This window comes from Amblyomma mixtum, chromosome 9 (assembly GCF_055824585.1).
Source record: "Amblyomma mixtum isolate Tamu chromosome 9, ASM5582458v1, whole genome shotgun sequence".
Lineage (NCBI taxonomy): Eukaryota > Metazoa > Arthropoda > Arachnida > Ixodida > Ixodidae > Amblyomma > Amblyomma mixtum.
Genome location: NC_143020.1, coordinates 85602701 through 85891058, shown reverse-complemented (window position 1 = coordinate 85891058; position 288358 = coordinate 85602701). Strand labels below are relative to the sequence as shown.

The following is a 288358-nucleotide window of genomic DNA, read 5'->3' as shown; positions in this document are numbered from 1 at the left end:
TGATTTTCTCTGCAAAGCAAAACGTAACCGTCAAAATTTACGGTTTCGGTCGGTGCGTCCCAACTTGTGGCGAGGTGCGTCACATTCTCGACGGTGTGCCTCAAGTTGCGAACTGGCGCCGGGTCTGTGAGGAAAAAATAAAATGGGAAAGATTGTCAAAACAGAGGCCCTTTTTTCTGCATACTTTGGGAGTGTATTAACAGCTGCTATAAAGTAATGTTCTCTTTATTTTTATTTCTTCTTTTTGCGCATGACGAGAATCGATAAGGTACTTAAGTGATCTAGTACTTCAGTCGCAAGTAAAAAGACACGACGAAAGAGCTAATGATCTCCCGGCACTTGGAAATTATTATGGGGCTATGAAAGTACAGAACGAATATAGACAATAGACTACTATTTTGAGTTCTCATCGAATAGCTCGGACAAAATTCTGGCCTTCAAGAAGGTTTTAGTAAAGGGAACAGCACGTACTGTAGTGGCAATTAGTGACGAAACATGTAAACCAAGGCAGTAGTCGAACACCAGTAAAAGGATGAAAGCGTTCGAGTTGGCCACATAGCACCTACTTATGGCTTAACACCACCGTTCTGAGCTTCTACAGCAGCTGAGCTAAAACAATAACTAATTTAAACGTGATCCAAGAACTACGGATATTTTAGGTGTTGTCTTAAGAAGCAGTCAAGATCAGTTTAATATGAGTCACACGATGAGCAGTGGGAGCATGTACTCTTCAGATACTAGCTAGAGGATTGCAAAAAAGGAACGAGGAATGTGTAGGCACTGTAGGTTTAATTTTGTCTACTTCAACAAAAAATACTTAGAGATTTTCGGAGCTTTAAAAGCTTATCATTGAAGCTTTATAAGATTATCAGTGCTGTACCTGTGGAAGTAAAACGAGAGTCCTACTGACCTTTTGATAAGTAAATCATGATAACAATACATGATATACGGTAAAGAGACGGCACACCTCGCGGTTCGCCCAAGAGGATTGTACAAATTTCGGCATAAAGGTATATTAAAAAAGACATTCAAACTTACGAAGTGAATAAGTGGAGACATCTTGGTCAAGTTCTGGGCCAACACAGGTTGTGTTACCGTAGGTGACCTGCCCGCTAATTCGGACGTGATAAATGGTTGCAGGAAGAAGGCCTGTAAAGTCTGCTTCGTGAGCGATGCCGGCCACGTAATGATCTTGACATTCGGGCTGCGAACTGTTCGAGTGGCAGATGACGAAGTGAATCTCATGAGTCCAGTTTCTCTTCCATGTAGCATGCAGTTCTTCAGGGCTGACACCCTTGACTGTTACATCTGCCAGCAAGGGAACTGAAAAAAAAGAGGTGGAATGGAAGTAATGGCTTGTTGAGCAATACAAAGTTGATACCTTACACACAAAGGCATTCCTCATTTCATAATCTTTCTTTTTTTTTCAAAATGTGACGGCAGTCGTAATGACAAATAACCTTCCTCTGCTCTGCATACAGCTCAACCGCTGCTACGAAAACTGATATCGCTCGGCATGTTATCGAAAGAAACTCAGCATTTAAGCAACATTTAAACAGCAGGTACAGTCTCTGTCAAAAGTATACAGTCCAAGGGGTCTGCTTCTGAGCCCTGCAGCGCGGCTCCTCTCGCATACTCAGGGACCCTAACCTCACTAAGGTGGGAGGAACTTAAGTCCTCAACCCTCCCTAGCTTAGGTCAGTCAAATGTGCTTAAGAGCGTCGCTACACGGCTTGGGAGCAAACCCCCTTGGGCTTTATATTTTTGACTAAGACTGTACGTGCTTCATACATTGTACTATACTTTTCTCGCATTATGTCTCCGTCTTTCTTTAACTTAAACACCAAGCCACTACTGTGGCCGAGCAATATTTCTAGCCTTCAGTGTTTTTTCTTGCAGCTTTACATGTAAACTTTAAAACTAGCGACCAGAAGCTTATAGATTCTTTTACAGTTTTTTGGGCGAAGCAATGGTAGCAGTGGCGTTAGCTACGGAGCTCCTATGGTTGCATGATTTCACGATGGTTCGCAACTTCTGGACGAAGAAGTGAAAAATTTGACTATCGCTTTAGTCGTTGCACAGTCGTTTCGTGGCTTAAATCCTCTTTACGCAACAATCGTTTCTCACGCACTTGCTTGGAACGCCCTCTATACAACTACAACTTTTCGGAGATTCGGTCTCGTGTATTGGTGAAACAATGCAACAGCACAAGAACAAAGAAATGAAGAAAGGTCGCAACACTACTCCGTGGCTCTGTGTCGGGTGTTTGTATTTATTTGCTTGTCCGTGCGCTGCTATAACGGTTCATTACCTCTTCATTGATCGTCTTAAATTACGTTCCGAGGCTCGAAATAAAATGTAAGACAGCGCTGGTGCGTCTCATGCCTTTAATTACGTCGTCGTCCTGTGGAGTGCTGTAAGCCTTTGTGTACGTGATTTTTTGAAAAAGCCACACCAGATATTGTCGTAAGCTGATCTTGCTGCAACACCATACGATAATAATTAGCTTTCAAAGATTCACAATGTGGGTTGACGGCTGCATTTTCTTGTCTGCACTGTTTGCAGAATTTCAGTAGCTTCCAATTGAAACTACATTGGAAAGCAGTAATAAGCCACCGCGAGCAATAAGATTTGCCTGAAGATACACACACTGCTCAATGCCCTCAGGCAATAAAGCCTGAATCAAGAAAGGATCATTTATATTTCACAGTGGGCTGTGTTCACAACAACCTTTCAATGAGGGTCGGGTTTGTTGGGTTTACTGCCGCATAAGCATCTGAAGCATTCAAGCGCCAAGCTCAAGGTAGAGAAAAGTAGTTTTCTCCAAAATGTTATAGAAATGTGAACAATGGTGCAAAGGGCCTAGAAAGTTAGTTTTGCTACCTAGCGATGATAAAGAAAAGAAAATTTAGAAACGGCTAACAGTACAAGCTTTAAAGAAGGTCGGGTAATAAATTTTGCTATAGGAGCCGCTATCAGAGAGAAGGAAATCTTACCTGGCGGAAAAGCAGTGGCATTGACGGTTGCCGGTTTGCTCTCGACATATATGCCAGAAATCTTCCCGGTGGCGCTAATGTTTAGCTGGTACTGCACGTCAAGGACATCCACGACAAACGTGTGCTGTCGCACCTTCTTGGTTAAGAGCGTTATAATGCACTCTGCGGTGGCAGACTGGCACAGTGTGAGATTGAATCCCGCGTGGTCCTGGTACGGGTACGACCAAAGTGCAACCAGTTTGCCGTCGCACGTTGCGTTGAGGATCACATTTTCTGGAGGATCTGAGAGAGAAATGAAACGGGACAATAAGTAAACTCAAAAACAAAAAGCTAGTGCCGGCTAATAAAAATAATTTATCGGTTTTGAATTTTTGTCTTGAATGCTGCGTATCGAGACCACGGAGTCAAGAAGGGCGCTCTTCAACGAGTTGTTCTCTCCACATATTTTACAAATCTGCACCAACTATCCGAGCTGCACGCTTGCCGTGTACGAAGTATTGCGATGGTTGACTGGTTTATAATGGCACTGACTATCGTTCTTCTTTAGCATGAATTGAGTAACAGAACATGCACGTAGATCGCTAATCGGCTAATCGAAGATAGTACGATATAAAGTACCTAGCGTAAAAAAAAACTTGTGAGTAATTCTTTCACGCTAACGAAAAGGGACCAATAGAATTTATTACACGAGTTCCCCTAGCATCATATGCGCAACAATAAACAAAAAGTGAACGTTGAAATGCTATTCGTTCTAAATTCAGTTCGAACCTAAAATTTAGTACTAACCACAACCTAGTGACTAGTGCTAGCTAGTTCGTGACACGGTTAACAAAATGACGCCATGCATGCATACAACTGCCATTGAATTGACGCAGGTAGCCGCCGTCGCATATAAATGATTAGGGAAATTCGTAACTGAGGTCCCTTCAGTTAAGTTTCAGTTGCCTATATTGGCCACATCCGGTGGCTGCAGTGGAGGGCAGAGGGCGATGGGGATGGCGGCTGGACTGCGTAAGCCCCCAGCTTTATACATATGGATACACATGGATATATTTTGCTACCTCCTAGCTGCGCAGCTCTGCATGCGGACAAAAGAACGACAACAACGTGAAAACGAAGTAACTACAGGATAATGTAGCTGACGCTTTAAAATGCAGTTAATTGCTAATTTGAGCAGTACTCCAGAGCATAAGACATTTGTAAGGAGAAATTGATTTTTAGGGCAGATTTATGAGATTTTGTGAGTGAAGTCAGCGAAAACCATTTAATTGAATTTAATTTATTGATCCCTCCGGACCTAAGGCATTAAAGAGGGGAGTGGTTCTTACAATGTTGTTACAATGCTACAAGCGGGGTTCTTAGCCTTAATTGCTTTTCAAAGCAAGTACAGTCGGGGACAACAGCCTGTTGACCACGGGTTCCTCAAACGAAGCCGGTACCAGTATTATTATTTGTATTACCGGGGGCAGGAGACCACACTAGGGGAGATGAAAGAAAAACTTGTGAGTTTCACCTCAACAATTGTGGTCTCCGGCCGCCGGATAATAGCAATGCTGCCGGATTTGTTTGAGAAACACGTGGTCCGCATACTCTTGTCCCCGACTGTACATTGCACATGCCATGCCGTTCTTTACAACACTTACAAAACATTTTTGAAGACTTCCTGAAAGTTTCAGTCATATAATATCCAACGCTTTCATTTGGAAAACTTCCTGATACCTAAAGTAACTGCTCGTGAATTGCGAAAACAAACATTTAAATGTTATGGTGAAGAATACTCACGTAGTCCAGACGTCGTAACGTTAAAATCCGCTGGAGTTCCGTTCACAGCACTAGAAAAAGCCCACACTTGACACTCAAAGAATACCAACTGATCTTGCAGCTCCAAGCTTGTCTGCACTGATTCGTCCTTTGTGACAACATCTTTTGTGCGGGAGTCACCCTTCTTCGGATCTGTGCATCGTAAGGTGTATCCTGCTATGTCGCTTGTTGTAAGAGGCCGTTCCCAAGAAGCTCGAAGAGTTATGAGGTTGAATATTTTGAAGGTCAAGTTCTGAACCGGGCCAATTTCTAAAAAAAGGAAACAAGCATCAGCGCAGTAGAGTAAGAAAATTATTTGCATAGTGCCATTATAGTACTGTCTGCCCTTTGTGGGAAAAATGGTGAGTGGGGGTTCTTGCGCAGCACACTCTTTTGCGTACCTGTTAAAATAGCTCGGTCACCTTGCACGTTGTATTCAGACATTCGGGCTACGTAACAGTGTTTTCGGTGCTCTATGGAGATGCCTGCTCAAGCGTGCTAATTCAGAAGTCCACACCGTTTCTTTAGAGAAAACTTATTTCATGTCCACATAGATAAAAAAAATTATATTGCATCTTTGGTCAACAGTATTTGTCGGCTTGAGCGCATGTAACAACCTACGCGGCACCGCTGAGCTATTCTTTTTGGTGGGCTAGCTCATGCAAAACTAACATTCGAAGATACTTAAATTTCAGACTTCGCATTCATGAAGTAGGAATGCAATAGTAGACTTCTATGGAACAATGCGAAGCAACCAGAGTATTGTTTTACATTTTTTCCTGCTTTACCGGGGCAAACGATTCATCTTTCACAGTTGCAAAAGCATCATATTAGGGTTTTTAAATAAAACTTATACCATTGTTCTCATACTAAAATATAAACATTAAAAATCAATTTTAAACACTAAGAAACAAAGAATACCGCTCACCGTTGGCAATGGCGATCCCCGTGATTGCATGGGAGCCAGCCACTTCATTGTTGGCATGAACCTAACGGAAAATGCACGTATCAAACGGACAAATTACAGTTGACATTCCAAACTGAAGGCACACACGTAGGTGCTTAGCTTAGCACTAATCTTCGCTCACCGTTGCAGCGAAGCCGCTGAGATACAGACAAGTTGCGAGAAACCACACACTCATGCGCAACCTGAGAGCCATAGGCGCAACATTTTTTTCCATGTCAAGGCATCTACCCGACTGACTGCCGGAAGCTTAGGTCGCCCTATCATCCGCAGACCCTCACATCGGCTCAACAACAGCGATAAGTCCCATTGTTGTCAAGGCACCCTGAGAAGATACGAGCTGACAAGCACCCAACGGGTCCAGGTCGGCACTGATCACAGAGTGCCAAAGAGGGGAGGAACGCTTCCGCGCTTTCCAGAATTGTAACACAGCAGTCACGCCTCTTAGAAGCAAGCCGGTTTCTAGATGCAGTTTATTCGGCGTGCAGTCAGGCAATAGCGTAATAGTTTTACTCTAAGAATTAGGATTTCTTGTGCTTAAAGACAGCAGAAATTTCATGTTACGTTTGCAAGAAAGGAACACAACCGAGGTTTTGATGCTGTTGTTATATTAAGCGACGTTAAGCTAAATCAACCAGTTAAGCAATGCGCCACTGCCCCGACAGGTTTCAAACACAGCCTCCGGTGTGGCTTCTGAGAGAGAAAAGCTTTATTATGGCAAAAGTCTTAGACCCCCCTTGGGTCCCTGGACCACCGCACGCTCCCACTCTACGTCGGAACGTTCATGTGGTGTTTGTTCATGACGTCGGCACCCCGAAGCACCGCAGCAAGCTGCGATGGCGGGTCCAGAGACGAGAGCACGACCTCCCAGTCCTCTCAACTTGATAACGCGGGCTGACCCTGCGGGGGAGGATGGGCAGGGCAGCCGAAAAGGATGTGGGAGAGTGTGGCGTGAGGGTCGCCGCACTGGCTTCTGAGACATAGATTGGACCGGCTGAGCTGCCACGAGGCTAATTTTTGTCTGCAAAGTTCTGCGGGAGGCTGCCTATCTCACGATCAGTGAACTGGCGCACAGTGCCATGGTAGGTTGATATGAAATCTATTTATTTGAATTACTTTCATTGCCACCTGCCATGGTAGGCAGGTTGCCCATAACCCGGTGGAGTGGTCGCCAACTGGCCCACCCTGGTACGTGGGTCACCAACATTTTAGTGACACGAACACACGGACACCGGCTTCCTCGCGAAAGGGACCCCTAATACTATGGCATTAAAAGTCAACGAGGTGCAAAGTGCCGCTGGGAGCGCTGTTTTTCTTTTGCGTTTGCGCAGCCCAAGGACCCAAGATAACGCCTTAAACAATGTATCTGGCTTATGCACAAGAAAAGTGAATTAGAACACATCAAGGAAGCGGGAAAGACTGAAAAAACAAATGACGACAAATTCCTCCTTTTTACGGGTTGGGGCGTGAATAAGATGTAGGATGGAAATATGTGAAGTGTGTGCGTGTGCTTGCGATCGTGTGCTTGAAAATTTGCATTTAGCTTGCCGGACGGTCACTAGTTATCGGAAAGCTGATATGCAGATGGTGTTGAAGTGGGCAGCTGCTGCCGTCAGTGCTATGAAGTACCAGTGGCAGCGTAAAGCTAGTGGCTTTAGGTAGACGAGGAAAGTACTCGGGGAGATTGGAGGAGTTACATGTGAATATGAAATTTCTCGGTATTATCCTTGTTTCTTCAGGTGCATGTCTTTTCGCTGCTGATAAGACATATCAGTATCAACCCCTAGTACAGAGCCCTACTAGAGAGCTGAAGTGACTTGGGCACCGCCACGCACGCAATACCTGTAACTTCCACTACAACTACTTGCAGTCAGGTGCGAGAAGACGTACTCCACTGATGGGGAGATAAGCTTTTTTTTGCGTGCGATTGCATCTGAACCTTTGCGAGGATGTAAGTCTAAGCGCAGATTAGAATAAAAGCGCATGAAAAGTGCTTTTCGGGACTTAGCGGGAAGTAGCAAGTGCTTTTATTTCACTAAGATAGCGAATGCGTGGACCTGATTGGCGGGTATAGGAAGGGCATATTCCGCGAATATGATAGAAATGTGGGCAGTACCTTCGCAATGAGCTCTATTATAATCTTTCACTATCATAATCTCATCAAGCATTTCTGAGATTATGATAGTACTAAGTAGCTAGACCGTTGTATTCTCAAGAAGGAGGAAAATCAAAATTTTGAACGGGAGATTTTAGAGCCGGCAGATGTAGGTGGGGATTAGGGTCGTTGTGCCAATTTCTATCGCACTGACCCCATTAAGGATGCAACTTGCTGCAAAAGATGACACAGTGATGCTGTTTTTGTGAAGAACTTAAACACGAAGACTTGAGTTTGAGTTTTCTTTATTATACCACAGTCACAAAAAATTTTATATCCTACAAACATGCACGAGAAATACTCTGTACAACAAACTGTGATAAGAAAGGCGAGAAAAAAAGCCCCGGTTTTGTAGCTTGACAGGCACCACCTCAGATAAAACAAAGCATTTACCTTGACAGTGGCAGCTGGGCAAAGACGAATTTCACCAACAGCACATCATCACCAAAAAGAAAATCATGTAGTGGCAGAAAGTAAAAATAAAACAAAAAGAAACAGAAACCTTGCGTATGATTTGAAAATTGATATACTCAAAGAAACACCATTCGCAATTTCCTGATGCGCTGATGCGAGCACATTGACCAACTCGTTTTTTTTCTGCATTAAGCTCTTGTTTATTTAGTGCTTGTGGGACACTGAAATAGTGGCGAAAGACAGAAAGAATGGGCAGGACCGCACCCCGCTGCCTGATTTCAAAAAGTATATTCCGAGCAAAGATTGTGTTTATGTTCAAGAGAACTCTGAGAATATCACGCCTTCGAAGTTTTCATGGTCAGAATTCTTTGAAAAAATTTTTGAATATTGGTATATTGTAAGTTACTGTTATAAGAACATTGAAGGTAATGGTCCATTCTTTCGATGGGTACCAAAGTATTTTTTTTTAAGTTTTTTTCCATTGTTTGCATCCAGCATTTAAGACTGCTATATAAAAACAGTGCGGAAAATTTTTTACGATAGCAGAAACATTAATAGCAAAAAAATGCAAGCCTGCCAAGGGGAGATCTTCGGATATGTAAAATTTTACTGTGAAATTTTATAATATATGAAAAGTTGCGTTCATAAACTATTTCCGCTTCAAAAATGCTTATGTCCTGGTTGGGCATGATTTGGTCATCAAAGCTATTCTGATTAAGACATCCGACTCTAAACCGGTTTAAAGATTCGACGATTATCTAACACATATTTATATTTACATACGTAAAATTATTTGCTGCAGGCAAGTATTAAATCATCGTTTTACTTTAGTCTGCTTCGTTGGTGATTTAGGTCATTCATTCGTGTCGCCTATGGCATCGTCCATACATTTCTTCCGCGGTAAGGCACGCAGCTCTAGGCCATCGCAGTGGCAAGTGCCAGTCTCTAAGCCGTTTGGAAGGATCACATTTTTCAACTAAAGATCCGCCTTCAAGATGCGTTGCCTTCTGACGGGATTGTCCCATTTCGCGAAAGCAGTTCGTAAATGTACTATCAGCGTCAATTGAAACGCGAACAAGGCAATTGAAACGCGAACAGCGAAACTCGCAGATATTATACTAGGGAGGCAAAATAGATGAGCAGTTGATTTCCCCATCGAAGCCGAAAAGACTGCTCTTCTGAAATGTTAATAGGCCACGCCTGCATTTCACCTCCAACCGCTAATATGCTTGATTTTTTGTGCTCGCGTTTCAGCTATTTTGTTCGCATTTCATTTGACGCTGATAGTACATGGTGCCACCCGATCCTGGGCTGAAACTTGCAGACGCAGTATATTGCCGCGAACTATGCAGTCTTTCTTTTACCGAATCTGGCCAGCGAGAAACTGTTCACTTATCTTCAGTTCGCGTGACGACTGCGCTCTTACTACCAAGCTTTGTCAGCGCCACATGCCTGCTCGCCGATGACTCGCGTAAGAGCGATAAGGCAGGCACAAAATGTGCTTGGCCTACGACCGATGCGCCACACCGTTCGTCTACCGTCGACGGAGCTCGCCTGCTCTGCCGCCGCCGAGGAGTTGCTTTAGTTTGAGCACAAGTTCGCACGGTAAAGAGTTTTCTTAGCGAGGTGCCTGTGCCTCACTTCCACGCGTGCAAATATAGTGCTCCTTCTTCGAGACCACTGATCCAGTATCCGGAATCTCCACCGTCGGTGATGTGGTAAGTGCACCGGCTTCTCGAGCGGCGAGTTCGCCACTGGTTAATCGTGCCATGGTGCTGTTCAGCCTGCTTGTTGGAAGCGTCTGCACGCTTCCTGCTAGTCACTGCGCATGATAGCAGGCTGATTAGCTCTATTACTCGATGTGGAATGTGTGAAGCGATCTATAAACTACAGCGCTTGATATATGGCGAAGTCCTGGGGTTCCGGGGCCGTGCTGGCGTTGACTTCAGTAGGGACTACTTCTCTAGAGCCCTCAGTCTTAACCTCAGCCAGTCTCGCAGTGATTTCTCCTGTGTGTATTGGTAGGGGTACGTGTCGCGTTTCTGCATAGCACACGCACGAGGTGAGCACACTTGCCTGGAGCACTCAAGCAGTGGTCTGGAGAGGAACGGAAGAAAAGTTTTGTAGCAAGTATTGATTGTCAGAAATAATACTTGTGCCCGAGCGTTCTGTTCGCGGGGCTGTCAAGTGAGCCGTAGCGCTTCTGAATCCAGTGGGCATGACGTTCCTTTTAGATTTGATGTCTGTCTGGGTGCATATTGCACGCATCCTGGCGCGCTATGTATTGCGTGGTTAAGGGTAGCCTAATACTTCGCGTAGCCGAGGCGCACGAAGACACCGTAGCTTGAAGCGCTAACCACAATCAACTAAAGCAACCGTTCTCGAGGAGTACATCACCGCACCATAAGGGAGTTTGGTAAGACGTGTCATTATTTTCTCGTCGCTTCAACTATATTAGTTCGTAATAAATCCTCTCTACCATTGTGAAGCCGTCATCCCGCTCTCTGATTGTGGTTTACTGCGTATGAATACTTAAAAACAGACCCATCTGCTGGTCGAAGAGTCTCAGTGAATGTTTACGGTGTTTATTGGAAATCGGTTGTTGGTTCTTGAAACTGAGTTGTCGGTCTCTTTAGCCGCCTGAGCCCTGTTTGGCCCGTCCTAGAATAGACTGAGATCGAGATCAGGGAGGTCATATTGGTGCCCAACACAAAGCTGCCTTACTTTTGGGTGGAGTGCCGAGTGTGGAGAGGTGCACCTTTCTAGAGAAGTCAAAGTGCAGCGTTGTAAGAGATTTCCAATGAGAGAAGTAGTAACTGAGGGGTGTGAGGGCTGAAAAAAATACGAAATTGCACTTTCAGAGAAGCGTTCTTGACGTTGACGTGAACAGGATGATTGAGGACGTGGAAGGTTTAGAGATGGAAAGGAAAGAAATTGATCGGCGCTTGTAAATTTTAAGTATATCTTTCAGGATGACACCTCTTTTCTTATAGACATATCTTTCAGTTAGACATCCTTATCCTTCTTCTAGACGGTAGTTTTATTTCGTCACTCACAAGCGGGAGCTATGTTTAGTGACTTTTGCGCACAGCCATATCTTGACCTCAGTATACTTTATTTTCTGGCTATATACTGAGCAGTTAAGGGGAGATGGGAATGAGGGTTCTTTACGAGTTGCATAGGTGTATTCGACGGTGTATGTGAAATTATGTTTACTTGTGCGGAACGTCAGGTTCCTGAAACAGCCTTTAAGGGCATGTGCATGTTTTTGACAAATGGGCTTTCGTTTGTGATCCACACATTTTATTGTATATTCTCACCGCTTCATTGAAATTTATTTTTCTTATTACGCTTCACACTTCTCCACTGCTTTGTTCTCTCTTCTCTTATGCACTTTTTCTTACGCTGTGGAAAGACCTGACCCGCATTAAGGGGCTTCTGTTTCGTGTGTAGATTTATTCAGCCTCCTCTTCCGTTCGTCGTTAACCTTTGGACGCTATGCTGGTTCATACACTGTGTCGGTTTGTTCATGAGAGTGGAATTATGTTGAAAAGGAAAACACAAATAAATATATTTTCTTGGTATATAATGTGATAATGAAAGTGGAGCCCATGCGCTAAAGGACAATGTTTTTCTGCCAACTGCTGAGACTTCAGTACTTCAGTAATTCTATTCGTGCTTTAAGCTCAGAACGGCGTATGAAATCACCCTTTGGGGCATGGGAAGGACAGCAGCTTTCTCACAACGCTGCAGAAGGTTTGAACCGGAGTTCAGATCTCTGGCATCAAAGTTAACTGTGGACAATTTTACTTGACTTTGCAGAAAATAGCGACAGTGGCGATAAATAAATAATGAGTGGCGTCTGTGATACGGAAAATTTTTTTTTATTCCATCAGTTAGTATCAACTCTGTTGATGTAAGTTCAAACCTTGCTTACTTATGATATGCTTCTCTCCACTTTAAATATGTCATTTGTTCAACAGGGCGAAATTTACGGGCTGATTTATGGTTTGTAATATCTTTAAAGTAGACAAAAGTGTTAAGAGCCAAAGAAACCAGATAAGTAAGACTTTGCGCTTCCTGACGTGAGACTGACACTTTTTATGAAAGCTGCACACCTTACATTAACATATGTCATGCAATTTGAAAGCGGTCCTGATTCAGAAAAAAATATACTTCATAGCTGTATAGAGAAATGCAAATCATCAATAAAAATTTTTCAGGGAGCAGGCTCAATCAGGCATCGAAAACAGCGTAATTTTTATCAAAGCAATGCTATTGTTTCCTTTTATGCATTTACTTGTTACATTTTCTGTTAATGCGCATTCTGTTGCGCTGCTGTAGTGCACACAAATTCGCACAGCTGAAGACGCCGCGCAAGGTACGAAAGCTTGCAGGTAATCTGTAATTTCTTTATTTTGCACTTAATTTACAATATTTCTTTCATGCTTCTCAGAAGTAAATAATACTTTTACGCGGATCATTGCAGTCTAGCTCAGAGTGTAATACAATCTACTCACAAATTTCAAGCACACGCATACAATTTCTCATACTTTCGCGCCTTCTATATACACATCTTGGTTTAAAAGTAACCACTACAAACACCATATTAAAGGAATACCGCCATCACTTTTTTACGCACTTTGCATATTTAAGAGCAAAAACGGCCAAAACAAAATTCTATTCCATGCTCGACCACCTAAAGAACTTACACTTTCCGTTGAAATTTCACGAGAGGTTTAAAAGCCGTATTTAAGGCTAAATAGTCACAAAAATAGAACGCTGAGTGCACTGGCTAAAAGGTCAAGATTAGTGCTTCATTTCAGCCTCACTAAATGTGTAATTTAAAATCGGACATTCCTTCCTGCAGGATACTGCACGCTTAAAAACGAGGATGGTAGAACGCTTGTGCGGAAGCTGTGTTGAAAAAAAGGTTTTTCCAGTCCTTTGCTAGTTTACCAGCATAGCTGGCGGTCACAAGCTCCGGATAACGTGTGCAACTGCCATTTTCGTTCCCTTGAGCCTCAGAGCGGTAAAAGCATAGCCGGCGTCTGAGAGTGCTTTCCCAAAAAATTTTTCACAATTCGTGAAGCAGACTCCATATATTGGGAAGAGGCTCTACGGACGCGATTACACTTGCCGAGACAGCACTAGCGATTCGCTGTGGAACAAACAGAGCAAAATATTATTGCTAATGGTTTGCGGGGTGTAAAGCGCTTGTGCGCGATCATCCAGTTTTAGTACGAACGCGGTGCAGTGTGGCCGCGTACTGGCCGCGCTTTGTATAGTGCGAGGCACGGTGAAAGATACACAGGGTGTGCCAGCTAAATGTAACCAACATTTTAAAGAAGATGAATAGTCCTAGTCCAGTGAAACCACCTGAGGGTTGTTCATAGTCACGTAGCCTAGTCTTGAGTATTTTTTTCGTTCATCAAAGTTGATTAATTAGTTCAGCTTAAGTAGCTAACTTTTCAATTATTGACTTCAGGAAGAAAGTGTCAACTAAAAAGTTTTAGATCACCTTGAAAAACTACTAGCAGTGCTGTTTTCATCTCAGTACGATTTACGTACCTTTGTTTAGTGGCCTAAAAAGAAAGTTATCACGTGACCAGCTGCTCTCTCACATCTCTGCCCTAATGTGCACCCAGTCTCATCGAGGACAGGACTTCAGAAAAAATACGATTTTATTCTCTAAGGCGCGTCTTGGGACGTTGAAGTGATACCATTGTCGCGTGGAAGCTTTTTCTTATTGTGCAAGTTATGGTTAAAGGCCGTTAAAAATTACTTTACCTAAATTGTACCTTGCGGGAAATGTTCCAGTCAGCTGTTTTTCAAAGTGATCTACAACTTTGCCGTTGACACTTAATAGCTGAAGTCAGAAATTAAAAAGTTAGCTAATTAAATGAACTAATTAGTTAACCTTGAAGAACGAAAAAATACTGAAGACTAGGTCACGCCACTTTAAACAACTTTCGGTTGGTTGGAGACTGCTAGGACGTCCCGTGTTTTCTAAAAGCTTGGTTACATTTAGCTGGGACACCTGGTGTAAGTGAGTACGCAGCGGCCCGCGCCGCTCTTAGATAGAGTCCCCTAGTTTTCAGAAGTGCCACGAGATGGCTGTTCGCTCTGCGGCCCGGGTCGTAGTGAGCGGCAATGCTTTTCTAAGGGGAATGCGCTTTTTGTGAACGCCATTTTCACGAAACCTGTTACCGATGAAAAGAAGAAAACACTTTTGCCGCTTTGTTTCTGTACCGCTTCGTTGCCAACTGCAGTTTTATGAAGCAGCATCTTCGCGCTCGTTTAGTATAAAGCGAAGAAGACGATGAGTTCTGGCGGGTTTTTTGAACCTACTGCACGAATAAGTTCCGGCGCCCTGATAACCGAGCATGTAACCATCGCTCCCCTTTTTTGTTCACTCAGCCTTTGGCTTTTTGGTTCGTGCATTAGTTGGCGTGTTCATTCGTTTGCCAGCTGCGCGCGCTGCTCGTTCCCTCGCTAGTTAGCTCGTTAGTTCGTTCCTTAAATCATTTTAGCATTTCGTATAGCTTTCGTGCGCGCCATTCGTTCGTTCTTCCATGCACTTGCGTGCTATACCGTTCGTTTACGAAGTCGTTTGCTAGCTCTTGATTTGTCCGCTCATTTGGATGCGTTTTGTTCGACTTTCTCCCTATAACGCACTCAAGCACGCACATGTTTTACGGTATATCTTTAGCAATCTCCTTGATTTAATTTATGCTAACCAAAAGTGCAACAACTATGTTTCCAGAGCTTCTACTGTAAAAAAACCATGACTCAATTATCGGGTGATATGCTCCTCACTCCACCACATTGAAACATCAAGCGCAACATTAAACTTCTCCTCGCTGCACTGTAAGGCGTAAAGAATGATTAACCTTAGCAGTATTAACGCGCCAATAACACATTATTCTGGTGTTCGCTTCTGCCACTGATGCAAGGGTGCTCTCAAACTTTGTCTGTGCCATAGTTTGCACTGAAACAAGATGAATGTAATGAATTTTATTTACTTTTTGTTACACATTTCATTCGTAGCACGCGTCATTTTCCGTTACTGAATTTTGCTGGTCTTACCTTCCCAAGCCATGCCACTAACTCGTCGCATTGCATTTAAGTATTTTTTCTGATACTTACAAAGGCAATAAAATCGCTCACATCTTACTGGGGGATACTTGGGAACGGCAATCCCGTAAGACTTTTTTTCGTAATCAGGAGCTATTTCTAACAATGTATCCGATCAGAACAGTTACATTGCACAGTTTACCAAAATGTTTGCTCATTGTCGCTTGGTAGGTAGCGGTTTCAGTGAGTTTAAACAAAACATTCAAAATAAAGCACCGTGATTGCACTGAGTGCGAGGGCATCCTAGAGTGCCTCGATGCGTGCGCCCCCTCGCAAAGTGGAGTCGTTTGTTGCAGGGGTCAACGCCCCCTTTTCGTGCGGCGGCGGCCATTATGGTGCCCGCGCCTCCCCGCGATGGGTTTGGGAAAACCCGCGCGAGGCGTTTTTTGGGCTAAATGCCTGTGTGCTGTGTGTACCAGTGCACGAACCACTTGGTAAATGTAGTGATTGTGGAGAGAAACCAAAAGACGACTCCTATGGATGGTAAAGATCAAGAAATTAAAGCTGCCTTTAAATGAGCAACAAAACGTTGTTAAGTATGTTTCTTTTTTTTATGATGTATAAAATATTTTGTATTTATAGCTGTGTCTGTGTAAAAAATTTTGTCCCTAGCATTTGACCGACCTTCCAATGATTGTTGCTGTATGCCATGTAAAGGGGGGTCCGGGGGTCCCTCAAGTGATCTGCGATCACTTTTTTACCCGGACCTACCCACATCTATGATGTAAATAAAACAAACATCAAACTTCAAGTGGTACAAGTGGCAGCCAACAGACTGGTCCTGTGTGTGCAGTGTAAAATTTCTATATTCGCCAAGTTGGCAGTTAATTTGCGCGCTTTTGTCCGCGTCATTTATTTTTCATGCATTCTTGATCTCTTGCGTATATGTGTGCGCGTAGAACTGGTAGAACTTCTGGGTTAAATAAATACTGCCTTCTTACGCGTAGTTGTATACGAGGGAGAGAGAGAGAGAGAAAGGAATTTTGATGTGGAAAAGGTGGAGAGGTCGGCAGGTGGTAGCATGGCCCTGGCCGGCTACTCCACATAGTTGTATACGGGCTGCGGCGTGAGTAAGGATGTACCAACTGTGCCATTCGTGTGACCAACGCTCTGTACGCATTTGTTTTCCTTACGGTGAAAAGAGCATGCGCACGATGCAGTCGTCTCTAGAGAGAGTAGTAAAGCTTGATTTTTCTTCCTCCAGATGCAGCGGGATTCCAGGCAACTTCAGTTGGTTTTTCCTAAGTGACAACATGACGAATGATGAATGACGATGAAACGAAGGTTACTTGGTCGTTTAACAGCAGCAGTTTCTTGGGGGCAATGACCTGGGTAGGCGTAGAATAGGAACTTCTTGTTTTCTATTGATGCCGTGTTCGTGCGGAGAGTGGACGATTCTGTACATGCGCTGTCCGCATATCCATATGGCAGAGCTAGAGTTCTAGTTTTGTCAGTGAAAGCTGTACCTGCTTTAGAATTTCACTCTATTTCTTCTGGGCAGGACAACTAGGGCGCCGTAGGCAAGTGTTGGCCGGTAACACGTTTTTGCTGAGAGAAACTAAAAAGCACAGGCGCACCAAAACACTGAAGATTGTCACTGAAGATTTGATCTTTTCGATCCCGCGTTGAAGAGTAGAAATAAATAAATATCCTTCCAGAAGATATTAGTCTCTTGTAAACCGGAGATGATTTATTTGATCGTTATAAATAAGAAAACTACGCCCTGTTAGATTCACTGCTTCCTCCAGGTAAGGCGCAGACGTTGCATTGGTCGGAGCTTGTTTCTGGGATGGTGTTCTTCATCTTATAAGATGGAAGAGCAACGACATGACCAAAAGAAATCCCATTAGGCCAGATAATGATGCTGAGTTGCGCCCTGGGGCTGTAACAAAAAGAAAGCGTTTGCAAGCAGTTAAAGCATTACTCTGAGGGCCTGCAATGAGCAGGCACCATAGACTTTCACTCGTTTTGGTGCTCTGTTGTACACCTCTGTCCAAAACACTTATTTCGGCATTACTGGTACATCAGTAGAAAAGATTGCCAAAGCATTTCCCAAGTAAATATTGAAGAAAAAAAAACTGCTTCTTTTTGCAAAAAGTGATTAAAGCAATGCAGGCAGCTTTAGCATAATTTCGAGAGCTCTGCTTAGAGTGGCGGAGCTGTTTTTGAGTGTAGAAAACCCCTGAAGTATTACGCCACATTCTGGCTGCCTAAAAATATTGTAATTTAAAAATTCAAACTACAGCACTTTTAATGTTGGGTAATGATATGATAGTGAATTTGAGTTTCCATGCTTCAAAACTATACGCACTAGCTCTAAGGAACTGGTCACACTGTTGATGTAATTTTCGTTAATGCACCTTTAAGACTTAATTGTTGTTTATTGTCATCAATATGCTCATAGGACGTAATTAAAAACCTTTCTTTCGAAATGCTTACGACATTATTATTATATTTATTTATGCGCGTCGCAGCCTAAATTGTTTTTTTTTTTGAGGAAAGGAAATGGCGCAGTATCTGTCTCGCATGTCTCGGAGGACACCTGAACCGCGCCGTAAGAGAAGACTGTAAGGTTGGAGCGAAACAAGAAAGAAAGAAAGAGGTGCCGCAGTGGAGGTCTCCGGAATAATTATGACCACCTGGGGATCTTTAACGCGCACTGACATCGCACAGCACACGGGTGCCTTTTACGTTCCGCCTCCATCGAAACGCGGCCGCCGCGGTCGGGTTCGAACCCGAGTACTCCGGCTCGGCAGACGAGCGCCTTAACCACTGACCCACAGCCGCAGGTTGCGTCGCAGCCTTAATTCATCAAAATGATGAAAGAACAGGCCAGCTGTTATGTTCTCGCAATGCTGCGTGAGCGATCGACACTTCCCGAAAACTTGTTCGAGCCGCATTACCTTCTGCCGGGATCGTGACATTTTGCGAGGCCTCCTTGAAGAGGCACACTGGACCTTCCGCTGTGTGCTTGAAGCTCGCTGATACGGTATATTGGGCCCCTTCTTCGAGACCACGGATCCAATATTTGGAGTCGGCACCATTGGCTATGTGTTTAGTGCACTGGCTTTTAGGGGTAGTGGCGAGGCACACTTCGATGCCAATTTTTCCTTCTTGAATAGCCTTCCACGACACCTCAAGACTCTTGTTGGTGACGGGACGCACACTGAAGTCTTCGATCTTGGGTACTGTAAAGTGCAAAAAAACACACACTTAAAACATGTCAGAAAGGGCTGATGCCTGTCAATGGGTCGAGAGGAAGAATTATGAGAAAATCCATGTTTTTCTAGGTGATACATGCAAGGAAAATTCATCAGTGTGTTGGTGCTTTCGGCGTGCACTAAACCTAGCGCTTAATGCAAGGGATGCTGCGACCGCGTGACAACGGTTCCTTCTATGTCCGGTGAGCAAACGATTTACGACTCAGTGCCGTACTACTCAACAGTGGCAAATTGGTCTTGCGACATGTATCTGGAGCAGTCACGTTCCGACAGATATTATGCAGAGCGACTTCCAAACATCTATGTCACACTAAACATTTATTCACTAAAATATAGAACAGTTCACGCTGCATCTACCCGCGATTATTCGTACCTAAACCGACACTCATACTGTAAAAACTTCCGCAGAACATGCCTTGTCAGCAGCTCGGTCGGAAACCAAACTTTCGAACGATACGCGACAATGCCGCGAGCCTGACAAGCATCGCTCAACACAGCTGCCGTGAATCGCAATCCGGTATTGCGGTCAGGTACTTCATTGATTCTTTCGGCCTCTTCAGAGAAACGGGGGTATCAAAAGCGGTAAATGCATGCATTGGGTCCAAGACAAGAGAAATGCTTGACTAATGCCACATGGCTTCTGCCTCCGGAAAGTCATTGGCAAGGGGAAACTGATATTGATAGAAGCACAGCCATGCAGCTAGAGTTAATCCTGGTAAAGCAAGAACATACCTTGTACCGGATGCTAGTTAAGCATTTAGTTGTCCAGTTAAGCGATCGAGACGAAAAAGTAATAAACGTTTTCAGTTAGAAAGAGAGAAATGAAGTAAATTTAGGTGCCGAAGGTTCAAAAAGGTAAGGTCTGCCACCTTGTACTGGGGCGTAAAGGTCGGGAGATATAAAAACAAAAGCCTTAGTTTAAACGAAGACAATATGGGTGACTGTGGCCTTTCGCGCAGGATATGGACTAGGGTTTGGAATATGAGTATTAAATAAATGTAATGTACATGTTCAGGCAAACTTATGTTAAACGTTGTTATACTGTGTTAGTGTGACGAGAACGCTTTGCCATAATATTGAAAAAAGGTTATAATATTCTAAAGTATAATTAACAATAAGCCAGCACAGTCGATAATTTTCAATCTTTTGGAGGAGTATGGAAGCAGCAGCGAAGGAAAAAGGGAGAGGGTTCAAGGGAACGCCACGCAGGCTACGGAGCATCGAACAGATTAGTTAGGTCACAATATTTTGCCGTTACTCTGCGGGCATTGTTTAAACTAGCCCGCTGTGCCGTGGAAGAGTTTTCAGCAAAGCCGCCCTAGTTCATTAGATTAGACTATGATGAATATGATGGAGGCTGTCATACCCACAAAAACAAAACTGATTACGCTTTTTATGCAGCTGTCATGATGGAAAACTTTCATATAGCGACAAAACGTATCTGACAGTCTGAGTGAGGCTAGCATTAAGCCTTGGAATATATTCACAGCGTCGGTAACAAGTTTTCAAAATGTAAGATGTAATGCTTCTTTAGCCCGAAGAGAAAGTGACAAACATACTAATATTAGTTGTGCATGTTTAAGATCATCACTTCAGTCAGACATTCCACGTGCATAACACAGATATGCCTCTTTTCTCAATGGCAGCGCTCTGTCAGAAAAATTATTTAATGAACTTGCAGTAAGCCGAAGACATCTGTACAGAGTCGCTATTGTTAATTTTGCATAGCTATGAAGTTAAGCTTCTTTGTGCGAATTGCTACAGTTGCTTCCAGATTTTGTGCTGCAGCTACGAAGTACATACAGATATAGATGTCATATTGTGGCACTTGCCTCGGTTGAGAGACCTGATATTCTCCACAACCGCTTCACTCAGGTGCCCGCCGTGCACAGACGTCTGGACGATGAAAGTGAACGTGGTTTCCCGTGGGGCAACCTTGAAGTCGAAGTTCCGCTGTTCCGGTGAAGCCGTTCTCTGGACACAGCTTAGCTGGTCTTCATCGCACAACTTCAATTCAAACCCTGTGGGAAGATCTCCGGCATAGTCCCACGAGGCGAGAATGAAGTGGTCGCACGTGGCCTGCAGTAGTACGTTTGTGGGCGCTCCTGAAATAAGTGAAAACTTTTTTTGAGTGATCTTTACAATTTAAGATACGTGAGAAGTTTGTTTCAAAACAAGCTACCTGTAAACCGCCTGGAGTTTTAGAACTTTCGGTTCAGATTATAAATGGTAGTAATGCAGGCTTCATTATTAGATTCCTTTGATGGCAGCACAAAATAGTCGATTGTATAACTGTACTTAGGTATATGCTGTAGGCTATGGGGTGCCATCGCTACGGGCGCTGTTCTCTCGAATTTGACGTTTTTCAAGATTAAATTCTTACCACAGAAGGGCATAAAATCCTCTTTGCTTTGGCGCGTTATGACAAAGATTGTGTTCTGCCTTTTTAGGGAAGGCATTAGCTTAGAGAAATTTCAGCCTGTGGATAATACTAGTCGAGAATTCAGTCAATGTTTTGAATCATTATGAAGCGAAGTCTACGTCATTGATAATCAATAATGGCGTGGAACTAGAGGTCCCATTCACGATAAAAGTCAGCGTACGTCCGTGTGGTGGCCCGTCTGCAACTTTGTGCAAGTAACAACCTGCCAACTGTGTTGTGTGCAACCTGCCTACAATGACAGATGGTAATGAAATTAATTCGAACTCAATGCAATTGCTACCTGCCCACCGTAGCACTGGGAATGCTCACTCCCAAGGAACATACTTTTTAAAAATGAGCCTTACGTGTCTTGGGACAAGCAAGCTGGGTCTCACAATCCTCATCAGTGTTTACAACTGCCACCTGCCTGGGCTGTGGTGCATCGCTTAACGCCTGCACCAGTGTGCCAGTAATCGTATGAATACTACTCACTATGAAAGAGAAGGAATAGTTGCGCCGTAGGGATCGCTAATCGTATCGCATTGTGCTCTTGAGGGTAGGTTAAGGGTCGTCGAAGTTATTTTTGCTCTAGTAAAGCATGGAGATGCGCACCGAAGAATCAGCGGCTGCAAAACGGAAACAAGAAATTGGCTTCCTTACTGAGTGCAGTAGTTGTAGCCGACACTATGACGGGTACACCGCTGGATAGTTTGCCGCCCTCATTCTTGAGCACCTTCACCTCTATGGTGTACGTTTCTTGGGGGCTCAGGTTGGTTAAGATGGTGGAGGTGTCGTTTGTGCCGATTTCAACGGAACCGCCGTCCTGTGAATATCCATGAACTGTGTATCCATGAACTTTTTCCTGAGGCGCTGTCCATTCGACCTGAATGGACCTTGAACCACGTGCCGTCGCTTTCAGATCATGGACGATGGGAACTGAAAGTTGGAGAGAAGCCAGAAGGTTGCGATGTAGAGAAACGGAATCTTGAAAAACATGTAATAAATTGAAAACCGACTGGTGGGTGGCAGCTTTGAAACCTCAAAAAAACTCGGATCTTTATCGCGGACGGAATCAATGGATGGTAGGCTTTTGTGTATGAATTTCGCTTGCATTCTTATTGACTGAGGCTTTTTATTATAGAGGCCGTTGTGGCATGTGTTTGTATTCGAGAATTAGTATTACTTTAAATAACACGAGTCTTCACTTTTAAAGGAAGTGTTTGGCTTTAGAGCAATTGAAGGATTTTAATTATAAAAACATGTTTTATTTTTAGAAATTTTAGAATTGGTATGTTGCCTGTTAAGTACAAACACTTTTCAATGGAAAGAACTCATTGTTTAAAAAAGGAGTTTTGAGATCTAGACTTGTTTCATGAATGTGTGAATATTTATAGCAATTCAGCTTGTACAACAATACGACAATGAGGACCTCGTTAAGGGGTGAGCAGAGGTTTACAGAGTAACTTATGGCCCTTTAGATCATTTTAATACATACTCGTTTGAAAAAAAAAACAGTTATGTCACGTGCATCCTGGGTGTAGATAACTGGCCAAATTTCTTATCGACACAAGATATGTCTTGTTTTCTGAAAGAACCGACATGACTGCCCCTTAGAAGAGAACAGCACACTGTCTTTTTCTTTGTTTACACATCTACACCACTAAAGAGATAAATACAACCTAGATAGAAGGCGCACTGAGTTGATTTTGGCAACGAAATGCGTCCAGTATGCAGCCAGAACACCCAGAATAAAATGTAAATGGGCTTACATGGAAGGGTAGTAAATTCCACCACCACTTGTTCTCCGTAGTATCTCTCCGGCTTGGTGTCATCGAAGGGCCTGACCCTCACTTGGTACGTGGTGTTGGGCTTGAGGTTTTGCAGCTTTTGACCCGCTTTGGTAATGTCACTATTATGACATTCTCGGGGCATCCACTTTGTGCATACGCGCAGCTCGTAGCCAACGACAGGTCCCGTAGACTTGACCCATTGGACCTCGGCTCGGGTGCCATACACAGATACGACGGTGAGGCCTGTGACTCGAAACCCTGGTGAAAAAATGGATCAGTGAACCAATTATTCATCAAATTAACTGGTAATGCAAAAAATGCTCACTTCGCGTGCGTGTTAATAGCTGCTGAGAAATTATGCTCTATCGAAGAGGAGAAAGGACATTCAAGAAAAGCAATAAAGAGATGATTTCTATTCTAAACTTGGTAATTAAGGATTCATATATTCATGCGAAGAAACAGTAACATTTAGAAATGATTCAAGCCATAATTATATAGGTCGACGAACGTGCTGGTTCTCATAATTTGGAAAAGTACTAGGAGGTCTAATATTACACGCTTTTAATGCTTTATGTTTAAGTTATTCACAAATAACACTGTGCTGCAGAAACAGAAAGCGCAGCAATCGCAACACCGTCTTTTATAAACCTCGTGTTTGCCATTGAAATCCTTAACCGCCATATTGTTACTGCGGCCGTGTTGTTATCGCGTGAAATATTTTTTATTACCTCCACATCATGTTGCAGACAGCGTGCTGAGTTAAGCTGCGGCTGCGCAAGATATTTTTGTCTTGGAGGAAATTAATGGGCAGAGTGATATTTATTAGGCCGAATGCAACCAGAACTGTAATCCGAAGACCATGTAAGCACTGCGGTGCAATTTTTTTCGGTGACTAGTCGAACTTGAAGAATGCGCAAAACGAAAGTCTTTGTCTGCTTGCAAGCATGACGACTAGAGGCTGTCTAAAAAGGAAGTCCAATCGAAAAACTAACTGAGCACTGTTATCCTTAGGCAGAAACAAGAGTAAGACTTTGTCCTTAATTATTTACCTAACAAAATTGAAGCCGTCGACCTTTGTTGACAAAAATATCTCGGCTTTCATTATCCCAGTAATTTTTCTTGGTCTTCTCAAGTACAAAAATTAAAAGCAACACCACAACACTTATGACGGCGCCTAAAACGTAATGTCCATGAAACTGCCACCAGTGCTCGAAAGCGAGCCTACTAATCATTTGTCCTTTCATAACTTGAGTATGCATCACCCCTTTGGCCACCTCCGTTGTCTTACAAACTCAACTCCTTTAATTTATTAAAAATTTCACCACCCTTTTCAGAACAAGAAAGTACGGTGGTCATTTTAGTGTAACAAATATTGAATCGTGGCAGCCACTTCCTGCTTTGCAATCACGGATTTTAATCATACTAATCTGTCGATTTGAAAAGATAGTCTACAGTGGCAACTATTAAACTCTGCTTAACGTTACCTCAAGTCACACCGCTTCAACAATGTTCTGAGCTGCAGATGTCGTTGTGGTCGGGCATGTGCTTTTAATGAATACATTTTGGTGCAGGCAATCACACACACACACGATTCCGGAACACATCGCTAACATCTTTCATCCACTATCGTATAGAGGAGAAATAACAGCCATTTCTATTCTTATTACTAAGCGTAAAAAACGGCTGTGTAACGATTTCATTGTTATTTTAGGGATCAGTGCGACAATCATTAAGCATTCCAACGCGAGTTAAGTAGTGCTCCTGAAAGGGTTATTGGCCGTATTACGTAATCCTCCTCACATATTGCTCCAAAACTTGGAGCCTATGGGACACAATAAGTAAATAAATAAACAAATAAATAAATAAATAAATAAATAAATAAATAAATAAATAAATAAATAAATAAATAAATAAATAAACAAACACCTATAGCTTACATGTTTCAGGCGGCCCGTCATCTTGCACGGCGTTACTGCGTAGTGCGCCACCCTGAAGGAAATCGAGCAAAAAGAGCTGTTAGCTTCCTGAAGGCCTGCGAAAATGCCAACCAGTCAATTTTAATCAAAAAGTGAATGATGCACTGTTGATGTTTGAAAAGAAAGGATTTTGTTGCACCATCGGCAGAAAGAGTTTACTGGAGTCATAGGCTCAGAAAGAATTTATTTGACGCATCATATCGCAGTCTGGTGGCCAGGTGTTGTTACCAGTAGATGGGATAGGCACACCCCATCACATGTGCAGGCATTTCGGGTAATTTGGTTGGTGTGTTGGGGGCTGTACACCCGCACCTCAAAAAAAAAAAAATTCTGTGGTCACTTTGCTCTCACTAAAGTGCGACGAGGCGAAAGCAACTTCCGCCTCTGTTGCTGCCCCTGTTACTGTGACGATGACGTCATAGGTGATATCACGTGCAAGCGCACATTTCCTGTTGCGACATACTAGGCCATAATTGATGACTGAATCTGCTTTCCTGTTATGTTTATATATAATTTTAATCAATTAATTTCGTGTTACGACGTACTACGCAATGTCGATGGCGTCTTCAGTTTTTATTAGTTATTTTTTCTTTTACTGACTTTGATTAAAATTAATTATGCTTAATTGATTTATTTTGTGTTACGAATACTGCGCCTTGTTGATGACGTCATCAGCTTGACTGACAGCTAGGGTGAGACAACCTCTGCGGACGCACACGCCGGTGAGTCATGACCCTGTAAAGGCTTTCGCCTTAAAATTTGCGACCAACTGTGCAGGCGTGCGCAAAACTGGAGACACCACGGCTCAGGCGGCAAGAGCGGTTCCGGGACCGCATCGCGGCACTGCAGTATGGCGACGCGCGTTCGCTGCGACAGCCAGTGCCACGAGAGACGACAAACTTCGCCCTCGTTCTAGCTCGGGTGCTTATCATGGGAGATAATTCCTAGTGCGCCATTCGGCTACTCTGCTGCTGACGGTCGCGAGGAAGGAGAGAAAATGAAGGAGTACAAAATACGTCTCGCGGTAGCCAATCAGAACCATCGAAATCGCCATTTGAAACGCCCTTCACGGTTTGGGCAGTAAGACAGCTTGCTCCAGATCACCGGTTAGAGCACGCTATTACACACGTAGACAGCGAAAACGCCATGAATATAAGTTCTTAACTAATGGTAAAGACAAACCACTGTTTGTTCAGGGCGGAGAAATTACTAAAGATCCGTGCAACTCAAAATCAAATCGGCCCTTACAAGTCTGGAGCAGCCGTGGCGGCTGACTGGTTATGGTGCACGGCTACTGACTAGAAAGAAGCGGATTTGATCCCGGCCGCTGCAACATTATTATTTTGATGGAGGCTAAATGCTAGAAACGCGTTTGGTGTGCGATGTCAGAGCACGCTAAACAACCGCACGTGGTCTAAATTATCCGGAGCCGTCCACTACGGCGTTCGCAATAGCCCGAGTCGCTTTGAGATGTTAAACCCCGTCGAAGCGCAGTGGTTTGACGTCGCATTGCCGTACGCATGCATCGCTGCTGCACGACACCGCTATGTCGTGGACACTTTTCGATGTCGGCTACCCTTCGTCGCGACTGCCAGCAGAAGAGGAGCCGAATGCCGCATTTGAAATTTTTTAATTATTATAAGCATCCTCGTGAGACTGAGGGCGAAGTTTGACGTAACTCGAGGCGCTCTCGCAGAGAGCTCGCGGCGCGAGATTTCAGAGCCTCGCTGAGTCCCCGTAGCTGCTCTTGGAGCCGGAGCCGTGGTCTCTCCACTCTTGCTCTTACCTGTACATGCCATTCGGTATCTCTGTTTACACTACCTTAGAACAACACCTATGTCATATAGTCTCTTAGTATATCACCTTTGAAATTTTTTTAGTACATAACTTTTTAACATTTAGTAATTTAGAATATCTCACTTCTAGTGCATAAGGATATCGCTTTTCGTATATAGCCTCTTAGTTATTGCCATTAAGAGATTTTTAGTGCATCTACTCTCAGCATCTTTACAGCAGTAATTTAGTATATCTCCTTATTTATTATGTGTTCAAGGCACGCCCTTTACTTTGGCAAATTTGGTTTTCTTTCTTTGCTTTCAAAACGTAATCGCCGCAGTAGAAAGACAGCAACTAGGAGCAACACTCTCCCAGCAAAAAATTAACAAAGCCAGGGATATAATGACGCTCAACTGTCAATAACAATGAATTTAAATCAAGTAGTTTTGTGTATAAGGTTAAAATCACCTCCTTTGTAAACTTTCCGCGTTTCATTTCGTTTTGTATAGCCTAGGTAGAACCAAACACTGGGAAAGACATCAACCTACAAAAGCACGGTAGGAATCTTAAAAAAATTGTACTAATAAACAAAAAGTAGCTTAAATAAAGTAAATGTGAAAGCCTTTTTCTTCTTGCTGAAGAGGGCATCCGGTAAGAAGGTTCATGCCTCTCTATTACAGGAATCCCAAAATATGACGATATCGGCTAGAGCACACATTGAAAGCTCTTGTATAAAAAAAACAACGACAATATTGGAGGATGAGCACAGACATTTTAAACCGGAAGTGCTCTACTGCCTGATTTTTTGATATACAGACATTACATAACACTCTTCAGTGTTAAACGGTGTCATTTATATTCAAGAAAATGTCTGCAATTTTACAGCACCTTGCAAGACTTTTAGACATCTATTTTTTCACAACTACTACGTACAGAGTTGAATTGTGTACCACATAACGCTTTGTTTTGAATGGCTTTTATTGAAAAGCCTCCTAGAGTTTTGCTTCAGAGCCAGTTTAGAAAAAATTGAACGGGATTTTTGTAGAGAAACTCACGGTCTCAGTCTTGAGAGCAACAGAAGCGATGGCCAAGTGTTCTTAAAAGGAGAAAAAATTAGTCGCGATAATGAAGGACTTGGAATCGAAAATGTGAGAACAATCATAAAGTAGCTACGACAGTCAAGGCATGAATAAATTAATTGTAAAACGAAAATTGGTATTTTTATACCATACCCTAACTGACAGTCGAAACTTCAAACTTACTTGAATTGGTGGGCTACTGTTTGCAGCAACAAGACACCCGAAAAGGAGCGCACGTCCGAGAATGTAAAAATTTGGCATCATCTCTACTGCCTCCACTAAGCTGTGAGAACAGCCAGGTCTTGCTGCGCACCACCTCGCAAGCTGCTTATATTGCCTGTTATCTCTTTCACACGTAAGTGCGAACTCGTGTCAGCGCTTCAGCTCAATACATCAGAGCTCCGAGAATGTGACGATATGGAACAAACGTCACTCTGTTCTGCAACTAGTAGGACGAGATAAGAGCGAAATCAAGTATTGCGCTTGCTAGACGCACTGATAAGGTGCGTACGTTGTAGGGTTGCCGAGGCCCGGCGCAAAAGTGCATTTAGGTCTGATGTTTAGGAGAATCCGCCAAGGTGGAGTAGATTCATAATAAGGGAGTAATTGCTCATGGACATCCACCCGAGCGCAGCCGTACGGCTACAGAGGAAAGCTATACAGCTTTCTCTGGAACTTTGTAGTTAAAGAAAAATTCATCCTGATCTGGGGTTCGAACCCGGGATCACCGCTTCACCGGCGCGGTCGTTCTACCGACTGCGCTGACCGGGACGGCAAGCTTATACGCGAGAGCGCGAAAGCGAATTGATCAATAACTCGAAGTGGGAAGAGTGTTGGTCAAATGTTTAGGGGAATCCCCCAAGGTGGAGTAGATTTGCAATAATGTAGTAATTGCTCATTGACATCTGAAGGAAACTGACATTGACAAAGGAAAGCTAAGGAAAGGAAAGGAAACCTTTCGTTTGTAGCCGTATGGCTGCGCTCGGGTGGATGTCAGTGAGCAATTACTCCCTTATTACAAATCTACTCTACTTTGGGGAATTCCTCTAAACATTTGACGAACACTGTTCCCACTTCGAGTTATTGATCAATTCACTCTCGCCCTACCATAAGCTTGCCGTCCCGGTTAGTTCAGTTGGTAGAGCGACTGCTCCGGTGAAGCGGTGGTCCCGGGTTCGAACCCCGGACCAGGACAAATTTTTCTTTGACTACGAAGTTTCTGAGAAAGCTGTTAGCTTTCCTTTGCATCCGTATCGCTGCATTCGGGTGGATGTGAATGAGCAATTGCTCCCCATTACGAAAGTGCATGTAGCAATTACCTGTTTCAGATTGTACATTAGTATTGGGTACTTACGTGTGAAAATACTTTGAATTGTTGCTGTTTAGAGTGTAAAATATATTACAGAGCAAATGAATAGAGACCACCCTAAAGATTTCGAAAGTTTCCTGGTTGAACGGACATGATGCAATAAAATATCAGTGCGATTAATGTTCAGCGACCGTCTACATTTTAAAAACCACCAATCATACTTAGTTCTGTGCAGAGTTGTGGTTTATTTTTTACGGGGCTTAACGTCCCAAAGGGACTCAGGATATGGAGGACGCCGTAGGGGAGGGTTCCGCATAATTTCGAGCACCTGGAGTTCTTTAACATGTACTGACATAGCACAATACACGGGCATTTCGCCTCCGTAGAAATGCGGTCGCCATGGCCGGGATCCAACCCGCGCCTTTTGTGTCAGCAGCCGAGCTCCATAAGCACGCAGCCATCGTGGTGGCTTCATGCTTAATTGTGGTTGGGTGAGCGTACGAATGGTTTTAGAAGCTGCTTTCTCCCAGAAAACTGCATGCGTCCAGACCAGAGTCACTTCCTTATTACTATGTGAGAAGATGTCAGGAAAATCTCATGGTTTTATTTTGTCACGAAAACGCAGGCTTTACGAATCACGACTTCATAGTCATTTATTAGTCAAACGCTAATTATCAAAATTTTAGGAATTAAAATTATTAGTCGTTCAGGTCTAAATAAGTTTTTTGCAGGCTTTTGGTGTGCATGTAGAAGGACTGCTATAGTGTTGGAATGTGGGATAGCGAAAACTACGATGTATTCAATTTTTTTTTTGGTTCAAGGCTTCAGGCATGTCCTGAAAATTTGTAAGCTGCGCCAGCACAGCTGCCTGACGTGTGGGAATGCAGCGTCAATGGGGAGGGTCTGGGCACGAGGAGCAAATGACGGTAGTGAGGAATGCAGAATTCACGCCAAAAAAAAAAAAACGTTAAATTACAACACACATTATCTGTGGGAACTCTGTGGCAGTAAGGGCAGCAAGGAACCACAATGGCCAAGCTAATACTTCTGCTTGGCCAAAGGGGCCCGGGTTGGGGGGGTCAGTTTAGATTTTTCGAATCTAAGCACCCCCTCTCACTTTGGGCATCGCGATCGTCAAAAAAAGGGGGCGCTTAGAATCGAGTGAATACGGTAGTTGTAGCCGCGGTCAATAGATGGCGACCGCTACGAGAAGCAGACGGCTCGCGGCAGTAATTTTGGGGGTGCGATGATTATGCGGGGAAAAAATTTTTCCCAATTTCTGATAGCCAATGTGGGGGGTGCGAGCATTACGCGAGTGCGAGCATTATGCGAGTAAATACGGTGTAAATATAGCAGCGCAAACAACGGCGCACAAGAAGAGACGCTGCGCGAGTTTAGGTTTGTACATATATATTTGTGGCCGTTATATACATACATATATAGTACTTATACAGTTGTACCGATAGTATATCAGTGGAGTTTATGTCTTTCACTACAAGGATATAAAATGCTTTAATGAACTTCCCTCTCCCCCTACTGCAGTAACATTAATCCTTGTTTCAATAAAACGCTGAAAAACTTGAAGCAGGTGTTCACAAGCATGCGTCCGTCTTCTGATGTTATGCGACTGGCAGAGGGCAGAAGGAATGTGTTTGCTTTGCGAGACATGGCACTAAATAGCGGATAGGTCTCAGTTTTATTGATTACGTTTGCGGCGTGAGTAGGCAAGCAAAGTGTGAAGAGAGTGGAGGGTCAGGTTACGAGGAAAGATTGAACCCCGCCTTGGATAATAAAGTTGTCCTCTCTCTCTACCAACCGACCTCAATGTGTGCCTGCAGAAATGAGCTATAATCCGGTCATTGGTGCGCCAAATTGATCCAGTTTTCTTAACTCTGGCGGATTTTTAGCAGTACCTCATCTGTCGTGATTGTAGGTGACACGTCGGTTATTTTTTTTGAACTCAAAGAACATAACCTAAACAATCGCTCCCCCTTGGTGCACACCAACAGCTCATTTTTAATATATGCATTGCTCTTCCTTTTGTTTCACGTGTCGTTTCTGATATTACTCGCAAAATGTTAGTGGCACAATCGATCGATCGATCGATCGATCCAATCAATCAATCAATCAATCAATCAATCAATCAATCAATCAATCAATCAATCAATCAATCAATCAATCAATCAATCAATCAATCAATCAATCAATCAATCAATCAATCAATCAACCAACCAACCAACCAACCAATCAATCAATCAATCAATCAATCAATCAATCAATCAATCAATCAATCAATCAATCAATCAATCAATCAATCAATCAATCAATCAATCAATCAATCAATCAATCAATCAGTTTATTCTGCACTGCAAAGACATTTTACAGATTCAGGCCTGCCGAAGCCTCATTGGGCTTGTATGGCAGCGCCTGGCAGGTAGCGGCAAGTCGCGTGCGGCGCTTTACAAACTAAGATTAGCAGAAAGCAACAGAAAAATAGGAACAGCAAAAAAAGGTTGAAACACATCACACTTCGCAGTTAAGTGGAAAAAACGCTGACTACACTAAACTACATCAACAACAAATGTATATCAGGCAATGTAGGAGATGGAGGTCCAGGAATATGACCACGAAAGGAACGACGAGACAAAACAGGCGATAAATTAAACCAAAAAACGAAGTTAAAGGTCAGATGAAAACAGATGAACGCAATAGTTGTTTTAGTTTATAATTTGTACTCACAGAAAATCCGCTTGACGGCAACACATTTAGTGACGAAGAAACATAGAATGCACGAGTTTTTACCATAGCGAGTGGAGCAGCGGGGAATACTATATCTCTCTTTTGGTCAGAGATCTACTCGGAACATACTCAACTTTATACGAACGTTCCAAAAAATGTTTGAGTAAAACCGTTTCAAATAAGAAAGCATTAAAGTTTGGGAGCCTTAAAAAACTAAAAACATCACATTCCTTTGTAAGATGTAAATCGTGGTAGGAACATGAATTAAGAGAGCAGTGTTATTAGTCACTGTGTTTTTAATGAATTCTCCTTCGCGCTTACGCTTAGCTGTTTATTGATAATGTAATATTCTCTCCTAACCTTTTCGCGGCTTTTTACGAACGTGTTGCACTGATTCAGAGAACAGTGGCACTGACAGACCCTGCAGTATCTTCTTATCGGTGCATTCATGCAGCAACTTGTCGCCTTGAGCGACGTTCTCTGCGTCACAGCTTGAGAGCTTGGCGTCACAGTCGGGTGTGTTGGGCGATTGCAGCACAACCGCGAAAGGTTGGCGTTTATCGCGTACTTCGCTGAAACGCAATGGTTTGACCTCATGAGAGCGTGCCTACATCCGATACGCTCCTTATGACGGCCGAGGTTTCGAGGGCGTGTCGACAGGTGAATAAAATGTAGTCATTGGTGGGGCATGTATACGCCTACTATCTCTGTCACACTGACGGTTATTAAATATGTGTAGCAATATGTGCGGAAGGGAAAATAAATGTCGCATTTCATGAGTCTCTTTCAACACCGCCCAGATACCGATGCACTCGTGATAACTACTGTGTGGAAATCGCGGAGGCACGTCGGTGAACCATGACATTTCTTTAGGCTCCTATTCGTTTTCCTACATCCCAGACGGTCGTCATAATTAATCTCCAGGGGAAATCGTAACGACCGGTGAATATAATGTGCAGCCTTTCATCAGGCTTGTAAGTGCATGGCTCTATCGGAAACAGTGTTTACAATGAATGACCAATGTGAAAATCAGAGTGGCACGTCAATAAATTCTGCATTTTCTGAGGCTTCTTCGCATTCATCTATGTACAATACACTGTTGTCAATCTCTACTAAATGGTGCGTCTATCTATTGAAAATCAGTAGGTAATTTACGGTGGATAATTTCCTTAATAAATCGTCGACTCATCGGAAGGCGTCATAGGCGCAAGTTAATAAAACGCAATGCCATTTGAGGCTGTCCCGTCCTTACCTGGATTTGATGAATTGTTTGTGGAAACCGTAGCCGGAGGAGAGTCATTACTAACAAGGCGAGGTTCCTGACTGACTTCTAGCTTAAATACAATGCTCAGGCTAAAGCATGTGCTGAAGTTAATGCAACAGGTGCATAAACCGGGGCATATCATGGTTATTGTTCGTTGTTGGCGACATCCTATACTCCAGTCGTGATGAATCATCCCTACAAAATGAAGGGTAGGCTAAAGAATTTATATTTTGTTGGGATCCTCAACGCTGCTTTTCCGTCATGAAGATCATTTGGGGAGGGGGGAATCATAAATATAGATAAGTAAAATGTGACCATAGGTGAGGTTCTATTGAACGAATACCGTTCGTCCGGCAGATATTACAGAATGAAATATTTCGGAAGTCTTAGCGCCAAGTCTATGAAATGTTTTAGGATGCCTTCAGCTTGCCATGATGTAATACACGTTCCTCTTTTCCGACTGTTCTCATAACACAGGAGAGATCTGTGAGAGCAGAAAAAAAAATAAACTTAGGTCCTTTGCCACCAGTGATTTAAATTTAAAGGTATCTAAATAATTTTATTATCGTTCTGCTGTTCTGTTTAGCAACCAATATTTCCTTCATTACGTTGAACTCTAATAGTCTCATGGTGTCCAATGGCTGCACCTTAAAGACCGAACCACAATCGAAACGAATGTTTTTTAAGTGCTCTTAAGTTTGTGCATAGTGCTGGTAATAAACAGAAGAGTGCCTGAAAAGCACCTATGCTGAAGAAATTGCATTTCGAAGAGAGCTACGTGGAAAGAGACATTGTTTAACCTGGAATAAAAAAAATGAAAACATTATCCGGCTTCAATTGTCAACCGAACACAGTGCTATGTCATCAGGGTTGCTGGTAAATGATAGCGGACGTGAATACGGTGTCTTCGTTCACTCCCATCTTCCCCCCTTCCCTGACGGGAAAATGAAAAAAAAGCATTACAAATTAAAAAAATAAAGGTATAAAATATTAGACAAAATAAAAATAATTAAAAAACAACAAAAATACAAAAATAAACAAATAAAGCAAACCAGTGCGCAAGGAAAGTTTCACCTTCCAGCACTTTAGAGAGCCAAAGTGCCCCCTGAATTTTTTTGTTCTCGCGATGTGAAATGCGCTTTCATTTAAAGCACACGCATGTTCGTATGAGCGAACTAGCCTCTGTCAATAAAAGTCTGGAGGCTCAATCGCCGTTCGCGGATTTAATACATTCGCACAAAACACTTTTCAAGTAGAAATGGCCCACAGTGCGTGTGAGCATGATGATGAGGTTGTAACCTTTTATTGAAATGCCTGGAAGAAGACAACTACAGGAGACGACTGAAGAAGGATTCGAAAGCCTTTGGTCAATCAAAACATTTCATTTCCCTACTAACAATAAAGATGGAGGTTTTCTTGAAAAAGGCTGCCGATGGGCAGCTTAACCAGTTTATAGACCGTATGTCCTGCATCGAAGCAGCATGTATAACGCATAAAATTTTAATAACATATAGTACAAGTTTTGAAAAAAGTTTACAGTCTTAAAATTCGTCCTGTCCATGGCCCTTGCGTGCGCCGTAAAAACAAGCAATAATAGCACTGAAGTCATTTTTCGGGGAAAGCGGGATTCTTGTGATTTAATATATCATACTTCGGCACACAGAGGTAAGGAAATGAGGTGCTTGTATTACATACATGCCATCCTCAGTTGTAGATCTTATTTGATCCACTGGTTGTCAGATTCACTACCTGAGTGTCTTGACTCCTGTGTCTTGGCCGTTTTCACTGCCTTTGCAGTGTTGGCTTTGCTTTGCTTTCATTATGATTATGATGATGCTTATGTGCCCTAAGCGTTGCACTTCGTTCGATTCCAACATATCTGGATCAGGCCAAATAAGAAAGGTTCACCATACTATGTGGACGCTTTGTTCTTGTCTGCTCAGTCTTGAATGGCGTTCAAGCTGCCAGCCGGTCCCACCAGCAGATTTCGAGGTGCGGTGTTGTTGTCTCCAACCGTCTTGTTGACATTGCAGCATCGTGACACATGCGCTCCGGCCCAATCCGACTACCGTCGTTAGCCCATCGTCATCATCCATCGTGCCATCCATGGTCGGAAGCGGTGGCAATAGATGCACTAAGGTGCATCTATTGCCCTGCCCGACGTGAGCACGACGGCGAAATATGTGCATCTGAGTGCGCCCACTCAACCGTGCTTCCTTGACGTTTCAGAGGTCGCTCCGTAGTGGCTTTGCCAGGGTAAAGACCTGCCAAAATTCCCAACTTTCGTGGGCTGTAAACCAGGCCCAGCTTGATTTCTTCTTCTGAACAGATGTTCAGATCTAAGCCTCTGCTCCCCCTGCATTGGTTCCGAGCTATCGTCATTCATTCTATGACCACCAGGTCCTCCCTTGGCAATTTTGGGAGGAGTCGCAGCTATTCTGTCGATAATCGGAGATTCTTCGATACTGTACAGAGACTGTCGTGAGAAAATGGAGCCGTCTGCCTGATAATTGTCTAGGAAGGCTAGCAGGAAGCGTAAGCTCTTTTTCGCTTCTCTGCCAGCCCTGCGTGTCCATAAAAGGGCTGTTACCAAAGTGATGGCCAAATCGAAAGCCCATATGAAGTTCCGTATGGATGTCTTCTCGCGTAGTCCAGCTGTGGAGTCATGCGCATGTAATGCATGCGAATAGCATGTACAGGACCAACGTCATTGAGATACAGTAGTAGCCGGCCATTGTCTGGGGGTCACCACCTCGTCCACTCACATGCGCACTCCTTGAAGCATCCTGCAGGCATTGTAGTCTCTAGACTAACGTGCCTTTCGCCTTTACTGTTTTGAGTACCCGTTGAAGATGTTCTTTCGACCTGGGCCCGCTTTTTTTAGCGCTTTTGTGAAGATTAGCGTTGCAGCTCTGTATAAGAGTCTTTTGTTCGGCTGTCTGAAACGCGTGAACTGTAGTAGGTTTGAACGGTAAGTGATCGACTGCGAAAAGACACAACCTTGGAGCGCTCTCAGAATAGGAAAAGGAAATGCAAAATATCCAATTTGGTTAGTGCGTGACGGGAGTAGACGCCAGAAAGACGAAGAGCTGGTGTGAAGCGCAGCCAGAGCGGCGCGTTTTCCCGGCTGCGTGTGCATCTAATTTTCGTTGTTCCTGTTGTGTTTGTTTTTACTGCGAATGTGGGTAAACATCTTCGTTGAATGCACGTGGCACTCTCAAGTAAACAACAACGTGGCGCCGGCGTGCCACTAGTTGGTTTAATTTCGAAGAAATAGCTGTGGGGCCGCATTCTCTAGGCTGTCCATTTTCCGTTGTCCATTTTGCGCCCGTTCGGTCCTCTGTCTTTGATCACTCAGAAATACCCACGGCTTCCTAGCGCCTGTGGCAAGCGACCAGGTCATTGGGTGCTTAGGGACCGGACCTCACCATTGACTGCATATCGCAGCCAATGAAAGCCAGTGGTTAGGTTCGCCCGCCTGGTGCCGACAGAGTGTCGCGATGTACCTTACCAAGGGCTGCATATTGCATCCAATTTCAGCACATATTCAGGTCTGGTAGTCAGCCGCCAGTGGTTAGGTCACTTGCCATAGACGCTTGAAAGCAGCCGGTATAACCGAGCGACCACTGAAAGCAGACCGAATTGATGCTAAATGGACAACGGAAAATGAACAATTTAAAATATACGGCCCCTCGTGGGCTTTAAGAAGCTTGTGTCCTGAAGGTGTATAAGTGGTGCTCATGATATTACGATTACTTTTAACGCTGTTTTTTTTAGCGTCGAGGGAGACAGCGAAATGTTGCAGCCGATTTAGTGTGGTTGTGTTAAATGCGAGTTATACCCCTTGCATTTCGATTTCAGTTTCTGCTGCGATAGGGCTGTTTTCTGCATGAAGTTTGTGAATACCTCTAAAATTGCATAATTACTACGGGCAGATTCTCTTGCGAATGGTATCCAAAATTTCCACATTTAAAAAGATCTTTCAGCAATTTTTCATGTATTCAATTCTCTAATCTTGTCTGCCTTTAAATTTTTGTTCTTTTTCTTGTCTGTTTTTTAAATTTCCTCTTTAATTATTCCGAAATCTTACCCAAAGCTAAATCATTAGGTTGGCCCCACATTACCCTCTTTTTTTTTTGGCTCTCCTCACTGAAACCTGGCCTATCTCCTGTCGTGGGTGTGTTCCATATCACTAAGGCAACAACAACAACAAGCAGAATGATGTTCCAATTGGCTACCTGGCAATGCGAAAGAGGTATGAGGAGGTTGAAAAACAGGACTACAGACTGGCACTTAAACATGCGGTATGTTCGGCTGCGGCGATGACTTAGTGGTGTATTGCAGAGTCCGGCGACGCTGATCTGTTCGATACGCCGCGGGTTCAAAACCCACTCGGGTCCATGGTGTGTTTTGCCACAAAGCGTTTTCCATAGTTCGTTCACCTTAAAGCCTACTGGCAGGTTGCCACGACCCGTTGGGCCACCTACCACAGGCTTCCGACAAACATTGGCGCGGGGATTTCGCTTAGTTGAGTGTGGCGGGTGGGCCAGTGTTTTGTGATATCCATAGGGTTGGAAGTGCCACCTTAACATAGTTTTCTGTTTTGATCGGTATATTATATTCAAATGTGCATAGCCTCCGAAGGCGAAGATTCGTCCATTCCTGCAGCTTGTCGCCAGATCATCAAGCTACCAGGTTACTCCACTACAACATAAAGATATATTATCAATGAACTTCGTCGTTGAAAATAACGGCAGCCATTGTCGACGGCGGCATGCATCGAGCTTTCGTGATGAGAGCTGTGTCGTCCCCATGTACCGCGCCCACTACCCATTACCCTATCTATGTCCCAAGAGTGAACCCATCGTTTGTCGGTGAGAACTGTGAGTGCCCTTAGATCCGGCGCACCGATGTGCTTTTTTTTTGCTTTGCTTGTGCGGTTTCTGTGGCTGGCCTTCTGTCGCTGCTACAGGGCCCTGGATTTTACTGAGACCAGGGGATTGGAACTGTTTGTAATGCAGCCTCCTTAATATGACCACTCAAAACCTCTAGTTGAAGATGGAATGCCGGTAGTATCAGCGGTGATACAAAGTGTCAAAGAGTGAATAATTTTCTTTTCTTCTCTCATAACACAAGATAACGAATTCGCATTTCCCAACACGACAAATCAGGTCGGTGTCAACTGGCGGAGATGCAGGATACCTGGTGAAAGATAAATGATTGCAAAAACTACGCGTAACGAGAAAACAGCTTCAGCTGTTTATGATCGTAATGCTGGACATTCACGGGACGCAGCTTTGAATCGTGCTCTTGACTTATAAGTACGCTAATATATAGCATATTCTTTTTGATCTTTAGATACTTACAATTCAGCAGAATTATCAAAACTTATTAAGGCGTAAATTTTTGTTTTCTAAGCAGGTCGCCAAGGTTCTCACCTTTCTCCATTGAAGAATCCACTAGTGATGAAATGCTGAGCATGATTTCTGTGCAGTATAGGATTGTCTTCGCTTTCCTTCTTTCGGAGTGTTAGCGGAAGCACGCTTCGAACGTTGACTGTGCCTTCAGCTTTCTCTAGCCCAAACCCGTGTTATGTGGGCGAAGCCCATCTATACCGGCTCATGCTTTCCGAAGATTGTGGAGTGATCTCAGCACGTTGTCGGATGCGCATCTTTCCTGCTTGCGGTCACCACGGTGCCCACAAAGTGCTGATAGCATGGACCGAACTGAGGTACTGAATCTTGTTGTAACGAATGGAAGCGAGTATTTGTGATTACGCATAATGGGTAAATGTGTGAAGTGTGCGCAAAACGTGCGCCAAAATAGAGGAGACGCTCACATTGCTAAAATTGTAAATAATGAATGAAAGCAGGAGAGCAATACGCATGTAGCTTTGAGGGAGTTTCATCTATATTGCGTTTACTCAGGGCCCCATACATTATATAACAGCCTTAAAAGTCGGCTAAATATACAACTTGAAGACACTGCTGCGCATATTTGGGAGCACGCAGTTTCTTGAGTACTGGAAAGTACTGCTCAGTGCTAACAACATTGTTGAATTCTTTCTGGAAGATATAGGTGGCCGATAAAAATATATGACCAGGTGCCCCTTGTTGTGGTTATACGAATTTCAAGAACCGTTCCTGCGTGTCGAGTGAAATGCCAACGTCAGTCAGACTCTTTATTTACTTTGGACAGGGATGCCTTCTGCTGAGATTGTTGTAGAAGCGGGGAGTAGTAACCAGGTCATGGGTGCGAAATTGAGTTTGGCGAGCGGGTGTACGGGATGCGGCGTAGGGGTATGAGGTAGGCGCGTCTTACCCGTGAGCAAGGTCGCATATCCATCCATTCATACAAGTATTATGTCTAGAGTGACAGACATACCTAGGGAAAGGAGTTGAAAGCGGGAGGGGGAAACTACTGACATCCCTGTTGTCGTCACTATGTGGACCCATCGCTGACTAGCACTATGACCAGTCGTTGTGTCGTAACGTCCTCCGGGACGCTGGTGTGCTACAGCGTCAACGATGCCACATAAACTGCAACCGCAGCCTTACTAGGATTATGAATGCAAACCCATACAACTTTCTTGCGAGTAAAAGTTGATTTTGTGGCTATTTCTGGGTAATTTGATGTTCATTCCTTTCCAGCATTTGCTGCTGACGAGAAAGCATTCGAATGTGTTCAGGCCAGTGAATTCATACTCGTGACGTGTGCTACGAAAGCTATTCCTTAATCGCCTATTAAATGAATTACGATGTAGCCAAGTCAGCGGGATCCACATCCACAGACTGAGAGCAGTATACCAGCAATACTTACCGGGTTATAGGAGGACCTGTATATAACTTTAGGCTTTTTCTAGCTGATGAAAAGTTTTCTTTTTTGGTGAAGGCAGTGCCTTTGTCATTATAACGCGTTAATCTATCGACAGAGGCCAGCTTCAATTTATAATGTACCCCTTCACCAGCCATTTTTGGAAAAGCAAGACAAACGATTGAAAGCTCAGTGTGAATATTGGCTTTATTCACGATAGTACTGTGTGGTTTGGAACAAACTTTTCCATACCTACAATGTGGATAAAAGACCTTAACTAGCCTTGTTGACTGCATGCATTGAGTATCTTTGTTAACAAGTGGAAACTTCTGTAGAATAAATAGCGCTCATTTCTGCATGCAAACGTCGTTGTCATGTAAACAAAGTATGGTAAGATAACTGAACTGAACTAAGATACATGCGGGCCAACCAGTCCAAGCCAACCACTTCGCATGCAGCGGATGGTGTTAAATTCTCTGTAAGTAGTCTAATTTGTTATACTCACTACAGTATGCTGGGCTTCATGCCGAAAAAGAACAACGTAAACATCTGTTAGAGACTCAAGTACAGGTGGCTTGATAAAGAAGATAAACTAAGGCCGGAGATTAGGCAGCTAGGACTGTTGGCCCAGCATGTAGGTGATATCAGCTATTTGGGCTTGTCAGACCTTTACGCAGAGCGTAGAGAGTGGAGCACTGTAGTTTTCAGAAGAACTGGCGATGCAGTAGAGGAGGAGTTTGCGGAGTATACTTTAAACAGCAAGGAATTAAAAGGGAGTAAGCTGTAATTTAGCGCACTCGTTTTTTGCTGCCATAGAGGCATATTTGTGTTTAGCAGTGTAGAAAACAGTGATTGGGCGTCGCGTGGATAGAACGAAAACGAAAGTATACCTTCAGAGAGCGAGAAAAAGTGAAAGAGGAAGTCAAGGAGGTTAACCAGAAAGAAGATTGGGTTAGGGAGAGAAAAAGAGACGAGGGGCATAAAAGACAAAGAAGAAAAGAGCGAAGGGAGTGAGGAACCAGGGCAGCACGCATAGACTTGAGCCGCTTTAAGTCGGTATCCGACGCACAAGCATGGCGTCTGCTAGAATCGGAAGCGTGCTTTGCATACCTCGGTTGTTGCAAATCTCCGCGGCTGCCGCAATCCGACGATCCTATACTGTGTCGGGGTAGCGCACTTGACTTTGGCGGTAGCATGGGCGATTGATGTTACAGTATGGTATCAAGGTAGAACAGTTGACAGCCTAGAGAAAATTAGAGAAAACTTAGTGGATCTCGAGATTGTTTTCAAGGCGGCCACAAGGCCGGAGTGATTTGGCGTGGTCTTGAGATCCGTTGAAACAATAAATAAATTGTTATAAATAAATTAGCAAGACGATGCATTTAGGCTTCGTAGCTTCCTGCTTTCCAGGCGTAGAAGGGGCATTGGTTGTAAATGTCATGCTTTGCAAATCATTACGGTCATCTCAGAATAAGGTAGAGCAGTGCCGTGGCCATGAGAATTCCATTTAGGACAGGTAGGGAAGCAGGGTTGTTCCCCGGTTCTGCAACACAGACAAAAAAAAGACACACACGCTCGGTTGACACTTTTACTTGAGTAACTGTTACAACCATGTAAAAAAGCTCTGACTTTGCACTTCTCAACCCTATTCGGTGCCATTCACAACTCTAACTGGGGCTTCTGGATGACGATATCGTTATAACAAAGGAATATCACTTTGCAGCTAGACGTTGAAAGAAATTGGGAAGAGAACATCCTCCTTATCCCGGAAGCAAAAATTGAGGAAGAGAGTTTTGCCTCATATTCGAAACTTTATCTATAACCAAGATGCTCTTTTGTAATCAAATCGGCACCTGAAGAACTGCCCCACTGTTTTTTTCTCAACTACATCAATTAAAAATGAAAAATCCAATTGTCCTGAGCGATTTATAAGTTCGTGGAATATTTAGCACATACTTTTAGTGTACTATCGGGGACACAAGTGTTATACTCCACGCGGCAGGAGCCAGAGCAAACGAAAAACTGTTGCAACGCCATCTACAGGCGGCATCTGGGATCGAGACAGCCAGTGAGTGACCTTTATTATCAGCAGGCTTGTCGCTTGGCTCACTTCAATGTTCGTTCTTTGGCTCGCCAAAATGCCGCAGCTTTCCGTTGCTTCGGCTCCCGCCGTGTGGAGTATACCACTTTTGTCCTCGATAGTACATGCACAAAACTATTCGCACTTATTTGAAGCTATCGACAATGTTTTTTAGTATTCTGGCTGTTAAGTATTCTTAATTATAACTGCAGTATTATAGTATAGTATTTCTAATTATAACTAATTATACTAATTGTACTAACTTACTATAGTATTCTTAATTATAACTGCAGGAGTGAATATAAACGAATTCTAGCGTTGCCAGAGATATTAATATATTAATGCTGTGCAAGATCGCTCGCCACATCGCAACGACGCATCGTCTCTCACGAAGCAAAAGTGCACGCGAATATCCAGTATCCATTTCACTCACTGCTCCTTGAGAAGTGTGTCTTTCACCAAGGGTTTAGCGCTGGAGCCGCATTACCTTGTAAAGGGATTGTGACATTCTGCGAGGTCTCTTTGTAGAGGCACACTGGGCCGTTCTCTGTCGGGCTGAAGCTTGCAGAAACGGTATATCCCGTTCCTTCATCGAGGCCACTGATCCAGTAAGGAGGGTTGTCACCGTCGATGATGTGATAAGTGCACTGGCTTTTGGGCCCAGTAGAGGGACACAATTGTACGTGGATTTTGCCTTCGTGAATGGGCTTCCATGTCACCTCAAGGGTCTTGTTATTTACGGGGCGCACATCGAGGTCTTTGATCTCGGGTGCTGGAAAGTGCAGAAACGGATACAGCCCTTAACAATGATGTAAATAGATGTGGAAACTTGGTTCTGATCCGTGTTTAAGATGCGAGCGAATTTTTCTGGACACGCAAGAGTAAAATTCCAGGTGCGTATGGGAGGTCCAAGTGCATAATTTACCTAACTATTCCTCTACGTTCACTTTGAAGGATTGGTAACGATGTCTTCAGAGACAAGAAGATAAAATTACCGACTCACTTGCATTCAACATTTGCAAATTGTTCATGCAGGTGTGGCGTTTTCAGAAGGTTTTAGACACATATACTATGGACAGACCTTTCAACGTTATGCTGGGCCTAAAATTTTATGCGAAGCATATTACTAGAGGTACACTACAGCCCTTCGCCGTGGTTACGCGCCGTGCACACCACGTGGTACAGTGACGTCACACCACGTGACATACCACGTGACAGATGACGTCACGACAGAGGAAGTCGGAGGTACACTACAGCCCTTCGCCGTGGTTACACGCCGTGCACACCACGTGGTACAGTGACGTCACACCACGTGACATACCACGTGATACATGACGTCACGACAGAGGAAGACGGAGGTACACTACAGCCCTTCGCCGTGGTTACACGCCGTGCACACCACTTGGTACAGTGACGTCACACCACGTGACATACCACGTGACACATGACGTCACGACAGAAGAAGATGAGGGTCCACCTCGCGCCGTCGCTGTGGTTGCACGCCGTGCAGACCACGTGGTACAGTGACGACACACCATGTGACACACGACGTGTCACACGACGTGTCACGCGCCAATAACCAAGGAAAGCCATGCATTACCAAGCCTAGCCATCAATATGCTTCGCATCTGACCAGGGTTAACCAAGTTAAGCCTCAGCCATTTTATTTGTGGGAAACAAAATAAGCTGCGCCATATCTGCCCTCGGTACCCAAACATGAACATACTAATGCGGCAAACGACGCTGCCGGACTGCTGAGGAAATATATGTGTTCATTCGGGAAGCAGTATTGCTGAAGCTATTTAACAAAGGCGTCAACCTGATAAGCATCGCAACACAAAGTCATTAATCGTAATGCCTCAACATCGTCTCGTTCTCTATTTGCTATTCATGCCCCTTTAGGGGTATTAGAAGAGAGAGAGGAAATGTAGTATGATTCATTGCACACTGTAGTAGTAAGGCAAGCCATATGCAAGGCGAGCATCCGAGGACTTATGCCTAAAAAAAAAAGACTGCTGGCACATGCCAATCTAAAAATGGTTGCTGCCAGTCATGCTGCCGGAATGAATCCGTATAACACATCCTTGCTACTAGTAGTGAATGCCGTCCAAGTGAGGGAGTTCAAAGTTTCTATTGGCTGTAAATAATGTGGAATGGAATGTGTATGCTAAGGCAACAAAGATAATTAAAGATAAAAAGAAACAAAGAGAAAGCCAAAAGAGGATAATTACGCTGGTTGTGTTGAAACAGACTCGTTATTCAGTGGCAGCTAACTGGAGATTTAACGTCAATTAGACAAAAAAAAGGAGTTATAGCTGGCAGATGTACTAAAGGACTTCGGCCGCATGCGTTTTTGAGCACGGCGATAACCTGTTATCTTTTAGACTAGCACTATCAAAACATCCCGAAAGCTTTTTCCATTGTTTGTACTGAAAGCAATTAATATAGGAGGATGACAGAACTGCAGCAACCCTACTGCGGTATTTACCTTTTTTTAGAGATCTGGTATTCCTCGTAATCGCTTCACTGAAGTGTCCACCAATGTCAAGCACGTAGGACTGTATGGCGAAGTTGAATAAAGATTCTCGGGGGGCAATTTTGAAGGCGAAATTCCGCGCTGTGGGGGAAGCCGTTCTCTCCACACAATTTGGCTGCCCATCTTCGCAAAGCTTCAATTCAAACCTTGTGACAGGATCCCCGGTATAGTCCCACGAGGCCAGTATGAAGTGATCGCACGTGGCCAGCAGTTGTATGTTTGAGGGGGCACCTAGAAAACAGTTAAGAGCCATTGCGTAAGCAGAACTCAGATAAAAGTCTGATATACACAGGAACACTCGGAATATGTACAGTTTGTACCAGAGTGTTCACCCTAAAGCACTTTGAATTTCGAAAGTTTTGGTTTTAAGCCTAATTATGACGAGGCTGCCGACTTAACTGCTGACATCCTTTGATTCACCGCATTACAGACTCGATTATAAAATGGTTAATCTGCTATACTCTGTCGACTATGTGGCATTGTCGCTGTCAGATCTACTGTACTGCTTTGTCGAGGATTAGGGAATTACTGCACCAGCGTTACAACCTCACTATTTCTCTCTAAATTTAAGACGTTAAGATATAGATTCATCGTGTTTGCTTACAAATGTTTACTGGGTATAGAAAGTTTTGGTTACCGAATGCACTTTTGAAAGTCCCGTGGAGATTTTAAACTATTATTACGAAAAATTCATTCGGTTAGCGCTCTTTTAAGAAAACCACTCATTTAAATTTCAGTAGTTCATTCAGAGGCTGTCAGTGCTCGAGATGCCTTCAGAGCAAAGCAAGAAATCAGATTCCTTACTCAAAGCCGTAGTAGTCGCCGACACAATGGCGGGTGGACCGCTGGAAACTTCGCCGTTCTCTTTCTTGACTGTCCTCACTTCTATGGTGTAGGTTTTATTGGGAGTCAGCTCGGTAAGAATGACGGAGGTGTCGTTTGTGTCGATATCGACGAAGCCCCCTTCTTGTGCCGAAGCAAGCACTCTATACCCAATTAATTCTTCTGGCGGTGCAGACCACTGGACATGTATGGACCTTGAGCCACATGATATCACCTTCAGGTCACGGACCATTGGAACTGAAGTTTGGCAAAAAGTGGAAAGTTTTGGATGAGAAAGAGGACAAACTCATCCAGAAACCACTGAAAATATCTATCAAATAATAGGCCCATGAACTATAGTAGCTTTTATCCTTTATAGAACATGTTACTCTTAGCATGCTCGGTCCGTGGTTACAACAGTCGACTACCATCAAGACTTACTAGCCACTGTTTTGTTTTTTACGAGAGACTGCCTTGATTGACAGATTGTGACTGTGTCTCTCGTTCCTTCTCTCTTCCCTTTTTAATCCCCTCATTGCCTTCCCCAGTGCAGGGTAGCCAACTCGAACCCTTTCTGGTTAACATCCCTGCCTTTCCTCCTCTCTGTATCTCTCTTTTTACTCTTAGCATAGATAAATTCCATCGATTCTTGGCATTTGTGCAGGAATTTTGTTGCCATCTTTTTTACTGGTGCTCACCGAAACGTGAATATTGCCCAATGAGATGAACAAGTTGCGCAACTCAACTGAATGATCAAAACGAGATTTTTGTGTTCACGACTGTGCAGTTTGAGCATAAAAATTTGCGTTTCGAGGTGGTGTAATCTTTCTTGGCAAACTTACTTAATTGTAATGAGACGTTCAAGTTAGGCTACAACCGCGAGTTTATTTAATGACCTGGTAGCAGTGAGGTTGGAAATGGGAGCTCGCTAGACGCAGTGAAATTGGTGCTTAACGCTAGCTCACCTCAACTTCCGCGCGAAATCCAACCCTGAAGCTTTTCACACTTTTAACGGCTGTGCAGGTTTAAATGATAATGTGTTAGCCAGGTTGATACGTACACCCTTAAACGGGCAGAGAAAGTCGCGGCAGTAAACACACTCATTAGTCGGAGGTAAAGGGAGACATCAGATTTGAGCAATCACCGAAGACGAGAGAAACTTACATGGAAGGGTAGTAAATTCGACCACCACTTGTTCCCCGTAGTATCTCAGGGGCTTGGAGTCATCGAAGGGCCTGACCCTCACTTGGTACGTGGTGTTGGGCTTGAGGTTGCGCAATTTTTGGCCTGCTTCAGTTATGTCAGCATTGCGGCATTCACGAGGCATCCATTTGGTGCATACGCGCAGCTCGTAGCCAACGACAGGGCCCGTACACTTGACCCATTTCACCTCCGCTCGGGTAGCTTGCACAGATCCGACGGTTAGACCCGTGACTTGAAACCCTGGCGAAACAAAATTAGTCAAGTTGGCATCTACTTATCGCATTGACTCATAACGTGAAAATGGTTGGTGGACGTATCAAATGATAACTGAAAAAAAAAGTGTGCACTGGTCAATACACGAGAGAACATGCTGGAGTCTTATATATTTTTGGGGTAGTTAAATGGTTGGGCGGCGCCAATAGTGGCCCAAAGTTAGCTGTAGTTATTTCTTAGATAGTTTGTAACGTTGTATGAAGGATCCAGATTCCTCCTAACCTGATCATACGGCAGTGATGACGCACAGGAGGCCATGATGCAGAAGATGAGCAGATGTGCTTACAAATTATGAAAAGCGTGATTTCAAGTTGCCAAAACGAAAGCACGCAATTTCGAAAACCTCTAGGGTACTTATTTCACACTGAGAAGTAACTATGCAGAACCTCTGTTATTACTCAAGTGATAGTTAAAGCTGGTTGAAGTGCGTGCTTGTCAATTAGTAATTACCCAGACTGTTATGTATGACACTTTTGGTTGTGTTTAATGGTTTTGTAAATAAAGAAGTTGAGATGGGTATTCTCCTGGACTTGCCGTCGACTTAAATCAACCAATGAAATTTTAATGCGAGATGGCCAGAGCCTGTGAAGGCCAGGCACATCCTTGCAGCCAGGGCCCTGGTAACAGAACAGAAACAAATCAAGGGAGTATTTCAGACTCCTCTCAGCGTGAGAGTTCTGAAGCCGTCTGTACGTGATGATCTCTCCCATTCCACTTCTTTGCAGCTGACATTTCTTTGCCGCTGACATTTCATTTCTGCGAGACGGTGGCAGTTGTCGGGACAATTCGAAAGCAAAAACTTTGTTATTCATAGCGGTACGCTGGCTAATCAGTAGTCAGGAGTCAGTACCCAGAAGTACTGAGTAAGTATCTAATGCTTAAGTAGGCATTAGATATCTAGTGCAGCCGTGCGGTCTCTTCGCTCTATATAGTTGTGTTTTCCTCACTAAAATTTTTAATTGCGAGTAGCGCGGGTCCTTTCCATTTTTTGTCTTTGTTCCAGTTTGCTTCACTCTCGTCTCATATGCACGAATTCCGACTTGCCCGACTGGTCATAGTTTTTTTTTTTTAAACTGAACTGCCGACAGTATCAGCCCTTGGTCAGAAGTGGGGAAAATATACGAGAAAATTGTCATACAAAGTAGCAGATAAGCCACGTGTTTTCTTTAGATGGAAACTGAAATAATATTGTAGGATAAAATATTTTCTCCTTTTATATTTGTTTGCAACAACAAGGGAAATGCAATTCTCATGCAAGTCTTCAGAGAATGAGTAGTTTGTTCGAGCTTTTTGTGGTTATTGAGAGTAAAATGATTATGCACAACAAAAGTATAGTCTACTAAATGGTGTCATGCACGGAATTCTAACCAAAGGAATGATTTCAAGACCGCGAGAACGTTTGCGCCAGGAATTGGTTAGCAGAGTACACATATGAACACGAAACGACTAGAAAGCGTATTTAAAAAACTAACGTTGAGGTGAGAGGGCCCACCTCTGTTTCGATAAAATCAATGGAAATTCGGCATAAAGCAGAAAAGTGTACTCTCATAACTTACATGTGTCAGGCGAAGCATCATTGTCTACGGCGTTGCTACTAAGGTCACCTCTCTGGAAGAAACCAAGCAAGAAGTGAAACTTTTTGGTTAGCTAAATATCCCCTAGAATGCCAACTAAGCACAACTTGATCACAAAGCAACGCTAGAGTGATACAGGAAGAGAAAATTGACATCCAGTATCGCCGTCGACAATTGTTAGCACGCAATGCATGGCGGGAAAGGTGTAGCAAATTCTTGGATGGCTCACAGATAATAGTAGCCGCATTTTGATCATGAACAGCCTGTCTTACCAGCGGCTTTTATTGGTGCTTGACCGTGTGCCGAAGAGGAATTAGCGCCAGCATCCGCTCCGCAGAACGCCGGGAGTACCAGGGCAAAATAGGAAATTTCGCCGCATACGGACGCCGCATCATCATCATCATCATCATTAGCCTGACTACTCCCACTGCAGAGCGAAGGCCTATCCCATGTCTTTCCAATTAACCTTGTCATTTACCAGTAGCGGCCACCGTACCCCCGCAAACATCTCAATCTCTTCCGCCCGTCTTTCTGCCGCCCCTGCTACTTTGGCCATCCCTTGGAATCCACTCCGTTACCCTTAAAGGGCAACTGCACTACTTTTTCAGGATATCTCGGTATTCAAGGATTGAAATCTATGTGTGCTGTTGATAAAGCGTACAAAGTTCTTTTGCACTAGTATCTAAAATAGTGACGTAATCGACGATTGAATTTTGCGCTTCTTCTCAAAGCACAGGAGAAATGTGGGGAAATTTAGAGTGACGTCACGGAAGGTATGGTTTCAAATTACCGCTGCCGTCAGCCACGCCCTGCCATGCCTGGTCAGATGTGGCCATACAACGTTCGGCGGGCTGTGCCTACGATGGCATTGGTTTTTTTCCTTCAAAGCAGACTCTTGTGCGTTGGAAATGTACCGATACCTTCGATGACGTCATCATGCGCCCCCCAATTGGCGTTGTGCGCTGCTGAGAAGCTTGAAGGGCGTCCGTATTTTAATCGGCGATTACTTCACTATTTCAAGTGCTAGCCCAAAAAGACTTCGCATGCTTTACGTGCACGTTTCACACATTCGCCCGTTTTAAGGTCGTCGATTTCTGAAACATATGCAGTTGCCCTTTAAGGTTTCTAATACCACATAAAAAAACTTCAACAATCGTGCCGTCGACAGCGGCTTGCTACCTGTGTCGCGTAACGGCGCCACCTCCTTTTCTCAGGCACATGACCGGTGATCGTCATGCGTGTCGCTGCAGGCGTTTTTAGGGACGCCTATTTCAGCTCCTTTCGTTTGCGTGTTGGGCAGCGCCTTAACCGACACTTGAAGGGTCGTAGCGCTAGCTCGTTCGCTCTTAAGCGGCATCAGATGCAATGGCAGCGGTCTGGGTGTTCGGCTCATGAGCGCCAGAAGACGGGGTCAAGATTCGGCGGTGGCGTCCGCGTTTCGACGAAGCCGAAATGCAATACACCGGTATGCTTCGTGATAGCAGCGAACGTGAAGAACCCGACGCCGTCCAAGTCAGACAAAAACCCCCCATTAAAGCGCCTCTGTCTCTCTCCGCTCCTTTGCTCGCTCCTTCATTCATTCTGCCCGCCGCAGTGGCCCAGTGTTGAGGGCGCTCGGCAACTGGTGAGGAGTGCGCGAATTCGAAGCCGACCGCGGCTGCCACGTTTCGATGCAAGCGGAACGCAAAAGGCACCCGTGGGCTGTGAGATATCAGTGTAGGTTAAAGACCCCGCGGTGGTCGAAATCATTCTGAAGCCCTCTAATACGGCCCCTCGTTAACTCTTTTTTCTTTGAGTTCCACTTTTATCTCTTCTCTGACGACGCGGTTGAGGAGTACACAGAGAATGACGACCGCTACTGCGCCATTTATTTTCCGCTGAGGAGGCAGGTATTTGGTGCGCCTGTACATATATCAATCAATTTTTATCCTCTGCTGCGTTAGGAAACAATGGAGGCGCCGAAAGAACGGATGGAAGATGGTGGGCCTGTCAAACGCACAGCCTGTGAGGCTACAAGCAGCGCGAGAGGCTGCAGCTATAGCTCAGTGGTCTAAGGCAAATGCGAACGAAGGTACTATGTCTGCGCTGTTCGCTGGGAGTGAGTTTATTTTTTGTTTAATAACCTCCGGAAGGACAATTTCGAAATATATCGGAATGGTTATCTCTGATATCCGTATTCAGGCTCTCCGATTTTTTTCAAGATTAGGATCTAAAATATCTTTTATGCAGCAAAACGCAGGAGAGAACATGCTTGCGGACGTAGTTCTTGCAGCTCTGCCTCGCAGCCTGGTCGGCAGGTATTTCTGTCAGCATAAGACGCATGCAAGTCTACGCTAACATGCAGTCATTTTAGTTGGCTTATTTCACTGCACAGAAATAGTACTCTTTCTTCAACCAACGCCCCTTGAATATTTGCTGCCGGCGGCGTATGTAGTGAATCTTGCTTGAGCATCAGTTTAGTATAGGTCAGTATATTTACTTAGTCACGAAGGCTCGAACTGTTCTGTAGATTTAATTCACCCTTTAAACTGACCAGTTAGCAATGTAGCGAGATGTCCAAGAGAATGTACCAAAACATAGTACAAATTATGTCTGAGGGAAAAAAATAACGTTCTTGATTTTAACAAATTGTCTAATAACCAGGCTTAACAACGCATGGTATTTTTTATCCTTAAATAAACGTTTGAGGTGCCGCTTTATGTTGTGCTTGACAGAGAAGCTGAGACACAGCGAGAAATTTTTCATACGGGGCACTGGTTTTAACGGGATGCCTTTTATGAACTCAATATTTTCGCGTATCATAAGAGTGCGCCATTACACTCAATAAATCCGCTGATGTTTCCTCGGGACGCTCCTAGTTTTCTGCTATTTATTTTAGAAAACGCATCCAATTGATTTTTCATGAAAGTCTTCACTACTCGATACGAGCGCAGGATAAACTTTAAATGTAAGATTTTGCTACGCGTTGAATGGTAAGACCTTATATGTTAACAACAGTACTTTACAATAATCCACAGTTGCCTAAAAACTAAAATGGATATCGAAGAAAGCTGGACTTAGAAAACTGAAGCTTATCTAAATACAGGTTTATGGGGGTTTATCGTCCCAGAGCGATTCAGCCTATGCGGGACGCCGTAGTTAAGGGCTCCGGAAATTTCGACCACCTGGGGTTCTTTAACGTGCGCTGACATCGCACACTACGCGGGTCTCTAGAATTTCCCTTCCATCGAAATTATAACGGCGCGGCCGGAAGCGAATTTTGATGGAGGCGAAATTTTAAAAGTTCGTGTACTGTGCAAAGTCAGTGCATGTTAAAGAACCCTAGGTGGTCGAAATGTCCGGAGCCTTTCACTACGGCGTGAAGGGCTTCGGTGGTATACTAGAATCACAAACATTATATTCTTTACGGTGATTCGTAAAGCGATGGCGAATAACTTCTAGATATTATGCAAAAGTCGCCAAATTTAGGAAATAGGAAATAAAAAAATCCCGCAATTCACGAAAAAATTAATCGGTTAGAAAAGTCAAAAACGCGTGCCGATGTCCCACACCATGAAGAGTGATTTGTGAGGTTCGAGCTTACCGTATTTGGCAGGCCGCTCTGTGCAGTCACAATAAGGCTCCCGACGATGAGAGCAGAACCGATGATGGAAAAATTGGACGTCATATTTACTGCTTCCACCGCGATGTGTGAACTGACAACTCTCCCCGCGCAGCATCTTGCGCTTTGTTTTTACTAATGCGTCAGTTATCTTCACACGTAAGAGCAAATTCGTGACCAAACCCTTGCTAGACCACTCTTATCTTCGGGAACGTGACGTTATGGGCTTATCTCTAGGCAACGTCATGCCGCTACGCCAACAGTGAGATAAGATGACGGGTCATTCAGGCAGTTTTCCAGGCTTGCAACTCTTGTCGCTCCGATAACGTGCTTGCGTGCTGAAGTTACCGAGGTTCGACCGGAAATTGCAGTCAGCTATAGCCTGTTCCGAATAAAACCGTTGCCTGACGGGCGCGTTGGTGAATGATGAAATGAATGGCGGCGCAAAAAGGACACTAACAAGAAAAGATGTGTAACAAGATAGGAGCGCATGTGGTGGCCCTTCTAAGGCGAAAGCCTTTCATGCCTCATCGTTGTCGACAGAAGGTTGTCAGCAGAGGTGTCACGCTTTTTTTTAGTCAGACCGGAAAAAAAAATTTGTGCACGATGGGATTCGAACCTCCATATTTCGTTTCCGCAGCCGAGCGTGCTAATGGCTACGCTACTTCCTGCTTTTTTTTTCTTCAACATGGTGTTTATTACAGTGATGTAATGTTCTATGTACATGAACTATATACAAGCCATTATGAAATAGTGGTAAACAATACATATTGAAAAGACCATGCACTAGAAAAGGGGCAATGCAGAGCAGATCACTAATAGTGAGTGCCACTCCGGTTCGTACTCAGTCTGGGCATACACGTCTCTTAGATGAACAACCATTCGACTGAAGTGATCCCTTGTAGACACAACAGGTTCACAGTGTCTGTCCATCATGCCGGTTTTCCAGAGGCTGTGCAGTCCAACCAGAAAGGACATGTCCAGGGGTTCATCAACAAATGGCAGCGCAGTGCGATAGCGAACAGAATGTGCAGTCAGATGAATTCTTTTTTTAAATGTGCGTTTCAGGATATCCCAGAAGAGTACTGCATCTTTGCAACTGATGAAACAATGCTCAATTGTTTCTGGTTCATTACAAAGGCGGCAATTAACGGTAGACACAAAAATACCCTTTTTATCTAACCATGTTCTAACGGGCAACGTACCGGTGTGTAACTTAAAGAAAAAGGTCTTTGTCCACGGCGAGACTGGCATCTCACGTACTCTTTTGAGTACGTCATGCCTCGGTAAACCAAAATACAGAGAGCGGTACATGGGCGGACGAAAGAGCATACTAATCAAATCCTTATACAACTTTTTCCTCGACACTAAAAAAAGGAACTCAGGAGAAAAACGAACAAGTAGGAAACGGACAGCCAAATACACCTCTTGCATTATGCCCCACAAACACGGATGGTCACAAACATTGGAAGACACAATGAGGTTGGGTAAAACATGAACTAAATTTGTTTGCAGGAATGAACGTACTATTGGGTGTGTAGTGTCACGGAAAAAGATGAAACGTGACACTATCTGTCGGACATACAGGTGAACTAGACCAAGGCCGCCAGCGCTTACAGGCCGAAAAAGGTTATCACGCCTCATGGATTCAAAAGACGAATCCCACACAAAAGCAGCGAAAACCCCGTGAAAACGCTGGATAGGAAGTCTTGCGCAATGAATAATTTGCAGTACATAATATATTTTAGTGGCGAGAAACAGATTACAGGCGGTCGCCCTGCCAAAAATTGAGAGGCCATGGGGGACAAACGTTCGAGCATAGCGCTGAAGAGTTGACACGCGGTCTTTCCAATAATGTGCGCTATGCTTATAGGCACTCAAAGGGACGCCAAGGTACTTTGGTGGCCTGCATGTCCATGTTATACCAGCATATTCAGCAGGTGTCGAACCCCAGCTACCAAACCAAAGACCGCAACTCTTAGAACGATTAATCCGACTTCCTGACACCGAACCAAAGTCCTCCGTTAAACGAATAACCTCATCGATGCATGGCTTATCAGTACAAAAAAACGCAAGGTCATCTGCATAAGCCAGTACCTTCAGTTCGTGGCCCATTATTCGGAAACCATTGACAGCTCTACTGTTTATAACACTTATGCGAAGTGGCTCCAAGTATAATGCGAACAGGAGCGGAGACAGTGGACACCCTTGTTTCACCGAAGACTGAATTAGGACGCTGGAGAGTGTTTGCAGAAAGGCGTCGCATCAGACGGATGCCTCCCAAATCCCCTCCAGTGTCTCCAGCATTTCAGATTCACAAACATTTGTGTACTTAATTAAAAGCTTAACCACACAGCAGTGACACAAACAGCAAGAGCGCGCTAAAGGCGTTCGCCTCACCGCACTTTAGGTGAACAAAGTGCCCTCCTGAATTTTCTTGTTAGTGTCATTGTTGCGCCGCCGTTCATTTCATAGCCTCTTCCGGATCTTAGTAAGAATCATTCATTGCTTGCTGTTTTTAGACGGGAAAAATATTTTAGGCACAAATGAAATCAAGAAAACCTTGCTACTATAGCCTCCTCCGATAGCACGATTTACAGTCGCCTACAGAGTAAAAGGTACCAGGTTTTGGCTTTTAAACTCTTCTCCCATGTTGCGTAACGGGAACAGAAAAGTTTCCGGCCTTTGGGTGCAAGCGCAAAAGTAAATTTTACTTGCGCATGCTCATCCTTTAATTTCCTCTCGGTAACGCGTAATATGACTCTTACCTCTGAAGCGCGGCGTATATACACCTGTCTGCGACTGTACAATGTCTGTAGATACCTGCTCTGTCATTGCTTTTCAAGCTGTGCGGTAGTCTGCAGCGTAAAACCTGTGAGAGAAATTAGCTCTGCGCTTTCTCGCAGCTGATTAGAGCTCCTACTTGTTTTAGAAGCTCTTGCCCGCAGAACGGTCCTTGCACTGAGGTGAATGGGATTCCGAACCTCGTAAATTATTCGCCGAATGAAATCGGTTTGTTTTCCACCCTAACACAAGCTTGCTTTTTTTTTTCTCTGCATGGTAGTTTATTATCAAAGTGTTTAGTGCCAACGTATGCCGTATAAAGTCAGTAGTCACTGAAGCTAAAATAAATTATGCGCTCACTTTCGAAACGCTGCCCAGGAGCCATTTACTACAACCTTCAGCGTTGGTGCACGGGGGGGGGGGGGGGGGGGGGGGGACTAATTACCTAAAGTTTTTCAACAAAGCTGCAGAAATGTCGCTGTTGATTTATGTTGCGCACATACAGTTTCCTCTCGCGTCCTATTACATTCTCAAACCAAAGAGCGCGTAGTTGTAGGATTTGTTCTCCATCGCGAGATCGCGGAATTCACCGAAATAGGACACAGAATTAAAATCGCATGACGCACGGGGAGTCGGACTTCGACATTGCATAAAGGCCGATTTGTTACTTCAGAGAACAATGAAACTAGCGCGAGGACTGCAGCACACGAAAAGCAGGGCGTCCACTTGCTCTTTTAAGGTTAAATCTCAAAGGAGGCATTGTACGAATTAACCATCATCGTCATTAGCATCATCAACTTGACTACGCCAACTGAAGGACAAAGCCTTATCCCATTGCCTTATCCCTGCTTTATTCCTGCAAACATCCTAATCTCATGCACCCCTTTTAGTCTGTGCCGCCATGTCCTCCGTCTTTCTTTCCTTGCATCAATGCATCACTCTAACAAACCCTCGGATATTTCAACTTCACGTTACATGCCCTGCCTATAGCCATTGTTTCTTTTTGATGTCTTTTCGTTTCTTTTTTTCCTGATGTACTACGCTCGATTTTTGTCTTTTAGCGTTTTAACGCTGCCCTAAAATTAATTTTTGGCGCTTAGACAGGATGCTAGAAAGCATGCAGACTGGACAAGGGTGTCCAAAACGTCTTTTCAACATGTGTTATAAACTGGCGCAAATCTCTGCACCGCTAAATTAGTATCTACCCTCGAAGTTTGGGCCATATAACTGGGTAAAGGAAAACTAAACTTCGAATACGCTTTGTAAGACAAAGCAGCACTCTCTTGGTGTAATATGCTCTGCGGCTATGCATATCAGGACATATCTAAGATATGTTAATTAGCAGACGTTTTGATGAATATCTAATAGTTAATTTTTAACTTCTACAGTCCAGTGGTTGATTTATTTAAAAATTTGTATGTCACCGTTAGCATTATGTATATCAGGTTGTAGATTCTCGAAAACGAGATTCTTGTCGCCGCTGCTGAGCAAAAAAATTTGTTCCCGCACACCGGCGGCGCGAAACCGAAACCACACGTTCGGAGAAGGTTCGCAGTTACGCTTACGAGCGCTCGTTACGAAGGAGCGTCACGGAGCTGTCTCCAGTCGCTGCTCCCATACGTGTGCTGTGAAAAGAGCAGGTGACACTTGCGCCTCTTGTGTGGTACGTTGGCGTGGATATATACGAGCCTTCTTCTGCCGTGCGGGTTCGGTTCACCCCGCATGGGTGTCCTAAATTCCTTGCGCTGCAGCGGCGATGAAATCGAGTTTTCATGAACCTAAACACTAAGATGGGCTTTGCTAATAATGAGCTAAAGCCTCTAAATGAATAAGGAGCACAATTGCAGCAGTTAAAAAGTAAACTGATAGATGTTAATAAACTATCCTGCTATGAAGCACGCCTTAACTTTATTCTCACGCATACAGCCGCTGGCAAAACCGCATGCAAGAAAGCACTGCTTTAATTCAAAACGTACTATGGGGCTTGACGTCCCGAAGCGACTCATGGGCTATGAGGGACTAAGTAGTGGATGGCTCCGGGCTTCATATCACAACTGGCGTTCTTTAAGGCACACTGCAATCGCACAGCACTCGGGCAATTTTGTATTTCTGCTACATAGAAATACGGCTGCCGCGAAAGCTTCACCCTTGTGCACCTTAGATGTGAAGCGAATTCTTTAACTTACATTTTTTAGAACACTTACTGCTCCGAAATCTCGTCGCTGTTGCTGCGTTCTTGTCCTCATTGTATCTGACAGCTATAAATGCCACATGGACCCATTTCCTGTGGTGCAATTACGGCTGCGACGTTTGCTGCGCTGTGTTTTTGTTTTGTTTTTACGTTGCCAGCGCTCAAGATTGTCAAGAAATTGCCCAAGATAGTCAAGCTTCTAACGTTACATAGGCCACTGTTTTTATGAAGCCAGACGCCTTGCATGTGCCAGAAGGATGTTATACAAACCATATAAACGCGAGTCTATCTCATGTTTCGTTCACACTAAAGGCCTTGAAAGCAACGCAGCAGTAGCTTATAGCCGATGCACTACTAACAATCGCACATTTGTGAAAGCCCCAGGCGCCGGATTCACGGCGGATTCTAGGGCGGCGTTCTCCATAGTGAATGCATGTCTTGAGTGTGCTCTGCCAAGTATGCTCTTTTTCATGAGTGACGGACACATGAATGCTCTGATCAATCGCGTAACCGCATGTGCAGCCCTACACATGACAGGAGACAAACCAGGCCGGTTTACGTTAAATGTTGGGGGGTTATACGGCCCCTTTTTATCCATTTAAAGTGCGTGCTCTGTCTGCGAGTCATCCAGGTGCGTACGGGTGCAGTATAACTGCACATGAGCGAACTGCTGCTCGAAGATGTAGCATCTGATCTCTGCACAATTATTTGACAAGGGCGGCGCAAGCAGGTTACGGGGGGCGGGGTTACCGACGCCAGCGCTGCTGGGAAGCAGTGACGCTATCGGCGGCCAGCTCGAGCCGTCGTCATGCATACCGATGACGGGGTGTCAACTTACCAGGAAGACAGAGGATGGAAGTGGCGTCTTCCATCTAGACCACATGCTCTTCTCCGCCGCTACGTTCCCTGTTGTGTTCGTTTGAAAGCGTTAGTTTGGTCCGGAAGTAACGTTGTCTTTAATGCTTAGTGTGAGTGTATCACTCGTTGGCGAGACCATGGCTCGTGGACCCCGCTCCCCAGAATGCAAGGCCCTCAAGATACAGAAAGCGACCACGTCTTTAAAGTGATTATAATTCACAACTGGATAAAATGACCAAATTTCTTGTATCACGTGAGATAAAACAGCGTGGCACGTGAATTTTGTTTGCATTTTTGTGAATCCTCTGGTTGTACTGGTGAGGGACATTTGTACTTGTTATTATCACCTGTGAAAGTTTAGTGCACCGCTTTCTGAGTTCTATAATAGCGTGATATCACTTGCAACATTTCGAGTAGGAACAAGACCTTGAACGCTGCAAATTACTGTGTTGTGCGCATAATGCAGAGTGAGGAAGAAAGGAAAATTTAACAGGGAACCAACGAGAAGAACAGATGATTACTCACTAAAAGATTTTTTTATTTACATCAATATAACAGATTTTTCACTTCATTTTCACTTTGCGCTAGGGAGGCAGGGCGATTTTTTGCTGCTTGATTTCTATGCTTTAATTTGTTAAATCTTTATCTCGTCAAGAGGAAAATAAACAATGCATTTCGCAGTGCGAAACATATGTCTGCGTTGTGCTCAGTCTGAAATTTCAGACACATAGATCGCAGCGGTCACAGAAGCGAATTATGTCATACCGGTTGATCTTTAAATTAGTATTCATATCTTTCTTTCGCAAGGCGCTAAGAAGCTAGGAGTGTCTCGATTTTTCATTTGCTCATTGAAAGCAACCGGTATTGTCAGAGTGCCCGTATTTCGGGATCATTGCGCTTATAATATTATCATTGCGTAGATCAGTGACGACATCATCAAAAGTCCGCTAAACACCGGCAGCGATCCTGCGTTCTCCCAATCACCTGAAAGAAAAAGTGATAAAAATAAGCAGACTGTAGCTGCTATGAAAAACATGTTTGCAGGGAATTACTTCGTTCACTACCACACCATATAAAACAATGAATTTTGTGTTTTAAGGTGAATTTCATAGTCATTTTCATTTGCTGTCTTCATTGCGGTTTTCATTTGCAGCAAAAGCTAGCAACTAAAGAAGAAGAAAGAATTAACATGTAGGAACCGGGAAAAATATTACTCCTTTTTGAAAAACGGGACATCTTTTGCGGTGTGGTCTCGCAGGAATAGTGTCAGGACAGGAAGCTAGATTTTGATTCTTCGCCATCTGGAAGCTCTTTATCATTGATTTATTTTTAACGCTGTTTTGACAAACTCCTTACAATTCCGATTACGTCAAGCGAACAGTCCGCTTTGCGACGACTGCGGCTTAATGGAAACTGTTGAGAAAATTTTTTGTTTGAATGCCGAGCGTATGCCCATGAGCGTGCACATTCAGAGCATCTCATGAAATCACTCACTCAAATGCGTCTTTCCACTTGACTGTGTATTACGACCCCTAGACAGCCATAGGCAGCTGAGACGTGTTATGAACTTTTTATTTGATTATTTTGATGACAACAGTCTTCTATACAAACTGTAATCCCTTCGCTCAGCAACCTCACTGCGCATTCTCTACGCAGTGAACTTCTTGTCACCCCATTTCCTACACATCTTTCATTCCACCTTTGTCTCCACGAATCCCTAACCCACGCAAAGTGGCAAGTCAGCGGATTTAAATGCCGGCTAACTTCTCTGTTTGTCAATTAAACAGCTTCTTCCTCTCTCTCTGATTCTTTGTTACTTTCGCAAAATACAGTCCGCATAATACTTGAAATTTTCTATTGCTTTGATTTCCCCGTTCGCCCTCAACATTGAAGTTAGTTTTCAAGATATTGGACCTAAAAGCTTACAACTTCCTTCATTTTTTGTAAATTTTTCAACCGTAATATCCTCTAGCGCATCTAGGGCGTGGAGGATTTCACATGCGGAAATAGGGGAACCTGCTTTTTTGGCATCCGTAATGAGGTCTGTTCATTGGCATTTTGATTTTGTCGCCTTTGAAAATTTTTTACGCAAATTAGTGGACCAGCACATGCCGTGTGATAAGATTTCTTGCGTATAATTTCTCTTTGAGTATATAAACGAAAGGAAACTTGAGCTCGAAATTCTAATTCGGCATTTGTTTATTTTTCTGGTTTTTGTTATTGATAAAGGTGGGACGATGTGTACTGTGTGGTTCTGATATGTTTCAGGTCGGAAGGATGTCACTGGAACGCGAACGACAGCTGCAAACATTTCGGTTGTCTTTACTACCAGACAGGGGTGCCAAAAAGTGTTAAACCAAGCACGCCTAATAAGCAGTTCGTCGCAAACGAGTGTTCCTAACGGCCCATGGGTTTAAACTAGTTTATCCGGTGGCTGAATTTTCAATTTTATTGCACCATTTCAGAGCTAGCCCATATTTTCTTCGCACCCTCGGGCAACATGCAACGCCTTTCTTTTCTCGACGGAAGAAGTTTTCGTTAACCTGGCCTTCTTGATATCTGGATAATTAGAGAAAACTGAGCTGGCTAATCAGCCTGAGAATATTATACTAACTCATTTACCCTAAATGTGCGGCTCCAAATTGGAGTTAGTGTGCGTTGCAAGAACTAAAGGGGTAGTTTGTACAGATTATGATCCAATGCATGATCTCGAATGTAGCCGGTGGTGTAAAACGCCAATAATCATACGTACAGTGTTTGTCATAAGTATACAGCCCATTGAGTCTCCTTCTGAGCCTAGCAGTGCGGCTTCTATTGCATATCCAGGGACCGTGATCTCAAGAAGGCGGGAGGGTCTGAAGCCCTCAATCGTCCCAAGTTTGGGGCTTTCAGATATGCTAAAAAGCCCCGGTACACGGCTCGGAAAAAAATCCTCTTGGGCTGTATATTTTTGACAAAGGCTGTACATTACGTGCAGCATGTGGAAGTGGCCTCTATATGGGTGCCATTATAAACTGTAATATAGAGATTTAAAACGGGACACTGGCTGTCTTACCCAGAGCCGGAGTCGTGACGTTCCGTGACACGTGCATGCCGGGGTTATGGCCACCCGCAGCCGCAGTGAAGGTAGCCGTAACGGTATACAGTGTTGCAGGCTCCAGATCGTCGATTCTTAATTCCGACCTGTGACTGCCAACGTGGTGGATGGAGCATTTCTTGCCATTGGAAGGAACTCGGCAGATTTCAATGAGCACTGCAGCGCCAGACACTGCCTTCCACTTCACCTCCAGAGACGTCGAGTTGAGAGGCCGGACTTCGATGCCCTCAAGCCTAGGCACTGCAAGATATATTAGTGTGCAAAGCAGGCAGACACCACCTAAAAAGGGTTCAGTTCCAATCTAACCAGAAAAGTTAAAAATTTTTTTTTGCATGAAGCCGTTTGCAGACGGGTGCACTATTTTAATCTCCAAGGGAACGTTAAGGAGACATGATAACTCGTAAAAGACATTTCATTTAATTTAGTGAAGCAATGTAAACGTCCCAAAGGGCTGCTCAGTTTTTGTGTGCCTATGTGAGGATGGCGGCAAGAACTGTGGAGGAGATGAAGTTTCCATAAACTTTATTTATTCCTTGAAAGCGAACAAAATATCTGGGCATGCACAAGTCGCTGTAACAGCTAGGCGTGCCAAGTAATGCTTGGAAAAAAAAAATGCTCTTCTTGACCAGAATACACAAAAAACTAAACAGGGACTCCATGCTGTAATTTTTTTTCAATATGTTTTTTACAGGACCAATCTGATCGTTCGACGTTAATTGCGTTTCGAGAACCGTGTGAAAGTTTTCAGAATTAAAGAAAACACTAGCATTTCTTTACTGTTCCCTTACGTTTGTAGTGAATATATTGCGACCGGTTCCTGAGAATTTGCCAATGGGGAAGGAATACTGAGATTTGCCAGAGCGCGGCATGCAACTAGCTCAGTTTTCAGAAGAGCCAAATAAAACAAAACATATAGCTCAGAATAATTATGCAGTCTCTTGAAAACGACTTTCGTTAGGTACGAAACCTAGATGGAAGCAACCAGTAGCATTGCTGCATATTATCTATATAGGTTAGGGAGTGACAAATGGGAAGCAGAACAATCAGTACAAATTTTATTACACACAATGCATATATTTATGCCGTAAACTAGACACACAATATCAGTAGAGCGCATTGAAGAAGTTCGACACCATGCACGTTTCAGATGTAAAAACGGGTAGAGCTCGGAGTGAAACATGACTCATTAGCCCTTAGTGAAATTCTCCATGCAGTTTCATGTTCTGCCTTGATCCATCATTGCAAAGACACCAGATGAAGGATCCGCTTCATACATTATAGAAGGCCGCACTGAACGTTCCTTTGCACATGTCCACTGAGCGCCTGTACTCGGTGGGATTCTTGGTACCACTGAGGGACCTTTCACAACAGTATTGAGACCGGAAGACTGTCGTATTGCCAACCACACAAGGTTACTGTATTCTTTTACATAGTGATCTTGATCCAATTGATCTCCTCATTATTACGGCCCCATCTTCGCTACCACGTTCGCTCCGCATCGCCCCCATTATAAAATACGTTGCGGCCGATTCCAACCTGGGTTGACGCGCTGCTTGTATTACCCACCACATTCATCCCCTTGACTCGAAGATCGTGTGTAGAGATGCTTCCTCGAGCTCAGGTCGGCGCTTCTTTTATTGCCCGCGACATCTAGACCGTGCCACACACCCTAGGCCTTTACACTGCCGATGATACCCTTCTGAGATACCCTCCCGATAACCCGCATGTCAGTGTTACCCTAAAACGTATACAAGCATTCATTATTTTCTTGGATGTTTCTATTCAATCCCCTCGTTACCTATATCTCTCTCTCCGTCAACGTGGCGCACTTGCCTACCTTCATACCAGGTGAGGAACAAGCTGAATTATGCGAGCTTGACGCGGGCTATTCTCGAAGCCTAATGTTGTGCCTAATGAAGTTGTTTCTCTCTCTCTCTCTCTCTCTGGGGCGCACTGCACCGGTATCCTGCACTGGTTAGGTCTTTCTGAACGTAAACAGTATGGAATGCCACCTAGCGCTGTTTTCCGCTCTACCAATTTTGCATAGGCCATTGTATTTTTTGCCCACTTAATACTGCAGCATGGTAATAGCGTCGATCTAAAGCGAAAATAAAATGGCGGTTACAAACGTGGTAACGAGGATGATCAGTGTTAGATGGTCCTCATGGTGCTTTTGGGATTGTTGCGTTTGCTCTGAATGCTGCTGTCTCGCATAGTAAGCCCGTTGTGCTCTAAGCGATGCGGGCCGGGCTCTATTATTTTACTTTCCTTTTAGACAGCCCACCCTAACATATGTCTCGCATAGTAAGCCCGTTATACCTAGTGGCACGGGCAGGGGCATATTATTTTTAAGTCCTTTTCACAAGCCCCAACATATTTTTGTCTCGCATAGTACCCGCGGTAGATTAGTGGTGCGGGAGAGTCCCAACCTAGGTGCTTAATCTACTCTGTCTGTCTGTCTCGCATTAGTGTGCGAAGGTTTTGCTTCTGTTTTGAAAGGGTTGGAGTGAGTGCTTTGTTACGGTCGAGAAATGTGTTGGTATGGACTTCATCTTGGGAAGCATGTCTGGGGGCTGCTTCTCTGGTGCGTTCGTCCTCTGTTCGATCCATCTCAGGTTTTGAGCTCTTGCTATCTTTCAGAGGACAACACTCCATATCGTCATCTCTGGCGCTCACGCCGGGCAACTGACTTGCGACGGCGTCGCTAAAAGTTAGGACGACGTGCGAGGCACAGGGAATCCGCACGGGGTGGCCCCGTGATTGTAGACGCTCAGAACTCCCCGCCGCCAGCTAGCCCGGTAAAAACAACTTTATATTGCTAGATTCTTCTGGATATGTTGGAAGTGAATATTTCAGTTTAAACCAAAAAGATGCGTTTTACATGGTAAAGCTACTTAATTTTTTTAATGCGATGCTGTGAAGATTATTAAATAAGCCTTGCTAGTTTAGACCTTTACGCTAGCAGCTTCTTGAAACGTGCGAATAAGAAAAATTTGAGTTTGAACTGTAATGTAAGAATGTTACTGTAATGGAAGACATGTTACCGCGCAAAGAGATATAACAAATTTACGCTAGTGGGCTATGCGAAGCCTGAAATAAAGATCGGAGAAGTATAAAAGACGGCTTACGAGGGAGAGTGGTAAATGAGATGGTCACTTCGTCTCCGTAGGAGCTCTGCCACTTGCTGTGATGGAAAGGCTTGACCCGTACTTCGTACGTGGTGTTGGGCTTAAGTTGATGTAGGTTCAAGTAGTCTTCGTCTAGTCTCTCTTCTTGGCATTGTAAGGGCTTCAGTCTGGCACATATGACCACATCATAACCACTGACGGGTCCGGAGGGCTTGAGCCACTTCACTTCAGCTCGCGTAGTGTCCAGGTCTGTGACTTTGAGGTCCGTTACTTTGAACCCTGGCAAAACAAAACCAATAAACTCATCAGTCAGTTCGTCAGGCCAGATTCGTAAAACAAACAACCTGTGGACACAGTTTCTTATAAGCAACAGTAACTGCCGATAATCGAAATGTTGAAAAAACTGTTTGCAAGTTAATAAAACTGGGGGTTTTATTAGTGACTGAAACACCGGTTGTGAAAGAAAACGCACCCCTAGCAACTTAAAACACAAAAAAAAAGCACTCGATCGTAGCGCTGGAACATTTCATTCTCTTGCACATTACTCACTGAAGATGATCGCAGTAACGAGGGGACTGAAAACGTGCGAAGTGTGAAGAAAAATATCTCAACGATCCTCGGACCATGGTAGGGATTGGTCCTCAAGTAGGATATTATCATTATAACCCGGTGGATCGCATTAATGGTTACGTTTTGTTCTTTTCATGCTGAACATAAGTTTCCGAATTATTTCTGGTCATATACTGTTGCGTTAAAATGTAGCACATTGAGAAATACACATTGAGCGAACGTTGTGGCTTATACTTATTATTGGCCGTGAAATGTACGGCATACAAAATCTGAACATGGTCAAGTTATGAATCAGTGCTGCACTTGCAGTTGCTTAATCGCAATATATTAGGTGGACAACAATAAAGTACTGGGGAACAAAAGTTGTTCCGCACCGACCATTTGTCTTACATCGCTTGAGAAGAAAGGGCTGTTATTAGCGGACGTACGGATAGTCCCCCACGCCACATACTCTACCGGAAACCCGCTCCCCTCCTCCCCCCCCCCCACCCTCTCATTCTTTCTATGGGGACTCTTAGCATTCTTCCTCTGCAGGAAGTAGAGCTGGGTGCTACGACAAGGGGAAGGATGATTGTGAATTACAAGAAAAGACAGGAATGGTATGCGATAATGAAGATGCACGAAGTTAGATTGGATCACTAAAAAACTATTCGAGGAAGTAGTGGTCCAAATGTACGATATTAATAAAGTTTTTTTTTTCTGTAAAAAAAGCACGACTCCAGGCTTGCATAGATTCACCTTTCGAATTGGAACACCTTTTTCCCCCAAATGTTTCAAAGCATTAGGATAGAGAGAGCTCATATTTGTAGGCTCCATTACTCATTTAGGGCGTGCAGAGAAACGGTTTTCTCAATGCCTCGCTTCTACCAAAGATGTTTCTAGCGCTTCGTCAACGAAACTGGCAACGAGATAATCTAGCAATTAGAACAGAACTGTGTGGCTCAAAGGAACAGCGCTACACTTCATGATACGCCCCCCCCCCCCCCCCCCCGAAAAAAGAAAGACTTGGCTGACGCTCCTTCAGAGCTGAAATGAATGACTATTAGAAAGCAATATACGTTGCAAATTAGGTGTATGCGGTAATAATATTTTTGTTGGGGAACTGGATACGAATGAAAAAGATAAGTTGAGATTGAATATTTTGTAATAATTCAGTCAAGTGATATGCACCCTGCAGGAAAGCGTGGCCATGCCCGGTTTGAAAATTTGCTGAGAAAGGAGGTGTAGGGAGGCGATTACATTTAGCGCTGGCGATTTATATAAATCCTGCAAATGAACACATCGGCCGTTCCCGAGAAGCTGGATATTCCCAGGCTGCGCCTCCTCAATATGTCGCCTCCTTTCAGACACCCACGTTCGCTTTACTGCTTCTAAGTAAAAACACGAAGCCCGCCAAGCTATGTAGTCGGATTCCCTCGCGTGGAACTAAAGAAAAACAGTTTTGTGCCGCTCAGTTACAGACCATTCTATAGTGACGCAGAGTAATTCGTGAGAAACATATTACTTTGAGAACCTCAGCAAAAATGAGGGGGAAATTTTCTAGCCAAGTATTATATGATAATAAAAAAAACAAAGAGGTTCTTCAAAGGCTTACCAGGTCGGGGCAAAACGGCGTTCGGGTCAACGTCACCACTTTCGGCACCCTGAAACAAACACCTCAAAATATAGTGTCGTTGCATCCCAGTGCAGAAATGCAACAGCCTACTACACACCGACTGATGGCAAAAAAAGTCGATTAGCTATGTATATTAAAAAGAATAACTTGGACAGAAATTTTAATTATGGGATGCTCTTTAACGGGAATATAGGCAACTTTATAAACTTTGCAGAGTTTCTAAGCAGTGCCTTTCTCTAACACGTCGAAAGGTATAAGAATTGGAAGGTAAAAAGGAGGTGAGAAGTTAAACCTTTGAACAATTTTGGGAAATAATAATAATGCAGAAGCAAAAGGCAAACAAAAGCAGTAACTTCGTGCACTCAAGGTATCTTGAACATGAATCACATAAAGAAGCGTGTAGTTCCAAAACAGCGAGTTCAAAAGAAAACCGACTCTGGCAACTTGCTCGGATACTTTTGTGCCACGGGATCAAGCGCAGCGGCAAATTCATATGCCAACAAAAGTAGTAGATGATAAGTCGATGAACCTATAAAAATTTGCCATGCACTGAGTGTGTTGCCTTGATTAGGAAAAGGCACAAAAATAATTTCTTTACATTATTCCTTAGTTTGTAAAGCGGACATACCATGAAAAATGCGTGATGTCACTGAGTCAAGAGTCCTAGATCCTACCTCTTCGATGTACAGCGACAGAAAAAACACAAATAAAGTGACCCCGGCACAAATTTGTGGATGTCCAGAGCGTTCAATGCGGGATTTTCATCACACGCATAGAAAATCACGGAGATGATCTTACAAAAAAATTAAAAAGTTCCATTCTTCTAAAGAACGAAGTTATGTGCCGGTCGGTGCATGTTGATTACGGCAAGTTCCTGTTAGAGACGTTTCCTGGAAGTTGCTGACGACGCCCACTCTCCGCCCCCTGCAGAATGACTCCCATATTTGGACATGGCGATGACCGAAGTTACCGTACTTGGTAGCCGTCGACGTCTACGTCCGGAAGGGAAGGGGGTGAAGAGAGGAAGCGGCCGGCGGAACACAGATAGCACAGAGGAACACAGATAGCGGCCGGCGACAAGGACGAACTTAGGGTGGCGGAATAAAGGTTTGAAAAGATGGAGTCGTCAGCGGCAACCAAACATGGTAACGTGGGTCGTCTACATGTCGAAAGATGAATATCATTCCGCTGGGAGGCTATGTTAGGAAGGCGGCGTCAGCAGCTTCCAGCAAACGTCGCTGACAGGGGTCTTGCCGTGGTAGAGGTGCACGAACAGTCATAGGAACCTACTTCTTCTTCACTTACGAAATCGTGTACCTGCGTATTTTTCGCAGCGCCTACTGAAAAGAGATGCAGTAAGTACATTTAAATGTTTCCAAAGAAAGTCTCGTACACTTAAGCTCAGTAAGCCGCGCAAGTCGGGGTGAGCGGGAAAAGATAAAGCTGGTTTAAAGAATTACTCGGATTCCTCGGGCACCAGCTATGCCAATAGGATGTGTTACGATGACTCCATTAAGGCTTTCAAGGACGCTGAAAACTATTTCTCATTTTGTCTGAAAACATTTTATTTTTGAAGGACGACATTGGCTGCAAGACTGCCATACGATTAAAGCACGATGTCACGGGGCGATATCATACTGACAAAATATTCCAGAACTTCAGGCTTACCTGGTTTTTGTGGATGCCGTGTGCTACAGAGATTATGCTCCCTATGAGCAACGCAAGTTTGGGTAAAGAAAATCTCCCTGGCATTGCGACGGCAGATGTTTCGAAGAGTGAACAGGTGCGGTCTGCAGCGTAGCATACGGCGGATAGTTTATCAAGCTTCCCTTATCTCTTACGCTCACATCAACGACAGCCGAATCTCGCGGAGTAACGAGAATCTGACGTTACGGACGTATCTCTCGTAAGCCTTGTGTTGCTGAGTAACTACACGTCTGAGATAGAGGAGCTTTCATGCACCAGCCCTGGGCCGCGCCCTTAACACTCTGATAAGGCATACAAGGTCTCTAGTTCAGGCGACGCGGTCAAAGAAATGGCACTGAGCAAAAATTACGTAACAGGAAATTGGATAATTCGTTTAACGAACGCATTGCTAGATGTCTCAATTTTAGTCTCTGGAATTGACAAGTTGTAGCTCTAATTCAGCTTGAGTAGCAAGGGACCACGCATATACAGGCCAGTGCACTAGAGTGTCATGACTGATGGTGAAACACTGAGATGAGTGTATATACGAGTGTAATGTTTCTTTTTATGTGGAGTGGGCGAGAAGCAGCTGTTGCTCAGTGTGCAGCTCCGATTTAGTGATTTACAAGTTGACGGAATGATTTATATTCCTTGAGTTAATTCTCTACATGAATGCTTTTTTCAGCGTTAATAGGTTTTAAACAGACCTTAACACTAATGGCCAATTTGGACACAAACGCCGAGCAAAAATGTAGCTGCGCTTATCGGAAAAGAATAATCTGATTTCCAAGCTGCGACTATCAAAATAGAAGCTGTTAGAGCAAGCGCAGGTCGGTAGTGTTTGAAAAATGATTTTTGATTTAGGCTACGACATTGCAACCTGTGAGAGAAATGAAGGTATCAATGTCAGTTAAGAGATGGACTCAGTTAACAGAAAGCAGATGATGACAATAGTGGACTTTAGCCGGCCATAATGCTCTACAAAGGGCTTTCGTAAAAGCCTGTTAGCCACATCCTGTGAAAGAGATGACGGTGTCAATGTCAGTTAAGAAGCTGACGCAATTGACGGAGAGCAGATCGTGATAACAGTGGACTTCAGCCGGCCCTAATACTCAACTGAGGCGCTCTCGTAAAGGATGGCTAGCTCCCGCTGACAGCTGAGCGGTCGGGCTGCAGTTTTCGAAAATGAAAGGCGGCGACATTGATGCGAGTTTAACCGGTTCCTTGTGCGAAGGCGTTTTAAGTTGCATAAAAAAGTCTTTCCGACTCTCTGATAAGCTTCGGACGAATATTCGCAAGCATCCGCTTGTTGAGCTAGTTGTTGCTGAATTGTTGATGGCGGCTTACTAATGAAGTTAGAAATCAGTTAAGAGGAGGCCTGCAGGTATCGGACGTATGCCAGGGCAAGTTGTAAGTGGGTCCGAGAACTGAAATAGCTATTCGCATGAAAGCTGTAGAGATCAGATGTTTCACTTGACTTATCTTGCAATTATAATGATTCTTGCTCTATTCTTTCACATAAGGATCCTATAAAAACCTTTCTATGTACGGTCTCTAAACCTTACTTTATGTTCGAGTTGTACATTGAGCTTTCAGCATAGTATTGGCAGTGTTGGCGGGCACAAGAAAACTGATGAATTGCTTGAAGTAGTAAGCTGGTTAACTAATTCTTAACAATTACGTTTTTATTTATTTTAGTTAGCTGCCTAGTTGCTGCTAAAGATTTGTAGTTGGACGTTAATAATAGTCCTATCAGTGTTTAGGATTTCGTAAACGCGATTACCCGTAGCGCTATGGCTCACCAAAATTTAGGTTTTTTGACGTTACGTGTGCAGCAAAGGTTGCTTTTCCTGCATGCTTTTCGAAAGCGCATGTATTTTGGCACAATGTCGACCAATTTGGTCGAGCCACAGCACCGAGGGTACACATTTTCGAAATTCTAAAAACTGATATGGCTATTACTAACGACCGGCTACCAATAACTAATTGCAACCATTTGCCTAGCTGTGATAGTTGAAAAGCTAATTATCAGAAATTTGTTAACCAGCTTACTACTTAAGACAATTCACCGGCCTTTCGGGATCTTTCGATCGTAAGGAAATTTATTTGAATCTAGGGCCTGTATACAGGGTGTCCCAGCTAAATGTAACCAGGCTTGCAAAAAAGAGGATGTTCCCCAGCCCAATGAGACCAACCGAGGGTTGTTGCCAGTCGCGTGTCCTAGTCTGCGGTATTTCTTTATTATGCAAACCTAATTAATTAGCAGACACTAATTAACAAACTTTTTAATTATTGCCTTCAGGAAGAAAATGTCAATGGAGGAGTTGTAGATCGTATAGAAAAATAACCGTTTGACGTGTTCGCAACCAAGTACCACTGATACAGCTTATTTTGCTTGCCTTAAAAGAAAGCCCGCGAAATACAAATAGAACCACGTGATGGGCAAGCAGTTTCAGCGCTCCCAAACGACCGGTCAAGCAACGACATCTGCTTATGTTTGCAACGCTGTCCCGAACAGGGTTCGACGCTTTGAGGTGGTGGCGAGATATGCCCCAGGAACTGCTTATGCGTCATGGGAAGTAAGCGTGCGCTGCTTTTTATGGAAGTGAAGCGCGGCTCGCATGGAGCGCTTTTTCACGCGAAACCTCGCCTCGAGTGATAGGCATGTGGCCGTGCCGCCGAACTTGCACCGTCACGCGCTGAAGAAGCGCTCGCCCTAGCTCCTATGCGAGAGTTGCTGACGTATATCTCGCAACCATCGCAAAACGCCGAACCCCGTTCGGGACAGCGTTGCAACGATAAGCGAATGTCGTTGCTTGATCGGTCGTCTGGGAGCGCTGAAACTTCTTCCTTATCACGTGGTTCTTTTTGTATTTCGCGGGCTCTCTTTTAAGGCAAATAAAAGAAGCTGTATCAGTGGTACTTGGTTGCAAACACGGCAACCGGTTATTTTTCTATGGGATCTACAATTCCTGCATTGACACTTTCTTCCTAAAGACAATAATTAAAAAGTTAGCTAATCAGTTTCTGCTAATTAATTACTTTTGCATAATAAAAAAATACCTCAGACTAGGACAGGCGACTGGCGACAACCCTCAGTTGGTCTCACGGGGCTAGGACGCTTCGTCTTTTATAAAAGCTTGGTTACATTTAGCTGGGACACCCTGTATATTGGACCGAAGTTTTGAAGTGATGTGGTGGGTGACAGCTGTTGACATGAAGATACTGTTGTCTCGCTGTGGGTTTTTTATAGACGCTAGTGAATACTGTGCTCAATTCAACTGAGTATTAGTACATTAGGAAGCAGAAAGTTAATTTTATTGGTCGAGTAAATATGTGTTAAACAGATATTTGGATGTGTGTTGTTGAGCGAGGTAGCAAACTCGATGAGCTCGTCCTCGGTTTCTGTCCAAATTATGCATATGTCATCCAGAAAGCGTTTGCAAAAAGCAGGTCTGTTTGGATATGTAGAGAGAAAATCTGATGCAGTCTTGTTTATAAATATGCTGGCGTAATTTGGAGCCATGTTTTGCCCATAGCTCTGCTGCTAGTTTGAAGATAATAAGTGTTTTTGAATTCAAAAGTGTTAAGTTTAAGCGCCAATTGGCAAGTGTCTCGTTGGCACTTGGACCAGGGGAGCCTAGAACTTTGTATTCTTTATATGCTCCGACCATGGCCTGAATTCTGTCATGTGGGATGCTAGTGTAAAGTGGTACCACGCCCACAGTAACTAGGAAAGCACCTTGAGGGAAGGTGACTTTTGGATAATTTAGGAATTCTTTCAGGAATGAAAGAATTCCTGGAGGAGTTCGTACTGTGGCATTATATAGGTATACCTAAGTATGTACAGACTCACATGAAGAAAGAAGTCACTGATAGCACGGAAAGCATAGAGGAATGTTTCTATTTTTTGCTTGTGGTGTTGATCAGTGAAAGACGGTATGTGTTACGTTTTACCTGAAAGATAAATGTTTAGATTGAAGTATGGCACATAGTTCCATGAACTTCCGTGCCAATATACCTGAAGAAATCTGCTCAGTGCTCTAAGAAAGTGGGGTTTAGCTCGGCGACTGTTCTCATGAACAGGAAATGCATATCCAAGAGTAGTCTTCACGTTCGTCCGTGGTTAAATGAATTTTGTACAGTGTGCCTTAACATTGAGCTTCACAGGTTTGTAAGTGTGATGATAGCAGTTCTTTCGACGAGTGTAGAGGCAAGTGCGGAAAAGCTTAGTTGTTCTTGGCGAGCTAAATAACGACTGTAGCGGAGACAGACAAACAGCCAGGCCTGGAAAAAGATGATGAGAACGTTGCATTCAAGAAGCGCCAATGGCAGTCCTGCAATTCAGTCATGCTGCGCATGGTCGCCATGGCTATACAGTTTATAGGTTACGTTGAAATTACGATTGAGGTATGCGTGCATAAGAGTTTCGTCTCTATAGAATTAGACGCTTAGACGCGGAAGGTCTCGCTTACACAGTTCTACGATTGCTCCTAAGACGATGTCATATAACCATGGCGAGTTCACCCTGAGCAATTGCCCACTGAGAAATTTACCCTTTCGCCACTATTAAAATCTCTGGCAAAACAGACTGTGTCATGCTCCCATCCATTGCTAATAACCACTTATCTGGTGTCTGCGCCGGCTTGTTAATAAATCCAAATACCGGCATCTTTGGAGGTCTTCGGAATAATTTCGACCACCTGGGGATCTTTAACGTGCGATGTCAGGACATGTTAAAGATCCCCAGGTGGTCGAAATTATTCCAGAGACCTCCACTACGGCATCCCTTTCTCTCTTTCCTCTTTCACTCCCAACTTCATTCTTTTCCTTACGACGCGGTTCAGGTGTCCACCGAGATGTGTGAGACAGATACTGCGCCATTTCCTTTCCTCAATAACAAATTATTATTATTACTATTATTATTAATATTATTATGATTATTAACATCAGCAAAACTTGAAAAGGAGCTAGTATGTACTGCGTAGTAACTTCCATGCACTTAGTTGCGACAGAAGCAGATTGACGCGAGAAAAGACGGGACAGTAAGTTATAGCTGAACTATTAAATGTAATATCATCAGTTACAACCATATAGGCAATGACCGCAAGGCGCTCCCACAGGATAAACCCATGCATGCGACGTTTTTGAGATTCCGGTGTTATCGTCAGCGCACTTATAATCGTAATCTTATCGCTAGGCAATGCAATGAGACGGCCTAGCTCGTCATCCACGGCTCCTGGCGGCGATATCTGACCCCCTGTATTGATGTGAGCATTTATATACATCGTTTCGTGTGCAAACTTTGCTGTAGTCATATTGTGCGAAGCCCATTTCCGGTCCTGTAGGTTTAACGCCAGCGAATCATATACAAATAAAGCACATGGTTCCACCCTAAAGGTGCTCTTCTTTTTCTTCATTTTATAGCGTCTACTCAGCAGACATCGCCATGTGCGTGGATTTCTATGAAAAGCCCGGTTCGTTGGAAAAGCAAAAAAAAAAAAAAAGCGCTAAGTAATCAACATTCTATGAATTGTCTTTTACACAGCTCTTGCTTTCTGTTTTTGTGTTCACTTAGATAAAACAACTAAGTGTCGTAGCCTGTAGTTACAGTAGCCCACCACTTTCAATGATGACCGCGGTAAAAACTGTGCAATTAGGTGTGATACAATTTGTCTGGAAGGTACCTTGAATTTTTATTTTAAACCGCTCTGTCAACGAAGGCCGAATGGAATTTAAATGAAGCTACCTACATGAATTTATCATATAACCATTCAAGACAACAACAACAAAAAAACTTATCGCTTATTTTGGCTAAGATTTGCAAGAGCTGCTAACAGCCTTTAGAGTGTGCGAGAATTTTTGAAGTGATGATTTGCTGAATCATTTACAGTAATGTACTTCATAATAAAATAGGTAATATTATATTCGCTGTATTTACTCATCAGGTCTTATCGGCAGCAGACTAAGCTGTCTGCTAAATATAGCCGTGGGTTGAAAACTTTGAACGGTTTTTAAGAATAAAGACATAAAGATAAAATTTGGCATTAGCAAAATAGTTGCGTCAGTTTGTTGGCCTACAGCGATGGGGGTAACCGCGTTTTCGAAATTACGAAGACCGTTATTAATATTACTTACGGGGGCTTCACGCCTTTCAATAATTAAGCAGCCTAACAACAATAGCCAACAAGTTATCTATTCCATATTAGTTAACCATCATGCTAGTTAGCACATCTTGGCTGTACTCTGAGGTACTGCACGGCTTACAATGCGATGACGAAAAAAGTGCGCTTCCAGATCAGAAAGCCTAGTTTTAAAAATTGCGGAAAGTTTTCGGTGAAACACCTTGTATAGCAACTTGCATAACCTCTCATAAATATTCCAGATTAACAATTCTTTGTTATTTCCTGGGGTTCGGAGCGTTTCCTCCTCGCAGAGCCTGGGCGCCGACATCAAGATTGTACGCAAACCTTATCGACATCATTTTCGGTTCCGGTACATTTGCAAAGCATAAACACTTACTTTGAAGGAAGTAAAGAAACGCCACCGAAAGCAGAGCCTGCCGAGTGTTGTTTGGCAACATCTAATGACGCACTGCGTGGTGTTGTCTATGACAGCGGGAATTTTAAATCTTACTATTCATGACATGACGCCGAACTTCTCTTCACTGACAGAACCTGTGAGGAGAAGCCACAAAATAAATAGTCGTTTACGTCCTCATCTAAATGCACGCTTTACTTAGAGCCAATAGAGAGCTTAACCCTTGAATAGCGCGGTATTCAAGAAGAACTGCTGCAGTTACCCTTTTTATACTCAGTGCGTGCGCCGGAGTAGCTTTAAAAGCAATATTTGGCTTCGCATCGTCAGTTTAGACCATTCCCATCAAAACGTGCATAAGACGACCTTTCAATATTCCTCAGTTTCCTCATAAATAAAGATGACATCCAAGAACGGTGAACTGATCAGGATTGGCTACACAACGGTTATCATTCAATACAAACTTTGAGCGGCCCTTAAACTTCATAGAGGCATTTTTAAACAATAAACTACCTTTGTGGTCAGCAGAAAAGCTGGATTTGCTATTTTAAGGAATTCCTTCTTGAGAGGCACCGGAGTTTCGTCGGCAGAAAACTCATGAGTGCTTTCACGCCACTCATCTCGCGACAAATTTCAGCAACGATGTGAGCATCAAAACTCCACCGAAGACAAGACAGCCGACGATGTGGCGCTCACTTAAACTGGGGGTGATAATGGTTCACATGATTACTATTTATTTTATTTTTCCGGGCACCTCAAGAGCTCTTTGGGGGATGGCTTCAGATAAGAGACGTGCCTATAACTTGGTGGTCATAAAAGAGTTAGTCGATCAAAGTTTATAAATTAACCTGCCTTGTATGGAGGATTCTCTTGCAACGTGCGTATAACGTGGTGTTAATACAGGAGTGAGTCAACCAAAGTTTACAACTTAACCTGCTGACTTGTATAAAATTTATCAGCGTGTAACTCGGCATTAAGGGGCAGCTGCTTGCGCTGGTCAGTAAAATATTATTGGACCTTTATTACTTGCCTTCTGCAATTATAGAGAACTAATGACGTATCTATACTCGAACTCCGGACATTACTGTGTTCGGACAACTCAGCGTTCATGACGCATTATTATGACGTCATGAACGGAGTTATTGCATGTTGACCGACAAGTGTTGCGGGGTGTTACGCCAGCGCTAACGATAACCTCAACGCTGTACGCCGAAGCCGCATAATCGACATACGTGTTCTCAAAGGGTCGCTGACGGTATCTTTGATATATTTTTGGCATTAGGAAAAAAACAATTTTGCGGGTCTCTCTAGAAACGCCGACACTTGTCCGGCCGCATAAGGAGTCATCTACAGGTGACAAAATGAGAGCTATCAATTTTTCTTCTGACGTCTGCATCGAAAATCATTTCATGGTTAATGTGATTGCGATGTCGGCTAGCATCTTATATCCACGGCTAAAATTTGATCGATGAATCGAGATTACTTGCAACATCGGCCGGGTACAGCAACGCTTCTAATTCATCTTTTCGTTTTCTTCTTCTCGTTTGGAACTACAGAGCTTTCAGTGAAAGTAGACCATTTTCTTTGGATCGCAGGAATCTGTCGATTTCCGATTGTGTAGAAGTTTTTTTGCAGATGAGAAATAGTCTTAATGTCAGAAGCAGACGTTTGGTCCAGTGACTGAAACCCCAATCGAGTTTAATTAGGACTAAGACTTTACACTGTTTTTAAAAATAGGGCTTTTGAGTTAGAACACTTTTTTCGGCATATCATTGTCAGCGGTGTAGCAGATCAAAGTACAGCTAAGGAGTGCTAACTAGCAGGCTAGTTAACTAATATATAATGGTTAACTTTCTAACCATTTCTGTTAGGCTCCTTAATTATTGAGAGGCGCATCACCGACCGTAAGTAGGTATCAATTTTCATCAATATCAGTTTTTTGATTTTCCGAAAATTCTAAATTCTTGACGCTGTGACCCTACACATTTTGGCTGTTTCGACAAATTACGTTCACTGGAGAATTTGCTTTTCCGGTAGGCTTCCCAAAAGTGCATGTATTTTGGCGCGATGCAGCCAAAATTTGTTGGGCCACAGCAGCGAGGGCAACCGAGCTTTCGAAATTCTAAAAACCGCTGTGGATAATAATTATGGTGGGCTACACGCCTCTTAATAATTAAGGAGCCTAACAGTTATAGTTAGAAAGTTAATCATTCAATATTAGTTAACCTGCCTGCTAGTTAGCATATCTTCGCTTTATTCTAATGTACTACGCCACTGACAATTCTATTCCAATAAAAGCGCATTTCTAAGCAAGAAAGCCTGCTTTCAAGAGAGAGAGAGAGAGAGAGAGAGAAAAGGACGGAAATGCAGGGAGGTTAAGCAGGCGATGCCCAGTTGGCTACCCTACACTTGGGGAGGGGAACAAAGGGGGAAAAAGGAAAAAGAGCGGCAAGGAAATGAGTTGTCTAAGTGTCAAGCGACACTGCTTTCAAAATTTGTGTAAATTCTTAAGTGAAACACCTTGTATGTATTCAGAAGACACAAAAAGATGATATATTTATTTCTTTGGGTTTACATGCCAAGCAGCCAGCAAGTTTTCAGGTCGCAGTTCATACAGTACACACCATCCCAGGTATATATAGGTGATAAAGGAGGCGATGAAGGTTCAAAATTAAAGACCGCGTGGTAAGCGTGGTTGATCAACAACCACGTAAATATATGTGAATTTTGGTGCAGAAAGGAATCATGCTGTTAGCACGTCATCTATCTTCGAAAGACTGCATGAAACTTTTCTGAGTAAGAGCGCCACAATTGTGCTTGCATCACATGGCATTCTGCGAGCCAGAAAGCTGTTTATAGCGATTACCTTTTTGAAGCCTTATCCAGAGATCGCAACTTCACAGTGTGAGACTATAGTTGATTTTGGTGTAAGCCTTACATCATTATTTCGTACCAAGCCGAAATGTTGTACAGCCGACCTGATTATCTCTAATTCAATGGGAATCGCTGAATAGATGGAATATCAATAATTATTTATATAAATACGACAATAGATAAGCTTATCTATAATCAAGCAGCAAGAATACATTGCACTTATGCTAGTGACACACTTCTTGCAAGGATGTCGTGATAGGGCAGCGCTCGGTAGGCGTTGTTAGGCCTATCCTAGTTTGCGTTGAAGACGCAGATGCGGTGCTTTTGAAGTAGTCACTACCTGTCATATGCTGCCTAAGTGTCTAATCCATTTACGAGCCCATTATAGTTACAAAGATCTAGTTGAAATAAGGCATTGTAGCTGCTAAAAAAAGGCATGAATTCTCACTCTGTGTTATTGAACGGTATCTCTTGAGATATCGTCGAAGGAGTCAGCTTGAGTGCACTGCGGAATGTTCCTCAGTAGCGTTGTTCGATTGATAAGGAAATGTTGCCCTAGACGACCTACTTATGACATGATTGTTGTTTACGAAAGGAAAAGTAGTTTTTTACGGCAGTAGTGCACCTTTGCCGATGCGCTTTGCACAGCATATTAGATACGAGGGGGTACCCAAAAGAAACCAGACTAAATTTTTTGGTCGGCAAAGCTTCTAGGGTACCGCGTTTTGCCACTAGGAGCGCATAGAACGAACATTCCAGAGTCAGTAAGCCGAGTGCCGTCGTTGAAGGAGGTCAGACTAGTTTAGGCAGAATTTTAGAGTGACGACTGTTTTGTGTGAATGTCGTTTTTGCGATGGCTGATTTTCGTGAACAGCGTGCGCCGGTGAAATTCTGTTTTTTGCTCGGAAAAAGTTGAAAGGAAACTCTTGAAATATTAAGAAAGACGTTCAAGGACGATGCTATGGGGACAACTCAATGTTCCTGAATCGAATCCTGAATCAAAGCAGCAATCATGCCAATGGAAAACTTCAAATTCACCTCGCCTCAAGAAAGCTCGTCAGGTGAAACCAAACCTCAAAACAATGCTAATTTGTTTCGTCGACGTGAGAGGAGTCGTCCATTAAGAATTTGTTCCGCAGGGTCAGACAGTTAGCCAGGCTTTCTACTTGGATGTTTTGAAATGATTGGGCAACAGTGTGCGGTGGAAGCGGCCAGATTTGTGGCGGTCGGGTGACTGGTTTTTCCATCATGGCAATCCCCTGCTCACACAGTCCTGTCTCTACGACAATTTTGGACCAAACATGGCATGACCCCTACTCCTCAACCCTCATACTCTCCCGACCTTGCCCCATGCTACTTTCTTTGTTTCCTAGAACGAAAAAAATAGGTGAATGAAAAGCGTTTCGCTGATGTTGCTGAGGTGAAGAAAAAAAACGACGGTGGCACTGTCAAGCATCACAAAAGATGAATTTAAACAATGTTTTGAAAAATAGAATGAAAGATTCGACAAGCGTATCATTGCAAGTGGGGAATACTTTGAAGGAGATTGAAAGTCTGTGCTTAAAATGTGAACAAATAAGTTCAAACAAAAATAAGTCCGGTTTCTTTTGGGTACCCCCTCGTATGGCATGGCGCACTTTTCCTGCTTGGTGAATTTCATGCTTCACTTGAGGTCATCTGAGTTACGTGCAGCTCAAAATAAATAAAACTTCTTAGTGTGTAATGTACACACCGGTGTCATCGTACTAATGTGAGATTTCAGATTAACATTACGGGAAAGTTCACTTAGCGAATCATACCGCACGCAAATGAGCTTTCTTGAATTCTTAGTCATGTTTTTCCTTTACAGTCTTTGCAGTGAATAAACATAGGGTCAAGGCGAAACGTTCCAGAGTTTTCCCTTTGCACTTGGCGAGCCTAAACAACTTCATAATCAGGATTCTTGTGTGTGGGATTCATGACACTTATTTATCGCAAAGTAGAATAGTGACGACAACGTCCAAAGTCCGCTAAACCTCGGGAAAAATGGTGCGTTTTTCCTGTCACTTCAAAAGGGAAGCGCATTCATTAGTACAATCAGCACAACGAAACTGATTGTAGCAATGACCAATATGCTTCGCACTGAAACACTTTCTTTCATGCCACAGCGCCTAGAAACACTCGCACCTGCGCATATTTCGTAACTGTCTTCAAAATTATAATTTTGAAGACAGTTACGAAATATGCGCAGGTGTTATGCGAAATATGCGCAGCGTTATAACGCTGTTGAATTTAGATTTCTTGTCATATTTTGTGGCTGTCGCGAGCAGGAAAGCTTGGACACAAAGAAAAATCTTGCAGCTCTTCAGACATCCGCTCGCCTCCAATGATGCGACCTGACAAAACACACAGCTAGGAAACAAAGCAAGATATTGACATTGTGTACCCGCGCAATCATAGAGCACGTGTAACATTTGCGATGTTCTCTTGCTTGGACTCCTGCCTGCATCCTTCATTGAAACTATAGGCTTGAAACATTGTGCTGGAGAGGAGGTTTTGTTCCTGGCTTCAGTTTTCCTTTATACAACCCCACGCGTAACATACTGCATGCGTCAAAGCAAGGGACCCTTAACTCCATAAAACATAAAAGCCTCAGATTTTCTTGGATACGCTTAAATAAATGTCTCTGATCGCACTATTCTTCCCTTACTGTTGGAGATTTATGGCTTTGATATTCGTTTAGATTTTAATGGCACAAAGATGGCTTGGCCCAAACGCATGGCTAAAATGCTTTAGCTTGAAAGTTCAAAGGCTCATTTTCGAGTCTTTTCGCGACAGCGAAGCGAATAAGAGATCTACTACAGAAATTCCGCCAATTGCTCACATAACAGCGCGAATTGAGAAGACGACCTGAAGAACAAGGTCGACAGACAGGAGCACTTGTCTTCCTGAAGCTTCGCACTGCGACGGAAGTAACGTCAGACAAATTATGCCAAGAACATATGTTAAGTGGATTACTGGCCGTCATCATATGTCGTTTTGAAGGAAGTCAACAGCCATCGAAGCCAAGAGAAACATTGGAGAATTTCTTCTTTTATTTGGTTTTACTTGCAGAGTTCATCCACAGATATTTAGTAGTTTGATTACGTTGTTCAGAGGCTGTGGGTTCCGAAACCATCGGCGGCATTTCTGTTTTTACGTTCACTTTCTAATTAACTACTTTTTATCCATACAATAATTAAACATAATTTCCCATCGACCAACTGCAAACACTCATACAAACAAGCAAATCGAAACATTCCCTATGCTTTCCTTGGTTTTGATGGCCCTTGGCTTCCTTCACTTGTATGTCATAACGTGTCCCTCCCTCATTACTGTACAGTTGCGGGCTCAATAAGTCATTTTGGGCCCAAAAGCTTCCTTGAAAAGAAAAAGTGGTATTGAGGTTATGATTACGCTGTCTTTAAGGCTCGAGGTTGTATCCTGTGAAGCAGTGACACATTTATCGAGAAAATCGAGCTTACCTTGTCTTGCGGGATGTCATGTGCTCCTGCGATGCTCCCGATCAGTAATGAATACCCGAGAAAGAAAAAAATTGATGCCATTGCGGCCACTTCCATCCCGGTGGACGAATAGCTTCTCTTTTATGCCCAGAACAGGTTGGATTGTTTCCCAAGCGCCCCTTATCTTTCTCGCCAGCAGCGGCCGTATGGGAACCACGGAGACTACGGGAATTTGACGTTATGGACTCTCCGCAGGTACGCATCTTGTTGCTACGCAACCACCCGTACGAGATAGGGGAGCTATGAAGTATTGCCCCAGGGCTGCTCTCTCGACGCTGCGATAAGGGGCACAAGTGCTCCCGTTGAGGCGATATTGTACGAAAATTCCGTCTGAACCGCAACTACGACTGTGATGTCTCTTTAAGCAGCAGACCCCGCTTAATCTACTGACACCAACTGAAGACGTACTCACTGCACGTCATGGCATGAAATTAACGGCCCCATATACTTTGCGTCCAGGTAGAAGCAGTTCACCATCTTGTCTTTCACGGTTTTTAAAGGCGCACTGAAGAGGAATCTGAACTCGTCTTTTTGCCGCGGGAACTCGATCTGCTCGTTCCGAGCATTCTTAGAAACTGCGATTTATTGACCTGTGTGGCTGATTTTCCTAATTAAATCTAATTAACGTCCGGCTCCCGCCTTTTTTTTTAATTCTCCCTCGTACGGTGGGCGGAGTCGACCAACGCGTGGAGTGCCTTTCAGCCAGTCCCGCGGCGGCATGCCGCTCTGCCATCGCCGGGGTAATACGTAGTAGTCCGTAGAAGCAAATAGTCCGCGCGTATTTTTATTTCTGCGGGCTTATTTTCCGGCTATATTATCTGCGAATGAAACTATTTATTCACGGAAACCTAAAAAAACAAAATAAAGCGAAAGCAAAGCCTCCACGGAGCTGGCTGCAAGGCACTCCACGCCTTGGTCGACTCCGCCCACCATACGAGGGAGAATTAAAAAAAAAAAGGCTGGAGCCGGACGTTAACTCGATTTAATTAGGAAAATCAGCCACACAGGGCAATAAATCGAAGTTTCTAAGAATGCTCAGAACGTGTAGATCGAGTTCCCGCGGCAAAAAGTCGAGTTCAGATTCCTCTTCAGTGCACCTTTAAGGCTCTAATTGGTCCCCAGGGTTATATGTGCGACCTTGAAAACGGTCTGGTCTTTCTGTTCATAGCGTCGAATTCTTGTGGACCCTGTGTAAAGCATGTGATGGTAAATGCACGCATAGTCTTGTGTTTGTGTGCTGTTTCTCGTAGAGGTGCGTTTCCTTGAATTTTCTGCTGACTCGCTTGAAGTCCACGTGCCGCCTCCGTTTACGTCTGTAATGGTGCACTAGGTGTGCAAGCGGGTTCTGTAGGTTGAGTAGGTGGTGATTTTTTTGATGGAGACTCATCCTCAATTAGGATTTCCAAGTCGCAGTTTTGTCCGTTGGTTGTGAGCAAGTTTAGAGTTGGGAGGTGTTCATGGTGTACTCTGGGAGGTCGTTCTCTGTCCTCTTCCTCTCGTCGACTGGCGTGACTGTCCTCGAAGTGCGGACGGTTTTCGTTCACTTGAGGCAAATACAGATATGAAAATGACCGGTACCGCAGGTTTGCTTCCAATATTGAAGAAAAATAGGAGTACCTGCTCGACCAAGTCAAGTCCGGGTTAGTATCGACTCGACTTCTGCGTACCTCTAATCTCTGACGTTGGCTCGTGCTATTGAGATGTTGTATCGAGATGGTAGCGAGGTGCTCGAAGTAGTAAGATAATATGTCTACTTAGGGCAGGTAGTGACGGCAGATCCGGATCATGAGAGGGAAATAACTAGAAGAATAAGAATGGGGTGGAGCGCATATGGCAGGTTCTCTCAGATCACGAATGGCAGTTTGCCAATATCCCTCAAGAGAAAAGTATACAAGAGTTGTATCCTACCGGTACTCACCTATGGGGCAGAAGCGTGGAGGCTAACAAATAGGGTTCAGCTGAAGTTAAGGACAACGCAGTGAGCTATGGAAAGAAAAATGATAGGTGTAACGTTAAGAGATCGGAAGAGGGCGGACTGAGTGAGGGAACAAACGCGTGTTAATGATATCCTAGTTGAAATCAAGAGGAAGAAATGGGCTTGGGCAGGGCATGTAATGCGAAGGCAAGATAACCGCTGGTCCTTAAGGGTAATGGAGTGGATTCCAAGAGAAGGCAAACCTAGCAGGGGACGGCAGAAAGTAGGTGGGCGGATGAGATTAAGAAGTTTGCGAGGATACATTGGCCGCAACTGGCAAAGGACAGGGTTAATTGGAGAGACATGGGAGAGGCTTTTGCCGTGCAGTGGGTGTAGTCAGGCTGATGATGATGATTGAGATGTTCGAGACCGACGTCTTCTCGTGTACTCAGTAGTTCTAAGCTTCCCGAGGTGTTACTGTTGTAGACCCACTGTGTACGCCGAGCGTGAAATTGTCTTCCGAGGATGAGAGGGTCGGCTCAGTAATCACTTCAGACGAGTCTTATCTACTGAAATGCTTTAATCTTGCTTCTTCGAGTGCCGGCGCGTGTGCAGACGGAGCAGATGACAACCTTGTCTTGCAATCAGTTGTTGGCGATTCTGACTGCCAACCCTTCACAGGCATTGTCGTCGGCGGTGTCGGTCCGGATCAGCACGCATATTACGCCTTTCCTGATGCAGACCACTGCATGACCTTTAAGGACCGCATTGTTGCTTTGGCGAGTTTCTGTTTTCGCCATGTGGAATTCTCTAAAGGAACATTGCTGATAACTTCATTCTGTTTTTGTTCCTAGTGCAATACAATTCTGCTGCTCACTCTGGTACTGTTACTGTTTGTCTAGCATCAATAGACGCCTTTTGTCTCAGAAAATAAAATGAAAAATGTTTATAGAACTCGATTCAAGCCCATGAAATGCATGTCTCAGCAACCGAGCATAAGGAGTATGGGAGAAAAAAAATACTGCCTTGAAATAGAGCAGTTTCCTTGTGAGAACAGATGGCGACGGGGACATCCGTGTATCATTTTCTGACCTTTCATAGCTTATAAGAGATCCGTTTTCATTCAACGTAGGGTTCTTGCCGTTGAAACGTGATAATGCGTCGACAAAGACAACGTATTGGTCCGCAGTAATTCTTTATATTTAAACCTACCGCCATAGTCATATCCGGCCCCGTTTCCTCGAGCTCAGGAGAAGAGCGCGATGGCCGATCATTAACCCCGAGAGCGATAGCATTGTAGACTGCTTCACTGATGGCGTAATAATCTTCAAAACTCCATGCTGTTGAACCAGAATTTACGGCAGAAGTAACCTTCACAAATGTGGTGTTCTAGAAGTGAACACTGATGACAACCGTAAACATTAGTGATATTACTGTTGCGCCATTGCTAGAATATGCTTTTGCGTGCAACGTGTCTGCGGAAGTAAAATACATCTCTTCTGAAGCTGTTTGGAAGGCTTGTATGAGTCGGTTTTTCCGTGGCTAGCGGTCTAACAACTAGGTTCAGTGAATTGTTTTCTGTTTCATTAGTGATGTGACAGCGCTGAAGGCGTTTTAAAGAACTGTACGTTCAGAATTCCTAGCAGTTCTGATCAGTCTACCCAGCAGTATCGACTGCTAAAAGAGGAGGAAAATGGCTTACGAAAGAGCACTAATTTTCACAGTGACAGAAAAAGGAAATATTTATTTGCAGTTGAATTCGGTAAATTTTACACTTTGTGGCCCAGATGTTTCACATGGTCTCATCGCTATACCATTAAGTGTAAATTATGCACTCGGTTGGGAAAAGCATGGAGAGTCCGTATAATTACCGAAGGCTATGTCTCTGCGGACGGCAAAGTAGCGTTGGCCACAACAAATAAAAAAATAATTACACACAAAATTGCGCTCGCTTTCAACGCTACCAGGAGCCGTTCGAGTGTTGCGAGTAGGAAGATCGTTTTCAAAATTTTTCTAATTCTTTCTTGAGAGGCGTCGCAGTTCGGTTGTTAGAGCATTCATGTGTGCGTTCACGGCGCTCATCTCACGATGAAGTAGAGCAGTGACGTGAGTACCAGGAGTCCACTGACGACTGGTGACGATGCGGCGCTTACCCAACCTATTGAGGGATAAAAAGAAGACTCTCGGTAAGAAATTGGATATAGATTACTGAGACTGATTACAGTGTTCCAGTTTGGCAGAACATTTTTAGAATCGTCAACGGGCAGTAGTTCATTTTTTCTCCTGGCTTTGCTTGAACAACGGCACTTTATACCTTGCGGTACAGTTCAAAATGTACAAACCTTTTCACTAATACAAAGGCACACGAAAACATACAGGAGCGACCGAAATTGGTGGTCATTAAACAAAGTCGACATGAGAGCTCAGAGGAGAATTTAGATTCACGACGATTAATTTTTTTTAAATGAAAGAAAATGTAGCGTTTGACCGAAGCAGAACCATAAATAACTGACTTGAACTAATTCCCTCGGGAAGCAAACAGCTGCTGATCTGCTTTAGAACCACCAATTGTCCGTGTAAGTAGATTTCAAAGAATGATCTTACATTGAAGGAAATAAATTCTAATTGGACATTGAGCAAAACATTGCTCGTTGCTTATATAATCGTGATAATGTTCTACTGAGATAACACAAAAGTTAACGACGCGAAATTTCGTGCTCTAGGCAGCGGTTTAAAGTATAGCGCCAGGCGGTAAAGGTTGTTCATCACACGCCACACGAAACATTCAAGCGTCGCTTTTTGTTAACCCCGAAATGAATTATGTTATAAGCGCGTCAAGTATATGCTTGTAGGATGTAGCTGTGTGCAGTTGGAGGCAACTGAGCTTAGTTAGCATTTAACGAGGTAGGCAGCTGTTCCATTAGATATATTCTTGGAACCTTACCTGGAGGTGGCATCGTGAGAGTCTGATACGCGTCCCACTCGTAGGACGTGCCTTCGACTACTTCGCGATAGTGAGCGCTAACGTTGTACTGCGCTTCGGGTTTCATATCGTAGATTATGTATTGCTGGCTTTTAACGGCTTCGTAGGAGTGGTGAGGGCAAGTTTTCTCGTAAGAACCGAGGAGGCAGACATCAAAGGAGATCAAGCCCTTTTCGAACTTTGACTTCCACGTTGCCAGCAGTGTCGTTGAGTTGAGGGGCCGCAGGCTGAAGTCAGTAATCACTGGCGCTGTAACATTTAGAAAAGAGTTAAACTATATACTCGCAATACAAACTCGTTTCGGTTCCAACAAAAACAAGGCATCTCAAGCAGCACAGGTAATCGGCCCAGTATTGGAAATGGATGGTCTCACTCTGGCCCTTTGTAGAACAGGCCTTTGCCAATACGTTCTCAATATTGGGCCCGATTAGCTGTGCTGAATGCTGATTTTTCTCCTCGCAAGGTAATCTGTCATGCGGCTGCTGTAGGCACGGGAAACTTTGTATTATGATTTTCATACTTAGCATTACAGCTTTTGGTCTGCGGAGCGTGAAGCGACGATTCTGTCAACTTGGTTGCTATAACTTGCTGAACCGCTATTCCCACGCTTCTGAAGGCCGTCGCCTCATCCCGTAACGTCCATTTAATTCGAACTTCGAGCCGTGAGGACGAGCATAGAAAGCAATTCATGGTTTTACAATGCGCTGCCATAGTGCTTGGGTAATATTTAATACAAAGCAGGCCTTTGTTTGGATTCAAGTGGATTCCGTGATTACTTAACGATGACCACTGCTCCCATGTCTGTGACCGATAAAGGAGGTGTTATTGTCTGTTTAGGTTTCGTCTGTCGTATTGTCTGTGACACAAACACAAGTACGGTGGGTGAAAGACAAAGGAAATGTTCTTGATTTCAGAGAATGGCGCCAATCGTGTGATACATCTCCTTGAGCGACATTTAAGTGTATAAAGTACATTGCTATTACACTGGAAAAATCTCAGCGAAGCTTCAGGCTGATAATATTATAGGCTGCTATAAGGAAGCATATTACGTCTGCCAAAATAATAATAAATTCCAAGACCAATTTTATGCATGCCGAGGCACCCAAATTTGAAAAAAAGCTATACTATCTGAAAACTTACTTATTTCAGGAAGACGTCCATTCCCCAAGTCTTTGCTGCCGAATACAGCCTCCTAAAAGAGAGAGAAAAACATGTCATACTGCAAGAAACATGACCCGAGAAACCACGCATTTAGCGCCAGGTCCGGTATGCAGGTCTTGTACAGATTTATTGCCTGCACAAACCAGCGAAGCGCTCCAGTTACCGTCACCATCAGCGCGTGTAAGACCACTTCAGGACAATGGGCTCTTCGATATTTCTACCTCAAACCACTCCTGTGCCAGCTGCGAACACCTTATCATTGTTTTATAAATGGTCTCCCGAACAAATGTTATTTCTCTGGCATTGGTGTACTTTCTGTAATAAGAGTTAGAGGGTCAACTATGTATGACATCTGAAATACATTTATTAATTCATTTTTTTAGTCATAGGATCTGAAGAAAGCTCTAAAGTGGAGAGGTGCTACGACATGCGAAGTAGACAAAGCATGTGCTGAGAGAGAAGAAGCGAAATAAAAACAATGATATCTGCATGTGAGGCTGTTCAGGTCACAACATATTTCCAGGTGTCGCCCTGAGAAAAATCTGAATTTTCTCTGCTCCGTTCCGCTGGAACGCTTTCTGAACCTGTCTCGTGCGTTTCAGGCAAAGGACAGCCTTGTTATTGTCACCCCTACCGCTATGTATATGGTCGAGCGAATTCCGAATCGGGGATTTTAATCAATATCAGCTCACAGACCTGCTATTGCATCCTCTTTTTCACATCGTTCATAAGAACATGCCCAAAGGGCAATGAATGACAACGTCCTCTCCAAGATACGGTAAGGTTCGAACCGCAGCTTTTCTTCGTTGTCGGACCTTTTCGCCGCGCACATGCACATTTTTATGCTTTTATTTCGTCCTTACGCCCCTCAAAATTAAGACAAACGTTAGTAACTAAGTAAAGAGTGGTAGTTTATAAAAGAAAAGCTCTTTTGGCAGTGAAAATTTTAGGGGCAACACCTGCGAGGACCACTGTGCTCAGTACGCACAGAGCCCTAAGCATCTGACCTAGTTGGATGAACATACTGATCTAGGACAGGAAGGGAAGAGTCTCCAATTTCAAAGAGAACTTGTGTTAATCTTAGCGTTTGTTTAGTCTCTTTTCTCTTTTAGAGCCACTTTCTTTTTTGTCGTTTTATTTTATTGAAGTTTTTTGCCCACTTTCCAGGTAGATAAGACAACTGACATGGCCTCTTACTTATTCGTATAAGCAGTTGTAGCTTCTTCACCCGGTCAAGAACTGCTTCAAGTCTAATTTCGCCGTTTTACTATTCTCCCCTCACTATATTTCACTCTTACTTTCACCCAGTGCCTCCTCGTTTAATTGAAGAACTTGTGTGAACTCCGCCAATGACGACCTGACTCGCAGAAACAAGGCGTGCTCTTGTCGAAGCTCTTTCCTCTCCTTGCTGATTTTGCGCAGTTAGGACCTCGATTAAGCGCATATTCTAGTCCGTTGTCTAGCACCCATTGTGACGAAGTTAGTGATGTATTACTTATTTGCATCTCGGTCGGTGACTGATGAACGGGAGGTGTAATTTCAGTAGCGTTTAATTTCTCATGACAACAACTTAAATTACACGTGACCACAGATTTTTCAGCGATAAGAAACATCTGTCAGCAAACGATGGTGCATTCTTGAGTAACCCGCAGGCAAATGTATTTTTCCGCCAAATGCGGTCGTCGGGCAGGGACCCTTCATGGGTCACTCATGTATCTGCTCGTTTCCTTTTTCATGTAACCCGGCCTTTGCAAAAAATCGTTATGAAGTCAGGTCTGGGTCAGGCAGGAAATCACAAATCGGAAGGACCATGTTGAGCTTAATTCTCTCGCAATGCGAAGTGACAAAGTCGTTTATTAGAAAGTAAAACAAGTCTTTAACGAATTACTACTGACGTGAAATAAGAGAAACATCCCTAAAAACCTACTCAAGCAGAAAGAGACCAGAAGCGAGCAGCGCTGTTAACAAAGTGAAACATTCACCACTGGACGAAAACATGGCGATGCGCCGAAAAGAATCTGATCGTAAAACATTGCATTGTCAGTTGACGTCTTCTCTCACAGATTTCTTTTCATCACCAGGAATTCTTACAGAAAAGTACACGACACTCACTTTATCACCCCACCTTGTTTACAGCCTGATTTCCACGCAGCCACCACACAGCTTCTTTCCCAGAATGGAAGTCCCGCCGATAAACCTCTCCATGTACGAGGTCTGTTAGAAAAGTATCCGACCTTTTGCCAAAGAAAAAAAAAAACTGGCATAACTGGAGCGTTGGAAACCTAATCACCTTCAAAGTAGTCTCCTTGGGACTCCACATACTTCTCCCAGTGGTGCTGCCATTGTTGGAAGTATTCCGAAAAGGCCCCTTTCGGAATGGAGTTTAGCTCAGCTGTCGTTGCAGCCATAATGTCCTCGCTTGTCTGAAATCGCGCTCCTTTCAATGGCCTCTTGATTTTGAGAAACAGCCAGAAGTCACTGGAGGCTATATCAGGAGAGTAAGGAGTCTGTTGGACTACAGCAGTCTGGTTTTTTGCGAAAAAAGTGGGAATTTAGTGCGAGGAATGTGCAGGAGCATTGTCATGATGGATGCGCCAATTTCCTGTTGACCTCAGCTTCGGCCTCTTGCGCCGCATAGCACCACGCAGGCGACGGAGGACATCCCTGTAGTATTCTTTTAGTCAATGTTTACTTTGTGGGGTGTGTACGCGTGCTGTGCCACACAGAGGGAGTCAAAGAAAGCAGTCAGCATCACTCTGACATTGCTGCGCACTTGGCGGGCCTTCTTTGGTCATGGTGCCGTGGAATGCTGCCATTGTGACGACTGGGATTTGGTTTCCGGGTCGTACCTGTACACCCAAGACTCGTAACCAGCGATTATGGTGTTGATGAAATCGGGGTCACTGTTTGTGGAATCCAGCATATCCTGTGAGACTTCAACACGAAGCTGCTTTTACTACACCGTGAGAAGCTTCGGGGCGAATTTCGCCGCATCTTTCTCCATGGCCAAATTTTCGGTGATAATGAAATGTTCTGAAAAATTGGTGATGTCCACCTCTACCAGAATTTCTCGGAAAGTCACACGATGGTCCCGCGTCACCACAGCGTTCACTTCGGCAATGACCTGGTCATTTCGGCATGTTGATGGCCGACCGGAGCGTGGCTCTCTCTGCACCGATGTGCGGCTGTCTTTAAACAAATTGTACCACTGCTTAATCTGTGTGCTGCTCATAGCATTGTCACCGAAAGTCGTCTGAATATTCCGAATGGTTTCCACTTGGCTGTCGCCTGGTTTCTGCCAAAATGTGATGCAGTAGCGCTGCTCCTGTCGCACCGCAATTTTCCTTGCAATAGAAAAACGACGAGAGCACTGCGCACTGCCTCACTCAAACGCTGCGTACCAGTGACTGACGCTATCAGCAGGCGAGAAAAAATTTGTGCATGCGCACGAAGGTTCAAGGTGGGCTGGTGCAAGCGCGCTTGTTTCAAATCTATCAGGTGTTCGTAAAAAAAAATGAAGTCGGATACTTTTCTAACAGACCTTGTATGTCATAAGGGTCGTCGCGTTCACTTGCTACCCTTGATATCTTTATCATCATCATCAACATCAGCCTAAATACGCCCACTGCAGGGCAAATGCCTCTCCTATCTCCCTCCAATTAACACTGTCCTTTGCCAGTTGCGGCCACCGTATCCCCGCAAACTTCTTAATCTCATCCGCCCACCAAACTTTCTGCCGCCCCCTGCTACGTTTGGCTTCTCTTGGAATCCACTCTGTTAGCCTTAAGGACCATCGGTTATCTTGCCATCGCATTACATGCCCTGCCCAAGCCCACTTCTTCCTCTTGATTTCGACTAGGATGTCATTAACCGGCGTTTGTTCCCTCACCCACCTCGCCCGCTTCCAATCTCTTAACGTTACACCTATCATTTTTCTTTCTATAGCTCGCTGCGCTGTCCTTAACTTAAGCTGAAACCTCTTTGTTAGCCTCTACGTTTGTGCCCTTGACTCCACCTCAAAAATCAATCGTTGCTAATTCAGTTGCCTCTTGTTATTCGGTTTGGTTTGGTTTATGGGGTTTAACGTCCCAAAGAGACTAAGGCTATGAGAGACGCCGTAGTGGAGGGCTCCGGAAATTTCGACCACCTGGGGTTCTTTAACGTGCACTGACATCGCACAGTACACGGGCCTCGAATTTCTCCTCCAAAGAAATCCAGCCGCCGCGGCCGGGATCGAACCCGCGTCTTTCGGGCCAGCAGCCGAGCACCATAGCCACTAAGCCACCGCGGTAAAAGCGCATTTTAGCTATCACAACCTCGCCAACTTTACTAACAGCCCTGTCCACTTGATGAAATTACGGGTTGCTTCTTCTGCCACGGCTGATGTCTGCGGATGACGCAGCCAGTAAGAAAGCATCAGATAAATGACGAATTGAAGGAACTGTACAAAATATGTCGTTTTTTTATATACAAGCCAAATATGTCTTATCTTTGTTACTAGCAAAGAAAATAAATAACAATGCCTGAAAAAGCGATTGAAGAGCAGAAGGATGAAAATAATTCAGGCTGCACTAAATGCTTATCTGCGGGTTGTTGAATTCACTCTCGGGAATAAAAATACAAAGCCGTTTATGGATGGCGTGATGAATAAAGATGTAATGAGAATTGCAAGAATTCGGATAACAATTCTTTGCATCTGAGGCAAACAGTAGTCAGTGCACCTAATAAAAATGTAACTGGCAAGTAGGATCTGCAAATTATTAAAGGTTTTTGAAAAGTGAAGCGTCCAAATCTTTCGTCGCTAATTTTGGTCGAGTAGTAACGTTTGTTTGAACGTCCTACTGTTGTCAGTACCTTGATGCACAAAAGCGGCCACTATGATATGCGAAGTTGGCCTTTATTTCAGATAAATATTAGTCCTCTTTAAAGAAGGAAACTCACACTTTGATATCATCCTGTATGTGCCCAAGTAGCGCCGATAATCGGCCCGATACTGGAAACGTATTGGCAAATGCCGCTCCTACAAAGAACCAGAGTGAACCCATCCATTTGCAATGCTCGGCAGAATACAGGGGCTGCTTAGGATATAATGATCAACGCTGCGGAAAAACGCAATACCAATGCTGCTACCTTCATGTGAGGGTTGAAACTTACCCTCTTTTGTGGGCTGCAGTACGTCTCTACGAAGAGGCTTCCGACAAGCAACACATGTGCGAGGAACCACAAATTCACCGCCATTGCTTCTCCTGTGACCGCGACGAGCGAAAGACGACGCCTGTCTGCGCAGCGCCCGCTCGCTACCTTTTCATTCACCCCCTTATCTTTCCCACAGGCATGCGCTGACAGATGGCGCTCCTGTAGACGACGTACGAAATGCCCTACGCACCCGGCGCAACAGACGTAGGTCTGACAATCGTTGTTGCAACTCTGTTAGTCAGCTGTGATAGGAAGGTATTCAAGTATGACTCACGTCTGCCGCCATTAAAGCTCCGATTAGGTGCTGACGCACTCCTCAGACCCATTTATGGAAGGATCAAAGGAATGTGTTCGAAGCTCTTGCAAAGCGCACAATTTCAGGGGAAATTGCTGATTGGCATTAGTTGAAATTAAAGTAAGAATAAACGTGTTAGATGGGGAAAGGAAACTGCGAGTAATTATCTTTCATTAGAATAAGCCTCATACATAATGCGGCTTTGTCGAGTTGGAACAGCGTGCCAAACGGCAGTGCCCGGTACTCCGCCCATGTCAGCGCTGGGCGGAGTAATGGCGCAATGGAGAAACGGAGTAATGGAGTAATGAACTGAATGGCGTACGTGGCGCAAAAATGTAACATCGCAGTAATTGGCACGCACGCACGCACGCACGCACGCACGCACGCACGCACGCACGCACGCACGCACGCACGCACACACACACACACACGCACGCACGCACGCGCACGCACACGCACACGCGCGCGCACACGCACCCTGGACCAAAGCTCTCTGCCAATGGTCTATACCAACGTGACAGAAACTGATTTCTTAAAACGGGTATATCGGAGGGAAGTATCTTCACCACGGCTATTTATACGTCCATGTGCACGATCGTCTAGCAGCGGCCGGATATGATTGGAATGAATACCTGCTGCCATAAAAGGGAGCTTTGAGAGATGACGTCCAGCAATCGCAGTGATAATGTACGAAAACAAGTTGAAAGATAAGTTTATAAATGCCTGGAGAAAAAGCAATGGCACACTTTATGTAGCACTCCTTCCACTTTCTTGATTTATTTGCTCATTTTTTGTAATTTTCTGAAATGATGTAACTTCTACCGTATGCTATTTACGGAGTCTAGAGTTTCGTGTTTTACTTTATTTGACGGATATTTATTACTGACTTGCGCTAAGAAATGAGCACGTTTGCTCGGTGCGATCAGTTAGGATGTGATTACTATTTGAAACACGTGCGCTGTCCATCCTGACTGCCCACCTACATTACCGCTCGCGCTTGTGGAAAAGAAATTCTCAGCAAATACTCCCCTTTCGATTAAGTACGCACTGAAAGCCGTAAATTGACTCGAAAAACGGCGTTTGTTCTGACTGTAATCGGTATTGCCGACAGAAGAGTGCCAGGCTAAGTAGTGTTTTTCTGAGCCAGTGCGAATCGTGAGAGCCGTTCGGGGCGACACAATGCTGTCTGGACGCCATGGCAGCGACCGACGGCTGCCTAGCAAGTCTGACAAATGCTATAGTTTATCGCGTATATCGCTTCCACTCACGAGCTTGACCTCTCCTGATTATTCGACCGTTGCAGGTATACCTCTCAGAACAAAGGTGTGCGTAACCTGTGGCATTTCGTCGAAAACATGTCACCCACTGGAAACAAAAGGGCGATTTCGGGGATCTGTAGTGGTATTGCATGTTCTTGCAGCAAGTGTTCTTTGCAGCAAAAGCAACAGTTCTCGTTGCATTCGCTGCAAAGAACATTGGTCAGTTGACGAGATGTGATTCGGCTAGTGCCATGTTGCTTATGGACTTTCTCTCATTAAGCTGGCTTTTTAAAGAGAAATATATTTTGTGCTTTATTAGCAGCGAAGAAATTAAGCGCTGACAAACAGATTATAGACATTGTGGCAGACATTTCGTGTGAATTTACGTGTATTATTCTGTCTACGTTTGCAAAAACGCAGTCATGAGGTGCATCCTGGTATGTTACTGAATGTAATTCACAAGAGGAATAAAGAATAGCGGCTTCGAGGAATATTACGTCGGTATGATCCGCCATTCTAGACTACGCGGCTTCATATCACGCTGAGAAAGAAGCGGCGATATTATGAAGAAGTATATCCCCAACTTTTGAAGGTATTTTTATTGCATGCCTTAGGGTCGCTCTCAATCTAGTTCGAAATCAGTAAAAACAAACAAAATAAAAAAAAACAAGCGCAAAACGAAAGAATTTGGTTTATACACAGTGAAGTCGATCAAAAGAGAATCTTCAAAATACTCACAAAGAAACAATAATGCCACGTCTCATTGTAGCGTCCGTTCGTTCGCGCAAGGGGTGTTATCATTTTTGTTCGTGACGCGAGAAGCGACCGGACTAATCTCGATTGTTCACAGCCATGAACAGCTGCATCTACGTGTTTCTAGATTACTCTAGATGATCTCGACCTGTTATCTCGAAGTTTCCTTGCCGGCTTTAAATTGAACGATGCCGCGAGCAGCGGGCATTCGTAGTTCGACGACCGACGAGCACGCTTGTTGCTTACGCCTCCGCCGAGTGATTCAGTTCTTTTGCGGGCGCAAGTCAGCCCAAATAAAGAGCTTCGTTTCCAAGACTGGTTGGTGTCTTCCTGACTGCTGGACTGCCGTCACTACAACGTGACATCTGACAAAAATGATAACACCCCTTGCGCGAACGAACGGACGCTACAATGAGACGTGGCAGATGTCACGTTGTAGTGATGGCAGTCCAGCAGTCAGGAAGACACCAACCAGTCTTGGAAACGAGTCTTCGACGCTACAATGAGACGTGGCAATATTTTAACCTGTGGTTGTTTTTTCACAGCGCGCGTTGCGTCTATTCCGCTGATCCAGTGACACCCTTGTGCGGACCAATTTAGAGCAACCTACCCGCGTATTTAGTGGAAATCTATAAGACGCGGTTTCCTGTTGAATACTTTTCGATTTCACGTGAGCTGGTATCATCTTTTCCATGATTTGAGCCACCACATGGGTATTCTACGAAACTTCGTCGTCACGGTATTTGCCCCTCACTTATTTTTGCAGCTTGAAACGCGACATTCTGTGGAAAAACAACGTCCTGCGCTGAACAACTTTCAGAGATGAGAGTGGAAGAATTCTTCGAGAATGGTGAACGCTGCGCTCAGCCTTAGTAGAACCGTCCTTGCGGCGATAAGTCTGGAGACTAGTCGAGCGGTGTGGTCCAGCCGACACGATAATAAGTGCGTTGACACTAGGGAGATTATCAGCCTTTGCTTTTAATCTGCGGATGCCAATGCATAGTATATAAAGATGAACAGGTAAGCCGTAGGTATTGTCTATAAGGTTCTCGTGTATGCATAAATCCACACGGAAAGAACCGGTTGTCAACAGCTTTTGGTAAAACACGTAATTTCATTCCGTTGACCCCTGTTGCAAGATGTTATATAATCTACACACTTACAACACAATTTTGCTATACGCTCAACAGTGACCCAATCATTGCGCGCCCACAGATTGAACATGGCTTACTATAGAAGATGAAAGAACACCCCTTAGTAAATGCATCTTTAGCACGGGAATGATCATTTACTAAGTGTATTTAAATAAAAACATAATTAAACCTCTCCTACGACCGACGCGAACAACATCACCGCATGCCTCTGTGTGCTGGCAAGAAATTAAGCGCATGTGCTCTGTTTGGGCTGCAAGAGACTCTCTAGCTCTGAAGCTAGCTTCCTTTTTTGTGGTGTTCTTTCATGGTATGCTGCCAGCGGAAGTTCATGTATGGGTCCTGGAACGGAAGCTCAGAAATGGGGCGAGTAAGAGGTTGCAACTTGATTTAACTTCCATGTTCGCTTAATTTTATCTGAACTGCTAGGAACTTTAGTGCAGATCAGTACAGCGGCAAAAGCAATGTAATGAAGTAATCACCGGTACGTTAATCTCTTTTAGGCCGTAATATAGCGGTGATCTAAAATACTAATCCCTTTCCGGACTGAAGTCTTCGTTTATGGTATTTATTGGGTCTATTTCAGCTTTTAAAAATGTCGGCAGAGTGATAATTATGTAGGAAGTAGTCTCAAGAGGTACTTCTATCTTCTCATCCAAGAGCACACAAAAACAATAGCAGGTTCTCTTCGTTTCATTCATGTTAGACCAGTACCAGTGCTGAGTGTAGAATATTTGTAGAGGGTGTCTTAATTATTTCAATGACAAGTGTTTGAATAGCTACTGTGAAAGTGCTCCATGTCCAGAAGTTGGAAATTGGGAAAGTAACGAAATGGCTTCAAGCAAGGTTGAGCATAGCTTAATGAGCTACGGTAAGAAAAATGATAGGCGCAACTTTAAGGCAGACTAAGAGAGCTGGGAGGGTGAGGGAACTAATGCGAGGTGTTGACCTCTCATCGAAAATCTAGAAGATGTGCGCTTGGGGAGGGCACGAAATGCTATGGGAAGATAACAGGAGGTCCTTTAGAGGCGATAGGTTGAGGCAAACTTAGTAGGGGACGCGCGGGAGCCATGTGGACGAGGTGATATAAGGAATATAGCGGGTATAAGGTGGCCACATATTCGCATGGTTATCTTGCGAAGGCAATATCAGCACTGGTCCTTGAGGGCAACGGAGTGGATTCCAAGAAAGGGCAAGCGTAGCAGGGGGCGGCAGAAAGATAGGTTGGCGGATGAGATTAAGAAGTTTGCGGGGATACGGAGGCCGCAACTGGCGAAGGAGAGGGTTAATTGGAAATACATAGGAGAGCCTTTGCCGTGCAGTAGGAGTAGTAACGCTGATGATGATGATGAAAATATTTGCATGGCAGGTTAGCTGGAGGTCACCTGGAGAGCACTTTGTCCTGCAATAGACGTAGCGAGAATGATGTTTATGAGAAGGATGAACTGCATTCAGTAGTGCCAGTAAAGAATGGAGCATGAATACGAAGCGAAACCAGGTGCTTCTTAATGGTTCACTCTTAGTGATGGCTCACGAAATATACCGTGTTCAACGTCGCTAGAAAACAACAACAGGAATTACAGTTCCAAGCAAGATTTTTTTCGGCCGATACCACTCGCTTCTATTTTTCTCGATGTTCATTGCGATGATTTTTTCTCTTTTGCCTGGTTCACTCCTATCGTCCGCGGAACAAGGAGGGAATTATGCTTTGTTGTTGAGAATGTGCAAGGAGAAAACTAATATACGGCTTATAACCACGAAATAAAATTCCGCACGTTCTGGTGAGGAGTATTTGGGGTGCCAGAAAGAGATTTACTTGCACGGCTGGCTCTTTCTTCAACTTTACCACTTTTCTTCCTGTTTTTAAATGAAAAAAAGAATGCAATTCTTAGTACGCAGTTTCCGGCATATTTAAGCAAAGCAATTTTCTAACAAGGAGAGTGGAATAAAAATATACGAACAACAGCAATCAGTTCCGCAGGTGTCACATTCCATGGCTTCATATATATCATGTTGGGCTATGATACGACGTTTACAGGTGAACTTTTCATTATCACACCTTGCACCTTTAAAATGCGGAGCGCAGAATCCCCTTAAAAAATTTTTGTACTAGCATCTTAGGAATTTCTCGGAAAGGAAAACGTCACTTAATCTCCCCAAGTAGACGGCAGGGCGGCCTTGTATGCCTACATGGGAGCATGAAAACAAAGCGAAGTGATGATGGAGAAGGCTTTATAGAGGAGTAGCATTTGCTGTCTATTGTCCGGGTCAGTTCCGATCGTTGTGAGCAAAATGAGCGGCCGCGATCTCGGGGTAACAACTCACAGGTGCATGTATAACGCCAACGAAGTGGTAAACGCCGGAAAGCGGTTTGCAAAGGGAATAAAGGAAATTGACTACACATTTTCTTCGATAAACTAAATGCTAGGTAGGTGCACTGGCCCAATCACTTCGCTGAACTCATCGCCGTTTATCTTTGCGATTTAGTTGCGAGTGTTAGATAGGGGGTTAAATTTAGGGCGATCAATTTGATTTATGTAGAAAAAATGCGAAAGCATGCGTTCTTTCAGCTCCGCGCGTGCACGAAAGTACACGACACGACTCGTACATGACAGCAGAGAACTTCGATCGCCTTATGAAGCAGTCGCCTGCCAGAGCTCGAATGACCTGAGAGGCAAACGGGAATAAGTTACAACTAAGGAGGTGCAGGTAGGAACACCCGGTAAAAAAATGCAAATAAAAATACAAGAAAAAAAAAACTAAAAGAGGAATATCAGCACAAGGTAAGAATAGAATAGACGACAATAAAGAGAAGGAAACAAAAAGAAAAGGGAACTATAAAAAGAAAACAAACAATTCACGGACTACCTCGCCGTGAAAAGTAGATGGAAGTTTGAAGTGCAGCGAAGGAAAGCATAGTTTATGTCAGGACGGCTAATAGTTATTGATAGCCGCATCCGAGGACTTTATTGGGAACAGTCGGAGATAAGATTTAACAGTAATAACTTAGTAACTTGTTTCGCTGACACTTGCTAAGTCACTCAGGAGTAGAGTGACTTAACAAGGCAATGAGTTAGACAAGAAGAGCAGAACGGTGGGTCTCAAAATTAATATGCAGAAAGCGAAAGCAATGTTCAGCAGTCTCATAAGGGAACAGGAGTTTACAATTGGCATCCAAGTGCAGGAAGTGGTAAAGGAATACGTCTATTTAGCCCTGGTAGTGACCGAAGATTCGAATCTCGAGAACGAAACAACTAGAATAATAAGAAAGCGGTGGAGCGCATATGGCAGGTTCTCTCAGATCATGAATGGCAGTTTGCCAATATCCCTCAAGAGAAAAGTATACAACGGCTGTATCTTACCGGTACTCACCCATGGGGCAGAAACGTGGAGGCTAACAAAGAGGGTTCAGCTTAAGGACAACGCAGCGAGCTATGGAAAAAAAAATGATAGGTGTAACGATAAGAAATCGGAAGAGGGCGGAGTGGGGGAGGGAACAACGGGGGTTAATGACATCCCAGTTTGAATCAAGAGGAAGAAATGGGCTTCGGCAGGGCATATAATGAGTAGGCAAGATAACTGCTGGTCCTTAAGGGTAACGGAGTGGATTCCATGAGAAGGCGAACGTAGCAAGCAGGGGACGGCAGAAAGTAGGTGGGCGGATGAGATTAAGAAGTTTGCGAGGATACATTGGCCGCAACTGGCAAAGGACAGGGTTAATTGGAGAGACATGGGAGAGGCTTTTTTCGTGCAGTGGGTGTAGTCAGGCTGATGATGATTGAGATGTTCGAGACCGACGTCTTCTCGTGTACTCAGTAGTTCTAAGCTTCCCGAGGTGTTACTGTTGTAGACCCACAGTGTACGCCGAGCGTGAAATTGTCTTCCGAGGATGAGAGGGTCGGCTCAGTAATCACTTCAGACGCGCCTTATCTACTGAAATGCTTTCTTCTTGCTCCTTCGAGTGCCGGCGCGTGTGCAGACGGAGCAGATGACAACCTTGTCTTGCAATCAGTTGTTGGCGATTCTGACTGCCAACCCTTCACAGGCATTGTCGTCGGCGGTGTCGGTCCGGATCAGCACGCATGTTACGCCTTTCCTGATGCAGACCACTGCATGACCTTTAAGGACCGCATTGTTGCTTTGGCGAGTTTCTGTTTTCGCCATGTGGAATTCTCTAAAGGAACATTGCTGATAACTTCATTCTGTTTTTGTTCCTAGTGCAATACAATTCTGCTGCTCACTCTGGTACTGTTACTGTTTGTCTAGCATCAATAGACGGCTTTTGTCTAAGAAAATATAATGAAAAATGTTTCCAGAACTCGATTCAAGCCCATGCAGTCAGTGATGAAAGGGACTGTGAAATCAACTTATAGAAATTCATGTCTCAGCAACCTAGCGTAAGGAGTCTTGGGGAAAAAAATACTGCCTTGGAATAGAGCAGTTTGCTTGTGAGAACAGATGGCGACGGGGACAACCATGTATCATTTTCTGACCTTTCATAGCTTAGAACAGATTCGTTTTCATTGAACTAGGGTTCTTGCCGTTGAAACGTGGTAATACGTCGACAAAGACACCGTACTAGTCCGCAGTAATCGTTTATATTTAAACCTACCGCCATAGTCATGTCCGGCCCCGCTTCCACGAGATCACAAGGAGGGTGCGATGGCCGATCACTAATCCCGAAAGCGATAGCATTGTTGACTGCTTCACTGATGGCGTAATAATCTTCAAAGCTCCATGCTGTTGAACCAGGGTTTACGGCAGAAGTAACCTTCACAGATGTGGTGTTCTAGAAGTGAACACTGATGACAACCGTAAATATTAGTGCTATTACTGTTGCGCCATTGCTAGAATATGCCGTTGCGTGCAAAGTGTCTGCAGAAGTAAAATATATCTCTTCTGAAGCTGTTTGGAAAGCTTTTCAGAGTCGGTTTTTCCATGACTAGTTGCCGAAGAACTAGGTCCAGAGAATTGTTTTCTGATTCTTTAGTTGTGTGACAGTTCTGAAGGCGTTTTAAAAAACTTTGCGTTCAGAATTCCTAGCAGTTCGGATCAGTCTACCCAGCACTGTCGACTGCTAAAAGAGGAGGGAATTGGCTTACGAAGGAGCACTACAGGGTCTGTTCTGAAAGTAGTAGGACTGGTTTTTTCCTGGGCGAACGGTCAGACGAGAGGCGGTCTGCGCGTGCAGGATCGTTGAAGGGGGATATTGGGAATTCTGGGGAAAATCGGCAGTCGGCTCTCGGCCGTTGAAGAGACCAGATCGCTTGCACTGTGAACCCCTGTCGCAACGTCTCGGCACGCAGAATCATAGAGCGTTTACTGGATCAGCGCTAGGCGATCAAATTTTGTGTAAATCTTGGTAAAACGAGCAAAGAGACTCACGACATGATTAAGGAGGCCTACGGTGACGCTGCCATGGGTGGATCAGGTGTTTTTTGAGTGGCACAAGTGGTTCCGAGAAGGTCAGGAAAGAGTGGAAGACGTCGACCGCTCCGGACGCCCTCCGACCAGCAAGACCAACGAAAATGTGTAGCGAGTGAAACATTTACTGAACAATGATCGTAGGATGAGGATAAGAATGATTGCTGGTGACTTGAGCATTTCTCAAACCCAAGTTTTTGAGATCGTAACACAAAACTTAGCCATGAGGAAAGTATGCGCGAAGTTGGTGCCGCGAGTGTTGTCAGAGGAACAAAAGGCCAACCGGAAAGCGGCCTGCCAGGATCTTCTTCATCATGTGAATGAGGACCCCGATTTTTTGCCTAGCAGAAGGCGGCGACGCTGCCTCAGGCCCGCTACAGCCTCGACTTAGCCCCGCCAGACTTTTTTCTATTCCTGAGAATGAAATCGACGCTCAAGGGAAACATCACGGATCGGTAGAGGCGGTTCAACAGGCCATGACGAGGGAGCTAAACAGCATTCCGGTCCAGGCGTTCATGGAGGCGTACGAAAACTGGAAAACTCATTGGCAGCAGCGTGTAGATGCGATTTTAATCGTTTGTACTATTTTCCTAAATGAACTTTATTTAAAAAAATCAGTCCTACTACTTTCAGAACAGACCCTGTAATTTTAACAGAGACAGGAAAAGGAAATTTTTATTTGCAATTACTACATGTTTGACAATTGAATTCGGTAAGGTGTGACACTTTGACCCAAAGAGCCATCCCTTCCTTTGTGGCTCATATGTTTCACATGGTCTGATGGCTATACCTTTAAGTGTAAATTATGCACCCGGTTGGGAAAAACATGGAGAGTCCGTATAATTACCGAAGGCTATGTCTTTGCGGAAGGGAAAGTAGCATTGGCCACAGCAAATAAAAAAATATTTACATACAAAATTGCGTTCGCTTTAAACGCTACCAGGAGCCGTTCCAGTGTTGCGAGCAGGAAGATCGTTTTCAGAATTTTTCGACTTCTTTCTTGAGAGGCGTCGCATTTGGGTCGTTAGAACACTCATATGTTCGTACACGGCGCTCATCTCACGATGAAGTAGAGCAGTGACGTGAGCACCAGGAGTCCACTGACGACTGGTGACGATGCGGCGCTTACCCAGCCTATTGAGGGATAAAAAAAGACCCTCGGTAAGAAATTGGAGATAGATTACTGTGAGACTGATTACAGTGTTCCAGCTTGACAGAACATTTTTAGAATTGTCAACACGCAGTAATTCATTTTTTCACCTGGCTTTGCTTGAACAACGGCACATTATACCTTGCGGTGCAGTTCAAAATGTACAAACCTTTTCACTAATACAAAGGCACACGAAAACATACATGAGCGACCGAAATTGGTCGTCATTAAACAAAGTCGAGGGGAGACTTCAGAGGATAGTTTAGATTCACGACGATTATTTTTTTTTAAATTAAAGAATATGTAGCGTTTGACCGAAGGAGAACCATAAATCAGTCACGTGAACTAATTCCCTCGGGGAGCAAAGAGCTGCTGATCTTCTTTAGAGCCACCAATTGTCCGTGTTAGTAGATTTCAAATAATGATCTCACACTCAAGGAAATAAATAAATTATTATTGGACATTGAGCAAAACATAGATCGTTGCTTATATAATCGTAATAACGTTATACTGAGACAGCACAAAAACTTAACGACGCGAAATTTCGTGCTCTAGGCAACGGTTTAAAGTATAGCGCCTGGCGGTAAATGTTATTCATCACACGCCTCACGAAACATTCAAGGGTCGCTTTTTGTTAACCCCGAAATGAATTATGTTATAAACGCGTCAAGTATATCCTTGTAGGATGTAGCTGTGTACAGGTGGAGGCAACTGAGCTTAGCATTTAACGAGGTAGGCAGCTGTTCCAGTACATATATTCTTGGAACCTTACCTGGAGGTGGCATCGTGAGAATGCGATACGCGTCCCACTTGTAAAATGTCCCGTCCAATGCTTTGCTGTAGAGAGCGCTAACGTTGTACTTCGCTTCGGGTTTCAGATTTTTGATTATGTATTGCTGGCTTTTAACGGCGACGTAGGGGTGGTTATGGCAAGTTTTCTCGTAAGATCCGAGGAGGCAGACATAAAAGGAGATCAAGCCCTGCTCGAACTTTGACTTCCACGTTGCCAGCAGTGACGTTGAGTTGAGGGGCCGCAGGCTGAAGTCAGTGATCACGGGCGCTGCAACATTTAGAAAAAGAGTTAAACTATATACTCTGAAGGCCGGCGCCCCATCCCTTAGCGTCCACTTAATTCGAACTTCTAGCCGTGAGGACCAGTGTAGTTAGAAATTCATGCATGTGATAGTACGCTGCCGTAGCGTTTGGGTAATGCTAATCACAAAGCAGGCCTTTGTTTGGATTCAAGTGGATTGCTTGATTACTTAACGATGACCACTGCGCCACTGTCTGTGACCGACAAAGGAGGAGTTATTGCCTCCTTTGGTATTGCCTGTGGCTTTGTCTGCGACACAAAAAGAGGCACTGTGTGTGACAGACAAAGGAAATGTTATTGATTTCAGAGAATGGCACGAATCATGTGCAACACTTCCATGAGCGTCATTTAAGTGTGTAAAGTATATTGCTATCCCACTGCAAAAATCTCAGCGAAGCTTCGGGCTGATAATATTATAGGCTGATATAAGGAAACATATTAACTCTGCCGAAATAATAACAAATTTAACGACCAATTTTATGGATGCTGGAGGCAACCAAGGTTTAAAAAAAACATCTGAAAACTTGCTTATTTCAGGAAGGCGTCCTTTCCCCAAGACTTTGCTGCTGAATACAGCCTCCTGAAACAGAGAGAAAAACATAAGTCACAATGCACTCAACATGACCCGAGAAACTGCGAATTTAGAGCCAGGTCTGGTACATATTTATTGTGCTCACAAACGAGTGAAGCGGTGCAGTTATCGCCATCATCAGTGCTACTAAGCCCACTTCAGGACAAAGGCCTCTCTGATATTTCTACGTTAAACCACACCTGTGTCATCTGTGGCCACCTTATTGTTTTATAAATGGTCGCATGAACAGTTGTTATGATTTCTCTTGCTTTGACATACTTTCTCTATTTAGTACCCCCCTTTATCGTCCCCGATGCCGATGTAGTAGCAGTTAACGGCTTGATCTGAAAGGTCGACAACTGCCATACGACGTTGCAAAAGGAAAGAGTTTTGGCTTAAAAACGTCCTATTTTTCGCATAAGGGTTAGAGGGCCAACTGTTTATAACACCTGAAATATATTTATTAATTCATTCTTTTTAGTCATAAGATGTGAAGAAAGTTCTAACGTGGAGAGGTGCTACGACATGCGAAGTAGACAAAGCATGTCCAGAGAGAGAAGAAGCGAGATAAAAACTATGATATCAGCACCTGAAACTTTTCAGATTACAACATATTTCCAGGTGTTGCCTGGAGAAGTCTGAATTTTCTCTGCCCCGTTCCGCGGGAACGCTTTCTGAAGCTGTCCCTAGCGTTCCAGGTAAACGACAGCCTTGTTATTGTCACCACTGCCGTTATGTATATGGCCGGGCAAATGCAATTTCGGAATAAGAAATTTTAATAAAAATCAGCTCACAGACCTGCTACTGCATCCTCTTTTTCACATCATTCATATGAACATGCCTAAAGGGCAGTGAATGATAGCGTCCTCTCCAAGCTACCGTTGGGTTGGAGCTGCAGCTTTTCTTCGTTGTCGGACTTTTTTGCCATGCACATTTTTATGCTTTTATTTCATTCTTACGCCCATCAAAATTAAGATAAGCGTTAGTAACTAAGGAGAGAGTGTCTGTTTATAAAAGAAAAACTCTTTTTGCGAGGACCACTTTGCTCAATACACACAGAGCTTTAAACATCTGGCTTAGTTGGATGAACATACTGATCAAGGAAAGAGAGGGAAGCCTCAATCTGCAGATCAACGTTTTCAAACAGAACTTGTGCTCATCTTTGCGTTTGTTTAGTCTGTGTTCTCTCTTAGGGCCATTTTCATTTTGCCGTTTTCTCGGGTCCCGTGAATATTCGATTTTATTGCAGTTATTTTGCATTCTTTCCAGGTTGATATGGCAACAGACACGGCCTCTTGCTTATCCGTATGAACAGTTACAGGCGCTTCGCCTGGAGAAGTACTGCTTCAAGTCCAGTTCCGCTGTTTTTCTGTCCTCCAATTACTATATTTTGCTCTTGCCATCCCCCCGGTGGCCCCTCGTTTAATTGAAGGACCTATATAAATTCCGTCAGTATATATATATATATATATATATATATATATATATATATATATATATATATATATATATATATATATATATATATATATAAACTACGTGCTCTTGTCGACAACCTGGTCCAAGTTTCAAGGCATTTCTTCCTTTCCTTGTTGATTTTGTGCAGTCAGGACCTCCATGAACTCCATATTCTAGTCCATTATCTAGCACCCGTTCTGACTAAGTTCGGGCACATCGCTTATTTACATCCGTCTCAGAGAGTGCTGAACGGGAGGAGTTATTTCAGTAGCATTTCTTTTTTCAGAACGCTAACTTAAGTAGAATGTCGCAAGAAACTTGTCGGTAATAAGAAACATCTTTCAACTTCTTGAGTAACTCGCAAGCAAATATATTTTCCTGCCCAAATGCTTTCGGCAAGGGACCTTACATGAGTCACTCGTGTATCAGCTCGTTTCCTTTTCCATGCTACACGGCTTTTACAAAAAATGGTCATGAAGTCAGCGGTGGGTCAGGCCGGGAATCACAAATCGGAAGGACCATGCAGAGCTTTATTCTTTCGCAAAGCGAAGTGACAAAGTCATTCATTGGAAAGTAAAACAAGTCTTCAGTATAACGTGAAATAAAGGAAACTTCCCTAAAAACTTACTCAAGCACAAAGAGACCGGTAGCGAACAGCGCTGTTATCAAAGTGAAACATTCACCGCTGGAAGAAAACATGGCGACACTCAATCCCTCACATCACCTTATTTAGAGCCTGTTTTCCACTCAGTCATCACACAGCTTCTTTCCTAAAATGAAGGTCCCGCTTATAAAACTACGCACGCATGCCAAATGGGTCGTCGTGTTCTTTCGCTACCTTAGACTGCACCGCAAACATCCATCTTTGCTAATTCAGTTGCCTCTTGTTATCGTAAAAGCACCTTTTAGCTATCACAACCTCGCCAACTAAACTAACGGCCCTGCTCTCTTGATGAAATTACGGGTTGCTTCATCTGCCACGGCTCACGTCTGCGTATGTCGCGGCCAATAAGGAAGCATTAGATAAATGAAGAATAGAAGAAATTGTGCAAAATATACGCCTTTTTTATAAATACAAGCGAAATATGCCTTATCTTGGCTGCTAGCAAAGGAAATAAATAACAAAGCCTCAAGAAGCGACTCCAGAATACAAGGACGGACATAATATATAGTGCACAAAACGGTTATCTGCGTGTTGTTGAATTCACTCTCAGGAATAAAAAAATACAAAGCCGCTTATGGATGGCGCGATAAATAAAGATATAATGACAATTCCAAAAATTCGGAAACCAATTCTTTGCATCTGAGGCAAACATGTGTCAGTGCACCTATTAAAAATGTAACTGAGAGGTATGAACGGCAAATTATTAAAGGTTTTTGAAAAGAGAAGCTTCCGAATCTTTGATCACTAACTTTGGTACAGAATTATAGCGCTTGTCTGAATATCCTACCGTTGTTAGTACCTTGATGCACTAAAGCGACCAGTAGGATATGCGAACGTGCCCTTTATTTGAAAGAAGGAAACTCACTCTTTGATATCGCTCTGCATATACCCAAGCAGCGCAGATTATTGGTCCAGTTTTGGAAACGTATTTGCAAAGCCCGGCCTTACCAAGGACCAGAGTGAACCCATCCATTTGCAATGTTGACCAGAATACAGGGGCTGCTTAGGATATAAGGATCAACGCTGCGAAAAAACGCAATACCAAAGCTGCGTCCTTCATGTGAGCTTTGAAACTTACCCTCTTTTGTGGGCTGCCGTACGTCTCTACGAGGAGGCTTCCGACGAGCAACACATGTGCGAGGAACCACACTGTCACCGCCATTGCTTCTCCTGTGACCGCGAGGAGCGAAAGGCGACGCCTGTCGGCGCAGCGCCCGCTCGCTAACTTTTCATTCACCCCCTTATCTTTCCCACAGGCAGGCGCTGACAGATGGCACTCCTGTGGATGACGTACGAAATTCCCTACGAACCCGGCGCAATAGACGTAGGTCTGACAATCGTTGTTGCAACTCTGTCAGACAGCTATGATAGGAAGGTATTCAAGTATGAGTCACGTCGGCCGCCATTAATGCTCCGATTAGGTGCAGACGCACTCCTCAGACTCATTTATGGCAGGACCGAAGGAATGTGTTCGAAGCTCTTGCAAAGCGCACAATTTGAGGAGAAATTGCTGATTGGTATTAGTTTAAATTAAAGTAAGAATAAAAATGATACAGGAGCAAAGGAAACTGCGAGTGATTATCTTTCATTGGAATAAGCTTCATACATAATGCGGCTTTGTCGAGTTGAAACAGCGTGCCGTTAGGCTGTGCCCGGCACTCCGCCCATGTCAGCACTACGTCTGTATAGTATGCGAAAGACACTAACAGTTACCGAAAGGAAGGAAAGGGAAGGAGAATGCGTTTGTACTGTTTTTAATCTGTTGTGTTGATCAATGGGAAAATAATACTGTAATAGTTCAATGGCTGAAAGATGGCATACATGAATTGAAGGGTGTACATGGCGCAAAAATGTAACATCGCAGTAATTGGCACACACACACACACACACACACACACGCACGCACACACACACACGCGCGCGCGCGCGCACACACACACACACACACACACACACACACACACACACACACACACACACACACACACACACACGCGCGCGCGCGCGCGCGCGCGCACGCACGCACGCACGCACGCACACGCACGCACGCACATGCACGCACACACGCACATGCACACGCACACACGCACACGCACACACACACACACGTTTAGGTACGATAGGTTACATTAGCTTCCCCAGGAGACCACAGCTCTCCGCCAAAGATTTATATCAGCGTGACGGAAACTGACTTCATAACAAGGGTGTATCGCAGGGAACACACTTCACCAAGGCACAAATATATGTCCGTGGGCACCAGCGTCTAGCTGTGCCGCCCGGATGCCACTGTAATAAATACCTGCTGCCGTAAAAGAAAGCTTTGAGTGATGGCGTCCAGCAATCGCAGTGATAATGTATGAAAACAAGTTGAAAGATAAGTTTATAAATGCCCGGAGAAAAAGCAATCACACATTTGATGTAGCATTCCTTCCACTTTCCTTCTTGATTTATTTCCTAATTTTTTGTAATTTTCTGAAATGACGGAACTTCAACCTTTGGTTACTTACTAAGTCTAGACTTTCGTGTTTTTCTTTATAGGAATGATATTTTATAACTGACTTGAGCTAACAAATGAGCACGTTTGCTCGGTGCCATCAGTGAGGATGTGATTACTATATAAAACACGTACGCTGTCCTTCCTGGCTCTGCCACCGACATTACCGATCGCGCTTGTGGAAACACCTTCTTAGCAGATACTCCCGTCTCGATTAACTGCCGACTGAAAGCCGTACATTGACTCGAAAAAGGGCGTTTGTTCGGACCCTAATCGGTATTGCCGACAGAAGTGTGTAGTGGCTAAGCAGAGTTTTTCTGAGCCAGTGCGAATCGTGAGAGCCATTCGGGGCGACACAATGCTCTCTGGACGCCACGGCAGCGACCGAAGGCTGTCAAGCAGGTGTGACAAATGCTATAGCTTATCGCGCATATCGCTTACACTCACGAGCTTGACCTCTCCCGATTGTTTGACCGTTGCAGATATACCTCTCAGAACAAAGGTGTACATAACCTGTGGAATTTCGTCGAAAACATGTCCCCCACTGGCAACAAAAGGGGCTTTTTCGGTAATCTATAGCGGTATTGCATGTTCTTGCAGCAAATGTTCTTTGCAGCAAATGCAACATTTCTCGTTGCATTCTGCAAAGAACATTTATCAAGTGACGAGCTGTGATTCGGCTAGCGCTATGTTCCTTATGAACTTTCTTTCATTAAGTTTGCTTCTCAAAGAGAAAAATACTTTGTATTTTATTTGCAGCGAGGCAATCATGCGGTGAAAGATAATAGGTATTGCGGCCGAAATTTCGTGTAATATTAGGAGTATTATTCTGTCTACGCAGAACCTGTGGCATTTCGTCGAAAACATGTGCCCCTCTGGCAACAAAAGGGTCTTTTTCGGTAATCTATAGCGTATTGCATGTTCTTGCAGCAAATGTTCTTTGCAGCAAATGCAACAGGTCTCGTTGCATTTGCTGCAAAGAACATTTATCAAGTGACGAGCTGTGATTCGGCTAGCGTCATGTCCCTTATGAACTTTCTTTCATTAAGTTTGCTTCTTAAAGAGAAAAATACTTTGTATTTTATTTGCAGCGAGAAAATTATGCGGTGACAAGCAGATTATAGATATGGCGGCCGAAATGTGTGAAATTACGAGTATTATTCTGTTTACGTTTGCAAAAACGCAGTCATGAGGTGAATCCTGGTATGCTACTGAATGAAATTCACAAGAAGAATAAAGAATAGCGGCTTCGAAGCATATTTCGGCGGTGTGATTTGGAGCGTTAATAGTTTCGTTGACGTCCGCTATTCTAGACCCTACGCGGCTTCATATCACGCTGAGATAGAAGTGGCGATATTATGAAGAGGTACATCCTCGACTTTTTAAGGTATCTTTGTTGCATGCCTTAGGGTCGCTCTTAAAGTAGTTCGGATTCAGTAAAAACAAACAAACTAAAAAACAAGCGCAAAATGAAATAATATGGTATATACACAGTGGAGCCGATCAAAAGAGAATCTTCAAAATACTTAGAAAGAAACAATATTTTATCCTCTGGTTGTTTTTCTCAGGGCCCGCTGTGTCTATTCCGCTGATCCAATGACACCCTTGTGCGGACGAATTTAGAGCAAACTATCCGCGTACTTAGTGGAAGTCTATAAGACGCGGTTTCCTGTTGACTGCTTTTCGTTTTCACGTGAGCAGATATTATTATTAATATTATTGTAGTGTAGCAGCCGCGCTCTCTCACTATGGTGAACTGTGGTAGTGAAAGACGACGACGATCCTTAGGTGTGAAGCTCGCTCGCAGCCCGAACGTTTGGCTGAACCTTTGGTGAACGTTGCAGAGCGACCTAGGTTCTGATGAGTCACAACCCTCTCCTACATTTGGTGGAGGTGCGGGGTAAATAATATTTATTATTTCCAAATACTGTTAGCCCTTGCGGGCTGTTACAGGGGGGGGGGAATGGTATAGTCAGTCAGTACAAAGCAGTTCCAGCTCTTTTGCAAAAGTTTAAGGTGAACAAGTTTTGTTGAATACGTGTCGGTCAAGGTTATTCCATTCTATTATTGTTTAGGCAGAAACGAAAACTGATAGACATCAACTCTCGGCATGTATGACATAACTGCGAAGGGATGGTTAGTACGCAATGAGAGTCTTCCAGGTGGTCGCAAGTACAAGCTGGAATCCAGATTGAACATGTTGTGATAAAGGTGATAAAAAAAAAATTTAGCCTAGCAATTTTTCTGCGAATAGCTAATGTTGGTAACTGTGCTCGTAAAAGAAGTTCTGATACAGACTGCGTTCTTTGGTACGCCGAAAATATAAACCTTATTGCCAATCTTTGAACACGTTCAACCTTTTCTACAAGATAGTGCTGATTCGGATCGCAAATTATGCTTGCGTATTTCAGAGTTCGTCTTACTGTTGATTTATATGTATAGCGAACTAGAATACTCATCTAGTGGCGCGAACGGAGGCGCGCGGCAGCGTAGCGGCTGAAGCAAAACGCCGCTCCTCGCCGCAAGGGGCGCCACTGCGCCTTTTACTAGCCCTGCGCCAGCCTGCGCTGCCGCTGCCGTGCTGCTTCTCACGTTCAGAACAACGGCTCTCCGGCCGCTGAACCGAAGTGTTTTGTGTGCGTTCTACGTTTCGGCGTGACTCCCCGAGGTGTGAGGGATCCGGAGAAAATCGTATTGCGTGTGTGAAGTTGGTGCTATATACTACCGAGAGGCACGATGCCGAAAAGGAAGACGGACTCTCCTTGCTTTGCTCCGGGCTGTCGGAGCGGTTATTCGGGAGCTCCTAAGGCGTCTTTGTACGCCGCACAGTATTTTTACCAGGAAGAGAACATCTGTGTAATATATTTTCTACATTTCAGGTGTCACTGAAAAGCGTCCGCAGAGCCATTTGCTCTAGATGGCAAAAATGTTGCATTACAAGCCCTGTACGGTATCACATCTAGCCACACCAACCCAAACAGTTTTGAGGTTCAGAGGGTGTCACCTGCACTGTGGCATCAAGTGACAGCCCGCTAATATTTTATATAGCTGGTTATGTCGCCAGAAAATGTGCCCTGAAGACGGGCTGTGAAAACTGCCTGAATTTGCTTTTGCTGACAAAAGAGGCGGCCGGGAACTAAAACCTAGCCCCGTTCACTCGCGTAAAAGACAACGGTGGTCGTCTGTATCCCGCTGCTTCCGTCCACAAATTTGTAGCTGTCCTAAAAAATGCCTTCACGACATGTTTTAGCCTCCGAGAACTACATGCAGACAGTATCGTTGATATTGTACAGGTGGTTAGGGCAAAAACAGAGCTTCGGCTTGACTGTCCTGACCAACGTGAGAATGTGGCAGCAGAGCTCGCTGCTTTTTATATAACAACCCACCTTCAATTTCCGGAGCCCTTCACTGCGGCGTCTCGCATAGCCTGAGTCGCTTTGGGACGTTAAACCCCATAAACCAACCAAACCAATCAACTTTTTTATGAAAAGCATCAATAGCAGCAACAACCGGAAGCGCCAAGCTTCTAAGTACCTGAAAATGAGTCGTTGCACTTTGATCTCTGAAGCACCTTTTTAGGAAAGCTACAAGCCCAGCCTTGATTCCGCGGATGGCATTGCTATGTAACCTAATTTCGGCTGATTACGAAAATAATGTGCCTCCCATCAAACCAATATTCGCTTCAATTTTTCTTTCACATGTCTGCACTTGCCAATAAAGGTATAATGCTCGCCTCCCGTGTCTTCTCAACTGGCATATGTCATGCATACATTGCAAGACTTGCCGAAAATTGGGGTGGAAATGTTTTCAATCGTGAGTAACATTCAGTGAACAAAATATGTTTATGAGGCCGCCTAACCGCCTAAGAAAAAAACTGACTTCTGTAAACTAGATGACACGTAGGCGCGCGGACAGATGAATGAGGAATGTAGTTTTCTATAACTGTAAGCCGCCGCGGTGGCTCAGTGGTTATGGCGCTCCACTGCTGACCCTAAAGACGCCAGTTCGATCCCGGCCGCGCCGATCGAATTTCGTCGGAGGCGATATGCTAGAGGCCCGTGTGCTGTGCGATGTCAGTGTGCACTTTAAAGAACCCCAGGTGGTCGAAATTATCCGGAGCCCTCGACTACGGCGTCCCAATAGCCTGAGTTTCTTTGAGACATTAAACCCCATAGTACCAAACTATAATTGCAGGTAAACAAAATGAGCCTGGTAAGAGATGCATCTAGACAACTAACACCCACCGGCAAAACCGTGAGCCTCTCTCATTGCCCGTTCTCGGTAGCAGACGGCATGCAACGACGTGGTTTTTCATCATCGCCGAACTGCTCAAAGGGGCACGGCGCGGAAAAAAAAGTGCCCATCAGGTTACTTTGAAGCTAGTTGAAGCAAATGGCATGCATGTTTATTAACTACAGGCGTATTAGAGCACCACACCGACACAACGACGTGGAGAAACATACACAAGCTCCAAACGGAGCCGCGACGCCGCCGCTGGAAAAAGTTGCAGTGGCGCCACCTGGTGGCTTCTACGCCAAAGAGCACGCCCGCGTCCTTCCGTTCGGGCCACTAGGATAGTATTTTAGTTCACTATATTTATATGCTTGCAGTTTGACATCCGATGGTGTGTAAGATAGGCCTTCGGCTCCGGAACCCTCGGCGGCTGGCTTAAGGAAGAAGACGACGAAGAGAACGGCGCCGATGCTCGTGCGTGTGCGCTGATCGCTGCCGCTGGGACTGATCGCTGCCTCTGGACTGAACCGAGCCGGTACCGCTAGCCGTTCCCGACGCAGCGACTTCGAAGACGTCCTACACTACAGGTGCATCTTTAGGCTTCCGCTTAAGGAATGCAAGTTTTCGTTGAGCTGCTACACAAATGTTTTACACATGATCACTCCATTTTAAGTCATGATTATATCATCATTTCCGTGATTTCAACCACAACATGGGTATTCTACGAAACTTCGCCGTCACAGTTACAGCACCTCACTTATTCCCTTATTTTTCCAGCTTGCAACGTGACATTCTTCGAAGATGGTTTATGGTTTATGGTTTATGGGGTTTAACGTCCCAAGGCGACTAAGGCTATGAGAGACGCCGTAGTGAAGGGCTCCGGAAATTTCGACCACCTGGGGTTCTTTAACGTGCAATGACATCGCACAGTACACGGGCCTCTAGAATTTCTCCTCCCAAGAAATTCTAGCCGCCGCGGCCGGGATCGAACCCGCGTCTTTTGGGTCAGTAGCCGAGCACCATAGGCGCTGAGCCACCGCGGCGGCCCATTCTTCGAAGAAGCAACGTCCTGCACTTGGCAGCTTTCAGAGATGAGAGTGGAAGAATTCTTCGAGAATGGTGAACGCTGCGCTCAGCTTGAGTAGAACCGTTCTTGCGGCGATAAGTCTGGAAACTAGTCGAGCGGTGTGGCCCAGCCGACAGGATAGTGCGTTGACACTAGGGAGATTATCAGCCTTTGCTTTTAGTCTGCGGATGCCAATGTATAGTATATAAAGATGAACAGGTAAGTCGTAGGTATTGTCTATAAGGTCCTCGTGTATGCATAAATCTACACGGTAAGAACCGGTCGTCAACAGCTTTTGGTAAAGCACGTAATATTATTTCGTTGACCCCTGTTTTAAGATATTATATAATCTACCACACTTACAGCACAATTTTACAATACGCTCAAAAGTCACACAATCATTGCGTGGCCAGAGATTGAACATGGCTTGCTATATAAGATGAGACACCTCTCAGAAAAGGCACCTTTAGCACGGGAATGATCGTTTGCTAAGTGTGTTAAATAAAAAAAAACATATTTAAACCTCTACTACGACCGACGCGAATAGCATCACCACATGCCTCTCTGTGCTGGCAAGAAATTAAACGCATGGGCTCTGTTTGGGCTCCAAGAGACTCTCTAGCTCTGAAGCTAGCTTCCTTTGTTGTATGCTGCTAGCGGAAGTTTATGCATGGGTCCTAGAACGGAAGCTCAGAACTGGGGCAAGTAAGAGGTTGCAACATGATTTAACTTCTGTGTTCGCTTATATTTATCTCAACTGCTAGGAACTTTAGTGCAGATCAGTATAGCGGCAAAAGCAATGTAATGAAGTAATCACCGGTACGTTAGTCTCTTTTAGGCCGTGATACAAGCGGTGATCTAAAATACTTAATTCATTTCCAGACTGAAGTCTTCATTTGTGTTATTTGTTGCATCTATTTCAGCTGTTCAAAATGATGGCAGAGTGATAATTGTGTAGGAAGCAGTCTCAAGGTGTACTTCTATCTCCTCATCCAGGAGTAAACAAGAACAACAGTAGTTTGTCTTCCTTTCATACATGTTAGACCAGCATCAGTGCGGAGTGTAGAATATTTGTGGAGGGTATCTTAATTGTTTCAATGATAAGTGTTTGAATAGCTACTGTGAAAGTGCTCCATGCCCAGAGGTTGGAAATTGGGAGAGTAACGAAATGGCTTCAAGCAAGGTTGAGCATAGATTAATGAGCAACGGTAAGAAAAATGATAGGTGCAACTTTAAGGCAGACTAAGAGAGCTGGGAGGTTGAGGGAACTAATGCGAGATATTGCCATCCCATCTAAGATCTAGAAGATATGCGCTTGGGGAGGTCCTTTAGAGGCGATAGGATGAGGCAAACTTAGCAGGGGACGCAAGGGAGCCGTGAGGTGATATAATGAAAATAACGGGGATAAGGCGGCCACGTATTCGCACGGTTATCTTGCGAAGGTAAGATAAGCGCTGGCCCTTGAGGGTAACGGAGAGGATTCCAAAGGAAGGCAAGCGTAGCAGGCGGCTCAAGAAAGATAGGTGGGCGGATGACATTGAGAAGTTTGCGGGGATACGGCGGCCGCAACTGGCAGAGGACAGGGTTAATGGAGAGACATGGGAGAAGCCTTTGCCCTGCAGGGGGCGTAGTCAGGCTGATGATGATGATGATATTCGCACGGGAGGGTTAGCTGGAGGTCACCTGGAGAGCGCTTTGCCCTGCGGTAGACGTAGCGAGAATGATGTTTATGAGAATGATGAACTGCATCCAGTAGTGCCAGTAAAGAATGCTAAAGAATGCGGAACGTAAAGAATACAACTAACTTCCTTATACAAATATAAAATAAAAACATAAACATCAATTTTTATTGACATTTTATTTGTACAACAATTTTTGTGCGTTTTTTGTTGAAAAATAAATGGCGAACGATATAGACGGTTACGTGAGCGATATTCATTTCGATGCCAGGGGAAAACAGGTCGGCGGATGAGATATTTCGCCACGGTGGTTCCAGGAAGGTTAAAGCACCAGTCCGGACATTTCACGAGCGTGGTTGGCGGCCTTCATTACTCAGTTCGGAAAAGGGGCTTTGTTCCGCCCTCGGTCCCCTCCGACTAGGTGGCTGGGCGGCTCACCTTGTGGTGGTGGTGGAAAACGTTTATTTGCTCATACTGGTGTGGCACCACAAGGACAGGGACAGAGACAGAGTGACAACAACACAAGTGCTCACTAACAACTGACAAAGTTTATTAAAAGCACAAAAAATATATAGACGAAACCTATGGTTACATGCACAGTCATAACATGGTTACAAGGTTTGTGCTTTTCATAAACTTTGTCAGTTGTTAGTGAGCACTTGTGTTGTTGTCACTCTGTCTCTGTCCCTGTCCCTGTGGTGCCACACCAGTATGAATTCGTACCAACTCGCCCAATTTTCAACCCTTTTGAAGTTTATTTGCTCTATTTTACAGTATATTTTTGCGACTTCAGATGGAGTCTTCCATCTTCTCTTCAGGGTCGGTTCCCTTAGTCCAGGGCTCCACTGAAGGTAGCTGCCCTGCGTGCTCGCCTTACTAGTCCTTGCTGGACTTTCAGGATGTCGCTGGATAGCATCCTCCTCCACTGTTCCGCACTCGGGTTTTCTATTATGGCTAGCTCGTCTATTTTGTGGCAAGCCCATGTGGTATGGTATAGGGTTGGTTTGTCTCCACACCACGGGCACTCGCTCTTGTACTGCGTGGTGTAGATTTTACTTAGCATGTTTAAGCACGGGAATGTTCCCGTTTGTAACTGTCGCCATGCTACGGCGTCTTCTCTATTCAGTTGTTTGTGTGGGGGCGGGTAATTTCGTCTTTTCCCTCTGTAATAGTTAAGAATCTCTCTATAGCTTTGGGCTACAGGCTCGGGTTCCTCATTGGGGTCGGGATTGTTGGATGCTCGGTTTGTTGCGTACCCTCGAGCTACCCTATCCGCTTCCTGATTTCCCGTAATGTCGGTATGTCCCGGCACCCAAACGATCGTGTGTTTGGCCTGGTTGTTTTCGGCCTCGCCCCCCCCCCCCCCCCTTAGGACCGCCACTTCTGCCAGAGCTGGTATGACGTCAGAGCCAAACGGGAGTAAGTTACAGGTAAGGAGTAGGTAGGAACACTAGGTAAAAAATACGAGTAGAAATAAAAAGCAAGAAAACAAAAATGAAAAAGTGAAAAACTAAGAATAGAACTGATCGAAATAAGGAGAGCAAAACAAACAGAAAAAGACAGGTATAAAAATAGAACAAAATTCGCAGACTACCTCGCCGTGAAAAGTACAGTATTGTGCGTTTTTATCGTGAATATTAAAAAAAAAAATTCCTCCCTCAACCGCTGGCTCGTTTGAGGTGGAACTGCACACAAAGCTTACGTATTATGTTAACTCCTCTATCGTAGCAGGTTTGAGAGGGGTACTTAGTTGAGCAGTGCATGGTGCAAAAGCGTGATCGTCTGCGTCGAGATCGGTGAACCGAAACCCAAAACACCGTTTATTTGTTGAAGGTTGGCAGTAGCGCCATCTGTCTTCTGCAGTGGAAATCGTCACAAGGCGTCAAGGCCAGCATTGCGAAGAACGCGGGCCCTTTGAATACTCCGTTCCGGCCTTTTCGTCTGCTTCAACTGAAGCGCTTCGAACATTTTCGGCCAACTGAGTGGAAAAAATGTCAGAAGCAACTATTTTAACGAGGCTGTTCCAATAAAAGAACGTTGTTTGACGTCTCCTTTTTTTCGTCGAGTGACTTTATCCAATTCAGCTTATGACGTCTGCTTTTGTGGCTCTCCTAAAGCGTCGGAGGACGACGTCGCGAAGTCCTCAGCTTGTTTTTTTTTGTTTAATTTCGTTGTGTGGTGCAAACTTTTTATCCTTTGCTGCTGTTCTGACTTCTTTGTGTCACTGTGCTGTGGTGTGTTGAGGTGCGGTATGCCAACTTACAGTGCAAAAGAGAATGCGACGCAGTGGTGTGGCTAATTGAAACAAACTCAATTCGCTATGTCCGCAAACAATTCACGATGAGGTTTCAGTGGCGGCCACCGTTTCACGCAGCCGTTTTGAAATGGCACCAGATGTTTGAAGACACCGTCTCCGTGACAAGGCAAGTGTGAAAAGATAAATGAAAGACACACCGCGGAATCGGTGACGAGCTTGAGGGCGTCTTTGAAACCAACCCTCGCATGACCTGCACCCGTGCTGGGCTTATGTTCGGCGTAGCCCCATCGACGGTGAGCCGACCACTCAAAAGCAAAGGGTGGCGTCCGTACAGGGTGCGGGTACACTAGAATTTTAGTCCCGCAGACAAAGCCCAGCGGGTTTCATTCTGTCGCTCAGAGTAGCAAAGGGTGGCAGCGGATCCTGGACACCTCGATTTTCTGCTCTTCAGTGACGAGGCTGCTTTTCCCCTAGACGGCCAAGTGAACCGACAGTGCACGCGTTTCTGGTAGTGATGGAAAACTATTGATAGTACTATCGATAGCGGATCGGGCTAGTTGGTGCAGTTTTGACATTTTTCGAAGCGCTAAAACAACATGGACGCAGATAGAGGCTAGCGCTCGTTCCTGTCAGTTCTCTCTGCGTCCATGTTGTTTTAGCGCTTCGAAAAATACTATCGATACTATCGATAGTTGAGTCACTATCGAACTATCGATGGTAAAAAAGACTATCGATACTATCGACTCTATCGATGGTACCATCGGTAGTAGTATCGATAGTACTGTCGATAGTTCTATTGATAGTACTAGTGATAGCCGTATCGATTCTGCTTGTTATATATAGTACTATCGATACTATCAAGCCAACCACGCGTAGCCACTGCATCATAAACTCGGTTTCCCGGGTGTGTGGTATGGAGGTGATGGCATGTGTAACTGACAGGACTCGCCCGGTTTCGCGGCTTACGCGTCACCGAGCTCTGCAGACGTTCCCGACGTAAAGTTGCTCGATAAAATGTTAGTGTGCGAATGTCCTAGTTGCGAAGCATGTGTGCGAATAGCATTTCTGCAGCGGTGACGTCAGCAAGTCAGCACAATTTGGGCTGCTTGTTCTTTTATCGGATGCAGTTCCAGGTATTTTTCCAAACTGTCCCTGTGCTGGCTCTTTCATCGGATACAGTTCCAGGTATTTTTCCGAATTATCCCGGAGCAGGCTAAAGAACCACAGCAGGTCGAAATTAACCCGGAGACCTTTGCCACGGCATCCTTCATAGCTTGAGTCTCGTTCGGACATTAAGGCACACGACACCGTCAAACCAATCAGGTATCGCCAATATTTTGGTTACATTGCTGGCCAACAAATGCATAATATCAATATTGTTAATATCAATAGTCTTACCACCGACAGTTTCACTATCGATAGTCTTGCCATCGATAGCAACACTATCGAAAGTAATACTATCGTTTCTACTATCGGTAGTAGAATCGATATTATTACTATCGGTAGTAGACTATGGATAATTCTGTCGATAGCAGTACTATCGGTAGTTTTTTTACACTATCGATAGTTTCAAAAAAAAAAAACTATCGATACTATCGATAGTCAATTTTCCGATAGTTTTGCATCACTAGTTTCTGGGGGAAAAGCAACCCGCATTTCATTCACACCAGGGCAGTGAACTCGCCACGCACAGTTTTCTGGTGCGCAATACGGCAAGAGGGAGTGGTCGGCCCGTTCTTCTTTGAGGACACCGTGACAGCCGACTCCTATCTGCGCCTATTGAAGGAAAAATATCTGCCGGAGCTGGTGCAGTACCATATGCAGCAGCAGGTAGGCATCTTCCAGCAAGATGGTGCCCCTGCACACTATGCAGCCAAAGTCAGGAAATGGATCAATGAGCAATTTCCGGGCCGGTGGATGGGGCGTGGGTCGGCCAATATGCCTTGACCACCGCGATCGCCAGATTTGACACCATGCGATTTTTTCGTATGGGGATATATCAAATCGCGCGTCTACAGGACTGGAAGCCTTCGCACTCTTGAGGATCTTCAGCAGCGGATCCAAGAAGAGTTAAACACGATAAGCGACGACATGAGAGCTGCAGTGTTCAACGAATATACACACAGGCTGCAGCGATGCATAGACGCTGCAGGCGGTTACTTTGAGGATTGATTGTTGTTGTTGCCCTCAAAATGCCTGTAGTGCCTGAAATAGGCGATGGAGGTAATGAATAAACAAATCAATAAATAAAATGTTCAGGATAGGCTTGCAAGGGAGTCTTTTGCTTTGTTATCAGCCAATGTAGAAGCACGAACGAGTTGGTGGCAGATAATTCTTAAAACAGCATCAAACAGACACAGACACAAGGAAGGGACGTAAACAAGAGCGGACGTCGTGTAGTGCCAATAAATTACTACTGTTTCTTTCAACAGCTTGCACCTTGTTCTTCCGAAAACGGGACGTCCAGCGAGGGGAACAGCTGTTCTTCGGGTGTAATGTGTGTATGTCGCTTTCATTGTGTAAATGATTACACATAAGCTTGTAATTGGTTTTACTGTACTACACTTGAAAAGTACTAAAGACAAAGCAAATGCCGGAACGGCGCATACAAAGGGCCCGCGCTCCTCGCAACGCTCGCATTGACGCCTTGTGACGCTTTCCACTGCAGAAGACAGATGGCGCTACTGTCGCCCTTCAGCAAAAACTCGGTGTTTTGGGTGTCGGTTCACCAATCTCCACGCAGACGATCACGCTTATGCATCATGCACGGCTCAACTAAGTAAGTGCCGTTCTCAAACTTGCTACGATGCAGAAGTTAGTATAATACGCAAGCTCTGTGTGCAGTTTCGCCGCATACGAGCCAGCGGTTGAGGCGGGAAAAGTTTTGAAAATATTCACGATAAAAACGCACAATACTGTAGATGTATGAAGCGCAACAAAGGAAAGGCAGACAGTATGCGAGGACGGCTCATAATTATTGATAGCCGCACCCGAGGACTGGATTGGGAACAGTTAGGGATAAGAGTTAATAGGAATACCTTCGTAATTTGCGGTTTGGTGATCCCATTGCCTTGCCAAGTAACTCAGGAGTGGAATGACTTAGCAAGACAATGGAGTTAGACAAGCAGAGAAGGACGGTGGGTCTCAAAAATAATATGCAGAAAGGTAAAGTAATGTTCAGCAGTCTCAGAAAGGAACAAGAGCTTGCAATTACTAGGAAAGTGCTCTAATGGGTAAAGGAATACGTCTATTTAGTCCAAATATTGACCGAGGGTCCGAATCTCGAGAACGAAATAACTAGAAGAAAAAGAATGGGGTGCAGCGCATTTCCAAGTTCTCTCAGATCATGAACGGCAGTTTTCCGATATCCCTGAAGAGAAAAGTCTACAACAGCTGTATCTTACCGGTACTCACCTATGGGGCAGAAACGTGGAGGCTAACAAAGAGGGTTCAGCTTAAGGGCAACGAAACGAGCTATGGAAAGAAGAATGATAGGTGTAACGTTAAGAGATCGGAAGAGGGCATAGTGGGTCAGGCAGGGATCAAACACGTGTGAATGACATTCGAGTCGAAGGCTTTGAACATTTAAATACTCCCCAGGAGTAAACAGTGCTTAAAAAGGATATAGCTTTCTCAGAAGGTCTGTTCCTCTAGTATACAAGGAGGAGAGCCGTGAATATCGCTGCTCTGAGCACTACAAATTTGCTAAAGCGTGCTATTAAATGCGAACTACTTGCGAAAGTGGCTGATATTTCTTCGGGAGTTGTTTTGGAAACTTGCTTTGTAACCCTAATTTTCCCACGCCTCGGGAATAATAACTAGTTCAATGTATCGGCTTCACCGTTTTACTGCGAAAGCACTACTTCACATGCAATCCTGAAAAAAGAGACATATTGTCCGAAGTCTCACTGATATCTGCAAAAATAAAATGAATATTGAGGGGAATGGGTTTCGAACCCACGCAAGCGCGAGCAGATCAGCTTCGCTGGCTACTGAACTACCGCATTATGCTATTGCGGACACTTTTTGTCTTTACTCCATGGAAATAACATGCTTCAACGATAGCGTCTCGTGTTGAATTCTCACATTTTCACGCTGTGCTCTGCACGTTGTCGTCTTAATTATAGGTGCACTGAAGAGGAGTCTGAACTCGTCTTTTTGCCGCGGGAACTCAATCTGCACGTTCCGAGCATTCTTAGAAACTTCCATTTATTGCCCTGTGTGGCTGATTTCCCTAATTAAATCGAATTAACGCCCAGCTCCCGCCTTTTTTTTTTAATTCTCCCTCGTACGATAGGCGGAGTCGACCAACGCGGGGAGTGCCTTTCAGCCAGCTCCGTAGAGGCTTTGCTTTCGCTTCATTTTGTTTTTTAGGCTTCCGCGAATAAATAGTTTCATTTGCAGATAATATAACCGCAAAATTAGCCCGTAGAAATAAAAATACGCGCGGACTATTTGCTTCTACGGACTACTACGTATTACTCCGCCGATGGCAGAGCGGCAAGCCCCCACAGGACTGGGTGAAAGGCACTCCCCGCGTTGGTCGACTCCGCCCACCGTACGAGGGAGAATTAAAGAAAAAAAGCGGGAGCCGGGCGTTAATTCGATTTAATTAGGGAAATCGGCCACACAGGACAATAAATCGAGGTTTCTAAGAATGCTCGGAATGTGTAGATTGAGTTCCCGCGGCAAAAAGACAAGTTCAGATTCCTCTTCAGTGCACCTTTAACTTCAGTCTGTTCGTAAAAAGCATAATTAGTTTCCTGCCCCAAAAATATGCAGGTTGACGTTAAGCCTCTGTGACAGTCACTAAAGGAAAGGGAAGGAAAGCGCATAACTGGCTCTCTGGGTCAGTGGTTGCCACATTCACGCTTTGAACTACGTGGTGGTATAGTGATAGAGAGGTGCGCTTCTTACTTTGGCAGAAGCGCGGCACTGGAGCAAAATGCGTTTGCGTTTGCAACATTGTTGCAGAAACGCGACATGAAAGCAATAGCCCGCCGGAGTCCTTTGGGTAAACTGGCAATGATGATGAAACAGTTAAAGACTCAGTTGATCTAGAGGAGACGAGTAACGTGGTTGATATTTTAAAATGAGCGTGACAAGCCCAGGGCGACATATTCTGGTCCCAGATGGATAGCGCTCATCGGCCTTGGCACCAACAAAATATGGCGGTTGAGTCCACCTGCAAAAACCTGCTTTCGCACAATGTTTCGTGCTTTTTAATTGTTTCACAGTTTGTGCACTTCTTAGTGGACGCCGTTATTAGAACTTTTTGGCCATGCTGTATGGTGCAGCCAAAAGTGCTGACCGCTAAATAAGGATGAGAAATGACTAACAAACAAACGCGAGAAACTTTCTGTGAGATAGCAGAAGAAATGTTTGTTTGAATTTGTAATACGTTTTACAGGCGAATTCCATAATGTGCATTACCTATACTAAAAAGGAACGCCCATGCTATGGTGGCTACCATGTTTACCATGGTCTCATCTCTGTAGCAAAGTCTGGGATAATTTATGCATACTGCAGCAAAAAGCAAGAAATGTCCATTTTAACCCAAACGACTGCCACAGTGGAGCAATATGATGGTTGTCTACACCAAGAAATCATTCTTTAGAAACATGCGTCCATTGGCACAATGAAAGAGCCCTATCTGCTGTAGTAAACACAACGGAAACATTTCCTGGCTTCGGTAGTTCATTCTTGATTAGTGCCGAAGCTTGGTGCTCAGTACTCATATGCACGTTCACGCCACCCATCTTGCGACGAAGCACAGTAAGGACGTCAGAATCAAGATTGTGCTAAAGCCCAGGGATGATGCGGCGCTTTCCCAACCTAGTGATGAAGAGAAAAGAGATCGTATTGCATTACCTCAGAGTTAGGGTTAACTCAAGAGTTCCGCTTTGTAATAATGTATTTAGATCACTCAGTGCACATTGGCACATTTTTAATGCGACAGTATTAGAAATCCCATTCAGCCGCTAACTCGGTGTGGATACAAAAAGTGGCTATACAAAACCTCATGACGTCACTGTGTCAGCCACTCGATAGTCAAAGACAGTTGATGCTTGTATACAGATGACAGATAGTTCACGTCCAACATTCCCGGAAAAAACTTTGAATATTGGAAAATTGCAGTTACTGTTTTGGAAATATTGAAGCTAATTTTCCATTATTCCGGTGTGTAGCAAAATCATTATTTTAAAGTGTTTCCTTCGCTGGTACTGAGCAGATACGTCTGCCATGGAAAGCCAAAGGTGAACGCATTTGATGACAGCATAAACATTAATACAAAAAAATGCAAGCTTGCATCGAGAGATCTGCGCATGCATTGATTGTTGTAGCGAAATGTCAGAGCATATGAAAAATTTGCGTTAATAAACTCTTTCCCGTTGAAAAATGCTTTTCCCTGAATTATTGGGTAGGTAATAGATGATGGTTGACAAGGTCTAAGTGATTTTATTTATTTATTCATTTACAAAATACTGCAGCCCGAGGGCCAAGCAGAGTGGGCAATATAACAACAGCCAAAGATCACTACAGCAAACTTATTACACACTAGGTGCTAATTAGTAAATATCTAATTGATATTAATGGTCAATAACTAACAGAAAATCAACCTTCAGAGAAATTTAGTACAAGCTATTTAATAGTTCACGAAATGTAATATTAGTTAAGTGGCAGTGAATAATATTTAGTGCAATTAATTAGTGCTTAAAAACGCTGGAAATGTTTTTGAATTAACCGCACGCGAGAACCCCAAATTCAGCCGGTTATATTTTCATTACCTTTGCTAAAAATCGTCCTTGCGTTTAGTCAGTTATTTTTGAGGCAATATAGACCTTCCCACAAATACGGAGGCGCACAAAAACTTACTGGGACGAGCGAAATTGGCGCTCAGTGAACAATATCGAAGAGAGAGCTTAAAGCTGAATTTCGGATAAAGCAAAGTGCATTTCCTAAATTGAAAAAAAAAGTAATATCTAGCGAAACAAAATAGTTGTTGCGCATGAAGCATTAATATTATTATTTTAAATGACAATAATGTTCCACTGAGATATCCGAGCACGTTTACCTAGTGCAATTTCATGATCCAGAAAAGAGTTGGAAATGTAACGTCTTGCCGTAAAGGCGCTTAACCCAGCTCCACACGAGACATATGAGGAATTGCTCTATGCGGTGCAGAAATAAATTATGCTACCTACCAGCACGGCGCCTATATGCTCTTAGGATGTAATATCGCTGGCGGTGCACAGTAAACAAATGGCAACTCCACCTGACCGTTAGCGAGTAAGGCAGCTTCCAATAGATACGATACTGGAGCCTCACCTGGCTGGGGCATCTTGACGGTGCGAGACATTTGCCACTTGTGGTATGTGCCTTGAACCACTGTGTCGTAGCTAGCACTAACGCTGTATTGCCCATTAGGCTTCAGGTTGTCGATCCTGTATTGTTGGCTTTTAACGTCGGTGGTGTAGTGAGTACACGTCTTGTCAAAGGGTACGAGTAGACAGACTTCAAAGTGCATCGCGCCATCTTCGTACTTTGCCTTCCACGTTGCTTGCAGGGAGGTTGAGCTGATGGGTTGTAGGTTGAAGTCAGCAATTACAGAAGCTGTAACATTTAGAAAGGAATTAAACTCTACAATCACCCCAGCCTTGCTTCGTTTGTGTCGAGTGAGCTAACTTATGCTAGTTCCCCCAAAACAAACAAGGTAACACCACACATTTCTTGTAGCTCTGAAACAGCGACCCCTGCAATCAAGCAGGAATGCAATGTCGCCAAAGTAAGTACCTGTCTGTATCCCTCAAACCCGCCGGCCACACTGAGACAGTCAAGAAGGCGCACGTTATGTGTGGCTTACACGGAACGTCGGTGGTTTTGACCTTACCGATTAAAATGGCGAGTGTCTCGCCAGAAGCCCTCGCGTCGTGCGAACACTGCTGTCTCCGCATAGCCGCTCGGTCTCCCCGTGAAGGAATGTGTTGTCGCGCTTCTATACGCCAGCTAAAATTCATTTTATGTCTTTTCTACTCTGCCTTGCAACCTGTTCACAGCTGAATGCGAGCTCAGAGCCCAGGGCGACAATTTCAACAACTATGCGCCTATGACACGCCAGCGAGCCGATCGCAAACTGTGGCTGCAGGCTGCAACTGTGGCTCACATGTAATGTAAACTTGAAGCCATGAGACCGAGACCGGATACGTGAGACTGATGCGATACCATCGTATCTGGATAAAATGCCTCAGGAAGTCATTTTTTTTGGCATTGAAGAGCATTTAGTAATGAAACCATGTGAACCAAATAAGACTGACCTGTAGGTTTTGTCTCTGAACAATGAAAAAAGGTATTATCGAGGTGAGAGTGAGGAAAGGGTAGAAGTTTTTCAGGGTGTGTAAAAGACTCAGGGTGCGTAAAGTATTTGCCACCCGACTGCGGACCTATTACTGACTGCAGAGGTTGGTTCATGCAGGGCGAAATAAGATTATAACTTCCAATGCATTATAACTAATCAACCTCAACGTGAATAAAAATCATATGGCCTGAGAACTTACAGAGTTTGGCCGGTGCTCCATTCCACACCTCACGCTTCGAAACAGCCTCCTGAAACAGGGTGAGAAAAAAATTCAGGCTGCCGTAGTCAGGACACTAAAAACTCTCTGGTTAAAAACTCGTCGAAGATAGCAAGCGCTTATGGCTTCCAAAGTTGTCTGAAAAGTCAGTAGAGTGGTACGGTTCATATTTATTTCATAAGTATCCAAATGGGCAGCTTTTATCGTTTTGGCAGGCCTAATTTACTGTGTTAAATTTCTTAAGCGTTTGGAAGCTACATAAATAACAGGTCGTCTATAGAATTTTTTTATGCATTCATTTTCGCTGTAGTTTTAGAAGGAAGCATTAAACACGGATGGATCTGTGATATGGAAACTCATCAACGCCCATAATAAGAAAGAAATAAAAGAATAAGATCATCCTTGTAATACCATAGAAATCATCATAAGTTGCCAGGTGGAGCTTGGAAAAAAAAACGCTGAAGTTTTTTCCGCCCTCGAAGGTGCGTCAAGCATTCCACATAAAAAATGGTCTGTTCATTGCATTCTAGACTAAAGAGCTTAAACAAAATCGGGTCGCACAGCTGCCGTAGTGGAATCTGCTGTGCATTGTGCGGATAAACGTGGGCGAACAGGAATGAACTGTAGCTTCCTGTCCTTGCTGCCGTGCTGTTTAAGCTGCACCTTTTTCTCGCTGTGTAGTTTTTATCCTTCGCGTTCATATTTTAGGAATCTTTTGATCCCATGCGCTGCAAATCTGAGGACAGACGCTGGTTTCTTATCAGTGAGTTGTAGTTAATAAAAACGGACTATCTTTGCTATGTCAATCACTTTGACAACACTTGTAAAGACGTGGCGTTTATTATACACAGGCCACTAATTGTCTCAACAGTTTAGGAGCAAACAATGCTGAAGGTGGGGAATAGATAACTCATTTTGTTCTTGATCGGTTTTCTCCTTTCTCTTCTTTGTAATCCTTTGCTATTTTTAATATGGAAGCATTTCATGCCTTTAGAGTGTCTTACCTTTGGCCCATGTGTCACCATGGGCTGTAGACAGGAAGTATGTACAGAGCGTGTGCACATGAATTGTCGATCATACAGGAAGAGTGTAATTACAATTTGCAAGGATTAATAAGGATTTAATAGAAAGTTTATGTGACGAGTTACTAAATACAACAGTTAATTAAAGAATAGACAGCTATTTTACTAATTATTTCGAGTAAGTCCCGAAATTTTTGAATTACTGCAGAATTGAACGAGCGATGAATAATAATGAAATTATGGGAATAAATATTAAAATTATTTAATTATTGGCTCAAATATCTTTTTTAAGTTGTAATTAAGTGATGGCGTAGAATAATTTATTGATAATATATTGACTATATTTATTTGGATTATTTTTAATGAAATGAATAATTACCAACGATGAATAATTACATTACTAAGTAAGAGGTAAGGCAACGGAACTCGAAATGCTTTCACATTTCAGCGGAGAAGGGGATTTAAGTGAACCTTGAACTTTTTCTCAGTTTTTTGCACCTGTCCATAATCAGTTATACTGCTGCGCTCTTTTTCACGCTCTTTCAATATCGAACTGATCATTAATCTGGCTTTTTGCTTGTCCGTACCAGTAATCCTCGTCCACCGGCCCTGACCACGGCTGCTTCAAGTCTAATGTAACCAACTTGCCCCCCCCCCCCCCCCCCCCCCCCATCACACACCACACTGCGCCCTTATTCTTTCCCCAACCCTGGTACCACCTGGTAGAAGTGAAAGGCCTATGTAACCTTCTCCATTGACAACCACACTTTCTCCCCCCCCCCTTCTACTCCCCCCCAAAAAGGCACCCTGTTGTAAACACGGTGGTCAGCGCGCTAAGTTTCCCTTATCGCTCCTACTTGATTGTGTTCCGGCAAAATCTCCGTCTTCGGGCCTTGTATTAAACGGGGATTCTGACCGAGTTAGGCATGTATCGCTAATGTGCGTTAGTATCAGTGTTTGCTTAACAGAAAAAGATATTTAACTTTGTTTTTATCATTGATAGTAAGTCAAGGGAAACATCAGAAATTGGTACCTAATCAGAAACATGTGTCTAGAAAAATCCGTACCATCCGTAACAACAGTTTCTGAAAACGAGTGGCATCCGTTCCCTTCATAGTGAATTCTGACAGCGAAAAAAATCGGGGAATTTTATAGTGCTTCGGGTGCTAGCAAAAAAGTACATGATAGTGACCATTAAGTAATACAATGCTGTCTTTTACTTGTGCAATTTACTTTAAAGAAAATCAGTGCTTAACGCCTTCATGCATATTTCAACACTCAGAAGTTAATACAAATACCCAGAACTTACCCTTTTCTGTTGGCTGCCGTATGCCGTAGCAGTAAGCGTTCCTACAAGCAACACATGTGCGAACGAAAACAAATGCACAGCCATTGGAACCTCTGGTACCTGTACGAGCGAATGGCGACCCCTAACTGCGTAGCACACGTTGGCTGTTTTTTCATTCCACCCCTAACGGCAGGTGCAGAGATACGTTGCTGCAGCCGGGGAGCTGCAGCAACATCCGCTACGACAGACATACCTCTAGCAATCGTTGCTGTTGCCACGCAGTGTCATTCAGGTAGAACAGAGAAGCATTCGAGTATGGCTCAGGGCTGTCGCCCTTAACGCTCCAATGAGGCGTGAAAGCGCTCTTGTGAAACTCAGTATACAGGCAGTTGCAGTACAGCAAAGGTTGTCGCTACACCCGTAAAGCACACTGTGTCAGACTGAACAGTTCACTAGTTTTAAACAACAGCTCCAATAAATCTGATCGAGGAAAAAAAAAATCGCGTATGATTTTAAACATACAGGCAAGTACTTTTCATTGCAACAAGCCAACTCTAAAATGCAGGCTTATCGGTGCGAAACAAGGGTTTGAAAGGCAGTCACCGTCAGGCAGGCACATCCGAGAGAGGATATTAACAGATATTAACAGAGGGTAATTCTACTTCTTACGTAATGATTTACGGTATGTTTATTTGTTTATTGAAATACGCTACAAGCTGCAATGAGTTGATGCATTGCATTAATACGTGTCTGTAGGATGTTGAGGGGGTTAAAAATAGAACAGGTAATTTTATTTATGTGAGCAAAACGAGGCTGTCAGTAAAACATATTTTAGTGGTTGTTATGAAACAATGAGTAAAAATTTCGCATTGAAAACCGTCTTCATACAGCGGTTGATACAAAGTGCAAAAAATGCAACACGGTAAGTCATTACAAGGGCAATGTATGAATTGTTGCTTTCCTAACTTTGGTTAACGCATGAACCTCCGTAATGATCTTGAAGGTCATTCGAAAGCTTAAAAAATGCACAACAGCATACAGAGAAAAATAGGTCACAGTGAAAGTGCGCAGCGTTGATGAAACTACTAAGAGAAAAAGTGGGGATACGTCATTCACCTCCATTTCACCGTAAAGGAGCATTTTTTTTGGCAGAGTTTATCGAAACTCCTTGTAAAAGAAATCTTTCAGTGAAGAAAGTGACATTACAACCTATGAAAAGGACACAAGACGGACGTTTAGTCGTTTAGTAAGAATTTTCATTAATTACAATGAAAAACACCTCTATGCAAAACTTCCACTTTAAGAATCGGCCGGGAACAGTATGCCGAAGTATATGTCACCGGTACTTAGATGGTTCATATCTTTCTCCCAATATGCAATGTTGTCACTGCAAGGAAGCACGTCATTCGCATCGCAATCATTTACGCAATGTGGATTAGTTTGCTGTGAAGCTCTCCTAAACACTCCTCACACTTCATAATAAGGTAGTAATTACTCATTGACACTTTACACATTACACATTAACACTTTCGCTACGTATATCTTGGCATAGCCGAGCTAAGCCGCTGCCAATTTTTTTTATGCATCGCAAGTAAGCTTGGATGGGATGGGCCCGGCCGCCCAGCCACCCTGCATTTCAGCAGGTTGCAGTTGTCGTGTTAGTTTAGTGAGCGGTATTGTTGCGCTTTTCCTGTACTAACTTGTTTTTTACCCCGTAGACAACAGATGACGTACCTTGTTTATAATTAGGCTTGTGGCCACCTTACTATACCAAGTGGCAGCATGCTGCTCATTCGTCATGTGCGCACGAAGACAAAATCTCATATTAGATTTGTTTTCACTGAATGCGACTGCTATGTGAACAATTGTAAGCAGTGTTTTCATAGGAGGACAAACCATAATATAATTATTACTACATGATTCCCCTTTTTTTACTTTCAGCCGCCGCGGTGGCTCAGTGGTTATGGTGCTCGGCTGCTGACCCGAAAGACGCGGGTTCGATCCCGGCCGCGGCGGTCGAATTTCTTTGGAGGAGAAATTCTAGAGGCCCGTGTACTGTGCGATGTCAGTACACGTTAAAGAGCCCCAGGTGGTCGAAATTTCCGGAGCCCTCCACTACGGCGTCTCTCATAGCCTTAGTCGCTTTGGGACGTTAAACCCCATAAACCAACCAACAAACCTTTCTTTACTTAAAGGGACACAGCAGACAGGTTCACCTAGTTGTTGCTCTCGGTAAAAAAAAAATGGCTGTCTTGGTCTTTTTCAGCAAAAGAGGCTATTGTCGGCGACAGAATCAGATTTAAATATCCTCCCGCCAGTCGATACAAATTCGTGACGTGCTGATTGAAACTGACGAGTTGCAGCCATTTTGTAGTGAATCAAGGTGTATCGTTGCCTCCTGGATACGCGAAAAAATGGGCGTTTATACTAAGCTGTGACATGTATAAAAACAAAACACTCTTAATTTGAAATCCCTTGTTTCGAGGCCGGCTCGGATTCTTCTTCTGGGGTGACTGGGGGCTGAGGCTAGCGCGTTTATGTATATATGGAAGTGCAGGAGGTGCAAATGTAGACTTCATTTCTGATGAACTCATAGAGGTGCTGTGATTTGTGTGTGCGCCGCAATTCCCGAGAGAAAAGAGGTATACGGCAGGGCGCTATAAACAGCTTATTTTATTTTAGAAAGTATTCACAAAGACTTTCGAAACACTTTAGGCAGTCACATATACCGGGTGCTTCAGCGAACACTTTCAAAACACTTTGTTTCGCGGAAAAAACTACATCATAAACTCAGTTTTGTTATAAATAAACAGATATTAACATGGATACTATCGTACCTATCTGATGGCCACCAGTTTGCCGAAATACATCAAACCCGCTCCAATCACGTTCCTGTCGATTCTTGCGTTCCCCAGGAATCGGTCCTTGGCTCCCTATTGTTTTTAATATTTATTAAGGATATTTTTAATGACCTGTCAGTAAGTATTAATTTGTATGCGGACGACTGCGTGCTGTATGAGAAAATAAGTTCGACTGACGATCAAATTAGGCTGAATAATGATTTTGCAAAAAAAGTTTCTTGGTGTGAGAAGTGGCAAATGTGAATTAATTTTGAAAAAAAGAAACCGTGTTTATGAGAATAACACTTAAAAAGAACCCTCTTCTATATCACTACACTGCTAATAATAATTTTCTTCGTGAAGTTACAGAATATAATTATCTAGGCGTATGGATTTTTGATTAACTGTCTTGGACCAAACATGTCGACTATGTCTCAGCAAAAACTCTCCGAAAGCTCTTTTTTTTACGACGCTCGCTTAAGTTAGCGACCCCTGCTACACGCCTTCTTGCCTACAACACTATTATTAGACTAATCTTATAATATGCAGTTAATATCTGGGACCCGTTCACAGAGGTAGACATAAATAAACTTGAGAGAATCCAGAAGAAAGCAGTAAGGTTTATATATAACACTTACGGGCGAGCATCACTCAGTGATCTCAAAAAAAGCGGCTTACCCTCTCTTCCTAATACAAATCGCATGTGTCGTTTAAAATTTTCTTTCAATTAATTAATAATAATTTCAAAGTTGACACCTGTAATATCCTTGCTTATTCCTCGGGGTACCAAACTAGAAATCGCCATTCTCTTTCCATAACGCCATTAAATTCTCGAGTTAATTGTTTTAAATATTCTTTTTTTCCAAGGACCATCACTGATCGGAATAACCTCACGGATGATGCTGTCAGGCAGAGATCATTGCATTTGTTTGAAGAGCACTTGAAATAATTGTTGTTTATGACCTTGCCGCGGTATTTTCTTCCTGATGTTCTATGTGCAATTCTGTTTTGTTCGTTCGTATGTGTCTGTATTTTTGTATCTTAATACATTGTTTCCCACCTGCTATGATATTGTGTACAAGGTCGCAGTATTCATAAATAAAATAAATAAAGAAAGCTTTCAAAAATAGGCTTTTTAGGATAAAATTATGCCTTTTGTGACATGGTATTGCCAGGCGTAGCGGACACCGGAAAGCCGGTGAATCATCTTGACTAGTAAGATAGTTAACTAATTTCCAATAATTAACTTTTTTACTATTGCAGTTAGCTGCCTAGTGGCAATGAGAGATCTATAGCCGATGGTTAGTAATATTCATATCATTTTTTAGAATTCAGAAACGCGATTACCCTTGGCGCTGTGGCTCGACAAAATTTGGCTTTTTCGACTAGTTACATCCACTGGAGAGGCTGCTTTTCCTGCACGCTATCGAAAGCACATGTATTTTCGCATGATGAAGCCAAACTTTGTCGAGCCTCAGTGGCGACTGCAATAGAGTTTTCGAAATTCTAAAAAATGATATGGCTATTACTAACGACCGGCTACAAATATCTAATCACAACTAGGCACCTTACTCTACTAGTTAGAAAGTTAATTATTAAAAGTTAGTTAACCAGCTTACTACCTAAGACGATTCACCGGTGTTGTGGTGTCCGCCAACACTGCTAATGCTATGCCGCAAAAGCCATATTTTTACTTTAAAAAGCCTGTTTGTGACAGTGTTCGCTGAAACATCCGGTTTAATGCCCTTCTCGAGGTATATCCGAGAAAGAAATTGATTTTTCGAACCGTTTATGGCATTTTTCGAGCCTGAAACTTTCATGAAACTTCTTGCTGGAAGGATTAGAATACGAATGTGTGCAGAACCTGTTTCGTCGTTTCCAAAGCGTGGATCCGTTTCCGAATCTCTTCTCTAGGTGTAGCCCGTGATGAGTTGCAACAAATATGCTGTCTCTCACTGAACACCGAGGAGCAGCAGGCGGAGGAGCAAAGGTCCGCCACAGAAGGCTTGGCCCGCTACCAGAAACATGACTGCACTTCTGCGAGTACTACGGACGATTCGCTACACAAGGAAAGAAGCCGAGCTCGCCACAGCCGTTATTCTTAATGGCATTCATAGTAAATTAATCAGCACTCGCTCATTCCTACGCTCAGCCGCAAAGGCCAGCTTTAAAAATTTTCATACTAGTCATCCTGTGAAATAACTTTCCCTGTCGCGTATTTGCTCAGGCTTCGCAATTAAAACGTGCCGTAGAACCCAGTATCGAATTTAGGATAAAATTTAAAGCCCCGGGACTGTTCTTTCATCTATAACTATTAGTGCAAGTGCATTAATGGTTTTACGTATATTTCAGCATTGTTCTCATGATGTGTTACCCTTACGACCACGTGATCCCTTGATTTCTGGATGAGTGCCTAATTTTCAGTCATTTGCGCAACGCGTTTGTCGAGAATTTTCTTCAAAATGAGCTCTTTTTTTCAGTATTAAACTGGAAATGATGGTTAGGTGTACTAATGCGACGAAACAATTCGCGAATATTAGTCTTTATAGATCATGTCCACGCTTTATTTCTCTAATGACCAACACCTGTCAAATAGTAAACCTGCTGACGTTCTTTGTAGTGAGGCAAATACAGCGAGTGGCATAAAGCGTACGCAAGGTTTCATCCGGACGGTCTTCTTGGGGTAAGGTGCTGCGGCTGTTAGGTATTCCGTTACATGTTTCCGCAATTTAAGATCTCAATCAACACAAATGCACATGGGCAGGTGTCCCTACCGCCATTGTACTCTGGCTCGCTGATTGAAACATTTGGTCGATGAAGTGATAGGTATTTTCACGAAGACCGCTCTTCTCAAAGTGTGGCAGTAGGTCAGTAAATATGGCGTAGGAACCCAGAGGTTTTCGCTACAACAGCCTGCAAATAATGTTTTGAAACACCGAGGGCACCATAGTCGGCGGATTTCAGTCGAAGATGTTATGAAAGCCTTCGGAGTCCCTCTTGGCTGTGCGTTAACAGGCACTTGTAGAAAGATAAATTTGAAATTGCAATTGAAAGTTTAAATTATGGCCGAATACAGTTCTTGTACTACTACTACTACTTACAAAAGTAGAGCAATTCAAGTATCTTGGTGTGATTATTAGCTCCGATCTACGTTGGAACAAGCACGTGACACACATTGCCACAAATGCACATTCCGCGCTTTATACCGTAAGACGTTCCCTTCGACTTGCTTCACCTGAAACAAAACTGTTAGCCTACATTTCACTTGTCCGCTCAGTTATAGAATACAGTATTGTTGCCTGGTTGCCCTACACTAAACAATATATTGATAGATTAGAAAGTGTTCAGCGAAAAGCTGTCCGCTTCATTTATAACAAATACAGTCGCCATGACTCTCCCTCACTGCTTTTACAAAAAGCCGGCCTATCTACAATTCACACACGAGCTAGACTGTCGCGGCTTAAGTTCTTGTTCCTCCTCTTGAATAACGACACAAAACTTGATAAAACTAGATACCTGCTTACGCCTAATACACGTGTCACAAGAACAAAACATGAAAAACATCTATCTGAATATAGATACCACAGTGATGCATTCAAATTTTCATACTTCCCGCATGTAATCCGTGAATGGAATATGTTGCCTTCTGAAATTGTAAGCCAGCTCACTCCTGGAGCATTCGTGTCGAAGGTAGCAAACCACTTTCAAAACGGTTAACATTGTCACCATGTGTCATTTACCATGTTTCTTTCTATGAGAGTGAAAAGTTCCTTCTCTGCAGTCTTTTATTGTGTACTTTTTCATGCATATGTGCACCCAATCCTGTTACGGCCTCAAAGAGAGGCCAACAGTATGTAATAAATAAATAAATAATAAATCTCTCCCCACACATTACAGTGTGAAAACGGGACACAGGGCAAAAAGCTGCATAATGCAGCTTGAAGTCGCACCCAGTGCCCCATGAATACCACGACAGCAGTGTGTTTCGCGAACATCAAGCTTATGGTGAGCTTAATATCCCCATCAAAACAAAAAGAAAGGAAAAGGACAACAACAGTGTAACTCCGATCGTGTGCACAACAAAAGAGATGCACACAAATAATCGGTACAATATACAATACAGTACACCAAACCTGTTTACAATAATGCCACAATAGACTCGAAAATGCACATGACAGATAATAACTGATTCTTTGAGATTTCTTGTATGAAAACATTATTTGCTGCCAATATGATAAGGTAATTTACTAGGTTATAGGATGAGGACTGTTTAGTACATAAAGTACGGCAGAATGGTAGAAGCCAGGGTAAAAGACATCGGGTATTGTACACTGGTGTGTATTGATTTAGATTAAATGCTGCAAGGAGCAGTTTATTTTTTGTTTTAGCTGCATTTTTGTATGCACTTAATAATATGAACGGGTGCGGTATACCAACAGGAAAATACCATATTGCTTAAAGTAAGGAAACGCATACGAATGCCAAGGTACGTCATCGCGTTACTGCACTTTAGAGTGAGTGACCTACACATATCGGGAAGGCAAAGATTGCTCAAGAAAAGCTATAAATTTGCACCTACGATTAACTTTACCCTATTAGCTCCGAACCCTCAAAGCACATTCAGATTTCACGAATCATAAGGTAAATTGACAGTAAAGCTTGGTGGCCCGATGGATAAGGGGCTCTTCAATCAATTTTAAACATGCATAAATATATCTAGACAACTGATATGTCTTAATCTTTGCCCCCACCTTCCTCTTGGTCTCTTCTAATTCCCATTCCGCTGTTCTTCCAGCCATTCTATTCTTCTAAAAAAAAAAAATCAGTTATCTGTTATCTACAAGCTACGTCCAGGCAACTTTTGTTTCCCTGTTCTGATTTCAGACTGGCAAGCCATTCTTGTCTGTTTGTTTTGTTTTATGATACTAATTTTTTTCCTTTCAAACCTGCTCTTCAGCCTGCGGCTTTAAGTTTTATTGGCCAATATTGGCAGCACACAAGTATAGCAGAATTTTATTTGGAAGGTTATGAATTACCCTAGTATTCATATCAATGAAGGCATGCTAAATGCTTTCCAGTCTACTCATTAATCCCCTTTTTTTATCTTGCTTCCGATCTTTCATCACGACAGTTTTCCTGGACAGCATCACATTGTTGACAAGCGAAGTATCTCAGAAACTGTTGTAAACGGCGGAGCTCTTCTTGGAGTGCTGCAGAATATTGTACTTTACTTTTATGATGAAGTAATCCCATTGTTGCACTTTGCTTTTGTTGCTTTTCTATAATTGGAGGCACTTGATCCTCTGGGTTATTAAGATGGTCCATGTCAGCATAAAGCCCTAAGTTCCAGGCTGTTGCCGAATAAGCTTGATACGTACTGCTTTCAAATACAAATATCTGAGTGCGTTTCCGGCAGTCACCACTATGACTATACAGATGTCTGCAGCAGCTTTTACGTCCAGAGAATACAGTGCGGCTTTGATTGGTTTTCATTCATCTTCCAAGGAGGATGACGAACATTTTTATTAGTTGCAGTGTCTCCTCTTGTTCGGTTCTACTCAGTAACACATGTTTAAAAAGCATTCTCCTCACAATCTGTAGGCATGAGCTCTTGTCTTTGCCTGTAAAAAGAAAATTTACACGGGGCATTACGTTCAGCACGAAAATAAAAACAGCTAGTATGCAGCCTAAACCTAATGCGTGCTCTGCATTTGGTATTCGCTGCTACATAATCATGTGTGGGTTCTACAGGACTGAATGCCGGCACGTTGAAATTCTTACTCTCCGGACATTGTTTCTCCGAGATCGTAGAAGGAGAGGAATTATGTAAGCGTTACCGTGAAAAACATTCAGTTCTGCAAGAAACTATGACCACCCATTAGCTAAAGACCTTCTTAGCTGTCCTTGAATACAGACCAGGGTTCATGCTGTTGCCCAACGAGTGGGGATTCTGATTGCGATGACAGTGCCGTTAGTTTGGAAAAACACTGATGGTGCAGTGAACTTGCATCTGGAAACGAAGGAATTGCAGATGGACGCACGATACACTGTGTAGAACGGCTCCAGCAATATTAAGGCGAAAGCCTTTAATGCATCATACTGTCGTTAGCAGACGCGTCGGCAGGAGTGTCGACAGACGCGTCGGCAGCCGTGTCGACAGACACGTCGGCAGGAGTGTCGACAGACGCGTCGGCAGATTTGTCCGCCTTTCGGCGTCACTGCTTAAATAGAAACTGCGCCGAGGGTGGGAACCGAACCAGGGCCTTTGGCATTTGAAGCGGAGACGCTACCACTCCGCCATGAAGGCTCAAGGTTCCAGCATGAATAAAGGCGCATCTAGTGAATGCATGGGTTTCATAAATAAAATAAAAGAAGGAAGTAAGGAATAAAAGGAATAAGGTCAAGAAAAGGAAAATAAAAAATAAAAAGGAAATAATCAGAAAGTAAAAACAAAATAAAACGAAGATGTGAAAATAAAAATAACAAACAATAAAAAGAATAAAAGAGCAAAAAAACAAAACAAAGCAAAAGATGAAAAATAAAAAGTAAATAAAAATAAACAGTGCGCCAGGAAGCGCTTTCGCCTTGCAGCACTTTAGAGTGCTGAATTTTTTTGTAAGGAATTGCGAATGCAAGCATTTATTTAACGTATATTTTTTTATTCTTGTAATGGTACACCCGCGGAAAGGCGAGACGAAGAGAAGTATAATCTCTTTCGCGCAATAAATTATTACTACTGCGTAGAGTGATATCACTGAAAGTTTCTTCGGAAGAGTTAAATACAGTTGAAAATCAAAGGAGGGAGTTCCGTTCACACATTCACATAAGTTGCGTGGCATATAGCAGGAGAAGCCGCCGCTCAGTGGTCATGGTGCTCGGCTGCTGACCCGAAAGATGCGCGTTCGATCCATGCCGCAACGGTCACATTTAGATAGAGACGAAATGTAGAGATTTGTGTACTGTGCGATGTCAGTGCACGTTAAAGAACCTCAGGTGGTCGAAACTTCCGGAGCCCTTCACTACGGCGTCCCTCATATCCTTAGTCACTATTGGACGTCAAACCCACATAAACCATAAATAAAGCCATAAGAGATGATGATATTGCTTTGGGAGGTCATCTGTATTCCTGGAGTGTTAGTTTTGTCTTTAGTTGCTCATCTTGGCACTTGCTCTTGTTTTGTTAGCTTCATGCTCTTGAGACTCCTTAAAAACAGTCTGTCAGGTCTTTCACCAAACAAGGGAGTGGCAGTGACGAGAGTGCTTTTACGTACCCGTCGTTTCTTTTAAACTTGCGGAGGAAAAAGGCAGACGCTACAACACCCAGAATGAGGGCGATGAACATGGTAGAAAATATTGTTACTCCCCTTGATTCTTGCAAAGAAGGCTCTAGAAAAAACAGCATTTATTCAATACGGTCATGAGATACTTTTAGAGTAATGTCAATGTGGGAATTAAGAAAATAAAACCAGAAAGAACAATGTTAATATTTGAACGCCATATAATTCTGCTTTGTGTTTATGAGCTGATGACTGATGAATTCGCGTTTTCTGTAATATCCGTGCCTTTCAAGGCACACTATTGCCGATCTAAAGAAAGGACATAGGCTAGCGTTTCACTTACGTTCAGAATCCGTTGACACTTCAAGGGTAGCAGCGGGGCCGTGCCTCGATACCGTTGCCACTACATTGAAAGCGTACACCGACACCTTGTACGTAGTTCCGGGATCCAAATCTGTGCAGTTGTATGATAGTTTCGTCGTGTTCGCCATGATGAGATCAGTTCCATTCTTCAGAAACACGCTGTAACCGGTAAGGGGACCGTTTCGCTCCTTCGGCTCTTGCCACCGAAGCAAAATCCACTCAAGGCCGGCCATGCCCACATTCAAGTTCTCCGGCTCAGAAGGGGCTGAAAATAGAGTCACTGGTCACATAGGGCTATTTTGGTGCAATGAGAAGCAATCAGAGTGCCAGAGAATCTTAATTTTATGCCGAAATAAAAGCGGACAGTACACCGCAAGTTATACTTTTCAGTGTATAAGACTAGCTTATGAGTGTGTGCATTTACTTGGAGCTCGTAGTCTTACTACCCTCAAAATTAAGTTGTCTGTCATATAACGCTATGAGAAGAACTGCACAAGTAAGCTAAACTGGGCTAGTCGGAGCAATTGCATCTTAGAAAAACGTAGCGCGAAAAACGAGACACAGAAAAGGTGAAGACAGGACACGTGCGCTTTCTCACGACTGAATTTTTATTGGATAAGTTATCAGAATATATACTGTAGATATGGAAGAGGGGAAGGAAGAAGGAAATACCACAACAACAACACAAAAAAGAACAAGACGAGGAGATAAAAGGCTGGCGAAGAAAGCAAGTACATAGCAACATAAAACGCGTGCAGTGTTACTTAACAACCGATTCAAGGTACACAATCTAACTTTTTGTCAAGGCGATGGATGCGTCACTAACACTCTTTTCCCCTCCTTTCGCGATATGGAACACTCGTGTCCTGTCTTCACCTTTTCTGTGTCTCGTTTATCGCGCTACGTTTTTCTAAGATGCAAACGCTACGAGAAACTGTCGTGCATACTTTTTTGGAGGCAAAATAATTGCACACTGACCTCCAATGTCTGTCTGAACGTCCATGTTTCGTTGTTGGCCGCACTTCGTGTCACTGGTGCAGGAGGCGATCCCGATCTGGTAGCGCTTCCATGGTTCGAGGCGATCAACAGTTACGGCATGGTTTGTCGTGTTCATCCACTTGTCAGAGCCGACCCAGATAATGTAGGCCACGATGTCATATCTAGGGTCGTTTGGCTTTTTCCAGTGGAAACTGATGCTGCTGTTTGTGACACCGTCCACATAAAAGCGAGGTGGCATTGGCCCTGAAAGACAGTTGGGTTTTTAGGATGTTTGGCGCTCTCTTTACCCTTGATTTGGTTTATTGGGGTTTAACGTCCTAAAGCGACTCAGGCTATGGGGATGTCGCAATGGAGGTGTCTAGATAATTTCGACCACACGGAGTTCCTTAATGGGATGATACAAAGCGCAAGAGTGGATAGGACGAACGTACAACGAACACGGGTAAGGCGCTTGACGCCTAGCCACTGAGCCACTACGGCGGCTACAATTACTCCTGGACTGGACAATGCGCTGAAGGCTACGTAATAGATTGTTGTGCTTTTAGCTCCCGTTGTCGGCAGTGTGGTGGCGTCACGCCGAGACCGAGAGCCAACATCTGGGCACTGAATTCCCCTCATCCGGGCACTGAAACGAGATCATCCGGGCACTGAAACGATAGCACCCGGGCACCGTACGAGATTTAACGAGACTCTACGAGAGAGGGCCGTGGGGGGCCGCTTCCGCGCCGTCCCCAAGGATGGCGCTGCGGTCCCACACTCACGCATGTAAAAGACTGACCGCTGGGGCTTCAGCTTATGAAGTTTAACCCTTTGGCAGGCAGGTGTATACACAATCGCGGAGTATTAGAACGCGCTGCTTGTACATTCCTGTCAAGCCTGCGTCTCGTCGTGTCCGCGTACACTTCTGCATCGTCCTGCATTTCAATGCCGCCACCGTCACAGCTGTTTAAGCCGAGCAATGGAGCCTGATGAAGGGGAGGGAGGAAGCGTCTTGCGGAAAACGATCGCTTTGCGAGTGATACGCCATAGCCGAAGACTTGTCGCCGCTGCCGACAACGCCATGATTATGCGGCCGCTCCCGAAAGCGACCAGGCCGCCACGGTTCGCGGCTGCCTACGTAAGCCCGCACTACTGCAGGCGATCGTTTCAACGCAACAAGAAGAGTGTGGTGTGGTGAGGTGAACACTAGACCCATTTCAAGATTTTCACTAGTACCATCTACAACCAATGCGTTATGACCGTAAACATTTCATGCTTACTCTACTGTCGGTTACGGGGGAGGCAGATTTTTTTTTCTTTTTCCTGCTGATATTTACAAAGAACGAATGACTTAATGAGAAAAATCCGTCTGAGCTGAGGAATGAAGTCAAACTTCTCGAGCACAAGCACTAAATCAGCAATAAACGAAATAAGAAATGTTATTAGCTGGAGGTTGTTTAGACGCTTTCTGCTTTGTTCCGCACGTACAGCAAATGGTAAGATATCTTTGGCGTTAACGCTCCTCTATTCCCTGGACGTGGAAACCATTCTTCAGCGGTGACCAATAGGAAGGCGCTGGAATGGCAACATTTTGTTGTTCTCTGAAAGCGCGCCTTATAATCGTGTACATGTGAAACATGCATCGCAGGTCTGCGGTGAAACGTAAATCACTGCCGCTTGAAATAGAGCTTTTGTGCAGATTCCTTAGCGTCTATTGAGCTCTAGCGGCCTTAATTAGATGTAATGCCGCTAAGCAGCACTTCACACAACCGTATGCAGTGCAAAAAAAAGTTCCCCAAGGTTTATCCGGCACAAACAAACTCCTATGATTTGAGCAGAAACTTTCGCGCACTAATATTAGCCCACTATGCCGCTGTGCGGGAGTAGATTCCCAGCTCTCTGTAACATAACGAACTTAAGCTTAGAAACAGATGGGCGGATTCGACACCGAACATTTTAAGTATGATTTAGCGCCGAAACAGACACCACACAGTAAGGGAGACGGGGCAGACCAGTTGTGCTTCTCCGGTCTCTCTTACTGTGTGCTGTCTCTTCTGGAGCTTAATCTTTTCAAAAAAGTGCACCACCTAGCCTCCCAGCAAGTATTATTGAAGTACGAGAGACAGAGTGAAAGCCTTTTATTAAAAAGAGACAATTCTGCCAGCGTTTAAATATTGCTGCTATGCTTCTCTTCACGGGGAAGGAATTTGGGGAATGAAATACAAAAGAAGAGAGGTGCAGAAAAAGATGAAGCGTGAAGACATTACAAAAGGCTGCTATTCAATTCGAGCTGGGATACAGCTGTGAGTTATACCAGAACATACGAAATTGTGGAGTGCAATGTTCTAGAAATTAATTTTCAAAGTTGCGGAATGAACGTTGCATAGCAATAAGATACGGGATGGGTTTAAAGCGTACAAGAGTGAGCCTCTTTGTTCCAAGAATTTAGTTCGCTGAGGACCTTGGTTCACATTCGCAGGAACTGTTATTTGCTTGAAGGTGGTGCATATTCTGGCTTAAATTCAGGGTACACCTATGGGCCCTCACCTGAACATTAACACGCAAAGGTTGTGGAATGGGCTAGTCGGTCGTTCATGCTTGGATAAAAGCAGCGCACCCTTAAGACACAGACTGAGCAAGATAGGACCACACAGCGCTGTGTCGTCGTAGCTTTCTCTGTGCGTGTCTTAAGCGTGGGCTATTTTTTCCAAATATGAACGACCGACTAGCCCGTTCCACAACCCTTGTAAATAACATTTCTAGTTCCTCGAGCCCTTTTATATGTTTCTCTAACAACGCTGTGTCGTCCCGTCTTGCTCAGTCCGTGTCTTAAGGCTGCATTGTTTTTTCCACAGATTAATTCAGTGGCCGTTTGGAGCGATACTCACGATTGCACAGAGTGAGAGCGGTTTCCCTTACTACCCGCGATACTAGCTTGTTGAATGGAGTTTCATCTTAAATTTCTAGAACAACATTGATCAACTTACTTTTCTCTCTGGACTCGAGAAACACTTTGAATGCCGACTTGGGGATCATGTTTGAGTGCAACAAGAATATAAGCACATATATACAGACAAGGCGGCGGGATCAGTGACCGATGCGCAACAAGTTCAGTGCCTTTAAATGGTACAGACACAAAGTTTATTGGTGCCCTTTTTTTCCCCCTTGAAATAGAACTACGGGCCTAGTGGGCATAAAAATGTGCTCAGAAAGCCAGTGCGCAGAGTGAATAACTGTTTAAAAACGATTTTATGCAGGAAAATTCTGTCTAGGTCGGCGCCTGCGCAGAAGTTCACCTTAACCTCGACAGGCGAGCCTAGACTACCACATTTGTGGTAACGTTGGCGTCGCCTGCAAGCACTGGTTGTTCCTGAGAAGAATCAATGCGTTGCGAGACGTCCCAGTATTTGGGTCAAGTGCACATGGATGCCACTTGATTCCGGTGGAATTGCCGGGCGGCTACAAGGGCTACGTTCAAAATTTCATTAAATTAAGTTCCACTCCCCGCTTGAGATTGAAACTTGCTAGAAGGCCCATGAAACTTATATAACGTGTTTGGTTTTGAAATTTGGTGTCGTACACCATTGAAGCGCTGTGAATATTAATAGTTCATGAATGACTCACCTTCGCCGAGAGTTTCGATGGTGATTTCGGTGTCCATTCCGGGGATGGCCTTGTTCAGAGTGTAAGCTCGCACGGAAACGGTGAATAAATTAAATGGATAAATGAGATTAACAGTGACCTCTCTCTCGTCTTCCGGCAATTCCAAGAGGAAAGGTTCGCTGCGGTCCTCATTCCATATGAGAAAGGAGTAGGCGTCGATTCCACCGCTGGTATTCGCTGGCTCCTCCCACGTGAAATGAACGCGGATTTCGTCTTCTACACTGTAGCTAATATTTCGAACTTGGGACGGTACTGAAAAAAAAGAGACAAATTTCAGCATGACATCGCAGCTTAACGTGCGCCCAGTAATTAACTATTCTTGAAGTTTGTGCTTGGCGTTTTATGCATTCTATAAATAGACCAATAAGCATCTCAGCTCATGGTTAACAAGGAATGCGTTTATAAGTTCGCAAATGCAAAGCACAAGAGGCACTGTGCAAGTTATGATGCAGAAAAACAACCAAAAGAATATTATAATAAAGGGTAACTGTACATCTGCTCAGTAGTCCTTTGTGGATGCCAGGATCATTTTTAACAAGGATTCGGCATTACTGCTGCCTAAATGTTCCCCTCTCGATTGTTCGAGAGGAATAGTGGGGCTTCAAGAGCTTAGTGAGCTTAAAACGAAAGATGCAGCTACAACTTTTTGGCACCTTCACTGCGTCACATAGCAGTTTTGGGGCTTTGTGCAGGGAAAAGTTAGTGCAAAAAATGCAATGATGTAACTGGAAGAAGGAAGGATAGCAGGGCGAGTTGGTATCAGCTCGTCTGTGGTGTCTCTTTCTTCTATTATTTTGTCTGTTTCTCGCTGTACCACCCACAATTCAATGATATAAACATTGCTTAAGCTGCGCACAAGAAACCTATTTATATGAACATATCAGAGTCATGCACCGAAACAGTACCTGCAAATGCACTAAGGCTTTAATAAACCCAGAGCTTGGCCAAAGCTAAACAAAACGCTTTCCCGCAGAAGGCCGCATTTTTCTATTTCACTCGGTTTAAATGACGTTTAGGCATTCATTTAAATGGGGACCAGTTTTTCAACGCTTCACTATCGGATGACACGTATTCTGACTGAGAGTTCTCTTCCCCACCCCAAACAAATCTCTAAGTTTGTTTTAGCAATACACCCGAGGTTAAATGACTGTCACTTAATATACTGAAGATCTACGTAATCTGTAATCTACAGCTACATAATCTGTAATCAAAAATACGCATACTGAAATCCCTGATCGAATGAGTTTTGGAGGAAAGAATTTGCAGAAACTTCATCGTTTATTTGCCTAATTTTTTTCTGTTTCAGGCATAACCACACTTATTACACTTTTCTCGGCCTAGACGTTGTGATCTTTGTATGGTGACATAAAAGAAATTTCTCGCCTTTACCATCAAGGCAGCTGGGAGGTGCGAGCTGCTCTCTCAAATGTAACGGATGCGTTCAGAAGATGAAATGGTCCATATGACCGTTGTAATGTTTCCTTCACTGGATCGAATTGGTGATGGATCGAAGTGGACTGGCAGTTTTGTTTTGCTATTTTTACGACATTGTAATATTTTTGTTGAGTTTTTCAGGATGTCACTTTTTCTTAAATTTGAAGAGCTTATATCTAGAGCAAGTGGTAGGTTGAGGAAAAGCACACACAAAAGGAAAAAAAAATAACAACGCAAACTATGAAAATCAGTGAGGAATCGTGCGTACTTGATTCGCTTTTGTCGGGGTAAGGTTGCAATTGAGGCACTCCTTTTACTCCATTCCCTGTGCTGACGGCTGAAAATGTGCTTTTTTTTCGTATTTATTCATTTATTATTGCAGCCTGAGAGTCCTTGGCACTAGAGATGGGAGTAGTTAATGCTAAAAAAAATTATCTGTAAAAAATTCAGTATTTTATAACTTGAAAAACAGTTAGGCTATAAGAAGCAAATTTTTAGCTACAAAAGTCATACAGTGATGTTACCGATACCCTGCAATCTTGGCGGGAAGCTGATTTCATTCTTCAGTGGTTGGGGTTAAAATAATGCATTAAAGCAACTGTTGCGCATAAGGGAATCCCGAATTTCAGCTTGTGTTCAATACAGGATGAAATATATTGAGAAGGTAAAATGAGTCTCTCATGCAGTGAATCATGTTCTTTCCAGTGAATCATACATTGAATCAGTTCTTTGTCAGCTTTAAATTAAGCGCTGCTGAGAGCGGCCCCTATGTATTGTGTTCAACGACCGCGAGCCCAGTTGCTGCTATCGCCGTTGCCGAGTTATTCACTTCTGTGCAGGCGTGGGTTTGCTCAATAACCGTTCGCCTTTGGAAGCCCTCTTTACTGTCTTCCTGACTACCGGACTGCCGTCACCACTACGTCGCAATACATTCTTTGCAAACGTTCCAAGTAATATTTGTAGTGATATTAAACTAAATGTATTTATGTGAGGCACTGGGGCTAAGAGATCATTATTAAGGCAGCAGACAGGTAAATTGTACGGTGACGTTTATGAACACATACTATACTATGCGCACTATTGATACTGGACTCCAGTAAACAAAATTTCTCTGCGAATAACTGAATGCCAGAGGTAACACACGAAGTTAAGGCATTAGTGTTTAGAAGAAAATGAAGTTGCCCTAAAATTATTCCTTGCAGTACGCGAGAGTGAAAGTTAGCTGCTGATGAATTAAAGTTGTTAGCCTGAACATTCCCTAATGAGTAAAATGAAAAGATCTCGAGCTACATAAATAGTTCAGGGCCGGTGTTAAGAAGGGGTTCTGGCTCACCATATCAAACCCTATTGGAGGAGTGCAAAAATATAAGGAAAGAAGCCGCGGTCCAGAATTATATGAATTTTATGCTGGAGTAAGAAAAGTTGTTTGAGGTGGGCATATTTAGCGGAATTTATGTATGATGGACTTATGAGACAAACTTTTCTCAGAGAAATTATGAGAAATTAGAAAAGTGAATGTGCTTAGAAATTTGACGCAAAATTAAAGTAAGTAAAAGTGGTCGGTACTACTGCGGGAAATGCTAGGTGCCTGATTTGCGGAGTCGAATCTCCTTCCCCACCTTCCAGCCAAAGGGAACAGATTCGTGGTCATTTGTGTGTTGGAGAGTTTCCTCCACAGTGCGGGAAGAAAAAGAGGTGGTACCTTCTAGGAATATGAGAATAATTGAATCGCAGCGCGGCGTGGAAGTGGTTATCCTTGATTTATGACATTTTCAACTCCCTCGGTCAGATTTTCAAGAAAAACATTCTTAAGTATTCATAAAAAAAATGCGGTAGGCAGGGGCAGCTACTAGGTGAGTCCTTCAGGTGAGGACTCCCCGCTCCACATAAGTACCCCGCGTGGCAGGTAGGGACACTTTCTAATTAACAAATATTCGTGTTTGCAGTAAAAATTTCATTCGCAAAAGACGCAATGTTGTTAGAGGCAATTGAGCCCTCGCCAGTATCAACTACTGTTATTGCCTCTGCATCCTTTGGATTTATAAAGCAGTAAAATTTTTTAATATACATTGCTAGCTATCATGTCGAATTATTATTCAGGCAATTAAATTGGTTTGCTTCGCGGGTGTTACATGCTTTTCTTAAACAAGTTGATAGGTGACCCATCGTTCAGGAAATCTCAGCTGATTCATACAGAAGTATTTTTTTTCCGACAAAAGAGTGAAACATGCATGTGGAAATAGCGTACTTTCTTTTTGCGAAGGGCGTAAAGCAGCTCGAATCTCAGTAGCGGCGTTTCCAGGGGAGACCTGCATTTTAAAGGAGAACAAAGGGAATTTGCTGTGACAGAACGAGCAAAAGAATTTGGCGCCTAAACAAAATACGATTCATTTAGGCCGGCGTGCTTTTAGCGCCAGATTTGCTTACAATGATTTTGTACGCGTGGAAACTACACTCAGTATATTTTTGCACCTGTTTCGCATCTTTCACAAGGCAAGAGGACAACAGTTGACGACAGGCGCAAACTAACGAAGCCACGCAAGGAATCGTAGAACGGTGCACATGCTCATCGTCTGATTTCATTACTGTTTGGCACATTTTTTTCTTTTGGGAGAGGAGCTGGGAGCATAGAGTTTCTTACTATTACCTAGTGGGAAAGCTGACAACCCGTCTATGGGAGTTTCCATGGAGTCCCCTCGTGACCACGTCAGACACCATGGGCGCTCAAAGCATCATGGGGCGGTGAGCTACCGACTGCAGAACTTCAACTTTTGGTCAAAAAATAATGGAAAAATAAAGCTGTTTGATAACTACGAATCCCCTAACATTCAATATCCTGTCTGTAAATTGCAACAACGAGCAGAAAAGCATGTAAATGCAAAGTTTGCCCAAAATAAGAGATGGCTAGCTTTCCTACTGGCTAAGTAATGAACACTACGAAAACTAATATTTCGTAATTAACAGGCGCATTTTTAAAAGTAAATATGTTTTAAAAAAGTGCTGTTGCTTAGATACTTTAAGACGTTTTTTGAGGCATTTCGGAAAAGTGAAACCTTTTATTGGCGTCGTGTGCTGTTGCTTTGTCACTACTATGGCTTTTGCAGCCTGCGTTCACGCCAAAGTCGTCTGCGCACACACGAGAAGCGTTTTCGGAATGAAACATCTCAGTAGTAACACTCCAAGTTCCCGAAAAAATACGACTGTTCCGCACCAAGTAGCTCACCGTCCCATGATGCTTTGAGCGTCCATGGTGGCTGAAGAGCAGTGCTGCCAGCTTTCCCTCTAGGTAAAGTAAGAAACTCTATGGCTGGGAGAAAGTTAAAACACTTAAGCTTGTATGTGTATTTATGCAACAGCACATGAGCTTCGAAGTAGGGGCGCGGACTCCTCAGTGCCTACGATTTCAATTTATGGAAACAGAATATGCCTTAACAATACTTGGCCCACGAAAACCTTACCGTAAGTTTGTCTCGCCATTTGATGCCGTATCCAACTGCTGGAGCATACCTAGAAATATTGCCATTTTTCTAAAAAAAATTGCAAGAACATCAGGGAAAAGTCGATCTGAAACTCAAGTATCTAAGTCATACTGAACTGGTTCCACTTTCTCAGGCTGATGCAAAAGTGTAGGAAAAGTAACGACGTCTCTCAAATGTCGATACGGAGCAAGGTGCCTTGCTCTGCGATTCCCGGAGAATATGTTTCAATAAGTCATCCAGTTTCTGATCCTGAGTTCTGAGTGGGCCGCGATCCTAGATTCCCTAGATATCTCCTCCTCCCTTGATACAAGAAGGAGGTACTAATCGCCGTTTGGAATCCGCCATTAGAGCCTGTCGCGTCGAGCTGCTAAGGCGCATTGCTACGAGAATCGCAATACTTTCATAGGCCTTTAAATTTACAACTGCAGTAGAGAGAACTTGGTTCCGACAATTAGCTGCTTTGATGATGACGGCAGTTGTACTGAAAGATAATGCGCTGTATGGCTACCTACGCTTAAAAAAAAAAAGATTCGCCAGGCCTACTCTCTGTCCTGCCTTCTATGCACTTCATTGTGTAGAAGGCGGGACGGAGGTGGGGTGCTTGTACACGTCTTTTGCTCTCCCTTGTCCATACTTTTGTTATTTCAAGATGCGACACGAACTCGCCACTTTGCTATGTTGCTTCTATATGCGGTACTGAGTTTTAGTTTACTATTATCAAGTAGAAAAAGCGTCCCTTGGAAGAGAATGAGCTTCTTCGCAGCTCTTATTCCCAATAATAATATCGCTTTAAAACACAAAACTTTCCACTAGCTGCACTATATTCCCTTCCCGACATTAGCAGTTTCATAGTTTGCAAAGCCATTATGGCTGAGCTCACACATTGGTTTCTGTGACAAAACCACCGCTTAATTCACTCACCGTTTGAAGACCATAGATAGCTGCCACAGCAAAGCTTCTCATGAAGATTTGTAGCAACAACACCCAATTGCCAGCCATTCGTAGCTCACACCCCGAGGAAATACAAGCAGTGGCCCAGAAGCGACGCGACATTTCTTCTTCGTGGTCTTATCTTGTCATGAAAGGTCAAGCAAGAGCATACGCTATCTGATGCCATCAGGAACGCGAGTGAGTGGCGTTTCGGCCACAAAAACCAAAACCGCAACAAGGAAGCCATCAGCAATACACTCCAGAGCCTCTCCGCAAAGAAAGAAGGTCGTAGGCGCGCTGCGAAAGGTGTTTTATTTCCGAATCGGATCACAGTAAGAAGGTGCACCATGAAGTACGAACTCTTATTTATCTGTGAAAATCACAAAAATTAACCCTTGTTTTACATTAACATTGGTGCTGCTCAATGTAAGTGGCTGCGGTGAAAAAAAAAAGTGAGGCATTGTAGGTTTCGCTAAAGCGAGGATAGAAAATTTCATTGGGCGGCTGCATAAATTATTTTGTAATTTCAGAGTATTCGAAGAGCAAAGGTTGAAAGGAAAGCGATAGGCATTGCCGTTTACACCGAGCACTAAAATTTTCGCAAATTGGTCTTAAATAGACCCATGGAAATAATCCAGGCATAATTGAATTATACGAACTCAATATAAGGGGGACATCTTGAACCAGGTCTTGCTCTAGTAATAACACTCCTACGCTCGAACAACTAGCTTACGTATTACGTGTGCTACCTGACGATGAAAAAGTTCCACGTGAAGCTTCAGCTTGCCGCGGTTGGATTTTAAGGCGTGTTTAAAGCTTGGCTAGTTTGTAATAATAAAATACATCAAGGTCGATTTTTCGTAAACCGAAAATCTACTCACATTTTTCTAGTAGGGAATTTTTCGCGCTTTATGATCTTCAGTGCAACGCAGTTAAACTTACCCTTTTTTTTGAGCGGCTAGAATATTGCGTTCGTTGAAGTAGTTTTTCTTCGTAATTTGGCTGTATGTTTTTTTAATAAGCATGTATTGCTCTTTATTTCATACTCTACGCAACCTCTTCTGCGTAGACGGTACTTCGGCCTGAATTATTTGTTAAAAGCCATACTATGAATATGTTGACTAATTCATTAAAGCGCGCGGTCACACACCGCGTAGTCGTACAAAATAACTCTAAGCGCAAGCTGACAATATCCCAGCGTAGTGAAAGGCTCGTCTATCTCGGACCATGTTCACGCTGGCTGCACCTTCCTTCCGGTTTAAGTATAGGCGGATATCTTCACAACATCGGCGTCTTCGGTCACCTCTGCAGAGAGGCCTCTCAGGAGGGGTTTGCTTTTTGTTGCAAAAGCAACACTCCGACAGCCATAGCGAGACCTCAGGTGGCCGCCGTAGCTACGCTGACCTTGTTTCATTTGGTCGAAATGGTCGAGACGTCACAATGCATGAATTTCAAACTGGGTTAATTGTACATTGGCTAGTAACCATGCAACCAATTAAAGGGATCGTATAGTGAGGCTCCAGGTAAGTGAGACTGAGTTTAGTTAATTGCTTAATTAACCAATTAGCCTAATTAGCCTTTCTAGTCAGACCCCATAAATAAACAAAACTGGATAGGCAATTGGTCGAGCTCGGGATTCGAGCCCCGGTCTTCGGCGTGCGAGACGAGCATGCTATCTACTCCGCCATGCCAGCTGGATGCTTTGGAAAGAACAAAGGCGCGTTTAGTGAATACGGTGTGTTCGTTCACTCCCATCTTCCTCCCTTCCCGTTACGGCGAGGTTCACCGAGACAGATACATTTTCTTTCCTAAAAAAAAAACCAATTTACCGACGAGTAAGGCGTACAGCCGTACGGGCGATGGCGTTCTGTGGACTCCCTGGCAGCGTTGCAAGACGCTGTCGCGTTCCACTCTTAGAGTCGAACCTTAACATCTTAACCACACATAAGTTACACAAGCAGCAGCACCACGCCTAAGGCTTTCGCCTCACCGCACTTTAGGTCAACAAAGTGCCCTCCTGAATTTTTGTTTGTCTGCCAACGCATGCTGTTCTGGCGCGCGCTACCGTCAAGATTTCCACTCAGAGCTCTCCCAAGGTGGCCCTTCGGTTAGTCTTGAGGGCTTTAAATGTCTTTGACATTCATATGCGTCGTGTCATCGGTGAGAAGAGCACTCCCCAGCCATCTGGTCTGGCGATTAGAAAATGTCAATGGCAAGCAATTGCACCGTTTCGAGGAGTGGGGACTAAGTGCCTCGCCTGATGATAACGGCCGCTATGCGTTCCTGCAGCTGACAAGAGCCTTTCCTGCACGAAAATGACGTTAGAACAGGAAAACGCAGGTTTAGCGCCACCACCATATGCTTGACGTCTATTTCCGGTAGGTTTTCCTTCTTGGGTGAGAATATCAGGATGCTGACGCTTTTCGCACTCTGTCTCTGTTGCGCTTGCGAGACATTCAGCTTCTGAGGTATTCTGATCCATATTTGTAGAGTTCCGAGAGTTCGGACTGCGTCACTTTATTGAAATCCGAACTTCCGTACTAGATGACACTGAAAAAAGGCGTAGTGCATCTTTCCGTGAATTAGTTATTGACCTATAAGGTGACGTGATTTTTGTCACAGGGTTTAAAACACGCTCACAAAAAAGCTATTTCTTTCTTTGTAGACGCAGAAACAGATGTAGCCTTTCTCGAGCTGCGTGTAAGCAGACATTATTCTTCATGTTTTCTTTCTCCTATGCCGCAAGCCCCTGCAGCGTGCCCAATAAGGCGCGAACTTTTTTTCTTTATGATCATATTTTACGACTTTTCAGCGCTTGCTGAGCTATAACTTCATGAGATATAACACTGCACCACATCATTTTGGTAGTGCTTCGCTGTTTCGTACGATAAATGATTATCTACAGATGTTCGGGTACATACCCAAGCATTCTGCACACAACCATTTTTCAACAGGAAAGAGTGTATGAACGCATTTTTTTATAATAATGTAATAGTTTACTATAGCAATCAATATATCTGTAGACCTTCTGTCCGTAGGCTTGCATTTTTCTTGATATTAACAATTTTGCTATCGTCGAAAACGTTCCCCATTGGTTTTGAATGGCAGCGATGGAAAAACTAAAAAAAGATATTCTGCTACGCATGAGAAGGATCAACCAATAAATTCAAAGTTAAAGAGTGTCTTGAAATATTCTAATATTACAAATTTTTGTCCAAGAATGCTGGACGTGCATAGCAGACATGCGTAAAAATATTGGGTTAGTTTGCATCAGTATTTTATGCATAGTCGATACGATGTGTAGCAAGGATATTCGTGTATGATTCGGTAGGAGAACTGCACTGTTCTTAGTCGAATCGCTGTTGAAGTGCTATTCGCACACTCCTAGGTTCTAAGCAACGCCTGAACGCACATGGACTGCCTTGCCTTTCCCAAACGTGCCCTATCTATCAGATTTCACGCTCCCAACCGGCATTCGATTTATGGGAAACGCATGCAATAAGTCTAGCAGCGTTTAATTATAATTACCACAGTCGGTGGAAATTGCAATTAAATTCCCTGCTTCATGAGAGAACTACAATAAAGCATTTTTCCATTGTCAATAAGGACGAGTGATAAGCCTTGCTTCCTTGCATTTAAGGGAGCGCTTTTGCATAGCTTCTGGGTTCTGCACTTTCGCTTGAAAAGCCGATGCGTTCTAGTAGTAGCAAGCAATGTGGTCGAAAAACATGTTTAGAAATAAATAAACTGGCAACACATAACACAGATTGAGGTAGGTAAGGATCATTAATATATGAAACCTCATGCAGCAGAAGGGGAAAGATCGTTTCTGAAAAGAAATGTAGGTCTGTAATATGATGGCTGAAATCTGAAGAAATGAAGGAAACTAGTCTGGAAACGCAATCACCAGAATGATAATGAAACGGTGGTCGATTAAACCGGCGAAAAGCTTTCCACTGAAAATTAAAAATGGAGTCAAGGCAGTTGCATGTCACGTGCATTAATGTGCCTATGTTGTTGGACGTCAAGTGTACAGATTAATAGATGCACCCTTTTATTCGTTTGGTGAGCTGTTATCTAATTCACAGTTTATTATTTCAATGCGATAGCATATATGTTGTCTCCGAAAAAAATTTAAGGTTTCTGTGTCACGAAATTCTCTTATTGATCGAGAGGTCACGAGACCCTGTGACGTCAACGCAACCGACCTACCATGGCAGATAGCAACGTGGCCGCTGGTTTTTGAGAAACTTGCTCATCGTAGTGAGTGAGAAATAAGATACCGGTTGGTTGAGAGATCCGGAAAATTAGAGACTGATTTGGATAGAGTCATTTTCATGGAAATGGCTGAGCTCCTTGCGTAATGTGAACAATACAGCATTTGAACTGAACTCCAAGAATGTGTATGTGGTCTGCGCTCCATCCCACGACATCTCAGACTTGCCAAAGCAGTTGTAACGTTAAGAGACCGGAAGCGGACAGTGTGGGGGAGCGAATAAAGGCGGGTTAATGACCTCATAGTCGAAATCAGGATAAAGAAATGGGCTTGGGCAGGGCATGCAATGCGAAGGCACGATAATCGCTGCTCCTTAATGACGGAGTGGATTCCAAGATAAAGCAAGCGTGGCAGGGGGTGGCAGAAAGTTAGGTGGGTGGATGAGATTAAGAAGTTTGGAGGCATACGGTGGGCGCAACTGGCGAAGGACAGGGTTAATTGGAGAGACATGGGAGAGGCCTTTGCCCTGCAGTGGGCGTAGTCAGGCTGACGATGAGGATGGTCGAGGAGTGGCCATGGGTGGTAGCTCGGTTGTACTGCAAACGCGCAATAAACCTAAATTGAGGAAATTACACTAAATTTCATCCCGACAAGAACGTTAGGCACTCACTGTTGACAACACAGCTGGCGACCTAAATGCAATTGCATTTTTTTCTTTAAGAATGTTGTTTATGAGGCCCGGATGTTTTTATTATGCTCATTTATCAAGTGCATATAGCGGACTGCAGAAAATCAAAGGCATGGCGTAGCTGACAGGGGAGACGCAAGTCCTTTAGCTGATGTCAACTTTGCAAGGCGTAGTCTGCGCACGTGCGGCCTCTTGTACCTGGCTGGAGCCGACTATTGCTATAAATTTGTTTTTGATGTGCTGCTCATTTATTTATTTTGTAAAAAGTTTTAGGAATGTAATTGGAAGAATGTAAGAGATTTATTTATTGTGCCTTCAGGGCCAGAGGCAAAGAGAGGGGAGTAGGTTACACAGGACAAAACAAAAGAATGAATAAAATGCAGTCAATATTGGAACACAATTTCAACTTTCTCCTGAATATACAAAGTTAGCTAATGCATAGCGAAAGCACAGGTTAACTTGAATGGCTGCAATAACGGGGTGGAGGTTGTTCCATTCAATGGAAGTCCGGTGTAGGTGAGACTGAAAACAGGCGTTGGTATGGCACCTTGAAATCCCGGCCTTATGACGATGATCAACGCGATCAATTTTAAGAATGTTCGGCTCTCGTCAATTCTAGTGCTTCTCTGAAAGAAAAGAAGGAAATGTTGTTTTTCTTGAGAAATAAAAAAAATGAGCTGGAATAATGGTTTCGTCGCATTTTTATTTTTCAGGTTCTAAATTTGCTTGTGCGTTTGTGCTCGGCAAAACTCGTTCCGCTTTAGTTTAGCCACAACATTAATTTAATTTAGCTTTTATATAGGTACCTATTGCGCTTCGACGCCCACGTGCTGTGCGATGTCAGTGCACGTTAAAGATTCCCAGGTGGTCGAAGTTATTCTGGAGACCACTACGTTACCTCTTTCTCTCTTTCTTCTTTCACTCCCACTTCCTCTTACGGAGTGGTTCAGGTGTCCGCCGAGATATGCGAGACAGATACTGCGCCATTTCCATCCCTCAAAAACAAATTTACCAAATCAATGCACATATGTATGTTTTCAAGAGATATTTATGTCGTCACTTCGAAATATGCTTATCCAACTTCACAGATATATTTTCAAACACCACGCGCCCCAGGCCAGCTTAAAGCAGAGCCCGTTCTGTGCACAAATGGAAGCACTGTGCCCTTTTGATAAGCTAGTCTCAAAGTACTGTTCTCGCACTTGGCGAGGCCTAACGGTGCTGGGATCGTCGAGAACGACAGCTGTTTTTAATGCACACGGTTTCTAATCACGCCTCGGAAGAGAACAAAGAGGATACGAGAACTGCGTCTTGCTCCCGTCTGGCTAAGAATGTTGCTGTTCGCCTTGTTTCTTCTCATCGGCAATATGTCGCTCCGCGCACTGTTGCCGATCGCACCTCGTAAGACAACCTTAAGCGCTGAAAACAACTGGCACCATTCGAGTTTGGCTATAAGCATGCCTGCGTGTTGGTCGCTCACATACCGTAGGGTGCAAAAGTACGGACTGGTGATATGTAGAGAAAAAATATTTCCACGTATTCTTAAGGCAATTGCCTGAAGCTGCCTGAAAAGTTTGGTGGTATGAGAAGACGTGGGTGCTCCACCGAGTAGTTACTATAATAGACGACTGAATCAAGATGCGTACCCAAAATATTGTTACGTGCTTAGCACGCACGGGGGGTTATTCACAGAGGGGATCGGTCGGAGCAGGATGGAAGCAGGAAGCAGGAAGCCTACCAGCGTCCTTCAGCTCTTTCTCTTCCTTTCTCTCTGCTGGTCCTTCATCTTCTGCTTCTTCCGTCGAGGTTCTATGGAAGCACGTTACATTTCCCTCCTCGCAGACGAAGCCCGTCGGGCGAGTTAAATAGACCGTCTGGGATGGAATCGCTTGAGGCGGGCTACATGCACCACCTGAGACTGGCGTGATCGTCGACCACTAGCAGTTAGTCGTGATATAACGTAATTAACGTCACTAATGCACTCCAACACAACAAACGGTCCAGTGTAGTGGGATAGCAGTTTCTGACACAGACCACGCTTGCGTAGAGGGGTCCACAACCACACAATGTCACCAGGAACATAAGAAACTTCTTGGTGTTGGACGTCGTAGCGGTTCTTGGAACGCTCTTGCGAAGATAAAATTCGAACGCGGGCAAGCTGGCGAGCTTCTTCAGCTCTGCAGAGTGTAGTCGCAAGAGAAGGTTCGTCGTGGATGAAAAATGGTAGAATGGTGTCAAGGCCACAGCGAGGCGAGCGAGCATAGAGCAGGTAAAAGGGGCTGTAGCCAGTTGTCTCATGTTGCGCTGTGTTGTATGCATGAGTAACGAACGGGAGGACGCCATCCCAGTCTTTATGATCTGCAGCGACGTACATAGCAAGCATGGTGGTGAGCGTCCGATTAGTGCGTTCTACCACACCGTTCGTTTGGGGATGATATGGCGTGGAGTGGCGAAAACTGCAGCTGCTGAGGCGGAGAAGTTCTTCAACAGCGTCCACTGTAAATTGGCGTCCACGGTCGCTAATGAGAACTGCAGGAGGGCCGTGCCGAAGAATTACGAAACGAAGTAAGAAGTTAGATACTTCAGACGCAGTAGCAGCTGGTATCGCGGCTGTCTCACAATAACGGGTTAAGTGGTCTACGCACACAAGAATCCATCGATTTCCTTTCGAGGACCGTGGGAAAGGTCCAAGGAGGTCAATGCCAACTTGCTCAAACGGGGCTGTTGGAGGTGTGATTGGCCGCAGTTTGCCAGGTGGACTTGAAGTCGGCAGCTTAAAGCGCTGGCATTGCACACAGCTGGCTACATAGTGCTGGATGGTTGAACGCATGTTAGGCCAGTAAAATCGTTGTTGTGTGCGGTGGAGTGTGCGTGTCACTCCCAAGTGCCCAGACGTGGCGTCGTCGTGCATCATTTCAAGAACTGTGATGCGTAGGTTTTCGGGTACGACAAGAAGCATGCGTGCTCCTCCAGAAGCGAAATTCTTCTTATAAAGCAAACCGTCGCGAATGCAAAAAGTATTCTTTACAGAATCTTGAGCGGCATCAAACAAAGAGGTTAATGTTTGGTCTTTGCGTTGCTCAGTTCGGAAAACTTGAAGATCGGGGAAGGCTTGTGAAAGTGACGCCAAGTATTCATCAAAGTTGTCTGCGTCGTCATCAGTCGTTTGAAGCGGCAAACGGGAAAGACAATCGGCATCTGAGTGTTTACGGCCGCTTTTATGCACCACAGTGAAATTAAATTCTTGTAGGCGCAAAGCCCATCGAGCAAGCCGGCCACAGGGGTCACGAAGACTCACTAGCCAGCAAAGCGAGTGGTGGTCGGTCACGACGGTGAAAGCATTCCCGTACAGATAGGAGCGGAAGCGCTGTACAGCGAAAACAACGGCGAGACATTCTTGCTCAGTAACCGTGTAATTTCTTTCGCTCTTACTCAATGACCGGCTGGCATATGCTACCACGTGCTGATCGTGACCATGGCGTTGTATAAGTACAGCGCCGATACCGATACCACTTGCATCAGTGTGCACTTCAATTGGTGCAGATGGGCAGAAGTGGCGTAGGATGGGGCCCGAGGTCAAAAGAAATTTCAGATGTCGGAAAGCTGCGTCACATTCGCTGGTCCAATTGAACGGTGCATCTTTATGCAGCAAACACGTCAGTGGGTAAGCGATGTCCGCAAACCTAGCTATAAAGCGTCGAAAGTACGAGCAGAGCCCTAAAAAACTCTGCAGCTCTTTCACTGATTGAGGCACCGTAAAACTTTTGACAGCTTCAATTTTCTTTGGATCTGGTCGAACACCTTCTTTATCAACTAAATGACCAAGAACAATTGTTTCACGGTTCCCAAAATGACATTTCTTGGAATTGAGGATAAGGCCAGCTCGTTCCATGCAATCAAGCACAATATCCAGGCGGCTGTTGTGCTCCCTAAACGTTTTGGCAAAAATTACAACGTCGTCCAAATAACATAAACAGATTTGCCACTTAAGGCCACGCAGGATTGTATCCATGAACCGCTCGAATGTTGCAGGTGCGTTACATAATCCGAAAGGCATAACGTTAAACTCGTAAAGTCCGTCTGGTGTTATGAATGCCGTTTTTTCCCTATCTGCAGCGTGCATGGGGATTTGCCAGTAGCCGGATCTCAAATCAATAGAAGAAAAGTATGAAGCGGAGTGCAGACAATCAATTGCGTCATCTATACGTGGAAGCGGGTAGACGTCCTTCTTCGTGGCCGTATTTAAGCGACGGTAGTCAACACAGAACCTCCATGTGCCATCTTTTTTCTTAACAAGGATAACTGGAGCTGCCCAAGGACTTGAAGACTCTCGAATTATGCCTCGCTTTAGCATCTCTTGAACTTGGTCATCTATTAACTTACGTTCAGTGGCTGAGACTCGATAGGGCTTCTGGCGTATAGGAGGTGCGGAGCCGGTGTTGATCGTGTGATGAATACGACTGGTAGGCGGTGGTGTAGAATCGTCTTTGGCAAAGTCGAACACGAACACGTGCTTCAGAAGGAGTTCCACTAGAGTGCGACGCTCGGTTGTGGGAAGAGCCTGATTAATCATAGCCTTAACTTGGGTCTCCATATCTCTTTTCACGTGCTGCTCACTGACAGAGTTGGTTAACGTCGCGACGGAACCTGACACACCTTCCTCGAAACGGGCGAGTTTGAGGCCCCGGGGCAACACAGCTGGCTCTTCAGAGTGGTTCACTGTCCACAGCTCAGTACGGCCTCTCACCACGGGAACGACGCAACGAGGCACGACGATACTCTTCTTAGAGCAGGCGAGTGTCGTAGGCTCTACCACAGCTTCAAAAGATTCGCACTGATTGTGAATAGAGGAAACCCGCATGAATGCTGCGGAGAAAGCTGGTACAATAGTGTCTTCTTCCACCACAAATGCTCCAAAATCCGGTGTCGAGTTATCCACAAGAGCTGAAAGTAGTGAAGAATTCAAAGCAATTTCTCCCGTACGACAGTCTAAAGTTGCACCACACTCTTGCAGAAAATCAATTCCAAGAATCACATCATGCGTTGACCGTGGTAGCACTGCGAATTCTGTTCTAAACGTTAGACCACCAATAACAACATCCGAAGCACACACACCAAGTGGAACCAAAGGTTCACCACCGACACCACGAAATAACGCTGCACGGTCACCACTAAACATAACTTTCCTACCTAAACGGTTCTTAAACCTCAAACTCATAACGGATACGGTAGCACCAGTGTCCACAAGAGCCATTGTTTTCACACCATCAATAAACACTTCCAGTTTGTTCTTCAACATAAACACGGGCAGAGGTATATTGGACGTCATCGACTCGCCGGCGGCCTCACCTCCATTGGCCGCGCCTCCTAGTTTCCCGGAGGCGGAGGGGATGCACGACGTCGAGGAGAAGGTGACCGCCGTTGGCGCTGAGGTGGCGGCGTCACACTGCGGTCAGATGCAGGTGATGAACTCCGCAAAGTGCTCGGACGGTATGGGTCCCAAGCGGACGTTGAGGGTCGCTGCTGCGCGGTGTGCACTTGTCCGTAAGTAGGCGCTGGGGGTTGGCAGTCTTGAGAAGTCGGGAAACGACGGCGGCAATATCTAGCGATATGCCCTGCAATGCCACACCGGTAGCACAAAGGTTGAGAGCGCCAGCGACCGCCATAAAAGTCCTGGCGAACAAAGTCGCGACGTTGGCTGGAGCCAGGATCTCGCTGCTGACGAACAACGTCTTCTGGGTAGGTGGGCCTCCTTTCCGCCGGCTGGTGGCCATAACGTTGGGCAATGTTCCGATCGTCCATGGATCGCCCACGGAGTCGACAGGGCGGCAACATCTTCCTCCGGTGCAGAACTGTGCCGCAGATATTCTGTGCGGCAGAAGGTGTCCCGGGATCTGGACAATTCCTCGCGCACAATCTCTCGAATCATATCAGCCATAGAATTTGGAGGACAGGCTTCAACACTGGCTATAGAGGTGACATTGGCCAATCTTCCGAATTTAGGGGTAATTCGACGCAGCTTAAGAGCTTCAAATGTTCTGCAATGTTTTATAACGTCAGCGGTGGTGCTCAGGCTCTCTTTGCTAATCAGGAAATTGTAAACATCTTCCGCAATTCCTTTTAGAAGGTGGCCGACTTTGTCTTCTTCAAGCATACTGGAGTTAACTAGCTTGCATAACTTTAAGATGGCTTCGATGTATGCCGTGCAAGTTTCTCCGGGTACTTGCGCGCGGTGAAGCAATGTCTGTTCCGCACGCTTTTTTGTTGCCGATTCATCCCCAAAATTTTTCTTGATTTCGGTCGTAAATGTTGCCCATGAACTCAGTGTATCCTCATGATTGTCGAACCAGTCAAGGGCAGTGGCGGCAAGGAAAAACACCACGTTTGCCAGTTTGGTAGCAGCGTTCCAGCGATTGTATTTGCTCACCCGCTCGTAGTGTTTCAGCCACTCGTCAACGTCCTCTTCAGGTTTTCCAAAAAATGTGCGGGGCTCTCGGTAATGTGGCCAGTTGTTCGCTGTGGATGTCCCGGGTTGCTCGGCATTGTCGTCTCCAGGCATGTCCGATGGCAGTGGTGGGAAGCCTGCGAGTCTACGGCTCCTTCGGTAGATGGAATGCTCCGTGGTCGATACCCCGCACCTCCACCAAACTGTTACGTGCTTAGCACGCACGGGGGGTTATTCACAGAGGGGATCGGTCGGAGCAGGATGGAAGCAGGAAGCCTACCAGCGTCCTTCAGCTCTTTCTCTTCCTTTCTCTCTGCTGGTCCTTCATCTTCTGCTTCTTCCGTCGAGGTTCTATGGAAGCACGTTACATTATGTTTTTTTCCCTGAAGCACACATCCTGTAAACTTTTTATGCCGAGAGCTCTATATGCACTGCTGTAAGCCCGAAATATCTGAGAGCTTTCCCCTATTCTAGTGTGGTTTGAAATAGAATGGTTAAATCTTTCAAAAGGAAACAGCGCAACTAAAATAGAGGACCGGAGAAAGGAAAGACACGTATAAGCTTGGTACACTCACAAGAGGTAAAATAGGTAAAGTTCGACCAAAAATTTTCTAATTCGTTCGGTACCAAGGGTTTATATTTTAATCCGATGTGCGCACTATAGTAATAGAAAATGTGGCTGTCTTGCTCAGTTCGCCCATTCAAGGGCTAATGCAGTTTTCATGCGCGATAAAAAGGCAGTCTAGATTCACACACAAATTTGTAATCACTAGAGGAGCAGAACATCTCAATTCAGTTATTAATCACTGGCGTTGCTCATTTTTTTTTCTAATTACGCACCTCGAGTTATCTAACTTCTTGCAGAAAAATGACGTCGATGCCACAACAACCACCATCAGAGAGATGAGTATGGTGAAGAAGATTGTAGTTCCAGAGAAACCTCGTAAACCGGAGTCTGAAATATTTGGTGGGAAGATGGTTGCGGTATCATTCACCGTACTCTGCGCATAGTCAGTGCCACAGAAACTTCTACAGTAAAAAAATTAACCGTGCCGAGCATTAACATAAAGATATTTTGAGGTTTCTTGCTTCATTTTTAAAAAGGGTAGAAACTTGGGCGAATCGGTAACTGTCATTCATGGTATGGGAGGTGGCGCAAAACGGGACAAGGGACAGAGAGAGACGCACACAACACAGGCGCTTTCGTCTTTCTTTGTCCCTTGTCCCGTTTTGCGCTACCTCACATGCTTTATTTTTAAGATTACCTGCATTTTACCTTTACTTTTCTTAGTTGATTGTGTTCCTTTGCAGCGACTCAACAGCGATAAATACACATTCGTCGTACTTACCACTATAACGCGTTGAAACCTGAGCTGACACAGTCGGACCGCGCTCCGTCATCGAGTTCTCCTCATTGAAAGCGTATACGGACACCTTGTACGCTGTTCCGGACGCCAGTTCCGTACAGTTATACGAGGTCTCCGTAGTGGTCGCTAGGAACAGACCAGTACCATTGGTAATAGAAATGTTGTAACCAGTGAGAGGCCCATTACGCTCTGTCGGTTCTTGCCACTGCACGAAAATCCAGGAGCTACCCGCTGAGTCGACCCTCATATTCAACGGCTTAGAGGGCGCTGAAAACAAAGTGATGAATAAAAAACCATAAGCTGAAGACGTTGTGTGGCTGTTGAAACACCTTTTAAATGTAATACAGAGCCGCATTTTGAATCTTATTGTTTTTCCGGTGCAGCTTTTTGCCCCTTCAGTGGTAGCAGCTTGTAATATTAGTGCTAGCATGTTGGAAGTAATGCAACCATTTTTCGCCGTAATCAGAAACGGGCCAACCAGTGACAGAGAGAATGCAATGATCGGGAAAGTAGCTACAAATATCGGCCACTGCCCCCAAAATGCTCTGAAACGAGTTCGTGGGAGAGATTTGTCAACAATACGGAATAAGTAAATAATTCGGTACACACAATTTCTGCTTCCAATTAAAGTTAAAGAGAATACAAGTACTGGTAGTGCTGCGCTGTGGAATGTCAAGTTTGGTACCTATAGGTTCGCCTAGACGCGACGCCAACTGGTAATTGCAGTTTCTCAGATTGTTAATCCTAAGACATAGAACGGAATAAGCAAAGTTATTGGAATTTTCTTGCAATTCATACTAATCTACATAAAACTCACAAAATAACATAATAGCAAATTCGCGTACAGAAGTTATGTTTGGTTTGGTTTGGTTTATGGGGTTTTAACGTCCCAAACCGACTAAGGCTATGAGAGACACCGTAGTGGAGGGCTCCGAGAATTTCGACCACCTGGGGTTCTTTAACGTGCACGGACATCGCACAGTACACGGACCTCTAGAATTTCTCCTCCAAAGAAATTCAACTGCCGCGGCCGGGATCGAACCGGCGTCTTTAGGGACAGCAGCCGAGCGCCATAACCACTGAGCCACCGCGGCGGCTAGAAGTTGTGTTCTTAGGGTACGAGAAATTGATATTCTTGTGCGCTATAGCACGTCAATCGAAATAATTTTAATCACAGACATCAGGCTTTGTCGTCATTGTATGCTAAAATCATGTTCTCTAAATGCCTTCAAATCGGCATCTGAAAGAAATCAACAGCCACTGAAACCAAGCTAGCACCCTGTGTCGCTGTCGGCTTCTTTCACGTGCATAACCCGCCTCTCTATTTGCCTTCCCTTGCCCGCGGAATTGACATCGTTATATTTATACCTCGATTATTTGTACGAGCACGCTAGAAAAGAATGGTTCGGTGGAGGCAATATCCTTGTATCTAACTTGTAGGTGAATTTAACATGTAAAAGAAAAGTACTTCAAATTTCGCGCTTAGGACACCTGAAAATCCAACTTGGTGGATCATCCTACAGAAAACGAAATAGTCACGGGATTTAGCTTTCTCGGTAGGTATAAGCCGGTAAGACTCATTAGAACCGTGATTATGGAAAGATCAGATGCACATTCTACTTAAATAAGGTTTTAGAAGCGCACCTGCAAGTTTTGTCAGAAACTGCACACGCCTCTCTCGGCCGCAATGTGTGCTGTTGATGCAGGAGGCCACGCCGATTTCATAACACTTCCAGGCCTTCAGGTGCTCAAGTGTCAAGCTTGTGTTGGTGATCCTGAAGCTCTGTGCAGGTGTGATGGAGACATTATAAGCCGTGATGTCATATCTAGGATCCTGAGGCTTTTCCCATAGCAAACGCACACTGTTGCTGGTGACATTTGTCACTTGAGGGCGTGGAGGTAGTGGTCCTGAAAGGAAAATGCATGAAGCTCATTGTTCTTACGTGGTGAGGAAAGTACGATAAGGCTTCAGTGTTATGGCTCTAAACCACTCTTTACACTCCCATTGAGGATGTATAACGTTTTGTGAAGAACTCGTCGTAATAATTAATGACAGCATTAAATTAAATCGGAAAGCATATTTGTAAAAGAACCCCGCGTAGCGTCGCGCATTGTAAGTGACATAAATCAGATGCTAAAGAAAGTCTTCGCTATATGAGATAGTTAAGGCTAGCGCGGAAGGCAACTGAATATGTCAGAATTTCTCAGACATCACATTTAATTATTAGGTAACTGTGGAACATTGCAAGATACTGTTGTGAATATAACAATGGGGGCCGCCTAAACTTCCGATGTGCAGAAAAATCCTGTTTTTGAAGTTTATCCGGCGCATACACCGAGTAAAGTCTGCCACGAAAAAACCAGTTCGCTGCGTTTTTGGCTATAAATACAACAAGGTCCTGAGGGAGGTTAAGTGGATGTAATGGTTGTTATGGTCTAGTCTTATGATTTGTGCAGAAAAAATTCAGTTTGTGGGCAACCTTTATTTGAAAAATGGTCTAGCTGAAATCTTCTGGATAAGATGAAAAAGGTCTGTGACTGTCTGTTTTCAAGCAGGAAACAACATTGTGTAATCCTTGCCTAAATAATGTCTGAGTATTGCCGTAATTGTACCTACAAGACTGACTGCTATTTCATGAAGAATATGGTGGACCGAACTCTGCCACTACGCTCTTTCCTTGCTTACTTTCATTTGCTCGCGCGCAGAAACACAAATTGGTAGCTTATCGCTCAAGTCTGTTTGGATTTGTAAAGTGTTGGCACTATCTGTCGGGCATTAGGTTCAATTGTTGCCCATTTTGCGGCGCGCATTATGTTTCATGCAGCTATGGTGCATTATCCTTTCTGTAACTCTAAGAAACGCACAATTTCAAACTCCATCCCCGTGCATCATCGTTCTCAGGTTCGTTTTAACCAGTGCTTTCCCAGCTGCAAATGCTTGCACGCCCACCTTTCATGCGCACTGACCCTCTCGTTCTCCGCAAACGAACTTAGAATTGCTTTACTGAATCTGAAACGAAAAGAAGGAACTTCTCTGCCGTAACGATTACTTGGACAAATTCTGACCTAAATCCTATCATTCTGTTCTAAGTTTTGCGTCTGAAATTTATTCTGTATTACGCAGTCACACTGAAGAGCCTAGGTTGGGATAATGGTATCTACACAAAAAACAGAAAAAAAAGTTGATTAAAAGCTCGTCGAACGGAATAAAAGGCAATCAATCTACTGGCCATTTGCGAATTTTATAATACAATGCCGTTTCATGTTACTTACTCAAAATTCTTATAAATTAGAAACAATTTAATCACGGTCTCGAGTCGAGAAGGCTTACGGTACTTAGTGTTTTGGAGCATGGTGCCATTTGGTAACACAACCGCCTTGCAAAGAAGTTGTCAATAAAAGTGCTTAAAGCAGAAGTAAGGAATATTGAGCCTTTTTTTACATACATACTAACCCCGAGGCCCCCATGGTGATTCACGACACTGCCTTCCGGTCATGTGCCACCGGTGAATAAAGTTTCTAGAATCGCCATCATGGTGCCACGAACCTGAATAACTCATTCTGTTTCCTGTTTGAGCGGGAGCAGTTTCACTTGAAAATAAAACTGAAGAACAGCCAGCGCTGGCAGTGCCCAAGTCGATGTCGATAGGCTTAAAGAATTTCCGCAGTGTAGCTCACAAGCGCAAATAAAGGTGCGAAAACATGATGATCGAAAGTCTTGTTTCTTACCTGGGCCTAACGTCTCGAAGATAACTACAACTTCCGGACCGAGAAATATCTTTTCGCTATACGCCTCCCGGTTATACGCCGCTAGAGAGACATTGAACTTGCTGAACGGGTACGTCAAGTTGAAAGCACGATCTCTAGCGTCGCCTGGGACGTCAATAATTGCTGTCTCATTCATGTCCTGGTTGAAAAAATCAAAGCAGTAGGCATCGATTCGGCCGTTAGGATTTGCCGGTTTCTCCCATGTAAAACGAACAACGACGTCTCCCACGATGCTGTAGCGGAAGTTTTGCACTTGTGATGGTGCTGAAAAAAAAAAATACAATCTTAGGTTACTCATTTATATTTGCACTAAGTGAGTAAAAGGAGAGGAAACAGACTGCTAAAAAGAAAAGAGAACGCAGTGTCGTTGTTTGAAGATGAATAAACTACTTATTTGCGTGCACAGCCTTAGGACTCAAATGTGACGTATATTTAAACAGAGAAACTAGGTGAAACATATCAAGAAAACAGCTTCAAACTTGCTTATGAAGTACAGCGCTCAGCGGGATAATGCTTGGTTGTTCTTTTACACACTTCTTTTTTACACTTTAATCCATTTGTGAAGAGAAACCACCCACGAAGTAGACTTTTAAATTTATTTTTATTTATGTCTCACAGTAGGTACGACACCCAATTTCATTAGAGGAGATGAGTTTGTCCTCCCTATGCGCTCATTCAATGCTTCCACTCCTGGCTAAATGCCACTATTAAAAGGCATTCGCAAAAAGACGAATTTACCTCTGAAGCAAAGTGTAACCAAATGCTCAAACGAATGCTCTTGATTCCGTTTTAGTTAGGCACTAGACGATTCGGTTATTAGGAACCAGTTTTATTTCTTGAAATACTTCATTTCCCGAATACGTTTCGAGCACATTTGAAGTGATTTTGGAAGAGGTTAGTCAGCAAAAATGAAAAAGGTGTTGTGACAACTCCAGTTTGTAAACGCTTTTATTCTCAGACCTAAAGGTGCGATATCCGCTGAGGAAGGCCTATTTAATGAGGAGTTTATTTCACAGCCATTGATTGTAATGTTGTTCCAACTAGTTCTCGCAAATAAGCGTTTTCAAAATAACGTGCCTCAGGAAGAAGAGAAAAGAGTGAAAGAACTGGATATGACCGATCGCATGGTTTTATTTATGCGCAGGGTATTTGGAGTTTATGTAATCGACGTACCTTAAGCTGCATGAAAGCAATCCTGTTATATATCGCAAAACGCAATGGCCTTAGAAAATGCAGCGTTTCAAGGTTGCACATTAGATTAAAACACCATTCTGACCTTGCCATTACGATAGTAGACGACTAAGCCGTGATGCAGAATTGTGCGTGGGACCACCAGGGACAACATTTAGGCTCAGTGCTTTAATTTTAGAAACATTGCCTTCTGTCTTCGTCAGGCACTAGCATGTGTTGAATTTGCTGGTGTCTCCGATTTGCAGTGCGTTTCGAAAGCATATAACAGCATATAAAAGCCGCATTTGATTGAACGCCGCATCGCCAAGGGTACTTCCTCACACATGTCCCTCGGCTCCATTTTTTCTGTACAATCGCGCGAAGAATTCTGATGAGTGCATTAGCGCGAATCGGCTGTCTGATACAAGCGGTGCTGCTGATGGTTCTGCATCTCGGTTACCACCCACTGCAACGGTGTCTAGTCTGGAGTCGTACTTGCAATCTCTTCGGTTCCTGTCACTGAATCGAGGAGGCGCAATACAATTGAAATTGGTCTGCAGAAAATAAATAATTTAGTTTATGCTGATAGCACAGGTCATTTCAGCAGTTGTGAGGAGAAACTTCCAGGTAACGTGACAGCTGTGCGGTTACTCTGGGGCATTAGAGATGTACTTGAATGACAGATAAATGCACAGTGAGGTGGCATGCTGTGAAGGTCACCCCTCTAAACATTGACGAAAGCATGAAACAAAGCTTGTCGCTTTCTTTCTGTTACACTTATGTTACCCTCTTCGCATAAAAGGAAGAAATTATTCAGCATTTTTTACACAATACTATCCTTGCTAGCTTGGCATACAAGAAAGCAACTGGGCCAAACGTATACGGTTGTTCCCCAAGAAATTGTTTAAAGATAATTTAGAACTACTGTTTCTTTCTCAGTCATGCTTCAAGAATGATAGGGTCTTTCCTCAGCCTTGTTGGATGACATCACCTATGAGCATTTTGTTCTATTTTTTATTTTTGGTATGAGGTTTAGGAACATATTGTTGCATGTAAAGATGAACTTGCTTAATTCACAAAACGTCATAATATAAGAAAGATTTCCAAAATTACCTTGTAAAAAAGATGATCTGCATCATCTTTGTTTTTAAAATACGTGAATGCACGCGCTTTAAACTTATGAAAATGATAGGTGTAACGTTAGGAGACAGGAAGACGTTATTGTTGGTCAGAAAACAAACGGGGCAGAAGGATATCCTCGATGAAATAAAAGAAAAAATGGCTTGGACAGGGCCTTTATGCGAAGGAAAGCTAAGCGATGGTCCTTAAGGGTAACGGACTGGATTTCCAGGAGAAGGCAAGCGTCGCAGGCAGCGGAGGAATGTGAGTGGGGTGGTTGAGATTAAGAAGTTTGCGGGGATAGGGTGGCCGCAGCTGGCACAGGACAGAGTTAATTGGAGACACATGGCAGAGGCCTTTGCCCTGCAGTGGGCGTAGTCAGGCTGATGATGATGATGAAATGTCGTAACTATTGCTGTGAAACAATAAAGTGGTAGTTTACTTCCTTGGGTTAGAGGCCGTAATGGGCCAGTTTGGCTAGTAATTTTAAAGTGTGGCTTGCGTCAATGATAGTTAAAATGTGGTAAAATAATGCTTGACCGCACATCAGTGTAAAGTTTGCAGGCCTATGAATCGTCGAGAATCTTCAATTGCCACTAAAATAATCATAAGTTTTTGAAAGATTTAGCCACTACATATAACAGGGTCCTACAGAAGCAACCAAAATCTTCGCTTTACTCACCTCTAAGGTGCAGATTCGTCTGAAATTGATAAAAATAAGGAAATATGAGACATTGTACACCACTTCGAATTAAAAATTAACTGTTTGCGACATTTTGAATTTAGAACAAGTGATTTAAAGGCTGAATCATTGTTAAAGACAGCCAAAAACACATTACACATGGTTGTGTTCTTAATCTCGGCAAATACTGAAAGTGAAAAAGTGCCCAAATGGGCATGCGTGGAAATGAGCATGGGCAGGGAATGTAATGCGATGGCAGGATAACCGATTGGCCCTTAAGCCGACAGAATGGATTACGCGAGAAGGCATGAGTAGCACGATGTGGCAAAAAAATAGGTGGGTGGTTGAGATTAAGAAGTTTACGGGGATAGAGTAGCCGCAGCTAGCACAGGAGAGGGTTAGGTAGAGGGATATGGGAACGACATCTGTCCTACAGCGCGCAAGTTTGATGCCAATGAACATGCGCAGAAATTTTCAAATTATTCCTGAATCTCGTGCTTAAATAACTTCATGAGTACACGCGCATGACCCAAAAGGTGTTTTGAAGTGACTAAGGAACACTAGTATTTATCACGGTTATCTAATGTAGAGCACCACGATTGCTACTCATGTTCAGTTAAATGTTGAATAATACAGGGAGAAATACAACAGCAGTGAATAAACGAAAGGAATCAGCATTATTATGAATAATGAAGCTCCTCGGTGTGTTGGAGGCAGCGACATGTGCTCAAAGGGGCACAAAGGACTAATCCGTCCACTTTTTATTCCTAGTAAAAAGCCATTGTTTGGCGCTTCCTGGCCGCTTTCATGACCGCTCGCCAGCGAGATCCATATTTTTTGTTTAGAAAATATTACTAAAAAAAGGACCATTAGGTTTCTCGCCACTCGAATTAGTCTTCTTACGTCAAGGCGAAAAAAACACTCCGTGATCACTATTTCCAAGTTAAGATCGATGTAGTCTAGCCTGAGAGATCCACATAAAGGGTCTCATTTTCTCCTTAGTTTTCTACAATAAAAGCCGCTGATGACAAAAGGATATTTAATTTTTTTGCCGCTGGCACCTTCAAATAGATTTTTTAAGAGTGACAGTATTGGTTCTGTCGTTACAACAGGGTAATCAGTCGATACATGTTGATGCTCAATTGTCCGACTTGTCCCCCTGAGGAGGCCATGGTGTTTGCGCGCATTCATTCTTATCATATCGTTGTATGGCGTTACTACGTTTTTAACTTAAACAGTTCTTCGAGTGGTTTCCAGTGCATAGAGATATCCACAAAAAATCTACTTTTAAAGTTATTTCGAATACAGACAGGCTTTTTGACTGCTGTGTTGACCGAAAGCTGTTTTCCTCTTTTCCTGCGGTTTTGTTTTAAACACGGAGCCACTACGTTGTACAAGTAGTGTTTCCATTTCGCCCAACATCGTTCGAGCCTTAGCTAACCGGATAACTACAAGAGATGCCTTCATTCTGCTCCTACGAAAATAAATTGTCGTTTTTGTGTTGGCCGCATTAATTTTATTTCCGCGTTCACGCAACAAACTTTCCGCATATAGTTGATCGGTCTACATAGGACGTACAACAGTCGCCACACTTCTCAAGACAGCTTGAACGGTGCGATCGGTTGTGGATTTGTGGCGATCACCGTTGCCTGGAGGTCCCGATATAGATTTTAGAGGTAAAAGAAAAACGTTATGAATAAGAATATGAACGCACGATAAAATATGTTTCCGAACCCTAGGGTGGTGGTAAAGATGCCAGTGTACTTACTCCCAGGTGCGCTCACTCAATGGTCTAAACGAATATTTGAAACCTCTCTACACCGTAAATTTCGCATTTAGCGTTGAACGGGGAATTCGCACAGCTGCCTGGCTAAACAACCGACACCGCGGCGACAAGAAAAATGATGGTACAGAAAGCGGTGCTCCGAGATTCGTGTCTGCATCGCTACAACGACAACCGAGATGCAATGTACTAACGGGTCCGTTAACAGTGCTGCACCTGCACAATAATTGGCGAAGGCAAAAAACAAGCTTACCGCTAGCTCGCTGATCTCAAAATTAAGAAAGACTATACAAGACCAAACGCATGCTGCCGACCGCCATAAGTCAGCCATGTCAAATGCCGCTTTCCCTTGGCCAGCGCTCGTCTAATATCCAGCACCAGTGGATAGATATTTCTTCTAGCCCTTCCTTACCTTTCGGTGAAGGAAAAAATACATCGTATTCTATTATTGGCTACAATGGTGCACTATGTTAAAGGCGCCCTTTATCAAGGGTTTTCTCCTAGGGCAGAATTTCCGGAGCAGGCAGTCGCTGATAAGGCACTTATATTCTTCATCTTTCATAGCGATAACATTCGTACTTTTGACCTTTTGCTATTCCAAGCGCTGCATGAAGTCCCATCTCGTCTCCGTGGAATCCCTCAGAGAAACGCGCTTGCGGGTGAAGCTCTTTGTGCGAAGTATTGTGCACGTATTGTTTTGTTGAATATTAATCTGTGGTGAGCCACGATAAGTTCTTACTGTTGATGCGACAAAGAGACAACTAAATCAAGTACAATTCACTAAACAAAGTGGTACGCAAGTGTACAAGTTATAAAATTGATATCAACACTCGTTTGACAGGAAAAGAGGATGTGTGCACTCTGCATCACCCTTGTGCAGAGCGCCCCAGCAGTCTGCAAAGCGCAATCAAAATTGAATTTCGGTGGCACCCAATGGTTTCCGGGTGGTGAGCTCATGCACAAGTTGCTTGCAAGTCTATTTGACTCTACTACGACGCATTCCCTCTAAAATCTGAAATGTACGACTACGTGTCCATCTGCGTAGGGAGACGCGGCGCTCAAGCGCTCTACTTAACGGCGACTCAAACTGCACGCAGAAATAAACAGCCAGCAGAAAAAATGCACACTTGCCACATAGCGCTAAACAGACACGGACACAGGGAAACAAACAGGACGGGCGCCTGGGTACTGTGGCATGTGAACCATCACCAACTCGCCCAAGCTTCCATTCTGGAGAAAAAATGCTACGTTTAAAAAAACGAAAGGTCGGTGGTTATCGACTCCCTCTGCCTACTAATTGAGATCATATGTTCCTTGCGCTGTTTTCTCGGGCTGTAATTTTAGAGGTTGCTTAAAACTCATTGCTAAAATGTGTGGCCCAGATACAACAAAATATTTTATGTCGGCGGCCATTTCGCGATTCTTGAGGGCGTCGCAATGTTACTGGACCTGTTAGCCGTCGTATAGCCTTAGGGAAGAGCACTCCACTGCTCGACGCCTTGCGATTAGGAAATATCAAAGGTAAGCTATTGCACCGTAAATATAGCTAGCTTAAGTACGTTGCCCAAAGATAAAGGCCATGGCTGTCGTATTACGAGTTTTCTTGTAAGGATGTCCTCGAAGGAAAATTTCACGCAAGTATTTTGTATGTTGAGGAAGAAGTAGTAGAAGTGGAATTACTGTATTAATCCATATCAAAATGCTTCGTTCTCTCTTACAATCACGCAATACAACCAGTCTTTCGGGTCTAAAGGTCTGGCACAAACTGAACATGGGGAACCATGGGGGTTTTCAATGAGCTTCCTTAAACGCCTGCGTAAATCGATTAAAATTTGCTTCTCTTAATCTGACATCTACTGCCTTTCAATCTGGGAACACAAAACTTTTCACTGTATTTTGCCTCTGTTTTCTTTCCTTGAACGTCAAGCTCTCTTCAGCGCTATCATATGCGTGAAGCCTAGCGGGTGCGTACTTAAAGATACGACCAGTTTTGCCCGAAATGTCCCTCCCTTTAAGCCAACGTCGAGGATTACCTCTCTCTGGCTCATCCCGGTAAGATTCCACAGCTTTCTCCAACTGCGGTGGCCCAGTTGTTACAGCGCTCGGCTCGTGAGCCTCAGGAAGCGGGTTCCAGCTCAGCCGTGACGGCCATGTTTTGGTGGAAGCGAAATGCAAGACGCCAGTGTACTGTATGATATCAGTGCACGTTTAGAACCACAAGTGATTAAAGTTATAGTGATACTGAAGAGAAATAGCAAACTAAGCATTGTAAATATACAGATGTTTTGGAAACACTGCCATAGCTTTTTCTCACGGAACAGAGGCTGCGCTGCTGAGAAAATAAGATAACATTCCTGAGAACGTTCCACACTAAAATCAGCCGGGAAACATGGAGACACGTAAGGTTTAAGACACATGCTCATCGACGCTCTCCGCCTAAGAAGGGCGAGAATACCAAACCTAATTCCTCGAATTTATAGATAAGTTGCACACCTAAGTGACATGAATAGACTGTTTTTTTATTTCTATATTGTTATATTTATCTTCCCTTGAAGTACTCCAATGCCCCCGAAAATAGTCGACAGCATCGTAAAAACAACAGGCAAAGTAAACTACTTTCTGTAAAGTAACGGAAGCGTTCTTTTCAGTCTGAAGCGCAAAAAAAAATATGGGTTTCCAACTTTCATTCCTTTCTGCACGGTACTTCAATACTGTGCAATATTATTCTTTCTAAAACGCAATGACGTGGGAAAAGCAATTTTGTGTGATACAAACAATGCTTGAACTGAACAGAGAAATAGAATTTGCAGCTATAAAACTTTAAACCCACAGTTGATACGCCAACTAGAAAAAAGCAACAACATGCGCTGACTAAGCATTCTTAGCTCGTTTATATGTAATCGTGTTCACTCTGGTGAATTTAAGGTCTGTTTTGTTGCAATGAAAGAGTCACTCTTTGCTAGAACCGCATATACCACTGGTGTAACTAATTTTCTTCGGGGCAAAACCAGGTTTCATTTTAGACAACAGCCCAATAGCACTTTTCAAACAAACGCAGGTGAGTTCATTTTATGGGGTAATGACGCGGCGCACCAAGCGTTCTGATTGAGGAGGAGGCCTGGGGCGCGCTGATAAAATGTTAAAAATAAAAAACCTGCTGCAAAAGGCCAAACGACGAAAAGAGGTTGGTGTAAATCACATCGTGAGAGCACATTTTTATTTATTCTTCTGTTTTTCAAATGTTGCTTCAATGATCATGTGAAATAGGGCGTGATTGGAGGGCTGAGATTAAGTGCGGGCAACACGTTTTTTGCGATGGCACAGGTATCACCTGCACACTGATGCTACCTCTCGGGTGGAGTTCCGTCGTGGCAGCGGAGGAGTGCGGACGTGCGCCGCATGCGCTCTGCAGTTTTCGACCGATCCATGCCACCAAGACCCACCGAGCCACCAAAAGCTCTTTGGACCCGATACATCTCGCAAGCTGGACTACGTGGACACCGGTCTCAAAACGGTAGGCCTAATTTCTCTGCAATTTACCGGACTTTGAAGCCAACACGAGGTCGCGTAGCTAACCCAACGAACGCGTCGTTTGAGGGAGACCAGGCTGCGTCGACGGCATCGACGCGGCTTGAAATGGACCCCCGCCGCCCGAACCCATTGAATTGCAAGCCCCCCATGAGCGGACCCACCCAGGATCCACCCGAATTCCAAGAAATGGACGACGATTGCTTCAGCCACTACTCCGACACCGAGACCACCGGAGACGGAGAGTTCGAGGGCGCCGCCATGCAGCACGTCAAATTCGTACGATATCTCCGAGCAATGGCAGATTTACACTTCAAAACGCCCGAGAAAGAAGCAAAGGAGCGGAATGCGGAACGCCGCCATTTTGAACTCGAACGAGACCCAGAGCGGGGAGAACAATAGCAAGATGTTGCCGGCCGCCTCGGCAGCAGGTGGCGTGAGCGGAGCAGCAGCTGGCACGCCAGCTGCGCGCAAAGGACAAAAAGACAGCCGGGACGCAGGCTACCGCCGCTTCCAAAGGGCGACGCGAAAATCATCATCAGACCAAAGAATGGCCTGCCGATCAAGGCGCTGAAGGCGATAGAAATCGCGCGAGCCATCACCGAGGCATGCAACAACAACTTCAGGGATGAAGACTTTATAGTCAGACTAAGAACAGGATCGAACATCATCATAGCAAGTACTTCGAACGAAGAAGTAGCGAAGATGATGCTGGGAGTAACCAACCTACGAGTCAGAGGTCAAGCCTACGAAGTAAACAGATACGTGGCGATGCCGGAAGACGTCCAGCGAGCAGTCATACACGGAATCCCCACGGGAACGCCGACAGAAACGCTCAAGACAACGCTCAAGGCACCCAGGGAGTTGTGGTGCTTACCGCAAGAATGCTAGGAAAATCGGAAACGGCGGTCTTCACCTTTGACGGCCCCATAATACCCAAGTACATAATCTTTGCAAGGGTGGAAGAGCGGGCTAGTTGGTAGTTCATCTTGAGGAAAAACACAGCGCACTCCTAAGACACGGACACGGCAAGACATCGTCTTGCCTTCTTTGTCCGTGTCTTAGGAGTGCGCTGTGTTTTTCCTCTACATAATCTTTGCCGGCGAAGAATTCAGATGCTACTCACATCGACCGACGAGGCAGGCGTGCTACATTTGCTGCCAGCAAGGTCACCGGTCTGACGTCTGCCCGACGCCAAACACCAAGGCGTGCAGGCAATGTGGCATGCATAATACCAGATAGTTCGATTTCGGGGCAATTGAAGTTCATTTGCGGCAGACATACAGGAAATACAGAAAGGAAAAAATGTAACAAACCAGAAGCTCAACGTTATTGAGAAGAAGACTGGAAGAGATGGGAAGCCTTCAGGAAAAAGTCATGGAATGTGTAGAAAAGTAACTGAATTGGAGCAGCAGCTGTCAGTAATGACAAAAAAAGTTGATGATTTAGAAAATAGAAGCCGACGATCAAACCTGATTGTTTTTGGCATAAAGGAGCAAGAAGAAGAGTCTGACGAACAACTTCAGACAATAGTAACAAAAGATATTCTTGAAGATAAGCTAAACGTGACGGTATCAGGTATTGAAAGAATACATCGACTCGGTAGACGAAAGTCAGACAATGAAGGCAAAAATAGACCGGTGATCTTTAGGTTACTAGACTATCGTGATAAAGTGAACATTTTAAAGCAGTGTTCTAAACTTAAAGGATCTACCTATTCGATTAGTGAAGATTTTTCACAAAGTGTCCGAGAGGTGAGGAAAAAGCTGTGGAATCCAACCAAAGAAAATCGTGACAGGAAAGAAAAAGTGAGGTTGACGTATGATAAAGTTCTAATTAATGGTTGTCTTTTCGCCTGGGACAACGATAGCAACGACATCGTTGAACTAGAACCAAAAAACGAAGAAAGCGAGGTAGAGCACAGCATGGAACCACGGGCCACTCGGTCAAGGGGCCGCAAACGTTGATCAATCTAGACGTGCGCAGTCTTATCAACGAATACGACGGTCCAGAATCTCGCAATCAAGTCATGATGAATGAAGTAAAATGTAACGAAATATTAACAAACACGGCTTTTCGTTGTCTCCATGTGAATGCGCGGTCTGACGTGAATAAAACTGCTGAACTTGAGTATCGGGAAAGAAAATGCACAACGGGAAAGAAAATGGAAAAACGAGAAAGAAAATGCACAAGAATCTAAACGGCGCCCAACGCAAAAGACAGCCAGTCTAACCGCATCAGCGAGCTTGTGCAGCATTCTCATCTTGGTGGCCAACATCAGGCTCGGGTGCCAAGATTCGCTCCAAAGCAAATAATGTGCAGAGCGCTTGGTACCTGCGGCTGATAATACCTGACGTGGTCCAGCTAGTACGCAACTCACTCATTGCAAAAACTTTTTGTACGAATTTATTTCAGCAACGATGTTGAGTGTAGCTTCAAACATACGCTTTGATTTCTCCTGCAGCGTTTAACGTCCCAAAGCGACAACGGCTATGAGGGACGCCGTAGTGGACGGCTTGGGATAATTTCGACCACCAGGGGCTCCCTAACGTGCAATGACAAGGTGCTGTACACAGAACACAAGCATTTCGTCTCTATCCAAACGCAACTTCTGCGTCCGGCATCGAACCTACATGTTTCGTGTCAGCGGCTGAGCGCCATGGCCACTGACCAACCACAGTGGCCGAAGAACCGCTTTACGAGAATTTCCCACTTGCGTTTTAATCTCCTATCGATACAATCAGCACCAAAGAAACTTGTTAAAAGCATATCCAGTCTTGCATTGCAGCGAAGACCAGCCGCGATAATGCTAGTAATAGCCGCCGTGGTGAGCGAGTGAACATGGTGGTCGTCGGTGACCCGAAAGGCGCTGGTTCGATCCCGGCCGCGGCATCCCCATTTTGGTAGAGAAGAAATAGTAGTGGCCTGTGTACTGTTCGATGCAAGTGCACGTTAAAGAACCCACGCGGGTCGAATTTTCCGGAGGCCTTCTCTATAGTATCGCATAGCCTCAGTCGCTGGGGTCGTGAAACCCCATGAAATTAAACATTCATTTACAGTTTGTTAGGGTTTAAACGTCCCAAAGCAACTAAGGCTTTGAGCGAAGCCGTAGTAAAGGGCCCTGAAAATTTCGACCCAACCAAACAGAACCAAACCAAACTTATTTACTGCCACACTCAGCTGCTTGCAAGTTTTAGGAAGTGTGGAAAAGAACAGATTAACATGTACGAGTTGCGTTCCATCGACCAAGATAAAGCAGATAGAACCTCGTGAATTCAAGTGCTTGCAAAGCAACCACATTAATGAACTGAATTTTGTGAAGCCGCAATTGTTCTCACCAAAAGGGGAGAACAGTCGAGACAGTGGATTCGAGCTTACGAGAACCAGTGTCAATCCAACGGTGTTTTTAAAAGATGAGTTCCGAACGCTTTTATCACTAGAACAAACTCGCAGGGCTGTATGTTTACAGAATGACAAAGTGTTCGACCTGTGCAATCAATTTTTTGTCAACTATGCTGCAGTGGAAATTTTAAAAAATTAGTCTATCATAATCGTATGTGCAGTGTACGAGGGCCTGAATGCATTCGCACAGAAATTTTACTGTCCTTTTATTTATTAGATATGGCGTATATTTCATTGATAGAAATATCAGAGCCATCTGCTCGAGGCCTGTAAAGTTTTCCAGGCTGTTTTTCCTGCGATGCTGACGCACGAAGAGGTTGAACAGACAAAGAAAAAAAAAATCAATTTTCGAATCGATATGCCGCAAAAATTCCAATGGCCCTAACGCAGAATACTCTATACAGCGATCCATTTAAACAATCACTCGCATGTTCTGCGCTCGTTGTGCATTTCGAAAGGTTAAATGCGAAACCTCTTTGTACTGATCACATAATACTTGCTATGGTGAGAGTGTTTGGAGCTCTACAAAGAGTGCATGAAAAAAAATATGTATCGAGTGACAAGCAATCTATTTCAAACGCGAACAATTTACAACGCGAACCAGTGAAAGCAGACGCGAACAGTGACACAAGAACCCAAAACATCACAGCAAACGCGCCCCATAGCGACAGCTTAAGTTCACTTGAAAAGAAGAACTGCAGTCAATTTATTCACTTGCAGCCTATCCCGATATTTAAAACGTCAATAAACCTCCAGCAAACTAAAAAATCGAACGCTTGTTCACAATGATTCACTAGTGCAGGATTTCTCAATTTAAGTAGGTTCAACACAAAGTCGAGTCAGGAAATATTGCATGTGAAATGTTCTGAAGAAAAAGGGTCCGACTAATAGAATACGGGCGACACTCCATTACTTCCATCTCAATACATTAAAAAGGTATTCTCTGAAAATTCTTTGCGAAAATCTCCGTTCTCTTTGAGAGCACTGGAGACCTGAGGCAACAAAGCACGTCAGCGGTAGTTTTCTTTTAATCAAGCAATGGCGAGAACAGCGTGTCGATACCTGCATTTCTTAAGACAAATGACGAGGACCTGAAATTAGTTCAGAAATTTTAAGTAGAGTTAGCCTTCACTCTTCTACATATCATGTTCAAACTTCCTGGACAAATGATTTCAATATTGCAATATTGTAAGGTACTGTAGTGAAAATAATGAAGGTAAATTAGCCCTTCTTCCCATGCTCAACAAAATCTTTCCTCAAAGCTTTTCCCGCCCTCGCATCGAGCAGTGAAGAGAATCGAGAAAACGAATCGGGAACGTTTTTGAGGATAGCAAAAGCGTTAATAGCAAAAAAGGAAAGCCTACCGAGGAGATATTTTGGGATATATATATTGTTATAGCGAAATCATATTATTTATGAAAGAAATTAGTTATTATACATTGTCCCGTTGAAGACTACCTCTGTACAGAATTTTTATTTACGAGAGGCAACGTTTCCGGTGTTTATGGTGCGGCCGCCTGAGACAAAGTAAAGGTTTACTTATATGGGCTCAAATCGGCTGCGGCCGCAAACGTGCCGCCAAGGATGACACTGACGTGCCTATCTGCCACCTCAGCAGACATTGAGCGGCAAAGGCCGGTTGCAGCAAAATCCAGACCCATGAATGTAGGAACAGTTTCATTCAGGATGCGACGCTTAATCTTGATCTCAGTGCGTTAGCTCTATTGAAGAAAGATGATTGTCTGTCATAGCTGCTGCACATTGAGAGTGATGACTGCCTGAGTCTTGCCTTTTGGTTTACGGCACGGTGGAACGCTGGCCAGCACAAACAATAAACATGTTGCTGTGCACGCACCGAACACATGTGCGTCGTGTATCAGGAATCTCTAAGACTGCGTTCAGCAAAGAAAATACCACGGCTTTTGGGCTCCCGTTCTCTGTTGTGAGTTTTGGCAGCAAAATTTGCTCAACGTCCTGTTTCAAACTCTTTTGCCCTCTTTCTCGCCTACTTTTGTCGAGTGTTTTGAAGTCAATTTCAGGTTTTCTCGTATATCTTCCGTCTGCCACTTTCAAGCCCCGATCTGCTACCAAGCCGAGTCAACGTCGCATTGAAACAAGAAATAAACCTGAAATCGAATGCATCGGCATCGACAGGATGTGGCGAACATTAAGACTCATGAAGTGTAACCTAGCCGAAGCGCCGTCACACTGCAGCGATCTGTTTATTTTGCTTTCAGGTTCAATCCTTATAGAATGGACTGGGTGGCAGTAACAATACCAAAAAATTCAAAGCAAGGGTACTGAACCGAACTTCATCAAAACAAAGAAAACAGTAATTCGCGCACAATTTTGCTTACTGAGCTATTTGTTTCTAAAGTGAAAGTAAAGAGGGCAGAACACTTGCCTAGAACATGTTCAGAGCGTGTTTCAGGCTGAACACGCGATATCTAGCGATAAAATTTGGATAGAAATGATATGGGTCCTAACAGGTGCCGTTAAACTCATAGGATTTAATCGCAAATTTTTGCCTTCCTGGTCGCAGCGGCTTTGGGAGCTGTGGGCCAGACAGTTCGGTCGTTATAGGCATGTGTTTTGCCCTCTGTACATTACACTCGTAGAATTTTCAGAGACTTGTCCTGAGGCCCCGAAATTACTTGTGCTGGCGCACATAGAGTTTTGACACCGAGTTTTCTAGTGCTGACGCGCTGAGAGGTGGTGTACAGAAAACAAGTTTTTCATGAAAGTATTCTTTTTGATATTTAAAAAATCTAAGACTAAATAAACCACTGCACGGTTTACGTAAAAAAACAAGCGGACCTCCTGCGTTCGTTATGCGCCTCGAAATGTTAAAGGTTAAAGATCATTCTTCAGACTAAGTACACAGGGCAAAACACATGCCTAGAACAACCAAATTGTGTGGTCCGCCGCTCCCAAAGCCGCTGCAACCAAGAAGGCAAAAATTGGCGATTAAATTCTGTGGGTTTAAACACACATGTTTACATCCAGACCATTTTTAACCAAATCCTATCGGTAGTTATCGCGTGATCAGCCCAAAACACGCTCAGAATGTGTTCTAGACATGCGTTTTGCCCTCTGTACATGCTGGCTAGAGAATGCTTGCGGCCTCCCTGAAACAACAGTAAAAATTGTCGTCACCAATGAAAGGCAATGAATTTCATATGCGGACGTAGAACAGCAACAGCACGTTAAAAAAGACGCAAACACATCGTATGAAATCCAGAACATCGCATCCGTCATCTCTAGTCTCCGCACTTTGATAGGGCATCCACAATAAAAATTTCACTTGCTTCACAACGTCAAACGAACGCTGGCCAGTGCAACGAACGAAGACAGGTAGGCAATAATTGTCCGCGCTTAGATTTCGCATTTGAATTCAGTTCAGCGGAGTTCATCCACGGAATCAATCATAGCCAAACGACTACAGAGAAGTATTCGACCGAAAACAGCTAAACCCCAAGTAATGGACTTAATGAACTGAACTGACAATGCAACCAGGCTGGGTCTTCCAAACAGGGTTCATTGCCACATTCCAGTTCCTTGAAGCGCTTCTTCTGTTCCTTTAGTACCTAATCACATGGGTGCTAGAATACCTCTCTTTGCCCCATCCCATTTCTCTTTAGATAAATCATATTCTATTTGTTTACCACCCACACTGTAATTCGTTGATAGCAGCCGCGCCCCGTTAACCTATATTCGCAGCTCTAACTCTTAGCCCATGCTGTTTTTTTTAATAAACGAAACTATACAGGGTGTTTCACCTAAGACTTTCTGCAATTTTTAAAAATTAGCTATTTGAATTAGATGCGCGCTTTTTCTGGCATAGCATTGTCAGTGGTGTAGTACATCATAATGCAGCTAAGATGTGCTAACTATCAGGCTTGTTAACCAATATTTAATAGTTAACTTTTAAACTATTACCTTTGGGCTCCTTAATTATTGAGAGGCATGCAGCCCACCGTAAGTGATGTCCAAATCCGTTTTTAGAATTTCGAGAACGCGATTATCCTCGGCGCTGTGGCCAAACAAATTTTGGCTATTTCGACGAGTTACGTGCACTGGAGAGGTTGCTTTGCCTGCAAGCTTCTCAAACCGCATGTATTTTGGCGCGATGTAGGCGAAATTTGTTGGGCCACAGCGCCGAGGATAATCGCGTTCTCGAAATTCTAAAAACGCATATGGACATTACTTACGGTGGGCTGTATGCCTCTCAATAATTAAGGAGCCCAACGGTAATAGTTTAAAAGTTAACTATTAAATATTGGTTAACAAGCCTGCTAGTTAGCACGTCTTAGCTGCGTTATGATGTACTACAGCAATGACAATGCTATGCCAGAAAAAGCGCGCATCTAATTCAAATAGCTTATTTTTAAAAATTGCAGAAAGTCTTAGGTGAAACACCCTGTAGTTGTCTTTTTTCACGCTCTTTCAATACATAGACACTGGACTGTATTATTTAGAGTGCTTTTTGCTGCGCAGTGTAAAGTGGGTTTGTTTTAGGGTAAGGGGCTGGGGGCTTTTTAAGCGGGAGGAGACGTACGCCGATCTAAACTGGGTTCACTACCATGTTCGGAAGTGTGTGGTTATTTCCTTGGGGTAAAGAAGATTTAGAACCACTGGAATAGAGGAGATTTGGTTTGGCGGTGGTCAAGTACAGGCCTATTTTCAAAATGGAAATACACCAGGCCGCTCTAGAAATATTACATAAATGAGCAAAGTAAGTCCACCAAAGCTGCATGCCACCGAGTGATTTACCTAAAATCATCTGCAAGTTTTTAAAATAGGCTTTTTCAGTTCAAAACGCTCTTTCTTTGAGAGAACACTGTGAGCGTACTGTGCATTTGAATACCGCTAAGACGTCCTGACTATTAGGTTGGTTATTAGTACTAAGTCTCTAAGTCTCTAAAAAGCGATGTCTCTAAATAAAATATTCTTGTGTTTCACCTGAACATTATAGGACTTTAGAATGCGAAATTCATATATTTTTTCGATTTCCATGATGTGTTATGTTGAAAAATGGGAGCTAACGTGTGACATAAAAGATACATTCACTATGGCTCTCATCGCAGCCCTCTGCCATTTCAAAAGTTTTTTTTTTTTAAGTAGAAGTGGTGGCTCCCCACACCAAAATACAGTACATAATATAAGACTCCAATAAAGCATGATAAATTGCGATCTTTCTTTCAGTTGGTAATGTGCGCTGAAATTTTCTGAATACCCCTACAACACTAGCTAGCTCTGTGGTTATCACAAAATGAACAAGGGAGGGGAAAACCTCAGGTTGCTTTAGCCAGGTTATCAGGTTATGGTTATCAGGTTATCAGGTTATGGCTATCAGGTCAACATGATTGTTTCACGACATGAATTCGTTAAAATAAACGCCTACTGTTTTTACAGCACTCGCTCTTGCAATTGTGTTACTACCAAGTGTTTAGGAGAGGTCAGTCGCAAGATACACATTTCTAGCTCTGAATATGACGGCTTTAGATTTGTATGTGTTAATGAGCAACGCATTTCTTCTGGACCATGCATGCAGTTTCGCCACTACATCGTTTACTCAACGTATTAAATATTCTGCATTCATTCCTGAAATAAATATACTTGTGTCATCGTCAAAAGTGATGTGATCGACCTCATTATCTATTTGTACCAAATTATTTATGTAGATGTTGAACAGCATTGGCCCCAACATGCTCCCCTGAGGGACACTGGACTGTAGAAGCACAACTTTTTGTAGCCTTTCGTTTAAAGGATCTCCTAAACTGCGAGCGATATTTATCCAAGTGAACAGACTGAGTGCGGTAAGTCAAGTAGCTGGAAAATAGATTAAGTGGCACGCCACGGACGCCATATATAGATAGTTTCTGTATCACAGTTAAATGGTGCATCCTGTTGAAGGCTTTTGAGTAGTCTACCAATACACCGCGGGTCAGTAGTTTATGTTCTATGTTATTTAATATTAATTCTTTTTGTTTGAGCAGAGCTATTTCAGTAGACAAAATATCTAAAGCCGAACTGCTTTGTTGATAGAATATTGTTTCATTTCCCTTAAAGCAGTTTCCTGAACGTTCCCATCTCTCAGGCGGCTGGTCGGCGCGACTTCCGAGCAGCAAAGAACGTGAAAAAAGAAAAGGTTATGAGGAAAACAAATGAGAATTTCCACTCTCAACTAAGAAATATGACGAAAGCATTTCTGTAATGGCTAGCAATAGACTGTGTGCACGGACCTGGTAGCGTGTTAGTCCGTGCCACTGGCTTTAGCAGGCCCGTCGCGTTATATGCGCAGAAGCTAGGTGCCGAGGGCTCAGATTACTGAACGGCTAGTTAACATGCTATGTGTCGGCGTGCCTACAAGTCCTTTAGAGCAGGGTGCCTTCAGGTCTACTGGATTGGTTCACGCAGCTCTGCAACGGCGGTGGCTAGGTGTCTCTATGGGTGGCATACGCTGCTGGCGTAGGGTTCGTGGTCCCATGCTTTTTGCATGGCTGCCATTCTTCACTAGGGCGACTATGTTAAGTTTCGCTGACGGATTTTTCCGGCCTTCTGGTTTTAATATTTTGAGACGTTTGGTACTCGGCACCACTCATTATTATTCGGTCTGCGCTTTGCAGGGAAACAGCGTACAAAAATTTACCGAAGACACTTTGAAAATTCTACAGTGTGCTTGGCGAAAGCCTTGTGGTCAAACCACTGCATATACCGTGTTGTACATGACTCCCTAGTGGAATGTGCACAGTGTTCGCCGATATTCGTTTGAATTACCCAAAGGTGTTTGTAGTAAACGAAGGACTCTCTGGGCCGCTTTGGAGCCATGCGTCTCACTCACTCGTCTGCAACGAGACGTCTGGCGAAAGAGCGGCGGTGCAGCTGCCACCGCCACGGTTGCTATGCGCAGGTGCGCCCCCCGGTTGCTAACGAGGGGAGGAGGTTGTGCCAATGGGCGGAGGAGAGGCCACAGTTGGCACGATTCCAGCGCACAGACGGACACCGCGATCATGAGCCATAAAAGGCTTTCGCCTTAAAAGAGAACACTGAACAGTGATGAGTTCCCTCTTAGACACGTCTAAATGCCAAAGTGTAGCATACAGAAAAAGATATTTACTCGTAATACTAGTAGTACTAGAAATTATTACTGGTAGAAAATACAAACTTATGCTTGTATTACTGTCACCTGGAACCTTTATTTCATCAAGAAACATGTGAATAGTATCTAGACTTTCATGTGCGGACGCGAAGAACCGCCGGGTAGGTATGACGCAAGCCGTGAGGGGAAAGCTAGGTTGAGAGGGTCGCTTCCAAAATCCTTCGGTCCTGAACACTCCCTGAAAAAAAAAATTACCTGGTTGACAAGTAATACCGCTGATGCAAACTTATATGAACTGCATCCGTAGAAGTTTCCAGAATGTGGCTGCGGCAATTTGTCAGTGTCTTACCCAAAAAGTCAACTATGGCCTCTTCTGTCTCCCTTCGAATGCACTTCAGTTTTTTTCATGCCTGCCTTTAAAGGGCTGAAAGCTAGCCCTATGCTTTCCATATTTTGTTACGCATATTCCAGACGAGTTTTCTCTGCAACTAGTGAGCATAACTCCTTACAATTTTCATTCTCTTCTTCGGACCTTCTTCTTTTAACTTAACCGGAAATTTTGTTTCGCACAAAATTTTAAGTTCTTTAAAATTTTATCTGAAATATCCTTTTCGCTGTTTTCGTACGAAAAATATCCTCTAAAACGAAGTTGCCCCGTAGATGTTTACCATTTTAGTTCAGTACCCATTCATCTCTGTTGATGTTTTTCTTATGTTTTTACTTATGTTTTCCTTATGTTTTTATGTTATGTTATTTATGTTTTTGCAAAAATGTGTAAATTCTTATAAAATTTCACATTCGGTGATCCTTGAAACGAAAGGCAACAAAAAGTTGTGCTTCTAATTTAGGCGAACACAGTACGCATAGCAACAATTTCTTACAAGCGCTTGACCAAATATACATAGCGTGTTTCGAATTATGGTTAATAGCTTCCTATTTGTCTTCTATGGACACGTATGTTACCTGTTTTGCATCTCTCCCAGTGGAGTACTTTTTACTACGGTGAACATAACGCCACAAACATTAGGCCCCTACGAAATATCCTAAGTGTTTCAAGGTGCAAATAGGATAAGCGAAAATTACCTAGAGCCGCGTTTCCATCCCTGAGTTTGTGTACGCTGTGTCTAAGGTGCTCGCTGGGAATTTGCGTCCTGTGTATAGCATTCTGGGAGCTGCACTCCCAGGCGATTTGGTTTACTCAAGAAACATTTTCGCATTTCGAGCTTGTCCGCGAAGACACTTCATAAGGAAGTATTCCTTAGCAGCACTTCCTGAGAGGGAAGTAAAATAGGACCCTTGACCACAAAACAAAGTGAACAGCAGTAGTGGAGGAGCCTCAGTCCGGTAGCTATTGTTTCAATTTCACGACCTTGTCTTCGTCTGAGCTAGTTTCTGTAAATCTTACTGATTGGCTCGAATACAAGTTTGAGCAGATATTTTCTCACGAATGGCCGGTGGCCTTATGGTCTTTTCCTGCAGGTTGCGAAAATTCGCAGTAACATAATTGGCTGCGGTAGGAAGGATCTGAATATAGGCGGCCGAAGTACCGTTCAGGCATTTTAAAAAACTCTAACTGAAGAGAAAGAAACGCTATAGAATTATGCCGCAGCAGTGAAGAAATTCCACGGCTCCATATATGTAAGAAATGTGTATTATATAATCTACCAATAGAAATAAAACCAACCACACTCCCTACTTCTTTTATCTAACATATCCTGAGTCAGCTAGGCTGTGGCTTTAAAAATTAACCACGTTTATTTTTATAGTATAAGCAGGCGCGAGGGCAAGCTTCAAAGAAGCCTGACGCTCGCTTCGCCGAATTGGGTTCGAAATCCGCCAATTTCATGGCTGAGGCTAGCAGCGAAAGAGCATGGCAGATACAGAACAACGTACAGAAAGGTTTCGACATTCGATATTGGTAGCTAACGAAAACTGCTTTTTTTAATGCGAGAGAATCACTAGCCCCATTCGGCGAGTTTGCTGGGATGGTCGAAAACAATTCAGGGGGCGCTTTGACTGTCTAAACTGCTTAGAGGCGAAAGCATTTTCCGCACCACTTTGACTGCCTCTGTGGCACTGGTGACGTCACCACTGGATGACGAAACAAATAAGTAATGACTAATTGCTAAGTAGTGACAAATTACTAATTGATGGCTAATTACTGAATAATGCCTAAATCCTAATTAAGTGCTAACTAATGACGCTTAAGCTTCGCCTTTAGGAGTGGAACGCGACAGCGTGTTGTAGCGCTGCCAGGGTCTCCATGGAACGCCACCACCCATTCGGCGCGATTCCTTGCCCTTTGAACGCAACGCTTTTTGAGGAAAAGAAATGGCGCGGTAATTCTCTGCCATCTCTGTGGACACCTGAGCTGCCCCGTACAGGAAAGGAGGAAATGGGAGTGAAAGAAGAAAGAGAAAGAGTATTTAAGAAAATTGTATTTAAGGAAAGAAGATTACGCAGTAACTGTCTTACACATCTCGTTGGACGCCCGTCAAAAGGGTGACACCTCTGCTGACAAGCTTTTGTTGACAGCCTTCTGTCGACAATGATGAGGCATTAAAGGCTTTCGCCTTAAAAGCTTTGCGCCCATAGATATGGCATGCATATAGGGTGACATCAAGGCTGCGGCTCGGCGCGCTGGCAATTCCACTCCGTCTCAGGCTGGTAGGTGAGGCCGGCAGGTGAGGAGGAAAAGTGGAGCGCGAATGGGGATTTCGACTCTCATCCTCCTGAGTTGGGGAGAGGCGCTGTATAGGCGCTTCAAGGCCAAGAGCGTTAATGAGCGCTGCGTAGGAGAGAGGACGCGACCAAAGCGGGCATTCAAAGAAGTGCTCTGCCTTTGGCGCGTCTTTCGCCGAAATAGAACCCAAAGCAGCGACATCTACGGCGGCTCCACCGGCCGCATGTGGCTGTCCTCACAAGTACGTAGACGCGGATGAGGCACGCAAACGGAATGAGGCTCGGTGTGCGAAGGGAGCTACGCTTGGTGCTCCCAAGAATTTCTATTTCTATCTTTCACTGTCCGATCGACGCGCTCGGCGTGCCAGTCTAACCGACGACAGGCAGTCGAGCAACTACGGCAATGCAAAGCGCAGGCGATTCCGGTCGTCGTGCACAACATACCGCGCACACGGACCATCTCGAAGAAGGAACGTTAGTGAAATAAGCTGGACGGTTTAAAAGCGTCTTCTTTCGCATTCCTATACATAAGCAGTGTTAAGTGCCTGTACCGAATTGTTCTATTTCCTCGCTATATACCTAAATCCTGCAATATGTCATACGGTTACGATTGCTTCTTTAGTTTGCGAGAGGGGCCATTTTTCTTCACCTTCACCAGGTGGTCACGCTTTTTGTCCGCAACGCATACCGACCTCTAGCATATTAAGTATTATGAGTTAGTATCCGTTTAATTCAGCAAAGATCAATGCCTCTACACGCAGAAAAATTAACATACGGGAAAGCTATAACCTCGCAAAAATTTCGGTATTAGAAGGCGCACAAGCGAGTGCATATATAAGCTTGACATAAAGAAGAGACTACGTTTCACTGTAGCAGAAATGCGTGATTGAATTGTTCATGTAGATATCGGGCGTACCTAATGCAACCAAAATTTCGATGTATATCCCAGATCTCTTCTGGAGCTATCCCGCTTCCTATGACTATACCTGTTTTATTGCGCCAGCACAATAACCCTCAGTCTTGTTTTTTGCCGATGCTTGTCTGTCCGATGCCTGTCTTCGTGAACTTCAGCTTACTCAGAAAGACCAATATGGAGTCTAAAATATGGAGTTAGTGCATACAGGTTTTCTCACGTGACAGCAGCCTAATGTTATTGGAATTTGCTGGAATTGTTCATCCAAGATTGTCGCAAAAACCGCGCCTGTGTAGCTTTTAAATAGAATGGCTTTACAAAAATAGCTGCTTCTCTTTTGCCGCAAAATGATAATGGTTAGTATCCAGGCTTGCTACTGCGGCTCCACGCACTTCTGTGTGTGCGTTCTCGCGAATGTGTGAGTGTGTGTGCGTGTGTGTGTGGGGGGGGGGAGGGTGAGGGGGGCGTGCTGCACGTGAGTCAATCTGAAGCTAGTAAAAAATTTTGTAGCAGCAGTGCATTTGAGAATCACGCGTGACAGTGGCATGACGCTTCACATGCCATGACAACCTAAAAACAGCTCGGGAAGGTCGAGATAGCAGCGACACACTACTGTGGCTTGGCGACCATGGCTTTCTTCTGCTAAACCCAAAGACGCGGTTTAGAATCCAGGTTGTGGAGGCCGCATTTCGACGCAAATTAACTAGACTAAGTTCCTCGTACTGTGTGATGTCAGTGCAGGTTAGAGATCCAAAGGTAGTCTAAATTCGTCAAACGCATTCCACTACAGCTGCTAACAAAGCTACGTGCTACTTTGGGGCCGTTACAGCAGAACCACTTATAGTCTTAGCAGCGTCTTGTCGAATTTTTGCGACTGGTTGCCCATACATAATAAACATTCACCCGAATAAATTTCCCAATTCAGCCCAAAGGCATCTCCTCATAATTACTGGTTATCACGGTCCTGAGCCAGGAAGAGCAGCCACGTCATCGCGAAAATCTTGCACTAAACAAGAGTAGTGCTTTTCTGCGTTCCCTGAGCGCATTGGCATTCATTTGCATTCGCTTTGTAGCCATAAAAGAGAAGCGTGTATTTATTCTGTATCGAAAAATAGCATCAAAATTACAGGCTGCATTTCCTTTCTGAGCTCTATAGTACAGCACCAGCCAAGGCTTTTATACTTCACAATATTGTAATTGTGGTAAGTAAACATGTTGCAGCCAGACTAACCTTTGACTTTTCCTGTGATTCTCGCCTCCTTTCTGTCGAATGTGTATGGCGCTACCAGTATACTATGAATCCTGAAGTTCCCTCCGCACAGAACTATTTACCATAATCGATGCGCTGATTAGTACTTGACTCCCATTCTCTAGGCAACTATTCATACATCATTCCATGTGCTAATATACAGAGGAGTGCTATAAAAACTGAAAAATTTTGTAATGTTAACATTATGCAGATTTATAGCGTTAGCAACATAATTTATGATTTACAGGCGTGCCTTGAAGTGGTGTCTCGTCATTTCATGCTTACTGGACCCATTCGCGGAAAAATATCTCGTAGCTGCGACACGACCGACGTCAGCGCGTCAGTCTTTTGTTCTTTCTATTTTTTTTTTAATTTTCTATAGAACGTGTGCCGGAGATAGTTCGCAGTACCACTCATTTCACGAAGGCTGGGTGACACGGCGCTAAATGCTGGGCGTTGTAAAATGGAGACACCATGCTTGACATTTTTACTACTTGCACTTTATGTCAGCGCATCAGAATCAGGTAAGCTAGCCTTCTTCAAAAGTCATGTAGAATCAGTAGAACCAACGTACTAACAGCAGGTCCCAGGTGACTTGTTTAAAACTTATTTTGACATAATGGTGTGAATTATTGCCATTGACATGCTTCCTCACCACAGTATACGAAAGCGCTTTTATCCTAACTGGATCATTCCTATTGCGCTCGCCCACAACCGTCACATAGCTGAAAAATAAGAGTAATTCTGCTTTCAAGAATAAAGGATACATCTCTCCTCCTGGAATAATATTATGGACATGGTGGAAGGTGGCCACTAAATTCAAAAACGTCCATTCAATCCCCGCAATTTCAGGTGAACTTTTTGTGGAACACAGGGCAGTGGTTGCTGTACATTCCCACTCATTTGGAAATTCACCTTCTCTGCCAGGTGTGCAAGCGAAGGAGCAATTTAGAAGTATTTTTACGTGCTTTTAGTGCGACTGGTTGCGCAGTTTGTCGATTGAGATGCAGTTTTGTCCTTAACCTACTCCCTTCCACCATCCTGTCGCTTCCAGTCTGGTATTGAAGCTGCTATAGTGCGCGAGGCCAAAATTAAAAAAAAAAAACACATTCGACATTTAACGTAGTTCAATCGGCAGTCCACAAAATCTGGATGGTTAATCAGTATGGAATTGATTTAAATCCTTCTACCGGTTGTAGGAAGCGTCACTTTGTATTCCACACGTACAAACCAGTCTAGCAGTACATTTATTTTTATGTTCGTACACTGCCGTCCACGATATACTTTTGTGTTCTCTTTTTTACAAACTTCTATGCATTGAAATATGCAACTTTAACCTTATAGAGAGTCTCTGGCCACTTGTCGAGCCGTGTTGCCGTTTTTACCGACCACGCCCTCCTTTCTTATGATTGAAAAATAAAGGTTCTTAATTATATAAGATAAGCACTTTTGAAACGCTTTTTCAGAGCTTCAATCATAAACAACCGCTCCTCCTTATTAGGTTTTCGAGGTCTCAATTTCCACTCAGCAAAACACTTTTCCTCCTGCATGAATCACAAAATACATTTTTGCATGTTGCAGCGTTTGGAAGAATATCGTCATCATTTTATGCCGAATTTTTCATTTCATATATTCGCATTATCCAGCGCCAATGACACAGCGAAGCAGATAATTCGGCGTATAATTGGACACTTTTTAGGAGTACTAAACAGGCTATGCTGCGCTGATTTTTTTACACCACTCCTACTGCTCGGTTCTTGTATGCAAACACTACCTACAGGGAAGACAGGCTCGGCCAGAGGGCTCGGCACCGCCCAAGCGTCAACACCTTCAATGAAGAGACCCGCAAAACTTTACCGCGGTGCGAAGCCCGTCATCAGTTCCGTGCAGTATTTCAGTGTTTGCGTTCGCACGGAAAGAGGCGTCTCCCTTCCTACGCGCCGCCGCTGCTCCAGTCTGCTGGCGCCCAGTCTGCGATAAGCATAGCGATATCCAGGTGCTTGGAAGCACCTTATCTCAATCTTATACTTTATTGCTGCATTTGTGAAGGATTTATTATTTGCTGGTCGTTTCACCTGATGTGATGGAGAATGGTGGCGCCTTGTGTGTAGCTGACTTTTTTTTTGCTGCATCGCTTCATGCGGGCTCATTTTACTTCCGCCTTCTTTTTACAGCACCTCAACCGAAAAAGGCATATGTGCGCCCAGACACTTTCGTAGTCGAGGCGTGCGTTGTGGTAACCCGGGAATATCAAAACTACTACTCTGACTATGTACAGACCGTTTCCTACTTCGGTAGAATGCTGAACTCGGTACGCTGCTCTTACTGTGTTCGGTATAAAATAAGTTCCCTGTTCACATCTCTCATATTTTCTCTGTCTTAAAGAGGAAAACAGCTACAAGCTTCGTAGCTAATGGTCACTTCAACATGGGTGCCTGCTGCTCAAATTACTTCATATATGAACTATTAAGCATGCAAATGAAGGAAAACGAGATGCTCGCTATGGTATACCAAGAAGCACAAAGGATGTCTCTTTTTATTAAGCTGTAGTTTTTCATGAATGGGAGATTAATAGCAAGAAAAAAAAAACAGCCACATGCCGCCGGTGGGATCCGAACCCAGAACTCCGAATTTCGCGGATAAACGATCATTAATCTGCACTTGCACTAGTTGAAGTTTGTTTACTCTTAACTGTATGCTTTGTGACTGGCAGGTTTTCAGCCTTTTAAGTAAATCCCACCGCGGACACTTTCAACTAGGAATGAAAATGAAATATTCACTTTCTGTCCCGATTTCGCTCGTACAAGTCGGCACTTAATTGAAACTTAGGATATCGTGTGCTTGGAAATCTTCTTAGTGTGCCAGTTTCTTAGAACCGGAGGTGAGGAAACTTTCTAGGTTCTTACATTTTTTTCTGAACAGCCGCCTCATGAAATTAGGAGCCCTGTATAAATATCGCATTGGTGAAAAGTGCCTTTACTTTGCTTCTAATAGATATCACCTACTTTGTGCATATATTTCTCATTTTTTATCTCATATCTCACTTGCAACCTCAAATAGCAATTTATCCACCATAGTGTGGAGTATTTAACGCATAATAAGCATACGCATGGCATATCTCAATGTAGATGTTCGCAAACTCAAGCGAAGTGTATATTACACTGGATGAGGGAAGCGTCGAATACACCCGAGAGGAAAGGGACACTTTGCAAACCTGTATTGAATTTTGGCTTTCTCTAACGCTTTGTACGCTGGCTTCCTCTGGGTGTGTTAACCTTTATCCGGCAAAAAAAGACGCGTCTATGGCGGAGAGAATTGAAGTTAAATAAATTACGGGCGAGCGTAATTAACAGTATCCAACTGCGATCCGAGTAATTCGTCATCTCCTTGCTTTTAGTTGCCTGTATCGGGCCTCCCCCTCGTGTTACCGACAAATGGACATAGGATTTCTCTCTCTCTCTACTTTCCGACCTGCCAACCTTGGCAGGGGCTCTTCCGTGTCTTAGACGTGGCAGGTAGCAGGTTTCCAGTACCCAAGGAACTCGTTCTTCGCGTCGCGGGAAATTAAGGTTTCGCCGTAACTGCCACTTTTTTTTAGGTAGGTAAGGTTAACTTTATTTCGTAGAAGTGCAAATATTCTTTAGAATAAGCCACAGGCCAAATGAAAAAGATAATATCTTGGAGATGCTTGTGGCTCATCTAAAAGCCATTGCAGAAAATAAATAAAATAAACAGATATAAACAACGGTGGCAGGTCGCATACGTACGCACTATAGCAAACAAATTATAATATTTATGGTTGAAGAGATTGTTATACAGAGAAGTACTTTCGAGACTAGCAAAAAATTGGAGGCTTATCAAGGTTAAGCCCAGTGGATGCGAAGCATGTTAAGCAGCGTTAGGAGGCATCTTGACCGCATACACGCCCGGCGCAAAGACGCTGGCGCGGTTGCGGGCACAGAGACTGACGCGACGGCGGGCGCGCGCCGCTTCATCCCTGGCGTGACGTCACATACACGTGATGCAGCGATGGTGGCGCCGCCGCCGCGTCGCGCGCGACGGCGCGAACCGAAGCGTGGAGGCCTCCGCCGGGCGACGTCCGACGGCGCGATATGTGGCCCCATCTGCAGCCGGTGTGACGTCATCACGTGACGTCACATCATGTGATCTCACTTCAAGATCAATGGTGGCCACCGCCGGGAGGCGACCGACGGCGCGATATGAGGCCCCATCTGCAGCCGGTGTGACGTCATCACGTGACGTCACGTCATGTGATCTCACTTCAGGGTCAATGGTGGCCACCGCCGGGCGTCGCGCGAAGGCCCGAAACCTACGTTAATATGCTTCGCATAAAAACATTACAACTGCACAAAATGCATTTGAAAGTGACACACTGGTGGGTCGATGAAAAACGGTAAAAGGACACCGATACATACGCAAACTACAATATATAGGAAGAAGTTATGGTATATTATTTACAAAGTACTCTTTTAGGTCATGTGATCGGAGGTTATCATGTTAAACTGGTGAGATTCGTAGCTGTTTAGAACATGAGGTATAAGGATATTAAGTGATTGTTTGCCATAATTTGTTCTAGCGTGTGGAAGTGTCGATTTCTCAGTGGATCGGGTTTGTGACGCACACACCGACACCGACTGGGTAACGCAGGTTTAAAGTGAATGGCTGAAGAACGTAATATCTGGTCTCCGCACGAAAAACTCGGTGTCGTCTCCGAGAGTTTATGTGCGCTAGAGATAAAGTTTAGGTCTTCGTGATTGGATCTTTGAAACTAATGCGCAGAAGCAGCGTTTTCGCCGAGAGTGGACTCTCTGTCATCAGAATTCCGTAGTCTATAGAGACAGCCGACTTCAGTTACTCATCAGTGTGCCTTTAAATGTCATTCTAAAAGTAGTGTAACGCCTTTAAGAGGGCACGGAACCAAATGTTTGGGCTATTGCGGTGAACGTGAGACTACGACCAAGCCGGTGGGCAGGTTACATGTTTCGCAATTAGCAGTATATTTAATACCTAATTTGCTATAAAATGCGTAACACACTTAGTACGTCTTATTAGAGTAACAAAAAACACAGCTGCAGAAAAGGTACGCGTGACACGCCACGGTCGGAAGTAGAAGCAACTATGAAATGCTTTGATGGACATGGGCAGCATATTCTCGGGCCCTTTCGAGGTAGCGTTAAAAACTCTCAGCTTATTAATTTTCGCTTGCTCCTTCCACTGCCTGACCTAGAGGCGCCTGCAGCCCTTCACTTTTATCAACACGGCAGTGCGCTAGATGCCTATCGGCGCTTTCGAAATCTACAAGCCCCCGTGCCAACCAGCTTTTCTTCAGTCATTTCGACGCGTCTGGCCGCATCCACCACCTTCTCGCCTTTCTATACAGCGGGTAGTTTTGGTTGCCCAAACAGTGGAACACTGCTCAGTGCAATTGTGGAACCCGTCTAGCGGCCTGTAACTGAAACACATTTCCTTTAAGAAGTTGGCGATTATGCTGCGGGGTACGTGTGCCATTCCCCTTTGGAACAGTCCTGCAGGTGATACCAGCAATGCGCTTTCGCAAAAGCTACCGCCGCGATCAATATTGCGGCTAGTGGTTGCACTGCACCAATGCAGTTGATAGCGGTGGTGACACCAGGGCTGAATAAGTAAAACACACCTCCAATACTGCAGACGCGCTGCCCTGGCGATCCGCAGATTTAGCCGCTGGGACTTCGCGCAGGCGTCAGATCCAATGCAGCTACAGAAAGGTTTTTTGTTTTCGGTGGATATATATTGTGATGTAAACTTCGCCTTTACCAGCCACACTTAGCGTCGGTTTCACTGCGAGTTAAGTGTCATGTTAGACGTTACTTGCCTGCATAGGAAGCTGTAAAAATATATCTTACTGGATGCACAGCGCGACAGTTCATGGAAGCTTGTATGATTATTTATCTGCTGTTTTTGTTTTGTGGACGTTTCTTTTTGTTGTGTCCTTTTTAGGAATCAAGCAGTTCTTAAAAAAGAGCGTCAAGCTTTGTGATTTTTAAATATTCTTAGTCATTTCGTAATCCCATAGGGGTATAAGCATGACCGAATTGCAATGCAGAACAACTGCAGCATCTTTATGAGAAATGGTGGCACGCGTATTGGAGTAATTTTTTATCCCCTCAAGCGGCTTTCTGGAACCGCTATAAGTTGAAACATTTCATTCAATACAGAGACACATACATCAAAGCAAACAGAGTTTGGTGTACATTTTTTTCAGGTTAATCTAATTTACGAAAATATGACGGACCCAAAAGTTCGCTTCCAATTGAACGGTGTCACCGTATGGAATGTAAGTATTTAGTACACAGTATATTATGAATAATGTTATTGAAGGAGCACGTGAATGTTCTAAAGGCCTTGAGATTATATCCGCATTTTTCTTTTCAATTCGCAGCTCCGATAAACCACTTTGATGCGAATTCTGGTGCAAAAAGAACATAACAATTTCTCAGAAGAGGGCGGGCGGCTGAACCCAATAGGCATGGACTATGCTTTCAAGTGGCTATTTATCGTAAAACGTCCTTATAATGAATTAACACTCGCCTAACCGCGCGCACATCGCCGCAGAAAACTTTAAAGGTCGCTATAGTTTATGGTTTTAATTTCCCAAAGCGGTTCAAGCTATTATAGACACCGGAGTGGAGGGCTGTGGATAATTTCGGAGCCCTGCGGTTCATTAACACGCACTGACATTGCACAGTACACCGGTTTGTGGTATTTCGCCTCTATCGAAACGTGACCGCCGCGGCCGGGATTGAACCAGTGTCTTTTGGGTCAGCAGTCGAGCACCACAACCACTTAGCCACCGTGCCGGCTAGAAATATTTAAACAAACTCCATACTAGAACACTGATTTTCCCAGACGTCGGGCGGAGTGGGTGAGGGAACAAACGCGGGTTAATGACATCTTAGTTGAAATCAAGAGGAAGAAATGGGCTTGGGCAGGGCATGTAATGCGAAGGCAAGATCACCGCTGGTCCTTAAGGGTAACGGAGTGGATTCCAAGAGAAAGCAAACGTAGCGGGGGACGGCAGAATGTTAGGTGGGCGGATGAGATTAAGAAGTTTGCGGGATACAGTGGCGGCAACTGACAAAGGACAAGGTTAATTGGAGAGATATGGGAGAGGCCTTTGCCCTGCAGTGGGTGTAGTCAGGTTGATGATGATGATGATGATGATGATGAAGATGGCTCACACATGCGTATCTGTATTTGTTCCTGTTGAAGGCTTCTTATACAACTTGATCCTCGATGTGATAATGCACCAGGATGCTGTCGAAAAAAAGGTTTGCAGGCAGTCTTCAATGTGCATGGTCGAATGCGAGAAGCGAGAGACTTTAAGTGAACTGACATGCTCACTGGGCTTCTAGACAGTATACATGAGAGTCTTCGAAAGGTAAATTCACACCCAGAAATAAAGGTTGCTGCTTTTGACAATTCGCTAGTAAGATTCAGACCTTTGGAGCCTTCCCTGAAAAGAAGATTATGAAAAATTTTAGAATTTGGGCACCCAGAACGGTTGTTCCCAGCGCAAGACTACCATCCCTGAATGAAAGAATGCTTTTGCGTGAAAACCTTTCGGATCTCCCAGCCCAACTGTTAGCAGTAAGTGCTGTTCATACACAAGCTCGACGCCTCAGCATATACATATGCCGCATCGCTTATGCTGGGGTCACTTTTTCAAACTGCTAATGAGCTCCGTAAGAAAAAACGAAAACAGCTCCAGGAAAGGCTTGAAATGAATGCTGCCGGAACTCAATGCTGCCGACCTGAAGGTCGATGCCGGGCCGGCATTAACCTTTTCCCTCCATTCGGTTTTTCCTGTATTGATGTTTTTTTTTAAACAAACCACTATCACTTTAGTTCGAATAAAGTTTGGTTTGGCTTATTAGGGTTGAAGGTCCGAAAGTTACTCAGGCTATGAGGGACGCCGTCGTGAAGGGCTCCGGAAATTTCGACCGCCTGGAGTTCTTTAACGTGCACTGACATCGCACAGTATACGGGCAACTTCGCCTCCACTGAAATTCAGCTGCCATGGCCAGGATCGAACATGCGTCTTTCGGGCCAGCAGCCGAGCACCACAATCACTTAGCCACCGCGGCGGCTCGAATGAAAGCGCTTATGTAATATGTAAATTTTGTGTTCAGAGTGAGTATCTGTCGTAGGTGTATGCACTTAGTACATTTACAAAGCATTCACCACACCTTTTCATCAAAATTTGATGATTTGTTCTGGTGCCAAATTGTAGAGAAATAAAGAAACATAAGAAACTGCTTCTGCAGCACAGTAACAAATATGGCGGTTTTTTCAGCAGCTAAGTGATGATGCTGATGATGTCGTCAGGCTTAATGGGCCATACCCACGCGGGGGATTGGCCAAGGTGCATAGCGGATACGAACATAGTGATATAACACAATTATTTTCTTCCTTTTCCCATGTATTCATTTCATTTTCTTTTGTCTTGTGTCCTTTTTCTGGTTTCTTGTGGGTTATACATAAGATGGAAGCGGTTGATGGTGGCAAATTCAGGCCATTAAGGTCCACGCGAGAACCGATCGCGGATCATGCCGCCCTAAACCGGTCATAGTGAAACATAAGGAAGAGAAAAAGTGCCGCAGCCCTTGGCTCAAGGACAATTTTTAAGCAGAGCAGAAAGTTTACAGGAATCATGTTCTCAGTGCATCTGTGCGACAGCCTGCGTAACGAAGCACGTAGGGGTATGGAAGAGATAGCGGTTGGCACGTATATAATGTATTTTCATTGGTCAAATGTTTAGGGGGATGCCCCAAGGCGGAGTACATTTGTATTTGTTTTTGTATTTGACCAACACAGTTCCCACTTCGAGTTATTGATAAATTCGCTGTCGCCCTACCGTAAGCTCAATTGGTAGAGCGACTGCTCCGGTGAAGCGGTGGTCCCGGGTTCGAAACCCGGACCAGGGCGAATTCTTCTTTAACTACGAAGTTTCTGAGAAAGCTATATAGCTTTCCTTTGCAGCCGTATGGCTGCGCTCAGGTGGATGTCAATGAGTAATTACTCCCTTATTAAAAATGTATTTTCCAGACCACACCTTTTCTTTTTCACAGTGACTTTCGCTACTTGTTTGTCCTTGCCGTGCTTGAAAATATTCGTTGCAATTTCCTGTTGACTTGTTCCGTGCTGGTCTTCAAGCCCCTTGTGACTGATTCATTGTTTCCCAGAAGCTCAACAGTCGGGCTTGCGTACTGCTACTGCAAACTGGTGCGCAGAAAAGCGTCTCAACGTGAATATAACCACCATATGGACGACAAATCAAGCAGACGAGGTGCACGAACGCTGGCTTGAACATAGAGAATAAAGAAGCTACCTTTATACGGTGTCCTCCTAGCCACCCTCTCTTCGGCTGTATATGTTAGGACCCCGTACAGAGGCTTTCCAGCTGTCCGATAAAATTCTGCAGATATCCCTAGTAAATCTCTTCACAACAATCAGTTTTACTTTAGGAATAAATAGCTGTGCTGGCTTCCTCTAGCCAGAGCAGGTGTGAGTAACCAACCTTTGGGCACGCTATTGCCAAGTGCGTTGTCAGCAATGCACTGAGTCCGCTTAATCTCCTACTCAAGGACGTTTGAAAACCAGACCGCGTATTTTAGCTTGATGCCGATGAGCCCGAAAACCACTGCGCAACTGAAGTTCGCCATGCATCGAACTATTTTTTCGCATTCCGTCGCTTCGCTGCAGAACACGTGCGTAGCGAATTCTACCTCACTCGGCAGTTCATGCCGTTTCCGACACCGTCTAGCGGTTTCCCAAGCAACACAGGTAACCAGCCCAATATTGAAAACTTATTGACAAAGGCCGCTCCTACAAAGGACCAGAATGAAGCCATCCATTTTCAATACTGGGCCGATCACCTCTGCTTGGGTTAACGTTAGTGCCTTCGTAGCGCAATGTCCTCGCTTACAAAAGTGCTGTACACCAGATGTTCTATAAGACACCCTTTTGTCGCATTCTTCAAACATCTGATGGTGTAGGAAGCCTATCTCCGCTGAGCAGCACGCAGCCTGGTTTCGCTAGAGTTGACTATGTTTCGACAAGGTCCCGGGCAAATTCCGACCAGCTCTGCTTTGCGAACGCGAACGAGTACTTCCGTGTCACAGCTGGCGTTACGCACCTGGAGTGGAATTGAATTCACTTCCTTTTAGAGGGGCGTTAGTGCTTCCATCTTTGGACACAATTAGTTAAAATTCAAACCTGCGTTGCCTCAGATTACAGAGTTGTGGGAGGGGGCTCTTAAGCAAAGCAGATAGGTGTTCGACAGCACCGAAATTTGGCTCCTTTTTTTTCTCAGACTTATGTCCATTCAGCATAAAGATTTCAACTATATTGTTGAATTCAGCAATTGTTCACAGTATCTCCCCTCTTCGACATACAATTCAAAAATGAAGTACCCTACCTCTAAAAAGGCTATATTACTGAATTCTCTCATGGCAGAGCTCCAAAGTTATTCATTACGTCAAGAATCTTGTGAATGGCCAGAAAACACTTAGCACCCTTCAGGCCCTCGTGAAGAACAGCTGCTTTGGAATCTGCGATGTTGTTGTCCTGATTACAAGGTAAGAAAGTTAGAAATAAAAAGGTGAGTTGCTTCATTCCTCGAGGTGAGGAGAAAATACATCTTCGTACCCATATCAGTAGATAAAAAATAATGAGTTTCATGCAGTTTAAGAACAAACGGGAGGATAAAGCATAGTTCTGGAGAACAAAACAGCACATGTCGCACGAACGAATGTGAAAACAAATTTTAGAAAACCAGGGTTAGAAGTCCCGCTGTGAGGTCGGAGTCTATGAATGGACGACATTTGGTTGTTGAACTAACGGGCCATTCTTGAATACCATGGCCATTTTTCAGTCCTTGAATATTGCGGAATTCTCAAAAAGCGGTTCATTTGCCCTTTAAGCACCTCCTAATGTTTTTTCGAAGTTCGCTTTTATTACTGGCCACATAATTTTCACATTTTGAGTAGCTAATTAAGTCTCAGTGACAGATTTCACAGCGTTTGTTCAGTTCAAGTGTACACTAATTGTGAACACAAGCATCTACTTGCTTTGCATCTATAGGTCGATTAAAAGTGGCATCTCAGCTTGTTTTCAGTATAAAGGGACCTAAGCATGCGCGCATCGTTTGTAACAAGTGCTCATTCACCTATCACTTCGCGAAAAATTCGTAAATTATCGTTAATTCTTTGAAAAGAAATTGCTTATGAACAGAAGAGTCCAAACATAAGTGACCTATTTGAAAGTTATATGGTAGATATTTGGTCTCTTGCGCAATCTTTCACAGTAGTTAAACGCTTACGTTAGGCATTTGGTGGTTTTCTGCGAAATACGTCTTAAACTCAAAGTATTATTACTGACATTTCTGGCCAAACGTGTGATAAAATAAGCGCTTGCTACAGAAAACTAAAATGCGGAATCATATCCTCTTCTCTTGTGTACCTCGGTTGCTTCTATACACGGTGAGTTTTTCTAACGTTTTATCATCATCATCATCATCATCATCAGCCTGACTACACCCACTGCAGGGCAAAGGCCTCTCCCATGTCTCTCCAATTAACCCGGTTCTTTGTCAGTTGCCGCCACTGTATCAACGCAAACTTCTTAATCTCATCCGCCCACCCAACTTTCTGCCGTCCCTTGCTACGTTTGCTTTCTCTTGGAATCTACTCCGTTGCCCTTAAGGACCAGCGGTTATCTTGCCTTCGCATTACATTCCCTGCCCAAGCCCATTTCTTCCTCTTGATTTCAACTAAGATGTCATTAACCCGCGTTTGTTCCCTCAACCACTCCGCCCTCTTCCGATCTCTTAACGTTACACCTATCATTTTCCTTTCCATAGCTCGCTGCGTTGTTCTTAACTTAAGCTGAACCCTCTTTGTTAGTCTCCACGTTTCTGCCCCATAGGTGAGTACCGGTAGGATACAGCTGTTGTATACTTTTCTCTTCAGGGATATTGGTAAGCTACCATTCATGATCTCAGAGAACCTGCCATATGCGCTCCACCCCATTCTTATTCTTCTAGTTATTTCCCTCTCATAATCCGGATCTGCGGTCACTACCTGCCCTAAGTAGACATATTCTCTTACTGCTTCCAGCACCTCGCTACCAATTGCCAACTTCTGTTCCCTTGATAGGCTGTTGAACATTACTTTGGTTTTCTGCATGTTAATTCTTAGCCCCACCGTTCTGCTCGGCCTGTCTAACTGATTGATCATGCTTTGTAGTTCTTGTCCTGAGTGGCTTAGCAAGGCAATGTCATCAGCGAATCGCAAATTACTGAGGTATTTTCCATTAACTCTTATCCCCAGCTGTTCCCATTCCAGTCCCCGGAATACCTCCTGTAAGCAGGCAGTGAAGAGCATTGGCGAGATCGTGTCTCCCTGCCTGACACCTTTCCGTATTGGAATTTTATTGCTCACTTTATGGAGAACTATAGTAGCTGTGCAATCGTTATAAATATCTTCCAATATATTCACATAACACTCTTCTACACCCTGATTCCGCAATGCCTGCAAGACAGCTGAGGTTTCCACTGAGTCAAATGCTTTCTCGTAATCAATTAAGGCTATATATAGGGGTTGGTTATATTCTGCGCATTTCTCTATCACCTGATTGGTAGTTTGAATGTGGTCTATTGTCGAGTATCCTTTATGAAAGCCTGCCTGATCATTTGGTTGAATAAAGTCCAAGGTTGTCCTGACTCTATTAGCGATTACCTTAGTAAATACCTTGTAGGCAACGGACAGTAAGCTGATTGGTCTGTAGCTCTTCAAGTCCTTGACGTCTCCTTTCTTATGAATTAAGATAATTTTAGCGCTCTTCGAAGCTTCTGGTACTCTCGAGGTCACAAGGCATTGCGTATATAGGGTGGCTAGTTTTTGTAGCACAATCTCTCCTCCGTCCTTCAACAAATCTGCTGCTACCTGATCCTCACCAGCTGCTTTCCCTCTTTGCATTGCTCCTAAGGCTTCCTTTATTTCCTCCTTCTTTACTGGCAGGATGTCCCATTAATAGACTTCCGCTTCACGTTAATAGACTTCCGCTTCACTAGTATCCTGCGCTCCCTTTTAAAATCCAAGCTAATGGGAGACCTTACCATTCTGGGGTCGCTACAACGGACCTTTCCGAGGACCTCCACATCCTCTACGATGCCACGCTGAGCGCACAGTATGAAGTCTATTTCATTTTTAGTCTCACCATTGCCGCTCTTCCACGTCCACTTCCTGTTTGCTCGTTTGCGGAAGAAGGTATTCATAATTCGTAAATTATTTCTATCAGCGAACTCTACTAACAAATCTCCACTACTATTCCTAGATCATATGCCATAGTCACCTACCGCTTTGTATCCAGCCTGCTTTTTATCTACCTTTGGATTAAAGTCGCCCATCAGTACAGTGTACTCTGATTTTACTTTGGTCAGTGCCGATCCACATCGTCATAGAAGCTTTCAACTATCTGGTCATCATGGCTTGATGTAGGCGTGTAGGCCGGCACCACCTTCAGCTTGTACCTCTTATTAAGCCTAATTACGATAGCTGCCACTCTCTTGTTAATACTGTAAAGCTCCTGGATGTTGCCAGCTATATCCTGATTAATGAGGAATCCCACACCTAGTCGTTGCCTATCTGCTAATCCACGATAGCACAGTACATGCCCGCCCTTTAGCACTATATACGCCTCATCTGTCCTCCTAACCTCACTAAGCCCTATGACATCCCATTTAATACCGGCTAATTCCTCCAATAGCACTGCTAAGCTAGCCTTACTTGATAAGGTTCTTGCGTTAAACGTTGCCAGGTTCAGTTTCCAATGGCGGCCTGTCCGGAGCCAGAGATTCTTAGCACCCTCCGCTGCGTCACAGATCTGACCACCGCCTTGGTCAGTTGCTCCGCAGCCGCTGGGGACTGAGGGCCGAGGGTTAATCGGTTTGTTCATAGAAGGTTGTGGCCAAGTACTACACCAGCGTGGCCAAACCCTGTTCAGGTGAGGAAGTGCGTTGTCGGTTCTCGTCACCGAAATCAGGCCGCACTCCAAGCCTGGTTATGCAATTCCATCGACACACGGAGTTTTTTTTTAATCCGGTGGAGAATTGCGTGGCACCGGGATTCGAACCCTGGTCCTCTTGCACGCGAGGCGGATGCTCTACCTCTACGCCATCGCTGCATCACATAACGTTCTAACGTTTACACCTGTTTATTTTAAATACTTTGGTACGTTGGCCGGGTCTCTGGAGGTGGGTTACAAAGAAAGGTGGACATTATGTACCGTCGGGTACAAAAGTATCTGGACCACGTGATCCGCTACGAAGGCAACAGTTGTATTATTAGAAGCCGTTTGGCGACTCCATTCGTGGAGCTGAGTCAAAATCCTCTTCTTTGACCTCCACAAGTGTGGACTACAGCTGGCTGCTAATAATACAGCTATCGGCTTCATCTGCGGATAACGCGGCCCAAAGACTTTTATCCCAGACTGTACGTGATAGAGCTGAATAAATAATAAGCCGCATAATTAAAAAAATAAAAATCTGCGTTTTTAGTTTTAATTTTAGAGGTAAAAACTGTATTGCGGAATCGAAGGCCTTCAACAATAAAGGTGAGCTCAGCTTTAAATTCCTTTAATCGGCAATGCGGTACAAAATTTTACACATAAGAAACATACATGTATGTTCGAAAGCCATCTGTGTTGGCTTTCCGGAATTGATGAATTTATGAAATGGCCCTGCTGCACGTTACAGCGTCACCGAAATCTAAGAACCTTCTTTTACGTCATTGAACACACCAGCAGCATCTGTATTTTATGAATTGCAAATGCAAGCGACGCAATTTTATAAATATTCTATGCGTGAACGACCTTAAAAATTCGAATTTTTCACATTAGATATTTCGACCCACTTTGCCGAATAGGAAAATTTAAAAACAGAGGTCGCCTTTAGGTTTCGAAAGCCTTCAATTTCGCTATATCATCTGCGGCTGTAATACCAAAAATTAAAGTTGATCGCCTAACTTAAGCTTATTAATCGTCTACATATTGATCTATACTGGATGCTTAATGTCCACGTTGCTGCACAAGTGAGGTGAAAAAATTGCAATAATGTATATTTCCATTTAAAAAATCTGTAATCTTTAAGTGCTATGAAAAAACAGTGTATATTCAAAAGCGCACATCCTTTTTATTATTTCAAGCGCCTAGAACCGCTGCCCTAGCTGAAGGAGTACACCGGCGCAAAAAAAAAACAACAAAAAAACGAGAACACGCAATAGAGAGACGGGCTCAAACTACCGACTTCCCTAGCTCACTCTAAAAAATCCACATCCTGAAAGTCGCACCACTACCGTCCTTTTTCTCCCGCGCGTCACTTCTGTCCCATATTGGTAGCCTCTGCGGTCGTTAACCTGAATGGAGTGCCGGGGGTAGGAGCAAATGCAGCGACGTCAAGGAGTGGGCGCTCTCATTAAGCACGACTGCTGTGATAATCGTTTGGTGCAGAACATGTCAAATCTCGGGGTTGTGATGCCGTGATACTGGCATATGTACCCCATTGGTGATCATGCCGTCAGCAAAGTATAACCTGATTGACTGAAAATTAGGTTTACTATGTGGGGTCCACGCAGCTACATACCGACTACTTGCATGGGGTAGCAGAATCGGCTTTTGTGCCCGGGGGCTCATATCCACGATAATAAACTAGCGCTTGGCTCAAGTACCCAGTGAAAGAAAAAAGTAATGGTTCGGGCTACTCCCCAACTACTACTGTCCATTTAAAAATTCGACGTTATTACTGCACAAATGAAGAAACATTCTGAAAGGCACAAAATCAACACAGGAATGTAAGGTGAAGGGTAAAAAAAGCATAACTTGCCGAAAGCGAACACTTGCACTTAGTAAGCAAGTAATTTTCTAGAACTCCGGAACTTTTCTCGCAGAAATGATTGTCTCTGCGCGCACTAAGAAAGACGAGGACGACCACTACTTCGAAATTGGTTAGTGAAGACTTCCTGCGCTTTCAGGGCATCCTCAAACAGAGTATTGACAGGAGCTGCGAAATGACGCGGAGAATGATTACACAGTGATACTAAGACAGCCAAGCTCTTTTCTAGATAATAAAATTGATGGCTCTTAAACGTCCTTAAATCTTTTAAGCTTAAACATGCTTGCCTGCCTGTCTGTGCATCTGAGTTTTTGCAGCGCTTCTGAAAATGAGGTATACGCACAAACTAGCTCGGTCCGTCATTCTTATTACCGAAAACCACCTCAATTTTTCACAGAATGATGTACATAAATAACAAGGTTTCAACGGTGAGCGGGAACTGACCTATCGCCAAAGAAGAGAAACGCCGCTAACAAATGCGTTAAACAACTGAGCCGCCTCCCGAGCCTTTTGCGCATTGCATTGTACTGGCTGAATCTCGTGTTGCTGCTTTAATTTGTTTTTCTTCGTCATCATTCATGCCCTCCATTTCCGTTTCAAAATGCCAAATCAAAGATCGCGCTGCTCAGCTGGCAGAGATGTGGTTGAGGTTTACGGCTTCCCGAGCCTCGAAAAAGGCCACGGAGGGCATGCGGATTTCACAGTTTGATGGCTACATGTGGAAAGGGCGACTAAAGCAGCTGCAAGATCTGGCCTCATCCCAGAGCGGCTGGTTTTTGTTTGGCGTCCTAAAATGTGGTGCGCTTTTCTTGCGATGCGTTTGATGCTTGCGCCTGCCAACGAAGAGACCAGCTACAATCTACTGGTTGTCGTCATTCGCCTAATTAAAGAAAATCAATGAATTTGCCTTTATTCTCTCCTCTGAGCAAGTAGCTTGATAAGGAATAATGAGAAAAAACATACTTGAAGAGTGCCTTACCTTATAAACTTATTCCAGCACGCCATACTTCTCACGCAATAATTAGCCCTAAAATGCGTAACCCAATGAGCGCAATTGCGTATTTAAGATAGCAATGGTCGATGCCAACCTCCTGGATCATGCGACAGGGCTATTGTGCGCAGAGTTTGTACTGTTTCGCTAGGCTTCAGTGTTGCAGCATCTATTATGAGCGTCCACTATTGCGCAGGCCGTTGGCAGAGAAACTGCTGCGCGCTGTAGATGCGTCGCACTACAAAAATTTTTCTTTGTGCTGCCACCGTCCTGTATGTCACGGATTTAGTCAGAAATCGGGAGGGAAATATCTGGGTGCAAAGGCGTGCTGCCTCATTACTACCAAATCCAGCTCCCCCAATATACGGCGGCATCTCTGTTTCCTATACACAGAAATTGCCTGAAGAAACAAAAAGTTCATTGTTGATTTTTCTCAATAAGTTCATTACGCCAATTTTTTTAACCACTCTCTGCCCACCTGGGAGCTAATCGATCGTTCCCACAGCGACACGGGTCCCATTGCTTATGGTGTGTTTCAAACATTCTTGAAGCGCCCGTTTTTAATCCAATCCGTTTATGAGAATCCCAGAAGCTGAGTAATATTTGTTTACGGAAGTAATTTTATCAATATCTGCCGAAGTGCCGCCATATAGCTGCAAAAGAAATCTGTCCTGCGCAGACATAATCACTGTACTCTGAAAATTCACGCTCGTGAGGAATAACCTCTGTGCACTAATTAGTATTTTTCAAACAAAGCTTTTAGATCCAACACAGAGCTCGTCCTGTGTTGTTTCATTAGCCTGTCGCGTAAAGCCGTGGTCTTTGAGAGTACATACATAAAGCATTCATCAGTCACGTGTAGCTCTGTATGCGAATTTTATTTTTATTTAGGCACAGGTGAGGGGATCTTAGTAGAAAAAGTATATCTGCCATGAAAGGAGTAGCTAAAACAGATATCAGCACATGTATGCCGAAGTACTTTGTTGAGTACCTATGGCTTCAGCAAGACGCTGGAGGTTTTCGCCACACGCAACAGTAATCTTATGCTCCTCACACTGTGGTTCTTCAAGCTCTCTCGCAAGCATATTATAATGCAACGCACAGCATTACCAGAGTCTGATGTGCCCAAACCTCATCGTACATAAACCTCGATTCCATTTCTCATCATCGCTACCATGCGGAACCCACCTCCAAATGAAATCTTGAGATTCCAAACGAGCGTTATAGTTTTCTTGAGCGTAGCCCCAAATCGAAATTTGCCGAAATAAAGCAGACTCGCTCACCAAACAGTCCAAAGCCGAATACATGTTATTTATCAGGCTTACATATGAAATATACCTCACCACAGGACTCCAAGCGTACAAATCACTTCAAAGTAATAAAATAAATCAGTATTACTTTATACAAAACACTCTGTCTCCCTACAAACACGTGATTAATTAAGCCTCATCACTCCCTTTTACCTCCGTCCGCACGTGCTTCTTGAACCCTCTATCCTCAAGGCACCTACTGTTGAAGCTAGCAACGAGAACGTCCAGCTGTCTTAACCCAGCTACACTGTAACAAGTACAAGTAGCCTCACATCAACCATGAACCGCTCCTATTTCCGGAAAGAAATGACCCTGTGTAATTCCTTACCAAACGGCTTAGTTTATGCAACGAACGCAAATAATTTTTTGCCCTCATAAACTCAAACATTCCGACGGAATGGTCCTGAGCGTTTCACTGATTTTTTAACTGCGCCTATTGTCACGCGTTCACTGTATCTTGCCTTTTCCTAGGCTTTTGTATTCCTCTTGCGGTTCTGTTTATTTTTGTTTCACAGCTAGTTGCAAGAATTCTCGCTCTATACACGTTGTTGTTTTCTTATTGCTGGATTCACATGAACTCTGGCCTCTCCACGTGTGATGCCGTAATTGCTTTCAGTGATAAATAAATTATATGAGTCAACTGCCACCCCAAAAAAATTCTCATTCCAAGAATGCCCATGAAACAAACATATTAAATGTTCTTTAAATGTCTCAGTTCTCGGTCTTCGATTCGGAGCTTGAAATGCCAGCTCGAAGAAGAAGGACATATCCAAATACTTATCAATAGAATGTCATGCTGTACACCAGCGCACAGTAAACAATCTGCAAGCTTTTAAAAACTATATAAAAACGGTTAAAAATTATTCAGATTGGTTCAGTCGGTGGTGTTATAGGTACCCACAAATAAATATGTTTAATGAGGCAATCGGGAATTCAAAGCCTGGTAATTCTTTTATTTTCCAGAGACAAAATTGCGGTCGCACACGGCACCAAACCAGGAACCGCCAGTGGTAAGTCACACCCACCGACCCACGTGGATTCTGATCAAAAACTGGCTTAGCCACAAGTTTCGCATGCTACCAATGCCGCAACAGCTGCCAGAACCGAGGTACAGCTCGAGCTACTGAACATGCAGCAGTATTAAAAAAAGTTGGTTCGGGACAACATACGTATTAAAAACCCCCGCAGTCATTAAGATGAAGAAAACTATACTGGAGTGTTTTTACTTCAAGGAGTTCACTAGTTGGAAATTAGTATTGCGGTTATTTCTTTCCTGAAATATTGTAGATGCGTAAGTAGAATAATAGAGAGGTTCTCATTTGCTATTATTTTTAATCGCCTACCTTTAACGTAAAGCCAGATTAAACTACAAATTTCTCAATCCTCAACATCACAAATTAAAAAAAAAACTCCCATGTTCTTTCCCTAGATTCATTAGGCTTCCCTGCTGAAAAAGTTACATGATGCAATAAACTCATACAGTTTGTCATAAAAATCATAGAAAATTATCATACAAATGCCATAAATTTCTGTAAAATCATTCAGTCATCATAGAGTTGTCATAAAATATACAAATTGTATGATATTATATGATTAAGCCCATATACGGTTATTGCATCATAGAACTTTTTTCAGCAGGGTTTGGCTTCCTTCCTATTTATTTAAAGCCAAATCTTGATTGAAATATACACAAGCACCTCGTAAATGTTCTGTAATAAGGAGGCAGTTAAGGTTAGAAACGATCAATCCTTATACAGGGCAGTCACGAACGGCAATCCCCGCGGCACTTTGTAATCTTATAGACCGCTATCGACAAGGGCGTCACCTGTGTTGGAAATTTCATATCATTTATTAGATGTGGACTATAATGCAATGACATATTTTTTGTTAACCCACTGGCTGCTCCATAAGACTATGATATCCGTAGTCATATATGTGGCACAAGCATGTTACACGATAGCGTTATTGGCTGCCCTCAGCGGCCTGGGGTCCCTTTCCGTATAAGAGCGCATAAGAGCGCAGTCCTTCCTAACACACTTGTCAAATATTCTTTTCGATATCATACTTTACAAAGAAGCGAACAGCTTTGTGCTCCCCCTTTCTAGAGTCTCCTAGTGTGTTAAGAAGTGAGAGCTGCAAAAATTCATCTAGTCTGCAGCGATGAATGCACCCACAAACTCCTAAAGTGTGAGCAAAAGTTATTTCGTTACCCAATTGTCAAAAACACGGTGCAGAAAAAGATAAAAACAAGCATTTTTGCATATTGTTTTTGTTCACAGACGGAAGTTTTCGGAAGTTCCTTAAGTTAGTTTTAAGAATTGCGTGCCCGGGAAAATATTTGAGGGCGTCTTTTCAAAAATTTTGGCAAAAACTTAAGAGGACACTTAACTCCGCTTTAAGCATGTTTCACGATAGCGTTATTGGCTGCCCTCAGCGGCCTGGGGTCCCTTTCCGTATCACTTTGCCGAGGTTCTGCCTGCCTGCCCATACATGCGGAATTGGGGATCTATATTATTTACATTCTTGGATCGCGGGACTGCCTCATGCCACTACTGGAGCAGTTAGTGCTGCCTACGGGCGCCACTGACACGGCAGGTGGCTATTTCAAACACTGCCAGTGGTGTGGTTTCTTAGTCCCAGGTTGCACTCCCCTAGCAACCTCTCGCGATCAATCATTTATTTACCTGCCGCCTTCCACAGTGGACAGTTGGCGATGACATCACAAGACAACGTCACCGAGAAGGCAAGGGGGTCACCTGTCTCGTTCACAACACCTACATTGTCGACGATGACAAATTTTCTGAAAAACATAAGCCTTAGGGCTATCATATTATTAAATGAGACGTTCTTCGTACCTTTAAAGGCAACTAATTGAGTGAAACAGTCACCTAAAAAAGGCGCTCATGTACGCAATGCTCGAGGAGTCTGTGCAGGCTTGTAGCTTCACCGTTGTCACAGCGACTGAAGTGGGTGCTGATTCAGTCACCGTCGGCTGCCGTAAATCATGCTTATCATTATTTTTCCGCAAATTCTCAATCTCTGCCCACAGCAGACTGACAGGCGTACTGTCGTGCATTGTTTACTGTCGTGCATTGTTTGAAGAACTCAATCGCTGTATGTTGCCAGGAGGCTCGCAGTAGGTAGTTCTGTGGGCTTGCTTCTGCATAGCTTCGAAGGTTCTTGGCACTGAAAGTGAAAGTGGGTACGAGTCGCAGGGCCTCGGCAGCGACAGCACACCCGTTCGTTGGAGCCTTTCTTGAGAGGTTTGTCTCATAACGCCGAGATTACAGCAGTACTGGCTGTGAGGCGGATAACAAGAGTATGCTTACCCTTTGATTGTGCGTTGTTGCCTGGAGATATGATGTGCTTGGAATAGCGAGAGGGGGCTGACGAAATAGGAACCATGTCCTGAGAACTCTAAACAAAATGTTTTGGTTTAAGAGGTTGGACGTCCCATGCGACTCAGGCTATGAGGGACACCGCAGTGAAGGGCTCCGGCAATTTCGATCACCTGGGGTTCTTTAACGTACACCGACATCGCACAGTACACGGACCTCTAGAATTTCGCCTCCATCGAAATTCAGCCACCGCGGCCGGGATCAAACCCCCGTCTTTCGGGTCAGCAGCCGAGCACCACAACCACTGAGCCACCATGGTAGATTTTAACAGAAATATTTGGTGACAGTATGAATGACAGTGCCAAGGAACGAACACAATAAATTTAAAAAACAGTATTGTAAGATTCAATTTTCATTTTATGCTACTAAAAAAGTGGTGCAATTTTGCGGTTACAAAGCTTGTTATTGATGTCCACCAAACCATGTTGCTGAAGGCGCATCGTGACGTGACGTACGTAACTTATGGAAAATACTTTTTCAGGGCTCGCAAGAACGAGTTTTGTTTGCACGGACATGAGAGTTGGAATAGTACACGACATGCCACATTCCTACGCTGCTGTGGTTACGTTAGCTCACGAGCTGGCGCATTTGTGAGTAAACAAATATTCCTGAGAAACTTAACACTGAATGCATTGAAGCTAAGAGTGCATTCCACAGAGATCGAGTTCTGAGCATTACCGCTACATCAACACCTATGGCTGAAATTAAGGCCGTTTCTACAACGTTTGGTGTTTTTGCATTTGTCGTGCATCCAAATGTCTAAACTCACGACCTCGTTGCTAGCTCGAGAATATCGCCGGCACACAGGGACCGAAGCTTTTACAAAACATTTTTCTATGGTTTTTAAACTAAAAATATTTTCAAATGCTTAAAATAAAAACACTACTTTCACGTTCACAAAGAGAAACCTGCTGGCACTGTCGTGGAATAAAATGTGCCTCGGGTTCCACAGACCACCGTCGTTTAGGCCAGATATTATGAAGGAATGAAAAAAAAAATTCAGCTGCCTCATATGGGGGACTAATATAGCACCAGCCAAAGCTTTACATGTCGAATTTTTTGGCGCAACTGTATTTCGAATATCTCTTAAGGCTAATTTGTAAAACACGGGCACTTCGTCTAGTAGGCGGAAATGTCGGCAATGTGTGGTATACGATTCAGAGTCAGAAATACTAATGAAAATGTAGAAAATATTTTTTCTTTATAATTTAGAGGTGCAAACTGCAATTTTTTCTAATTAAATTTTATTTGTACATTTTAGTGATGCCGCTTTCTCCTTTTTTTGAGAAAATGTGGCGTTTTGTAGGGTTTCTTATTTTCATGCGCTTTATTTACTACAGTATTTTCGCTACTGTGATGAAAAAAGTCATACTACTTCATGTTTCCCAACGCCTGCTTTGCAGCTCACATCCAACTACTCATTCATACCAAGAAAAGGTGTTTGGTTTGGTTTATGGGGTTTAACGTCCCAAAGCGACTAAGGCTATGAGAGACGCCGTAGTGAAGGGCTCCAGAAATTTCGACCACCTGGGGTTTTTTAACGTGCACTGACATCGCACAGTATACGGGCCTCTAGAATTTCTCCTCCAAAGAAATTCGGCAGCCACGGCTGGGATCGAAGCCGCGCCTTTCGGGTCAGCAGCCGAGCACCATAACCACTGAGGCACCGTGGCAGCAAGATAAGGTGTGCAATGATTGTTTGCTGCTACTAGTTTATGAAATCTTCGTACACTAGACCGAGGGAAAGCGCGCCTGAAGCACAAACTTGAACACAGGGAGGGAAGGGGACAGGAAAGGGAAGCAGAGTCGACTGTTAACGGTTTTTTATATAAATTACAAGCTTTCCTTTGGGCTGTTGCAATTATCATTGATTAGAACTCTAGATGAGATCCGCCTAAAGAAAGAAGGATGCACCGGTAAGTGTTAAAGTTCAGAGTTTGAATGCAACGAGGTTTGGAGGATTGGGTACCTTTATATAAAGCACTACAGTCGATGCACTGATGCTTCATTTTTACCTTCTGTTCCGGTTCAAGCTGCGTAAAGCTTCTGCAACTATTTTTTCTGAGAAAGCACATGTACTGTAGCCAACCGTACTAACTGGTAGCCTGTCCTATGCCTTATATTGTTACGTAGCGGTAAGCCGAACAATGAGACGCAATGACTGATGGCAAAGAGATGGTTTAATGGCTGTTGGTCTAGCGCAAGCCTTCTATCCCGCGCCACTGCCAGGTTCGTCTTCTTCGTGACACTAGCCGGGGTCATCAATCGATCGCCCGGGCGTGAATGAAAGACACTGGGGAAGAGACATGCGAAATGGTGGTAGCTTGAGGACGGTGGAAGTGAAATTGCAAGTTGGCCAAGTGCTGACGAAAAAGATGGGTGAATGAAACCTGGTCATAGAAGCTTCCGGACCGCAGGCCGCAAGTAGTCGACTGCTCAGGTCCTTGGACGTGTTCATTGGCATAAGCAGAGGGCGTTATCTTCATACATGAGCGTCGTCTCGGGTTGGTAGGTTATGTCATTTGGTCGGCTGCAGTTCGTCGTGTCAGGTGGTCGGGGTGGGGTACGGGGCAAGGGAAGCAACGGCGAGGTCGGTTCGGGCCTGGCAGGTTGAGGACGAGACGGACGGCGCGGACCAGGAACCCGCAGCTGATGGAAGAAGTCAGACTCAGAGCTCCGAAGCATGGTCACCAGGAAGATGAAAGTTGACTGACACCCGGCACCAGCACCAAATGTTACGTGGCGGCCATCCGAAGAAAGAGACGTGACGACCGATGGCAAATAGATGATTTAATGGCTGCTACCGTAGCGTGAGTGCTCCTCTCGCGCCACTGCCACCTTTTTCGTCTTAGCGAGGAATTTAAGGGTGAACTTGGAAATATTACAACGGAATCTGTTTCAATATTTTCTTGGACAAAATAACGCTGGGGATATGCTCACTGCAAGTACCCAATTTTCCGTGAAAAATTCCTTTTGCAAAGGAGTCCGCAGAAAAGGACACCATGAAGAATAACAACATTCGGGTTGGGGTAACACGTCTACAATCTCTTTTTATTATCCAACTGCTTCAGAGTAGCGAACGTTTCCTTCGGAAAGTAGTATTTCCACTAAAATTTGGATACGAGCTTCGCGGGGAAACGACCACCCGCTGTACCTTTCCAATGTTGTGAATTCGCGGAACACTTGGCGTTAAAAGATTAAGCTATGACAAGCTGACGACGTGATCCTCTCACGGCTGTTTTTAGTGTGTTTTGTTGCATGGCAACTCGTTTCTAACGTCCGTACTATCATCCATGCAGTAGTTTTTCCTATATATTTTCTTTTTGGCGTCAGTCAGTTGACTAGCAGACTGTAGATGAAGCGCCACTAGCATGCTTTTCTTAGGCAGCTGATGTAAAATTAGTTGGTCAACTTTTCAGCTTTATTTTTTCTTCAATTTGGCGGTCTTTTTTCGTGATTGTTTCAGAATGCGTTTCGTTTTTTTTTTCTGCTATTATTTTTATTTCGATGAAAAGAACTGCGGACATTTTTGGTAATTTAATTGATCAATTCTGTGTGTTGAAAAGTCAATGTCTATCTCGCTGTTTTTATTATAACGAACAGTTCACTAGCCAGTCAATAACCTCAGAATAGTAGTCTTTGGAGCTGTGTTTGAAGAAGAAATTGCTGGCATCGTTAAAAGTGGACCTCAATTAAAATGAGACAGTCGGAAGACAAAAACGGAAGTTTGTGTCTAAGAAGTAGGTTAATATATTATCTAATCTAGCACGACGGGTGGGGAATGACGTGTTGTTTGTTGATGTCCGCAATAGAACTTCCGCTCAGTCGTCACGGTATCCAGAGCTCGTTGTTTTTTCGTGGCACCGATGCATGTTTTCATGTCAGGGTCCTACACGCAATAGACTAACTTACTTAACCGCGTAACTACTTTAAGCTGGCGTTAATGGTGAACGAACAGTGCTCAGACTGCGAGGAGGTGGCGGTTCCTGGTCTGCAGAGGCGTGCAAGCTAGCAAAGCAATACCTCATATCGCACAACTGCGCTGATTTTCTGTCAACACCATTGTCGCATCACGCCCTTTGTTTCTTCATTTAATTATTACCTCTGAGTGTTCTTCTCACCCTACAGTTAGCTAGCTATTCCTACAATGAATATGCGTGCTACTCTAGTAAGCTGCCGAAGAAATCTAGGAGTCTCATCTTCCCATATTCTATAGCAGAAAAATTCATCTCAATCTATTTAGAGCTAACTGTTTTAAAGCGTAAGTAACGACCGTATTTCTTCTTTTGCAAGCATAATTCTAACATAAATCGCACTTTATGGCCCGATATATATTCGTTTCCAGTTTGCTGACATCTTCTGTATAAAGCTGGCGACTTGTTATTCATTTTTTTATTTACATTATCCATAAGGGCCCTCGTGCGAAGTATTACATAGAGGGGGGGGGGGGGGCGATACAGGCATGGAAATACGGCACAGGCACCTCAAAAAATAATACATGTAATAACGAAGTATGAAATAAAGCTCGTAATGTACACAAATAACACAACAAACAACGCAGAATAAAATACTCAGTAATTGCACATAATGCAACAAAAATACAAAATCTGTTAGTCCATGAGTTGCTTTAACGAATACTGAAACGATTGTAAGCTGACCTCAGCACCTATGTGTGATGGCAGGTTATGGCAGGTTATTACAGTCTATTATAGTGCGAGGAATGAATGATTCAGCGTAAAGCGATGAACGGCATGTTATACGTTTTGTTTTGTTATCGTGGTCACGGCGAGGAAAGACGGCAGGGTGTGGCAAAAAGAAGTGGTCGTGATGGGTGGGATGGTGACACAGTTTGTGAAGTAAGGTTAGGCGAGCTAAATGACGTCAACATGATAGTGGTTTCAACTCGAAACGCTCTTTTAATGCTGTGACACTGTTGAAGCGTGAATAATCAGTAAAAATGAAGCGAACAGCGATAACCGCGCGCGATAGCTCAGTGCTTTTGGCTTTCAGCTGCTGGCACAAAAGTAGCGACTGCGATGCCTGGCACGCGACCATACTTGTGCTGTGAGATGTCAGAATTCTTCAAAGAAGCTGATGGCGTGATAAATAGTTTCCACTCCTCCGCTACGCCGTTCCGCATTGCTCCCGTCTCGCTGCTGTACATCGATCTCCGCATACCACTCATGGGGGAAGAAAGGGTGACAATAACGCAACTTCTGGATAGGTCTTCTTGTCTCTCTACCACACTCCATAAAAGTAAATGGAAACCAAAAACGTAGGGAGATACCTTAGCCACGTACATACATTACGTGCAAGAGGACTGCGCGTGTAACAACAATCGTAATTTCCCTAAATACACTAAAGTTTTTTATGGGGCCGAGAGCGTTCATATTGCATAACAATCCACGATTTTTCACACATATCCCATCCTGGCAGGCACCACGTTGTGTTTCGCCGTGTGATATTTCAGAAAGTACGCTAGAGAACAATTCATTGTTTGCTAATAGGTACGTTATGCCGTGTTCTTTAACAGACTAGGAGCAACTCATGATGGGCAGGGTCCTCTTCAGCGTCCTTACAAGCCCCCTGATTCGAAAAACTGTCCACTGGCGGAGGGGTACCTGATGGGAAGTGGAGATCTTGGGGCCAATAAGTACATGCTTTCAAGCTGCAGCATGGCCCAAATTCAGGCGCGTTACAGGTAGCGTAATGCTTTCCTTTTTATTTTAGTCAACATGGCAGTATGTAATCTTTCAATGATTTGCTTCTCAGAGAGCGTGTGCTTCACTAAAAGTAATCCATTTCTTTCTGCTTTCTTTCAATCGCATTGTGGGCAGTCAAGTTTGAAAGGTCATCTCCGATGCAACGACGCATAGGCGTCACAGAAAGTGGATTTACATCTACGCCTGTTGTGCAAGTCGTGAAATTAAACTAAGAGCGATACCACACTCTCATTCGCAACTACTGAGAACGTCTACGGAGACCAGCACTCACTGTACACTCTGCTAGCGAGGACGATCGTTCTTCGAGCTCTCCTACTCTCTCTCACTGTGCCACTCATAAGTGGGCCACAAGTTTTATTCCTGCAGCGGTGACTATATTACATAGAAAGAAACTAAATCTTCGCCGCTAGTAACCAGCAGCAGCCTGAACCTCAGCAGCCGGCAGGACACATATGCTAGCCCCCGTCAGTACGGTCACCATAAACAAGATTAGCTTCTTCAAAAACCTGCGGCATGCACTCATACACCGATGCATTTTACTTGTATCACATCAGTACAAGCACATTACTCTTTCATTCCCAAAACAATTGCTAGGAAAAATATGTAAGCTAGCACAACGTCGAACATTCGTTATTGGTTTTCGAGCAAAGGCTGCGCAGTGGTCACCGGATCGCTTCTCTGGTTTAAAGTGCCACGATTAGCGAGGAGATGTTGTCGTTGCACTATGCACATGAATTTTAACACTGCGGTTAGCGCTAAGAAACTCATATTGGAACAAGACGACCCAAAAACGTACACTCAAATTTACGCAGGGGAAAATCCTGTCTCGAAGACGCCGCATAAATGGCATTATGCTAAGCAACCTCCGTGACTGCAGACGCTGCTGGGGCGGTCAGGGACGATAGTGCTACGATTCATGACGCTACTTACCACGACAAAATTTTCTGAGTCACAAACATAGTCGTGAAGTTCGACTCTTGAATGATTTTTTATTACTTCAGTACAAGAATTTCTAAGCACTCGCATAGAACCGCTTACAAAGAGGTGAGGATATAGCCTCGTATCGCTGGAATGTCTGCACAGGAATGGGAGGCGGGAAGCACTATCGCAATGACGAGAGCACTCGACCGCTTTCATGACGGGCGGAGAGATGCTTGTCAAGGGAGAAAACCAGCCAAAAAAGACGGAAACACAAGAAGAGAACGACACAGGACAACGACAGAGATGCTTAGAACATGAGTACTCTCATGCAGAGAAATGTGCTCTAGGAGAATTAGTTTAATGAATCAAGAAACTTTGTTTGAACCACTCTAGTAGTGCGCTGCGCCCTAGAGCACTCTGCAGGACTTGCTTTCAAACAACCAGTCGAATACGTATTTTATAGGTCTAGACCCTGGCTTAGTTAGGATTTTGGCCTGATGCAGTTCATTCTGCGAGCGCTGAACTTTTGGTGCTTTTTCTCTTTAGTGATACACTCGCTCGACCAACCGTAAATAGTACTTCAAAATATCCGTACATAGACTGAACGAGGTGTCAACTGTGTGCTTCAACGCGTCAACTGTGCTCCTCAACCCGTCATTGGGTAGAGACACGTGGGAGGAGCCACCACTGCCACAGCACCACTGTCATCACTAAGTGATAGGTTGTGAGAGCAAGAAGATAAGTAACGCAATAAACGGAAGAATAAGGACGCAGCAATGTTACCGGGACTATCCCTTTCCATACTGTTGTCATTTAAGGGCATGTTTTTCCATTCTAAACACCGTGTAAAATTTTCTCAGCACAAATTCCAAACAGTCAGCGTGTTGCACGAATCCTCGACTAGCCAATCTTCCTGCCAGCTTTTGTTTCAGTGTAAGCTTGATGAACATGCCCTACCTGATGTAAATAAACAAGTAGCGATGTATACTGATTAGAATAAATTGTTTATTCACGCAGAGTTGAGATTTACCCTAATGTCCACTCTTGTAAAGGAAGTGAGGAAATGATGTGTTAATGCGGTTCACTGACAGCTGCATGCGTATGGTTGCTGTACATCTAAGTCTAACTGGACTAGTGCCATTTATAAATTTTCTCCCTTAGAACATCGAAACAAAAGGCTAAGTGACAATATGAGGAAGGAACAGTGCATGCACTGAGTTAGAGAAATGGAAAACAAAATGCATGTGTAAGAAGCACATAACTGAGAGCACGCAGTAATGCATTCTTATCAGAGAGTAGGATCCAATGTGTCGAGATATATAAAAATAGTTATTTTCGCGAGAGTTTAATTAAGCGTATATAGGTTAACCAACTGCCCCTCACGCATGGTTGACATTCTTGCTTTTGTCTGCTTCTGTGTCTCTCCCATTCAGCCAAGGCTTATTTAAACTTGGCTTTAATAAAAAAAATATGCCTTTACATCACGTACAAAACAGCTTAAATATGCCTTATTTCTTCATATTGTCACGGGTCGTTCAAACGACGCGGGTCGTGGGGACACTGGAGACCACGGGAGAGCAGGCGCCAGGGACAGTAGTCCAAGCGGTCGCGGCCGGGCTCACGAGCGATTTCCCACCGAGCCTCTTCCTCTTTGCCGGCGATCGGCTCCCCGCTCGTTGAAGATGACGTTAAGTGGAAAATAACACACATGACATTGCTCTCCTCCCGAAAGGCGCATCGTCCCGATGCGCAGAGAAGCAAAATTAGCGCTGAAAAACGCGTAAGTCGCGAAGAGTTATGCCACGTGCTCCGAGCGGTCACAGTACGGTTTGAGGCGAGCGACGTGAACAACCTCGGAGGCAGGCGGGCGGCGGGACGCACGCGTTACTATCGGCAACACTTCATAATTTAACTCGCCTATACGGCGAATCACTTCGTACGGGCCAAAGTATCTTTTGAGCAGCTTTTCGCTAAGGCCACGGCGTCGAATTGGAGTCCACACCCACACGCGATCACCAGGATTGAATTGAACATCCTTGGTTGTATTGCCGAGCATCGACTTGCTGGCGGGCTTGGATGCGGAGGCGGGCCAGCTGTCGGGCTTCTTCCGCATGTTGGGCGACGAGTTGAGCATCAGCGTGAGTGTAGACGTCTGGCTGGTGGGGCAGCATAGCGTCGAGCATGGTAGTGACTTCCCTGCCGTGCACCAGGCGAAATGGTGAAAATCCGGTAGTTTCTTGAACTGCGGTGTTATACGCAAAAGTGACGTAAGGTAACACTTCGTCCCAGGTTCGGTGCTCGATGTCTACATACATTGAGAGCATGTCAGCCAAGGTCTTGTTAAGGCGCTCGGTCAGCCCGTTTGTTTGCGGGTGGTATGCGGTAGTTTTGCGGTGAGCGGTATGGCTTAAGCTCAGTATCTGGGAAAGAAGTTCGGACACAAACGCGGCACCACGATCAGTGATAAGGACCTCTGGGGCACCGTGCCGAAGAACAACGGACTCGACGAAAAACTTTGCCACATCCGAAGCCGTTGATGACGGCAGAGCACGTGATTCGGCATACCTCGTAAGGTAGTCCGTCGCAACTGCGATCCAGCGGTTCCCCGATCGCGACTGAGGAAAAGGTCCGAGTAGGTCCATACCAATTTGCTGGAACGGTCTGAGCGGTGGGGTGATGGGGTGAAGGAGTCCCGCAGGCTTCATGGGTGGGGTCTTGCGCCGTTGACACTCGCGGCAGGTTCTTGTGTAATGGCGAACTGTCTTGTCAAGTTGTGGCCAATAATACTTCGACCGTATTCGCGCGAGCGTTCGACTGAACCCCAAATGTCCTGAGGAGGGGTCATCATGAGACGCTTCCATAATTTCGTCGCGTAGATCAGTGGGCACAACCAAAAGCCATGACTTCGGGCTCTCGGCAAAGTTCTTCTTATAAAGAATGTTGTCTCGGAGGCATAAATGAGGCAGTACGCGCACAAAAGGACGTGGAACTACGCCTCCTTGACCCTCCAAATGTGAGATCACGGCGAGAAGGTCGGGATCGAGTCGCTGCCGCGCAGCCATATCTACAGGACCTAGAGTACCTAGGAAGATGTCAAAGTCGTCCGTATCAGTAGGCGCAGATTCGACGGGAGCGCGGGACAGGCAGTCAACATCAGTGTGTCGGCGACCAGATTTGTAGACGATCGTAACGTCGAATTCTTGCAGTCTGAGAGCCCACCGCGCAAGTCGGCCTGCAGAGTCCCTTAGATTGGTCAACTAACACAGGGAGTGATGGTCTGTGACCACCTGGAATGGGCGTCCGTACAGATAGGGTCGGAACTTAGTGATCGCCCAAATTACTGCGAGGCATTCTTTTTCGGTTGTCGAGTAATTGATTTCTGCCTTCGATAAAACACGACTGGCGTATGCGATGACACGCTCGGCGCCATTCTGATGATGGATCAAGACGGCCCCGAGACCCGTGTTACTAGCGTCAGTGTGGACCTCAGTCGCGGCGTCCTGATCAAAATGGCCTAGTACAGGGGAAGCCTGCAGGCGCCGTTTCAGATGGTCAAATGCAGTCTGCTCTTCATCAGACCACTGGAAGTGGACGGACTCTTTCGTGAGGCGAGTAAGCGGCGCGGCGATATCTGAAAAGTTGGGAACAAAGCGTCTGTAGTAAGCGCAGAGGCCCAGGAATCTCCGCACGGCGTTCTTGTCTGACGGCGTCGGGAAGGAAGCGACGGCCACTGTTTTATCTGGATCAGGACGGACGCCCTCGTGACTGACGACGTGACCGAGAAACTTCAGTTCGTCATAGCCAAACTGGCACTTCGTAGGCTTCAGGGTGAGGCCGGCGTTTCTGATAGCTTGAAGGACGGCTTTTAGGCGAACCAGATGTTCATGAAACGTGCTTGAAAAAATTACGACGTCATCAAGGTAGACAAGGCATGTTTGCCATTTGAGGCCGGTGAGCACGGTGTCCATAACGCGCTGGAAGGTCGCTGGAGCTGTACAGAGTCCGAAGGGCATCACCTTGAACTCATAAAGTCCATCTGGAGTGACGAAAGCAGTCTTCTCTCTGTCGCGCTCATCCACTTCTATTTGCCAATACCCGCTCTTAAGTTCGATGGACGAAAAGTAACGGGCATGGCGCAGGCGATCAAGAGCGTCATCGATGCGTGGAAGTGGATATGCGTCCTTCTTCGTGACTCTGTTGAGGCGCCGGTAGTCAACACAGAAGCGACCTCCACCAGAATGTCACGGGTCGTTCAAACGACGCGGGTCGTGGGGACACTATAAGTACTACTGCGTCAAAAATAAAGGCTGCGGAATCGTCATCTACATTGCCATTTCGGTGAGCGTATCACGGACTTTATGCACAAGTTGACACACATATATTAACTATGGTATTTTTTCTACACGTGCAGAAGCCCGATACCAACATTTGTTCACCATCAGGCCCACGCCTAGGCCCGTTGGAAAAGTGGTGTAATGAAAAAGAGTTGATAAGGCGAGGAGACGAGAAATCAAGCAACAATGCTAGAATTACGATTTTCTATGGCAGCACCAGTCTTAAATTTTTTCAGGGGAGTTTTTTGTTCATTAAACCTCAGTAATCTATTGAGCAACAACACGAAATCTGCTTCGAAATTAATACCAAGATCAGAGCTAATACAATTTGTGAAAAAATAGCAAAAATGTAAATTTTAAACATAGAAAAGTAAATAAGATAACCGTATATCCAGCTTCTCAGATGTTAATTATTTTCGTAATGTTAATTCCTGACGACTCTTAATTTATACAAGATATTTATGAAAGCCTTTCCATAGATATTACGCGAATCTTCAAGAAATAAGGCGCTACAAAACATACGAGATGAGGCAGGACGATGATACGGGCGCTGAGCTGAAGTTTAAGTTTATTTATTTATTTATTTATTTCGTGTACCCTCAGGGCCAGAGGCATTATAGAGGGGAGTGGTTACAAAAATTTAAGAAAAAAAATGTACAGTGCAGCAAACTAATTAGTAATACAAAAATGATTGCTCCTAGTTATACATTATTAGCTGTTGGGTTCTTGGTGTGCTGGTTAATAGTATATAATACACAAAATACAGCGCAGCAATACAGTGAAAAACAAACAAACAAAACGCTCGTACAAAAAACAACAAGAATATAGAATTAAAAAAAAAAGATGATGCTCCTACTTATACAAAGTTTTCTAATGCTGTTTTGAAGCGTTGGTTGTCAGTAATGGTAGCGGTAGATGCAGGAAGGTGATTCCACTCAGCAGCTGTGCGCGGAAGAAATGACTGAAACATGGCATTAGTTTTGCAAAATGGAATTCCGACTTTGTTATTGTGATCTAGCCTTGATGAAATGTATTGGGGAGGGGAGATCAGTTCGTGGCAAAGTGAAGGATGATAAAATATCTTGTGAAAAAGTGAGAGTCTAAGGGCTTCACGGCGAGATGCTAAAGATGGCAGGCTGAGATTTAATTTCATTGCAGAGATGCTGGCAGTTCGGTTATAATTACATACAATAAAACGAGCAGAATTATTCTGGACCATTTCTAATGAGTGAATTAGGTTTTGTTGAAAGGGATCCCACACTGCTGCAGCATACTCTAGCTTTGAGCGGACCAGTGTCTTATATAGAAGTAGTTTTAGGGAAGAAGGTGCCTTAGAGAAATTACGTTTTAGATATCCCAGCATGCGATTAGCATTATTAATTACGTAAGAAGTGTGAATGGACCAAGTGAGGTTGCTAGTAATATGGATACCAAGATATTTGTAAGAAGAAACAGGATCTAGAGGGACATTATTAAGGTGATAGGAAGGTAGTTGGCCGGATGTTCTTGATACACGCAGAAATTTACATTTTTTGATGTTTAATTCCATTGACCATGATTGGCACCAAATACAGATAGCGTTAAGGTCTGATTGAAGAGAAGATATGTCATCGTCGCAAATTATTTCCCTGTAGATGACGCAATCATCTGCGAATAAATGAATGTTAGAGGAAACACAAGAGGGTAGATCATTAATGTAAATTAAAAAAAGTAGAGGACCAAGTACCGACCCTTGAGGTACGCCGGACTGTACTTTACTTGGCTGCGAGGTTGAGTCATTAGCAGAAACAAATTGCGAACGGTTAAAAAGAAAGCATTCGATCCAAGCAAGCAGTTTGGGATCAATGTTAAGTTGATGTAACTTAAACATTAGAAGGTTATGGCATACTTTATCAAATGCTTTCGAGAAATCTAAAAATATACAGTCGGCAAGTGAACAGCGGGCAAGGATGACGTTTAGCTGATGCGTGAATGATACTAGTTGTGTTTCACATGAATAAGTCTTGCGAAAGCCATGTTGCGATGGTGAGAAAAATGAATTAGATTCGAGAAAGCTAGCTAGATTTGAGGCAAGGACATGTTCTAGAATTTTACATGGGATGCAAGTGAGCGAGATAGGCCGGTAGTTAAAAGGACAATGCTTGTCACCTGATTTATGGAGTGGGATCACCTTCCCTACCTTCCATTCAGCCGGCAAAGAACTTTTTTCGAGCGACTGCTGGAATATCTTTGTTAGAAAAATGGAAGAATAACAGCTCGTGTTTTTAAAAAATTTCGCGTTGATTAAATCGTGCCCAGGAGCGGAAGATGGTTTTAGAGATGAAATTATTGATTCGATGCCTTCTGCTTCAATGGTTGTGGGAAACATTGCTGGATAAACATTGTTGTGCGTAGATTGGGGCGTAATATTGGTAGTTGAAGAAAAGTTGCGCAGGAAAACTTCGTTAAGTACAGACGCACATTCGTTAGCTGGAATAACATTGGAAGAGCTGTCAATCAAGGTTATCATGTCATCCGCTTTGGGGTTAATCACACGCCAGAATTTTTTTATGTCGGTTTTAAGCATTGATGGCAGGGTATTATGAAGAAAGTTTGCTTGTTTAAGCGCGGTTAAATACTCATGGGCTGCCAGTTTGTATTTAGTCCACCGTGTTATGCTAACAGAACCTTTCGCAGATTTGTAGAGACGCTTTTTTTTATTAGACAAGCGCTTGAGACAGGTGCTGTACCATGGAGCGTTATGGTTACAGACAAGGGTGCGAAGTGGGATGTATTTGTTTGTTAATTCAGCAATTTTGGAAGAAAACATATTCCAGTTAGACTGAACACTACGGCAGTCAAAGTCTTGTAGAAAGACGTCAAGGAAGACTGATAATTCAGTATTAATGGCTTCAAAATCAGCTTTTGCATAATTTCGAAACGGTTTGAATTTTTTAACGGTTTTTGGTCGCAAGATATTCAAGTTGAATGAAAGGGCCGAATGGTCGCTCAAGCCGGGTAAGTACGTGATGTCGGAAACAAGATCAGGTTGCGCTGTTAATACAAGGTCCAGTGTGTTTGCGACAGATTCCATAATTCTTGTAGGCTGCGTAACAAGTTGTGAAAACGAAAAAACAGAGCACATTTCTAAGAACTCATTGGCTAATGAAGAAAAAGGCTGTAAGGTTGGAGATCCAGTGTTCCATACTATATTTAGTAGGTTAAAATCGCCAAGCAGAAATAAAGGTAAAGTGGGATAACGGCATGTAACGATGTTAATGATATCATGTACCTCATTTACGAAGTTAGATGAATGGTTTGGGGGGCGGTAACAAACACCAATGATTATCTTCTGGTGGTTTAGTTCAACGATGGCCCAAACCATTTCTAAGTCAGTAGATACATGAATACACTGGGATGCAAGATCTTTCGAAATGGCTAAGAGCACGCCGCCTCCCTGTCGCATTGTTCGGTCACAACGATAGAGTGAAAAACGATGAGCGGTCTGAAAAAGTTCGTGATCTTGAACCTGTGAATGCAGCCACGTTTCTGTAAGCACTAAAATATCGGTATTGCAAGTATCTAAGACAGAAGTTAAGGAAGCGCGTTTATTCATGATGCTACGAATATTAGTAAAAAAAACTGATACGTGGGACGCGTCTTGTCCACTTCCCCTCGCGCTTTCCTAACTTGGGACGTGTTCACAATCAACATGCTCGCCGCTATCTCGTGGTTCGTACGCGGCATTTTCGCTGATGGTGTCTGTTGCCGGGTCATAGACGAACTGTTTTTTATTCATGATTAGTTTAGTGTATCTTAACTGGAAAGTACATGGTTGGGGCTGGCTTTTAGCGTACTCAATGAGTTTTTTTCGGTTCGGGCATGGCGTGTGGCGGGCGAAAAATCTTCGGAAATAGAGACATCATTTTCTTTTAGCTTTGCTCGCGTGGAAAGTACTTTGTCTTTTGTTTTCGTGCTGGCGAATTTGACAACAATTGGGCGACACTTATCGGGCGTGTAGCGACCTATGCGATGGGCGCGTTCTATTGCTGTGTCGGGTAGGCTGTCGATTGCTTCGGCTAGTGCTGCCCTTACGTTCGACTCTGACTGTTCCCATGATTCGCGAGAATCAGGGATTCCATGAAAAATTAAATTATTGCGTCGAGATCTATCCTCAAGTTCGTCAACACGCAGTTTTAAAGAGTCGAGCCGATTTGTCTGGACTTGTGCTGACACTTGAATTCCAGCAATGTCATCATCGAGACGGTCTAATACCTTTGTTTTTTCTTCAAGATTGTCTAACCTCGTCTGGATTGCCTCAATTTTGGTCTCGATGTTCTTTTGACCAACCTTAATTGCCTTAACGTCGCTAACCAACTCGGCCTGGCCCTTAGCGGATTCTACAGATCGTGCCTGGAGGTCCTTTAATAGCCGAAAAAGAACTTCCATCTGCTCCGAAGGATTGGCGGGCAAATGTTGCAGTTCAAGTAATGCTTCAGTATTACGCGTGGTGGGCCCCGGATTAGTCTCTACATCACCGGAGCGCAGTATGAGCATCGCCATTGAGAAACAATCGCAGACAATTTCACAAAGCACTTGTTGGCACGGAAGCAATAGCAAGAACGGATCGTCACTTTTCTTAGCATAAAGCGAAACGTTTTTACACACCTGCGAAGGGTAAAGATGCGCTGCATGAGCCATGGTGTTCCAAATGCTGCTTCCGTGCCAACTAAACGGACTGTCGCTCAGACAGCCGCTTAAATTGCCACTGCGATGTGACGTCAGAGTCGACGATGAAGGTACGTAGAAAGCCGGGCGCATTAACTGTAGTGGATCCAGGTGAAGATATTTGAAGGGCTGCTGGTAGAATGCGTCATCGCTTGATTGTAGCAGCGGTGTGGAAATGTTATGTTATGTTATGTCCAGCCATATACCCTTTAATTCTTTCCCTAGAAGCTCTAAAGTTCAGGGTAAGAAAGGCACACTGCTAAAACATGAAAGGACAAACTAATATTGTTGCCTGCTTAAAGAAAGCCTTTCAAGCGCACAGAGCCATCGGCGCATTCCCTTTTCTAACATCGTGCTATGATCATGGGGGGGGGCTAGGGGCAGGCTGGGTCCCTGAAGGATAGTGTAGCTTTTTGTGTAGTACGCGGGAGTGTACAAGATCACATTAATGTGAGAACCAAGAAATTGATGAAGAGGTATTTGGTGTGCGATATTCAACTTCCCATACCGACACATTGCCTCTGAGGGACGCCGTAGAAGGGACTCTAGCATAATTTAAAGCAATACTAATTTTCAAACTAACACCGCGCCCCACAACTAGTTTCTGTATATCACCACTCCCGAAATACGGCCGGCACCATAAGGATTGAACTAGCAACATTGGTAGACATGTCCATTAATCCAAAATAACACTTTACGCCACCATTTCCTCGCTGCTGTGAGTTAAGAGACGTTAGTACGCAATAAAATCTCCATGCATCAATTCTTACTCACTGGGCATTTAATAATGGGCTAAAAGTCTATCAACACCTACAGCACGAGCATTTGAAAGCAGACGCAAGTGCCTCTTGAACAGCATGAGTTATCGTAAGAAATATTGCGTATCCTGACTATTTCCGAAATCACTCACGCATGTGTATTGCTCCCTTCAGCCCTAAACCTCCAGGCATTTGATGTTAAATAGACAAAAATGCCTTCCGTTGAATAGGGTTGAGTTCAACTTGTGCTAAAGATCTCTACTTTTTTCCTGTGCAGAACACTTCCCCCGAGCTGTATTAACGTTACGGCTGAAGCATATGAGAAAACGAGGGAATTTCCCGGAAAGAACATGACACCGTATCAACTCTGCCAGTTTCTACGCGGAAGGGCCTCGTTGTCATCACACGTGTGTAGTATGAATTATTTCTCTTCTTGATTTTGTTTGCTCCTCATCGGGCAGGAATCCTGTATTTCATTTTCGGTCGGGATCAAGCAAGCCGCTTCGTACAGTCTGTCGTCAAACAAGCAGATTGCGATAAGAGCCGCCGTTTCTAAAAGGCGCATGCAACCATCGAATTATAATGATTGCTTAATCACAACTGTATTTTCCGTCACTTTGCCATGCATCCCCATGAGCGATTCACATTGAGGGCTGCAGGACTTTGTGACCGTCACCCATCTGCACCATTTGCGCTGAATAGAAAAATATTTCCTGAATATTTGTTTTAGCGTGCACTTTCATACCACGCGCTTAAACTGTCTAGAACGAGTTGGGAATAAAATCTCAGTAAGAACGCGGCAATAATGTTCAATTTCTTATTGTCATTACTTCGATAAGTAACTTGACAGCCGTATTGTCAAAGAATATCCAGGACCTGAAGAGGTAACGAATAACGGTGAGTTTACAAATCACTGTGAAGAAATGTAATAAAAATTTCACCAGTCTCGGAAGCGAATAGCAGTTTGCGATATGCAGCGGAGCTTTGCAAGCGGTGTGGTATACATCGGCTCATGCAGGAAGCAATAGCACTTCCGGACCACGACAACGAAATAACTAGGAGGACAAGATTGGGGTGGTGTACATTTTTCAGCACTCAGATCATGAATGGCGTTTTACCAGAATTCCTCACAACAAAATTCACAGCAGCTTTCCCTATGTGCCAGAAACGTTGAGGCTAAAGCAGAGGGAAGAGCTTAAACTGGGGAGAGCAGAGCGATCTATGGAAAATGAAACTATAGGCGCAACATTAAGCGGTGCGAAACGAGCAGAGTGGATCAGGGAACAAACACGGGTAAATTATATGGATAAAACATGTAATGTGAAGAAAAATAAGCGAGGGTAATAGACGGTAACTGAGTGGATTCCAAGGCGCATAAAAGTTTTGCGCGGGACGTCAGAAAGTCAGGTTGGCGGGCGAAGGTTGGAAGATTCCTGAAATATGGCAGCCTCATTTGGGATAGGACAAGGTTATTTGGAGGGATATGGGATAGGCATTAGTTTGGGTAGTGATGCTTACTACGATGTGCAATGTACGGTTCTAAATGGCTGCGTACATTTTTTGACAACGTGCATAGAAATAGCTGCTTGGGTTTCCGCGGCCTCATTCTGAGGGAATTGCAGACACATCCGTATGAGGATAGAGTTATGGCGTCTAAAGGTGCAGCAGAACCACGTGAAGATATTTCATCTCTGCAGTAAGTCTCATCTAAAGGCTGAATATTTCATGTGCAAGAAATTTAGCGGCATACTTGCCTGACTTCAAATCTTCATATTCAGATGGCTACAGTGCCAACATATTATAGAGCCCCGGGCTCTAAGTCTACGGGGTAATACAAACAGCTTCTCATAGCTCAAGTGCACCTCAAAATTTACGTATTTGGTTTCTAGACAAAGAAGCCTCGTAGCCCGTGATACTGGTCTTGAGAAGCGGACGACACATGCTTTCTCGTTACATGTGGAAGTAAAGCCGGCCAAATCTTTAGCTGGCGTGCGTGACGGCCGCGTTTTCCGTGCTCCTGCAGCTTATTACGGCGCAAACTTGCTAAGTTATCAAATTTAAGCAGAGGCTCACTGAACCCCTGCTTAATATCGAGCTTTTCCCCAAGTTTACTTCGTCACAAAGCGCACGAGCGCAGAAAAAGGGGCCAGCGCTCACGCCAGCTAAAGATTTGGCCGCCTGTACCAGTGAGTATGAAGGGTAGACGGAATTTAACGTCTAGGACCTCCGCTTTCACTAAAAGGGCATATTGATAGACATGTCCCGATTAAATCTTAGCACCTGGGGCACATTAGGAATCATTTGTGTAGCAAAGCACGCTTTTTTAGAGAATCTCCCCTCAATCTAGATACAGCAATAAATGCCTAGATAGTTACTACACTGCCCTGAATAGGAATTCGCCACAGCAACGGACACACGTCAGCGAATAGAACTCAATATGCGTCATCAAAAACAATGCAGAAGGGTAATGTATCTATAGAGCAAGGTTTATCCTACTGAGACGGTACAATAGAAAATTTGTCCAAAATATTGGATAAAATAATCGCTGGTGTGACAGCCATGAAGCTATATTTAGTACCCTCACAAGTTCCTGGCCAGGAAATTTTAATACATCTGCTGCTATGCAGCAAGTGGACTGACGTTTGTTTTGTCTTCATCCTCTTCAGGACCTCTGACAGACGTAGGAATCAGTACCAGCGTGTTTTACGCCACAGGTAAAAAGCTGCAATTTCCTTACATTCAGTGGCGTTAAAAGATTTTTAGGCAGCTATTACCACTCGTAGCAGTGCAACAAAAACGCATAAGCACGCCAGGACAGCAGCTTGGGCATGTTGGTTACTCATTTGTGACGGAACAGCGCAAAACACCGGGACAAGAGACAAGCGCTTGTCTCTTGTCCCGGTGTTTTGCGCTGTTCCGTCACGCATAAGCACGGATTTGCCCGAAGTGACGACTCCAATGCACCTCTATGCTTTGGTAATCTATGATTTTTTTTAAATGCTAGTGTCTTGCCAAGACAGCACGAAAAGTTGCAAGGCAAGGAATTCAAATTTGATTCAGGAAACGAAGTCATTACGTCTGAAACGTTGCCTGTGGAACCAAACCGGAGACACCATTTGCACTCCGTTTACGAGGAGAACATACGAGAATACGTTTCCTGTTCTTAGCAGGGATTGGCAGTTTCGCTCATTCTTCCTAATTTTGCTTCTTTTTCACGAAAAGGAAAGCGATCACGAGAAATGTAACCTAATGTGTTGCGACTTTGAACGAGAGGATGCTGGTCCATTCTGCACAGCGCACAAATTCTTAGATGGAATGAGATGTTCCACAAGAAAGGTAAGCCCAGACATGCTGCATACTCATGGAGTTCCTTGCTGAAATGTTTCATGATTCTTCTCCTTAGTATTCCACAGAAAATAACATGTATGGTCCTTATATATAATGGACGTTGAAAACTTGCCTGAATGTACGTAATAAACATATGAAAATGCTTCGAACCTTTGTTTCGCTTAAAACTGGCTCTACAAAAAACACCCAAGCCACACTATAGGGAATTGCAATGAATACGCTTCTCTCTGTGGCAGAAAAACGAACGCCGCTAACCTTGTGCAAGCACTCGGAGTTCGAACGCTGAAATGTTTCCAACGCTTTCTGTAAAAGTGAAGTACATTCACAAGTCGTTGTATACTTTACACAGCAACACATCACCTGATGCCTGATAACTCTTTTAGACACCACGCTTCCGCTGTGACCTGTGCGCATCTAAATGTGCTCGATGTTGAGTCAATGACGTACTTGGCAGAGGTAACATGTGGGCAGAAAATTTGAGATTATGCTATGCTTTCAGGTGCTGTAGAGGCAAAATTTCAAAGCGGCGTTGATAAAGCTGTACCTCGGAGAACTTGGGTTTCAGCTGCTTGTCTGTTTACCTGCATGTTTTAGTACTTCTGTTCACGATCCTAAGCGCTAGATGTGCAAGCGGCCGTGGACGCTTTATGAGCACTGCAAGGATGGGGCACCTTAGGTTGCCCGCTTCCGGAAGGATCAACCTCATGCTTAGGAAGAACTCTTCAGTTCCCATAGGCGAGGGCAGAACCTTCCTTCAGTTCCTAGCTGCCACTGTAATGTCCCAGGAAATAAGGGTATGTCACCTGCGTTGACGGTAAGGTCTGTTGGTGCTTCTGCAAGGCTGGCGTTCAGCTTAAGGCGTCAACACAGAGGGAGGCGAAGTCTCACAACGCTTGCAGCGTATTGCGCAGACGTAAAATCAGCAGTGCCTGTGGTGCTGCCAAAACCAGATAATGTGCAGGAAGATTGACACGATGTTAGAAATGCCTCCCTTCGAAGTTATTAACGATGTGGTACGACTTTAACGGCGGAATCGCGCCGTGCAGCCAGGTTGTTATGATCACGTGCACCGAAAACGAAAAAAAGGGGTAGTAACGAAGTAATAATATCAGATGTTACTACCTCTGCTCAACCATAAATACCTGCTGTATGTACTACAAAGCAGTTACGGCACAAGAAGTGGTGGTACTAAATTCGGCCGTTACTACGTCAGTCGCTTTAGCAGCCACACGTTGCTGCCATGACGATAAATGTGCGACAGCGTTCTTGACTAGGATATTCGACTAAAAATTTTATAACGCTCCATAAAGCATTGCTGTCGGATGTCTTGTGATTTATTGCAAAAGCCGTAATAGCTAGCTGTTATTTACTGCGATACGAACCAAGCTGTGTTCAAGAAACGAAAAAACATCGACTTTGTATCCTTCCAAGAAGTTGCCCAACAATCTTACAGATGAATTCGAGAATTGCACGAAATGTCGTCTTCGGGAACAATCATAATAAAACTTCAAAATCGAAGCCGAGAAAAGGGAAAAAGAGCAAACTAAAAACAATCTTTTGACGACAGGAAGAAATCGAAATAGCGAGAAATGTAAGGCTCCTCATGAAACATCTACGCGTATAATATTGATTATGGCGAAGTCTTGCAATATATAAAAAAATTGCTCACATTTCCGTTGAAAAATGCTTTTTGCCGGAATTGACGGGCATAAAGTACGGATCACGAAATGCACAAACTTGGATCTCTGTAGTTATTACGTTTAAACGTCAGCACTATATTTTTCTTAAGCGCAGTATTTAATACATGAGACATGCTTCACACTTACCACAGCCTTAAGTTTTTTTTCCGCCTTCTCTATTTTGAGCTATGCTTTCTTGCTCTCAATTTTATCGCTTGCAGACTTGCAGGAAAGGTGTATGCACAGCCGAAAACTGGGAGACCTCACCTTCTACAGCTGTCTGAAGTGCGCCAACTTTTTAGAAGCAATCGTTTTCTTTCCGAACTATGCTGGGCGATTCAACGGGATTCGCCGAGCGGATTCGAATTATCATTAAATAAAAATCAGTGCACTGAGTGGCACAATTTCGAATAGAGTTGAACTGTTTATTTCCCGCCTTGTAGGTACCATTACAGGTGGGGTACTGTAGAAAAAAGCTGTGCTTAGAGACCTTTACGGTTCTACATTCCTTTATGTCAGCGCAGAGGCAGCATCGCATCCCTCGTATACATACATGCACGCACAAACACATATTAAATACACATACAGCACTGCAAATATACAGCACTCACATGTTGCTCACTCGCATATTCCTTAGAGTGTTTATGAAAAAGATGTAAAAACATCTATAGCACAGGCAGAAACTATTACATTGAAATCGTATGCATCAGCCAGAGTTCCCGTTTTTGGTGGTGTGAAAAGGTCAAAGCGGATCTAACTAAAACAGTGCACATTAAAGAACCCAGGTGGTCGAAATTTCCGGAGTCCTTCACTACGGCGTCTCTCATAGCCTCAGTCGCTTTGGGACGCTAAAGCCCATAAATCAAACCAAACCAGTTTTAAAGTGTTGATATTGTGTACTTAAGACACTGTTTCCCCTACTTCAAGCGCGGCGTCGCTACTAACCAGTCCCCAGTGTGTCTTGCGATATAATATTGCCACGTATCATTGTAGTGTTTGTTCGTTCACGCTCAAGGCTGCAGGAAAGGATTGTTATCTCTTTTGTTCGTGACGCGAGAAGCGACCAGACTAATCTCGATTGATCGCAGCCATGAAAGGCTGCATCTAGCTTTTTCGAGATTACTGTAGATGATCTTGTCCTGCTATCTGGAAGTTTCCTTGCCGGCTTTAAATTGAGCGATGCCGCGAGCAGCGGACATTCGTAGTTCGACGACCGAAGAGCATGTTTGTTGCTTACGCCGCCGCCGAGTGATTTAGTTCTTTTGCGGGCGCAAGTCAGCCCAAATAAAGAGCTTCGTTTCCAAGACTGGCTGGTGTCTTCCGGACCACTGGACTGCCGTCACTACAACGTGACATCTGGTGGAGGTGCGGGGTAGCCTTCCAGGTACCGGACAACCCCTACAAGTCGTGATGCCAGCCCTTTGAGTTATTCACCGGAGGAACTGACTCCAGTCTACCACGCAGCCTCTGGAGCCTCCAGCCATGACTTACGCCGCAGCAGTGCGCCGTCCTGCACCTCGACGACGGGACCCAAGCCCCTATCGCCCTTAGCCAGCTGCGGTGGAGCGCCGCCTTTTCGCCCCAACTCGCCCGTCCTACGAGCGTCGCACACGGCCGAGGAAATGCGACGAGTGGAGAACACCCGACCAGTGCCGCCCGCTATGCTTCCACTGCGGCGAAGCCGGTCACATTCTCCGGTACTGCCCATACAGGAGAATGGGCATCCGAGGGTTCTCTTACGGCGCCCCACGGCCCCGACCCGGCCAGCGACCAGCCGAAACAGAAGATTTTTTGCGTCGGGAAGAATGCTCATCGCCGAGCCGCCTGAGCGCAAGAACTAAGGTCCTCCATCGACGAAAACACAAGACTATGCCTCAACTACGACGAGAACTACGACGAGAATTACGACGAGAACTACGACGACGACCCTACGACGACGACGACGACCCTACGACGACGACGACGACAACTACGACGACGACGACGACAACTACGACGACGACGACGACAACTACGACGACGACGACGACAACTACGACGACAACTACGACGACGACGACGACAACTACGATGACGACGACGACAACTACGATGACGACGACGACAACTACGATGACGACGACGACAACTACGACGACGAAAACTACGATGACACCGACGACGACGACACGGCCAGACTTGAAGCTTTTACCGCTGCCCTTACACCTTACTAGGAGCGCTAAAGGACTCTAAGTTCTCGAAGCATTCTCCGTGTTTATTTTCATTTTAAAGCATCGAGACGATGCTTCTTTGGAAGGGGGGTAATACCACGTATCATTGTAGTGTTTGTTCATTCACGCTCAAGGCTGCAGGAAAGGGTTGTTATCTCTTTTGTTCGTGACGCGAGAAGCGACCAGACTAATCTCGATTGATCGCAGCCATGAAAGGCTGCATCTTGCTTTTTCCAGATTACTGTAGATGATCTTGTCCTGCTATCTGGAAGTTTCCTTGCCGGCTTTAAATTGAGCGATGCCGCGAGCAGCGGACATTCGTAGTTCGACGACCGAAGAGCATGTTTGTTGCTTACGCCGCCGCCGAGTGATTTAGTTCTTTTGCGGGCGCAAGTCAGCCCAAATAAAGAGCTTCGTTTCCAAGACTGGCTGGTGTCTTCCGGACCACTGGACTGCCGTCACTACAACGTGACAATATCGAGCTTTGCTCTGATTTTGGGCGAAATTACATAGATTGCTAATACTTCTAGAGATTTCTATTTTGTAGAAGGGACTCAAGAGATATCTATAGGGATTGTTACGCCATAGTTTTTCAAAACAGTTATTTTCGATGCTGTGTAGGAAGTGTTATCTGTGTGTCGTAGATATTTCTTCTATATCAGGTGAAAATATTCTAGATTCGTGAATGCTGTGTTGCGCCCCATACTAACTGAAAATAGTTTAAATGCGAATGGAAAAGTGAATTCTACAACTAGAGTTTAACGCGTGTGGAAAGATATATCTTAAACGGCCTATTACACCAGTTATTTAACATTTTTTGGTTACAACATATTTAACGTGATTATCCCAAAATGGATCGCAGAAAAGATACCACCCATATATTTAAAACTCTCGAATATTTCACGGTTTTGGGAGCTTATTTTTATATCTTGGCCAGGAGGTATATGCTTGGTCTTGTCCTGAATATAGGTGGCTTTGTTTTACGCTGATTTATCTTCATTGAATTCACTTTCGACCATTCCTCTAAGAATTTCATTCTAATATTACACTGCTTTACAAGAAGATGAATACGCCAGCATGATTGCACCAGGAAATGCACCCACCCAATTGTGGTGTTTCGTACTTGTGAAGATTTTTTTTTCCTCTGGGCGTCAGAATCTCCGCCCTAGCTATCAGCTAAACACTTAGGTCATCACTTGCCTATAACTGTGCGCCTCTCAAACCTGGATTAAGTTAGTGTTGATTTCTACTCAATTTAACGCGCCCCTGTACCTACAATCGATGTAATCGCAGAAACCTCAAGCTTGGCTGTAAACACTATGATATACTTTCCCGTTGAAAACTAACAGCTTACGCTCTAGTAGTGTCTGCCGGTAGTTTTATATGAACGCCGCTTTCCTATACACATTCGGCATGAACCATTGGTGACTGATTTCTATTGGCCGAAATTGATTTTTGCGACTCCCATATTTGCGATGGCGCAATGCTAGATGCGATACCAAACATATCGGGCAATAAATTAAGAGAAGAAAAAGGCTCTTTAGCGTTTATGCGTTTCTGGTGAAACGAAAACGTGCTGATAATGATTTCTGCCCACTTTTCATGTCATCCGCTTCTCCGACGGTTCGATTTCGGCTTTCACGATGCATGTGACAGCTAAAGCGCCTTTCATTCTGTATCGACTGCCATTAAGGCGTGTTTTCCATTGTGGGCGGCAATGGCGTTGGCACAATATCTTTGAATAAATAGAGTGCACGGTAGCGACGAACACAGGAAGACACAAGAGAGAAGGCAGGACAGAAGCTTATATACCAACTAACCCGTCACAAAGCCCTACTGCCGCAATGTCACACCAAGGTGTTTCGTGAGCATGCTGTGACGCCACGCTGGACGGCAGAACGCGGCTATGCAACGGAAACCTCTGATTGGTCTAAACACTGTACGGCATGGTAGCAGCATGTTGACCTTAATCCCACTCAAGCAGAGAAGACATGTAAAAATGAATAAAGTTGTCTACCATCACTTATCCAAGCGGCTCTCATTATATCTTTTATTACGGAATGTAACATTCCAGTATTTTTTTCAGGAGCAACAATTTATAAAACCTAGATATGGCACACCCGAATCTCTAGTGAAAAAAAAACACATTACAATTTTCTTACAGAGACTCATAATATCATTATAATATGCAACATAGACATTGATATGACACTGTTACACTCGTTACAGGCTGAGAGTGGAGCTCGAAAAACAATCCAGCCTCTTGCCACAAGTGTCATTTTCTTTGCCTCATGCCGACGGGTATATTTCGTCATATTCTGAGGCATTGAAATGAAGTCCGCACATTTAGAGCGCGGAAACAGTTCACAGCCTGACATTTGATCTTTGAAGTTGTGTCGCGCTCTGCAAAAAATCATAGAAATGAAATGAAATTGAGCGAGAGCGAAAATCTGTAACCTTTCCATGTTAGGATCGCGTATATGGAAACGTTTGACATATCGATGATGAGGTTTTAGGCATTACACGAAGAGCTTCACACTTCGTGCAAAATTTCCAGATGATTTCCATTTGCTTTCCGAATCGTTCCACCATGATGATAATGGCGCCTCACGGCCGCCATGATCCGGCCTTTTCCATACATGTTCGTACTTCGCTGTGGCACGGTGAGCGTCATTTTCTTTTTTGCATTAGCGATTCGCCCATTTTGATCTGCCCGATTTACTTTCGTCTTCACTTGTATGCACCTTGTCTCATATAGGAAAGTGTTTTTTAAGTACATGAAGAAAAAAAAAATCGGAGTTTAAGCGTATCTTCCTTCATGTTTCCGTGCCTGAGTTTAGAGAAATATTGCGGTGTCTTGGTGTGGCAGACCAGTGTCATTTCTGTTCGTTAGATACTGCGCGGAACAGGCAGTGAACTTGAGAACCAAGAAATATTTGATCACTGCTGTCACCCCTGTACTGAAGCAATAAGCTGCTGCCAGATTGTCATATCCGTAGATCTATTCGCGCGAACCTTTCACCATAGTAATATGATCAATCAGCCCTCTACTTGCACTCCATAGAAGCATGCATTGATTAGTCAATTGGCTATGAGTTGATGGGATCATATAAAAATTCTAAAGTGAGGAAGCTGTAGCACCACACAATTTCTTAAGCTCCTTGCACTGATTAAAAGACCCGGCCTCACCGCATCGCTATCGCGCATAATTTTTATTCGAAACCAATGTAACTCATCTTTTGCCAAGGTCAGAGCTCTGCTGCGTAGAGCGGCAGTTGGTTGGTAATTTTTTTTGCATTTCATAGAAATAGGCACCGCGCTCACTTCGCTGGAGGCAAAACAGCGCCCGTAAGCTGCGTGTTAAATGGCGAGGTGCTTGACGCCCTAAGATGAAGTCCGCACTCCTTGCCTTTTATCTACTTCAAATTTTCTCCAAGATATTAATTGCAGGTAAGAATTTGTTCCCAATATCATCACCGAGAACTAACAATTTCTCCATTTCTAGTAAGTCTTACGCGAGGAATTTAATTTTTGAACCTAATGAAATAAAACCTTGGTTAATACATGTTTTTTATCCCGTAGAACAATATTAGTTGCTCCTAATTTGTTCTGAGCATCAACGTTAATATTTGAAAGCTGAGCATTCAGTTCTATACCTGCATATCTAGGCCGCTTCATAACAAAATATGCTACTTAATATTGCCAAAAAGAAAACTAGTCGAGCCCGTTTCTTCTGAGCCTGTCTACGTGGAACTACATAAAAAAAAATCTGACTGCCGCCTGAACACTGGTTTTTTCGAAGCTAGTGATTTCCAGGCATATGTGGACGAGATGGCAAAATGAAACCACCCATGCGCCCTCTTGAAGGGGCTACCCCAGCTTTTGTTACTGTGCCTTACCGTTCAGAAAACCTCCCTTGGACACCTTGGCTTCCTCTGTTCTAGTAGAATAATCCTATGTTTTGTTTGTACAGAATAAACTGCAATAACAATCTCATAATAGTATAGTATTTCTTTGTGGCAGCCTTTGCTATTGCGTGGTCATTCCACAAGTGGTGCTTCTTGGGGACATCAACTTCTCCATTTGAGGTTGCTTAGCTCCAATCAAAGCGTTGCGTGCCTATCGAAAGCCCTCAGTGACCAATAGGTAGATCCCGAAAGCTCCGAACATCGACGCTTACTTTTGGATACTCCTCAATTTTGGGGAGGCAAAATTTTAGAGACGACAATCGAAGCTAGCACCTTCCATTACCTTGCCTATAATACCACAACTGTGCATGCCGGTTACTATGCAGCGGATTCTAATTTTGCTAAGAGTGGTAGAAAAAGCTGGATTGCCGTCAGTACTCCGTGAATGCAGTCCAGACATATCTACATGTGTACCCTGCAGACAGCTTCAGAATATGATGCCGATAAAATGTCCAAATTGGCAAACATATTACCGGGAGTGCCACAATGCATTTCTCATTTCCAGGAGCCCTTTATTGTTACTGAGACGGGGAAGTTTAATTCAGAAATGTTGAGGTAATACCGCAACTCTCTAGAATCACGTGAAGAACGGCTCCAGGTCGAGTAAAGTAACACAACTGCTTGAAGGCAATAAATTCTCGTCTTTCGAGTAATAATTCAGTTGAAGTGGGCTCTCCTGTCGTCTCTTAATTTTTTGTTCAATTTCCTGCATGCATGAAAAACAGGCAAATGCTTAAGGGGGCTCCGAAACATCCGCTTCTTTAAATGCGTGCGTTTCTTGTAGAATTGTTGCACTGGTTTTTTCTTCCAGAACTTCTATTAACACCTTGATGGTCATGCTCCTTAGGAATAAGTTTATGTAGTCCGAATTTGGTGACTCTTCGAGCAGTCGGTACAGTACTCGAAACGTTAACTCACGACATTAGTTTCCTCGTCGGCTAGTGAATAAAAAATCTGTTTCATGTACAACTTTAGTAAAAAAGAGGGTTTTTCTTGGGAAACTAACTGCGCCATAACATTTCTGATCTCGTCTAACAGAGATTCAGTGCTGTGCTCTAGTAATAAAGGAATATAAAATTCGGATATTTCATCAAAAACTACTTTCAAGCCACTCACCAGAGGCTATGATTCTGCGCTTACCACACTTTTTTAAATCATGGAAGTGGGCACATTTTTGTTATAATCCTGGTTGTTATAATTAAAACAGCCCAGTGGGCCTCGTTCACACGCTTTCTGGGTTCTGCCTAAGGTTCCAGTCATAAAAAAGCACTAATGTAGTGCGCGTTCTGCCCGCTTCCAGAGTTGTAAGTCTACCCAAAAATTCTCGAAGATAGAGACGATGACGGAGGCTCCGCAGACACTGTACACGGTGGTCTGGTGCACAGTCCGCAAAGGATCGACATGCTAGCTGAAGATTTTCGCGCGACCGTGTCAAAGGACAACGACATAGAAAGCATTAAGATGAGTTTTGCTGCTGTGGCATCAGGTTTTGAATGCCTGTTTTGTGGAAAAGCATACCGCGAAGAATGCCTAATACCGCCTTCGCGACAAAGATAATATTTCTGATTACCTGACGATATTTAAGACGCATGCATTCTCAATGAGCCCTGAGGTTCTACTTATTTAATTCGGCTCGTTTTGTTGCTAGTATAACTTTTTTTAACCGGATAGGTTTTAATAAGCAAGAATCTACCTGATCACAAACCCCACCGTACCCACTCGCAATGGAAGAAGTGTCACCCGCGACACCACACCCGATCTCACATGGGCCACACCGAACATAATCGTTAAATCTCACACGGTGCTCCAAGACAGCCTTGAGAGTGACCACTTTCCGGTCTGCACTATTATTGCCTACGGTTCAAAGATTCTCAACCCTCGTTCGCAGCTTCTCACAGACTGGGATAAATTGCGCTCATACTTAGCAGCTGATTCTACAGAACCCCGTACTGTCACTGACTCTACAGACCGTCTGGTAAAGATGAGGCAAAGGAAATGGCATTTTTGATGTTCCTGTATTACATTCAGCCCTGTTCGAGGAATCTGCACAGATATCAAACAAAATAAAATTACCTTGGGCGCCTAAGACACTTACGTATCAGCAAATCCAAAGAACTGGAATTCAATTCGTGATCTATTTCAATTATTTTCCAATTATGTCCACTCCTTTCTAATTAGTACACCTGAAAACACAAGTAGTGACCCATTTCGGTTAACTATTTGTAATCTCTAGCCTCTGAAGGCATCACACCGCTTTCGTCAATCACCAGTTTTTTTGTGCACCACTTTTTGGGACGACATTTTTGTCGACGCCGGGTTTACGTTTCACTGAGGCATCTAATGCTTCCGCGGTAAAAATACATTGCACCGTCAATAGAAGCTTCCCATTACTGCTTTGTGTATCATGACCGATATGAGAAAGTCTGGGCAGCGGTCCGTAAACTCTATAAGCACAACTGGTCCTGGTGTTATATACCTACCTGCAGATATACAGCTGTGACTATTAATACAGGGCGTGCGATCAAGGGCCAGCCCTACACATCTTTTGTGGAAGCCTCGTCAGGCACGGGGGTGACCAATTCAGCTGGCACGCAGAGCTTGGGCAGTCCCCATAAACACTGAGGACCTCTACTAAGACCCGCAGCAACGATCATGAAGAAACCTTTAAACCACACGGATGTTTAGATCTCATTATGTCACCAGCATTGCAGTGGGTCGGCAATTCTGGGCCTGCAGCTTCTGCCACAGTAAGAACGAAGCACATGACACGGAGAGGCTTACGAAATTTTATATTTGTGAGTGTCTGGTACCCTCCTCAAAAAGCTTGAACTTCCGTAACTGTGCTGAAGCTTTTCTTCCTGTAAGATTTGAATATACCCATCAAAGTGAAAAATGTCATCTCTCTTAAATCAAATTCCTCGATTTAATAGTAATAAACCATGGTTTCTAAGCAGAGTCAAGGCTGCGAAACCTATATTTGTTGGTTAGCTGAAGCGGCGCCTTTTTGCAGACTTTACTAGTGCACTGATCAGCATACAAAAGCTGAAGACCAAAACAGAAATACTTATTCTGGGAGCTCGACACCGAAAGGCGGAAATGAAGGTAGCTTGCTCCAGAGAGCTGTTATTTGAAATATTGATCAAGGATAGCTCGCGTGGTAACAGCACTCACTAGTAATAAATTCTGCGTGTGGTGAACGTCTCGTACAAAAAAATATATTGCTTCTATACGTCCCATTATATGCAGGATTAGTCGGAATCAATTAAAAAAATTGGCAGTGGCGTAGCTCAGCTATGTCAGGATATAAGTAGCGAGAGCTACCGTTCCTTCCTGGTTATGCATGTTGTCGAACTTGTTGTGCCTAATGCTAAGCATCGAAGAAGTATTCGGTGAATCACCACCCAACGTACTTATAAGTGTGATTCAGGCGTCCACTGACTCAGGGAGGCAGTTATGCGCACTTCCTTTACTTATCACGATCGGAGTGTAAAACTTTGTCAGCGCTAACGCCAATGAATACAATGAGCGCCGACGGCCTATGGCTTACATTCCGCACACCTGCTGCCCTCCTCCGGTTCTAGCGCATGCGCATTCATGCGCGGTGTCGGCGGGCGTAGTCGGGCCGGTGCGGCTCCTAGCGCGGAAGGCGATGGCGAACTCTGACGTCATTCACCGCGCACCTGCTGCTCCTCTCTAGTATCGTGCGTGCGCACTATCGGCCTCCCAGGCTCACGGCGAAATGCTCGACAGGGTAGCGTAGTGTAGCTCTCGCTACAAAATACTTGTTCAGGCTATCGTTTTTCCAAGTGTCCGTGGGTTCATAAACAGGAAATTATAGTAGCACGGTCTTTATTGCGGTTCCTAATTGCGAATGTCCGTCTTCGCTACGAACGCTTATTTCTTAAGACAGGTATTTTAAAAGTGTCTACAGTGTAGAGCCACTTCTGGCCTGATGTGGTCAACAACACGAAGGCACCAGACGCACTAGGAATCTGTTTAAGGGATGTCACTTTGGATACGCTTTGAAGAAACCAGAATCTGCAAAAGAGTACATCTCAAGCGCCACGCTTCCAGCAAGGCGAATAGTGCACGTGGCCGTAAAAGAAAAGACTGAAGAGTAGAAAGCATAAATTGAGTACAAAACATAACAAACAGATAGAGAAGGAAATACAATGAAAAGAAGAAAAAGCCAAGTAAAGCACAAGCGTGCGTGTGTGTGTGTGTGTGTGTGCTTGTGTGTGTGTGTGTGTGCGTGTGTGTGTGTGTGTGTGTGTGCGCGCGTGCGTGCGTGCGTGCGTGAGTGTGTGTGTGTGTGTGTGTGTGTGTGTGCGTGCGTGCGTGCGTGCGTCTGTACGCAGTACGTATCTGCAGGTGGCAATGTGGGCGTGTTGGGGGGGCGGGGGCTCGTTATTGACGCGAATAAGTTAACAACCTGTAAATTCCGTAGCCTCTAAAAAAATTACAGATCTAAACGGCACAAGGGAGCTCAGACCCTGCAGAACTAAAAAGCAGCGACTGTGCTCACAACATTCTTAGACTAAAAAAACAGGAAAAAGAAAAATCTAAACTTGTCATCATATTTAGTAGTAACCAACGGCGAATTTTCATCAATTCATGTTATGGTGCGCTGGAAAAATGAGAGAAACGAAATCTAGAGTACGCTTACGACAGTCGGTATGACTATTAGAACGCAGCTTTTGTGGATCGTGAGGAAGCAGGACGGGACAGAGGCAGGCGACAACACAGGGTGGAGTCCCATCCCTTTCTCTCTCTTCTTCCTGTTTTGCGGTTTTGCTCCTCGCGATGTCCTACGAACTGGCCTGCAAACACGTCCTTCTAAGTCACTGTTGAGGATGCCTTCTGTAGTCGATATAACTCTTTCAACTTGTCTTTTTATTAAAATTCAGTTTATAAAGCCTTCGCGTAGGATCTTGTGGACGTTGGCACTGCGATTCTGTTTCAACAACTTGCACGGCTGCAACATGGCACCCCGCCCCGCGCTTTTTAGTGGGCGATGACCTTACGATTGCAGTTACCGAGTGTTGTAATCGCCTAGGCACTTTCGCGGTACTGTCAACGCGTCTAGGACAGTTAGTATTCATACGTGCCTTTCTCCATGGCTATTTATGACACCTGCGCCTAGGACGAAAGACCGTCCGCGAGGTGTTTCGAAGCGTTCAGAGACGTCTTACAAGCGCGCTGCCACCCGATGACCATGAAGGGTGCGCGATGCGCGAGGTACGGCTGCCGTGGAGGCCAGGAGACCTGGTCAGTGGAGGCCAGAATTGGGTGAGGTCACGTGGTCTAGGGTGGGGGCACCCAAGCTGAAGACCCCGTAGGTAACACGAGGAATGGGAATGCGGTGGCGCAGCTGCGCTGTTGCTATAATCGGTGCTGCGATGCCTTTGTCGCGAAAATCGCTCGTGCCGAAAAGCCGTCGGTGAATTTTCTTCAAGCAAAGAAAAACGACATAGGCCAAAATATATAGCAGTCACTTCCGTCGCTCTCTTCTTCAGACTGCAATGAACTCCATGTATGTTGAAATCACAGGTTCCCCGTGGGAAATATCTGGCGAAATATCTCGTTTCTATTCAAACACGCAGGATGTTGACATCCAGCAGCCGTGATATGGAAACCGCCTCATGCACGTGTGCGACCGAGTACACTTCTGCAAAATTACACACATCAAAAGCCACTAACTTTTCACATCAAGCTGAAGCAAAAATAACATTGTACTCAGCGCGGGCTTCGACTTCTGCATTGATCTTGATGGTGGAAGGAGATTGAGCTTTGAAGAACTTTAAACGAGATTCTTCCGTGATTTACCGTGCAGAACTGCCACGTGTGTCCATAAAGTAAGCACTAAAGTTATGTTGAGGCTCTGTTGGAAACATGTTTCGGCGGTTGTCCTTTTCAGCCACTCTGACTCTGGATAGTAAAAAGGTTGCTCGGCAATATTTTCGGGGGTGATGCCGATGTTATTCTCCCGCGCGCCTACAACGTGGCAGATGTCGGAGCGACTTTACAGGCATCTCGTTATGTGGCGCGTGTGTGGTTGTTTCTTCGTCGCCAATCTAAATCGCACCAATCTGAATCGAGCCAGAGTTTCTTGGAAGTCTTTTTACAGCGCCTACTGCCTGGTCTGTGCCTCACTGCTCTTTTCGTTCAAGATTTCTGAGGTTTACTCGCGAGCGTTAAGCGTTAGAGCCGCGAATGTTGCTGTTTCCAACTCCCTGTACACGTGTATGAAGGCGATCATAGGTCTGGAAAGCGTCATCGTCTTTCTTGTAATGGCCTTCAGGTCTGGAGCTATCCTGAGGTTTCTCCGCAACGCCCATGCTTTTGAACAGTCATTGGTACTGCCAAGATTCCATCGCCAAGAGAGGAAATGCCTGACAACACAGATCCTCAAAGCTTCACTCTTCGCTTCTTTGAATGTGTATATGCTGCAGCTGTTTATTTCGCTGCTGAGACTCGCTTACAGGTATCTCAGCTATCGCCAAATTCTCACATACGTATACAGGGTAGTGTGCAACACGCTGTTCATGGCCTGCGACTATGGCAATGAAGCCACGATTCGAGGCATTTGCGAGACCCTTGTGAACTATATAATCATTCAAGCAGATGTTCTAGAGGAGAAGCGAAAGTCTGGTCTCACTATCAGGGATGTTGAAGAGCTTCGACTGAATATGTTAACAATACAGAGTCTTAAAGAAGAAATCAGTGCAACCTTGGGCCCGTGCATAGTGTTGTTCTGCCTCAGGGCATTCAGCGTCGTTTCCATATCCGGCTACATGCTGGTCCGGCTTGGTGTATGCTACGACATCAGAATGTTCCTTATGCTGTACTCTCTCTACGTGGCGTCGAGCTTGGTGGACCTCGCTTTGATGAGCCACTCTTTGGAGAAAGAGGTACGAACGCATGAAATATTGAGCACTGGCCTCCAGAACTTGTCGCTCTGCCGATAATGGGATAATCATATCTGTTTCATTTTGGTGTTTTCGAGAATCACTTCTATTATTTCTCTTCGGAAACACACTATGACGTCATATTTTGCGCATCTGTTATGACTCGCATTTTTGAAACTTACATGCTCATTGCACAGCCTATCATAAAAGCTTAAATCTGAAGTCTCCACAATTAAACCAGTGCCTTTATTTGTGTACTGCGCGTTTCATTTATAGTCAGCCTTAATGTATTATTGCTAAACCATAGTGATGTCTTTCAAGACGTCCTGCTTGTCCTATTGATGAAATCAAGTCACCCCTAAAGAAAGATGAAACTTGCCATATGAACTCAGATTCAGGTCTAAAAAGTAAAGACATATTAAAATAAGTAATTTTCACGAAGTATCTTCCCAGGCCAAGAAATGTTTGGGCTGCAACATTTTAAGACGTACAATATTTGGTAGTGGGATCAGTAACCCTATCTTTTATTGACACGTTTGACAGCGGTGATAAAATTCCTGAGCATGTACGCTACGCTGAGAAAACATTATTATGAGGTTACGGCCTAAAGCATAACAGGTTGTTTGTCAATGTAAGTGACCAGCATATGCTGCTAAATCAAGTAACGATTGCGCCCAGTCAGAAAGTTTCAGAATATTTTCCATCAGCCCCCCCCCCCCCCCCCCCCCTCACCGACACACACACACCACTCAGACGTCCTTAAACCTGAAAAAAAAAGCCATGTGATATCCAGTCTGTGTTTCCGTGAGCATTGCACCTTTACTTTTTTAATCATTCCTAACTAAGTGACAGTAGCAGTATGTCTTCGTTATTAATTATTCGATGCGACCACTTCCTCAGCAAGCAGCATTTGATAGCGTTTAATTCTGTGCAGAACTGCTAATGCAAGTGTTTTCTTGCAGACACAAAAAGTTCAGATGGCGCTTGCCGATTTGGCGACGGCTGACATGCCACCAGAATCCATAGCGGAGGTAAGGATGGAATAGGCTTCGGAGAATGAAGTGGAATATTTTTCGTAGACATAAGCATATTTTATAAGGGCGTTTTTCAAAGGAGGCTGGGAATTAATATTTCGCCAGCAAAATACATGGAGGGGTGAACATGAGTCAGTCTTTATGACTTCAAATATGCATGCTGTACAAAAACGTAGAAGCTTCTGCGCGGAAATAAGAAGCGTAGGAAGCAGCGGGGCGTATTGTGGTTGCGTCCATGCTACATTCGCCAATGAAGTTTTAGGTCAGCACTGCGGACCTAAGAATAGGAATTAGCGACTATGTTTCATAACATTTGGTGTAAATTTTTTCTTGAAAGTGGGGAAGAAACCTTAATATTCTGAATCGCACATTTTGTTGCTCTTTTTTCACAGGTCAACTTTGTACATGACAGCATTGAACCTCGTCAAATGTGCCTGACTGGATCTGGTTTTTTTGTTGTGAACTTAAGGATGCTGCTTGCCGTGAGTAGAGGGCAACGTTTAACTTCTGTTCTCTTTTCTGAAACGTTAGCGAATATGAAAACAGCGAGCACTTGAGGACTGCTTTTTAATGGCCAGTATTGAAGTGATCAGAAAATTTTAAAGTATTAGACTTGGGCTAACGTAGCACTTAAGGGCATTTTCTTTTTAGTTTGAAGAAAAATAAATCAAACCAAAAATTTCCGAAAGGGAAAGTGACAGAACAATGTTAGTAATATAAGCATAAAATGTGCAATGCACCGCGCTGTTACACACAAGATATCTCGAGTGGCTTCGCAGCCTGCGCATTTTCTGTCATTTTTGTCCAGCATTTTCGTTTTACTTATTTTTTAAACAAGCAAGCCTGAAAAACTGCTAGATAATAGACGCGCTCTTGTTTTCTTTCACAGTTAGTAGAATGGCAATAGCAAAGTTTGCTCAAACGTTTGTTTTCAATGTAAATCTAAGAAAAATTTAGATCTGCATTGCACGCGGCGCCTATATTATAGTGAGAGAAATTTATGACAAAAGCGTGGGCCTCGAAGTCTTAAATTCGCTCATATGTGAGGGTGTATATGATTGGCCCATTTGTTCTCATGGAGCTAGAGATAATGGCAACATTTGTCTTAGGCTCATGGCTGCAGAACTCAACTACGCAAGGTGGCAAACGTAGGGGTTGCAATAGCCACAGCTTCAGTGGAAATGCATGCGGTCTCTGCAAAGTAGAAATGACACACTGTCGGAAATTTAGAAAATAATACAGTATTTTTTGCGGCCGACGTTGAGTGGCCAAGAGATCCAAGCTGCAGTGCGTGTCTATAAACGCGTAGCCTTCAGCACCTGTGTGGCTTCTAGTACTTATTCGCATGCGTAGGAATTTACGGAAGGAACTACTCCGCACAGCCAGTCGTGCAGCTATTGGTTCATTTTTATAATATATTTGTTTCATACAACACCTTTTGACGCTTTGGTGGAAAACAGCAGGGGTATATTTTAATTGCGCAGATTCGTCCTTTCCAATTATTTAGAACAAAAGTACAGGCTTGTTATCTCAATGAAGGTTAGCCGAGACCTATTGCAAGGCCAGCACTAATTCGATCATACACTGATATTTGAAAACTACCGCTACTCGGGTTTTTTTAGTTGCAAAAATATTAAGTTCGTAATGCTTACCACTTGCTTGAAACTGCTTGTTGATGTTGTATGGGGCATCCTGCTGGTCCTAACAGAGACAGTGTAATGCAAAACGAGGATAACACGATTCTTGAAAATTGCCAACCTGGTAATGCAGTTGAAAGTAGCATGGGTAATACTGGGGTATTAAATTACATTGGTATCGCGGATATGTTTGCGCTGTTCGTGTGAACGCCGCAACTTCACTCACTTTAAGATCGCACCTCACCAGGCCTGTGTACGTGTTCTAAGTTCCTGCGTAATCAGTAAGACTATAGTCCTTCAATTTTTTTCGTAAGACGTTAGTGCGAAGTTGAAATGCGCGGCACTCTTCATACCAGAGGCTCTGATACGTTGCGGAAGCGATATTCGAAGTTGTGGTGCTTGATGAACCCCTTGCCTCGTACTGGAACACTTCATGCCTTGACACTGCACACGGTAATGCCTATGCTGTTGATAAGTGCAAATGTGATGCTGGCATTAGATGACCCACGTTGACTTCCCTCCCAGGTTGCAGAGGCGGCCGTTACCTACAGCGTCATCCTTATACAAACTGGCGACGCTCTGCTCCGTGGCTGGCGACCCGTGAAAGAATCACTCACCTTCCTCGGGAATGTAACGAGTCTTGTTCCACAGTAAAAATAAAACTGAAGAAATGATGAAATAGCAGGAGCGCATGAAGAGAGCTTTTCTTTTCTTATAATGACCAATTGCCTGGAAGAGTACTAAATGTAAGAAATATATTCCAACTAAGATGTCAGTACTAGTCAGGAACTGTATTTCGTGCCGTTGTTTGTGAGCATTCGCCTCAAACCAAAACGGCCTTGTTTTTCTTCTCTCCAAGTCTTGTTAACTGTTCTCTTTATATAAACTACGAGTTTGTCACAGCTACGCGAATCATATTGTGTCTACCTACAACAAATGAAGTAATTTTCTTCTCCTCAGCCCTCAACTTTTCTGGCAAAAAAAGCTTACTCTACTAATAAAACCACATGCCTAGTCGAAATCAAGAGGAAGAAATTGGCTTGGGCAGGGCATGTAATGCGAAGGCAAGATAACCGCTGGTCCTTAATGTAACGGATTGGATTCCAAGAGAAGGCATGCAAACGTAGCAGAGGCGGCAGAAAGTTTGGTTGCGAATGAGATTAAGAAGTTTGCGGGGATACGGCGGCCGCAACTAGCGAAGGACAGGGTTAATTGGATAGATATGGGAGAGGCCTTTGCCCTGGTGTGGGCGTAGTCAGGCTGATGATTATGATGATGCAGACACCGTAGAGTAGGTACTCCCTCACCCTCCTCGTGCGGATGTGGCTTATATGAGAGAACTCAAATTTTTGCAGGAAGCAGCAGTTCATGACGGAATGCACGCGACCAATCACGCGGTACCCCTATGATATGGGTGTCAGGTGGAAAATGCAAGCGATTGCCATGCCACTGCTTTGCTCTAGAAACTGGCCGTTGGAAGCACCACCACGGCACTCCCGCTGGCCTCAGCGTGTCTTTTGAACCTCTTTAGAAGAGTCGAAGCGCGCACAGTCGTCTTTTTGGAGTGTCACACAGATTTCGTTCCTAAAAGCAACTATAGGCAGCCCTAGAAATCGTGCAGGAAGCTGGCTCTTTTCGTCCAAGACAGATATGGAATTAAACAATGGTATGGTGGGTATGCAGAAAATAATCACGGTTGGTAATTCAAAGTTAGCATTAATAAAAAAACAGCGGTGAAGTTGAGATTTCCCCGTCGTAAGCTGCACAATGAGGAAGGGAACAATGCAGGCACGAATCTATAGCGCCCAAATTAGGTTGCTGCTAAAAATGTTCGTATGCTCCGCGCTTCTACGTATAACGGGATAGCGTTAAACGCCCTGTTCACCAGAAAATGTGGTGTCGACGATGTCGGTATCGGCGTCGTGAGGGAAAAATCACGGTCATAGCATTGGCAGGTGGTCCCCAGAGAACAATCTAGGTGGCAGGTGGGCCACTTAGGTGAGGTCATCTTGCGAGGTCATCACAACCTGCGCATCGGATAGCGACCAAACTGTCCGCCGTGGCAGGTGACAGTCAGATTAGTGGTTGGTCGCTCGGAAAGAGCAACCTGAGCCGCACAATGTCCACCGCTGGGAGCACCTGCCATCGCAGGGCAATGGCGCATCGCTCAACCGCGGCACCACTGCTCCAGGAGCGGTACGAGGACTCCCGGGGACCTACATTATGAATCTAATGTAGAGAATGACCTTATGCATATATGGGAATTAACCGATAACTCTGTCGCGCCATACCCCTCAGGTTGAGCTAAATTGACATTTATGTTTTTTTTTGTAAAAACGTAGTATGCATTTTAGCTGCGTGGTCTTTAGGATAAAATTCAACATTTCTTGTGAAAAGCTTTGCGATCTAATTCGCATAAACCATCGCATTTAACATCCTAATTCGAGCATTATTGCTGCACATTCATTTCTTTCTGCAGGCTTAGATAATAGATAAAATTTAACGAAGAAGTGTTCTTTCTATTCCTCAACCATTTTATTTCGGTACATTTAAGACAGCAAAGTTCGGAGTTTCAGTCGGACCTTGCCGAGCTCCTCTATGTGTCACCACGGCAATATCTATTTTTTTTTCTGAACAATAAACTTGCGTTTCATTTGACTATGAAAAGCAGTGCCGGAAGTTCTCTCATACGTTTCATTCTTTAAAATATTTTAAAAATAATGTTTGTTTGTGAGCGGTATGTTTCGTTAACCAATTTAGGAATAGAATAGCAAATACGTGAAACCCGTAAAATTTGTCGTAGTGTTTCGTAAAACCATTCAATTGCTGCCATCCTTTGAAGCTTCTATGCATTTCGATGACTTGATACGGCGTGCAGGGACTCTGACCAAATGCCAGGCTTCATTCTAGTTTGAATCTTTTTTTTTATGGCGCAGAGAACATCTAAAATCAATTTTCGGCTGTCGTTCTGAGAACTCATAATAGTGCAAGCCCTAGTTTTGGGCATTGTGCGTGGACAAAAATCTGTTTCGAATGAAAAAAAAAGCAAAAGACCAGCCGGAAACTAATAAGAGTCTCTACCCGCCCGTTCTATGTCGGACTCTAATAACGTGCATCTCGGCTCAAATAGCAGCTTCCCGGTCTCGATTATCTGGCCTACAATCTTGTTCCTCGTATCCAACGAAAAAAAAATCACGTCACAACTTTCTGGAGCGACGCGGAACCAAATCGATCGACTTGTACGACCGACTGTGATTGTGCGAAATTACCGACAACATAAGCTGCAAGGCTTCGCACACTAACGTGAACCAGGAACTACGCCCTTGTAATCACTGTTCTTCAGCAGCCTTCGTGTTCGGGTAAATGGTAAAAAGAGATTCAGCTTAACGCAACTAGAAAAGAAGAACTAGAAACTGTTACGTGCCCTAGCGCATATCGCTACCGCGTAGGCTCATAGCGGAAGCAGAAAAGCTTGTTCAGACAAGCTTGGCACATATTTCAGACTGTCTTCTTCAGCACTCGGTTCTGGGACAGTGAAAGGTCGACCAGCGATATATTTGTGGCCATGCCTGTGCAAGTCATTTCTGCACCTTCTATGTGGAGGATGTCTGAGAGGCTTTACAGTCTTTTGGTTATGTGGCGCTTCTGCGGGTGTTTATTTGTCGCCAATATAAATCGGAGCAATCTTAACCGAGCTAGAGTGACTTGGAAATCCTTGTACGCAATCTATTTCCTTCTCTGCGCCACACTTCTATTTTCTTTCAGGATTTCTGAGCTTAACGCGCCACACTCAGGCAATAGCAGCGCACAATTCGCCATTTCTAACTCTCTGTTAATATCTATGACGACAATCATTGGCATGGAAAGCGTCATCGTTTTTCTGGTCATGGCCTTCAAGTCCGAAGCTATCCTTTTGTTTCTTCGCAACGCAGAGACTTTTGAACGCTCATTAGTCCTCCCGAGCTCCCACCGCCCCAGGAGAAAATGCCTTGTAACATACGTCTTTAAAGCTGCCCTCTTCGTTTTCTTCACCGTCCACCCTCTCCAGCTCCTCGTTTTGCTGTTCCGAGTGGCGCATAGAAACGTCAGCTTCCGCCAGATCCTGCAGAACATGTACAAGGTCATGTCCATCGTGCAGTTCATGAGCTGTGACTACGGCAACGAAGCTACAATTCGTACTATTTGCGAAGTCCTGCTAGACTACGTCAGCATTCAGACGGATGTGCTGAAGGAGAAAGGGGCATCTTGTCTCACAATCAGGGATGCTGAGCAGCTCCGACTCAACATAGTCAAGATACAGAGCTTGAAAGAAGAATTCAATGCAGCCTTGGGCCCGTGCATCGTGGTATTATGCCTGAGGGCATTCAGTATTGTCTCGATATCAGGCTACGTGCTGGTCCGACTTGGCGTCGGTTATGACAGCAGAATATTCGTTTTGCTCTACTCTCTCTACGTCGCGTCTTGCATGGCTGATCTCGCTTCCATCAGCCACGCTTTGGGGAAAGAGGTACGTATGAAGTATCGCCATTATTGCGAATGCCTTCAGACACTAGAGCACATTTATGCTCAAATGCTTTTTCCGGCATAAATAGTGTATTTCTGAGTAATTAAACAATTTGCTTTCTTAGTGCGACCATCCACTTGCCGTAACTACAGTATTCATCGCATCGTCCAAACACTTATCCTTGCCGAAGTAAATCGCTTTTAAAGTGCGATGGAATCAGCGTATATTGCTAATGCGAAACCTCCGGTGTCAATCTGATTGTTTTGTTAAATATTATTTACTTATCTCGCTGCTCAACGAAAGCGCACCTGGTCTGCAATGCGAAATAAGAGTTTTGCTTAAAAAGGAACTTCCTGAAAGGCAAAGCTTCCTTACAAAAATTTAATGGTTCGCTCAAGACAAAGTTCTTGGTGCGGCATCTAAAAGCAGAACACATACATGAAGGTGGCGCCAAGTTAACCTACAGGATACTTTAATGAGATGCAATGACCGGCGAGTAAGACATTTATATGTTGCATAGATATTTGCTAGAGTATGTAGCCTTTTGGAAGATTCCCCGCAGTCAGCACCGGGAGATGTAGCAGGGCAAAAGTAACTTCGACAAATTTTATGTAGCGAATCTACTGTTGAATTTGTGTTTGGTGCACATATTATTAAGGCGCACAGAGGCGTCTAGAATCCCCAACTGCCATCCGTCAACGTTACCTTTTACACAACTTTGTTAATAAAACTTAAGGTAGATTGTTGAAGGCATCAATCATTTAAACTAAAATCAAAGTGCTCTGTTAGAATTATCGAGCCAAAGATACCCCAAAGCCATTCCAGCTAAAATATCTTCCGGAACGCAACGATGATTGAAGTGTGGAACTGAATCTGCTTTATGTTTCGTGCCCTTTTTTGTTCTACATATGAGGTGCAATCCGTAAACATTGCGTTTTACCAAAAGTAAATAAAATTAATTATATCTTGCGACTACATGTTAAAGCGTAGGAGGTAACTTATCGCTAGTATACTTTTAGGATATTTTTAGGACTTGAACTTCAGTAGAGCAGTTCTTGTTTAGCCTTCAACTTGTAAAATTGATTCCAAACGCCCAAGCGCACTTGAACTAAACGGCACAACCTTAATCAAAATACAGTTTGTTCAGACGAACACTGAAGTTTTGACTTCTTGAGATCCAAGCAGATACAGGACAGTGAGCACCAACTTCCTTGGAAGGCAGTGCATAATCGTTCTACATTCGAAGCCGAGCTAATAATTATGACTAAATCTCTTCCAGACAGAGAATGTGAGGATGGCTCTCTCTGATGTGGCCACGGCTGGCATGTCACCAAAATGCATATCGCAGGTAACCAAGCAATATGTTTTGGAAAAATGACAGGCCGTATCCGCCGATATATCATGGCGGTTTTAAATGTTGTGTTTCCAGCCGATGTGTAATCAATATTTTGTGAGCAATAATGCGGTAAAATACTGACGGCATTGGTATTTTTATTTGGGAGGAAGCCTTCTGCTTGACGTTTCAGAGACACATTGAAGTCAGGCGTTCATCATGGAGTGAGTTAATATGAGCATGCTTTCAAGTCCATATTTCAGTATACAATATGGCGACGTCCGCGGGTGTCTACCAGACGTACAGTACCAGGATAGATACGAATTTTCTTTTGTTGATCAGCGGCGGAAACAGTTTTCACAGTTTTGCAGCGTGCGTCTTGCTCCCCTTGCTCTTTTTACTTTTCAGGTCAACTTTATACACCACTCCATCGAGCCTCTTGAAATGTGCCTCAATGCGTCAGGATTTTTTCGCATTAACTCAAAGATCCTACTCGCGGTAAGTAGACCTTGAAATTTAACCATTTCTGAATGATCACAAAATCTCGTGATTATGACGGTAGCCAGCCTTCGAAGAATGTTTTCAAGTTGGTCATAGCCGAAAGCAGAAAGTGCAGGTAGTAACTGTGAAAAATTGCTCACCTACTACCCCTTCGCTTTTCTTCTCTGTGGTAAAAAGAAAACTAAGCGACAAAGTGTGTTCTTGCAAAAAAGAATTTAAGACCTCAGAAAGCGTCACATGTTTGATCGTTATGGCTCTCGGATCCTGCGCAGCACAGCGACAGAGCAGCAAGCTGGTTTCAAAACTCCCATGTAATGCCACGTAATGATTCTTGGTTTCATATAACTTACTCTCTAACAAATGGCATGCTAGTGCGTTTAATTTACTAGCCTGTGTTAAATGATTGCTAACGCTTTTTCATTATTGTTCCAGGTTGGGGAGGCGGCGGTAACCTACAGCGTGATCCTCATACAAACAGGGGACTCTCTGTTTCATGGCTGGCCACCAGTAAACGAATCATCGGCCCTGCTTTGGAATGTAACACGCCTCACACGAAATTGACTCTCAATAAAAGGTCTAATGGTAAACTCAGAAGGCATCATTCTTCTTCGGATACTGATTGCGTGTATAGAATACTTTTACTGGTCTTACACAGTTTTATCCAATTTTTGTTCTCTGCAACCGCACACTATATTCTGTTCGAGAGAACATAATAAACACTTCCTTGCTCTAGATAACTTGAAACCAGTGAAGCAGTTGACCGGTTGGAGAGTCCGTGAGATCTAGGTAGAGTTACAATCATGCGACACGGGGAAGTTTAGTGCCACTTTCAGCGAGTGAGACGGACCTTTATTGCCACTGACTCCATGCCACATGATGAACTTTAATGATATTCGTAGCAGAATGCAAACGGTGTGAAGAAACTGTTGCCATGAACCATGCATCCGCAAGGATTTAAGTTTCCATTTCATTCTCTACATGACACTTTGCAGATACGTCAGACAAAGCATTCTTCAAGTGCTTATAGCAAGGTTTGACAATGCCTCCGTTTGACTGCAACTTGGTTCCACACAAGCTCACACCTTCGTTCTTTATCGAAAAAAATGACTTCAATTTCAATTTCAATTTATTTTCCCATGTACACATGATGAGCGCCGAGGGAAAAAAAGCCAGAAATTTTGGCTTGACGTGCCCATCGGCCCCTACATTGCAAGGCAGCAGGTAACAAATGTTTTAAACAAATAGCATCTCAAAATGCAAACAATAGTTATCAAAAATGGGTTTGCGTATTATTAGAAAAATGACAAGGAATGAAGTGTACAACAAAAAATGGTAACAAAAAAAAGGAAACAGAAAAATACACGTCATCGAACAACAGGAATTCGTTTACTCAAATTAGGTCAACACTATAGGGAAACGAAAGAGATAAAGAATCAGTGAAGGGATAAAGAAGCAATGAAATCTATAAAGTGGCACATACATCGTGTATAACTTGGCGGCATGCACGTGAAAGATCAACTTGTGCAGTTTCAAACTTATTTAGAAGACGGGGCAACGTGTTTGTTAGACTATGTGTACCATATATTGTGCGGCAGGTTGGAATATGCCACAGTTCGCTGTGTCTGATAGAATAAACTTGTACATTTAGTGAAAGGTGTGCCGTGTCACGCAAGTAATTCATATTTTGTTTTATGTCCTTCCTGTATCTTTCAGCTAGCCTAACGTTATATATTTCGTGGAGCTGCCCACTGCCGCTTTGCTGCAATATCTATGCAATGCATTCGACTTAAGCTTCGGGCTGAATAACGTTGAGGTGAGTTATGCGATCTTCATTAAAGCCTCGTACAATTTAAAACTTCCGAGCTTTGAGAGTAGTATAACTTACCACATCGCTTTCGCCGTTTTCCTTCACTGTGTTTTTTTATTATAGTTAGAGCCATTCAAACGCTAAGCATTTATTGGCTTACGGGGCCTCAATAAACGTCAATCGCCTAGCAGCAATGTTTTCCCCTACTTGCACCGCGGTGCGCCAGAGACGTCCCGGTGGGACGAAGATCGTGGCGACGAGTCCGGTATTTTGCCAACTCAGTCTGGACTGATTCCGGAAGCCCCTGTCTCCGGACTATGTACGTATTTAATGTTTTGTGAATAAATGTTGAAATGTGAGTCAACGCTGGTGATGTTTTTCTTGGGGCGTACATCGCATTTTTGCGCTCTTTTTTTTCCAATAAGTCATACATGGCTTGAGAAGATGGGCCGCCAGATGGGAAGCGAGTGGGGCTAACTACCCATGCACCACAGGTAATCAGCCCCAATATTTTAAATGAATGGTTTCACTCCGCTTCTTTGTAGGACCGCTCCTTGCCAATGCGTTTTAAATATTGGGTTGCTTACCTGTGTCGCTTGCGTATGTGCTAACACAGTGTCAACCTCAATGTATGTAGTAATAGGATGCTTCCGGGAACTAATAACGGGCGCTGCTGTAGAGCCATCTTTCGGGAGGCAATGGCATGCACGGAGACCTTCAGCTTCCACATTCTAGACAGCCTATATTTTGTTTTTATGTTTTAAAGTACGGCGTGGCTGAAAACCAGGAATTGCAAGAGTAGCGAATTCTGCAGTTGTAACATCGGATGAACTTCCGAGAAATGTCTTTGTCATGAAGAAGAAAAAAGCAGGAGTAGCTCCGACAGTCTCCTTTTTATGTGCAAGTTATGGGAACACAACGAACGGTGTCGGTCGACGACAACAACTTGAAAGCCATGGCATTCTTCTTTGTGATGGCTGTACTGTTTATTCAAATGCAGCAAGGTGAAATAGTTTTACCCGTAAAGAACTTAAGAGAATGTTTCGCAGTTGAAACGTCGACGTCCTAAAATCAGTGAAATCTGTGTATGGGTTCATCCTACTATATTCTCGCACACACTTTGGAACGCTTCAACTTGTTTTCCAAGTGCATATATTGTGCGCATAAATGGAGAGCTAACCACACTGTGGCCGCAAGTCGACCAGGCCGGTGACAGCACTGTGTCAAATGTAATGTGTAGACTAGGCCCGCCCTCAGCCGGAACGAAGAGGGACTTCTCAGATAAATGAGTGTGTATCTAGCTGCAAATGCGTCCTCATAACTCAGAAGTTTCGAAGGGGCATAAAACTGCCGAGTGTGCTACGTTGCCACATCCTTCTTTAATATTCGGAAACAGCCGTACTAGATTGTTATACGTGCAAACAATGCCTCGGCAAAGCCACACTGTCGACACAAGAACGGCAGTCTTGACACCCTGGCATAAAATCTGAATGTATTTATTAACATCCCAGGTACCATTTCTCGTGAGTTAGAAGCATTTTTTGCCTGACTTTGTGGACAAAACTGATGAGTGTGATTGGACGGTTTCGGACGGATCTTCTCAGGCATTGTAATACAAAGCATGTACAATGCAGCCATAGTATATGTAGAAATGAGCGTCTATATTAAAGGCCGACCAGTACATAAAGAAGTGGTTTTCATGCATAGCACTGTCGCCTAACCGACCACCTGCTGACCGGTAAATCCCATCAGAGACAACTACGGTGGTTCAACGCTTGTAGCCTCGAACTCTGATGTGGATCGGGCCCTCAAGAAGCAGTGTTACCGCGGCATATAGGGAGGCACTTATAAATATCCATCGCCGATTTAGTTTCCCGCATATCCGGAAGTTAATTACATTGCAGTTAATAGGTTCCGGTAGGTTGTGCGCAATGTTCTGAATTTTCTGCTTTCTGCATTTTCAGCTCAACGGAAGCCTTATCGCTCTAGCGTTAAAACTTGTACATTTGGACGATAAGGAGCGTGGTTCTTCTTGCATAGCGGTTATTGCTGCTGGAGAGGTAATAAAAGGGTGGATCAAGCAAATACCACATATATAAACTGCTTATCATGCGTTAGATGTAACGAGGTGCCGGGTCTTTGTTTTGATGCTGCGCACTGGTTGAGCATGTCTGCAGGACTGGGAAGGATAACGAGCCTCCAAAGTACGCTCGAGAAGAATGAACATATATATTACCTATAAAAAGGAATTACTTGTTCTCAACAATTAAAGGAATATCTTTCTGAACTCTTTATTCGAAATACTCATCAGATCAGTTTCTTTTTCTGGCAAGAATAACTTAATGTACTTGGTACGGTGTGTGGTAACATTTGTTCACCGCAATTAGTGCTTCTGCGATTGACGTTCCAGTGCTCAGAATGTCTAGTTGTAAAATAATGTGTGTTCGTTTAGAATTGTACCACATTAGTTATGAGATTTGTGCCTTGTTTGTTTTCATCCCTTAACTCTTTACAAAAGTGATAGATAAGTTTTCTATGTTAATTACTAAAACCTTCTAAGCAAACTGCTGAATAACTTGGTGTAGATCCTGCAATAATCTCAATAATTTTATTTTGCATTACTGTCAGTTTCCTCACGTTTGTTGACGTTGTCTTGCCCCATACTACCACTCCAGAAGGCGTTTTTTGGTAACGCATCAAGTAGTGCATCTGTACACTAACATGACGCATGATGACGGCATCCCAGCTCTGGTAACATCCTTTAGAAAATTGCAAAGCCTGGATTCCCTTAGCGAATTTTCCACCGCAGCACTTACGATTCTGGTCCTCAGACTCAACTCCTTTCAACTACAAACAAGTGGTGCCGCTATGGGCACGGAAATGGCTCCGAACTATGTCAACATATTTCTTGGATATATTTAATGGGAGTTTCGGCGCTCATATCCAACAAAACCGACTTTGTAAAAACGCTTCCTAGATGACATATTCATGGTATGGACGGAAACCGAGGACCACCTCATCCAGTTTATTTACTGTTTTAACAACATGCATTCAATCCTCTGTTTCACGCACACCTACTACACCAGTAAGATTATATTCTTGGACGTCTTAATTAGAACAGAAGGTGGTACCTTAATCACCATTGTCTACAGAAAGTCTGCTTACAGGCAGCAGTACCTTCATTACAAGAGATTCCACCCACACCACTGCAAGACTTCAATTCTATAATCCCAGGCTCATAAGATTTTAAGGAAAATTCTAGCCGTACGCCGGAAACACCAACGCTATGCGGTCTCTATTATTGATGTTGCGATAAGGAAGGCGGAAACAATAAGTCGGAACGAAATGTTTACGAATACGTGATGAGCAAATGCAGGAAAACAACGGTCTAATCTTCTCTTAACCATGAGAAAAAACATTCTCAACATCAAAAATTAAGAAAAAAAATGTCAACATCATCGACCAAAGTAATCGACTCTCAAATATTTTTCTGGCAGTTCTAGAAGTTGCCACCAGGCACTAAAAATTATAAAATTATATAGTTTACTCCACTATCACTAAAAGCAAGCCTGTAGGTTGCCTACCTTTCAGGAAGAATCGATGCGAAGAGTGCAAACACAAGCACACAACAACGCTGGCTCAAAGCACGCGCTCTAATTTCAAACACTATACCTGTGAAAACTGGAATTCTGACAGTAGCACCGTATTATACATGCTGCAGTGTGGCGGCTGTCAAATGCAATAAAGTGTCATAGGCAGTAAATCGTCATTTGCAATTACCGCGTGCTGTATGGCAAGTCAGTTTTCTTTAACAATCATAGCTCTCGCCGAAGTGAACGCGGGCAGAGGTCGGAAAGAACGTCCCCTGTCATCAATTTAATACCCTCTGCCTGCATTCCTTTGCGCTATAGAGACATGTTTTTGATCTGAACGAATTCTTTGGCCTTGTGGTCGAGCTCTGTATGGGGAAAAAAAAAAACATGACCCGCTTTTTAGGACAGAGCAGGCCTCTAGCACAATGATTTTCTGTTTCCAATTTTATAATGGCAACAAACCTAAAGTGAGCGGCCTCGATGTATACAGAGCAAGAACACTACCATTGTACTACGAGCAGGGCTGCCAATGCTAAGCCCCTGAAGTCGGAGAACGAAGGTTTATGGTGGATGTCCACGCAAGGGTGGCGTGTAGCCAGGAACTTGTATGAGCCTAGATCCGACGCGAGCAATGGTGCTGCATCATCGAGTAGTGAAGGAGACGCCAATAAGCATAGGCCGGCTGTGAACGAAAAAACTCCATGGGTGAATTGTTGGAGGTTTCGAGAAATGCAGATGAGGACACAGGAAGCAGTAAGTGCAGGAGTGGAAGGCCGCATTCAGGAGAAGCTGTAAAAAAAGAAGCTGCAAAACAATAATTTGAGGGGACACCTATTGCCGCCTTAAGCGTATGACGCGATAACTGAATGGTTATTTCCCACATATATAGAAGATCATTCTCTACCTCGCTATCGTAGATCCCTGGGTGTCATCTTACCTTTCTGGCGAAGTGGTGTCGCGTTTAAGCGATGCGCCACTGCCCTGCGATGGCAGGTTCCTCCAGCGGTGGGTCTTGTGTGGCTCAGGTTGCTCTTCCCAAGCGGCCAATCATTAATTTCACTGCTTCCTGCCATGGTGGGCAGTTTGCTCGCTATCTTTTGGGCAGGTTATGACGACGCCACAAGGTCACGTGACACAGGTGCCCTACTTGCCTCATAGGTTGCTCTCTGATCGCCGCCTTCCAGAGTCACGCTTCTGATTTTTAGCTCAAAACGCTGACAACGCCCATGCCGACACCGGATTTTCTGAGCAACGGAGATTTGAATGCGACAACGCGCAAATTATATAATTGTCTGGAACGTACTGTGTGCCATTGTGCTGCCTGAATCGCAGGAAGGAAGATATACGACGCAGAATGAATCTGGTTAGATTGAGTAATTGGTATCATAGAGTGATGCCGAGAATGCGTTCAGGAGGACATAAACAGTTTTCACACAGCTTGTATTCTCATTGATGTATGGTGTCATCTCACTTTCTAGGATTGATATATGTACAGAGTATTCCAGGGTCTGCCAGCATTTTGAGAAAGCTTGTAAAGGTAGTGTATAAAGTCTTAACCGGGGGTCAATTCTTTATTTTACTTTGCAGGTGAGGATTTTTGTTTGTTTTTGGGCAAATATTTTAAGTTCCAAACAACCGCGTAACAATAACAAAGGTCAACTGTAGAGAGGGGGTAGGCAGGTGGTTCTTCATAATTCTAAAGTAAACAATGAAGAGTAATTAGGACAAGCCCTCTTGGCGTTGGCAACGTTGGCAAACACCGTGAGGCTTTCCCCTGCCATGTTCACCCTGTGAAAGGGTAAAATAATAAGGCTCTTTCACCAAAATATTCAACTTTATTATGAGTTACACTGAAGAATCACAGCCTGCTTTCATTTAGCCAGTCTCTTGAGTTCTTGATAAGATGGAAACGAGGTTGTGCAACTGCTTCATATCGACCTCTCACTGAGGAGTAAGTGTGGAAAGAAATAGAGGTGCTGGAAATGAAAAGCGAGTGAAGACGCCAGAAAAGAACACCAGCAGTAGGGAAATAGCAAGAGTTACTAAGGATGAGTGTAGTCGCCTAAAGACGAGCAGGTAATTTTTCAGTATATACGAAGAAGAAAACACAAATATTAGGAAAACACAATAAACAACGCTCGCGAACTTGCAAACGTATCCAACGAAAGAAAAGAGAAAGGAGGTCAAAGATAACTATAACGCCGAAAGGTTAATTAAGTAAAATGTGTAGCAGATACGAAATTCGTTTTCCGCAACTGTAAGGGCGTGCCTCGCTTATGGGCCCGTAGGCTTTGTATTCGCTACATTGTCTAGAAGTCCCTGTAGCGCTCCTGAATTCGCCAAACTTTCTCAAAGCTCTCTGCCCGCATGGCCCATGCGGACATACGCAAAAGAGCGGCGCGTGCGGAACCTCGGATAATTGGTTTGTTCCTCATTTTAGAACTAATGATGAACTCCAAACCCTGTAACACAATCTTCCGCATGTATTCAACAAATTTATTTATTTATTTTTTTATTTATTTATACAAAATACCCCTAAAGGTCCTCGCGAGGGTTTTACATAGGGGGGGGGGGCACAGGCAATTGAACAGAATAAAACAAAACTACAAATATAAAACAACAAAACCACAAATAAGGCACTTTGCAGGACATAAATAAGCAAAAGAATCAAAAGCATGGCAGCGCGGCAAAGAACGAAAATTACTGCAGTATTGAAATTATACAAACAGAACACTAATGCAATGGATCATTTTAGTAACATACCCTGCAAAAAAGGAAGCCATGAACAAATAAAATAACAATGTACGCGAAGAGTTAAGCAGTAGTTATTGAAGATTAAAATATTAAAATAAGATTAAAATATTTATCAGGATCAGTGGTGGTTGCGATATGTGAAGGCAGCGTGTTCCAGTGAGATATTGTGCGAGGTAAGAAAGAATGCGCATAGTTAGATGTTCTGCACGTGAAACGCCTAACTTTAAAGGGATGATCCTTGTTATAAACATACCAAACATACCAATATAGGGAACGTGCGCTGCCCAGGTGGCACTGCAGTTATTCCACTGTTCGACTAAAAACTGCTGCCGTCAGTCGCTTGGGCCGCTACAAACGCGAGGGCACATTCTGAACGATTAGAAGCCCGCGTTTGGTTGATAGCACTATCTGCCTCGCTTCTGTAGACATAACCCCGATAACTGACACGCACCACGTGTGGCTTCGACAGCGCGCAGAAGCTCACGCCAATAAGCTCAGGAAGGTGGCGTGGAATAGCACCAAGAGCGCCCCCCAGAACTGCTTGCTCCTCTCGCTATGCTGTGTGTTAAGGCGCTGCAGTCGACACGGCAAACTTGAGCTGCGGTTCCCTATAAACATACCAAAAATTTCAGATTCAAAGAATTGCGACGGTGTTTTGTTGACATGTAAGGAATTTGTTTACATTCATTACTTCTGATTCTCTAGGTGCGCTGCCATCTACAGAGACAACTTTGGGCATTTCTCTAAAATTTTGATTATTTCATACAACTTTATGTGTATATTCTGCTTTTAATGTATGTATATATGTTCAAAATATGTATTAGGGAATATTAAGTACATCTTTGTGATTTTATTGCATGGGTATTACTTGATTACGTATTATTTTGCACTTGACGAGTCTAGTTGTAACCATATAATTATTATTATTAAGTGCATTTCATTGCTTGTATTATATGGTGTGTTGAACTTAGCAAAGCGCAATAAAAAGACAGGGACAAGAAGAAGAAGAAACACGCAGGACAAACGCTTGACATCAACTTGACAAAACACATATATACCGATACATAGAGGGCGGAAACAAATTATTAACCAAACAATGAATCGGCTTTATCACAAGTGTGTTTAGCGTGAACAGGTATTAAGTTACAAAGTTCAACATATATTACCAACTCGCCCAACTTTCTGCATTGCTTGAAGTCCTTTCTATGGTGTGTATTTTTGTTGTCCTTTTGTTTTATCCTCCTTATGTTTATTTCTATCACCTGATATGTCGAAGCCACTGCTATCTAACAGTTTCCCGGGCCCAGTCAAGCTGAAAAAGCAGCTTTTGAAGCGAAAAGCTTCACTACGCTAGTCAACACTCCGCTTCGCGTGAGCCGGCGTATGTCAGAGCACGAGTGACGTCACCCACAGCGCAGGCTACTGCGCATGTGCGCCGATTCTTCTCCTCCTCGCCACCGTTTGACCTTTCCCGGCAGCCGTGCGCAGTGCGCATTTGAAAGGAGGGGTATTAAAGGCGCGCTTGCCCATAGAACAGGCGCACGCTGCCGCGCGCTATGCGTCATCGTTTGACGTTCACGGCAAGCGCGTGTTTATCGCGGATCACCGCAGCTTTTCGCTTCGAGATAACCAGGCTTAACCTTAGCTAAGCCCCCGCCAATTTTTCGCCTGGAAATCCTTCAGTTGTTCTGGAGGAAATAAATGCAATTCAATTCAATTATTGACTGAATGGCGCCGCTACGACAGGGTTGCGCTTCTTACAGTGGGTCCGTCGCTAAAGCTCCAAAGAACGCGCACGACCTGTAAAGAATTAAGTGTGTCCGAGTGGGCCTGCTGCACACTTCAAATCGCTTCAGAGAAGCTTCGTCATGAGAGCTCAGAAAAGAGATAGGAATGCAAAACCCCTTTCTTCTATGCTGATCCCCCGACGTTCCCCTACCCGATATGTCGGGACCCCATCGCTCACGGCGGCTTCCCCAATCGCACCCCTGACACAGGCGCTAAAGTACCTAATTAGCCAATGTGTCTGGCTGCTGCGAGTCACGCGTCTCCAGACACGCTGACGACACAGGAGGACTACATGGGAAGAAATTAGCGCTTTTGTGTCCCGTGCGTGGGGGTGGTAGGAGCAGAACTAGAAAGGGAGAAAGCCACATGTGGAGAGGTATTTCAAATGCCTAGCTGCTTGTTTTTATCACGAAGGCCCTGGGCTCGAGGTTGCGCCCTTTTTTTTAAAATTCAAAGGAGTGCAAAAACAAAAAAATCTGAGAGCAAGTCCTACCAAACCAGAGGTTATCTCAGGCAAAACCAATTGAAAATAAAAGAAAATGGGCCAATGCCCAAGCGAAAACTTAAGAAAGAGCAAGTAGAAAACAAGCACAAATGACGTAAATGACGCTAATGGCAATTTTCAGGCCTACGAGGCCCCAAAAGGATTAATAATTAAGAAGTTGGAAAAAAAATTTGGTTGGGTCCAGCGTGCCCAAGAGATTCAGACGTACTCGCAGGTAGCCAGGAGGAGGGAAGGTGCGGGGATCTGTCGGAAGGAACAAAGGACGAGAGAAGAAAACGGGAGAAAAAAACGGCAGATAAATGGGCTTCAGAAATGAGAAGGAGTATATAAAATTTCGGAAAGAGAAAAGAGAAAAAATATAAAGAACGAGTGAAATTAAAAAGTAACTAAACAGGGAAAGAAACGGAAAAATATAACAACTAATATAAATTAAAAAAAGAAAAACAACGAACATTAATCAAAACAAACAAAAATAAAAGTATAGAAAGTGTTTATGGCTTATGGTTTAAGGGGGTAAAACGTCACAAAGCGATTGGGGCTATGGAGGACGTCGTAGTGAAGGGCTCCGAAAATTTCGACTACCTGGGGTTCTTTAACGTTCATTGACATCGCACAGTAGTACACAGGCCTCTAGAATTTTTCCTTAAAAAAGAACTCGACCGCCGCGGTCACGGTCGAACGCTCGTATTTTGGGTCAGCAGCCGAGCGCCACAACCACTGAGCCAAAAAACGAAGGAAAAAAAAACACGAAAATCTGTGGGCGCAAGCAGGGCGAGCAAACAGCAACGCTCTTATGCCTGTGAGGCAGGGGCAGGGCCGCGGCCCACCAGAATTGGCCTTATGGTGCCCCTCACCACAGGAGCCATGTGGGAAGCTAAGTAGTAACGGCAAGTAGGCCTACGAGCCATCCGAGTGGGGATAAACACGATAGGCGGGTGAAAGAAAAGAATAAACTCGAACGGCAATGCGAATAAACAACGCACAAGATCGAGAGGTGGCTAACAAAGACGGGAAGTATTGAGGGGAAAGAAAGTGCGGATAGCCGGGGAGCCGTGCTCCTATGTCCGCGGGTAGATGACAAGTGCGTAGGTTATAGATAATGTCCCCCTAAGCAACATCACATGGACAGGAAGGCGAAGGTTTATTGAAGGTTTATTTCTTTGGTTTACCGAAGCCCGTGGTGGCTCGGCCGGAGTGACCGTCGAACTTCTTTATTAGCTAAATCTTGAAAAAGGAGTAGGTACAGCTTCCGTGTTTAGCGCGTAAAGTAAGGTACTACATAATATTTGCCCTGAGTGAGATCGTTTTCTGTTTAAGTTATTTAGCCTTTTGTCGATGTGACTTCTCTATAACGTGCAGTTTGTCTTTAAAAATTTTGCAAATACTTCATCAGATTCATCGACCGTCTCCTTTTTCATCACTGCCGGAAAACTACCATAGGAGAGGTCTGAGCTCCTCCGAGGAAAGGAAACGAAGCACCCTAAATGTACCGCAACCTTGGTAACGTTGGCTGTCACCTCCGCACAGAACTGAATTTGCCATCTTAGCTTGATTCCGCACGTCGCGTTTCAAGGAGTCGGGCTGCATCCTTCGGCGTCTGTATAAAAGGCAAAAGCCTTGAATGCCTCATCGTTCACGACACAAGGTTGTCAGCAGAGGTGTGACGCTTTTTTCGGTCAGACGGGAAAAGAAATCTTTGCGAACGATGGGATTCGAACCACCATCCTTCCGTTCCGCTGCCGAGTGTGCTAATGGCTACGCTACCCCCTGCCAACGCGTATGTAATACTCATGCTGGAGAGTGTTTGCAGAAAGGCGTCGAATCAGAAGGCTCCAGCGTTTAAGATTCATTAACAATTGTGTACTTAATTAACATCTTGACCACACATCAGTGACACAAGCAGCCGCACCGCTCAAAAGGCTTTCGACTCACCGCACTTTAGGTCAACAGAGTGCCCCCCTGAATTTGTTTAGAAGAGTATGGTTAACGTTTCGAAGATGCACATGGGCAAGGAGTGGCAGCACAAAACAGGGCGCTGGAATAGTACCGACCACATGAGTTTCATGTGCACCTGCATAGACCAGCATACTCATTATTTCCTTTCCGCTACGTCGTAATTCGATGCCTGTGGCCGCGACTCGAACCTGCAACCTCTAGCTCAGCAGCTGCATACAAAAGCCGCTCAAAGTATAAGACCATTCCTGACTGGTATAAAAAGAAAAGGGGAATATTAGAATTTTTGCAATAAAGAGAAAGAAACGATGATTTCTCAACTTTATTTTCTATATTACGTACAGTGACTAGTGAAGTTTTTCATAACGAGACAGATGAAATAGCCTTCTAGATTGGAACGTTTCCTTGAGGGCTTTTATACATGGTTGATACAATCCCTATCAGCAATCCTGCGCAGATATAGAAAATATAGACTGTTAATGGAAGGGCCCGAAAATCAATGATGCTTCAAAAGAGAAAAAAAAAAACTGGCGCTTTAAATTCTCAATGCATGCCCAGCATTATGAAAGGAAATTCCGTGGCTTTAGAGTAGTTACCTTAGTTATTCATGCTTGATCATGCTTAACTGCCATTATAGTGTATATCTTTTCGATGTTATCCAATTCCGGCCTATTTGGAACATATGTAAAATAAACGATCCACGAATGCTGCATCCTTGTTAAAATTCAGTTTGGTTTGGTTTATGGGGTTTAACGTCCCAAAGCGACTAAGGCTATGAGAGACGCCGTAGTGAAGGGCTCCGGAAATTTCGACCACCTGGGGTTCTTTAACGTGCACTGACATCGCACAGTACACGGGCCTCTAGAATTTCTCCTCCAAAGAAATTGCAGCCGCCGCGGCCGGCATCGAACCCGCGTCTTTCGGGTCAGCAGCCGAGCACCATAACCGCTGAGCCACCGCGGCGGCCCTTGTTAAAATTCGTTGATTTGACATTATTGATAGCTGAGCTTTTTGTATCGGTTCAATATCTCTTTTGGTTTATGATTCCTTGGTACAGAACCTAATTTACAACAACGGACGGTTTGACACAGTACTTACATTAGTTGAGAACACTGTGCCCGTCACGGAGTTTATTCAATCATTGCGTGGAAGCTCGGGGTAAAGTGCTTTGCTTCCGCATCTTGCAAGCCTTTGTCAATCCTTACAGTAACTACAATGTGATGGTACTTACAGCCGTGCCAGATTCCGCGCAGTAGTCGTCTCAACTGAGTGGTTGAAATGTGTTCCAGAAACAGCGGTAACACACGACTGGCTGCAACCACCTCCTTTGCTAGTGGCATCTGTTAAAGTCAGGGTATTTCAGTGCTTAAAACTGTAATGCTTAAGTCTTAGGCGACTTCTAGAGCAGCCTACCGTTTACTTAGTAATGGAGTGGTTAGCAGCAGTTTATTTAAAATACCTACTGATGTGTTAACACCCTGTCGTATAACACAGGTTTAACATAGGGGCTAAGTATCGTATTAGTAAAAGGTAGATATATCTACAGAAGGCAGATCAAAGCCGGAGCAATCTAGAAACTTTCCTGCATTGAAGTAATAAGCACACACGTGAATACGGTGAGTGATAGTTTGAGCGCTGTAGGACTTTTAGGTGATTCGTGCATGATTTCATAAAAATACAAAACCACGAAAATGTTACATAGAAGCATGAACACAGGCGCCCGCGAGTGTATCTACACTGGTTTTTCGCAGTTATTTGTTGCTTCTGAGTGTGGTGGCCTGCATAACGCAGAGCCTGGACAGAATAAGCTTCAGACTCGTGCAAGCTTTGGCAGTTTTCCTGCATTTTATTGAAGACACGTATTACAGCTCTCATGGGTTTACTGTACATCAGACAGCATTATAAACACTCCCCTATTTCGCAGACTTCAATAAAACGTATTGTCCTCTCGCAATAAAAGGAAGCGTGCTAAAGCCGGGCGTGCAAGGCATCAATTCTACATCGATGCCAGAGGTATTAGTGGCGCTCTTCAGTAGCGTGATAAAGGCAAATATACGGTAGGGCGAGAACATATGGATGAATAGGGCGGAGAATGCTCACAGCCATAGGCACCGACTTCAAGGGGGCTGGAGGGTTCATGCGGCCGCCCCCCCCCCCCCCCCCCTTGAAATTTTTATGGGTGGAGGGGGGGGGGGACGGCCTTACACATTCTGGATTGTGCGATAGCCTTTGAATCATACTAAAATACGCCAGCTTTCTTCGAGCTACCACTGTCCATGAGCTCAAATTTTTCCTTTCCATATTATCGGCCCTCAATTCTCTTTGTTGCCACTTCGCCATTAGATCTTCTGCTATTTGACTCCTGTTCGTGCCTTCGTGTATCCGGAATAAACCGATGTTTTTAGAAGACTGGATCTCTGACTCGTCTGGTGATACCATGGCTCGCGGACCCGTTCTTTAGAAGGCGGGGCCTTTAGTATATAGCCTCTCCGCCTGTCTACATCTCGTACTAACATCATCTGAAGATACCGTGTGACATGTAATGCATATGCCCGGCCTGAGCGATCATGATATCTTGCATTTCACGTTCGGTTTATCGCATGGACCATAGTCAAAACGCTCCAAGATGATTAGCAACTATAACAAATCTTGTATTGTAGCCCTTAATATCAGGGTTCCTTTTTAGATATTTTCTTAACAGGTTATCTCGAGCGCTCAGTAGAAGTAAATTGGTGCTTGTACCGAAATAAAGTGTTTTGACTGATTTATTGTCTTATCTCTTTTCGGCGTGTGTACTCCCATACCCATGATCCATGGAATAAGAAATATTTGAAACTGTTTTCTAACAAAAATAACAGACTTTTTTGAAGTGCTAAGCATTCATTAAAGCCTGCCCATTGGACAGCATACAGGACAGCTGCTTCAGCATATTAACTTCTGAAACTTTTCCTCTTGTGACATCAACTACTATCGTTCACTTATGGCTTGCGCTTCTATGTGAAACCCGGTTTTTCATCTGGCAGCATATTTCTTGACTTTGCTAAAGCATTCGATAAAGTTAATAACTCGCTGCTATTACACCCCCTACTACGCATCTGAGGCGCAAATGCCTTCATTTCGCTTCTTTAAAGTTTTGCAGGCACCTTCGAGATCCTCGTGGCCACCGATGTAATTTTGCTGGCTGTGATCCGTCGCTAGTGCAACCAAAGTTTGAAAAAGTTGCTGCTATCACTGCTCGTCTCGGTAACTTGCCGACTTATCGGCGCCGTCACGCTCGTATGCACCCCCTATTTTTTTCGTCGCCTCCATGTATAAAACGCCGCCTCAGTGAAATGCAGTTGAAAACTGTTAGAGATATTGGTGTCTCATGACTGGCTTTGCGACTTAGCGACTGTGATAAGTTGTTTCAGCGATGAGACGCCGCAAGCGACGAGTTTATTTGCACACAAACTTTTATCGACGTCCACTGTTGGAGCTGTCGGGAAAAATAAAAGAGAGGTCTGTGAAGGCTTTCTGATGTGACGTGGTAGTACCTTTGACATTTGCGAATGCTCGAAGGCGGCCAGAAAGAGAAACTATCAGTAGTAATATCCCCGGCGTTATTTTCTTTTATTTTTTGGTGTTTTTTGCTGTGGTTATGACCAGTCGTCGCTTGTATTCGAATACTCGTGGACTCTCGCTAGCTGTGGCAAGAAGATGTCGGCATTCACTATATGCGCCGGCTCATGCTCTGTATTTCTTTATTATACTCTTTCTCTCTCTCTTTCGGGAGGTCGACGAAAGTGATTATGGAATAACGAATAGGTCGACATACCCCGGAGTAGACGGGAATTCTAAAGGTGAACTATAAGAAACACTGACAAAAGCTCTAAAGTACAGCTGAAGTTAATTCTTGCGAAAAGTAAATATATAAAACAGCTATAGACTTCTCCTTTAATTTACATTGACTCAGATTAGGGTGAAAACAGTTCACCAATGAAGGGTTGGAACAAACCATGTTTTTTGTCTTCGTACACGCTTCCATTTCTTTACATTGGCTATTTGTGGGAAGTTAAGAGTGTTTAATTTTTACTTTATCTATTGGCTGCTTCGAGGAGAACAAAGTGTAGTGTAGCACGTCGGCTTGCAGTGAAAGCGGTAGCAGTGTCCAGGAGTAAAATAGAGAGATTTTCACGTGGCACAGACGGCAGTCCAGCACTGAAGAAAGTGAATGGTTTCCAAAAAAAAAAAAAACTCCTTATAGGGCTGAGTTGCGCGAACAAAGAAATGAGCAATGGTAGCAGCAAGCGTGGGCATTGTACGTCGAAAGACAGAAACCCCGCGGCCCAGGCAGCGCTTAATTTAAAGCATGCAAACACCTTTCGAGTTAAGGCGGCAAAGTATCCACCATAATGCGCGAACAAAGTAGAAGGAAATAGTCATGGCTGCGATTGTTAGGCGTAATACTGGTCTCATCTCTTCCTTTCTCCATATCTTTTATCTGTATTTTGTTCTCATTACTATAAGTGTTTCTGCTCTAAGCGTAGTTGTTGCTCCGTATAGCAGTTGTCCTACGTACAATTCTAAAATTCCCTTTTAACTCGAGTTTGAGTTGTTGACGTTCGGTTCTTTGTACTTACTGTAAAATATCATGTTGTCCTCATAATCTGTACCATCCGGTCTGCAAAAGAAAGAGCGACGTCACTGATGGGAGGAAGTTTTCTAACTTCAGCGTTGCACAGCGCTTTCTTTCGAGCTCTACGTACAGGAGAATATAAATGATGCCGGCCTCATACTTTTTCCTCCAAAGTTCTTTGCCCTTTGCGATAAAAAACTTTCTTGCACTCTCCAAGGTAATGTTCGTGCCGCTGCCCTTTATAAGATTGTAATTGAGGACATCCTATAGGAGAGCCAAAAACCATACATTCATTTTGCAATCACCGTCAGTGCACCACACAGTTACATTTGTCACTGCAGTCATGCACTGCAAAACGCTCGAAGTATTAAGTTATGGTCAGTGACCAATTAACTGAACATTACAACAGGAAGTCTTCACACACTATAACTCCTTGCTCGTTATAATAACTGCTGACCAATCTTTGTTTTTAAGCATGAAATGCTTTTAGCTCCGGTTGTCGGCAGCGTGGTGACGTCACGCCGAGACCGAGAGCCAACATCCGGGCACTGAATTCCACTCATCCGGGCACTGAAACGAGAGCATCCCGGCACCGTACGAGCTTTAACGAGACAGAGAGAGAGAAAACTTTATTTCAACAGGAATTCGGGGCACGCCCCAGGGTCCCCGCACGACCCCACAGTGTTTATGTTCGTGAAGTCCATAAGACTGGCAGCACGGCCGGTGGTGATGGTCTGTACAGCCGAGTCCTACGACCGCAGCAGGGTCTCCCAGTCCTCTCAGGCCTTGAGGTTCTCTAGGTCCCGCGGGGGAGGGTCCGCCGAGCAGAGTGAAAGGATGTGGAGGGAAGAGGCGAAGGGTTCTGGGCATAGGGCACATGCGGGAGTGGGAAAGGATGGATGATAGTTTGGGTTATTCGCTTTCGGGTAAAACCCGATTTTACGCGATTTTTGCACCCCGAACTTGTTTCTAAAATATCGGGTAAAACCCGTTTTTTCCCGATTTGTGAAATAATTAGTAAAAGTGATCGGGCGAAAGGTGTTTTGTCTGTGTTACCTAAGAGCAGTGCCATATTAGTAAAAAATTGTTGTGAGGAGGTTTGCGCCAGAATCTCCACAAAATGAGACTGGACTTTGAAACGGAACGTCTCAGACAAAGTAGAAAACTAGTTGACATTGTGGAAACTGAGAGCCATACTCGATCCCTTCCAGAATCGGCTGCTGAGTCAGTCGTTTGATGACTACCGACCTCTCTTTATTTCCATGATGGACGACGTAGGCTCGCTTCGCTAGGAGTTTAACCAGTACTTGCTGGAAGCAAGCCCCGCAAAGGAAGGTGTTGAAGTGATGGACTATTGGAACGACGCAACTGTGCGTTACCCAAGGCTAGCAAATTCAGCGTTGTCATTGTTGTGCCTAGCTAATGCCAGCTGTGGCGTTGAGCGAACGTTCTCTCAGCTGAAGTACCTGAAGTTTGCAAATTTAACCCGATAAAACCCGAATTTCGGAGTTTTTCCACGAAAAACCCGATTTCTCCCCTATTATCAAGCCGAAAAATAAAGCCCGATATTTACCCCCCGAATTTGAAAAAATATAAAACCCGAAAACGAATAACCCTAATGATAGTGGGCTAGGTTAAGGGGTGAGGGGAGAGTGTGTGTCTGTAGTCTGCGCCAGAGTGTTGCGTGTTTGTTATCTAGGGAGGGGTGGGGCGGGGGGTAGAGCTGGCGTGAGGCTCTGTAGGCCTGCGTCAGCTCACTGAATGTGTGCATGCGCTCCTTCATGAATCCCCGATCCGAGGTCACCTGAGCCCGGTTTAAAGAACCTCGGGCTAAAAGGTTGGCAGCCTCGTTTGCGGGATTCCCGGAGTGCGCAGGCACCCATATCCGCTCCACATGGCGGGGCGGGGGTGCATCGGCGAGTCCAGTGTGCCAAAAGTAGGGACATGAACTCGGCCTCGAGCAAAATTTAAAATCGCAATTTTAGAGACACTTAAAATATACCGGGCTTCCGTGCGAGTGATAGCAAGTGCTATGGCGGCTTCCTCTGCAGCCTCTTGGGACGTGTCTGGAGGGAGAGGTAGTGTGAGGTGGGTGGATGAAGAGTCCGCCACAGCTGCTATCGCTTCATCACCCGTGCAGGCAGCGTCCACCCATACGGCGTCCGCCGCCGCGGTGGCTCAGTGGCTATGGTGCTCGGCTGCTGGCCCGAAAGACGCGGGTTCGATCCCGGCCGCGGCGGCTGAATTTCTTTGGAGGAGAAATTCGAGGCCCGTGTACTGTGCGATGTCAGTGCACGTTAAAGAACCCCAGGTGGTCGAAATTTCCGGAGCCCTCCACTACGGCGTCTCTCATAGCCTTAGTCGCTTTGGGACGTTAAACCCCATAAACCAAACCAAACCATACGGCGTCCGGCTCGGGGCCGTACGCTGGATGGAGTGCCTTCGCACGGGCTCTGCGGCGCTGCTCATGGTGGGACGGGTGCATATTCCTCGGGAGCGGCTTAATGAGAAGCTCCCGGTGAAGGGGTCGAGGGATGGCGAGGAGGGTTGTATCGTTGGCCGGTATTCTCTCTAAGCCCTCCTACACGACCGGCATACAAGCGCCGGTAGCTTTGCGCCGAACGGGTGGTGGCGTTCCTCCCTTCCTGTACGGTGCGGTTCGGGTGTCCACCGAGATGACAGAGAATTACTGCTCCGTTTCCTTTCCTCAAAAATACGCGTTCAAAGGGCAAGACATCGCGCCGAACGGATGGTGGCTTTCCATGGACTGCCTGGCAGCGCTACAACACGCTGTCGCGTTACCCTCCTAAAGGCGAAGCTTAAGCGTCATTAATTAGCTGTTAATTAGTATTTGGTTATTAATCAAGAATTATTCACTAATTAGTAATTTGTCATCACTTCGTCATCAATTATGTGTGACGCAATCCAGTTGTGACGTCACCAGTGTCACATAGGCAATGTGGTACAAATAACCAAGGAATGACAACAACAATTACACATGATGAAAGGCAAACAGAAACCGGATACAGCTGACGCGGCAGGGCGGAAGAGATTCCCCAGACACTCACAGGAAGTGATTGCGTCCACAAGGACCAGTGCACAGTATGTGTGGTGTGGTGTAGCGTGTTGAACACTAGACCCATTTAAAGATTTTGACTAGTATACCATCTACAACCAACCAATGTGTTATGCCCGTAAACATTTCATGCTTACTCTACTCTCGGTTACGGGAGAGGCAGAGGTTTTATCCTTGCTACATATGACTGTATCAGGCCAGATCTAAGTTTTTTTTTGTAGTTAGTAACAATATTTCAAACCAATTATTTAGCCCGCACGAAGCAGTGGGGCGTTAAACTTTGCGTATGATACAAAGTGGCTTAAATTAAATTATTCACCCGAGACCCGCTGCACGTTATCCCACGTGGTAGAATAAAATGTATATAAATTAAAACAAGGATTAAGCATCAAATTAATGTTTGTCAGTTCCCTCGTGCACGGAGAGATTTTTCAGCGCTTGAAATTTCACCGTGCTCAACGTTGCTTGTCTTGCACAACAACGTCGGAGGAATTAGACGAGGAGAGAAGGCGTTATACAGGTCGCTGTGGGCGTTTGGCCTTCGTTTATTCAGTCGACTATATTTATGGCGCAAGCATTATGAGGATGTAAGAATCTCTTTGTGTCGGCAGCAAGAAGAAAATAAGGAAAAAGTTGCAATTTTATTTCTTTTTATTTTGGCATTCTGGACATTTTAACCGCAGCAGTGGATCGTGAAATTAAACTTGACGGGGCGCTTTTGAAGATGCCCCCAAACCGCCGTAAACAGCATTAGTGAAAATAAAGTTTTCCCTTCCTTCCTTTAATAACAAGGAAATGCGGGTGTGATGTCAACCGTCGTGCTTTTTTAGAGAACACTCTACGGAGCAAATATTAACGATTAAATAGAGTTGTAGGCAACGGAGCCGATGGAACGGCTTGAAAGCACGCCGTGGAGGAGGGCTTGAAATTAATTACGGCGGGTCGGTGTTACACAGAACGTTCCGAGATCTCTCTATGCGGGAACAAATTCTCATATTTTACCTTCCCTGCAAATGTGGTTGACTGAGGCTTGAATCGAACCCGCGGGTTCAGTACCACTGAGAGCACGAAACGAAGGTAATGAAAAGTATACAGAGAGAAAAGAAAAGGGAGCAGTTAGCTTTGTGTGAGGTCAACTTAAACCTTTATATAATCCTCAAAAGAAAGGGCCATGGCCAGGTGGTCGACGAAGACCGGCGAAACCGGCGGCACCTATCTGTGTATCAAAGCGTGGTTGACGTGCGCATTACAGGTCCGCTAAAAAACTACTGCAAATTCAGATTCCGTTTAAGAAAAGTTGAGTTTGTAAATGACGTCATCACTTACATGGTCACTTGAGCAGTTTTTTAACATTTCGTTCATCTTTTTTTCTTCTGTTTACATGAAATGTACAGGTTGGCATTGCTTCTCCAATAAAAGGCAATATTAAACTTCTAACTGCGTAACAATCAAATCAGATGAATTGGAATTAGGATTAACATTTGTTAGTGGTGTTAAGCGTACAGTGCTTACAATCTTGTAATCTCGCTTGATGATCAGCATTCTTTTACGCTGCGCCCTCCGTCTATATAAGGTCCGGGACTTCATGATTAGAGCAATAAAAAGATTACTTGTAATAAGGGAGTAATTACTCATTAACATCCACCCAAGCGCAGCCCTACGGCTACAAAGAAGAGCAATACAGCTTTTTCAGAGTAATTACTCCCTTATTACAAATATGCTCCAGCTTGAGGGATTCCTCTATTCATTTGATCAAAGAGATTACTTAAACATGTATATGATGGAAACGACGATGTTCAAAGCACAGCGCGAGAGTGTGTTACAGTTTAACGAGAGGCGTGATCGGCTGCGCCAAAAACATTTGCGCTCTCGAGCACTGGCCAGCGAGCATGATCTGTTAGTGCCGCCGCGGGTTCCAAACCCAGTCGTGGCAATATTTGCATGGGGCTGTCGTTATGCTAACAACGGCCAAGGTGACCAACAGTGTCAAGCTTCATGCAAGCTCGGTGTACCGGTTAGAGAGAAATCTGCAAAGCCTTGGTCATCCACAAGAGAGGGAGACGTGCATCCGCACGGCATCTATCGGACTCCTGAGGAAGCAACTGCTCCATGTGTACGAAACCTTTGTTTGTTTGTTTGTTTGTTCTTCCTAGGAGCACGTAGCGTATTTGATGTTTCTGTTGCTTTTCGATGGAATTCAATGCACAGGCAAATAAAAACGTTTTTACATGCTGTGTGTTTGCCTTTCTTCAGTAGTCAGTGTTCTTCGCGCTGCGTTGCATTTAACGATGATGCGAGCAGCCGCTGAAGCGACTGAATTCTGTTCAAAAACAATTTGCATGTTCGCAAAACGTGCAGCAAAGAAAGCTAGAGGAGACGATAGGCGGCGTAAACTGATATCGCGTAGAATGGGAGATGCCATACCTGGCTATAATAGTAATCGACGAAGACAAAGTCAACTTTGTCATCCAACTGGTGCGCTTTGAGGAAAGTGTCATTCTTAAATATCTCATTGAGCTGTAAAAAAAAGAGCATTTCGCTTTGAATTACGCCAGCTTTTCATGTACTGACGCACTAACGCATTACCGCGAAGGCAATCCTTCATAGGAGCGTATTATATAAATTCCACATAAAGTGCACAACGCGAAATTAAGGGGCTGTTGCGCCACTGTGCATGTTTCGTAAACGTATTATTTACCAATCGGCATTGCGTGAATTCTGTGTTATATTTTGCCGCGGCCCCTGCTGTGATCACATAGAATGATGAGGAGTTGCAATTTAGGATAGTTGGTTCATTGGGAAGAGGCAAAGCAGCGCAGAAGACACAGAAAAACAGAGAGAGAAATCTGCAAAGCCTTCGTCATCCACAAGAGAGGGAGACGTGCATCCGCACGGCATCTATCGCACTCCTGAGGAAGCAACTGCTCCATGTATACGAAACCTTTGTTTGTTTGTTTGTTCTTCCTAGGAGCACGTAGCGTATTTGATGTTTCTGTTGCTTTTCGATGGAATTCAATGCACAGGCAAATAAAAACGTTTTTACATGCTGTGTGTTTGCCTTTCTTCAGTAGTCAGTGTTCTTCGCGCTGCGTTGCCCTTCTGTATGTTAATTTTTATACCGACCGTTCTGCTCTGCCTCCCTAACTCATTGATCATGCTTTGCAGTTCATGTCCTCAGTGACTTAGCCAGGCAATGTCATCAACGAATCGCAGATTACTTAGGTATTCTCAGTGAACTCTTATCCCCAACTGTTCCCATTTCAAGCCCTGGAATACCACCTGTACACAGGCGCTGAAGAGCACTGGCGATATCGTGTATCCCTGCCTGACACCATTGGAGTTTTATTGCTGACTTTTTGAAATTATGATAGCTGTGCAGCCTTTATAGATATCTTCCAAGATTTGCACATAAAGCTCTTCTCCGACAATGCAGCTCGTTAAAAAGAGAGGATTAGAAGGCCCACCAGGCTATCATACGTAATGGCCATGAGCTAACCCATATCGCTCCATATTTTGCGACCCCGTGCTCCTTAATAGTTGAGATTTGAGGGATCACCAGGCTATTACGCACAAAGGGCACGCACTGGCGTGTTTCGTTTGATATTGTACAAACGTGTGATCCTAATAGAGAGGACTGCAAGGCCCACCTGACTATCATCCGAAAAGGCCATACTCTAGCGCATTTCGCTCTATGTTGTGTGACCCTGTTCTCCTTACTATATAAGATTGGAAGGCCCACCAAGATATCATGCTAAAAGGCCGCGCGCTGTACAACCCTGTGATCCTTAATAGAGAGGACTCCAAGGCCCGACAGGCTATCATCCGAAAAGGCCATGCTCTAGCGAATTTCACTCTATGTTGTGCGACCCCGTTCTCCTTAGTAGATAAGATATGAAGGCTCACCAGGATATCATGCGAAGAGGCCGCGCGCTCGTGTGTTTCGTTCCATATCGTACGATCCTGTGATCCTCAATAGAGAGGACTGCAAGGCCCAGCAGGCTATTATGCTCAAAGGGCGCGCGCTCGCGTGTTTCGTTCCATATTGAACGATCCTGTGATCATCAATAGAGAGGACTGCAAGGCCCACCAGGCTATTATGCCGAAAGGGCACGCGCTCGCGTGTTTCGTTCCATATTGTACGATCCTATGATCCTCAATAGAGAGGACTGCAAGGCCCACCAGGCTATCATGCGCAAAGGGCACGCGCTCGCGTGTTTCGTTTGATATTGTACGATCCTGTGATCCACAACAGAGAGGACTGCAAGGCCCACCAGGCTATCATCCGGAAAGGCCATGCGCTAGCGCATTTCGCTCTACGTGGCGCGACCCTGTTCTTCTTAGTAGATAAGACAGGAAGGCACACCAAGCTATCATGCGCAATGAGCACGCATTCGCGTGTTTTATTGCATATTGTGCGACCCTGTGCTGCTTAGTAGAGGGCATTGCAAGGCCCACCAGGCTATCGTGCGAAGAGGCCACGCGCTCGCGTTTTTCGTTCCATATTTGGCGACCCTGTAGCTGCTTAAGAGAGAACATTGGGAGGCCCACCAGGCTATCATTCGAAAGCGCTTTAATGGGGTTAAAAATCTGCAAAAACAATACGCAAAGAAAGTGCCTTCTGTTCGTAACAAAAAGTACTCAGTACATGATTTTCGCAATATCGACAGCTGTGTTAGGAATGCCAGAGCTGACCTGAAGCTCCGCGTTCAGAGGGGTTTCCGTCCGCTAAATCTTGAATAAAGAATTGAAAAAAGCTTTACATAGACACGTAAAAAAAAAATCCCGACGATTGCGTTACTGCCTAGTGCGAAATTTGAGTGCAGCTCATCAGCTCTTGCAGCTTTTCGATATACTGAGGCAAATAATTCGAGCAAGGCATTTGTGTACAATTACAGACACCTTGTGAAATTCCGCTCACATTCCTTCTTCAAAAAACACTCCACTAAAAGTTCTTGATTGTCATGAAGGAAGTTTTACGGTCGGAGGAATAGATTAATATGTGCTCGACTTGCTGCACTAATTTCAAAGAAGTTTTTCAAATAAGGTTTTCATTTTTCAAAGAAGAGTTTTCTGCAAGTATTTCGCGAGGTTTTCATAGCCGTGGGAAGCTATACGAGTGAGAGGAACGGGATTTTCTCCCGCGTAAGTGGTAACAAATTTCTCTTTCCGCTGTCAGCGCTAACGCCTGCAGCTCACATTTCTCTCTCATAACCCCACGTACCTATAAGCGCGATTGAGACGTCCACTCACCAAGGGAGCCAGTTATGCGCACTTCTTTCGCTTAAGAAGCTGTAGCAATAAATAAAACGAGAAACTGTAGCAATAAATGTGAATATACCACCAAAAATTTCATCGGTAGGCCCGAATGACGCATTAGAAATGTATTCCTAAAATTTTTTTTAACCACAACTGAGATTCGGAATGATTTGTTGATCGCCCCAGTAATTTCAACGTGAATTCAACATGAAAGCAATGCAGAAATTCTGTTGAGGATGCTCAACTCTAGGCGAATGGCCACATTTCCAATGAGTTTCAATTCGGCCTCAATTCACCAACGCGAGGCCATCTTCGTCCTAACAGAAACTCATGGCATGTTGAGTCTGCTCATGAGAAGTCAAACACTGTCTCAAGAAGCATTTTTCTAAGGGTTATCAGGGCTGTTATGTGCCTTCCCTCTGCTTTCCAGCTCCCACTCCCTTATTTTCGCAGCTTAAAGCGCGACTAAGGTGTCCACTACTGGTTACTAGGGGCAACAGCGATGGCGACGCCGGGAAACGCAGAAATGGGCGCCAAAGAGCTGCGCTTTTAAATGTTTCTCTGCAATATATTGTGTACTCGTCTAATGAAAAAAAAAATGAAAGAAATACTGCTGAAAAAAATTTGCTGTGGCTTAGCTAGGCTATGCCAGGATATTCGTAGCGAAATGTAGGGCATAGCTTGGTTTGCCTTGGTTAATCTTGATTGCAAGTCCAGGTTAGTCTGGTTGTCTAGCTATGTTTTTGTTTGAATTCTCCGACATGTTATCAGGCATGCGACACAGCTGGCGAGGCGAGCGGAGGCGAGCGCAATGACGAGGCAAGCGGTGTGACGTCACACCAAACGGCGGCGGCAGCTCCGCGGCGATTGATTGATAACTTATTTTCACCGTTGTAGGAGGCTCCCTACTCCCCGTCCCTGGCACGCAGGCGTAGGGGACGGGGGCCGGGACCCCCACGACTAAAGACTGGCGAAGATACATTGGCTCTTCGTGGCTTCAGACGCCAGGCGGACAGCTCGTTTCTGGTCGGCGGGGACCTCGCTTCGCAGAAGGGCCTCCCAGGATGCTCTACTCTTAATATTGTCCTCAGCACCCGGGGACCCAGGGCACTGCCAAATTGTATGATCGAGGGTCCCCCTCGCAGGTAATCGTCGCCAGGCGATGGCCTCTGTATTGTTTAAGCTTGGATATGGTGGTGGCATTAGACGCCCTCCTAACCTGTAGTGCACGGCGATTTCCGCGTACATTTGCAAACGTTCGTCCATCTCCTGGTAGTCGGGTGGCTCTACAGTTACCCGGAAGTAGAGATCTCGGGCTAACACGTGGGAAGCCTCGTTACCGGGGACGGATGTGTGTGCTGGGACCCACATTAAGGTGATCTTGCGATCTTTTTTGGCTGCGGACAGAATTCGAGCCATTTCTGGCGAGACACTGCCCTCTCCGATGTTCCAGATTGCTGTTTTGCTGTCACTAAGAATCAAACTAGCTTTGGCTCCGGCGCAAACAAGCGCTATTGCGACCTCCTCGGCCGTATCTATGTTCCTACTCCTAAAGGAGGCTGCGGCGACTGGTGCACCTCGACCGTCGACTACCGAGGCGACCGCCGCCCCCGACCTGCCACTCACTGCGTGCACATAGGCAAACTCATCTGCCATGAAATTCCCGGCCCTTTTAAGCAGCGCCTCCGCCCTCTTCTCCCGTCTTTCACATGTTGCGAGGAAAGGGGCGGACTATGATATTCTCGCGACATTGTGGCGGTAGGGCGACCTTGTCGCATATGACCCTGTCTACTTTACGGCCGACCAACTCTATGATGGTTCGGCCCGCATTCGTTGAACTCAGTCTTTCAAGCTGGGCGATTCGCACCACCTCGGCGAGTTCGATCCAAGTATTATGCACCCCCATTTCCAACAGGCGGTCTGTAGAGGTGGAGATAAGTAGGCCCAGCGCCCTCTTGACGCAGCGCCTAATAATTGCGTCGATCTTATCTCTCTCGATTACACTAATATCGAGGAACGGCGTGGCGTAGCATGTTCGGCTAATAATTTACGCCTGCGTCAGTTTCAAGAGGCTACTTTCTTTGAGGCTCCCGCCCTTCAGCACGACCCTCCTGAAGATCCCTGTTACTTGCGCAGCGTAGTTGCTGAGCTTTTTGATAGTTCCTTCATTATAACCGTCCTCTTGGATAAAACGTCCGAGGATCCTGATGTGATTAACTTTCGATACAGCTTTGCCCTATACCTTAATTTCAAAATTCCAGTCGTGCTTGCGCCGGAGCGCTTTCAGATTGTAAACGAAAAGTTCGGATTTCTGCGGCGAACACACAAGGCCCCTTTCGGCCGCGTAGAACACTACAGTGTCTGCCGCCGCCTGCAGCCGCTCTTCTATGCTACCGTCACTACTACTGTTCAACCATAAGTTGATGTCATCTGCGTACAAGCTAAATTTTATGCCTTCTATATTCCCGAGTGCGGCGGGAAGGCCGCTCATTGCCACGTTAAAAAGGAAGGGGGAGAGCACCGAGCCCTGCGGCGTTCCCTTACTTCCCAGGTAGAACGTGGAGGATTCTAAGTCCTGAAACTTTAGTTTTAGCGTCCTGTGTGACAGGAAATCCTTGATGTAATTATACGTCCTTTCGCCGACACCCATGTCCTGAAGCCCCGCAAGGATCACCGCTTGCTTAACATTGTCGAAGGAATTGGTAAGATTTAAACATAAAATTGCCTTCGCCTCTTTGGATCTCGAATTTATAATGTCATGTTGCAAGCGAACAACGCGTCCTGCGTACACAAACCCGGCCGGAATCCGACCATCTCGTGCGGCCAGAGGTCGTTCTGCTCCATGAAGCGTGTCAGTCTAGCCTGGATGACGCGTTCCATAAGCTTTCGTAGGCACGAAGTTAGGGAAATTGGTGTGACATTTTCTAATCCGGGCGGTTTACCCGGTTTAGGGATTAGCACCACGTTTGCAGTTTTCCATTGCTGAGGGAGACGGCCGCCACTCCATACCTCCTGCATGTATTTCGTGAGCACCGTTACGGACATGTTGTCCAGATTCCTTAATAATTTGTTAGTAACCCCGTCTGAACCGGGGGCCGATCGCGTCATTAAATTCAAAATTTCGGCCCTGACCTCCGCCTCCGCCATGGGTGCATCGAGAGTCTCGTTAGGAGGGCCATTGTACTGCGGGAGGGGGAGGGATTTTGTGTCGCCGATGTAGGAGGTCGCTAATTTTTCCACGAGCTCCGCGCCCGTCCCCTCGAACGCGTGCCTGGCCTTCGCCAATCAAGTGCCCGATTGCGTGTTTTTGAGCTATCAGGGTTCAAGAGATGTCGCAGCAGGCCCCACGTATTGTAAAGGCTCATGTTGCCTTCCTTTTCATCACGTCTACTGCACCAGTTTTGCTCAGAAAGTTTAATTCTGTACTCCTTAATTTCCTTATTATGCCTGGCTATTCTTCGCCTCAAATTTCTGTTCCATCTCTGTGTGCGGAGACGCTATTTCATGCCCCGTTTATCTTCCCACATGTGCAAGAGTTTGCTGTCGGCGGTTGCCGGTGCGTTTTCCTCCTGTATGGTCGTGGTAGCAGCCTTAACTTGGCGCATGAGGGCTTCCTTCCACCCATTCGTCGATATCTTGGATGTTCTCCTCTACGTCGGAGCTTTCTCTGAGTTGTCTGAATTTATCCCATTGAGTTACACTGGGTTTTCTGCCGCTTCTTACTTTGGCTCCCCGTTTAATGTTTATTGCGAGGGCGTAGTGATAGCTCCCAAAGTGGAAGTGGGTGTTTCTCCAGCTAATCTCTTCAACGTTGTTGGTGAAGGTTAGGTCTGGGGTAGTGTTGACGCTCACGCTGTTTCCCACCCCGGTCGGTCAGACCGGGTCCGTTTGCAGTGTGAGGCCCAATTCGTGAAAGTCTTCCCACAGCTGCCTTCCCCTCGGGTCGTGCCTATCGTATCCCCACTCTTGGTGGGCCGCGTTAAAGTCCCCTACAATTATCAGGGGTTTGTTCCTGCCGCCTTAATGGCTTCGCGAAAGAGGGCCCTGAACCTAACTTTACGTTACTTGGGGGTGGTGTAAATGGTTAAGAGGAAAATACTGCGCTCCATCTTCCTACCCGTGAGAATTTCGACGAGAACCGCCTCAATGTCAGGAGAATTGCTTTCGTGTGCGATTGCCGCTACGTTCCTTTTGACGAATGTAGTAACTCAAGATTTTTCCCGCGGTCGCTAGCAAACGCTTGATATCCGGTAAGTTTAACCGTGCCCTTGCCCGTTCCCTGCAGCGCTACGGCTAAAAGTTTCTCATTTTCCTGCTCGAGGTACTGTTGCACGAGCGCTCGCTTACGCGGGAACCTTCGGCAGTTCCAGTGCCACACAGTCCAATCATTCTTTGATAGAGTTCTGGCCATATTAGGATTGGTCAAGTCTTTTTTCAAGTACTGGCTGCCTCTCCGTGACAGCGCCAGAAGCTGCGTTCGCGGCAAAACTGTAAGGTCTTCCTGAATCTTATTAGGAGACCCATAATTTCGACCATGCCAGTCTCGAGCCTCTCGAATCTCGCCTGGTACTTAGCGCCTAGCCTTTCTTCTAATGCCGTAAGAGAACTTCTTGCTGGGCTAGTTGGTAATTCATTGTAAAAGTAAAGGCGCCAAAAAACCACACACACACACACACAAGACAAGAGAACGGGACAGAGCGCCACTCACAACTAGTTTATTTTTCACACCACGGATACATGTATACACAACGCCAGCGCCTGCGCAAAGAACAAAATTACGCATCAATACGATAACGACTGCTCAAAAAACTTTCTTTCCGCCTGATAGAGAGTTATGGAAGTTTCACTCACACACGCACTGCCTTTTTTACAGATATAAAACGCTTCAATCAGTTCTCGGGCTTTAATGTTGCTGCTTCTGGCAAGAATCCACACGGATGAAAAGTATGGCTCACAAGAGCGTGAAGGGCAAGATCTTATATGCTTCGGCAAATTTGGGCCACCTTTATTTTGTTCAACGTTACATTCATGTTCCCTGATTCGCTCATTCACGCAGCGCCCTGTCTGTCCTATATAGGAACGACCGCACGAGAGGGGAATTTCGTAAACTACCCTTTCGGAACATTTCATGAAAGGTCGCCCATGCTTAATACCACAGCCTCTTTCTTGTTATTTTTCTTTTCTTCTGTCGATTCGAGGACAAATACTTCCGAGCTTCAGGGGGGCTGAAAAGACGAGCGGGACACTATGCCTGCTCGCAACCTTCTTCAGATTGTGGGCCAACTTGTGCACATACGGCACCGCCACAGGTCTCACCTCTTCACGAGGGACCTCTGCCCCAGCTCTCACTGCCCTCATCTTCAACTTCTGTCAGAGGCTTTCGGCGACCCCTGTGACGAGCGAACCAGGGAATCCGGCTGAATCCAGCCTAGCCAATTGGTTTTCAAAACTCAATCGCATCTTGTGAACGCATGACTTCCTTAGCGCGGATTCAAGGCACAGTGAAGCAATACCTCTTTTCACTAATTTGGAGTGCGAAGAGTCGTATGGCAGAAGCCATTTTTTGCTCGCGGAGCGTAAGACCAACACACATGATCCATACAGAACTCAATTTTTATATCTAAAAACTGTAAAACATTGTCCACGGGCAGTTCACATGTAAAATCCAAGCCTTTTCCATGTTTTCTGAATAGCGATAAAATATTAGGTACAGCTTCAGCGAAGTTTAAGCTTGCGTCCTTTGTTAAAACAATCAAAAAATCGTCCACGTATCTAAAAACTTTAAAAACAGTGTTAGCTGGCAAAACCTGATGAAGGACTTGGTCCATTTGTGAAAGAAAAATGTTACATAAAACCGGAGCGACAGACGAACCAATACAAATGCCCGCTTTCTGCAGAAAAAGCCGCTGGTCAAATGTTATGAAAGTGGACTCCAGGTAAAACTTTAAAAGGGTTAAAAAATCATCAACAGAAATACCCGCAGAGTTCTGAAAGGAAATAGGATCATTACTTTCAATGCATTCTCTGACCGCAGTAAATAAGGCATAATGAGGCACAGAATAAAACAGGTCAACAACATCCACGGAAAAGGCATTCCCAACATCAACTTCAGTTTTCAGGAATTCACAAACTTCCTCGGATCTTTTAGTTAAAAACGGATCTCCTACATCTAGTTTATTCAAATGCTTCAACAAGTAAAGACTAATCTGTTTCTGCCACGAACCCTTTTCTGTTACTATCGTTCTGAATGGCAAGCCTTGCTTGTGCGTCTTCGCCGTAAAGAACACTTTCAGCGCTTTATTTTTGCTTTTATCAATTTCTTTAACAAGGCTGACCAAACCCAGACGGTCACACAAAGCCATTGCACGACTTTTTACTCTTGTAGACTTTACAGGGATGGGTGAAAAATTCTTTTCAATCGCTTGGCCTGCTGTTAACGAGAAGTTATCCTCCGACATAACGACGAAACCACCCTCCTTATCTGCTTGAAGAAGTGCTAGGGAATTATTGCTAATGTATGACACAATGGCGCCAACAGACATTTCTATGCGTTGAGTAGTCTTCGGGTAGCCAGATTTCAGAAGACAGTCGACACCCTCCAGAAGGCACATTTCTTGTTTTTCTGAATCGGCCTTCCTTGTGACTCGACGATTTACGGCTACCAGTTCATGCGGCGGAACTTTGGGCTCGATGCCAAACTTGGGTCCTTTTTGAAGAACGGAACTAACCTTCTGTGGCAGAACAATGTCCCCCACAACCACCAAACCACTCCCACCTTTCTTCCTTTCTTGTTCCTTTGCGCAGACTGTTCAGCATGCATATCCAGAGCTGTTCTGTCATCTGGGAGGCCAACCGTTTTACAGACCGAATGTTCTTTTCCGCAAGCCAAGCCGGATATTGCGCGAGACAAGCAGTGCGCAGAAGATCATTAAGCATTGCGTGAATGAGCGAATCAGGGAACATGAACGAAACGTTGAACAAAATAAAGAGGGCCCAAATTTGCCGAAGCATATAAGATCTTGCCCTTCACCCTCTTGTGAGCCATACTTTTCATCCGTGCGGATTCTTGCCAGAAGCAGCAACATTAAAGCCCGAGAACTGATTGAAGCGTTTTATATCTGTAAAAAAGGCAGTGCGTGTGTGAGTGAAACTTCCATATCTCTCTATCAGGCGGAAAGAAAGTTTTGTGACAGTCGTTATCGTATTGATGCGTAATTTTGTTCTTTGCGCAGGCGCTGGCGTTGTGTATATATGTATCCGTGGTGTGAAAAATAAACTAGTTGTGAGTGGCGCTCTGTCCCGTTCTCTTGTCTTGTGTGTGTGTGTGTGGTTGTTTGGCGCCTTTACTTTTACAATTCTAATGCCATAAGCGGATCTCTCTCCCCACCCCTCCATTTCTAGCGGGGGAGGTCTTAACGCTTCAGTGACCATCTTTTGCTCCTCCGGCGCTGGCGCCGCGTTTGGTGTGACCACGTTTGACGCCGGAGGTGAGGCAGCCGATTTAGCTACCTGTCCTGAAGGAAAAGCTTGCTGAGACGGGAGGGACCCCGCGCATGCTTGTGGTTGAGAGCGGTGAAGCTCCGGGGTGTTTTTGTTAATGATATCCTTAAGTTTAGCGACTTCTTATTTCTCTATCTTACTCATCTTTCGCGTGGGAGGCCGCGCTGCTGAAACTTATGATTTTACGGTCCCCGCTCGGGCTTCTCTTCCGGATGGCCCACGGGTTCCTCGCGTCCCTGTAGCTGGAACTGGCCCTGGCTCCGGACCTGAATCCGGATCACCCTCTGCCACGGGAGCTCGAACGGCCTCGACCGGTAGTCTCCATCAGTGGCGGGAAGTGCCCGCTCCGTGCTCGAAAGTCTCCGGTACTGCCTCGTCTCCGCGCCGGCCTCGGGTGACCCCTCCTCTGACCTTTGAGCGGCCTCTGCAATCGCCTTCGGGAGTTGCGTCCGATGTTTGCTGCTGCTGCTGCTGCTGTTGCTGGCAAATTTTTTGCTCCCACTGTCGTTTCTTGATCAGATAGGGAGTCCTGTAGATTACCCTGCACTTCTTTTCACCGAGCGGGTGATTTTTGCCGCACAGCTGACACTTTGCGTCACAAGTATGTCCCGACTCCGGGCGCCGCATCTTCGACACTTGACATTGTCGGGATCCGGGGAAACATCTTCGCGGTGGCCCAGGCGGCCGCATGCGTTGCAAACCTCGTATT

At 44.3% G+C, this 288358-nt stretch overlaps 9 protein-coding genes across 20 annotated transcripts in view; 1 reads left to right on the top strand and 8 right to left on the bottom strand.

The window, feature by feature from the left end:
- Window positions 1-6079, bottom strand: part of LOC149329973 (tenascin-like) — an 18951-nt gene extending 12872 nt beyond the window's left edge. Inside the window, exons 1-6 of one of the 2 annotated variants that reach the window (XM_089560689.1) lie at window positions 5885-6079; window positions 5725-5785; window positions 4779-5066; window positions 2997-3278; window positions 1039-1323; window positions 1-124 (exon numbers count right to left, since the gene is read on the bottom strand). The exon at window positions 1-124 is cut by the window's left edge and continues 176 nt beyond it. In XM_089560689.1, coding sequence (XP_089416815.1) covers window positions 1-124; window positions 1039-1323; window positions 2997-3278; window positions 4779-5066; window positions 5725-5785; window positions 5885-5977 — 1133 coding nt within the window. In that variant the 5' untranslated portion in view covers window positions 5978-6079. The remainder of the gene's footprint in view (window positions 125-1038; window positions 1324-2996; window positions 3279-4778; window positions 5067-5724; window positions 5786-5884) is intronic. The other variant, XM_089560690.1, reaches the window with a different exon arrangement.
- Window positions 6080-17130: 11051 nt separating this feature from the next.
- LOC149329972 (fibronectin-like) lies at window positions 17131-28101 on the bottom strand. Its single transcript, XM_089559335.1, has 8 exons — window positions 27879-28101; window positions 25216-25324; window positions 24837-24888; window positions 22879-23157; window positions 21770-22045; window positions 20520-20792; window positions 18370-18654; window positions 17131-17348 (listed from the first exon to the last, which is right to left on the bottom strand). The coding sequence occupies exons 1-8, from the start codon at window positions 27992-27994 to the stop codon at window positions 17266-17268; spliced, it is 1473 nt and encodes a 490-aa protein (XP_089415461.1). The 5' UTR covers window positions 27995-28101; the 3' UTR covers window positions 17131-17265.
- An 11943-nt stretch (window positions 28102-40044) lies between these two features.
- Window positions 40045-52171, bottom strand: LOC149329971 (collagen alpha-1(XII) chain-like). 3 transcript variants are annotated; one of them, XM_089560687.1, is made up of 7 exons: window positions 51927-52171; window positions 48326-48377; window positions 46458-46736; window positions 45276-45551; window positions 44424-44702; window positions 42369-42707; window positions 40045-41398 (listed from the first exon to the last, which is right to left on the bottom strand). In XM_089560687.1, the coding sequence occupies exons 1-6, from the start codon at window positions 52008-52010 to the stop codon at window positions 42391-42393; spliced, it is 1287 nt and encodes a 428-aa protein (XP_089416813.1). In that variant the 5' UTR covers window positions 52011-52171; the 3' UTR covers window positions 40045-41398; window positions 42369-42390. The 3 variants fall into 3 exon arrangements, with proteins under 3 accessions (XP_089416813.1, XP_089416812.1, XP_089416814.1); XM_089560686.1 differs by having other exon boundaries at window positions 42423-42707; window positions 51927-52170; XM_089560688.1 differs by lacking the exon at window positions 45276-45551 and having other exon boundaries at window positions 42423-42707.
- Window positions 52172-58315: 6144 nt separating this feature from the next.
- LOC149329970 (collagen alpha-1(XII) chain-like) lies at window positions 58316-80961 on the bottom strand. The gene is made up of 5 exons (XM_089559699.1): window positions 80788-80961; window positions 66167-66215; window positions 64003-64281; window positions 60833-61114; window positions 58316-58761 (listed from the first exon to the last, which is right to left on the bottom strand). The coding sequence occupies exons 1-5, from the start codon at window positions 80881-80883 to the stop codon at window positions 58676-58678; spliced, it is 792 nt and encodes a 263-aa protein (XP_089415825.1). The 5' UTR covers window positions 80884-80961; the 3' UTR covers window positions 58316-58675.
- A 3504-nt stretch (window positions 80962-84465) lies between these two features.
- Window positions 84466-107387, bottom strand: LOC149329969 (uncharacterized). Of its 3 annotated transcripts, none has more exons than XM_089560684.1 (4): window positions 106978-107104; window positions 86865-86916; window positions 85686-85973; window positions 84466-84899 (listed from the first exon to the last, which is right to left on the bottom strand). In XM_089560684.1, exons 1-4 carry the CDS (start codon window positions 107059-107061, stop codon window positions 84820-84822), a joined length of 504 nt encoding a protein of 167 aa, XP_089416810.1. In that variant the 5' UTR covers window positions 107062-107104; the 3' UTR covers window positions 84466-84819. The 3 variants fall into 3 exon arrangements, with proteins under 3 accessions (XP_089416810.1, XP_089416808.1, XP_089416811.1); XM_089560682.1 differs by lacking the exon at window positions 106978-107104 and adding an exon at window positions 92040-92198; XM_089560685.1 differs by lacking the exons at window positions 84466-84899; window positions 85686-85973; window positions 86865-86916 and adding exons at window positions 101582-102097; window positions 102886-103173; window positions 103735-103786 and having other exon boundaries at window positions 106978-107387.
- Window positions 107388-122363: 14976 nt separating this feature from the next.
- Window positions 122364-128646, bottom strand: LOC149329968 (uncharacterized). The gene is made up of 4 exons (XM_089559697.1): window positions 128533-128646; window positions 126184-126232; window positions 124958-125242; window positions 122364-123463 (listed from the first exon to the last, which is right to left on the bottom strand). The coding sequence occupies exons 1-4, from the start codon at window positions 128614-128616 to the stop codon at window positions 123375-123377; spliced, it is 507 nt and encodes a 168-aa protein (XP_089415823.1). The 5' UTR covers window positions 128617-128646; the 3' UTR covers window positions 122364-123374.
- An 8244-nt stretch (window positions 128647-136890) lies between these two features.
- LOC149329967 (receptor-type tyrosine-protein phosphatase H-like) lies at window positions 136891-149534 on the bottom strand. The gene is made up of 6 exons (XM_089559696.1): window positions 149467-149534; window positions 143594-143884; window positions 139970-140233; window positions 138972-139256; window positions 138623-138737; window positions 136891-136972 (listed from the first exon to the last, which is right to left on the bottom strand). The coding sequence occupies exons 2-6, from the start codon at window positions 143628-143630 to the stop codon at window positions 136924-136926; spliced, it is 750 nt and encodes a 249-aa protein (XP_089415822.1). The 5' UTR covers window positions 143631-143884; window positions 149467-149534; the 3' UTR covers window positions 136891-136923.
- Window positions 149535-161617: 12083 nt separating this feature from the next.
- LOC149329966 (phosphatidylinositol phosphatase PTPRQ-like) lies at window positions 161618-170102 on the bottom strand. The gene is made up of 6 exons (XM_089559334.1): window positions 170038-170102; window positions 168931-168992; window positions 165921-166223; window positions 163836-164099; window positions 162174-162458; window positions 161618-161779 (listed from the first exon to the last, which is right to left on the bottom strand). The coding sequence occupies exons 1-6, from the start codon at window positions 170100-170102 to the stop codon at window positions 161628-161630; spliced, it is 1131 nt and encodes a 376-aa protein (XP_089415460.1). The 3' UTR covers window positions 161618-161627.
- A 3865-nt stretch (window positions 170103-173967) lies between these two features.
- LOC149329965 (venom metalloproteinase antarease-like TserMP_B) lies at window positions 173968-247417 on the top strand. Of its 7 annotated transcripts, XM_089560676.1 has the most exons (11): window positions 189865-190113; window positions 191764-191900; window positions 195852-195923; window positions 200105-200226; window positions 208803-208849; window positions 211719-211827; window positions 216771-216938; window positions 227958-228087; window positions 230903-231016; window positions 246756-246824; window positions 247220-247417. In XM_089560676.1, the coding sequence occupies exons 1-11, from the start codon at window positions 190053-190055 to the stop codon at window positions 247382-247384; spliced, it is 1194 nt and encodes a 397-aa protein (XP_089416802.1). In that variant the 5' UTR covers window positions 189865-190052; the 3' UTR covers window positions 247385-247417. The 7 variants fall into 7 exon arrangements, with proteins under 7 accessions (XP_089416806.1, XP_089416802.1, XP_089416805.1 ...); XM_089560679.1 differs by lacking the exon at window positions 191764-191900; XM_089560675.1 differs by lacking the exon at window positions 189865-190113 and having other exon boundaries at window positions 191560-191900.
- Window positions 247418-288358: the final 40941 nt, after the last annotated feature.

Coding starts and splice junctions, on each gene's coding strand:
- LOC149329965 (XM_089560675.1), top strand. CDS start 191,673: ATGGAGAATGGTGGCGCCTTGTGTGTAGCTGACTTTTTTTTTGCTGCA. Junction 208,850..211,718: donor CAAACCAGGAACCGCCAGTG/GTAAGTCACACC, acceptor ATACTTTTTCAG/GGCTCGCAAGAACGAGTTTT. Junction 228,088..230,902: donor GGGCCTCGTTGTCATCACAC/GTGTGTAGTATG, acceptor TTTCACGAAAAG/GAAAGCGATCACGAGAAATG.
- LOC149329969 (XM_089560685.1), bottom strand. CDS start 107,061: ATGGCGGTGACAGTGTGGTTCCTCGCACATGTGTTGCTCGTCGGAAGC. Junction 103,787..106,977: donor ACGGCAGCCCACAAAAGAGG/GTAAGTTTCAAA, acceptor TCTCTGTTTCAG/GAGGCTGTATTCAGCAGCAA. Junction 103,174..103,734: donor AGGACGCCTTCCTGAAATAA/GCAAGTTTTCAG, acceptor TAAATGTTGCAG/CGCCCGTGATCACTGACTTC.
- LOC149329967 (XM_089559696.1), bottom strand. CDS start 143,630: ATGGACACCGAAATCACCATCGAAACTCTCGGCGAAG. Junction 138,738..138,971: donor AGTGTCAACGGATTCTGAAC/GTAAGTGAAACG, acceptor TGTTTTTTCTAG/AGCCTTCTTTGCAAGAATCA. Junction 136,973..138,622: donor AAGTTTAAAAGAAACGACGG/GTACGTAAAAGC, acceptor TTCTTTTTACAG/GCAAAGACAAGAGCTCATGC.
- LOC149329968 (XM_089559697.1), bottom strand. CDS start 128,616: ATGGCTGTGCATTTGTTTTCGTTCGCACATGTGTTGCTTGTAGGAACG. Junction 125,243..126,183: donor TGGAGCACCGGCCAAACTCT/GTAAGTTCTCAG, acceptor TAAATGTTACAG/CTTCTGTAATTGCTGACTTC. Junction 123,464..124,957: donor CGTCAAGATGCCCCAGCCAG/GTGAGGCTCCAG, acceptor CTTCATCACTAG/GTTGGGAAAGCGCCGCATCA.
- LOC149329970 (XM_089559699.1), bottom strand. CDS start 80,883: ATGGAAGTGGCCGCAATGGCATCAATTTTTTTCTTTCTCGGGTATTCA. Junction 66,216..80,787: donor ATGACATCCCGCAAGACAAG/GTAAGCTCGATT, acceptor TGTTTGTTTCAG/GGTGCCGAAAGTGGTGACGT. Junction 64,282..66,166: donor CGCCGTTTTGCCCCGACCTG/GTAAGCCTTTGA, acceptor TTGTTTTGCCAG/GGTTCAAAGTAACGGACCTC.
- LOC149329971 (XM_089560686.1), bottom strand. CDS start 52,010: ATGACGTCCAATTTTTCCATCATCGGTTCTGCTCTCATCGTCGGGAGC. Junction 48,378..51,926: donor AGAGCGGCCTGCCAAATACG/GTAAGCTCGAAC, acceptor GGTTTCTTCCAG/AGAGGTGACCTTAGTAGCAA. Junction 41,399..42,422: donor TGTCACAATCCCTTTACAAG/GTAATGCGGCTC, acceptor TCTGTGTTGCAG/AACCGGGGAACAACCCTGCT.
- LOC149329966 (XM_089559334.1), bottom strand. CDS start 170,102: ATGGCCTCCTCAGGGGGACAAGTCGGACAATTGAGCATCAACATGTAT. Junction 164,100..165,920: donor CTTCGAGACGTTAGGCCCAG/GTAAGAAACAAG, acceptor TTTTCCTTTCAG/GACCACTACCTCCACGCCCT. Junction 162,459..163,835: donor GTTTCTGACAAAACTTGCAG/GTGCGCTTCTAA, acceptor CTTTGTTTTCAG/CGCCCTCTAAGCCGTTGAAT.
- LOC149329972 (XM_089559335.1), bottom strand. CDS start 27,994: ATGATGCCAAATTTTTACATTCTCGGACGTGCGCTCCTTTTCGGGTGT. Junction 24,889..25,215: donor CGCACTTTAGTGAGAGCAAA/GTGACCACAGAA, acceptor GATTTCCTTCAG/GGTGGCGCACTACGCAGTAA. Junction 22,046..22,878: donor GGAATTTACTACCCTTCCAT/GTAAGCCCATTT, acceptor TCCAACTTTCAG/TTCCCATCGTCCATGATCTG.